Source organism: Zootoca vivipara, chromosome 11, assembly GCF_965207765.1.
Source record: "Zootoca vivipara chromosome 11, rZooViv2.hap1.1, whole genome shotgun sequence".
Taxonomy (NCBI): Eukaryota; Metazoa; Chordata; class Lepidosauria; order Squamata; family Lacertidae; genus Zootoca; species Zootoca vivipara.
Window position 1 is genome coordinate 5,125,653 of NC_142594.1, and position 288,358 is coordinate 5,414,010.

A 288,358-nucleotide genomic window follows, 5' to 3' on the forward strand; every position below is an offset into this window, starting at 1 on the left:
CAAAAATTCCCCATCTTATTTAATTGTGATCCCTTCACTGGGTTTGAAAGGGGATGCTTTATTTCCTTTGCTTTAAAATTTACTAGCTTTTTAGCTGATGAAGTATTTTATTTCATTAGTTGGGAGTTAATGCTTTACCAAAAAGCAGCAGCAGGTTGGGGGAGACATATAGATATTATATATATAAAAGGAACGAAAAGGCCCTTGGCTGTGTTAGGAAGGCCTGGGACAGAATAATACACTTTAATAATGAGGGATAGAGCTACGGCTTTTTGCTGATGGCTGTGACCGGCTCTGTGACCTGATTATGTCGCAGAGTGTCAGCAGCTGAGACACTACAAAAGCAAGTGCATCCCATCAAATCTATCTCCATTGTAATCACTCTTGCTGCTGAGAGGCTTGTTAGGAGCAGAGAACCATCAGGCCTTATTAGCACCATTTACCATCAAGATGCTCAGGGAGCCAATGGATGCCCTCTCTTTGGAATAATGAGAAGCAAAGTACTCCCATTATCAAACTGGATCAACGACACCACCCTGCATGCTTAGCCCGTGAGCTAATTGTGGATTAAATCTCTCTGAAGGCAGTTAATGTTTGCTAATTAGTGGGAGCCTTGCATGAGGTGCTTTTCTCAGGAAGATTTCCCTATTGATGCATGGGTTCAGTGCAAATAAATTATGTGACATAACACCCATGAGTCTTTTGCTGATTACTTTTTCTTTTTTCTTTCAATTGCAGGAATATTCAAAACAATTAGTTTTTTAAAACTTGCACAATAACAGTCATGCTAGCTGATAAAATTAGCTAGTAATACATGTGTTACTTTAAACCATGCATGAGGGCACTGCCTAGCAATCTAGCCAGCACTTGTTCGTATGCCTCTTTGTCTAAGTTAACTCTACCCCTAAAAGCTGAGCCATTCTGTTTGCTATTCTCTTCAGACAATAGGTCTGCTATTTCTCTACTATTATCATCCTGTAAATTGTTCCTGCATGAACAAAGCCTTTGAACTCCAGAAACTCTAAGTGATTACTTCAGTCTAATTCACCTAAGCTGCAAGGTCTGCTAACAAAAATGAATATTGTTATTCTCTTAAGAACAATTGGTTAATTATTAAAATGAGCCAATCGTAGAAACCAGCCTGCAGCCCTTGTGTAAAACATACATACTGTCATTGAAGTTAAGTGGATTACTGAAATGTAAGGATGGGAGAGGATGAATTGCATTTATGAGTGAAAACAGCAAATCTGGTAATATTTTTAAGGAATCCTCAGTGCAGTTGTGCATCCAGGTGTCTTCCTTTAAAACTTATCATTTTGGATAACCACTGGATACATACATACCATTTGCAAACTGATGAGACTCATGTGAAGGAAAACATAATTTGTTCTTTTCTGCATTTCTGTAATTATTCAAGTAGACGTATTCTTGATATCCAGTAAATCTATCCTCTTTTGATCACATGTGGATGTTCTACCAATTCTCATCCAGATGTCATATAGCCCAGTCCCAGTGCTCTTTAGAAGTGACTGGTGAACTACCCTGTTTCTCATATTTTAAGACATACCCATAAAATAAGGTAATATTTCCCATGCCCCAAAGAAGTTTTAGAACATTCTTTCAACAAAACTTTGCAACTTATGGGAATTTGAGAACAGCTCCTGTAGATAAGCCAAATGGTTCATTAGAATAGTTGCATTAGTCCTAATCCCTTTGTGGTACAAAAAGAGGGACAAATCATTTCTTTGGATAGTGTTTGCTTGACCTGTTTCCTTTTCCAGAAAATTAAAACATATTATTATTCGAATTAATGAATGTGACTTGTGAAAAATTAAGCCATGAATGTAAAACTAAAGGTCTCATCCATGTGTCTTGCTCACCACAATGCTATACCCCAGCATCCCCCCAACATGGTGCCCTATTGTTCATGGCTGTGCTGGCTGGGACAGATGGAGTTGTGGTCCAAATCTTAGGGAGGGTACCAGGTTGTCAAAGATTGCTGTACACAAGCTGTTATCTCTGGAATGGCCATCATTTGTTTCATTCATTTTTTATGGAGAACCTAAAAACTGATGCTGCCAAAGTGTTGCATTTCAGTGCTGTCAGTGCTTTTTCAGACCCTTTAAAAGGAAAAAATACCCAACTGCAACATCAAGCTCTCCAGTGCAGTCTGGCAAAATTATGTTGCCAGTTAGCAGGGACCCTAAATAAGCTGCTTCCTTCTTGCCCCTTTCTTTTACAGCATTGTCTGTCCTTTCATTACATACTTCCTGTTCACTTGCTTAGAATTCCTCCATAGCTAGAAAAAAAGGCTGGGTTTGCACACCACTTTAAACTATTGTTTAAAATAAATTAGCCATAATTTAATATGAATAAGCACCCTGCACAAAAGCACACTTTGCTCCTCCCTTTGCTCCATAGCTGCCAAGTTATCCCTTTTTTTAAGGGATTTTCCCTTATGCTGAATAGGCTTCCTCGCGAGAAAAGGGAAAACTTGGCAGCTATGCTTTGCTCCTCCATCGTGACAGGGAGGCAAGAGAGGTTGCTTTCGAGTTATGTGTGAACCAGCACACATAGCTTGCTTCCCCCAACCAAACCATGAACAGTAAGCTAAGAACGAACCTTGGCTTCCCGTTTATGGTTTGTTTGTGGGAAACAAACCTTGAGCGCTCGTTCACAACCTCTGGCTTATTGGGATAGCTCAGCCAATAGAGCATGAGACTCTTAATCTCAGGCTCATGGGTTTGAGCCCCATGTTGGGTATAAGATTTCTGAATGGCAGGGAATTGGACTACAGTGGAACCTCAGTTTATGAACACCTCGGTTTATGAATTTTCAGTTTATGAACGGCGCGGAACCATCTGGAACGGATTAATTCATTTTCCATTACTTTCAATGGGAAAGTTCGCTTCAGTTTATGAACGCTTCAGTTTATGAACAGACTTCCGGAACCAATTACACCCATGCTTCAGTTTATGAACGCTTCAGTTTAAGTACTCCGCGAACAGATTAATCCACTTTCCATTACTTTCAATGGGAAAGCTCGCTTCAGTTTATGAACGCTTCAGTTTATGAACAGACTTCCGGAACCAATTGTGTTCATAAACCGAGGTACCACTGTATATTACCCTTGTGGTCCCTTCCAACAGTTCTATGATTCTATGATTTACCCTGGCTAAGGACAGGCAGCAGTGTGGGGAGGAACACTGTTTTAATTGCTGTGTTGTTTTAATGGGATTGTTTCATTGCACATTTTAGTCATGAACATTTATATTTTGTTTTAATGGGATTGTTTTGTGGCATATTTCAATCATAATTTATTTTAAATTATTCTGTATTTAGACAACGTTGTGCAACTGGTTTTTTATGATTTTAGAGTCATCTGGGCATTGAGCAGTACTGTACATAAACGAACAAGAACAGCAAAACACATGTGATTTTAGCAATGTGCTACGCATTCACTTTAAGCACTGCGACTCTCTCCTTTCCACAACATTCCAGCCATGTAAATATCAAAGGTTTCCACACACAAACACATTTGCACACACATTCCTTCCATCCTCCATCAGGCAAATAGCATTATCACAGCTCAAGGATACCATCAAGCCATTCAATATGATAAAATGGGCCCAGGATGTTGGCCGTACGATAATGATGGATGATGGATGAGTGGAAGAACAACATGAGGTTCACTGCATCGTATACTATTAAAGAAAACATGTTCAAAATGTTTCACCGCTGGTACCTCACACCATCCAAACTTTCTAAAATGTGTAAGAGTATATCAGACTGCTGTTGGAAGTGTGGGGAAACGAGAGGCGATTTCATGCATATGTGGTGGGGATGCCGTATAGTTAAAGACTTCTGGAATTCTGTATACGAAGAAATGAAAAAAATCTTTCGGACAACATTTCTAAAAAGGCCAGAGGCATTTCTTCTGGGAATCTTGAGTAAAGATATACCTGTTAAATATAGAGAGATTTTCTTGTATGTGACAGTCGCAGCCCGGTTGCTAATAGCTGCAAATTGGAAAGGGGACATATCTCCAACAGTAAAAGAGTGGCAAAATAAATTGTTAGATTTTGTGGAATTGGCTCCATTAACAGATAATCTAAGGGGAAATACAAAGCAGGCGTTTGTGAAAAAGTGGGATATGTTTAAAAGATACCTGCAAGAAAATAATAATAACAAAGTAATTTCCATGGCAGCCTTGGATGACTGGCTTATAACGTAAACTCATAACCTATAAGATTTGTTGGTATGATTGGATTTTTGATGTACAAAAGAGATAATAAGAAGACGAAGAGGAAAGTATGTCATAGCTGCCAAGTCTCCCGTATTCCCCGGGAAACCCCCGTTTTTCCAGCTGTCCCCAGCTGAAAAAACAGATTCTCCCCCCAGTTTATTCTGGCGTGGTGGCCATTTTGGAACTGGGCGGAGCATGCTCAGAAGCGACTTTTGATGCTGCTCTGCCCAGTTCCAAAATGGCTGCAGCGCGACTTCTGGTGCGACGGCCATTTTGGAACTGGGCACAGCAGCATCAAAAGTCACTTCTGAGCATGCTCTGCCCAGTTCCAAAATGGCGGCAGCGCTACTTCCGGTATGCTACTTCCAGTCCGGTCCCTTATTTTTCAGAGAGGAACTTGGCAGGTATGAAGTATGTACATTAGCAACACAGATGAGTCGCGCTCTGGGAGGTGACGGGAAGTCAATATTTTTAATTTAATTCATTAGGTTTGTTTGATGATTAATGTTATTTGAGATTTTTGATTTATGTACTGTATTCGTGATTTACTACCAAAAAATTGAAAGAAGGAAAGAAGAAACAAATACGCTGAAAATGTAACAAATGTAACAAATGTTTTATGATATAGGAGTAACGAGGTGTATGTTTATAGGATTGTACAAGAAATATTATAATAAAGGTGAACTTTTGACAAAACAACAAACCATCAAGCCATTCAAACTTGAGGAGGCTGCAGAGTAGGGCCAGTGAGGGATTCCGACTGGAGAAGGGACACAGCCTGGGAAGAGTTTTGTGGGTTGGAGAGGCCCAGAGGTCTCATCAGCCCCAGAAGGCATGGACAATGGTCAGTGGAAAATGGTAGTTATAGTTCCCACTCCAGAGCTTTAAAAATGTGTTAGTGTCATGTGAAATTTATCCCGAAAACCTAACTTTTAATGAAGGCATTTGCAGGTTGGCAGTGCCTGGCTTGCTGCCGGTATCTCTTTTTAGACTGTCTGTGGTTGCAGTTGAATTAATTATAGTTGTGATTTTAGCACAATGAACAGTGGTTTCATTTTTAATTAGATTTGAATATGCAAGCCCAGTATATGAGAAGTAGGGTAGAAATAACACAAATAAAATCAGAAGTGGGCAACTTTTTTTAAAAGCCCATGAAACACCCACCACAATAGATCTCTCTTTCAGGGATCTAAAACGTAAAGACAAATGATGCAGAATGGGCACCCTCAATTTATTAAAAGAAGCCCTTCACATAGATTTCTAACTGTTGCATGGCTTCTGGATTCTTGCATGAATAGTGTTCTACTCCCTACTCTGTCGAGTGTTGTAGTTTTGGAAAAGTGAAATCCCGCTTACCCCTGAAACCTGTGGGATTACCAGATTTGTTTTATAAAATAAATATTCAGTGCGACTGTAAGTCTCTTACACGCTGTTATTCAAACACAGAAATCTGTTCACCCAACAGTTTACCACCACATTCCAATTATTTGCCTTCCTGGGAGAGCCTGAAAAAAGTGTGAGGGAAAAACCCCTTGACTGACAAACTGCCATTGTTTTATATCCGAGCCTTAAATTTACGTCCTGCTGCCTAGTGCTTCCTGTGAGAGGAGAGTTTGCACTATTTCTGAAGCACAGATATAAACAAGCAACGTTTCTAGATGGAACTGACCTGACTATGAGTTATAGGTATTATAACCAACTTTTCTTCCATTCCAATACTCTGCCCCAAACAGAAATCTTAATAGGCTTTTGAGAGCCTCCATTTAAAGCTGGCTGCATAAAATGATCCTTTGATGAAAAGGGATTGAAACAAGGGTTAAAGTAGACACTGAAAGGTTATTGTAGAGGGCACAATGGTCGTGCAATCCTCCTTTAATATGTGTGGTGTGCACCTGCGATAAGATGATTCATTAGATAAGGCCTCACTTTGACAAGCTCCATCGTTCAACCCTCGGGGTAGTGATGGAACAATTCTGTACCCACCCAGTAAATATAACAAGGTCAGCATTTTTTCCTTGTGGGACTTGTATGATGAGGAGAGTGAGCTCCAGATGTATCTTTGCTTATGCTCTATGTTAATAATAAGTTTTCAAAAAGCAAAGCCCAAAACATGATGCTTGAGGATAATCCTTTTAATATTTAAACACACTGGACAGAATAAATAAATGCCACTTCTGTCTCAGATAAGTAAATTGGTGGTATCAAAGCACAGAGAAGCAGAATTTATTGCTTCTTCATTTTTTAATTATATGTCAGTAACTGAGGAAGCACAAAAACTATACTGATTTCAATGATTGTCAATAATGATACTCAGTGCTTTTTTTCTGGGGGGACGCAGGGGTATGCATACCCCCTAAACATTTTGTGAATCATTGAGGGGCAGTATTTCAATATGAGTAGGAAAATGAGAGTACCCCTAAACATTTTTTAAAAGAAAAAAATCACTAATGATACTATAGCTGTGATTTCAAGTTATTAAAAGTAATGCTGGGAATAAACATTTACAAGAGGTTGGAGGGGTTTTGGGGTGCCTGTGTAAAGTCCCCCCACCATGGTTAATAGAATACTGGGAAATTATGTTTAATTAGTGGGCTTCAGTGATGGTGTGACTATTATATGAAGAGAAGTAATATCAAGAAGAATTATACAAATGAGGGGGTATGTCATTTACTTGCAATCGAGGCTGCTAAAAGACTCCTTGAGGAGAATTCATTAGCTTGCTCTCCACCTAGGCCCAAGGGACACAGCTTAATTCTGGAAGAGAAGGAGATGCCGAGTTATGTGCAGTGGGTTGGAAAACTACATGTTGCTTCATGTTCCTGGGGAAGTAAAGGGTTGCCAGACCAGGGAGGCCTTTAGCAGCTCCTTTAGGTCTGGTGTAGATGCTCCATCACATGTGGGTAGGATTATGGTGAACAATTAAAATAAATGTAATAATATGGAGTTAAATACTAAAGGCTAGTCCATGGCTCTAGTGCAGTTTTCTTTGCTTCATACCTGGTCTTTATTATATGAAAGAAGCAGGACATGCGATAAAATGAACTGTGGAGTGGTCCTATTCAATGTTGTAGCCAGTAAACCATCCGTCCCTAGGATATTTTATTTCCTCTCCAGCTGATTTCCCATTTTCTCATCAACAGTCAGTATTGTGTGCCCACAGAGCATGCTCAGCCCATACTTTGATGTTTTGACCCACTCATTTGTTGTAGCCCTCCTCTGAACACCTGATATCTCCTTTCTGTTTTCAGTGGCCCATTGTTGGCTGTCATCATGTCCCACTCAAATCACCAGCTGAGCTTGCTATGAGACAGTGATTTCAATAAAGTTGTCTGATCTCATCACATGCTTAAAGGTACTTAAAGGTATGTCACCTACATGTGATAAGGGTAAAGGTATAGGTAAAGGAACCCCTGACTGTTAGGTCCAGTCGTGGATGACTCTGGGGTTGCGCGCTCATCTTGCTCTATAGGCCGAGGGAGCCGGCATTTGTCTCCAGACAGCTTCTGGCTCATGTGGGCAGCCAGTGGCGTCGCAACGGGGGGAGGGGGGGCGGTGCACTTCCAGTGGCACATCTCCAGGGGTGACAAGGCAGCGCCCCACCAGGGCGGCGTGAGCAGCCATCGCGCAGCCACAGCCACATGTAGAGGATCCTCTGTTCGCGGCTGCCCCTCCCAGCCTCCCTCCCTCCCTGGCTCACCGTAAGCGGCTCCTGCTTTGCCGCTTTACAGCAAGCCAGAGAGGGGCAGACGGGAGCCACGGCTCCCCCTCCCTCCCCCCTCCCCCCTGCTGTAAAATGGCAAAGTAGTTGCCGCTTACAGTGAGCCGGGACCCCCCCTCCCATCCTCCCTCCCCCCGGCTCGCTGTAAGTGGCACCCGCTTTGCCGCTTTACAGCGAGCCAGGGAGGGAGGGAGGGGGACGGACGGGAGCTGTGGCTCCCAAGAGGACGCAGCTTTGCCAGCCCCACAGCAAAGTGGCGTGGGGGAGTGACCAAAAAATTCTGCACCGGGTACCACCTGCACTTGCTACGCCTCTGTGGCTAGCATGACTAAGCCGCTTCTGGCGAACGCCGTTTACCTCTCCACTGTGCTTTCGAACTGCTAGGTTGGCAGCAGCAGGGACCGTGATAAGGGCAGGTAGCAGCTATTGTGCCCTTGTGTGGCCTGCAGCACACACACAGAGAGAATATATTGTGCGATGAGAGGCCTAAACATATACATTTGTAGGTACTGTATGAAGCATAGTCCTTGTATGAAGAGCTGCCACTTTAAAGAGGACTGGACCGAATAATGATTTATTTAAGTCTACTCACCCACTATTATACGTGCAGCTAGAAATTGCGGTCATGCATAAGGAATTCATTTCTACCCGAAATCAATATGCCATATGAATTCACTATTTCCTCCTGTCTTCCACTCACCTGTCCTTGTGCATTAGTGACTAGTTGACCTGTGACCCCCTGTAGACCGGAGAGTGCATTGCCAAAGGCCTGCGAGCTGGCTATGGAGCCCATGGCGGCTGCCGCTGCTGCTGCCGCTGCTTGGCTTGCTAGAGGATTATTAACCAGCTGGAAAAAAAGGAAGAAAAGAGCAATGCGTAAGGCCACTCATAGCTACATACCTATATACTGCTAATAGATCTTAGGATATCAGCATGATGGGAAAGTACCGTTGATCTGAAAAATCTCACAGTGTTTGGAGAGCCTGTTAGATTATGCATTATCAGCCAGTTTGATCCCAAACTCTTTACAAGTCCTGCTAGGATCAGCTGAAATGATTCCACATGAAGTGAATCATGGTCAAGTGGAACACACACAAAGAATCTTTTCCAACTGCAGGGACTTCTTCACATGGGGGTTGTTGTTGTTTAAATTTATATAGCTGCCCTTCATCCGAGGATCACAGGATGGCTTACAGTATAAAAACACAAAAATACATAACATAATAACAAACAAAACAATACCCCCCAGCATGGTTTAAAAGGCCATAGGTTGTTTAACTGGCCAAATGCTGGGACAAGAGGAATATTTTTGCCTGGCACCTAAAGAGATGTAATGAAGGTGCCAGGTGAGTCACTGCGGAAAAGGCCCATTCTCACATTGCCACCCTCTGAGTGGCACCCATGGAGGAGGCACATGAAGAAGAACCTCAGATGATGATTGCAGAGTCTGGAGAGGTGCTCCTTGAGTTATTGTGGTCATGAGCTGTTTAAGGCTTTATAGATCAAAGCCAGCACTTTGAATTGGGCCTGGAAGCTAATTGGCTGCCAGCGCAGTCAGACTAGGATCGGTGTAATATGCTCAAACCATCTTGCCCAGAATTCTGCACCAGCTGAAGTTTCCAAGCCATCTTCACATATTGTATTGGAGTAATCCAGTTTAGACGTTAGCAGAGTATAGACAACAGAAGTTAGGCTATCTCTCCCCAGATAGGGGTACAGCTGGGCCACCAGCCACTGAGGCCACCTGAGCCTCAAGCAATGGATCCAATGAGTGGGTTAAACCAAAGAGCCTAGGGCTTGCCGATCAGAAGGTCGGCGGTTTGAATCCCCGTGATGGGGTGAACTCCCGTTGCTCAGTCCCTGCTCCTGCCCACCTAGCAGTTTGCCCCTCCCAGCCTCCCTCCCTCCCCGGCTTGCCTTGGAGCGAGTGGGTGCCCGCTCCTTCCGAGGGAGCGTAGCCCAGGGGTCTCCAATGTCTCGAGTGACAATCACGCCGTGGGCTGGAGGTTGGGGAAGCGCGTGCCCATACACATGCACATACACTATTTCCGGTGCACTTATGGGTCGGAGGAGCACTGGAAATAGCTTGTGCACACAGGCCTCCTCCGACCCGGATGTGCACCGGAAATAGCATTTGCTCACGACACCATGTTCGGTGCACATCTGGGTCAGAGGAGGGCCGTGCGCATCTGCACAAGTTCTTTCTGGTGCTCCTCCAACCCGGAAGTGGGTCCCCGCGCTGGTAAGAGCGGGCGGCGGCGGGGGTTGCCATGAGTCCCTCAGGCCTTATCTGACCCCTGGACTGTAGATTGGTGACCCCTGGCGTAGCCCCATCAAGAGCAGGCAACCTCCCGTCCATTTGTATAACCACCCACTAACAGAGCCTCAGTTTTATCTGGATTGAGCTTCAGTTTGTTGGCTCTCATCTAGTCCATTACTAAGGCAAGACAACGGTCCAGCACTTCCATTGCCTCACCTGCAGATATGAAGAAGTAGGGCTGTGTGTTTTCAGCATATTGCTGACAATGTACCCCAAAACTCTGGATGACCCCACTTAGTGGTTTCGTGTAGATGTTAAATAGCATGGGGATGCAAGTAAGCACGGGAACCACCACAAAGCAGTGCCACCCACCCCCAACTCAGATAGCCGCTTAACTCTCACTACATTTTAGTAAGTTAGTATTATTATTTTATTAATTGCCTTGTAAACCACCACCTCAAGGTGATTTACACAGAAAATAGTTAAACACAGTTTAAAATACAAAACAAATAAGACAAAAACCCTGAACAATATTCTGTTTTCTTAAAAGTACTGTGCACAGCTGTTTGACACGGGAAATTTGCGGCTTCCTAGGATTATAATAATCAATTCACATGTTATTTAATACTCTTTCCTACTAAAGATAGGAAACCTGTTTTTGCATTTAAATTTAGTAGCTTAACATCATAGAAATATGTAGACCGTAATATCAAAAGGTTTGGTTTTCCCAGTGACTTTAAAAATAGCTGGTTTTCACAGATATCTGCTCATTATATACATTTGTTGTGGCTGAGATATTTGCTGTCTAAATCTACTTAAAATCAAATCTATTGCTCTCAGGAATAAGTTCTGATAGGGATATTGCTGATGCAACCTGACTTGATTCAATATGAATTGACACAACCTGAGGTGATGAGAACAGCATATCCTTCAACATACATCCTGGTTCCACTCATTATGTGGCAAAGATTATGGGTGGTCTCCAGCCATTTTTAGTGTGATCAAATTAGAAACCTAACCAAAACCCAAAGCAGCCGAAACAAGTGATTTCCAGCTGTAAATGTATTTAAGCAGCATTATTTTTTAAAGTGTTCTTTTGCGAGGATGTTGTTGCAAATCCACATATGCTGATAACGTATGATTAGGATAAAGATGTGATAGAAGAAAGTTAAGGAATGCTTTGGGGACCCGGTCTAGACTCACATTATAAGGGGAAAGGGGCACATATTTGCTGGTCAAATGTGTAAGTTGATAAATTACTAGGAAAAGAATAATATATTTCCGCTCAGTCTGCTAGCATGGTCAATGCACAGAAGAGAGTCGTAGCTAATTTTCTGTTGAGAGCAATGTATATACAGTATATGCAAAAATCTTGATCAAAGAAAGACAACCATATTTTCTTATCTGTTTGAGATTCCCTAACTGTGTATCTTTGGCTCAGACCATCAGCTTCTTATAGCAAAATTCAAGCTTAAACTGAAGAGAGTAGGAAAAACCACTGGGCCAGTAAGATGCAATCTAAATCAAATCCCTTATGAATACACAGTGGAAGTGAGAAACAGGTTTAGGGATTTAGATTTGGTGGACAGAGTGCCTGAAGAACTATGGATGGGGGCTTGTAACATTATACAAGAGGCAGCAACGAAAACCATCCCAATAAAAAGGAAATGCAAGAAAGCAAAGTGGCTGTCCAACGAGGCCTTACAAATAGCGGGGGAGAGAAGGCAAGCAAAATGTGAGGGAGATACTGAAAGATACAGGAAACTGAATGCAGATTTCCGAAAAATAGCAAGGAGAGACAAGAGGGCCTTCTTAAATGAGCAATGCATAGAAATAAGAGGAAAAGAACAGAATGGGGGAAAACCAGAGATCTGTTCAAAAAAATTGGAGATATGAAAGGAACATTTCGTACAAAGATTACCATGATAAAGGACAAAAGTGGAAAGGACCTAACAGAAGCAGAAGACATCAGGAAGCGGTGGCAAGAATACAAAGAGGAATTATACCAGAAAGATATGGAGGTCTCGTTCACCCCAGGTAGTGTGGTTGCTGACCTTGAGCCAGACATCCTGGAGAGTGAAGTCAAATGGGCCTTAGAAAGCACTGCAAATAACAAGGCCAGTGGAAATGAAGATATTCCAACTGAACTATTTAAAATTTTAAATGATGATGCTGTTAAGGTGCTACACTCTAACTAACATCCATGGTGCTGGGTCAGAATTATGTCTGGGGCCGACACACAAAATAAGCACAATACCTGTGATGTAGCGCTGGCACACTTGTGTGTGTGCAACTTCCTGGTGGTGCTTCGATGATGCACTAACTCAGGCGAAACAAAATGTACAAAAATTCCAATTCTGATTTTATTTGAATATTGTGCAAACATTCACTCACCACTGTGCCTGCAGCTGTTGCTTTGGCACCCTCAGCTGTTCCCAGGGGTGCCAACGTGAATAAAATAATTGATCACATGATGCAGTGCACACACATAATTTGAATGGGAATGCCCATCAACTTTGTGGGGGCCCGGCCCCCTCAAATATTTTATTGTGGGGGCCTAAACCCCCATGGCCCTAGGAGATGGCTCTTATGGCTGTTCCTGTTTCCTCCCTGGATCTGCCATATGAGTATGATCCCTGGATCTGCCATACAAAGATCCCACAAGATCGATACAATCAAGGATTATACCAATGAGGATGTCATTGTAGGAAAATGAAGGCAACTGAAAAGGAAGATAAGTGAGGTCAATGTGAATGAATAAATGAATATTTATGAACTGAAAAACTGCCAAAAAGGTGAGCTGTTTAGAATTCTGTGAAAAACTGAGTAGTTTTGACTCAGCTTCAGGTAAAATGGGAACGAAGTTAGAATCCAAATATACAAATACAGTGGTACCTCTACTTACGAATTTAATGCGTTCTGAACGCACATTCGTAAGTCGAAAAAATTGTAAGTCAAATCCCATAGGAATGCATTGGGAGAAAAAATTCGTAAGTAGAAGCAACCCTATCTAAAAATTCATAAGTAGAAAAAATCCTATCTAAACCACATCCAAGATGGCGGACGGAGCTCCATTCGTAAGTAGAAACATTCGTAAGTAGAGTTATTCATAAGTAGAGGTACCACTGTATGTATACAATTCTTTGTCAACAAACCCCCCCCCCCTATTTGTTTTTTGTGCTAATTAGAACGATATTGTCACAGGCTGCAATTTTTGTTCAGCTGTAGAGGCTGAATGTCAACAGGGGCCGCAGGCCTCCCGCATATGAATGATTCTGCTATAACTGGAGCTGTATATGAAGGGAATGCCCAAGGATTGATGTGGAAATTGTTTCCACAGAGAACCCTCCCTCCTCTGCAGATGTACGTTCATGAGATTCAGTACCAGCAAGACACCTACTGCCAAAATGAGCTATAAGTCCCGCTACGGATGCTGCTCTGTCAGGGGTCTATTAGAGATGCTACATAGGGCTTACAGTTACTGGGTAGGGTTGGGACCAGTTCAATTTCAGGCCTTAACAACAAGGTAATTTCAGGTGGAGTTTTGTTAAAGCTATTTTAAGAAGCTCAGGAAACGGCACACCAGGTGTTCTGAATTCTTAGTGTTCTTGAATCCTTAATGTATCTTGTGCCACTTCTATCTGTCACCCATTCATGCTCCGAAGCTGCATTTATTTAATTTCTTTTACTGTATTTTACTCTTGTCAGCTTTGTTCAGTCAAAGCCACAATTTGGAAATCTTTTGATGAGGATGGTTGCAGCATGAGCAGAGCACCCCTGAGAGCATGAGTGTCAGATCAGGGTCAGTGTGGGGAAAGTAGTGGTTCCTTGCTCCCTGGGCCATCATTACCGTTAATCCGAGGAGGGAAATGAAGGTTTGTCAATCCAGCCAGAAAGCTATAATGAGTAACTTGGCAGCTGCATCTTTTCAAACTGGAGGACAGGTGAACCACAGGACACAATAGTATGCCACTTTCCCATGATTTCTGGATCACCTCAACGTTACTGGCTCAGCAACCTGTGAGGACATGACTGGCGGCTGATGGGAGTTAAGAGCCCGGCAATATCTAGAGAGCAACAGACTCTTCCTTGACCAGGTACAGCTGCAAAATATAACATTTTATGCCTGTTTTAAGTGCATTATACAAATGGGACACTAGATGGTGATGGTGAGCTAATGGCAAATTCGATATATTTTTTTAAAAATCATTTTCACAGCCTTTTTTAAAATACATGCTAGATTCCATCCTAGGTTGAGTAACTGTATTGAACTCAGCTTCTTCAGATAGGTGGAAATGGACTGATATGTTAGGCAAGTGGCACGTAAATTGGGCACAAGATCTGCAGCAGGTAATTAGTCTGGTGGCACAAAGGGAGCATCTTGTGACTTCCTTCAATGACCAGTTAGGCAGAATGAAGGCTGTAGGTTTGGGAATCTTCATTTAGCTTCTTAGGTCAGGGGTCCCATGTTGGTGTGTGAGAGAAAATCTGAGCTGTAATTCCTGTAGTTCTCTCTAAGCTGTGATCCTGGTGAGGAAGCAGGGAACCAGGTGTTTGGAGACCCTGATATCATAGCAATATAAATACTCTTGGGATAACGAAAGGAAGAATGATGATCCAATATGGGTACTGTACCACAGGTGGACTTGAGCAAAAGCAGCCAAAATTAAAAATGGCAAACTATCTTTCCCACAGCAAATCTGAAAATCTGTAACAAGCTGAAAATCTGTAGGTTTTTCATTAAATCTCACATTATTGCCTTACCGTTCACAAAATCTTGCGCTTCCACAAGGCACTGTTGATAGACAGCTGAATTTCTTCATGTATCTACTCTTTCCTACTTTTATACCTTGACCAGAATCACACAAAATATTTATGGACCCTTTAGGCAATCTTTTGCACTTTATAAAACAAGGATATTTTTGTGGTAAAAAATAATAAAAGCTCTAAGTTTCTCTCAGGTGTGATTTTGATGACTTTCAAGTGGATGAAAACATGCAGTGATCACAATAAAATGTGGGGGTTTTTTATTTAAAGGTTGGGTATATACAGATTAAGGGCCCTTTGGCTTCATATGTACTATAGATATTAACATGGTAGAGCCATTTATAATCCCAGTACCTGTAAGAGAGACTGATGTTTTATGAGTTTGTACCTGGTATTTATCTACACTCTCAGTATGTTTTGTTTTCCTTTTAGCGTACCTCAGAAATAACTCCATTGAAGGTAGAGAAGTTCCAGGGTCACAATGGGAAGGGACATTGGGAATGCATGCACACGAAAGTTCATACCTATGGCAAACTTAGTTGGTCTCTAAGGTGCTACTGGAAGGAATTTTTTAAATTTTTTTGTTTCGACTACGTCAGACCAACATGGCTACCTACCTGTAATGGGAAGGGAATAACCCAATAAATTGCAAGGGCCTTACTCCCCTTAGAAATACCTTAATAAGTAGCAGTGTAATCGTATGGACTTCAGTGGACCTAAATCACTTGGATATGAGCATGAAGCGAGAATTGTTTTTATTGTGTGAGGCACAGTGAGGGGAATCATTGCTACCTCAAGCACAATGATGTTTCTCTCAGGCTCACGGTCTATATCAACATGGCACTTGACCATACCCTTTTGCATTCCCTTTAGATCCTTTCTCACTTTGATTTGTGGTCACATATTCAGACTTGAGGTGTTTTAAAGTCTTGTGTATAAGTAAGCGGTGGTGTTTCAAGAAAGAAACCACACAGCAAACGGTGTGCATGTAAACATTGTTATGTCTACATGGATTTCAGTCTCAACCATGACATAGTAACTTGTACAACCTCAATTATGCTTGTGAGAGCTCAATAAAGGCAGGCTTTGGCAGCAAAAGACATTGCTTGCTTGTACAACAATTCAAATCCTTTCCTTGTAATACAGAAGAACAAGAGCCAAATTTTTATCCTCAGAACTGAAGAGAGAACATGACCTCATGTAGTTAGCAAGGGGGGGGGGACTTGAGGTAACTCTGAAAACAAAGAATAGTTATTGCGAGGAACAGTCGCTGCCTCAGTAAAACTTCCTTTTATCGCCCACATTTTTGTCTCCTAATTGTAGTTTCCAGTACCAGTGAATGCCACAGACACCGAATGTTCATAGTCAGCCATATTTAATTTCAGTAACATCACTTTATGCTAGGCCCCTATCTTTGGGAATAGTGGTCCCTGCCTTGCAAAACAAAGAAGGGTGTTAATATGGCTTTGTACTGACATGAACTTGTAAAAGTAGACATAGGTGGAACTTTCTAGTGGAAATTGAAACAAGAGATGTGATCCTTTGGGTAATTTGGAATGCTTCTCAACAAGGAAGTATTTTTATGCTGAGTAATACTTTAACCTCAGAAGATAAGGTGGGGTAAAACTAAACGAATAAAAATGAATTTACCAGTAAATTCATAAAGTACAGTATTTCAAAGTAATGGGTGTGATGCAAAGCTTTTAAAGTCCAATTACTTTCTATGCAGAGTTAAATATATGTGTTTAGCACTCTCTCATTGAAATCAATAAAACTTCCAAGTAAAAGTCTGATTGGATCGTGGCTGGAATATGCCCAGTGATGATTGTATAGTATCACCCTGTAGTTTGAAAGAGTCGTATTAAGCATTTCTCCTTTCTTGCATACATTATATTTAAGGAAATATTTTATTCATTTCACTCCATAAAAAGCTGCAAAGTTTATAACTACTTTGAGATTACTTGGTATGATGTCACTTTATGACAATTTTAAATATGTGGGAAGAGTCTTTCTTTTATTGGTTCCAAAGAAAAAAAGCTAAAATTATGCTAAGCAAATACCATATGCTGATGAAATCAAATTATCTTTCAATCAAAAATGGTTCTACATTCATCTACATTTCTCTTCAATGTGATCTTTCAAGAATTTTGCAAATTTGCAAAATAGCAACAAATCAAAGTACCTTGCAAATAGCTTTATTGTAGAGAGAAATTTCCTCATATCTAGAATCAGATTCTTGTTCTGCCCAGTAATCAAGCTGAAAGAACCAGCTGAATAACACTGATGCAATTCTTTGGTTTTTCTGCTTTTCATAGAGGATTAAGGTCTGGAAACCTAATTTGCTCTGCTAAACATGCAATCAATAAAAGGTGTTCCCTATCTTGCAGGATTTCCATTTTGCCAAAAAGCGGAACTTTAAAAGGACCCATTCATTTAATACTTATAAGTTATCAGCGCCAATAAGAAATAAAACTACATTCAATTAATCAAATAAATAGTTTGGTTTCATCATTACTTTCTGAAACACTGAAACAATGCGCATTATAAAAGGAACTGTTTTTATTGTGAACTAGTGAGAAACCATTCATCAATGTGAAAGGTAAAGAAATTGCATTCTACTTTTGTAACATTTTAATACGAGAACTTATAATTAAGAAATATAGCCTCAGCTAATGTTTCATATAGAAGGTTTGGTCCTCCTTTAGAAAATCACGTCCGGATTTGCAAGAGATTTCTTATGTGACCTTGGATAAATTTCTTAATCACCCAAGTTTTGCACTTGAATAGCAAAACTTTTTGTTCCTATTTCTCTTGTTTTGATTCCTAGAAATGGCAGTGATAACTACCAGTAATTACAGTACTCCATTTAACAACCATCAACTGCAGTAGGTGAACATTACACTACACTGAAACAACAAGCCATCAATAGGACTGTTTTGATATGATTGTACAAAGTTGTGGTGTCTCTATTATCAATTTCTATGCCATCCTATGGGAGGTGATCTGCTGTTGCTGCCAGTTGTAAAGGGCTCTAGGACCACTTGTATGTGACTCAGTGGCAGGCACCATTATGCATAGTAATATAAATATTATTTTAAAAAGGAGCTATTAAATGATTAACAGAAGAGGGCACTATTTTCAAAAGCTTAAAAAGAGAAAGAAAACCACACATTCAGTTTGTGAGTACAAGTCTCATTTTATTGGTCTTAGCACAGACCTGCACAACTTCTGATGCACTGATGGTCCACCAATCCTGTATCGTAGTGGATCCTTCTAGATCACTGGTCTTCAGCTTTGGTTCTCCAGATGTTGATGGACTACAACTCCCATTGTCCCTACATTGGCTGGGGATGATGGGAGTTGTGATCCAAGAACATTTGGGGACCCAAAATTGAAGAAAACTGTTCTAGATGCTTGAAAATCCCCTTGTTTTCAGTATCCTAAGACGGAGTTGAAGGCAGCAGTTTTTGCCTCCAAAATGTAGGAAGGTAGTGTTACAAGCCCTACTCAATAAGCCAAGGCACTTCTACCATTCATTCCCTGCTCCAAACATTCCAATCTCCACTTAATCCCGCTATCAATGGATGACTATCTATAAGCCATGATAGCTAAATTGAATCACCATGTTCATAGGAAGCATAAAACTGAATTGCAGGTGCGGGGGACTAACTGCAAGTCAGTCATGTTGCCCTCATGGTAATCCAAAGTGATGGACTACTAGGTGGAAGCAAGTGCTACTACCCAAGGTTACAAACCAAGGGTGTGACGGGATGGTGGGATGGGGGTGGAGGGTGTTGTTCAATTAATTTACCCCCTAGATTAGTTTCCCACCCATATCTCTCCAAATCAATTTGCCAATGAATAATTCTTCCCATTCATTTTTCATGCATATCCTAAAAATCACTTCCCATTCATTTTCTCCAAAATGTGTGTTTCTCCCTCAGATGCCTGCAATTAGTTTACCCTTCTCCTCAATTAATTCCATTTTGGCTGTGAGTCCTGGAAGACCTGCTTCCTGCCTTGCAGTCCTTTTTCTATCTGACCTGGGAGGGCAGGGCCCTGATTGACTTCAGCTACAAAAACTGAGGCTACTGAACAAAATCTTGGCTGGAAGTTGGGGTTTTTGGGGTGTGAGTGTGTGTGTTGCTGCTGTTATTGATATTAATATTTGTATTTTATTTTAATTTTTTAATGGGGGGGTGGGAACCAATGGATGAAGCTTGCAGACAAGGTAGACCCTTCTGAAAGGGTAGCCACAAAGATCTTTCAGCAAAGGCAACCATTACAGTTTTGGAGTTTTCGTGGGAGAGTTGATGTCCCAAGGAATGGGAGGTTGGCAGGTCCTGGTTCCCAAGGCAGGCAGGGTGGCAAGACAAAGAAAGACTAGGCAAAGGCAGCACCTTGTAGGGCGATCTCAATGGGTTCAGGACAAACAGATAACACTCCTGCTACTAAGCGCAAATATTAATCTCAGCAAGGTGCTGGAACATCTGGCTGAGTTTTACAGCAAGGCTCGGTAGCAACTGACTGAAGGGCCACCCCCTAAGTGTTGCCTTCTGGCCAGTCAAGGGGTGAGTGCTATCTTCTACAACCTCTGGCTTTTTCAGAGTAACTGAGTTTCCAACTGTGGGGATCTCTCCTCAGAGCTTTATTGACCCCCCCCCCAATGAGCTTGTAGACCAGCTATCAGATTCTGGAAGCAGGGATGAAGAGGTGGAGTCTGGTTCCTGTGGATCCACACAAGGCAGACCAAGGAGTAGTTGGGAGCACCACTGCAAGCCTCCATGCTTCTTCATTTATCCATCCATCCAATAAATAACTGTTAAAAACTAGCACAGGGGATAAAGGTTCTTGTCTAGCTGATTCCTTGATATGCTAGTGTTGTTTATGGATAGAGTTTCACATGACCAAAGCATCCAAAATGAGGGGCTTCTTCCCTGGTATGGTTCACGGTGGATTAAAATGTGATTTTGCTGGATGTGCAACCCAGTGCTCAACAACATTTGAACGATTCCATAGTCACACCCAAACATTTGGAGAACTCAATTGAGTTCTGACCTTAACTTTTTATTGGGTGGTTTTATGTACTATTCTCAAGGACCCAGGTGGCGCTGTGGGTTAAACCACTGAGCCTAGGGCTTGCTGATCAGAAGGTCGGCGGTTCGAATCCCTGTGACGGGGTGAGCTCCCGTTGCTCGGTCCCAGCTCCTGCCAACCTAGCAGTTCGAAAGCACGTCAAAGTGCAAGTAGATAAATAGGAACTGCTACAGCGGGAAGGTAAACGGTGTTTCCATGTGCTGCTCTGGTTTGCCAGAAGCGGCTTTGTCATGCTGGCCACATGACCTGGAAGCTATACGCCGGCTCCCTCGGCCAATAATGCGAGATGAGCGCGCAACCCCAGAGTCGGTCATGACTGGACCTAATGGTCAGGGGTCCCTTTACCTTTACCTTAGCACTCTGATTTTTTTCTTAATAGTGGCATATTTATTATAATTAAATAAAATGGCATGTTTTGCTTTGAGCAAAAGATTTATGCTACCATTTTATAAATAAAAAAATGATGTTTCTGGGAAGGGGTGGGGGAGGGAGTTTACTGGTTTGTGGGGTTTTTTGTTCTTGATTTTATTACGTATTTTGTGTTTTTATATTGTATTTTTATCTTGTGAACCACCCTGAAATCTACAGATGAAGAGCAGTATACAAATTTAATAAATAACAAATAAACAAATAAATTTCCTTACTGCTTATATAGTAGGAATGGTGTGGTACAGTAAAGTAGTGCTGAAGTCGCACCAGCTTTCCAGTGCAGGCTGCCTTAAATGCCTTGGGAATTCTGGTGCAGTAAGAATTTTCAGATTTCTCAAGATCACTGCTTATCACTTGAGTAAGTGCAGGAGAGCAAATGAAAATATTCATTCCCAAAAGTGACAAACAGTGTGTTCCAATAATGGGCAAAACCAAAATGCCATCTCTGGGTTGATAACAAAAGGTTTAAAGGACATTAATGTCATTTTTCAATGCACTTGCCACCTGACTATGGGTCAGATAAGTGCCACAGTGCATGTAATCTCCTGAATGGAAAAAAAATAGATTCAAAGTGCCAAATAGATGCCCACAACATAATATCAAGTAAAACAAACACATTCCCTTTCTGTGCCCCCACCTCAAATGTTTGAGAAATAAAGAGAAATCCCAGTCATTTCTTATTACTGTGAAGGTCAGCCTAGCTGGGAAAATTGTTTCTGCTTTACAATTCCCCAAACTGTGGAAAGCAGTTAGAGTTCTGGACAAAAACTAATGTTGCATTCAAAGGGAAAAGAGGCTGATATGGCATTGCTGAAGTAATAAGAGAATTTTTTACTCTTTCCACTTCCCTGTGAACCTAATCAACTGTGACATGAGAAAATACACTGGGCTCACCCAGCTAGAATCTGACTGCCATCTGAAAATGTCCTCAATATTCCACTGTTTGGGACTTTACAATGATCCTTCCGACATCAATTTTGTACATGTACATCAAAATGCCATTAGAAATGCTTACAAACACCTCCTTGCTCGCAGGCCTGCACTCAGGCTCCAACTGAAGCCCACCTGTAAAATACTCCCTAGTGGTTGGCAAAAGGTTTCTTTCGATTACTCATATGAAATAATCTGGCGATGGTAAAGCCATCTTGGGGGAACATGGAGGCGATCCACAGATCTCTACCTTGACCTCTCTTGGAAGCTCTCTTAAATGTCATTAGGAGGAACAGATGTTCAAGGAGACTTGAAAACAAGCTTTGAACGGGAACCTGTTGACTTGTCTCCTTTGCTATTCATGGGACACACCAAGCAGGCAGTAGCCATTAAAGGCTAAGAAGAATCCTGCTTATGTCTGGGTGTCTGAATGAGTTAGAGGCTGGTGCAGCAAAAGGCCATACAATACTACTACTACTACTACTAATAATAATAAATTTTTATTTATACCCCGCCCACCCCAGTCAAAACTGGGCTCAGGGCGGCTCACACCAATAAAATTCCAATAAAACATAAAAAGCAATTAATTAAAATACAGTATTAAAATTTAAAATGCAGCCTGATTTTAAGTAGTCCATAAATCCGAGCCATGAGGGAGGAAAACACAGGGGTCAGACTAAGTCCAACCCAAAGGCCAGGCGGAACACCTCTGTCTTGCAGGCCCTGCGGAAAGATGACAAATCCCGCAGGGGTCCTGGTTTCCTGTGAAAGAGCGTTCCACGAAGCTGGGGCCAATACTGAAAAGGCCCTGGCCCTAGTAGAGGCCAATCTAGCCACCTTATGGCTCGGGATCTCCAGAGTATTGTTGTTTGTGGACCTTAAGGTCCTCCGCGGGGCATACCAGGAGAGGCGGTCCCGTAGGTACGAGGGTCCCAAGCCGCATAGGGCTTTAAATGTCAAAACCAGCACCTTAAACCTGATCCTGTACTCCACTGGGAGCCAGTGCAATGATAAGCTTTGTTGAGACACGTGTACTATTTATTAAAGCAGCTTGCATGCATGTATTTGACATACATGGGCACATGTATAAATGAAGTAGACTGCCTTGATAAATGTATGGTGTGCTTAATAAAACTTTTTATGACAGTTTTATTATCTTTTGAGTGATGAAAAGCCAAACAATTCTAATGTGACTGAATACCATAGTATTATGAGTCTTCTCCTGCGTTCTAATATTTACAGGAAATATTACAAGTGTTTGACATATAAATGGGGCATTGGGCTAACTTTAATAACCATGTGATCAATAAGAAGTGATATTTTTATAGCTTAAGTTCAATACATAAAGGGCTGTAGGTGGCAAATCTTTTGCAAAGCAATAAGGCTAAAAACTTTGTAGTGAGAACCCAGAATTTTTAAATGTTGGGTTTCAATTCTTAGATGCCCAAATCTCATGGATCTCATATATCTTCAAAATGTCTCAGTTGTCTGCTGTACAGAGATGAAGATTTAAGATTGTTGTTTATTTATTAAATGCTTATTGAGTAACATCTTGATGTTTAAATATGTCTAACATACAGTGATTTCCCCCCTTATCTTTTTAAAAATTCTGCCAGCCAGCTGTTATCCTGACAAGGTTGAATCCTGACAAGATGGAGGTACTGTTTCGGCTGGATGTTCATCAATATGCGGTGTTCATCAATATGCGGATGATACCCAGCTCTATCTTTCTTTCAAATCAGTACCAATGAAGGCGGTGAAGGTCCTGTGTGAGTGTCTGGAGGTGGTTGGAGGATGGATGGCAGCGAACAGATTGAGGTTGAATCCTGACAAGACAGAAGTACTGTTCATGGGGGACAGGAGGCGGGCAGATGTGGAAGACTCCCTGGTCCTGAATGGGGTAACTGTGCCCCTGAAGGACCAGGTGCGCAGCCTGGGAGTCATTTTGGGCTCACAGCTGTCCATGGAGGTACAGGTTAATTCTGTGTCCGGGGCGGCTGTCTACCAGCTCCATCTGGTACGCAGGCTGAGACCTGCCCGCAGACTGTCTCACCAGAGTGGTGCATGCTCTAGTTATTTCCTGCTTGGACTACTGCAATGAGCTCTACGTGGGGCTACCTTTGAAGGTGACCCGGAAACTGCAATTAATCCAGAATGCGGCAGCTAGACTGGTGACTGGGAGCGGCTGCCGAGACCACATAACACCGGTCCTAAGAGACCTACATTGGCTCCCAGTACGTTTCTGAGCACAATTCAAAGTATTGGTGCTGACCTTTAAAGCCCTAAATGGCCTCAGTCCAGTATACCTGAAGGAGCGTCTCCACCCCCATCGTTCTACCCGGACACTGAGGTCCAGTGCCGAGGGCCTTCTGGCGGTTGCCTCGCTACGCGAAGCCAAGTTACAGGGAACCAGGCAGAGGGCCTTCTTGGTAGTGGCACCCGCCCTGTGGAACGCCCTCCCATCAGATGTCAAAGAGAAAAACAACTACCAGACTTTTAGAGGACATCTGAAGGCAGCCCTGTTTAGGGAAGCTTTTAATGTTTAATAGATTGTATTTTAATATCCTTCTGGAAGCCGCCCAGAGTGGCTGGGGAATAAATTTATTATTATTATTATTATTATTATTATTATTATTATTATTATTATTATTATTATGCATATACAAGAGGTCCTAGATGGATGGATAGATAGACTTCTCTCTCTCTCTCTTTCTCTCTCTCTCTCTCTCTCTCTCTCTGTGTGTGTGTGTGTGTGTGACCATTGCTTCTTTCTCCACTCCTTTTGGAAAAAAATAGTAGCAGGAGCCAGATATTATTATTATTATTATTATTATTATTATTATTATTATTATTATTATTATTTGTACCCCGCCCATCTGGCTGAGTCTCTCCTGGGCGGCTTCCAATCAAATATTAAAACAATACAGCATTCAATATTAAAAACTTCCCTAAACAGGGAATAAAATAGATAACTATTTTAGATGTACCCAAAGGGTGGCAGGTGGTGAAGTTATGATCTCCCTATCATTCTTTTGGATGCAATTGAAAGTCCCATTCTTCCTACCCCCACCCCATGGGAGCTTTCAAATTCCTTTCATTGGACAGCACCACTCAAGTCTGCTAACCAAGATGTTTGGTAAAATTAGCTGATTTTAATTGTTTGGAATTTAACACATGGATTTCCTCATTTATTAGATTACATTCCAACTAATTAAGGGACTATTAAAATATAGTCAAAACAGAAGAATAAAAAGCAGCAGCTTCATTCACTATAAACTGCAAAATTTGGGACCCTCTCCAAACTGGTGGGAGAGTTTTGCAGTCGTTTTGCAATGAAAACTCCACTTGTGCTGTGCTCTCATTCCGGATCAGCACTTTTTTCAGGGTGAGAGCGTGGCATGGGTCACATAACTGATCCCAAAGGGCACACATCTTGGTTTTTGATCTGAAAAAGTTGGACGGTATGTAAGCATTAGGACGGCTATAGGCTTTTCAGCAATATTGCCTCTCAGCCATTTGTATGGATATTTTTGCATGTATTGAACATATTCTGATCCACAATCTACATTTTACATTGCCCTTTGCCTTATGTTTCTGCAGTTGGAATTGTAAAAAACCAGAAATGTTTTATTTGTTATAAAAATCTCAATAAAAAGTACTTAAAAAAACAACTCCAGTTCTGCATTCCTCCCCCCCCAAATAATATTTATTCATTTTAAAACAATACAAAATACAAAAAATCACAAAAACTAAAACAAAAAGCAAACATAAAACATAAAAAAATAAAAACATATCAATTACAACAAGTCTTTCATTTTTACTTGACACTGTAGACTTCCTCAATCTCACCATTTTTAAATCCAATTTACGCAATTTTCATATTATATCTTAAATCATTAAGCCCCGGGGGGGCTACAAAACTGTTCCCTGTGTTCCAAGTCACTGTTGTTTAATGACTTGTGAAAGTGTATGCCTTATGCTCAGAAGATTTTGCATTTTGCTACATTTTCCCGTGAAAAACTCTAATGCCACCCCACTGCAAATTATAAATACTTTTAAAACATCATATATATCACATATCCAATACTACAGGAAAAATAATCTGTTTTAAAGTGCTTATTGAAGTGTCATTTTTTGGACATGCTTGGTAATCTTGAGAAAATAGGTACATGTTGCTATCACATTAGAAGAAATAGAAGTTAAATAAAAGATATTCAGCAGCAAACATGGAGGTTATCAATACTGTCACTCAGATGATTTGGAACAGAGGAGGGAGATAAGAATTTTCCAAATGGCTCTTCAAGGTTCCCTGCCCCCCTCTAGATTGTGAGTTCTTAAATATATTTAAATATATTTGGAATAATCAGGGCTTTTTTCAGCTGGAACTCTCCATAACTCAATTCCAGCATCTCTCACCATTGCCATTCTAAGAGAATGAGGAAGGTGTTCATGGTGAGTTCCAGCACCTCTTTTTCTAGAAAAATAGCCCTGGAATAATATATAAATCATTTCTAATTTTGTTTTATCCTTGCTGCAGCAGGGATTACTGAAGGTGTGATATATTGTAATTTGGGTGGCTAAAAATGGTCCAGTCCACTATCTAAGCTTGGGCACATGTTATATTGGCCTCGGTTTTGGCACCATTTGTCCCTAGAAGCTCCCCGGAACCAGATACCATCATCTCGTTTCCAAAAACTGCCTTTGTTACAGTGGGGAAAAGACCTTGCAACAGTGGAGTCAGGGCCAGATTTAGGTTCGATGATGCCTTCAGCTCCTGAAGGTAATGGGGCCCTTTCTATGTCCAGCTGTCCTTTGTCAACAACAAATTGTCGCTGTTAGAAATGAGCAAACCAGTGATATTTTAGGGAGCAGGCTAGCAGGCGGGGCCCATTACTGACATCATAGAAGCCAACACAGCACAAAACACTGTTGCTGTAGGTTTTATTTTATTTGTTTTTTAATCTTATATTTTGGAAATGTACATCCAGTTTTGTTTCCCTTTACATTTTTTGGGGGGCCCCAAGAGAGTGGGGCCCTAAGCTATAGCTTGTTTAGCTTATATGTAAATCCAGCACTGAGTGGAGTCCTCATTTGGAAGGTATCCATTGCTGACAGGAAGCCGTTGAACTAAAGTTTTCAGTTCCTTTTGATTCAATCCATTGAGACAAGCGGAATTGAAAAGTATAATTCCTGGCAGGAATTAAAGCTTCTGTGCATATCCACCACAGGCACTGGTTGAACTTAATGATGGGACCTTAACCTTTGCAAACCTTCCTTGCTGCCAGTTTTCCTCTCCTCATCTCAAGGTAAATTTGCAACATGGGGGAGGGAGGATGATGGTGGCAGGGATTTGACAAAATCTTCCTAGGCTTAGTATTTCTAAGCTTTCTCTGAAAATTCTCCAATAAAGCTCAGGAAGTCAAAAATACAATGTTTGCTTGCTTGCCATTACAAAATGTTACCTATAGGGTTAAGGAAAGGGAATAGATTTCCACAAACATATTCCACAGCATTAAAACATTTTCAGAAACATTAAATCCTGCATGCTACAGTTTGAGGCTGTTGAAGGTGCATAAAACCATGGTCAGCTTCAAACCATGGTTTATGAAGCCAGCTTGTTTCAGTTAAACATAGTTAAGACGAACCACAGTTTAGTGTTTGGACAACACACCAAACTGTGGTTAATCTACAACAGAAGTTTCCAATCTCCTCCTTGTGGTCATGCCAAATAATAGAGAAGGGATAATCCAAGGTTTATGGAGGCTCATTCTTGTAATTCAATACCCTGAACATAGCCAGATGGATAGGTGGACCTTTTTATGTGCCTTTAATAACTCTATAGGGACCCAGGTGGCGCTGTGGTTAAACCACTGAGCCTAGGGCTTGCTGATCAGAAGGTCGGCGGTTCGAATCCCTGTGATGGGGTGAGCTCCCGTTGCTCAGTCCTAGCTCCTGCCAACCTAGCAGTTCGAAAGCACATCAAAGTGCAAGTAGATAAATAGGAACCGCTACAGCGGGAAGGTAAACGGCGTTTCCATGTGCTGCTCTGGTTTGCCAGAAGCGGCTTTGTCATGCTGGCCACATGACCTGGAAGCTGTACGCCGGCTCCCTCGGCCAATAATGCGAGATGAGCGCGCAACCCCAGAGTCGGTCACGACTGGACCTAATGGTCAGGGGTCCCTTTACCTTTACCTTTAATAACTCTATAGCATACAGGCATCGAGAGGTGAAGCTTTTCCCAGCAAGGGGCTCCATTTTAAAAACTTTATATGGGCATAGTTATCTGGGAAACACAGGGAATATAAATGTAAGTGATCAGTTGATATGGATGAATGAAATTCACATTTTCCTGCATATTTCTACCCGATTATGTAAGTATACCTTCAATTTACACTAAAGAAATGTGGGTGATTTTAATAGCAAAATAACCTATTAGAAAATGGATGAAGTATAAAGCTTACTGAGTAAACAAGGAAGACTGGATCAAATGCAAACATCATTACATGAACTGTTTTCGTGTAATCAGGTGCCATTACGGTTGGAACTGTCAAACAAGCTGTAATTGATGTCATGTGGTGCTCTTTATTTACTTTCAATTGGAAAATACCTAGAAACATTTAAAACTGCTCATGAATTTTGATTTGAAGACTGGGTGTTCATCCAGCTCACACCCATTTCTGAAAGTGTGGCCCAGGAAGGGATTGAGTTCAGTGGAAAGATATAAACAAGACAGGACTTGAGTTGTTTTGAGTTCTTTGCATCCTAGTGTCCTTCTAGAAAGTGGGCAGATGCAGACATCATTGCTAAATTATGCTCTCAAATGCAGAAATGACTTTTAGGATCACTCTCGTCTTTTAAAAGTGGCATTTAGTTTAATTTCATCAGGCCTGCGTTGAATGGAAATAGGCTCATCAAACAGGGGTAGGGAACCTGTCATTAGACTCCCAAATGTTCCGGCCAACATGGCCGGTGGTCAGGGATGAAGGGAACGGTGGCTGCACTGGAGGGCTAGGGGTTCTTCATTCCTTGCCTAGAACGTCACCTCTTGTCAGCACTTTTTGCCTCAGTTATTTAGACTGCGGAATTTTTTTCCGGTTCTAGCGATCAGCCCTATACCTTCCCCTGTGAAGACTGAAGCAAAGAATTCATTCAGCTTCTCGGCAATCTCCTTTCCCTTCTATAGTACACCTTTGAGTTTGTTGTCATCCAAAGTGACTCAATTGCTTTCCTAGCCAGTCTACTCCTCCAATTCTTTTTTTTAGTATCTCTTCTTTTCTGCTTGCATTTCGTTTGTAAGTGTTCTCTTTTGTTTTCTTCTTTGGGGCAAACCTTTCATTTTCTGAAAGAAGAATTATTGCCTCCAATAGGTTTCTTGATTCTGATTTTTGACCACGCTGAAATCAGCTCACTTACACATTGGGGGAGACATAAAGGATTCCCCATTCAGCACATGTGAGCACATGCTTTTATACTTACTTGTTGGATGGTACCAAACTCTGACTGCAAGTTGGGGTACAGAGTTGCTTGAAAAGCCATCCCTCTAGTGCCCTGACATTTCAGTGCATTTACGTGCTCCATGTGTGTTTTTTTAAAGTTAATTTCAGCTGTGTACTTAATTGGTTCCTATGCAATATTTTTCTTTACAGCATCAGACTTTCCTTTCGCTTCCTGGAAGTGAGAGCTGGACCATAAAGAAGGCTGATCGCCAAAGAATTGATGCTTTTGAATTATGGTGCTGGAGGAGACTCTTGAGAGTCCCATGGACTGCAAGAAGATCAAACCTGTGACACTATCCATTCTTAAGGAAATCAGCCCTGAGTGCTCACTGGAAGGACAGATCCTGAAGCTGAGGCTCCAATACTTTGGCTACCTCATGAGAAGAGAAGAATCCTTGGAAAAGACCCTGATGTTGGGAAAGATGGAGGGTACTAGGAGAAGGGGACGACAGAGGACGAGATGGTTGGACAGTGTTCTCGAAGGTACGAACATGAGTTTGACCAAACTGTGGGAGGCAGTGCAAGACAGGAGTGCCTGGTGTGCTATGGTCCATGGGGTCACGAAGAGTCGGACACTACTAAACGACTAAACAACAACAGCAACTTAATTGGTATCTAATGTATCTGTTCACCTCATTGCAACCTTCTTGTTTGGACACAAGAGTATTATATGGATGTAACTTAAGTTTACAACATGATTTCACTAAATGGCTAAAATTTCCATGGACGTGTGAAATCCATTTATATATCCCTCCCAAAGTATTCCTTCCACAACATGGCTTTTAGTCTGAGCTGTCTTTCATTGCCCTCATCCAGCCATGGGATTGTATGCATCGGTGCAAACTTTGCTGGATTCCATGGTGAATGTGAAAAAAGCTGCCAGTTCTCCGAGTGTAAACTAAGGTTACCACTGTATTCAGGAAAATGGAAAATACGTATGCCTGTGGAATACAATTTTATTTGCATAATTTATATATGTTTCTAAATGTGAAATTTGGATTTTAAAGAAATGTATTGAAGTTAGTGTTTTGAAAGTTCTTTAACAAAACACGTACATGTCCCACTCCTTTGACTTGTTCATTATGAAACTCTCACAAAATCAAATTAACCCATTTTCTCCTGCCAAATATTGCAGGACAAATTCCAGAGGAGTAGCTGTGATAAGGATAGTGGGGTTGCGGTGGTAAGGTGAAATAGCAGTCTTGTAGCACCTTCAAGATTTACAGATTCACAAACATGTTTATCATCATCATCATCATCATCGTCATCATCCTTTCTCCTACACAGTCATCGCAGCTGAATAGAGCCAAATTTATTAGATGCATGAAATGTATTAGATGCATGTGTGTAGATATATTTGTTCAATAATATTGATAAGTTGTAAACAATGGAGAAAAAAGTTGATGAATTTCGTGTGTGTGTGTGTGTGTATAGATAATATTTGTGTGAGGATAACACATGTGAAGTGGAATCTGGTCAATGAAAACCTATGGCACAATAAAATCTGGAGGCCTTTAACGCAACATAATATAAACTCTTGGCAGGTTGTGGAATTATAATTTTGTAGGGCAGGCACAGGCAGCAAATGGGTTTTGGAATTCGTCCAGCTTTCCAGCACAGTTCGGGACCCTACTTAGTCTTCCTCATAGTCCTTATTTTCCTGGTTTTAGAAGAAGACACTGAGAAAGAGGTTGCTACATATGCTATAAAACCAGGAGCAATGAAGGCTCATGTACATAGAAAAGAGTCTTTCGTGTAGCTAGGTCTCTTGCCTATTCTCTGACATGTTTGGGTAGTGTTAAATCTTGTCATTGGGAAAGGTATAAACCTTTGCCTATTTCACATTTTTAAAAGCAGAGGTGGTAACAGACCCTGAAAAAGGACTGAACAGTTCGGTGCAAATACATCTTGCATGTAAAATATCATGTTGCATTTGAAATCTGATAAATATTTATTATCAATGCTGTTTGCTTTTAATCTCTTCTAGATATCATTTCTCCAGCTTTTTAGTACTTAAACAAAAATGGCATTTACATTGCAATATTGCTTGCCAACAATCTCATTTTCTGGTTTAGTCAGCAGCCTTCATGCTTGATTAATCTTTAATTATACAAATACCTACATATTAAAAAAAAGTTTTCTTTCCCCCCATACTTTGAGCATGTAATTATTTTCTCTTGCATGCAATAACCTTTAATTTTAGGATTAAGCAACTGATTCTCTTTACTATGGATGGATTTTTTCAAGTGTTAAAGTAAATTTGTTTATTGTATTACGAGTGGGAAAATTAACTTTAGGAAAACCTTTCATTAGCACATTTGACAGCACAGTGATCAGCTCCTTCAAAAAGAAATAAACCTTCAAAAATATCAATGTTTGGAGGGAAAAAATGCTTGGAGGTTGATCCTGCTACCTTATAGGGCAACTTCTAAAGTTTCATCTTCCGTTTGAAAGTATCTGTGTAAAGAAGTGGCTAGAAAGGATGGAAAATTCTTAGGACTTGCCAACTAAGGATAATGTTCTGTGATCTTGTAAGACCTCAGTTGCTTAGCATTTTTTCAGACACCTGTGATATTTTTTCTTTTAAATGCACAGTTATTGCTATGTTGATGGAACCCAGGTTCCCTTCATTATAGCCTGTTTCTATTGCCTGCATCTCATGCTTCCCTCTCAAGAACACTTCTCAGTCAAAGGGAAAGCACATGGCAGATAGTTAACTCTTAATTGTCAAAGATAGCACATACAGTTGCTTCTGGCGCTCTGGAGACCTATGCACCCCAATCTAGCGTATAGGCAATTATTCCCAGGTCCCTGGTCTACAGAGCAGTTTCAGCAACAGGGGACCACTCTCTCTCTATCAGTTTATGTACCTTTCCCTGAAGGGAGCCAGAGACTGTGCCTATGTTCCTCTGCCCATCCCTTTTCAATCCCCAGCTGTTTCTGGGAGACAGTGGTGCAGGCAAGGGTGGGGAAGCACCTGGACCTTCACTTGCCTGACCTACCTCTCCTTCTCTTCTTCCGACCCATCCTGTGCTCCACCATCCAGCTCTGAAGCGTCCCCTACTTCCAACTCTTTCCTCCTGGCTGGTACAGTTCCCCACAAATCATAGAATCGTAGAATCATAGAGTTGGAAGAGACCACAAGGACCATCCAGTCCAACCCCCTGCCAAGCAGGAAACACCATCAAAGCATTCTTGACTTATGCCTGTCAAGCCTCTGCTTAAAGACCTCCAAAGAAGGAGACTCCACCACACTCCTTGGCAGCAAATTCCACTGCCGAACAGCTCTTACTGTCAGGAAGTTCTTCCTAATGTTTAGGTGGAATCTTCTTTCTTGTAGTTTGAATCCATTGCACCATGTCCGCTTCTCTGGAGCAGCAGAAAACAACCTTTCTCCCTCCCTCATGTTAGGAACTCTGGAAGTACCTTCTCCTGCAGTTTGCAGAAGTAAGTCTATACACCTGAAAAGCCTGTTTGTGCTGTAAATTCATGAATACCACAATCTATGTGAAGAGTAACACCACCAAACCAGGTCAAAAGTGTGGTCAAAGAGAGATGGCCCTGGTAACCAGTAAATCACTGATCCCGTCTCCCAAATCAGACTTCACTGCCTCTGTACACATCCGGCCAGCCCCTGACACTCCCCTAGACACAATCCATAAATGGTACCGGGCAGGGGGACAAGAGGGCGGAAATGCTCTCTGCATGTGTGGATACCATTAAATGTTTCACCCCATTAAAACCCAATGTAACTTGTTTCAGAAAAAAATAAGTTTAAGATAGGATAATTTAATGTGAAATATACCACTATATCTCTTTTAGCAATCGTACGTAGGATACGACCCTCCTGCCTAGACATTCACTTTGCACACACCCACCATACTTTTTTTTTAAAAAAGAAGCAAGGGCCTGAATGTGAATATGTATCATTCATCCAACATGTTTGTGCAGAGATGTTTGAGCAAATTTCTTTCCAGCTTATTATCAACAGCAGCTTTAATGGGGCAGGGCAAGTGAGACTTAAACTCCGACTATATAAGAGCTGACTTCCATGTGTAGCCTTTCTTTGCTACTATTGAGCTTAGTCACCATCTTTAATATGTTACATGCTCCTTTTTATCCAGATAAATGTAAGTGAAATTAGACTTTCTTTTTGTTAGAAAATAGCTTTCTTTCATTCTCTTTCTTTTTTAAATGAAATTTTCTCTTCTGTGAAAGAGCTGTGTAGCTTAGCAGCTAAGTGTGTGCTGTGTGATCTGGGAAGTCTCCAGTTCAAATTTCACTCTAGCCATGCAGACACTAGGCAGCCTTAGGCAAGCAACTGTTCCCTCAACAATAGGGTGGTAATAATATTGCACGGACTACTGAGATAATATGTCTGATACACTTGGAACACACACACACAAAAGTATTACTTTAAAAAAACACACCTCTCAATAGTCCATTTATGTCTTCTTATTTTTTTTAAAAAAATAATTTTTATTTATTTCTTAATAATTGTTTTGCTACACACCTTGTTCATGCTACATTTGAATGCCTAGGTGTGCTTTCTCTCATCCTTTCATAGAATCATGGAATCATAGAGTTGGAAGAGACCCCAAGGGTCAGCTAGTCCAACCCCTGCAATCCAGGAATCACATCTAAAGCATCCATGACAGATGGCCATCAGGGTGCTGACTTGGGCCGCAGGTTATGGGTGCCCAATGGCGTCCATGATGTAAAAAGACATTGTGATGTCACGTTGCGTCAGTGGCACTTCCAAGGTCTTGTGGGGTCTTGGAGGTTATGCCTGAGGCCTCGCGAGACCTCCAACGTGACTTCCAGTTTCTACTGGAAGTTTCCAGTTTCTACTGGAAGTTGTGTTCAGAGGCCTGGTGGGGTCTCGGAGATCACGTCCAAGGCCTTGCGAGACCTCTGGTGTGACTTTTGGTCTGGGGGTTGTGTCGGCTCTCACACAGTGGAAACTGGAATCTTGTGGGTGTCCTGGCACCCAGAGCCCTCTAAACCTGGTGTCTATGATGGCCACCCAACCTCTGCTTAAAAACCTTCAGTGAAAGAGAGTCTACAACCTCCCAAGGGAGACCATTCTACTGTCAAACAGCTCTTCCTGTTGGGGTTGGCTAGGAGGAAGAGCTGTTTGACAGTAGAATGGTCTCTCACCACCAAAGGAACACAAGCGAACAGCAGAGAACCTACACAAGCGACACTGACAACCCCCCACACACATTAAGCAAACTAGAAACATTGTCACCCGACCCCCCCTCCCCCATCTACCTCTCTTCCCCTTTTCTTCCCAATGTCTCAACAAATGAAGGTAAAGGTAAAGGGACCCCTGACCATTAGGTCCAGTCGTGACCGACTCTGGGGTTGCTGCGCTCATCTCACGTTATTGGCCAAGGGAGCTGGCGTACAGCTTCCAGGTCATGTGGCCAGCATGACAAAGCCACTTCTGGCAATCCAGAGCAGCACACGGAAACGACGTTTACCTTCCCGCTGTAGCGGTTCCTATTTATCTACTTGCATTTTGACGTGCTTTCGAACTGCTAGGTTGGCAGGAGCTGGGACCAAGCAACGGGAGCTCACCCCGTCGCAGGGATTCGAACCACTGACCTTCTGATCAGCAAGCCCTAGGCTCAGTGGTTTAACCCACAGAGCCACCTGGGTCCCACAAATGAAACTGATTTGTAAAAATGTTATGAGAGACATTGCACATATCTTTGTAAACCAAGAAAACCAATAATAATAATAATAATAATAATAATAATAATAAATAACAGCTCTTCCTGTCACACACAATTTTTGGATTATTTGTACCCCTCCTGACTTCCCTAGAGCTCACACATGATCTATCCAGGGTACTCTGCAACATGATGAAGAACACAACAGTTCTATGATTTCAAAAGGAGACTTCATATCCACCAGCCAGGTGAAATGTCTGATGTAATCATTGATCTATCCTCTTCCACAGGATTTCCCTGCTCTCATGTGCTATTGTGCCCATTTATAGTTCTCAGCGCTAATTTTAAAAGCTTCGCGTCCAAAAAATAAGACAGACTTTGTTTGTCCCAGGCCACATAGCTGGCCATCGTGACCTATTGATATATTTTTTCTTTGCACACTTCAGGAATAGTGTGCTTGTTTGTGGGTGGGTTGGAGTATAAGGTGTGGGAGAGAATGTACTGCGTGCATAAAAGAAGAAAAATCTCCCCATGTATATACGGTGTGACCATTGGGATAAAATGATATATCCTTCTCTCCCCCGCCTCTATTTATTTAGCCCTTATTTGTCTCTAGTAGCCGCAGTAAGGTCAGACTAAGCCAAGAGAACGGATGGAATAAGCGTCTTGATGGGCTGCCCGAAGCTGGCTGGTGTTACGGATCAGCGTAAAAGCAGCTCCTTTCCCTGTGCCTGGGCCGATGTAACTCACTGGAGTGGCAAATTACATCAGACCTACAGCTGTAACCCGGCATTATGATTAATTTGATCAGTAATTTCTCCTGTTTTTCATTTTAATCGGTGTGACTATTCTGCTGTGGCAGGTCTTTCAGATCTAATTAAGATAAATCTCAGAGTAAAAGACTTGGCAGAATTTTCAAGTCAAATCTGAGCGTCAAGTGTGAAAGACCTGCAGCACCAGTCAATCAATCGCCGGTGAAAAAGATGGCAGGCTCTAACTCAGCAATCAACACATTTCATACATTCCAAGAGTGCTTAGTCACTCTCTCAAATGATCCTGGCTTTGAAAAAAAAAGTATCATTTTTATTTTATTTTCAAAGCATTCATTAATCAAATCAACTATAACTACACGAGGATCCACTGGTGGACATGATACATTATTTCCTAGAGTTTGCTGCAAATGTTCGGTTTTACATTTCTCTGTATTTCAAAGCAAAGCAACTAGCCTTTCAGAGTTACAAGTTCAGGTCCAGAGTGCTCTGCCTGCAGCATCTTCCACATACTTGGGGCTTGTGGAAGGTCCTTGACAGAAAGAAGTATGTCCTATCCTTTCTGTTCAGCAGTTCATAGTTGGACAACTGTAGGAACCCATCACCATAGGAAATTGTTGGTTGTATGGTTCAGGGACGATGAAGACAAATGACCTTTTGCAACTTAACCACTTGGTGAGCTAGTCATCTAATTCCCTTACCTTCCAAGTCCCAGACTGCAGAATCTGGGACCGGCAGCCATGTGACACCGGAAGTTGCGTCGACGTAACTTCCAGTGTCGTTTTGCCCTTCTATGGGCACCAAAAATGGCCACTGCCGGCTTCGAAAGTCGCTTCTACGCATGTCAGGAAGTGTGTCGACGCAACTTCCGGTGTCGCTCCGCCCATCTATGGGCACCAAAAATGGCCGCCGCCGACACCGGAAGTTGCATCTATGCACTTCCGGACATGCGTAGATGCGACTTTTGAAGCCGGCGGCGGCCATTTTTGGTGCCCATAGAAGGACAAATCGGAAAGAAAAAAAATGGCCGCCGGCAGGAGAAAATAACGGAGAAAAACGGGAGACGAAGTGATACGGAGGGCCACTGGGAAAAGGTAAGTAAAAACGGGGGTTTCCCGGGGAAAACGGGGTACTTGGCAGCTATGAATTCCATTCAAGCAAGGTCTCTTAACCAAGGGCAGCTTGATCCTGTGCTTCCTTCTTGCCAAATAGAAACAAGAATTTGATTACACACTCGATGCAGATGCACAGTAGTTACCGGTATGTAGTAAAACAGTATCATGTATCCACCACAGTTACAGGCATCCTTTCTACATTACACTTCACACACCCCTGATGTGTGCTAGAATCTTCTTTTGCCATTTGGCAGAATGATACAAATGACTAAACCAGCTCGGAGAGACCTCGGTGGAAGGTAGTTTGGTTTTCTGAATGGACTGAGTTGTTCAGTTTACCAAATGGTTACATGCATTCCCTTGCTGTGAATCTCTCTAATCTCAGTTTCTACCAGCTTTCAGTATCACTCTGCCATGGAGTAAGGAGAATATTTCTACACTCCTGATTTATGAACAGATAAGGTAAGTTATCCTCCACCTGGCTAGGGTGATACTGATGGTTTGCAATGTTATGAATCTTCACAAACTTGGTTTTATCTGCTCTGCAAATGGAAAGTGTTTGTAATCTGACAATTTCAATTTCAAATCTGTCCATTTCAATTTCTCTCAGTTTCTTATTTTTCACTTAAGCTCTGTTTTTCCCCATTCGTGAACTTTTTTTTTAAAAAAAGTCTGCAATGAAATCCACACATGTTTTTGAGGATATTTCTCATATATGCATTTTTGTAAGGAATTTCCACCAACAGCGCTTTTCTCATGCACTCTTTTCATTAATATACACAGTTTTGTGCACACTGATATATGCTGTTTTGTAGACTTTTTATTGGCTGCTTAACTGCATCAGAGGTTAACTGTATTTCATTTCATGTATTATTTGGGAAATGTAAATTAAGCAGGTTTGCATTAATGCAAGAACTGCAGGTCCTCCCATATTTATTTGCAAGCTATTTCTTTTTTGAAGTCCTGAATTATGGAGGTGGTGTGGGGAGGGGACAAGGGACTGGGAAACCAACACAACGGATGCCCCATCCACACACTTCGGTGAATTCTGCAGCAAATGCTTTCTGGTATTAAATTCAGGGCTAGCCTCTTGGGCTTTAATAATGCCAATTGTTTTACTAGAAGATTAATTTCTTTCACTTTAAATGTGACTCAGAACGATTCTTCCTGCGCTTCTAAAAATAGCAACACCTGCAGAGAGCATATTTGGATGGACCAGCCAAGCAGTGCATCAGCAGAGAAGAGCTTTCCTTAGGGAATGGAAAGGTTCTTGTACACATTCCCTTTCCAAACCCCTTAAACATCACTTTATTCTGTTTAAATGCAGCTTTTCAAAACCCTGCAGTGAGATGAACAAGTGCTTAATCAACCCAAAAGGTAGCAAGCTCCTGGAATAGAAAAAGCTTGCTGGAAAAGATACTTGTATATATTCGGTAAAGGGTAAAGGGACCCCTGACCATTAGGTCCAGTCGTGACCGACTCTGGGGTTGCGCGCTCATCTCGCATTATTGGCAGAGGGAGCCGGTGTATAGCTTCCAGGTCATGTGGCCAGCATGACTAAGCCGCTTCTGGCAAACCAGAGCAGCACATGGAAACGCCGTTTACCTTCCCGCTGTAGCGGTTCCTATTTATCTACTTGCATTTTGACGTGCTTTCGAACTGCTAGGTTGGCAGGAGCTGGGACCGAGCAACGGGAGCTCACCCCGTCACAGGGATTTGAACCGCCGATCAGCAAGCCCTAGGCTCAGTGGTTTAACCACAGCACCAACTGGGTCCCAAAATATATATATTTTGCCTAATACAGGGTGGGTATCCAGACTGATCAGCATATAAATCCTACTCATTTTCTACAGTTGATGAACTGTACTCCAGCAATTCAAATCCATTAATAACACAGGCAGAGATCAGACACTGGCATCTTAATCAGGGATGGAAACCTCAGGCCAAAGGACAAAATATGGCGCCTCAGGCTGTCCCCAGGCCATATCCCTCACAGGCCCTAGGATGCACCCCTTGAATGCTTTTGCCTGACTGAATGTGTCCTTTGAGAATGCCACTTGCTTGTGTATATGGAGGAGAGAAGAGTATATGTTCGTATAAACTGCAGACATTTGTGTGGCTGGAATGTAGCCTCCTGTACAGAGGTAAGAGACATATATGTTGCTCCACCCCTTTTGCCTCTGGCAATGCCCACCAATGGCAACACAGCCCCCATCAAGCTGTCCATCAAGGATTGAAAAGATTTCTCACCTATGGCTGCAGTATTCTTTTTGGAAAACTCTGCCCAGAAAAATCCTATCTAGAAACTGAAAGTCTATATTCAGCCATATAGCATTTGTTCCTTTCTGTTTCTTCCTTCCATCAGTGAATTCTATGATAGTTGGTACAAACAGAGTTTCCTCCTTGCTCCATATTCACTTTTGATGTTCTCGTGATGGAGGGTTCACAAAGTGTGTGCGTCGGGTGGGGGAGGAAATGCCAGCTGCATCACCCCATTGAAGTCTGCAGCTGGCATTGCCAATGAAGCACCAGGGAGTTTGAGATAGGAAGACCCCCCCCCCATTGCCTCTTGATTCCCCATTCCCTACAACGATTGTCCCGGGTAAGGTGAACCCAGCATTAGTCACAAAGTGGAGGCGGAATGAATCTGATTTGTGAATAACCAGCAGACACTTGCAGTCTACCAAATGAGTATTTGAGAGCTTTGGCTGGATAGGGTGGGCAGAACTCATGGCATCTTGGACATGAATGCTAACAATTACAATCCTACTTCTTTTCATAGCTGCCAAGTCTCCCGTATTCCCCGGGAAACCCCCGTTTTTCCAGCTGTTCCCAGCTGAAAAAACGGATTTTTTTGTTTTTCCCCGGTTTTTTTCTGGCGCGGCGGCCATTTTGGAACTGGGCAAAGCAGCATCAAAAGTCACTTCTGAGCATGCTCCGCCCAGTTCCAAAATGGCGGCAGCACTACTTCCGGTCTGCTACTTCCGGCCCGGCCCCTTATTTCTCAGACACGAACTTGGCAGGTATGCTTCTTTTGGAGCTCCCTAGGACTATCTAACTGTGAATAAACGTTGTCGTGTCAAATTTCTCTTTAGCCTGTATTTTGGCTCAAAAGGATGTGTTTCTCGCAACCACTTCATCATGTGGTAGCTGTGAGGAAGAGCTTTTCCATGTCGATTTCCAGCTTTTCCTTCTGAGGAACAATGTAATCACCTGCACTCATCACCATGTGCTGAACTGTATTTTTGGTTCACACCTGCTACCCATATTTATGGTGGTGTGCCTAAAGCTCATTCTGGTGCACAACCGTAGATGAACACAACTGCTTTGGCACACAGTAGATGTACACAACTCACGGCTCTCACATAAAAGATGCAGCCAGACCCACCAGAAGCTTTTTCACAAGGATACCACACCCTGAAGTGGTTGTGAGAATAGGCTTTTAAAGCAAAGAAGCGAGCAACCAAACAATGTGCTGTTGCTTTGCATTCTAACAATCTAGTGCTTTATTCAGCGCTACTGATTCGTAACAATTTTTGTAGATGGCCATTGATATTTTAGCAGGCTCTTCAAAAGGAGTGCACTCAAGGAATAGTAAAGCAGGGACAGGCACCTGGCAGCCTGAAGGCTCTATCGGTTCCCATGGGCTTTCCGTTTAGCCCCTACCATAGTCCCAGGAGACCTTCCCCTCCCTCTCTTGCATTTCAACTAACTTCAGTCACAGGAGATAGACAACTCTAGCACAGATAACACCGGTGACATTCTTAATGCTCTGCACAAGTCAAGGCACCTGCAAATGAAAGTATACAGCCAAGGTATCTCCTTGCACAGTTGAGGTTGGGATGGGGAGAAAAGTAGGTGGACAGGACCAAACTAAACCTTAAAGTGGCAGGTCCATGTCAGGGTCAGGCTGCTTGCTGTTGAATCCCTATGAAGCACAACATGGGCAGTTGAGAGATCAGAGCTAGAACTTTCCCCACATCTTCCTTATCCTAGTCAACTTGCCACACCAAGGACATGGGGACCTGTCCTACACTGAGCCAGACCCTTCATCCATCCACACAGTGATCTGACTGGTAGTGGTAGAAGCTCTTCAGGGTTTCAGCCAGGAGCCTCTTCTACCCCTACCAACCCATGATCGACCATGGAACTATGGCTCTTCCTCAATCAACTACTCTCAAATAGGGGGGGAGGGGGAGAAATTTGACTCAGCTTGCATTTAGAGCTGAATTTATCAAATTCACACATTCCAAAACAATACAAGAACCACAATGTGGCCATCCTTCAAAATCTGCACTTGCCCAAATTTGGCAATGCAGTTTTCTGGAAAAAACAGTGTTTACAAAAATGCATATATCAGGGGAAGTGTGTATAAAAATGAATTATATTAGTGAAAATAAGATACATATATAAGGAGAAATTGCTTGCAAAAGTGTGCACGTTAGTCAAAACCACAGACAAAAATGTCTTAAGAGAAATCCACACTAAAATGTTGATGAATGTGTGTGTGTGTGTGTGTGTGTGTGTGTGTGTTTTAAAATCACAAATCACTGCAGAAAGCTGGAGAACTGAATTTAAGATTGGAAAAATGAGAAACAGAGAAGTGAAACTGACAGATCCATTCCATCCCTACTCTCAAAGCAATATAATTTTTGCTGTCCACACCTCTCCCAAATCTTAAAGATTTGCAGCAAATTCCTGGAAGTGTCAGTAAACATTGAATTGAGCTCCTTAGAAAACCCGTATTATCTTCTTCTTTTAATGGAAAATCAGCCCTTGAAAGCGATGTTTGTTTGTCGTGTTTTACTTTCGTGAAGCTGCAGGTTTTGGGGGCATCTGTGCAGGTGCTCTTTCTCATTGAAGCTTGAGCTTTCCCATCTATTTTTCGTTGCCATAAAATATCTAGGTGCCAGTTTTATTATTTAAGATTAGCATGAAAATTTAATCTGAAGTAGAATCTGCTTTTGCAGTCTAAGGCTTTGCTTTTGTTTGGGCTGGTTTCTTTGGTAGTTATAGTCTTGATGTCCCACACCTCTCCTCCTGCCTGCCCAAACACCCTCTTCTCTCTTTTTATTTACCCCTCAAGTCCCTTCTTTGGCTTTGCTTATTTTGTGTAGCTTCCGACAACACAAAGGTGCTTTATCATTGAGTTCTGAAAATGGTCAGAATAATTCTACAGTCAAGGCAGCCCTTGGGAAATCTCCTCATTTTCTGTCAATCTTTGTAGGTGAGCAAAAGAGTGAGAATCAGTTGGGCTCTTTCTCCAGCTGCTGTTTCGCTCTTCCTCTGCATAGCAGATTTTTCTCGTTTGTGTAGTTCAAATATATGGATAGAACTGAATTGAACACTAGCACTAGCTAGCATCAAAATAAAATACCACCATCTCCCAATTTACAAGGATTCAAAAATAGCTTAAGACTGAGCGCGCAACCCCAGAGTCGGTCACGACTGAACCTAATGGTCAGGGGTCCCTTTACCTTTACCTTTTACAATTACACATGGTCCTTCTAGTTAAACAAGAAAAAAAAAGATACATAAAATGTGATCCTATATTTCATGCGATCAGTTTGGGCCTGAGTCTGTCTGCAGCCACCGTGGTAGCATACCTTTTGCTACATATAAAGTTCACATTAATCTATGGCCATTGGTGTCTTAATTGTGCATTTAACAGGCTATGCATGTGGCCTCATAAGCAGCGTAACATAAAAAGGGAACTCGCTGTATTTCACAGATCAATTGGTTTCAGAGTACACCTTGCTCACAGAAGGTGATCTGTGAAATTGTGTGAATTCCCTCTTCAGTGGGATGTTTGGCTCACATGAGTAGACACACGGAGCTATTAAGGTGGTGCCAATACAAATACTAGCTCTTCAGAAGAGGGGTTTTCCTCAGGACCACACCAGGGAAGGGAAGGGTTAAATTCCTTTCACATGCCAAAGCTGTGGCAAGGTAATGCCTGAATCAGCTGTAAGTATAGCTAGTATTTCATGCATTTTCACCCCAGTTAGTGCAGAAAACCTGAAATAATATTACTTAGGTTGGGAAGAAAGTCACTCTGGTCAGGCAGAAAGGAACTGAAGTCAGTCTCTTTAGAGTCTAAGCTTACTGACTTAATCCCTGACCATGCTAGCACCACCTAATACTGGTCTTCTAGTTTACTTTTAAGCAACTCTGTCTTATCACTAAACTGCTAGCCTTTATTTTTAAGGCTCTCCACTACTCTCCCCTTTCTTATTTCCCCTTACCTCCTTTTATCCCCCAAACATAAAAAGCAGTGACTGTTCATTTTTAGCTCTAGTAGCCAGTCATATTTTAAGATTGATCTGTTTTCTCACCAATTGCTCGGTATCCTAAGTTGATTAATTTATCACAAGTTAAAAATGCAGATTTTAATCGGATCCTGTTGCATGAGATATGGATTTATAAGGGTTATTTGTATAATGAACCCATATGATTTGGCAACTGCATATGTATGATTGAATAAAAAATGGTCCATGTCTGCTTGGACGAGTGTATGAGTGTGTACACTTTTAAAAGAAGGACGACTGAGGCCTGGAAGTCCTTGGCATGAAGGGAGCCAGGAACTGCAAGAAATTAGAACCCAGACCTTCAGCTGTCATCCTGTTCCTACCACAGTACATGGTATGGTTTACTTTAATTGTGTAAACTGTTTTCTGTTCTTACTCTCAATCACATGCTTGAAATAATACTTCATAGAATCATAGAGTTGGAAGAGACCACAAGGGCCATCCAGTCCAACCCCCTGCCAAGCAGGAAACACCATCAAAGCATTCTTGACATATGGCTGTCAAGCCTCTGCTTAAAGACCTCCAAAGAAGGAGACTCCACCACACTCCTTGGGAGCAAATTCCACTGCCGAACAGCTCTTACTGTCAGGAAGTTCTTCCTAATGTTTAGGTGGAATCTTTTTTCTTGTAGTTTGAATCCATTGCACCATGTCCGCTTCTCTGGAGCAGCAGAAAACAACCTTTCTCCCTCCCTCATGTTAGGAACTCTGGAAGTACCTTCTCCTGCAGGTTGCAGAAGTAAGTCTATACACCTGAAAAGCCTGTTTGTGCTGTAAATTCATGAATACCACAATCTATGTGAAGCGTAACACCACCAAACCAGGTCAAAAGTGTGGTCAAAGAGAGATGGCCCTGGTAACCAGTATAGGTAGCCATATATACTGTTACACACACACACACACACACACACACACACACACACACACACACACACAACATGCAACCTGGAAATGCGGCACTGTCTGCTGACCCAAGTGCAAAACAGTAATAAAATCATAGCGTGACACAGAAAAATCTGACAAGAATCATTCTGAATTTTGTAGCTCTATTTGCAGCCCAACACCATCATCAATTTAAAATCAACCAAAGAAAGTAAAATACCTCACTCAGGTATATGTAACAAAGTCACTTTCATTTAATTTTCCGTCTGAAGACATGACAGCACCTGTACATTTTTAGTTATAATTGTTGTTATCCTTCAGAGCCTTTTGAAATAAATGCAATCATCCTTCTGTATTACTGGCTTCTCCCTGACAATCTTTCTAAGTTGCCCTGTTCTAAACCAATATCTTTCAGACAGCCGCTGAATAATGTAAGAAGATAAAACCCACATGAAAAATCAAGAATTCAGAAATGAAATTTAACCTGTCAAATTGTAACTTAGTTGATCTTTATTCCCTTAATATTCTTCAAACTGAAACGGCTTCGTTCTAGTTCATAAAGACCATTTACCTTGGAGGCTATTACTTCCTAGAATTTAATTCCAAGTCAATATTTAAGTTAAAGCAACAGACAAAAAACAAAAACAAAAACAGACACAAACAAACACAAACCGGCTTCTTATAGGCTTTTACAATAGTGGCGATGGAAAATGGTGTCAAGTACCTGCTTCATGCCATTGTAAGTCCCCTTGTTCTAATGTAGGCATCAGCAACTAGAGAGATGGGGGTAAAATCTGGCCAGTGAGGAATATCATCTGGTCCCTGAGCTGCCAGTTTAGAGGCAAGAAACAGTGCACTGTGGCAATAGGATCGGTTGGTACCTGGAAAATACAGGGGAGGAGGATGGTCCTCCCACACTCTGATCCTTCCTCAGAATGGTTTCCCCATAAAACTAGTGGCCAGCCAAGGTTCAGGAGGAAACAACAAAACAAAACAAAACAAAACAAAACATCTCCCAGCCAATCCTACAGAAGCATTAAAATAATTTTAAAGATGGCAAACATACAGTATTTACTCATCTATGCTGGCTTGGCAGCAGCACTGAGACGATGAAATGTACCACACCTGTAGTTCAGTCTTTGGCATGTTGACTCAGAAGGAATTTCCATTGTATTCCAGTATGCATAGGGTTAACGGCCGGGGGGGGGGCACAGACCAGGGTGCCAAATCTGGGACTCTAGGTCTCTCTGTACAGCCTTAGCTGACTCTTCTAAGGGCATTCCCCTTCCCCAGGCCACTCTCCTCACCAGCCTCCTCAAGTGCTATCGACTGGCTTGAATGTGTCCTAGAATGGTGATAACACCATTTGCTTGCCTGATGGAGAGAATATGTTGGGACGTGTGTCTAAAGCTCTGACTTTAGCATGGCTGGGATGTAGCCTGTAGAGAAGGAAGAAGCACATCCATTGCTCTGCCCACTTTTGTGCAAGCGTTCCTCACACGTGCATAGTAATCACTTTCATTCCTGGATCCTATCTACAGGTAGAGAGGTACCTTGTCCATACAAATGGGAAGTCATCTTCTGCACTTATCACCCATTAATTAACATTCAGCCAGTAGCATGGCAACATGGCACACAGCAATATTTATTAGTATGTGCATATGAGTGAGATTTTCCCATCTCCTCTTTAATCAATACAGTACTGTATAGCAAATCAGGTCAATAAGGAAACTCTTTACAAACTGGGTGAAACTCTTTACAGAATTGACATACATTTTACCATCTGGTAACATTGCTGCAGATCAAAAGGCTGTTAAAGGGACAACTTCAAGAGCCAAAGATAGAGATGTGGGGTGGCCAGAATCCTTATCTTGCATGCCCTTTGGTGGATTTCTCTTCTGTTTATGTTTCAAAATAAAATTGGCTGCTTTCCCTGTCTCTTGTGAAGGATAGTTACCACAGAGGACTTGTCCATACTACATTCATATTGGTGGCTTCCCCCAAAGAATTCTGGGAAGTGTACTTTGATGAAGGAGGTGAATCTTCTCTCTGGCAAATACTAATCTCCTCTCACCAATCCCAAGAGTCACCTGGGCCAGGGTTTAAGGTTGCATTCCCACGCACATTTAGGAATAAGTCTTACAAATAAGCATGCAAGGGGGTGTGGCTGCATGTTTGCAGTGCAGAGAACATCCCAAATGAATGAGACTTATGTATGAGTTTCCCCAAAGATGCTGGGTGATGAACTAATAAAAACCCACCCCACTTCCAAAGCTGTGGGGTACACATTTCCCTGGCTTTCCTATACTTGTGCCTAGGGCTTATTCTGTGTAAGTTGCTGATAACGCACTAGAAAAAGAGGCATTTGCCATTCAATGAAAAGCAGCCTAGGAATTCCCACTGTTCGGTTTTGCTTCTTTCTTATTGCTTACGTACAAGCTGCTGGTTTGGTACAGCATGCATACAAAAGATTGATTTAAATTAGCTGGCAGCAATCAGCATGTACATGCAACCCCTGCTGGGTTCATTTTATTTTCCCTGCGGTGAGTGGATCATTGCCTTCCTGAGGAATGAAATGGACTCTCCTTTGTTACCACATGGAGACTTAGGGTACATTCACACCAGCTGTTTTTCACAGACTGCTGTTCTTATTTGCAGATGCTTGCAGACTGCACTATACGCCTAGTCATCAATACCACCATACTCGTTCTCGTGTGTGTGTGTGTGTGTGTGTGTGTGTGTGTGTGCAGCCTGCACCCCTTCTTTAAATAGGTACAAATGATAGTGCAATGCTATATACACCTGGGGCAAACCAAGAATGGAATAGTTTGCAATTAATGTACCCTGTTTCTCATATTTTAAGACATACCCATAAAATAAGCCATAGCGGGATTTTTAAGCATTCAAGGAATATAAGACATACCCCGAAAATAAGACATAGTGATAGGCGCAGCAGCAATGCCGGCCGCGGCAGGAGGAGAAGGAAAAAAATAAGACATCCCTTGAAAATAAGCCATAGTGTGTTTTTTTGAGGAAAAAATAAATATAAGACATGTCTTATAATATGAGAAACACGGTAGGTCTTGGTGCTTAAGAGTGGGTATAAACTGGCTGAAAGTTGCCAGGGTGTTGTGGAAAAGTATAAGGGGCAGGTGACCAGAAAGAGGTGGAGGACAAAAGCCACCTTTTTATGGGCAAAAGTTGATTTGGGGAAAAAAAAATATTTTCATTCAGCCTTGAACAAATTGAACCCAAGTCCTGTTTTGGGGTTCCCCATAGACATCTGGTTGGCCACTGTGAGACCATGATGTTGAACGATGTAGGGGATTGGCCTGATCCAGCAGGCTCTTCTTATGCCCTTAAATCCCTGCTCGGCCATGAAGCCCACTAATTGCCCTTAAGTCTCTCACTCACTCTCAACCCAACTGGTCTCACAAGATTGTTGTGAAGATAAAACGAGGGGAGAGTAATATCTCGGCCCATCAGTAGCTGAGCTGGCAGCTTGTGGGAGGCATCTCACCTTTCCCTTCAGTTATCCCATACGGTACCTCTCCATCTCTACCCACCTGCTCCCATGCCGTAGACAAGAGAAATAGTGGGTCAAGAAGGTGGTTTCTGCACATGCTGTAGATTTGAAGAAAGGGAGGGGCAGGTGGGGCTCATCAACCTGGGAAGACAGCCCATCTAGAAGAAGGAAAACTATGATCCTCAACCTCTGTTGCCTTGTGGGACATATTTGGGAGAAGACGGAAACCCTAAATAAATCCATAGGGAATTCTCTAAGATGGTTGGATGACATCCTTCTGACAACTCCTGCAGACAAGCTAGTGCCAATTGTATTGCTCTGCTTTCCTTTGGACCACATCAGTGAGGCCAAGGGAGGGTCTTGTTGTCTGGGCAGCCCAGGACCTCCATACGCCCAGGCTTGCGCCCTAGGTCACTTCAGTACTGCTAATGCAGCTGTTTGATTTCATTCCCAGATGTTTGCTCCATTGTCTCTCGAGAGTCAAGACCAGGCATCCCCAAACTGCGGCCCTCCAGATGTTTTGGCCTACAACTCCCATGATCCCTAGCTAACAGGACCAGCGGTCAGGGAAGATGGGCATTGTAGTCTGAAACATCTGGAGGGCCGAAGTTTGGGGATACCTGGTCAAGACAGATGGATGCCAGGAACGAAGTGAAAACCTGTGCAAATGGTGACTCAAACAAAGCGAAGAGGTATTCCGAGAAGCAAGATAAACTTTGGAAGAAGTGGCCAGAACAAATTCTCAGATAACCAGGGGGCTTACCTGGAGTGAGTTTGGTGATGTGAGAGGTGAGGGAAGGCCATGCCCTGGTGACTGGTTGGGCTTTTGAGGAGAGCTTGAAGACGGCTGAGCTGGTGGCGGCTGACTCTGGCTTTGTGTTTGCTGCGTCTGTGGTGGAGGCGGGGGCTGTGGCTGCTGAGGCTGCTGCGTCTGTGGCTGTGGCTGAGATTGATGTTGTGGCTGGCTGGCTTGTGGCTGTGGCTGCTGGCTGGTTTGGCCTTGTTGTTGTTGTTGCTGCTGCTGCTGCTGCTGGAGATGTTGAAGCTGTTGAAGCTGCTGAAGCTGGGAATTCAGGGATGAGGTAGCTACAAGTAAAAAATAATAATAATATCAGAATTACACGTGTTTCTTTGCGTAGATTGCAAAGATATAATTTCAGACTCCAGAGCACTGTCAGAAGAGCAGAGGAGAAAACAAAAGCTGGCCACCTCTTTCCACCTGCAGATATAAAAGCTCAAAATGTAAGTACAGGCTCAATGTGCATGATATTTCTGCTCCCTCTGAGACACATTCTTACAGTAACAGCAGTCTTCACAGACAGCTCAGTCTTCGTTTGCATAGGTAGTGGAAAGGATTTGAACACAGATAAAGAAAGCGCCATTGGTCAAGCCTCTTGAAGGAAACGAGAACCCAGAAATTAGTGGGAGCCAAGAAAGTGGAAGCTGGAAGAACAGAAAAGATTGTAGGGCAGGTCTGAACCGCCAGTCACTTGCCAAGTGAAGAGAACCCGACAATTAATGTTTGGCAGCTGAACAGAAGCATTAAGAAACGTGCTTTGAGCCTGTGGGGCAGTTGCCAAACACCTGAGATGCCAAAACACATAGTAGGTGTTCAGTTCTATGAGTCTCAAATCATGAAGGCCTCCTATAAGAAGATACTGAGTAAAGTAATAGGTTAACATTTCTTAGCAACAGAATGAATGCTATCACTGTAAAACATGGACACCTAATCTGTGGCCCATTGGATGTCATTGAACTACAATTCCCATAATCTCTGACCATTGGCCATGCTTGCCTGCAACTCCCATTATCCAGTGACCATAGACCAATATTGGAGTTGAAATCTAATAACATCCGGAGGACAAGTTAGCCACCCCTGCTATAAATTGTGTGGTGACAATTTTTTCAGCAGTCAATGTTGTCCACAAGAAAGTGGCCTAGATCTGGGAGAGAGATCTCTGTTTGAATCCCCATTCTTTTCTTCTTTTTTCTTTGGCTTTGCAGATCAGCTTTAGACAAGCTAGTGTCTCTTGGCATCAGTTTCCCATCTGTAAAATGGAAATACCGGCACTTTATAGCTCACTTCATGAGAATGTGATGATGGGGTAACTGTACTTTTAAAAAGTCTCTAAAAGAAATCTATAATTGACAATCACAAGCCAAGAAGGAAATTCCTAGGAGTCTCATTGTGCAAATGGATAAGAAGAAAATGGCCTCAATTTGTTACAGCTGTTTTATAGCTGTAGAGATCTGCGGGCTGGTGAAGGATATTAAAAGGAATAAAATAAGATTCACTGCTAAAGTGCAAAGTTGCCTGGAAGCATGGAAGCATATGCACGGTGCCAAAGAAATTAAGATGCACGTCAGGATAAAACAGATTAAGACAAGAACTTTAGAAGAGAGCCAGAGCCCTGGAGATTTGCAAAACAATGTTATTTTAACTCTAGACACAAGCAAGCCAAATGCCAGCATTTTAGATACCATGGTCCTTAGCTTTAACTGGATTGTGCATTACTATAACTGAAATAGTATCCAGAAAAGATCAGTGTATTTACTAATTTTTGGAATGTTAATGAAGAAGAATTTCTGTATATTGGGAAAAAAATTAGACAACCCCTCTATGTAATATTTCAGAACTACTTGATAAGATGGGAATTGTTCGCTACCCTTCTTCATGAGTCCCTCGGGATTCAGATCTTCCAGTGTCTGTTGGTGCCATTCCCTAAAGGACAGAACAATCCAAGCACCCATTCCACCACACTAGAGGGGGGTTGGATAAGGTGGGAGAGGTCTCTCTGTCCAATCGTGACAAGCTCCAATGGTCAGTGGGTTCTACTCCTGGGAATCCTGACTGCACCCACCCAAACTGCAGGTGGGCACAAGAGACTGCTGGAGTCCCGGCTGGACGAAGCCAGCATATCCCTGGTGGAGAAAGCTAGTGTAGGGAAGGGATGGAGTCAGGACAGCCAAAGATCTGATGGCTCCAATCTGTGCCACCCTCTTCAAATTAAATCCTGCTTGAAACGTTTCCACCTTGCTGTGTACGGGCTCCAATCCGCTGTAGTGGGAAGCTTTAAGGTTTACCACCCTTATCTAGCTAGAGATACCTGTACACAACCTACTATGCTGGGATGGGCAATGAGCTCCACTGGGATACCCATCAGACTGTAATGCAATTTGGCTGCAGATAGACAGGGATGCATCAGTAGATATATCTGACTAGTTTCTGTGATTATAGCTGGATCAGGGTTACATGTAACCATCTGCAGCGCACCTTATTTTTTGTTTTAAAATACTCTTTCTAGTGCCTGGAAACACCCAGCATTTAACTCAGTGATATAGCCCAACATTATCCTGCTATAGTAAAGGTAAAGGTAAAGGGACCCCTGACCGTAAGGTCCAGTCGCGGACGACTTTGGGGTTGCGGCGCTCATCTTGCTCTATAGGCCAAGGGAGCCGGCGTTTGTCCGCAGACAGTTTTTCCGGGTCATGTGGCCAGCATGACAAACCACTTCTGGCAAACCCAGAGCAGCCCTAGGCTCTGTGGTTTAGACCACAGCGCCACCCGCGTCCCCTCCTGCTATAGTAAATGGCAGTAAATTTGTTGTTTTCATCATTTTATATGCCACCTTTCTTCTAAGGAACTCAGGATCATATAAAGGCGAGACCATCTACTCGATGCGACCTAGCCTAGCAGTACCTAGCCTACTCTGACTGGCAACAACTCTGCAAGGACTGGAGCAAAGACCTTTTCCAGACTCTATACCAAGATTCAGACATGCTTTCAACATTGAGCTATTCTTTCCTTCTCAAAAGCTCTGCTGGGAGGATGGCAACATTCAAATGTAGAACCCCACCAGTACAAACCCACCAAGATGGAATGACCCAGGCTTCCTGAGATAATTCCCCTTCCCCTGGAAGACCTTAAGACCCAGCTCCTCTTCAGTGGTCAAGAGATCTGAAGCCACAGCCATGTGGACAAATATCAGTTACACCTGCTGGGTTGGAATCCTGGCACTCCCATCCCCTCACTATTCAATCAGGTCCAGAGATCTAAATCCAACATTTTCCATATTTGCAAACTGTAGTGAAAGGATATGTACTTAATATCAATCTGAATTTTTAGTGTAAATGTCGTATATACCAAGATGCCAAAGGGAAGCATGTCCAATATCTTTTCCTAAGTATTACTGGAATTCCAGTTGTCGCCCATCTTATAGTTGTGCATCTTGTTCTTCCTGCCTAAGTATAGAACCTTACATTTGTCCCTATTGAGTTTTATTCTGTTAATTTGGGCCCAGTCCTCCGATATGTAAAAGTTGTTTTGAATTCTGATTCTGTCTTCTGTGGCTCTGCTACTGCTGCTGGACTTTCTCTCCCAATCCTAAAAACTGTCCTGTTGGAAGGATCCTAACAAGTTGTTATATGATGATACAGGCACACACACACACACACACACACACTCCGCCAATTTATGCACATTCAATATGTTTGCGACCGTGCATACACGCATCATGCAGAACCTGGAAGTGATCCAAAAATGCCAAAGAAAGAGGTGGAATGGGGTGGGGCAGAACAGGGTATTTGCAGGCTTTTTCAAATGGTGTTTCAAATATACGCGATTTCACATGGTGCCTTGGAACGTAACCCCCACAGCTGCCTGTATTGCAGTTTGATTTTTAATGCAGTTTTAATGTTACTTGTAAGCCAGCTTTAATGGATTTGTATCCTGAAAGGCAGGATATAAATAATTGCAATCAATCAATCAAATTAAGAGTTCCCTGTACACTCTAAATGTCTTCACATAGCTCAATGGATGCATATGGCTTGATTCTGCCTGATTACTGAAGTGTACTTGTAACCGTGGATGTATCAGGCAAAAGATCTGTTGGGCATCTAAAGCAACCCCTCTACCACATGTTCTATTGTGTTACTTCCCCCCCCCACAGTCTTTTATTTCCATAATTCTGCAGATGTTACACAATTGTGCCTTAATGCGAAATAATGCAATGTACGATGGAGTAAAAAGGAGAAAATCATACATTAAGGCTATTCGTATTTGACTGAGCAGAGAATTTGGCTCTCGCTGTTTTGAGAAGACTAATCCCTTCCTCCCCACCCCCCACCCACCCCAGTAATGGAGAATAGATTTATATATTGCCTCAAACTGAAAAGTGTAACTAACTTAAGGATCTGGGCCTGTGCTGACATTGACATTGTCTGCTTTGCTTATCTTGTTTATCTTTTAATGAGCCATACTCCTTTTATTTCCTTTGAAGTAGATGTCTAGAGACTGAATGCACACAATGAATAGACTAATGTAAACCTGCATTTACACTGCTTCGTATTATGTAATGAAGGGTGTGGGCAAATGCCTGTTTCCCCCCATACATGCTCAATTTTCTCTTTTGAGGAGGGAAAAGTTGCTGTTTTTATATGATAGGGGTGGGGTGGGCAAAGAGGGTGAGGCTAAAACTTGATGCCTCAACAGATTACTAATGGGTTACAGAGCATATTACTTCTAGATCAGTGGTTCAAATCCAGTCTAGGTCAATACAGGGAACAAAAGTCAAGGCATTCTGATGGTTGTAGAGTGTCCTATATTGTTTAAAATTAATTGGCTGTCTCCTAGTAAAAATACATTGGCTGCAAAAGGAACTGGCAGCCTCTGACTACCATAGAATCATGTTTTGGGTTTCAGGGCAGAAGTTTAAGAACTCAAGAATGAAGAGCATAGCTGCCAAGTTCCGGCCTGAAAAATAAGGGACTGGACCGGAAGTAGCAGACCGGAAGTAGCGCTGCCGCCATTTTCGAACTTGGCGGAGCATGCTCAGAAGCTACTTTTGATGCGGCTCTGCCCTGTTCCAAAATGGCCGCCGCACCAGAAGTCGCGCTGCAGCCATTTTGGAACTGGGCAAAGCAGCATCAAAAGTCGCTTCTGAGCATGTTCCGTCTAGTTCCAAAATGGCCGCCGTGCCAGAATAAACCAGGAAAAAACAAAAAAATCCGTTTTTTCAGCTGGGAACAGCTGGAAAAATGGGGTTTCCCCGGGGAATACGGGAGACTTGGCAGCTATGACGAAGAGCTAGACCCAGAGTTGAAAGCAGCACCCCTGTCCTGCCTATTCCAAGATAACATGGTGGTGATTGTGATGGGATGAGTGCGAGTTTACTGGTGAATCTGCATAAACACCAAGGATCTTCACATATTGACAAGAGTCTCATCATGTGTTGCCTAGCTGTTATGAAAAATCACCAAACAGTGATGGACAATGTGAACCGACCACAGATTTTGTACACCCCCCATTTAATACCGTAGCTATGGTTTCCATGTATATTAACTTCCGAAGCAATCATCATAGGGTTGCAAATGAATGAAATTGTTGCACTTAGGTCTCACTAAAACAAACGGGAAGAGCTGGCCGTAATTTAACTCATGTCTCATTGATGTCCGTGGGAATGTGTGCAGCTAATTTAGCCTGCTGGATTCAAATCAGATAGAGACGTTGATGAACTACTATGCGAACTTCCCAAATGATACTGTTCACATCACATGTCCATTTCCCAATATAATGGAAGACCTACCGTGTTTCTTATATTTTTAAGGCATCCCTACAAAATAAGGCATGGCAGGATTTTCCTGAGGTGGAAAAATATAAGGCATACCTCGAAAATAAGCCGTACCGGGTGGTGGAAGAAGGTCTGTGGCAAAGAAGGGTTGCTGCTGCCGCGTTAACCCCCGAGACCTGGCTGCAGCCTCAGCGCACAGCGCGTGCAGCCCCAGAACCCGGCTGTAGCCTTTGCACGCGGACACCCGGGACCCGGCTGCAGCCTCTGACTGCCGCGCGCGCAGCCCCAGGACCCGGCTGCAGCCTCTGCCTGCCGCGCGCGCAGCCCCAGGACCCGGCTGCAGCTTCTGCCTTCCGCGCGTGCAGCCCCAGGACCCGGCTGCAGCCTCTGCCTGCCGCGCGCGAAGACCCGGTGGGAGCAGGTCTGTGGTCTGTACAGATACCGGTACCGGTACTTATTTTTTAATTAAGATATCCCTTGAAAATAAACCATGCTGTGTTTTTTTCAGGAAAAAGTTAATATAAGACATGACTTATAATATGAGAAACACGGTATGCATATATCGACCTGGCCACATGTGGCCTTATTCATGCTCTCACTCTGCGTACATTCTCCACACTTTCATATGACACTCATCCAACAGACTCACAAAACACATTTAAAGATGGCTGTTGAGTAATTGCCATACATGTTTGCTAAACAACTGTTTATGCCGATATGCCTGGTAATGAATACATCCTGAATCAGACCTAGGGATTTGTTCTGTTGATAGGTTATCTTAATAAATAAGGGGAAAATAAAGGTTTTAAAGAAACCCTTATACTGGAGCCGGCCTCATCTATCTTTGCGTCCAAAGCAACATACTAAAAAGCCTTTACTCTGCATTCTTTTTGGGGCTAGCTACAACCTTAATTTTTTGCTCTCGAATAGTTTCTTTGAGAAGTTCATGCAACTTAAATATTGAATGCAACAAAATTCAAACATTAAGAAGGAAATTCCAATAACTTATCAATAATTCGTGATCTTTTAATATTGCAAAGTAAGGAAGTGTCTACCTCAAAACGGATTATTTCTCTTACCACCACCCCCAACCCCGTAATGTTGAAAATTGGAATCATTTTTCCGGGATGTTCTGGTTAGGAAGATCAACTACAGAGCAACATAAAATATATTTGAAGTTGCTTTCACCTGAAGGTAATGTAATTGTTTTCTTTTCCTCTTGGTTTATGACAGTGTTTTTGATTCAGTTTCCCTGTGTGCACTGTAAAAACTGTACTAACTTATTTTAAATGTCCAAATGCAAGAAAATGGCTGAAGAAATTAGGTTTTAATACACTATTTTCTTCCTTGGTGCAAATGGGAATTAAAACACCATATTGTATAGAGGCCTATAACATCATTCACTAGATTGGTTTGACTGAAAAAAGTAGCAGAGCAACAAAATGGTGTGTGGGGCGTGTTGGAATCCCATCTTTTATTTATTTACTAGTGTAGTTCAGCCCGTTAAATAAACGGGCACTAGAACATATGTGAGCGCTGCGTGGAGCACCGGATCGAGGAGCCGGTCTGCAGAGTCAGCGCCCAGCAACGCCGTGCTGGATTGAGGAGGCGATGCTCCGTGCGGCGTTGCTGGGCGCTGACTCTGCATACTGGCTCCTCGATCTGGTGCTCCACGCAGCGCTGATCAGCGCAGACCCGGCAGGCCGCCGGATCAAGGAAGCGGCCTGCTGGGTCGGCACCCAGCAGCGCTGCACGGAGCACTGGTCTGTGGAGTCAGCGCCCAGCAGCGCCGCACGGAGCAGTGCCTCCTCAATCCAGCACGGCGTTGCTGGGTGCTGACTCTGCAGACCGGCTCCTCGATCCGGTGCTCCGCACAGTGCTCACATTGAATGGTAGCATTGTCTAGCCCACATTTTACTAACTTCTTTACAAGAATATAATGGGGCACCTTGTCAAAGGCCTTGCTGAAATCAAGATACGCTACATCCACAGCGTTCCCTTCATCTACCAGGCTTGTGACTCTGTCAAAAAATGAGATCAGATTAGTCTGACATGACCTATTTTTCAGAAACCCATGCTGACTTTTAGTGCTCACAGCGTTCCTTTCTAGGTGCTCACAGACTGTTTGCTTAAGGATTTGCTCTAGAATCTTTCCTGGTATTGATGTCAGGCTGACTGGGTGGTAATTGTTTGGGTCCTCCCTTTCCCCCTTTTTGAAAATAGGGACAACATTTGCCCTCTTCCAGTCTGCTGCGACTTCGCCTGTTCTCCGGGAATTCTCAAAGATAACTGCCAGTGGTTCTGAAATCACCTCTGCCAGTTCTTTCGATAAGTTCTGAATGATTATATTGGTTGGAGGCGATTGGAAGAAATCCCCCCCACACCAGCTCAAACTGACTAGTGACCCTAGTCTTTGTTTTGCTCCCTCTTGATCATATGATTTCACTTACTTGCTTCAATGAACAAGAGTTGGGCTCCATTTAAACATGACACCCAACATGGCTAAAATTACATGGCCATGAAGAATTCCACACAATTGGTGTCAACCCCAAAACAGGGAACCCACTCCTATGCATACTGCCTTCAGGTGCCAGCATGGAGCCTGCACCCTAATGTATGTCCAGTGCAGATGTATGGTGTTTCTACTAGCAAGTGCTGTAGCCAACATCTGCTGGTGGTAATACACTGTCTAGAATAGATCATGTAAGCTGAGCTGGGTCATAGAGGCTGTGGCTGATTGGATTAGTTCGCCTTTTATTTCCCTTTCAATTCTACGATTTCAAACAGATTGGGAAAAGTCCACTTTGAAATGGCAGGATCTGAATTTCTACTTTGTTTCCCCCAGCAGAAATTTCAAGCGGTTTGTGTGGTCAAGGCCAGGCTACCTTCAGAACTATCTGGCCCATTCTGTGCATTTTGAATGCATTATCAGTGTGACATTCATTCATCTAGCTTGTTTACAACGAAACTGGAGGGTTGGTGGGTGCTTTTGTTTTGTTTTTGTGTCGTACGGAAATATTTATCCAGGAGTAACAAGAGTTTGCTTCTTTGAACATCAGTCATCATTACAAGTATCCTCAAAGAGACACTTTGAAGTAAATCATCTTTCTCCTTAACTAAAAGTGAAGTTACCACAAGTGAAAACAAGGCTTTCAGCAATACAATGGGATGGTGGATCAAAGTGTTTTGGTTGGGGGGAGTTTAAATGGCTGGTTTCCAATGTCAGCTAATCTAAGGGCTCCCCTCCCCATGACAAAACAAGTCACGTAGATAGCACCCTCCCTCATTTCACCAAGGAGCGCAGCACAGAGCATTGTGTCTGAAAGATGATTTAGGCTTGAGAAATGCTTTATCTGAGGGCCCTTGTTATACCTCTACACTGCACCTTGTATTAATGTCAGTCTGGGAAGCATCTGAATAAAATCAAGCACCCACTTTATTTAAACATGTGAATTTTCATTATATTCTTCCTCCCTCTCATCTTGTGTGTGTTAAGATGGCTTCAAAATAAATGAAAAGCTCTTTAGACCAGGGAATATCTCATGCTAGTAATTTGTAGTGAGAGGAAGACAATGGGACCCGCTCATAATAAGAGCTCTAGACACCGGTGCAATACAAATTTGTAACAACAGTATCCTAATAGTGAGGGAATCTTAACACAATAGGCTGTCTAGCGTGCCTAAAATCAAACCACCAGACATAATGCCAACATATTGACATTGCTTTTGCCCTTCCTTTGGTTTCCTTTGAAAAGGTATCTCTGCAGCTGTGCATGAATATGGGGTGTGCAGCCGAACTCCTACATTTGCCTATGCAGCCAGCAAAATATCTAATTAAACACATCAGGGTACCGCTTGTCTGACAAGTTATTCTTTGTCCCCTGCAGCTTGGGACCTCACCTAGGAATTGTGTGGCATTCACAGAGTGATCTAAAAGTGACTTTGAGGGCAATTAAGGAGATTTTAATGTACAACGGGCACGAAACGCATCCATTGGTGAAACTGAAGTACAAATAGTTATTCACTGGTGTGTTGTGGGGAGAGTTAAACATAGATATGCAAAAGTGAAATAGACAATGAGCACCATTGCCATTATAAGAAAACATGATGAGTTCTGGCACCTCTTTTTCTAGAAAAATAGCACTGAATTTATCACAGGTTAATTTATGGTTTCCCCAGTAGTGATGTATGGAAGTGAGAGCTGGACCATAAAGAAGGCTGCTCGCCGAAGAATTGATGCTTTTGAATTATGGTGCTGGAGGAGACTCTTGAGAGTCCCATGGACTGCAAGAAGATCAAACCTATCCATTTTGAAGGAAATCAGCCCCGAGTGCTCACTGGAAGGACAGATCGTGAAGCTGAGGCTCCAATACTTTGGCCACCTCATGAGAAGAGAAGAATCCTTGGAAAAGACCCTGATGTTGGGAAAGATTGAGGGCACTAGGAGAAGGGGACGACAGAGGACGAGATGGTTGGACAGTGTTCTCGAAGTTAGAAACATGAATTTGACCAAACTGCGGGAGGCAGTGCAAGACAGGAGTGCCTGGCGTGCTGTGGTCCATGGGGTCACGAAGAGTCGGACACGACTAAACAACAACAAATTTATCATATGCTAGAAAGCAGAGTGACAGAAGTTTGAAAACCTGGTTTAAATCAGGCCAACCTAGTGATCCTTCAACTTCCGTGAACTGAGACAACCCCCTGTTACAGCCGTTCTTAACCTTCCTTGGGTTATGGAGCTCTTTGAGGATCTGATGAAAGCTATGAACTCTCTTAATAACACTCTACAAAGAAAATTTTCAAACGTAAAAGAAATGGAAGTTGAAAAGCCACGTTTTTTTGTGTGCGCCCCTTGTTCGTGGACCCCCTGAAGCCTGACCAAGGATCGCAGGTTAAGAACCTCTGCTCTGCTCTGCTCTTGGTGTTCTTTCTGGGCTGCCACATTTTCTGACCTCATAATCCAGCCATTTCCAACTTGGTGCCCTCCAGATGGTTGGACTGCAACTCCCATCTTTCTCAGCTGACACAGCTGTACTGGCTGGAGGTGATGGGAGTTGCAGCCTAAACGTCTTGAAGGCGCCAGGTTGGCAAAGACTGTCACAGCCAGAAGGAAGATGGTGCCAAGGTCAGTTGTCCACTGCTCCAACTCTAGAATCTGATTCCCATTCAGGAACTTCACATTTCATTGACATGTGGCAGGAGCAGAGGGGCTGTTATGCCGAAACTCCCACAAGCTGTCTTCTGATCTTTTTCTTAGATACATTCCACTTATGAACATAATTCTCCGTGTTTAAAACCTCCATAATAATTTGTTTATAGATTAAAGGCCAAACAATATATGCTGTTAAACACATGTAGCTTCCCCTCACTCTAAAAGTGGGAGACAAGGATGAAGACTGAAGTGCAGGAGAAATGGGTGTGGTTTTTATCGGTTAATAAACTATTTTCACCTTCACAGTGGTCCCAATGAAAATGCACCACAACCTCCAAGTTATTGTTATCTCTGGGAGGGAAGTTCCATTGGATCCCGTGGAGGCGTCTCTCCTGGGGGCACATATCATTAGATCAGGGGTCGGCAACGTTTTTTGAGACCAGTCTGGTCCACTCCCCGGCAGACCTCTTGGTGGGCCGGAGTGTGCGCGCCCATGCATGCGCTCAAGCTATTTCCGGCGCTCTTCCGGGTCAGAAGAGTGCCGGAAATAGCATGTACACATGGGCACTCCTCTGTCCTGGAAGTGTGCCGGAAATAGCGTGTCCGGGTGAGGAGCACCCATGTGTCTACCGGCGCACTTCCATGATGGAGGAGCGCCCGTGCGTATGCACACATGCTATTTCTGCCGCTCGTCGGTCCCCGTGGCAAGAAAAAAATGGCACCGCGAAAAAAGAGCACGGAATCCCCACGTCGATCCACAGAATGACCAGGGGCCAGTTTCAGGAAGCTCATGGGCCTGAATTGGCCCATGGGACTTTGGTTGCCGACCTCTGCATTAGATCATGGGAAGGAAAAAGAATAATCCCATTGTCCCAATCCTGATTGCTTCCTGTTGTGTGTACTTTTTTGTAGCGGGGGGAACTAGACCCATCACATCGCACTTAGTAGAGCTGGGATGCCTGAACGTGGGCTAGGCTGGTTGGGGCCGACAGGAGGTGGAGTCCAGCAACATCTGGAGGGCCACAGGTTCACCACCTGTGCCTTAGAGGAAACTTGTTTGCACTGTACAGAGCACGTGCTTGCCTCTTCTGCATGCAAAGGTTCTCAAGGCACAGTCTGATTCAGTATTGTGGAATCTGTTTCAGGAGGTGGAGCCAACCACACGTGGGCTGGGCCTTGCTGTTCTTGGCTAATAAAAGCAAGCTGGGAGGGACCAGCCAAGTGTGTCTAGGTCGTGGAAAATGCCTTTGAGAGAAGGGGTGGTGCCATACAGAGAGAGATGTATGGCCTCTCCTCAGCTGGCCCATTCTGGACCCTGTGGATAGCTTCTACAAGACTGTGACCTTGCCAGTGGGGAATGCTCATTGTTTTGGATACACAATTCTCTGTGGTGGCACCTCCGTTGTGGAACTCCATCCCTTATTGCTTTTGAAATCCATAGCCTGTTTTCTGATGATGCCACTGTGCTACTTATCCTCTCCCCATAACAGTGTATTCTGAGACTTAATGTTTCTGAATGTGTTTAAGTTTCAGCCAAATCTATTGTGAGATTAAACATATATTAAATATTCAACAGTTTTAAGAAAGAAAACTTTTTCTGGGCAGTTTCCCAACACATCCGTAAGCCCATCCAGGACATATGGAATATTGCAGAGGAAAGAAATAAAAAAAAGGAGCAGGAGAAGAGCATTCAGCACTCTAGGGTGGAGGGCACTTAGGTCTTGTTGTGAAAACAGAGGTGTAAAAGTACACAGGAGTGTCTCAGTTCTCATCTATGGAATGCTGGAGGGTACCTTATGGTGCAAAGGTGAAAAGTTTTAGCAAGGAAATTGAAACTTCAAGACACTTAAAAAAACATAGTCTGTTTTGCTTTGATTTTTAATAAAAAGAAAGTTGGAGTTACACGGTGTCTCTCAAACCACAGTAACTAAGCGAGGATAACACTATGAGTGCACTGAGAAATCTGAAACCGCTAAAATTGGATTTGTTTTGCCAAGTTTTAACTAAATAGATGCAAAATGGTTTTCTTCAGGGGACACTGCCAAGCAGTTTTTCTTTACTCTGTTGATCTTAATAGCCTGCTTGGAAGCTTGGAAATGAAAATTTCTTTCCTCATCAATTTTAAACCTTTTCCATTTGGCAATCATGGATTCCCCCCCTCCTCTCTTACATGTTTCCAATGAAGCTGAAATTAATATAATTCTGGTTGGTTTTGTTTCATAGCACCAGAGAGCAGAGGGCTAGTCTCCCTGTTCCTGTGCAGCCAGAATTTTTAGCACACATAAAAACCTAGCAAGCCTCTGAAAATCTTGAGCAACTGTCCTAGAAGTTTCAATATCCTTTCCGAAGAAGAGATTTAACTGCAACAGTTACTGTTATCATAACTAGGGGAAGCTTCAGGAATTCTTCCCAGCACCCACATCTGGTCCAAGCTGGACTGATAGGGGCTAACATTTATGGCATTTACTTATTTACAGGGTCATTTGCAAAGTTATATGGTGTGCACATATAACCACTTGGGGAGGGAGCTGTCCGGGAGGATACGAGCAGCCATGTTATCGCATGTCTGACCACACAATTTATCACACATCAGTCCCTGAGGAAAAATACATCTTGCAACATAGCAGGATGATACAAACAATGAGTCTGCTTTGGTGACAGAAATGGGCAGTTTGGCTGTCTGCAAAAAATAAGTAAAAATTATATAATTGCCAATGGAGTGTCCTTTAATGGGGATAAAAATCTGCACTCATTATGTTTGATACTGTGGCCAGACTTTAGCAATCTCATTTCTTCAAAAAGAGCTCTGCAGAAACAAAATCTCTCTATATATTATATTATATTATGTTATGTTGTTGTTATGTTATGTTTTATGTTATGCTGTTATGTTATGTTATTTTTCCCTACATAGATAGCATCAATATTTTGTTCATCCAGTGTGTACAGTGAACATAGTTTTGAAATTTAGAGTCTCAGACTAGGAAGGGTAAGACTCTGAGGTTCAAATCTGCCCCCAGACATTAAGTTCATTGGGTGGCCTTGGGTTGGTTACTGTCTCTCAGTCTAGCTACCTCACAGGGTTGTTTTGAGAATAAAATGGAGGGGAGGATGTATGCCATCTTGAGCTCCTTGGTGGAAAGGCAGATATAAATGTAATAAATATATAACTCATCTGGGACCAAACACTCAAAGCTGTTAATCAGGGATAAGCTCACCATACATCAGGAAAATTCCCGACATGTTTCGGTTTCCGGGTGTAAGAATGGCACCGGGGGAATGTCAGGGAGAACTCGGATGTATGGCCATGGCAATGTGATGGGAAAAGCTCAGGAATTTTACTTTTTGAATTATGAGAAGACTCAAAAAGCAGACTTTGGGTATTTGCTTTTGCTTTAGTGGCATCATCACACACACACCTCCGGACACTCAGAATGAATCACCTTTCTTTATGATCTCTTAGTAATTAGGTTCTCTTTTAAAATTGCTACTCAAATTTAGAAACATTACATAAACTTGAATAATGTGAAATTGTAAAAAAAAAGTGAACCAATGAACCAAAATTATAGCTGCTCTCATATTTCAGAGTTTTACATGCAATACTCCTTCCTCAATAACTATTAAATATTGTCTCATCTAAACCAAACTACTGATAAGCACTTTAGGGAACATCTCTCTCTCTCATGCGTACACACACACACACAAACACACACATTTTCTCTATGACAGCAAGTAAGGCAAAAGAAAGCCCAAAATAAGGAAAGATAACAGAGACAAAAACAAATTCAAGTGAAACAACTATGAGCCCCAAGTGGGCTTATTATATCAACAGACTGAGGGTAACTACATACTTCTACTGTGGTGGTTCATAAATTTTGTTATCTTGTTAAGACTGCAAAGACCTCTGACCTCACTTCCTCCATTAATAAGGCTGTCCTGCTTTACTCTTTTTAAACTTTTGTTGTTGTTATGAACCATGCACACTGCATCAATGTCTTTTATCCGCTGCCACAAAGCTCATTGCTGCAGAAATCGCAACTCAGGAAGAAATTGACACTCCACAACTTTAGAGCTCCAAGGAAAAGAATTAATATGAGCACCACTGAACCCAAGTGCATGTTACTGGCACCACATGGAGGGAACTTGTAGACTGCCGGTTCCATGCCCATTTACCTGGAAGAAAAACCATTGAACTCAATGGGATTTAGTCCCGAGTTGGTAGGCACAGGATTGCACTGCAAATTGTTCAATGAGACAGTTTCTACCACATGGTGAGCCATTTGTCTATAGTGATTTATCACTTGTGCTTCAAAGGTTGATTATCTATCAATCTACCTATTTTTAAAAGGAGTTGTGACAGTTGCAACGTTCAGATGGTTTTGTGCCTAAAAGAGCAGATTCTGCTGTGGGTTTGAATATCATGACTGCCCCCCACATCGAATGGGAGGGTGCCTTTTGTGTGGTTGCACGCAGCCCCCCAGATCCCAGTGTGCTTCCCGGCAGTACGGGCTGGCTCCACCCTCCCCAGGCTGGATACCTGAAGGTCTCCGCCTACCTCAGCCAATCGCCCAATCCCGCCTGGGGAGGCGTTGCCAGGGGATAGGCCAGGTAGGGGGAGGGACTGCCGTGCCCACACAACGGAAGGTGAATCTTACCTGCGAAGCGTCAGTTGGCTAAATGGGGTGTGTGTGTGTGAAGCGGTGACCCACGCCCCCCCTTGCGGCAGTGATCCCAGGGTTCCCCGTTAAAGGGGCCTTGAGGAGAGGCTTTGGCCATACGCCGAGAGGTTGTCATTGCTCTCCCCTGCGATGGCAGCGAAACGGGGGTGGGCTCTCTGCTTGAACATATGTTCTCCAGTGCCAGCCCAATCGCCACACATTCTGGATAAACCTGAAGCCTCCCAGGCTGGGGACTGGGAAGGATAAACGCCCAGTGACTGAGCCAAGGTCTCCCTACATCTGAAACTTAATAAAGTTGTGGCCAATTTTATCATAGAATCATAGAATCATAGAGCTGGAAGAGACCACAAGGGCCATCCAGTCCAACCCCCTGCCAAGCAGGAAACACCATCAAAGCATTCTTGACATATTTTAATCCCATAGTACGTTGTCTTGAGTCTATTATTATTATTATTATTATTATTATTATTATTATTATTATGATGTACCACCTGGCACCTGAAGATCATAGGGTAGTTTACAACATAAAGCCCCAAAATAAAAACACAAGATGTAGTGATGACCACCAACTAGGACAACTTTAAAAGAGAATTGGACAAATTCATGGCTAATTTCTCATATGCCTGTCAACATCAGTTGCTAGGAATCACGAAAGCAGAAGAAAGCAGAAAGTACTATTGCACTCAGATTCTGCTTGCATACATCTTGTAGGATGCTGAACTAGATGGGCCTTTGGACAGATCCAGCAGGGCTTTTATTATGTTCTTAACATCACAATGATGATGATCAAATACAATGATACAAAAATACGCATCTCACGGAAAAGAGTATTAGAAGGATCTTGAAGCAGGACAGATTAATTTAATACTACTGAAATGGGTGTAAGCATACATTCAGTTGAGCACCTGCTCATGGGAAATATGCATAGTGTTGAGTCCTAGAACCGTAGAATTGTACAGTTGGAGGTGACCCCATCTAGTCCAACCCCTTACAATGCAGGAACATTTTGCCCAATGGGGGCTCGAACCCACAACCCTGAGACTGAGATCTCAGGCTCAACTGACAGAGCTATAAGAAGACCTAAGGCTGGTTCACATGTTGGCCTTGATGAGGACCATATGAAAGCCAATCCCTTCTCCCTGGAATTCTGAATCAGGGAATTTGGAATTCTGAATGAAGGAACAACCTTTAAGGGGGATGGGCCTCAGTTTGTGGTACAGCACATTCAATCCTTGGCATCTCTAGTTCAAAAAGGTCAAGCGGTAATGCGAAAGATCTCTGCCTGAGACCCTGGATTGCCACTGCTAGTCAGAGTAGTCAGCAGTGGGCTAGATGGACAAATAGTCTGATCCAGTCTAAGGCTGCTTCCTATGCAGCAGCTGTCCCTGCAGGTGAAGTTCAGAGGGGGCTCAAAGCCCTTGTTGGCCTCTGTGCTCCTGCGAACAAGAGAGACTTTGCTGCTGCTGCTTTCTGCTCTTTGGCAAAACATTGTCAGAGGAATATGAAATTGCTGGGTCAGGCAATTGCCTTCTTTCTTATTATGCAGTGGTCCTCCTACCCCCCCCTTTTTCTCAATGACACAAAGCATTCTACTAATATACTGTATATAAGCACATACACTTGTGGAATGTGAAGTTGCTTGTTTTTATCACCATCTGGAATATCTCTCTTGATTATGGAATAAGGTAAAGGTAAAGGGACCCCTGACCATTAGGTCCAGTTGTGACCGACTCTGGGGTTGCGCGCTCATCTCGCATTATTGGCCGAGGGAGCCGGCGTATAGCTTCCAGGTCATGTGGCCAGCATGACAAAGCCGCTTCTGGCAAACCAGAGCAGCACATGGAAACGCCGTTTACCTTCCCGCTGTAGCGGTTCCTGTTTATCTACTTGCATTTTGAGGTGCTTTGGAACTGCTAGGTTGGCAGGAGCTGGGACCGAGGAACGGGAGCTCACCCCATCACAGGGATTCGAACTGCCAACCTTCTGATCAGCAAGCCCCTAGGCTCAGTGGTTTAACCACAGCGCCACCTGGAATAGTTACATGTAATAGTTGAATAAAGTAGTGTGTGTGTGTGTGTGTGTGTGTGTGCGTGCACTATTGGAAATATCTCCCATACATCCATCATTTCATCCTTTAGCTGCATAAAGTACCATACCAGCATTCCACGGACAGTGCACACTCAAAGACTGGAGAAGTGGCTTGCTTTGAAATATTGCCCACCATTTCTGAAATGCACCTATAGCTCTTTGGATCATTGTTCTCCTATCAGCCGCTAACTACCAGTGTCTATACCTCTGCTCTTCTTACTCCCCCTCCTTAAGAACATCCTATCTTTTTTGGCTTATGGTACTCAAAGCTCACATTTATCTTCTCAGGCTCTGAATTCACAAAGAAAAAGTTTTTGATTTGTTTTTTTTTAAAAAAAAGGAATAGTAAAAACCTAGAGTCAAATGTGAGTGGCACAGCTATAATTCTTTATGAAGCAGCAGGTAAGATTGATTGTCAAGGGTCAAAAGGCTAGGTCAAACCCTGCTCATTCGTCAGCCGAATGTCATTTTTGTTTTCCTTGTCACCAGATAGCTTTAAAAAAAATTGCAACTCCTTCCTCATTATCTGGGACTTGGCTCCTTCCCTGCCATCCAGTATTAATGAAACTGTGCTTCAAGTCTGGCCTTCATCTTTGTGGCTCTCCTTCATGTACCTCTTCCCCTTCCTTTAAGCACTTCAGAGCAAGTACAATTTTATTGAAAAGATAGTGTTCTTGCACAGCAAAGTTGGAAGATTGCTGCTACACTGAGAATGATCTGAAAACATACATGCAGGAGGAACGTTTGAATGAGCAAATATGTAATTAAATCATAGCGGGTCTGTGATCATGACTGTCATATAGAATCCATGAAAGACTATTATGATACTGGTACTATTATGATACTGGAGATATATATATATATTCATTCATTCATTTAGTAAACATGGGACAGTAACAAGGAAACCATCCATCAATTTACTTTGCTTCCAAGAAGCCAGATGGCTGTAACCCTGGTTTTTATGTCATTATTTCTCTAAAGGGTAACCTTATGTTTAAAAAAAGCTATGAAATTGAAATGGGCAGGAATGATTTTGTACAAATCAGAGTAACTGTTTAAAAGCTTGCTTTAAAAGCAGCAGCAGCAGCTACACTGTCATTTGTACAATATCAAATGTGTCCAAAGATGCATGGGTTTTGTGTCTTTTAAAATACATTTTTTCTAAAGGAGCTTATATTAAATGTAACCTTCAGCCTGGCCAGAAGGTTGGCCCTAACAAAGGGAGCAGAGCATGAGGCCTCAGTTCTTTCTCCAGCCTCCAGGCAGGAATTCAACCATTCTTCCCACCATCCACTTTTGTTCTGGAAATAGGTTTACGCAGGTCCAGGACCCCACAAATATTCTCAGCATCTTTGTGACATAATACCCTAGACATTTTTGCACCCAAGGTCAAAAGCCATAAGATCCTTCTCCACTTATTTCTTTACAGAAATAATCTGAAGGCAACAGCATGTTAGCCTCTGGGAGTTGTGCTACCCATTCAGACATGGAAATGTGGGTCCTGGATATGAAAATATTAAGGCTTAGATATTGGGGTGCAGTTTGGTCTTGCATCCATTTTCTTCTATGACCGACTTCTAGGAGAAGTGGTAGAGAGCTTAGATTATTCCCAGTCTATGCCACTTAAACAGGTGTTCATTCATAGATAGATAGATAAATAAATAGATAGATAGATATAGATAGATAGACAGATATAGATATGCACAAAATGGGGTTTAAATATGTGTTTGGGAGACTATTTTTGTATTTTTCTCAAATTACTCATTTCTAAATGCATTTTCTCTCTCAAGACACACATTCTTAAATGTCTTTTCTCCCAAAATACATTTTTCTAAAGGAGCTTATATTAAACTAAGCAATTTTAAATGCATTTTTGAATTTTTAAATTGCATTGCAAAATTCAAAGACATATGAAATTTGAATGCTGACCATGTCCCCATCTGTACCTTAGTTCAGAAGATGTGGATCAGGTCAGTTCAGATCCGAATTCATAATGATCAGATTTTTCAAACATCCTTACCTGGGACCCTAACGAATTTTGGAGTCCCCATATGAACGCCAAGCATCTGAAATACTGCACTGTGATGGGGCACACATAAGTGTCACAGGGTACCACATATTCCAGCCTATGACAACCTTCATTTAATATCTCCATGCCCAACATTTTAAGGTCAAAGGATATTGAAAGTAAATATTTCATTCCTTGGTTCCTTGAGGTAGTAAAAAGAAAACAAGGAAGATTTTGTGGCTATGTTTTCATCTGAAAGCACTGGATTTTTTTTATTGCTTCTGACCAGGTTGTTGGTATGACCAGTTAGAATAGACAAGTGAAGCTAAGAGAGATTGATGGATAACATTTAAGATTTCAGTACTCTGCTAGGTGGTACCACAGTAAAGCTCTTTAAGCATCCTAGTAGTAGAAGATGTGGAAAAGCTATTGTATTGTGAATACTTTAGGCATTCTACCTTAAGAAGAATACTGTAGTTTCCATCCAAGAGAGTCAAAGGGTATTCCCAAGAGCACAGAACACCTGCATTCATTACACTAGCAACAAACCGACACCCTACCCCATTTTATTTCCGTATAGTGGTTGCATTCTAATAAGACAGCGCCATATTTTATTTTAGTATGTGGATATGAGTGTGTTTGTGATCTTTTTCGAGCTATGATCTGCTAGAGGGGCAAAGTAAAACTGGGAATGATTGGTGGATAATGTGTACAGTTTCAGTACTCTGTCTGATAGATAGCATCATAGGTGGATGAAGCTCTTTAAAACCATTCCAGCAGTAGAATCCCAAAAGCCAATGAATACTGTGAGAAATCATCCAGCTCTCAGGGAAAAACTTCTATCTCTATTAATGGGACAGCAGCACGAGGGTGTTCTAGCAGAACAAACATCGTACAGAATTTAGAAGTATCCATTGCACCAGCAGTGAAACGGTTAGCTTACTTACTTACTTACTTACTTACTTACTTACTTATCAAACCTTTATTAGGCATTTTGCAAATAAAACCATAAAACAGAAAATAACATATAAAAGCCTTGAAATATATATAAAAAAGGCAGCAGTTGGCTACATACATACATACATACATACATACATACATACATACATACATACATACATATGTAGAATCTGTGGTTTTCCCTGTTAACCTGCTCCCTGGAGGACTGCTACCAAAAATTCGGCTACCCCCGCCGTTACCCTTTGGTCAACATCAGATAGGCAGAATCCCACACTTTCACCTTGCTGGGGTTCCAGACCACTCAAAAGAGGGGACAGCACACGTTGACGGAGTGTACTGTACAATGGGCAATGAAAGAGAATATGCTCTACAGTGTCCGGGACATTCATAGAACATCTGCAGAATCTCTTGTTTCTAGGTTAGCATGAAAGCATTCATTTGTTTTATTTACACCTTGATCTTACTCCAAGGAGCTCAACACACCTTTCACATGGCATATCTATACACTGCTCTGCACAAGACACCCTCAGATTTCATAGTTGAACCATGTTGTGTTCATTCAGATCATTCTCTGGGCCAGCTTTCATATCGCAGTCAGTTTGCACATTTCATTCAGTATCAACCCAAAGATTAGTAAAACTAAAATACGACTGGCAAAGGGGTGGAAAATCTATGCATTCGCTGCCCATCCATTTGTGCAGAGAAGCAATAAACATATGTTATGGTTCGTGTATCATGGACCAAATTCACTTGGCCTCATTCCATCTACTCAAATACAGCTGCAACCCGTGGCTAATAAGAATGGTAAATGCATTATTATTAGTAGTTAGAATATAATCCAAAATTTACAAATCATAAACATCATTATAGAATGTATGTATAAGTCCATAAACAAGAAATAATCAACGCAATGAATTGCTGTCAGGAAACACCATGACACAGGCAGAATGCCTTTCAATAGATAATGTCCAACAGTATTGTAGTGGTGGGCGCTCCAACGTGTAGCTGAATTCTTGTCTATGGACTCATACATACATTATATAATGATGTTTATGATTTGTGAATTTTGGATTATATTCTAACTACTACTAATAATACATTTACCATACTTATTAGCCACGGGTCGCGGCTGTAATTGAGCAGATTATTCTGTACTGCAACACAGCGGTTATGTTTTTGTCACTCATTCCACCTATAGCATCAATTATCTACATTATGGAAACAGGAAAACATGCATTTTTGACTCTGTTCTGTGAACTTATGTTCCAGCAAAACAAGTGATAGCATTGTCTGGTGGAATCCCAGTGATGACCCAAGTGCCATTGCATTGGTGCCAGAACCTAAAACCAGTCCCACTGGTTTCTCAGAACTTTTCAAAAGTGCTCTTCCACTTCCCCCTCTCCGAAACCACCCATTATTTGGTGAACATCTGAGTATCTCACTGCCAGCCACTGGCGGGTACTCCCTGCCCCATGGCCGGCACCTTCCACCTTACAAGCTTCTAACCAGCCAACAAAGGCTTTTCTTACAGCTGGAAGTGGTGATTATTGGCATGCACAACTTTCTTCCCACAACAAAGTGAGATTGGAAGCAAGACGTCACCACTTGGCCATTGCCCCAGGAGCCTCTCTCTCTCACAACGGTCTGAAGGCATATGGTGCTGTTAAACCTGAAGTTTTCCTGGTTTGGTTCTATAAGCTCCCTGAATGGGAAACTACCTGGGAACCTCATGTAAGCCACTCTTGAGCAATTTGGAGGAACAGGGAGGGACTTCTGTAATGAATGAATTCACTCAGCTACCTCTTCTTCTTCTGCACTCTGATGGGAGGATAGTGGCCTATTGGTGGGATTCATTTTTTAGGGTGGTGCTACTACCGCTTTATAAGGAAAGCTCTTCAGCCAGCCCTTAAGAATGTTGTTTCCCTCACCAACCCCAATACATTTACTGCCATAAAGGTGTTGCAAGGAAATGTCACTGACAATTCATTGCGACTACTTTAATACACATATGACCCACTGTCTGGAAGACAGTGAAAATTATAAACTGTCCACAAATTTACTGACACCCTTGGCAATGCTGTTTTACAGCAGTAAACATTTAATTTGATCCTCATTGCCTGGAATAGCGGTCTTGCTTCTCATGCAAGAATGCAAGGCCTCCTTTTGAAGAAGCCCATTTCAGATCCCAACCCATTAGCCTTCCCTGTCTGCTTTATCTGTGCATGTAATAGCAAATGAAAGGAGTCACATTAAATCTCCATTTAATGTATTAATGAAAGCAACAAATTGATACTGTTCACATTTTGGCATTAAAATCCTCATAAAGCCCTACTATCCCAATCTTGAGAAATCATTTCTGCCCATGATCTTTTAAAAGTGATTTTAATGCAGTTTTCTGGCTAGCAATTTATGAACTCTTTCTGCATAATATGTACTGCAACCTTTGCAACACACCCAGGGCCAGTCACCAGCAAACTGTATGTTAAGGTTACCAGATTTTTTTCAAAGAATCCGGAGACACTTCTCCTTCCTCTTTCTCTCTCTCTCCCTTCCTTCTCCTTCTCCTCTCCTCCTTCTCCCTGCGTCACCTCCGGGGTTTTCCTGGCCCCAGAGTGCCACTGGGCGGGTGGCCGGGAGCTCTCACTCCTGGCTCGATTTGGGTCACGGGTGTGTGTGTGTGTGTCAGCTCCGTCCGCCATCTTGGATGCGGTTTAGATAGGATTTTTTCTACTTACGAATTTTTAGATAGGGTTGCTTCTACTTACGAATTTGTTCTCCTAATGCATTCCTATGGGATTCGACTTACAACTTTTTTCGACTTACGAATGTGCGTTCGGAACGCATTAAATTCGTAAGTAGGGGTACCACTGTATATAAATGTAAAGGGGGCCTGCGCGTGTGCGTTGACCTTTCGTCCAAACCGCTTGACTGATTACGTTCAGATTTTGACACAACGTTAAATGTGAATGTCTGAGTAACATCATGCCCATTGGGAAGACAGATGTGACACCTCCATAACGTAAAATCCCCCAAACTTGGTCATTTGGAACCCTCAAATCACACAGCCGGGGAATCTGGGAAATAGAAGGCAGAGAGATTCCGCAACGGTGCGCTCTAGCAACGGCTACACTGGTACTACACCTAAGGTAGAAAAGCTTCACTCTCCCCTGTATCTCGGCTCGGCTATACAGACCAGGCTGCTATGCAGACTAGGCCGAGTGGAGGTGGGGGCTTGCCTGGGTGGGGGCTGGGGGGAGGGGGCCGGATAGGTCATGGGTTGGGACAGGGCGAGCCCAATCATAGGGATGAGCTGGGGTGGGGGGAAGAGGGGACAAGATAGGTAGTGGGTCGGAACAGGGTGGGGGGGGGACTCACAGGGATATACCTGTTTAAACATAACACGTGTAAAACAGGAGGCCTATGAAGGTGAGGGGGGTCTGAAGGGGGACTCTGAGACTCCATTTAACAGACTGACCCACAGCAACGCGTGGCAGGGCCAGCTAGTACTGTATGTATGCTTGATTCTGATTCTTTCCTAGGTTCAGTTATTTTCTCTCCAGAGATCCAGAACGGATTGGAGAACGGGCCTTCCTCTTGTTAGTATGTGTGTTGACTATTGAGGCTTGATCACTCATTCAGGCTCTCAATAGGAATTGGTAACATAACAGGATTATTAAGCAGGTTTATATACAGTTCCCCAGCAGGGCTCCTAATACAAGCCTGCAGCAAGATTTCTTTTAGTCCAAGGGAATGGGGGAGGAGGGAGTCTGGAGTCTGAACTATTTTAAAGGGACATGCTTAATTCACTGTGCCTGAATACAATACAAGCCATATTGACACAAAGCTTCATTTTTCACTGGTTGGGAAGGCTGACATGCCTGGAATTATTTATTATGTGTAATTTCTATTTCATTTCATAATACACTATTACCTTAGTCATCCTTACAAAAGTCCTATGAGGAAGGAAATGCATATATTCTCAGTAAGCTTCATGGCTGAGCAGGGATTCAATATCTGGCAGTTTTTACATTGTGTTAAAAATCTAAAACAAGCGTTCAACTGTGAAAAGAATTCTACCTTTAGTAAATCAACACTTCTGCTAATTTGGGCCATATGACTCTCTTACTAAGAACCCATCTACACGTACAAAAGAAACACGTGGCACAGACCGCCTTGGACTGTACCACTTCAAAATGCAGATGGAGGATTGCATTATTAAATTATTTCCCTCCACACAAGCACACACAATATTTAAAATAAACCCCTTCTTGTCACAAAGAATGCTTGACCACCGTGGGAAACAGGGAGCAGTTCTGGATGGAAATTGGATCCAGTCTACCCGGGTTCTTCTTCTGCTCTCTACTCCCACTATCCCTATTGGGCTGTGCTGGATGCCTACATCAACTTTGTACAATACAGTCAAACCTCAGTTTGCGACCGCTTCGATGAGTGACCGCCCCGGACCCGGAAGTGTTTCCATCCGGGTTCCGCAGCGTCGGATGCGTAGACACGATCTGCGCAGCGCGCTCATGCACAGAAGCGCTCTATTGGCGCTTCGCGCACGCGCAGAAGCGTGCCTTCAAGGAGCGACCGCCTACACGAGAGACCACCTCCTAACTATTTGTAAGTACAGCCATGCCTTGGTTTTTGAACAACTTATTTCTCAAACGTTTTGGCTCCTGAACGCCGCAAACCCAGAAGTGACTGTTCCGGGTTGCGAACTATTTTTGGAAGCCGAATGTCTGACGGGGCTTCCGATTGGCTGCAAGATCTTCCTGCAGCCAATCCAAAGCCACACTTTGGTTTCCGAACGTTTGAAAGTCAAACGGACTTCCGGAATAGATTCTGTTCGACTTCCAAGGTACAACTGTATTCATTTGTTTAATAACTGTCCTTACATATAAGTAAAAACAAATCAATCAGTTTTATATCAATAACATGTTTAATTATAGAGGATATTTGTGTCTACAACATGGAGGTGGGCAGAGTATGGGAGCAAGAACTGTGGATCTGCAGAGGTTGGGTTCAAACTGGCTCGCAGAGCAAGTCGATAGATATCAGACAGCCAGACTGCTGACTGATCCCACCACCCAGCTCACGTCTGAGAGAACATTGGTGGGGTGGCAAGAATCACAGGGCCACCACCATGAACTGACAGTTGGCTGTTCCTGCAAACTGGGCATGTGGCCAGTGTGCTAGCCCCTGAGCTGGACTGAGGCCTTGGCACGCAAAGATGTCTTAAGGGATCAGCCAATGGGGTGTGGGAAAACTGCCCCCACTTACACCTGCTATGGATCGTGCTGAATACTTCCAGCACATGCATGATGAACTCATGATGAAATCTTGAAACTGGATGACAAACTGCAAATATGACTATGTAGAAGGTGAAAACATCACATCACAGAAAGCAATTATGAGTGCAGGTTCATGGCTCTGTCAACTGGCAGCTCACTTCTGTCCATAGCAAAGCAACGAGAGCTATAACTAGGGCAGGGGACACTGGAGTAGGTGATGGTGGCAATACTGAAAATACAGGTCCCCAAAGTTTCTCTATGAGACCCATCCTGGTGCTCTGTCTTCAGAAACCACCGGTTTCAGGTTCCTCTCTTGATATATTATTTGTATAAATCTACCAAGCATCTTGCCATTCATTCTTACGCAGGTGGCGCTGTGGGTTAAACCACAGAGCCTAGGGCTTGCCGATCAGAAGGTCGGCGGTTCAAATCCCCGCGACAGGGTGAGCTCCCGTTGCTTGGTCCCAGCTCCTGCCAACCTAGCAGTTTGAAAGCAGGTCAAAGTGCAAGTAGATAAATAGGTACCGCTACGGTGGGAAGGTAAACGGCATTTCCGTGCGCTGCTCTGGTTCGCCAGAAGCGGCTTTGTCATGCTGGCCACATGACCTGGAAGCTATACGCCGGCTCCCTCGGCCAATAATGAAATATGAGCGCCGCAACCCCAGAGTTGGTCACGACTAGACCTAATGGTCAGGGGTCCCTTTACCTTACCAAGCACTTCCTCTGAGCTTCTTGCCATTCATTCTTACGATACCCCCCCCCCCCGAATATCTTCTTGGTTTGCATCTGCAGTGCATAGCAGATTAAAGGAACAACTATTTCTACTATTTCCTTGTTCTGCTTGAACAAATAACTGAATTAATACATGCTATTACATTGCTGAAGTATGTTCAGAGCAGGGTCTGGTGAACTAAGGTCATATTTGGATTGATACAGTGTAGGCATTATTGAGTTCTCATACATGTGTAAGAATACTTTATAGAGACCTCATGGTGGAAAGGACAACATAAGGACTGATAAATATTGTTTAAAAGTCTAGTCCAACGTGAATAGTTCTGTCATAGGATTGGTTAACTGAATGAATGAATGAATGAATGAATGAATAAAGGTGTGTGTGTGTGTGTAGGGGTGTGTGTGTGTAAGCTAGTTTACTATATGAAGCTAACATTTGCATTAGCTGTTCAACCTACTTTTGCCTCTGGCATGTTGCCACCCCAAGGTTGCCCAGTAGTTAATGCATAAAGCTTCATCATCTGTTTTGCTTTCATTTTAATAGATTAAATCAGGAAGTATAATTTCCCCCTTTGCATTTAATCTATGTAAAGGTAAGGGAAATCTTTGAATCCAGCCACTGAAGGGCGACTTTAGCTAATACTTTAGCTAATAAGGGACACATCTTCCCCACAGGTCTTCAGAGACACTTGTAATTAATTTGATCTTCTCCAGTCATTAACTCAGATTCATAGTGAGCTCTCCACATACTGCTCTATTAATTCACTAGAGATCAGTTCTCAGGATTCATTTAGTTAAGCAGCCCTGTTGGATTACATTTTTAAAACTTTAAAATGGCTTGTAATTGATGTCTGTTTATAGAACCTTACTTTAATGGAGTCCAACAGAGATGAAAACCTAGCATATTACTCAGAGGGTAGTGCCTTTGCTGTTTAAAAAGCCTGTCTCCAAAGGCATCCTATTAAATGAGAGACACTGGAAAATAAAATAAAACCCTCATTAATCACTAACAGTTCTTGATGTTCCTAAAAATACTTCTTGGCTCTCCTTCCTGCTGGTACCTTGGAAATGTATGCATTGGTGGAATCCAACCAAGTTTTTTTGTTTGGGTGTACGTAATGAACATAATTATCAGCCCTTGATGAGGCAAGAGCACTCACTATAACCCTTCTACATTTCCAAAATACCCAACACCTCCCAGACATTGGGAATCTGTGTGGTATACTCAACATGCGCATGGGAGATTCAAGATTGCACTTTCTGCTCCTGCCCCCGACTTCCATGTATTGCTCAGCTCTGTGCTCACACAGCCTCCGAGTCTGGAGGATAGGAGTGCAGGATCATACCGCCTGTCCTCGCACCCAAACTCCACATGTTGATTGCCTTGGTGAGAATGCAACATAGTATTTCTGCACATGACTGGAGACCCTGACCATGTGCTGCAGAACTGACCAACACGATGTGAACATTGGGGCAAGCACCATGGACATGATCCAAGCATTGATAGAAATAGGTTCTGGATGTCCAAAAAGAGCTCCAAAAATGTTTTAGCACTTTTGTATCCTGTTCTTAGTTAAACTATGCCCTCCAATTTGGATTACTTTAAAAGGGTATTTGACAAATTCATGATGGGAAATGTTATCAATGCTATTGGTTATGGCGGCTACATAAAGTGAGGGGAAAAGTTACAGTAGGTAAAAGCATTAGGCAAACTCTGGGCTGTGCTATTGCGGACTTTTACCCCAAAGTAAAAGTGAATGTGAAGAGTGCAATGGATTCTACCAGAGTGAAAGAATTATGGAAATGGTTCTTTCTTCTTCTTCAGTACTTTTTGAGTGTTTACGAAAAAAGAAGAACCTATTGTTTACCTGTGTCCCAGCCAGAGGAAACTCAGACTCTCCAAGTGCCTCTATTTTCCAGGGGCGTCCCTAATTTAGTGAAGCCATCCCGGTTTCTGATCTGAAAGGGGGCTATCTACCTGGAGCCTGGACGCTCCGGGGGGTGCGATCCCCTCTACGTTGTACGCATGCGCAGCATCCCGCTGCACATGCGTGCTACGTAGAGAGGGATCGCGCCCCCTGTGACTTCTAAATGGAGCATCCAGGCTCAGTCGCTGATCACGGGGCGGGGGCGCGGCCTCGAGTGCCACCCCCCTCCAGCGGGCACCCGGGGAGGACCGCCCCCGCCCCCGCTTGCTCCGCCCCTGGGTACCTGTGTCTGACGTTCAGTTTCCAAAGTACGTTCACAAACCAGAACCCTCCCAAGTTTGCACCATTCGGGAGCCAAAACATTCGAGTCACAAGGCATTTGACTTCCGAGGTACGACTGTATAGGGAAAGTTTGTTTAAATGTTTAATACTTTATTATGTTTTTATATATATTGGAAGCCGCCTAGAATGGCTGGAGCAACCCAGTAATATGTGTGGGGTATAAGTAGTAAAATTATCTTGATGGAATGGGACGTCCCTATTTTCATCAGATAAATGTTGGAGGGTATGGAAACTGGTGGGCATTGTGAGATCTGTGAGAAGCCCTGTTCTGACCTTGGAAGTAGAAGTTGCAGCAGCTGGGAGGGAATGATGGCACCAAGCCCAGCAAAATATGTAAGGCTGCAGTCGTCTCCCCACTTTACCTGGGAGTAAACCCTCACTGAATTCAATAGGACACTTATGAGTAGGCATGGTTAGGACTGCATTGTAGGGACACAACGCAGAGAGTGTGCTCCAAAGATAAGCTGAGCCCACTGTCTCCAAAGGAAAGAAGCAAATTGTTGAGGATGGATGAGCAGCCAGGTACGCCATACTCCCATTGATTTAAATGGGGCATAGACATGCTTCAGTGTTTGCCGGATTGATCAGACTGTCTTCAAACCGTGGCCTACCCTAAAGACGGCAAATTGAAGCAGGCCTCTTGTTTCATAAGCGTTTCCAAACTCTCCTGCCAAGTAGGCCTTGATTTTTGTGTGGAGAAGTGATTACTTTTTAAACACAAACACTAAGCAGCAAGGAAAAGGCTGGCTGAATCTTTTCTTATCATAGCGCCCTAATTGGAACAACATCTTTGCTCAGCCTGTTTGAGGTCCACTCAAACCTCCACGCTAAAAGTATAGCTTGAGTGCATGGGGGGACAGTATATGCTTTTACAACAAGATGAGACAAATTGCCACAATCTTCCTTAATGTGATCTCATACCAGATGAGCTGAACAATGCGCGAGGGGAGAGGCAATGGCAAACTTGACTCTTTTCTGCCAAATAAAAGTGAGGTGGAAATGGAGGTCGGTGATTTTCTTGGAGATAGCGTTCTTCTTGTCAGAACAGAAGTGAAAGGGAGTTGGGCACAACTCACAGCAAATGTACCAGGTAATTTTGTTAAGTATATGTTATTCACTGCAGCTTATAATATACAAAAAAATGGAAGAAAGGGAGGGGGCACCTTGTCTGTGGCTTGAAAGAATTGACAAATACCACACGAGCAAAACACAAACTTTGGAAAGTTATCTCTTTGCTTCCATTTTATATAAGTTTCTTCGTGATCTACGAAGAATATACCACTGCAAGTGTTTGAAAAAACACAAATGATCCATGCTTCGGATCTTGCCCCTCTGGAAAATTCGCCCTCAGTATGATCGGAATATGGTGTTCTCAGTGGGGGCACCTTTATTTTATTCTTTCCAACCACACATAATTCTGGAAATTTAACTGAATATGATGCACCTACCTCCTTCGTTCCAGCACCTGTATGGCCTTACATGACAAGGAGAAACTGAGCTGGGTATCATCTGCATACAAGTGACACTGCACCCCAACGCACAATGATAATTCCCATGGTTTCATACCCATGGGGTACGTAGGATGGGGCCCTGATGAACCCCATGGCATAATTTCACTTTAGCCAAATAGCACTCCCTCCCTGCCAAGCCTCCCTGCAGGTAGGGGCAGAACCACCATTTCACCAATACCTTGCTCCCAACTTCCAACCTGCCGAGGGATTCCAGGAGGATACCACACAGAGAATGGCCAAGACCATTCCAGTGCCAACGAGAATGGCCAACGAGAATGGCCAAGACCATTTCAGTGCCAAATCTGGGCTAAAGCCAGAAGGAAATGGGTCTAGAATGATCCACTTCTTTCAAGGATACTGGATACTGGACAGCGACTATGTCTCTGAGCACCTTGCCCAAGGAGAGATATTTGTGGCTGGGTGGTAGTTGTCACATACCCCTGGAAGCTGCACTGCCACCTCCTTCAGGACAGCAAGAACCTGCCTCCTTCCCTTCAAGCATCTTGTCTACACCATTGGGCCACATCAAATGGACGGCACTGAATCAACAACTTTATTCAATGGCACTCCCTGGATGCCTCCTTCCAAACTGCACTAATTGTTGTGTCAAATTCAGTATGAATACAAGCAACTTTGCCCTCCAAGTTCTTCGAAATTTGTCACAGCAAAGCCTCCGAGGGCTCCAAAATCTCTACCATTCACCTCTCAGAATAGCTCTGTTGAAGAGTTATTGAAGAGTACAATGGAGAACGGAAGTGAGATGCTGATCTGAGAGAAGAGATTGCAACTGACAGTCCAAGCAAAGCTGGTAAAAACATTCCAAGTCCCCAGCCTATATGCCTACTCTCTTAGGCTCTGAATGGTCCCAGATCTGGGCCTCAACAACTGACACTAGCCACTCTTCGAGGACAACTTGTCTCCCATCTCTCTCACCTCCTCCCCCATCTCCCTGCTCTAGGACCCTGGAAAAAGACTCATTTCTCAATGGTGAGCTATGCTGATCTTAAATTGGACATCTATATTATTTCCTGAAAACCTGCATACCCTTTCTGAGGGGCATAAATTTCTGTTTTACGACTATGACAATGCAAAGCAATTTTAAATGCCCGGAGGAAAGAACAAGAAATGACGAATGGAAAGCAATTGAATGATTCATTAGACTCAGAGTACGATTGGATGAGGAATTCTATAATTTTGGAATTCAATTTAATTTAGTTGACCTTCCTTTAATTATCTTTCTCTTTGCTTTCATGTAGCTTTGTGTAAAATATAGTTTCTGCGGACCACATGCAGTAAGAAATACAGTATTATAGTGGGGAAAGTACGTCTGGCAATACAACAGTCTGGGGGTAACCATTCTACAGAATCAAGGAGGTTGGATAATTTTATTGAAGGCTTAGCTCACATATCTGTTACTGTCTCTAAAATGTATATTCTCTAGCTAGAAAATTGGAAAATTGGATCTTTGTTACACATTAATGTGAAATGACAGTTTGTTTCAGTTACATTTCTAGACAGGTTTTTGGGGGAGAGGGGCTAATACATCAATATAAAAAGGTCCTGCATATTTGCACCTGATTACACTACAGTATTCATATTCACAGATTGGATCCCAGAATCTAAACCCAGCACTGACAATCATACCTGTGATGATTCAACCTCATATGAAAAACATGCTTGCCATATATTCACTAATGTTTGGGGCAAAAAATATGTAATTTAAATGCACTTCTTCAAGAAAGAAAGTACCGGTATGCTAGATACTCAAGGGACAACAATCATAGCTCTTCTGTCAGTTTCCATTGCATATCCTGAACTGGGTCCTACTTTTTTCTAGAAATTTCAGAGTCGAGCAGAGTCAAGTCAGTTTTGCTATGTGAATTTACTACCACACGGCATTTTCTCACATGAAAATGTCACTTCATGGATCAAAAATCCCTTTAAAAATATGTACGTCAAAATAAGTCTTCTAAGCAGATGACGTCTCTTCCCAATTGGTCTCCCCAAAAAGGGAACTGCAGCAATGATTTTGTTAGTTTAGAAGCTTAATGTTTGACTCTAGATGGCAGTTCTAATATTGGATTTAAATGGGGGAGGGGGGAATACTGAGCACAACCAAAAGGGGGGGGGAGGATACCCCCTTGATTTCAGAAAATGCTTAAGCCTTCCCCATAAAAATCAATGTGCAGCACAATCCTTAAAATGGTTAGTCCTGTAAGTGCCATCAATTTGAAACACACTCCAATCTTTTGCCTTGTTTGCCTTTACAAAAACTGTGAGGCAGATCACTGTCGGTTGCAGGTAGAAAAAATGAGGTTGATAATGGAGGGCTGAACTGGCCTTTTAACTCATGACCAGCCACTAAAACTGACCATTCCCTAATCCACATTGTATCGTGTTCAAGCATTACCTTGTTCTATTGTTTTGTGAGCCAGGCAAAAGCTTTACAAAATGTATGAGCAGGTAGAAGGAGGAAGCTGTGGGAGAAGCAGGATTTTGAATGACATTTGCTGCGTCAAGTGAGAATTCTAATTATTATTAATTTTTCTTTAAATCCTGTTAAATCTATAGGAATAAGCATGTCACACCCAGTCACATTTTACCAAACAATTTGTTGCTTTCTCATCTCCCTTAATGTTTTAAATACATTAATTACTGGGAGGAGGGAGCAAGGAGAGGGGGCTAGAGGAGCACCTGCACTTTCTAAAGATTAATCTATAAAGACCAGCAACTCTTCTTCCTCTTGTTATGGCCCTTGACATTCTGGGCTCACGTACAACCTCTCCTACAGGAGCTCAGCCTCGCAAGTGTCATTATGCTCATTGTCCTGCTGGAAAAAGCTCATTTCAGAGAACACAGTTCACCATAATAGCTTTGGTTTTAAACAGAGAGATCTCCTGTGATACACATTGACTCTGAAATAAAAATAACAATAATTTCACAACCGTTCCCAATAAGGCAAGGACAATATTTAGAGCGCAACCATGCTGTGAGCATATACAGTAGTGCATCTAAAGGAAAATAAACGAAATGAATAAAAAGAACCTGAAATAACCTCACGGGTAGAAGATAGGCTTCTTCGTTATCATCCTATGGCAAATTCATGTGAGAAATCTCAACATCAGCCTCTGACGTGCTTTCAACTAACTCCTATTACTTACACATTTTACTTTAATTTTGTATACATATGAGGACAGCTGTATTATTGTTTATGACATCTTCCCCAGCCTGAAGAATGCTTCCTGCCATATGGTGACTATGCTGAAAATATATCTTTTGCAAAATGAAACCTGAATTTATTACAATTATTTGTATCCATTCTTCTCGTTATAAATGTCTTCTGAGGGTTGTTTAGGGTGACTTTAACGGTTAACCTTTTCACTGACTAAAACTGGATTAAGCGGTTTAGGCTTTGCTTACAAAGAACTTTTCCTCCAGGTCAATTTAGCTGAATTTGAAAAAAGGCTCCATTCCATAATACTTTTAAATTAATTATATCAACAGCTGTAGTTAATGCCATTTAAACAACAGCTAAAGCACGGCTGTCCCTTTTACTGCTATTCATAGGATCATGTTAGGCTTCCTTCTCTTTTTCAGATCCAACAACATGATCTCATAACAGGATGAGTGGATTTCGAAATGGAGCATTTAAACAATGAAAGAAGGCGGGGGGAGTCAGGGAATATTAATGAGAAGAGAGACTCCTCCATGGCTAAGGGGGGGAATGAAGGAGATGTTGCTTTAAGAGGCATTTCCACAACTGCTTCTCTATCTCGGGGTAAAGTCTTTAGATGAGGATTCCCGCCCCTCCCCAAGCACTGATACAAGATGTTATCAAACCCAGCTGCATGCTATTTAGTCTCAAGGGCTGACTTAAAAGAAATGGCAGCGGACGGAAAACAGCAACACACAAACTGGGAAAGTAGTACGGGAAGTAGAGGGAGATATTTGGCTTTGATGCATCACTAGAATCAAAGCTTTGCTTTCACGGTAAACAGATTTTCATTTGGAGTGGTTGGTCACTGTTGAGGGGTGTGTGTGTATGTGTGTGTGTGCAACCACACACACACACACACACACACACACACACACACACACAATCTCAAGACATGCATTTATATATTTCCCTGTGAAAGGGGGGGGGCTATGAAAGTGTAGAGGAGAGACAGATAGAAACTAAAATTGAACGCCGGCTGCCAAGATGGAAATGATATTTGTTTTCTATCACACCAGAGAGGCACCATCCCAGCTTTTGTCCTTCAAAGCGGCGAGCGACCACGCTTTAATGCCTGCAGCTTGACCATGCATTGTTATTATCCAGTCTCCATGTTCACATCATGTGTCATCTGACCAAAGGAGAGTCTACAAAGTGAAAGCCTCATGCAAAATTTATGCTTATATGGCTGTTTCAGTCAGTGGAAAAATCAATACTGCAGGCTTGATGCACAGAAATGACTGAGTGCTCTCTGACTGACACTAAAAGCACCGGGAGATTGAGGGGCTGCGTTTGCCGTTCCAAGGAATCGAGTGTATTAGAGCTCTCATAATAGTCTGCTCACCTTATATTAGCCTTTCCTTGGGATTATTTTTTGATAACAATTATGATTGTGGGGTTTAAGGCAATTACACTATTACAAAGAAAAAGCTGCTTTTTATGTCCTGTAAAGCTGTCATATATTTCACACCACAACTGCCTTCCAATTATTTGTGCTACAATGCACTTTGGAAGCAAAATGTCCTAACTGATATATATTATATTAGTCCTTTATGTTTTATAAATAAAAATCAAACCCATAATGTAATCTTTCAAAAGAAGCTCCTCGCATGCCCAGACGTGATTTTTAAAAGAGCAAAAAGCAACATATTCTGAAAGTCTTCAAATAAAAAAGGAGGTAGAGAGAGAAAGAGACATAGATAGCCGAGGCTCTTATAGGGGGGGAGTAGCATATGCCAAGGAGTATATTTAAGCTTCACTCATAGCTTAAAGAGTTACTGCAACATGATAAGGTTGTGCCTGGAATTGTGGAGTTTAATGATACAGGGTGCACAATAAAATGTCCCCAAATGGAAAGCAGAAAAAAGAAAGTAAAAAACTAACTATATCGTTTACAGCCAAAAATGAATATTTCACACTTCATTTGGATATGAGCCCATAAAGTCTTCTTGATCAGCTTGAAATGAATCACTATCAAATTGGGTCCTGGAGACATACTATTTTAATGCTTCGATATTTTTATTACATAAATAGGTTTTTCATTGGGCCTGTCATATAATGATATGACACTGTCTTACTGTCTTAATTTCATATATGGTACTGTCATAATTTCACCTTTTAAAAGAGGGAGATTTAAACACGGGCCCTACGTACATTAAGGGCATTTTCACATATTATATACCTGACTTGCCACTGAGTATTTGCTTCTCATGGAGCTTTGGCCAACCCTGGTCTTCTGCCCCCATGCCAGAATGAAGGTGTGAGTCAAAATAAGGATATTTCTTAAGGGCTGCAACTTTATCATGACGTATGGAGATCTGCACCATCACCATGGTGCTGGAGGAGACTCTTGAGAGTCCCATGGACTGCAAGAAGATCAAACCTATCCATTCTTAAGGAATTCAGCCCTGAGTGCTCACTGGATGGACAGATCGTGAAGTTGAGGCTCCAATACTTTGGCCACCTAATGAGAAGACTCCCTGGAAAAGACCCTGATGTTGGGAAAGATGGAGGGCACAAGAAGAGGACGACAGAGGACGAGATGGTTGGACAGTGTTATCGAAGCTACCAACATGAGTTTGACCAAACTGCGGGAGGCAGTGGAAGACAGGAGTGCCTGGCGTGCTATGGTCCATGCGGTCACGAAGAGTCGGACACGACTAAATGACAACAATGGAGATCTGCAACAAGCAGCAAAATCTCTCCTAATTAAACACCACCCTGAAGGTCCAAGCTTCCTAACACTTAAGCTAAGAACTAGACGTGAACTCTTCTGTTGCCTACCTTAAAAAGAGTGATATTGCCATGAGTGTACATGCTGGACCAGTCAATAACTGATTACTTTGCTTTGCCTGCTCACCTCAAAAATGTGTCAAGCCTGTGTGTCTTAACAGTTTCTGTCACCCCAGTTGGACAACTGGAATAAGGCCACCAGCAGCCCAGGGGACTTCCCTCTCCACCTCCCCTTGAGCTGGGCATCTATATGAGATGGCTTAATTTCCAATCCCGCACTACTAGACTTTAAATGGAAGGTCATCTGCCAACTCTGATTGGCTGTGCAGCAGCATCACCCCAGTGCACAAGGCCACCACTGCTGAGGCCGTGACACGAGTCATGAGGGTGGGAGAAGGCGGTGGCCGAAGGTGCAAGGGAGGGAGTCAAGAATATGTAGCAACTGATGTAGATTACAAATATGATGATGACGCATCTCCAAGTACCACCTGCTTTTCTTGGCTAACAGAAGTGTACAAATGAAGCAAGCAAACTTATTTTTCACACTCCCTATTATTTAATGTTAATAGTTCAGCCGCTTGTATCTCTGTTTGGCTGCTTAGTTTGTTCGCGGCTGACTCTCTTCCGAAACATTCCAAGCAGCCTATGAATATCATGCGCTGTATTTGTCTCAGGTGTCATAAAAGATGCAGCTCAAATGCTGCCACTGCAGCAAACGTTTAGTGGCGTTTCACAGTCCTAATTGGCCGGTTAATGCATGAATTAACACCAGACAATTCACAGAAGGGGTGTTAATCATTAGCCCTATTCTCTGTCACTTACATAAATCTAAAGCATAGTGTGAAAAGAACAGAATGTTCTAAATGGTCCCAGTACAGAAGATAAGGATGAGTCTCTTAGAATGAAGCAACCATCTACCTTATGGTAAGCAGGTATAGATATTAATTCATCCCAATTTGTAGTAGAAGAGGGCTTTAATTTTCTTCTCGGAGTGCAATGTCTCACTTGAAACATCACTGTGGAAATATACAATAACATTTATAAACGCACATACACAGAGAACACATGGTACATCTGAGGGTTCAATTCCCGGGTTACAGCAATCTCAGTTCCCACACCCTGCTAGGCTGCTATATATTGTTGCAAGCCACTGAGAGGTGTGAGTTTCCAGGGGTTCCAGGCATGGGCGTAGGCAGGGGGGCAGGAGGGGGCAGTTCCCCCCCTAGAAGCAGGGCCGCTGGCCAGCCTGCCCTGCTGCCGTCTCCCTTCTCCCTGGCTGGCTGTGGGGCGGGTGGAGGGAAAGCCCCAGAGCCGCGCAAAGCATTTGGCTGGCTTTCCCTCCACCCGCCCCACAGCCAGCTGGCTAGAGGACGTCTCCCTTCTCGCTGGTTGTGGGGAAGGTGGAGGGAAAGCCAGCCAAATGCTTTGCGCGGCACTGGGGCTTTCCCTCCACCACCACCCCCACAGCCAGCCGGCTAGAAGGGACGTTTCCCTCCACCCACCCCGGTGATTGCGGAGGGGGAGGAGGGGATTGGAAGAGCCCAATTTTGGGCTGATCCTGGCGCCCCTTCGCCCCTGAACGACCATGGCTTTCCTTGCCCCACTGTGGCCCCTCCCCTCCCGTGCCTTGGCCCTGCCCCTTGCCCCCCTAATTTTGATTCTGGCTACGCCCCTGGTTCCAGGTGCTTACCCAGGGTTTAGTTTCCTCGGAATGAGGGTATGGTGTCTTTATGACATATGGTTTATCACATATATACACCCTGAGCTCATAGTATTCATAACCCAAAAGCTTCTTGCTTCTCCCATAGCCATGGACTCTAGCAGAGATCTGGCAAGCCTCTGTCTCCCTGGCTTCCCAGCCTACTGCCTGCCGATTTTAGATTCTACCTCACACACACCCCAACTCTGGCTTTTGTCCTTCTAACTACCAGACAGTTTAGGAGGAGGGGGCACCCATTTGGTCTCTGGCACAGAGCCACTTCCTTTGTTACCTTAATGACCCATACTTGTGCCATTATCAAGAAACTTGCCTGGCTATTCCAGCCATAGGATCTTTTTTGGATCCAGGAATTAGAACGGACTCAAGCACGCAGCCTACCCACCCCAAGCTCTCAACAATGTCTTATTCCAAATGATGGAGAAAGGTATTCCCCTCTTCCCCTGCTGTGGTTCTCTGTCTGGGGTTTACAGTTGCTAGAACCCAATTTCAATGCCACGTTTTTCAAATCTAGAAAAATATTTTCTCATACTGCTCACAAAACCTCCTCCCTCTCCCCACAACCCAACCTGGCTATTAGCAGCCTGTCAAACTGGAGATGTGGAGCCAGTGGAACTAAAGGATCCTCCTTTCAAACACATGAAAAATAAATTAAGAGCCTGATCCCAGCACTCTAAAGTTGAGAAGCTCTCTGACCTTTGGGCGAGGAATATAAGACCTACCTACGTTAGATGAAACCAAAGGTGCACCTACTAGTTCAGAACTCTGGCCGGGATCTAAAAGATTGCTAATATGTTCTACATGGGACTTTCCAGCCTTCTCATTCCTACTGCAGACCACATGCCTCTTCCCCCCAAAGCCCCTCCGGAAGATGAGAGCAGTTCATGCACTGATAAACTGGAAAGGAAAATAAATACCTGTTCCATGAGCTCTTTGGACTCTGGTCTCTGTCTCCCAACTACATTTATTTCTGATTACATTTTAATTCTGCACTTCCTACAAGGAGCTCAAGGCAATGTACATGGTGCTTCTTTCATCACAACAACCCTGTAAAGTAGGTTAGGCTGAGAGATAGTGCTAGCCCAAGGCCTCGCTGTGAACTTCATGTGGACCAGGTCTCCTAAGTCTTAGTCCAGCAGTACAGACCCCCTCGGCCTCGTCTCCTCTACTTATTCGCTAGCTTCTAATAAGTGTTTGTTGCTTTTCACTTGTGGGAGTCAGGATCCTTTTGGGATGGTGTCTCCCGAAGCCAGTGTCTCCCAAAAATAAAATATTTCTGTTTTTGAGCATTATTGCTTGGTTTCATGGAACTCAAGAGTGAAGTTGGCCACAGTTGCTCAGGGCTTGAGATTTACTGGATCATGGAGGGCATTGGGGCTGACTGAAGGTCCCTCTGACTGGCTAGCTGGCTTTCTGCTCCAAAAAGGATACCTCTGACCTCTCCCAACTCAAATCAATAGCTAAGTCTTCACTGAGACACTCAGAACTCAGCAGCAGCTCACACTGAAATGCCACTCTCCTGTGCTCATCCTTCTGCAGGGCAGGTAGCCCATTCTTGGCCACCTGTCTCTCTAGTTCAGGCCTCCAGCTGTTTTGGGACTACAACTCCCATCATCCCTAGCTAATAGGACCAGTGGTCAGGGATGATGGGAATTGTAGTCCCCAAACAGCTGGAGGGCCACGTTTGGCCATGCCTGCTCTAGTTGTATTCCATGGTCTTATTGTCCTCACTAAAATTCCAGCTGTTTGTATGTCAATTGTTCCCTTTCCATATTCTTCTTAAGTCTCTTTACTGTTCTGCTGTGTTTAAATTCCCAACCCAGAACTCTATATAAGACCAATCTCTCTATTTGTACAAAGAACTGTTTAAGTATGTGGTCCAAGCAATGAAGGCTAGGTGACCTGTGTAATTTGTAAAAAAACAACAACCAGCCATTTTATTCTTTCATATTTATGTATTGCCGCTTCCAGTCACAAAATCCATTTTTACTCTCTGTAAATACATACTGTAAGCATAGCGATTGTACAGTTGTGCTACTTTCCCGAAGTTAGCGAGATAAGATTGGCATTTATTAGTCTTGGCTAATTTTCCCCCAAAATAAGCATGGATGCAATATTGGCATTTTTCAAGGTTACTGTGCCCATTGCAATAATTTCTAGGTGCACAGCCATCTTCAGTATAGCTCGCCAAATTAAAAGTTTCACGAACAACACCTTTAATGTGTGCATGTGTAAACAGATTTGCTACCAAAGGGTTGATTCACACAACCCTTTAAACTGCAAATTCATTTTTCTCCACATTGGTTCTCCCCTTAACAGCTTGTTCTTATAATAGTTTGTTTTCAAATTGTTTTGGAAACTCGCTTTACCCTTTTTCAAAGACACTTGAACACGACCCTGCCTGAACACAATTTCAGTCTTTTTGTGATACTACCTCTAAGTGGTAGGAAGAAATTAATCTCAATAAATCGATTGATTGATCAATATACACACATGCATTCATACTGTCATGCTTTTGTATTTTAATTCAAAAGATAATGGTTGTATTTAGATAAGTTCAACCTTCTTTGAACCGTAATTTTAGATTCAACGTTTTAAATTTAACTTTTTGTCAATATGTTGTTTATTTTAAATTGAAAATAAAAGTATAAGGAAGTGAGATATATTAAACTGCTGTGAAATCAAAAACTCAAATTAGAGTTGCTAGAAAAATGACAAACCCCCAGTTTTATCTGGCCACGGATCTCTTGAAATTTTTTCCTCCCAGCTGAACTGGGAGGACCATTTGTCCTAGTTTTCTTTTTGAACATGGTATCATGTTGATATGTAAGTAGTACTCAAAGCAGCAAAGAACACAAACATAGGAGCATATTCTGCCATTGCAGAATAGATCAAGCCTGTGGTTTATTTCAAAATGTATTTCAATTATTTATAAACAGGTAGCATTTTTATATCATTCAATTCTATTATATTCCAAATCACAAAACCCAGATATTTTTCTATTTGTGTTTGATAGCATGTAGTTACCAAAGCGATAAAAATGAAATAAAGTGCACTTTTAGTGCAAATCATGATTAATTTTTATTAGGATGATATACTTATATATTATAAACAGACACTTTATTTGTAGATACTTTCCCCCGTGAGCTGGTTTCTGTGGTGTAGAATGCAGAATTGTATATAAGATATTTGAGTGTCTAAAACGATGTATGATAAATGAAGTAGCATGCCACTTATACGCTTATCATGTTCCCTGACTAGCAACAGGTTCAGCAAAGGGCAAAGCCAGTAAATGAAATTTTCCACCAGGACAATATATCATCACAAGAAATGTATGCACTGGAAACTTACAAGCTCGCCCGAGATGTGGACAAGGTGTGAAATGGTAAAAAATGAAAAGCAGAAACAGCATATAGTAAATTTCAAATTCAGTTGTATTTCCATATTGGCTGAGGCTGCATTTTAACTGTTTGAAGCCATGCAGTTTGTGTACACAAACCTATCTAGTACCTGCCTTAATGCACAGATTGCACACACATGTGCCCCACAAACACATTGTACATCCATGTATTGTGATTTACCCTTTAACTAATTTTAGCATAAATTTGAGCGGACTATGTTATAGTTATGTATCTTAACCTATGATTACTGCCCTGAGCATTCATGACGTAGTAGACCATAAATGTGAAGGAATGAAGGAATGAAAGATAGTGGCATAAAAAGATAACATTCTCCTCCAAACCCACAGAATCACGGTTGGCAAGGTTCCTGAAACACACGTTTCCATGATAGGAAAATTCAAATGGATGAAAGATTTATTCTTCTAACTTTTGTTCAGTATTTACTCTAAGGAACACCCACTGAAACACTGGCCAATTATGCAGCAACAATAAGTGGTTTTCATTACCCTAGAAAATTTATTTTGCTTTTCATTGCTTATGCTTATGATCAGATTTAGTACGTTATTTCTGAAGGACTGAAGACCAAAACTGATATACACACCATGTTGGCTCCCTTGGTCTATGGTGAATGGCAGCAGCTCTCTAGAGTTTTGAACTGGAGTCTCTCCCAGCCCTAACTGGATATGCTGGAGGCTGGACCTTGGACTTTTTGCCTGCAAAGCATACTCTGCACCACTGGTCTCCATTCTGCCATTTTCTCAGTCCTCCAGCAGTAGCATGGGGCTGCTAATTAGTTTGAAGAAAAAGCAAATCCCGGCAATGGACCTCCATACCCTCCAACATTTCTCCGATGAAAACAGGGACGTCCCATTCCATAATAATAAAATTGTCGTTGTTGTTATTATTTATACCCCACCCACCTTCCATCTGAGTGGGTTGCCAGTCACTCTGGACAGCTTCCAACATATATAAAAACAAAATAAAACACTACACATTAAAAAACCTCCCTTCAGATGACTTCTAAAGGTTGTATGGTTACTTATCTCATTGGCTTAGGGGCCGCATAGCTCCATACCCTCCAACACTTCTCTGATGAAAAGAGGGGTATCCTAAATAAAAGTGGGACATTCGGGGATCAGATCAGAAACCGGGATGGCTTCTGTAAATCCGGCACTGTTCCTGGAAGATAAGGACACTTGGAGGGTCTGGATCCCCTGTGTAACATCTGGTCAACCCTCATTCATCTTGGTGCAGGAGCAAGCATTGTGCTTTCTGGCCTTTAGGAACATAGCCAGCTGTCCAATGCAGAGTGAGGCCGCTGGTCCATCTAGCTCAGTGCTGTAAACAGTGATGGGAAGTCGTAGCTCTCCAAGATTTCAGGGTATGGAAACTTTCCCAGCCCTATCTGGAGATACTGGCGATTGAACTTGGAACCTTCTGTGCACACACTAAAGCGCTTTATATCATCCAATATAAAGCGGATTGTGGTAGGGCTGTGAGGAAATTTACTTTAGGGTTTGGGTTATGGCCTAGGCCACAGGTTATGCTGAGTAATTGGGGCGTGGCTATGTAAATCCCTGTGTTATGATTGGCAGAAGGCCCCCCTTTTACGGTCTAGCCCTCCATTTTCTAGGCACATTTTGCCTTGGCGTCCGAATCCCCTCCCACCCGCCCTTTTTTCTTGCAGGTTAGCACGACATTGCTATTGCCTTCGGGGCCGCATGTATTCAGGGGCCAGTAGGAATTTTTCCAATTGGCTGATTGGCTTTGCCTCTTGGTTTTCGCCTACTGCCTTAGCAAATTGCCACAACTTGTTAGGTTGGCGGTTAGGCTTTTGATTGGTTAATCGGTTGGTAGAGGGGTGTGGCACACAGATGCCTACCCCCACCTCCGTTTGCTCCATATAGTAGTATTCCGTTAAAGGAATCTCGGGGCTTACGCTCTTGTCCTTACCATCCCGCCATTGGCGGGGATGGTGGGCCCAAATTATAAGAGTAAGAGCCTTGGGGAACATTCTTGGGCAAAGAGAGGAGGGAATGTCTGGGCTCAGCCACCTCCTCTCCCCCAGGTATGTTTACTTGACTTCCCTTCAGGAAGTCGGAGCAGGAACTGTCCAAGCGGACAGTGGTGAGTCCTGTCCTATGGTGACAGCTGATGTGAGTCCTGCCCCAACTGGGCAGATGAGGTGAGTCCTGTCCGAAGGGGACAGCTGATTGAGTCCTGTCCTAAATGGACAGATGGTGATAGTCCTTCTTTAGGAAGGATGAGTGGATAACCAAAAGCCTAAGCCAACTCTCGGATTAAAATTGGTGTATTTAATAAAGTTGTGGCCCTAAATTATTTGCCAAAAACCAAACCATAATTATGTTGTCAGTTGTGAGTTATTTTAAGGTAATTTCTGGTAAGCCTTGACACACAAATGCTCTACCTCTGAGCTAAGGCCCTACACTGCCCACCACAGACCACAGGGAAATCTGCAAACATGGCATAAAGAGAGAGAGAGAGAGAGAGAGAGAGAATACTCACTTCATGAGGAAGCACTTTATGAAACCAGCCCTGAAGAAAATAGGCAAGGAAGGATGGCCAGCCCCAAGAAAGTCACAACAACAGCGTCCAGATGCAGAGGCTGGAATAATTAAATTGTCTGTCCACTCCGGGCTTTTTTTAAAAATCAAAATGACATTATTTGAAGCCCAGCAGAGAGCCTGCAAGAGCCTGTCTCCTTTACAGAGGCAATAAGATATCAGGGGGAGGGCATGGAACTTACTCTCATCTTCCAGAACTTTCAGTTGCAGGTTGCCTTGTCAGAAGGAACTGAAACACTGCTTCCAAGATGGGAAGATCCATAGATTTAGAAGCAGGTATGCACCCCACTCTATCTCCAGACCAAGACCAATGGTTGCAACCAAGCAGAGATATATGCATTCCATTCTTTGAAAGTTTTTACAGCCTACTAAGGTATCAAACGGGGACCCAGGTGGCGCTGTGGGTTAAACCACTGAGCCTAGGGCTTGCTGATCAGAAGGTCAGCGGTTCGAATCCCCGTGACGGGGTGAGCTCCCGTTGCTTGGTCCCAGCTCCTGCCAACCTAGCAGTTCAAAAGCATGTCAAAGTGCAAGTAGATAAATAGGAACCGCTACAGCGGGAAGGTAAACGGCGTTTCCGTGTGCTGCTCTGGTTTGCCAGAAGCGGCTTTGTCATGCTGGCCACATGACCTGGAAGCTATACGTCAGCTCCCTTGGCCAATAATGTGAGATGAGCGCGCAACCCCAGAGTCGGTCACGACTGGACCTAATGGTCAGGGGTCCCTTTACCTTTTAAGGTATCAAACAAAATAAGATGAAGATACCTAAGATAATCATTAATTTTCACAGTAACAAATAAGATTGAATTAGTGGCACAAGGATACAGCGAAATTTTATCTAGCATAGTGTTTAAAGTGAAGCCCTCCTCTCCAACACAATCAAGGCGAGATTACATGTCTCAGGAACTTACAGATGTAATAGATCTTTCCATTCAGCTATTGCCTAAATGCAACCCACTATTTGGTGGTCTACAAAGATGTTATCTGATCACAGAGTGATGTACTTGCGGTTCAGAGAAAGTGGGTACCCTAAAGATCATTAGAGTTTAGATCTTCTCCCTGAGGACTTTTTACCCTTCTGACATACTCGGCAATTCTACCAAAAACACACTCGACAGAACAGTAATCATTAACTCATACATAAGCACAGGGGCAAAGGCCTGGGTTATAGCAGCTATTAATTAGGATAATTATTCCCAAGACTACAATTACAAACCACAAGATCCACTTAGCATCTAGTCTCAAATTTTCCCTTCCTGCCATTCTAATGCTTCTGAGAGGTTCATTTACCACCATTTACCAAATGCATGCACTGTAGTATATTGTTTCAGAGGGGGAGGATGGAAAGCCAATACCCAATATTGACCTTTTGAGTATCCTGTGATTAGAAAGGCCGCACCCCCGTCATTAGCTACATAGGTTTATTGAGAGACAGAGAGCGTGCAATGGATTTGTGATTTTCTTTTAGATGCGCATATGAAATAAAATACCACTCGGGAAGGTTTGGAAGCATTTGCTCTCAGGAATGGTTAAATCACAAACCTAAGGCCAGGACACTTCTTGATTCTCAATCCCTAACACTTTTTTGATGCTTCAGAAATATAAAAATGAGAGGAGGGATTATTCTTTCCCCACCTTAAAATATCGCTATTACCTAGGCTGCTCAGCATTCTGCCCATCACCTAGATGCCACTGAGAATGCTAGAACCCCTCCTTGATGCAACAGTTGGAAATACCGGGGACCCCAGAATGGGGTGGGTGGGGGCAAGAAGAGACGAGAGCCCCCAAGACCCTCATTCCGAGGAAAGGTCAGTTTTGCTAAGAGGCCCAACAAGCGACTGCTATGCCTTGCTTGCTGTGATGTGGGAGCAGAACTTAGCTGTGTGGAAGGAAGAGCTGAGGCCTAATGTGTGGAATGAGAGGAAGAGAGAGAGCTGAGATGGTTCTAATTCTCCTACTATTCTATAATCCAGTTTACCATTATCCATGGTTCTTACATTCCAGGTTCCTATGCAATATTTTTCTTTACAGCATCAGACTTTCCTTTCGCTTCCAGGCATATCCGCAACTGAGCGACCTTTCGGCTTTGGCCCAGCCGCTTCATCACCTCTGAATCTACTTGTACTTGTCCTCCGCTCTTCCTCAGTAGCATGTTGGACACCTTCCGACCTGAGGGGCTCATATTCCAGCGTCATAACTTTCATATGCCTGTTGTCTTTGTCCATGGAGTTTTCTTGGCAGGGATACTGGAGTGGCTAGCCAGTTCCTTCTCCAGGTGGATCACGTTTAGTCAAAACTCTCCACTATGACCTGTCCATCTTGGGTGGCCCTGCATGGCATAGCTCATAGCTTCTCTGAGTTATTCAAGCCCCTTCGCCACGACAAGGCATTGATCCATGAAGGAGAAGGGGAGGACAGAGGACGAGATGGTTGGACAGTGTTCTCGAAGCTACAAACATGAGTTTGACCAAACTGCGGGAGGCAGTGGAAGACAGGAGTGCCTGGCGTGCTCTGATCCATGGGGTCACGAAGAGTCGGACACGACTAAACGACTAAACAACAACAACAAATTCTATAATATGAATGATCTGAGTCTTATCAGTACCGTTTGGATCACTTCTGAGTTTTATTTAATAGAAATCTGCCTTGAGCCCCTTCCTGCCCAGGATATCGTGTCCAACACACAGCGTACTTCTTAGTGCCAGAGGCAGATTTAGAGAAGCATGACTGGTTTGCCCACGCTGGGTGCCGAGCTGAGGGGGCGCCGTAACAATGATGAACAATGGAAGGTTGGGGTGTTGAATTTTGGATGTTGCATGGGGTGCCACTGAAATTTTAATGCCCCAGGTCCCCTACTGCTTGTCCCACAAGCCAATGGCATGAAGGAAAGAAAAGTGTGATCTATTTAAAAAGGCAGAAATACACATACACACAGGGCTGGCTCTCCTTATAGGAAGGACTGGTGCCATACTTGAAACTCATGAAGAAGTGCTGCTTGTGCCAGGGGAGCCCATTTGCCCTCCACCCACAGACAGACATCAGGGGACCATGTTGGAGGACGGGCCACGTCCAATGTGACCTGCTCCATGGATAGACCCTGCCAGGCAAATGCTTCAGGCTGGCAGCTCTCACATTTGTTGCATCTTGAAGGAGCATCTCTACCCCCACCGTTGTGCCCGGACACTGAGGTCCAGTGCTGAGCGCCTTCTTGTGGTTCCCTCACTGTGAAAAGCCAAGTTACATGGAACCAGGCAGAGGGCCTTCTTGGTAGTGGCACCTGCCCTGTGGAACACCCTCCTACCAAATGTCAAAGAGAAAAACAACTACCAGACTTTTAGAAGACATCTGAAGGCAGCCCTGTTTAGGGAAGCTTTTAATGTTTGACGAACTATTGTATTTTGATCTTTTGTTGGAAGCTGCCCAGAGTGGCTGGGGAAACCCAGCCAGATAAGTGGGGTATAAATATTATTATTATTATTATTATTATTATTATTATTATTATTATTATTATCATCATCATCTTCTGGAGATGCTCTTTCCCCCAATGCTTCCTAAACTCCATGCAGAAGCAGTAAATGGAAACTGCAGTGTTTCTTTTAAACATGCTGTTAGATTGTATTTGCAAGCATTTGATGTTCTTCTTTAATAACCTCAAGTACAGGGCTGAATGAATTCAACAACAGTAGCTTGGGAAAAAAAGTGCAATGACTCATATTATAAGAAAATGGAGAAAAGGATACAGGACTCTCCACTGAACACAATCCTATATTGTAGGCAATCTGTGATAACACCCTTTTCATTTCAGTTCAGTCCCATAAAATTACCACTAACATTACAACTCATGCAGAACACAGATAAATATAAAAATGTCACCGAATTCTTCCAGATGGGACTTTTAGTTCCACTAGATCACCATCTACTTTTTTACTTGTCTAATATTTCATTACAACCTTCCATAAGTTAATTTTCTTTCCACTGACCATGTAAATCACAAATCAATTTTCATTTAAAATGCCTGACTACAGATTGCCCCTGAAAGCTCAAGGCATATGCTTCAGTGAACCCTCCAATGTTCTTAATGCACATTAGAAAAATGTTGTGGCTTTTTTGGGGGGTAAATATAGGAATTAATTTTACATTAAAAACACGAGGCGTCAATGATTTGGGTTTCCTTTTCTCCCTGGCATTAAATGCAGCTGTTCTGAGAAACACAATTTCTTATATACTTACGTATTTGCTATAAGATAATTAGCAGCGTATCTAACTCTTATTTTCAGGTTATGCCAAAACTTGACTTAAAGAAGCTCAAAATAAGCAGCCCCTGTTGTATTCTTGGACTGTATTGTATTCTCATAAGGCCTAATCCAGCTCATTCTTCAGGCATGTTCAGCTGTCCCGTTATGTAAGCTTCTCCCTTACTCTCCCCTGGCTATATATTATGCTTTTATTACTGTTTGTTAGCCACCCTGATGTGTGGATTATTGCCTTAAGTTTTCCTGGTTAGGATGCCGGAATGTTTGTCCCCGTTTCTAACATTCCTTTTGCACTGCATTTCCTGTTGAGCTATGGAACTGTGGCTTTCGACAAATATATGCTGTGCTGTGATGTTGTGTGACACAGCAGCAGAAGTCACTCGACATGTCACCGAGCTTTTATGCACATGTGTGCTTCTGTTGCCCTGTGACCCACCCACAAAAATAACGGGGAGCAGCTGTATGACAAAACAGCACTGCAAATTTAGTCACATCCATGAAAACCATGGGGTAATCACAGCACAAAACTCACACAATTTTCTGGGTTAAATTGAGCGCGTACACACACTTCTGGTGGATTTCCAGAAATGGCTTTTATATCATGTGAACGATCACATAACCTGTAGCATTCAGGTAAAGAAACATCAGGAAAACAGAATAAAGTGCTGTCCGAATGCAGCCTAAGACTTTTTTTGGAGAAATAACGGTAAGCAGGATAAAAATTGTAATAAAGAAACAAATAACAATAAATAAACGATAGGTGGGGGAAGAGGAGCAGCAGCAGAAATCCCCATGCATTGACCAGTGCATGACGAAGAAGGCAGGGAAGATACAAAAGGGCTTCGCTACTGGGTCATGCAAGGAACAGGAAATTGATCATCTTAGCTTGCTGATTTATGATTGGCCACGCAGGCCAAATTTGGCAGGTGGGAGGGTTTGCCAGCCTGTCAATCACGTGGCACCAGAATGACATCATGTGCAAGGTACCGTATTTTCCCGTGTATAAGATGTATAAGACGACCCCTATTTTTTTTGAGCCCAAACTTGAGAAATAATTAATTGCAACATTCCGTGTATAAGACGACCCCCAATTTTAAACTTTAAAAAATTGGGGGGGGGGGGAGAATATAGTCTAATACACGGGAAAATGCAGTACTTTGAAGTCCTGAAGCTATAATTTCAATCTTCAAACACCTTGCAAGGCACTGCTCAAACAAAGGGCTTCCTCCCTCATTTTAAAAGGGGTGTGCAGAAATCCCCTGCTCTAGGCAAGAGTTGCAAGTGCTTTTAATTCTGTTTGTGCTTTTAATTCTGTTTGTGTTTTTAATTCTGTTTGTGCTTTTAATTCTGTTGGGAGCTGCCCAGAGTGGCTGGGGAAACCCAACCAGATGGACGGGGTAATTAATAATAATAATAATAAAAATAAATGTGGAGTGTATGTATAAATAACCCTAACCTCTGCTAACCCAAGGGACAAAATAGCCCCACACCTATTGCTGAGTATGTCAGATGAGCCCCCAATGCTATAAAAAAGTTATGGTGCCACTTAGTCAAAGACATGCTTGAGTACCACACATACCCACACGCACACACATCCACAAAGATCTACAATAAAAAAATCCAGTATACCTTGCCTAAAACCAGGGAGTTATTTAATGTGCAACCCCTACCACATTTACCTGAGATTTCCATCTGAATATATATGCATGGAAATGTAGTGAAAAAGACTTCTGACCTATTCCATCTTAAAGGTTCAGGACAGATGTAAAATAATAATGATGATAAAATGAACTCAGTAAAAATACACTAAATCATATAAGGAATTCACTTATTTATGGAACTGAATACTACAAAATCTGGTGGCCGCTATTTTTGATGGCTTTTTGAAAGATTCCACAAATTTATGGAGGATAAGCCTGTCTACGGCTGTTAGTTATCATAGCTCAATACAACTAGGGAGGCTTGAGGAATCTGATATTTCTGAATTCTGATATGAGCCAGCCTGACCTGTGTTCCCCCCAAACTAATGTACAGATTGCAGTTTGGTTATCCGCTGACTTTTGCATTTCCCAAATGTTCTGATGCAGTTCTTGGATTTTTTAGAAAAGTTCAAAATGCTTAAAAATGTGTACTTTGAGAGAAAATGCATATTTTGGAGATGCACATTTGGAAAGAAAGTGCATTTATGTACATATTTCCCCCCCCCAAAAAACCCCAAAACAGCAGGCTAACAGAGAAACAGGACAGGACAGACTTATGGGTGAACCCACGGACTAGAGATTGGACTATATCAAAATTCAGCAGCTGTACACAGAGATGCCTGTACACCTTATCTATTGTATTTTTACTATAGTTGTCTGCTATCCTTGCCTAAGCATAGATGCTAGCACATTGCACTTTCCCATGTGAGTCTTGCACCTACCATTTGATTGCTTGAACAGTGAAATATGGATTATTATCATGGATAATTTTCCCATATCGCTTATTACAGCTTGCTTCCCATCATTAGATAGCCAAGGTGATATTGTAAGATAATGATCTATGATCGTAACTTCACATTATCGTTCAAATGAACAAATCAAAATCTGCAAAATGCTATTGTCTAAAATGCAACGCGGAATCAAATCCTTCTATATCACACATTTGCATTTTAGCTCCATTCATTCACATAATTTCCCTGCCCTTCCCATCTCCCACCAATGGACTATTTTCACATGCCTCTAACATCCTCTCCCCCCCCCCCCCAAAGCTGCAATCTCAAGCTCCTGCAGCATTTGGGAGGAAGACCCATTGGACACAGTGGTGAGCTCCCGTTGCTCGGTCCCTGCTCCTGCCAACCTAGCAGTTCAAAAGCATGAAGTGCAAGTAGATAAAGTGATGCTGCTCCGTGCGCTGCTCTGGTTCGCCAGAAGTGGGCTTAGTCATGCTGGCCACATGACCTGGAAGCTGTATGCCGGCTCCCTCGGCCAATAAAGTGAGATGAGCGCCGCAACCCCAGAGTCATCCGCAACTGGACCTAATGGTCAGGGGTACCTTTACCTTTACTATCGCAGGATCATGTTGGGCTATATCACTGAGTTAAGTGCTGGGTGTTTCCAGGCACTTAGAAACCCGCAACTGGACCTAATGGTCAGGCGTCCCTTTACCTTTAAGAATGCACAAGATTATGCCTTTTCCACCTCAGAGTTGCCTCTCCATACAGTATCTGAAATCCATTTATCTGCTGTGCTTCACCACTCCATGTGTATACCATTTGTCGGCAATAGAATTCAAACTGACCGCAGCCCCAACTTCTTGAAACATTCTGAAGTAGGAATTTTAGCTCGCGGGGGTTGATGGAGAGGATGTCACTTTTCATAAGCTGAATGCTCATGACAATTGAAAGTACTCCTATGTTAAGTGGGTCTGTTTGCGATAATGCAGTGTGTCAGCAATGACCACTGAAATGGAAGGAAGGAACATCCAGAAGACCTTGCTGGACAGCATCCAGGTTCTCATAAGATGATCGGCCAAATCTTTAGGTCTGATTGCAGTTAACCCTCAAGGAAAGGTTTGTTATATCGTTATATTGTGCAGAATATATTATTATGAAATATGCTTTACTACAATGTACAGTGGTACCTCGCTAGACGAATGCCTCACAAGACGAATTTTTCGCAAGACGAATGCGTTTTGTGATTTCAATGGAGACTCACAATACGAAGTTTCCTATGGAAACAATTTTTTTTTGTCCCATAGGGTGCCTCGCAAGATGAATTTTTTAAATTCGTCTTGCGAGGCACCCTATGGGAAACCGCACTTCAATGAGTTCCTATGGGAGCCGCTTCACAAAATGAATTTTTCGCTATACGAAGCGACTCACGGGACGAATTAAATTTGTCTTGCGAGCCACCACTGTATTTCCCATAGGGCTTGGCCACTCATGTTTTGTGCTAATGGGCCATTTGGCTCCTTTAGGACAAGCTTGGAATATGAGTCATACCTACCAGTCTGTGTGTCACAAACTAGCGCATGAATGCCCTTCTGATAGCTGTCTGTAGTTGGCTGACATTTATTTTTCTGGACTCTCTTATTTTAGGTTGATCTTAGCTGCTGTCTGGGGGTAGTTCTCTTTCCTGCTAGTCTCTCTTGCTAACCTTGTCCTCATTATTTACCAAATGGCATGCTGACACATAACCAAAAGAGACACATGCATGCTTGCCAACTTCTGTGGTTTTATGTCAAGACTTAAAGTCTTAAGTGTTTTAGTAGCCCCATCTGATAAAATCATGACATACTCTGCTTCCACTTATTAAAAAGTATATTTTTAGCCTGTGTGGTGTCAAAGAAAAAGATTTACAGCATGACCGCAGTGCACCCTAAAGGCTTGGAATCAGAAGGTACATAAAAACAAGCCCATGTTATTTTTAAGCCTGTCATATGGTGGGGAAGGCTGAGTTATGATGTCTGAACATTTGTGGTTGACAATCGCATGCATTCCAGTTCCTGATTAGGAACCCAAAGCGAGCAAAAAGAATACCAACCAGCCAAAAGACTAAGATGCTCACAAGAATAGCAATAAATTACCATTCGTTTAAAGAGCAGTCAACTGCCCTTTGAAATGGCTTTGCAGCTGTGGCTTGCAACAAGTTTTCATCAGAATTCAGATCTGGGCTGTGCAAGAGTTAGAGGAGAGGTAGCCTTGTCTCTCCACCCACCGACACACTCTCATACAAGAGGGGACGTGGGCAAAGGATTTATGATGCACCTCAGGCTCCCCAAGACCCTTTAATCCACTGTCCTCCCTGATGAAACTATTAGGGATATTGCTTGCCCAGTAAAAAAGCAGCTGAGTTGCAGGATGTGATATGGCAAGATTGGAATGGTATTCTGTTTCCCTTTCACTGTGTGCGTCCCTTGGCATTGGTGGAACATCTGAAGCCACTTGGACTAATTTGGGTTTTGCCGTGCCGGTCTCTAGTCTTCTCCGTGGGATTATGACTTGGTAGTTTATTGTCTAAGGGGGCAGCTCCTCCTTGTATCTAATGCAGCTCAGCAGAGGCCTTACTTCATGAAAGGAAAAGGAGACGCAGTCAGTGGGAGTGAGATGTGAGATCTTGCACAGCAAGCATCTTCCAAAGTTCTGGAGAGAAGCTTAGATGGGTTTTTAAAATAAATAAATAAATAAAATTGAACAAAAATTAAACAAATATTCTGAGGAGAGCTCTATCAATGGTTTCTAGCAATGATAGTAAAACGGAATCCTTGTGTTCGATGACAGGGTGTCTCTAACACCATATGATGAAGAACAAGCATTATGAGATGCTTATAAGCTTCCGGATTGTTGCCCTGCCCCAGTTGGAAACAGAACTGGATCAGCCTTCACCCACTTTGTGCCCTCCAGACGTCTAGAATATCGCTCTCATCAGCTCTGGCCATGTTGGTTGGGGCTGATGGGACCTGGAGGGCTGGCGAAGGCTGGCTAGATGGAAGCCTTAATCAAATTCAACTGAGCTGTTTTTATATAGTCTTTAACTCTACCATTTGCCCTTTTTGTTACCATGTCTGCGAGTATATGTGAATGCAGGTCATTTGCTCTGTTTTTTCCAACATGGCATATTCTACGTCCCCGCGGTGCTAACGCACAAACATACAAAAGCAGGTCTTGAGTCAACAGCCTTTCTAAACAACGGTGCACAGTGGAACATTTATGCATCTTTTCAACTCCACAGCTACAGTTTCCAGATCCCCTTACTTCCAGCTACCATGGATTACTTGGCCACTTGGCTGCGTCTCTTATCTAGAGCCCTCCGAGGTTAGAAGTTGCCCCTCGCTTCCCCCAGCCCCGGCGCCTGCTATACTGAAGACACGAATGCGTCACATTGTGAGCTGTGCTGCCGTGAGGAGGAGGAGAACTAAAGAAGAGCCTTACTGCTGGGGTGGGTAATGGCAATCCTGCTCTTGCAGCAAACCCCCGCTAAGCAATCCACAGAATGACACTGATGGTTGCTCCGGAGGGAGTCACTTACCCTCCAAGCTAGAGGTAAGATGCCAGATAAGCAGTAGCCTGTAAAAAAAGGATTTTAAAAAAGAGAGAAAACCAGGGGGAAAGATTAAGATAATTTTGCCTTCCACGTTACATCCATCACATAACCCAATGTCAGTATCTATTCCATTGTTCAAGTACCTGACAGAAACTTCCATTTCTGTCTTCTCCATGCAAGCGCTTCTTTCATTTGAAAAGTTGCCTACCTCTCATGGTTTTATAATAAACTGGAAGTGAGTAACAGTATGATATCAAAGGAAATAAAACTCCAGTTGCAATTGCTGCTGGGGTTTGCCTTCTGAATGTGGCTTCTACAATATTTCATCTGTGCTGACACCTTTCACTCTCAATTATTTGGCTGCTGTCAAAACAAATCAATCAAATTACAGCATAGTGTGTCTTCATGTTACTGTTCCATTGTACGTTGGCTGCATTAGCTCTGAAATATATGGAACTATAAATTTTTATCTCTATTATTTATTTAATGCAACTTTTCCCTCGTGAGGTAGCTCACAAACATAGGAAACTCAAATTAGTTCATGTCAAATGTTCAATATACACGCACATCTATATGTATATGAAAAAGACTGCTCAGAAAACCTAAAATAGCAACATACGTGAGGATGTTATTGCATTTAAAATGATAGATATCTCAGTCTCTCTAGATTAACTGTTTTCAGATGAATAGTGCAATTTTTAAAAATGAAAACAAGTAAAAGAGAGGATGTGCATTAAAATGAATCACAAAGTTTTGAGAACTATTGCTTATATTTCCAGGATAAAAAGATGTGAAATGAATACACCCAAACATTTTTCAAAACAATAAATTTTTTGAACAAAACATTTTAAAGCTTTAATGCAGTTTTATACACAATGGTGCTGTCAGCAACAGTAATGGATCATTTTGGAAAACAGCAGACAAGGGCTCAGGTTTTACTGAATGAATTCAGAATATTTTGATGGCATTTTAGCCACTGCAATGGGTATCATTTTGTCAGGACAACACAGTATTTCTATCTGTCTGTCTTGAGCTTTATGCTGGTTTTGCTGCTAAGGCTTCCCTGAAAGGATCAATTTGTAGGAACTGTAGCTTAGTGAGGGTGCTGAAATTTCATTTCAAACATGGAAGAAGCCTGTGCAGCAAGCGAATTTGGAAGCCTATTTTTAAAATGGGACACCACAGAGACATGAAACATAGTGGGACGATCACATATGCTAAAATATATTGTGCAGATTTTAAAATGACAGTAATTAACAAGGGGAGCAATCCCCAGGTGTGAAATGTGGTTATGAGATGAGAAAGGCTAGCAATATGTGCTACGGATGAGTAAATTACAGAAAATGTTGGATTATCATAGACATAGGCTGTGTTTACTCTGCTGTTTAGGGACCCAGGTGGCGCTGTGGGTTAAACCACTGAGCCTAGGGCTTGCTGATCAGAATGTCAGTGGTTCGAATCCCTGTGACGGGATGAGCTCCCATTGCTCGGTCCCAGCTCCTGCCAACCTAGCAGTTCGAAAGCACGTCAAAATGCAAGTAGATAAATAGGAACCGCTACAGCGGGAAGGTAAACGGCGTTTCCATGTGCTGCTCTGGTTCGCCAGAAGCGGCTTTGTCATGCTGGCCACATGACCTGGAAGCTATATGCCGGCTCCCTCGGCCAATAATGCGAGATGAGCGCGCAACCCCAGAGTCGGTCACGACTGGACCTAATGGTCAGGGGTCCCTTTACCTTACTTTACTCTGCTGTTTACTCTGGCTCCAGAGCACTCCCACCATAGACATATGACGTGAGCCACAACCCACCTCCATCCCGTAGTTTCTTGAGAAATACTAACATGTGATGCTTTCCCACCATTAATCAAGCTTCAGTCTGAAAGGAAATCATAAGCCACACACATTTTGTGATGAAGCAAAGGTGAGCACATTTGAGGTAGCCATCGCTCAGGTCAGATGCCCCAAAATGCACATGACAACTTCATGAATGGGAGTTTGGTGGTGGTGCCATTGAAGGCAAACCAAACGGGTAAAGCACATTGAGTGAAGGCATCCCTGCCCTCTCTATCTGGTGGGGAACTGTGGGGAAAACAACCTTGCTGAGTTTTAAGCCACTAATGTATGGATAGTCTTAGACACCGAATGTGAAACTGCTCAGCAGCATCAGTTAAGCAGCACCAAGAAACTATGGCATGCAAGAGGGGGGAAGCAGTGTGCATTCCTGGCCTGGAAGAACAATTATTTTATAGACCACAGAGATAATGCCCAAACAGGGTGTGTTGCAGTAAGTGACAAGTTAAGCATAGGTGATGTGCAGCACATTAATCTGTATTACAGCCCTAAGCAAAATGCAGGGCAAGTTCCAAAGATTAGTATTGTGAGCATAAAGGGCCTCTCTGAGTAGCAGGATCACTCTCAACAGGCCTGCTTTTGAAAGTGAGGTAGGCTTGCCATACGTCAGGAAAACTCCTGACATGTCCTGGTGTTCGGGGGTGAAAATGAATGCGGGGGGGGGGCATTCTCCCCCCAAAAGCTCAACAATTTGTGGTTTGCTCCCAATTTCAGCAGTTTTCTATAAAAAGCTCAACAATTTTGCAGGTGTCAGGAATTTAACTTTTTGAAATATGGCAACCCTAAAGTTCCATAAAAACGGTTTGCTGAAATGACATGGGGAGCAGCTGTCTGGAGCCTCGGAAAAGTGGCATATAATTTTAAAAAGAAATAAATAAAATACTGAAAGCAACCCAAGGAAGCCCATGGGCACCTCAGTTCCAATGAAGATTAAGCATGCTTAACTTTCTCGTGAGAGCAGCTCAGAGATACAGAAATTTGCAACATGCAACGGCAGAAAAAAACACATGAGCAGTTTGGATGACGGGGGTGGGGTGGGGGAGAGAGAAAAAGAAACTGCATGTAAAATCAGACAATCCTTTCCCTTCTAGTGTCCTGCACCTGCCACTCAAGTTCACTCTTGTGACCCGTAATGCCACTGGAATACCTTAGTGGAAAAGTGCTCTGCATGTTTTGATCCCAACGTATTACTCCGCTACGGTGTTACAGCAACAAGGTGGGTGGGGTGAAGGGAAGAACACTGGACTTGTAATGGACAGTAGCTTCCATGGAGAGCCAGAGAGCACACGAGCCTTTGCATGTCGCCGTCTCCTCCTCTGAAAATGACTCTATAAATATCTCTGCTTCACTTCAGTGTTGATGTGGCCGCAGGAGACTATTACCCAGTGGCAGCACTTGCTCCTGGTTTTCTCCCAGTGCTAAACTATTTGCAATTCATGCACTTCATTTGGGAGCCTCCAGTTAAATTAATGCACCACTGCTTTGAAAAGACTATTATATGCATACGGGGAGGCACTCAGGACCCTTTTCGACATTTCAAAGTATACGAGCTGCAGAATTTTTTTCTGTTTTTGTTTCCGAGTGTCCCTAAGAAATGCATTGTGAACTTTTGTAACCCTACCTCCTCAAGTTCTATTGATTTTATGGTAACAAATATTCAGAGGAATTACCTGATATTAATTTATCTGCTGGAAACTCTTGACTGCGCATGAAGCCAATGGTTCTTAAACTACAAAACAGACCTCCTTAAAGAGGACTGAGTAGGAAAGGAAAAATCCTCTCCATGGCCCCAGCCAGATTTGTGCAAACATGTGCCTTGGTTAGGCCCAGAAACCTAATGTGGTATATGAAGCTGGTTCACATGTTAACATCACATAGTTTCACATAAGGACTCTCAGTAGATTTTTTTAAAAAATGAATCAAAGTGGTTATGCACCAAAGAAATGGACGACTGCCTCAGAAGTGCTAACTTGTTCTTCGCCAAGTCTGCAAGACATACAAATGGTGCTCATATGTGGGTTTCGGAATGCAATATCTACAGTCTCTAGAAAAAGGATGCACAGAGAAAGCAAAGATAACATCTCTTGGCAATGTAACACATGCTTTTGGTAAACCTCAGGTAAGCATGACCCATCACAGCATGCGCGATGTCCCTCTCCTGAAAAACTGAGGAACTGGTGTTTGATCTGTGAGGGCTCATTTTGATTTCTGTTGTGTTTTTAGGACATGTAAGTTGATCTGGACAGGCTATGCCTATAAATACAGCCTATAAATACCTTTATCTATATATATAAAAATGTAAAAATCGTGAAAACCCAGGTTCCACTTTTCTCCGTAACAGCTTGACTGATTGTCCTGAAATTTTGACACAATGATCCAGGCCACTCCCCGCGTGTTGTTGGGGACAAAAATCCCTCAAATTGCATACCTGAGCAGGTACAGACCTGGATTTCCACCAAGTCAAACAGCACCCTCAAGTGGCGTAATACCCTCCTCCACCCCCTCCCTTCCTGTGAAATCTAAGCCACACCCACAAACCAAATGACATCATCAACCAAGCAACTGAAACCTCAAGGCGGCCATTATCAGACCCAGACTAGGCCGCTTTCCAGAATAGGCCAAGTGGAGGTAGGGACCTGCCTGGGGTGGGGTGGGGTGGGGTGTCTGAATAGAGGGCAGGGATACGTAATGGGTCAGAACAGGGTGGGGGGAGACACAGGGATGAAACCTGCCCTCTCCACAGTATCTCACCTTGGCTTTGCATACTAGGCCGCTTTCCAGACTAGGCCAAGTGGAGGTAGGGGCCTGCCTGGGGTGGGGTGGGGTGTCCGAATAGAGGGCAGGGATACATAATGGGTCAGAACAGGGTGGGGTGGGGGACACAGGAATGAAACCTGCCCTCTCCACAGTATCTCGCCTCGAATCAGGGGGACTCTGAGGCTCAGGGGGATCTGAAGGGGGGCTATTACCCTCCATTTCACAGACTAACGCACAGCAACGCGTGCAGGGCCAGCTAGTCATTAATAAATGCAGTATAGACAACCCCCGATGAGCGCAGGGGTTGCGTTCCAAGTCATTGTGGGTGGTGGCAGAGTGCCCTCTCTGCCATGCTATGCCCCCACCCAGTTCCGCCCCCTTTCTGGCCCCTTCTGGGTTGCTGTGATGTGTCAAGTGGACGTGAGTAAACTGATCATTCATTGCGCAGAGTCATATATTCAAATCACCACTTGCCATTACAGTAATAAAGGAATGGATGTATATGTGTAAAGCAGCTCAAAGCCAACTATGTGAGCTGCGACATCAGTATCGCAATATTGTGGGTCCAGCTTTGTGGAACCCCCTTGCAGTTGAAGTCAGCCAGCCCCCTAGCAGGCTGCTCAATTAAACTCTGATTTTATCATTTCACTCATTGCTGGTGTTTCACTCATTTCACTCATTGCTGCATAAGATCACCTGTATACCACTTAGAGATGACCGTGATGAAGCCAGACCTAAATTGTTGAAATAAGCAAATAAAATAAGTAACAATCACCTAAACAAATGAGGATTTTGATGCCTTATTTTGATGCCTTATAAACATCATATTGCCAGGGACGTGGGTGGCGCTGTGGGATAAACCCCTGAGCCTAGGGCTTGCTGATCAGAAGGTCGGCGGTTCGAATCCCTGCGACGGGGTGAGCTCCCGTTGCTTGGTCCCAGCTCCTGCCAACCTAGCAGTTCAAAAGCACGTCAAAGTGCAAGTAGATAAATAGGAACCGCTCTGGCAGGAAGGTAAATGGCATTTCCGTGCACTGCTCTGATTCGCCAGAAGCGGCATAGTCATGCTGCCCACATGACCCGGAAGCTGTACGCCGGCTCCCTCGGCCAATAAAGCGAGATGAGCGTAGCAAACGCAGAGTCATCCGCGACTGGACCTAATGGTCAGCGGTCCCTTTACCCTTCACCTTTAAACATCATATTGTTTTTATTTATCCTTATCATATACATATTGTATGTGCCTGTTATATGTGCTTAAGCCCAATGATTTTAATGGGGCAAAGCATACTTCTGTATCAGATTGTTGGTAGCCGTTGACTTTACTAAAACTTTACCATACCTGTCCTTCAGTTATGTGATTGAAGAATATGCATAGTAATGCAGGGATTCTATTATTTGCAGTTATGGCTCCAAAGTGAAATTACTATTGAGCACAGTCCTCCTCCTTACTGTGTCATCCTTGTTTTGGGTATGTTAGTACCATGTAGAAGTACCTGGGAATAAACTATTCCTCTAAGTGAAACATCATTTTGATTATTACTGACATTGGTGCTCATTAAAATACATAACCGAAACACTGTTTTCTGTAGGCTCTGAAAGCTATTTCATGTAACTAGATGGGGAATACAAATGAATAGGGACTGCATCACTTTAGTTAAAAGAGAGAATGCCCTTTTGAGGGAAAAGGGGCTCTGGACTTTAGATCAGAAAGCAATTGAAGTTGGCACTTCAACGGCATGTTCTCTCTCTCTCTGCCTATCAAGCCCAATACAGAAATACATTAAATGAATTAATGCAATTTTTAGATATTTTCTTGCAATCAAATTATATAACTATAATAAAAAATATTGTGGCTTTTTTGCTATTTTTTTAGAGGGCCAATTGGACCTCTAAGCAATTCAAGAATAAAGAAACCCTCTCTCTTAGTGTTATGATATATGAATAAATATCGGTCTGAAGATTCTAATGGCCATCTTCTAGCTCCCAGTTCTTTTGCTGTTTAATGCACATGTTTAGCCGCAAAATGATGCTTAAAATAACCTGCTTCTTCTTTTTTTTAAGGAAATTTAAAGATGCAACAGTTTCAGAGGAAAGCAAGATTTCCTTTCAGCACAGGGACACTTCACTAATGATAAGGGAAGACAATTGATTGTTATTGGCTGTAGGATCCACAGATGGGGAAGCAAATTGAGAAACATTCAAAGTTTGGGGAATAAAACGTTAAGTTTTATGGCATGAGAATCTTTCAATGATGTTTGTCCATGGCTTCTGAAGAACAAATACAAGTATCACACCCTAATAACCTCTCATACTTTGCCGGCTCAAATCTGGCATTATGTAGTATAGATATCTATACTACATAATGCAGCAAGGAGAGGACTGGTTATCACCCTCCCTTCTCCTCAAGAAAACCAGGAATTGAGTGATGAAATAGAAGTGCAGATAGGCCTTGAATTGTCCAACTGTGTCGGAGCATGCTCAGAACAGTAGCAGCCCACCTGCCATGGCCCTGGCTTGCTGGAAGAAGCCTTCGGGAACTGCTCCACCACCACCCCTCACTCTCCACCCCCCCTGCCCCGTACAGAGTGCAGGATGAAATTTTGACAGTCATTTATGAAGGATCTGGCGCTGGCTTTTGAAATATCCAGATATTTTATAGAAGCTACAACATCACTTTTCTTCATGTCCAATAGGGTGGGTCATAAAAAACTTTTTTTTGAAAGTGTTTCCTCCCTTGATCTCATATCAGGCATATGGTATAAACATAGTCAAATTTCAAATTTGGGACAAATCAGTTAATATTTAGACCCTGCTCCTACAGATTGAAATTTTGCCTCACTACGAGTGATGAAAACATAGGAATTTGACTCATTTATTCTCAGTATGTTAAATTGTGAACTAATAAACATATATTTTAGGTTTTATGTAGAGCAATAATAGTTGCATACTATTATACTATTCTGCAATATTTATTTATTTAAGATAAAACATGTTGATAATTTAAATGAAAAACTAATGGTTTTGAACAAATAATATGGAAGAATTAAGCAAATGGTGTACTAAACAAGTAAACATAAACAATAAACAATAAAACACCACTCATATTATGTGTTGCGTCAAAACATCACATTATACTTAATAATCTCTGTGAAAGTGGAGGCTGAACCCAGAGTTCTGCTTCAGAAGGGATACCGAGATGGAGTGTGTGTGTGTGTGTGTGTGTGTGTTCAAGATCAGAGCCGCCAGTCAGTCTAAAGGCCTACCTCTTCCCCACCACTCAACTTGTACATTTAGAAATTAAAGTCTCTACTATTCTCTTTTCTTAAGGAAACTGGCCCTGGAAAAGATTATTCCTGTGGCATCCTACTACTTGGGGACAGAGGTGGTAGAATACTATCAGGGCTTGTGATTCCTGACACGCACCATAGCCATTGCCAGCCATCCTGGTTATTGTTTGCCAGGATATATTATTTCTTACCTCTTAACACTGCTTATAGAACAGCTTCTTAGAGGTCAGCCTAGGAGTTACTTTGCGGTACATCAACCTAAGGGTAAAATGTCATTTCTGCATATAAATTCTAATTTAGATATTCCCATGAATCCATGATTCACTCAATCTGATGTTCCAGAATTAACCTGATGGACCCCCGGAACAATACAGAGAGGGCTAGAAGGCATCACATCTACCCTTCTGTGATAGTCCTATGGCTGACACATTCAAGTCCCATTGAAATGAATGGAGCCTGCACCACAGCAGGGCTTGGGGTTGAGTCTTCACATTTCCTTCAGCCAAACTGGCCCACATAAGGTAGCCATGATATCCAAATTAGTAAGGCAGAATGAATTCGCAATGCAAAATGTGTATCAGCTTATGTTTATTTATAATACTATATCCACAGTAACCATAAGCTAGAATACCCTGGAGCCAAGCGATACACTTTTATAATGCCTGTGTCTTCATTAAGATTTCATCATCCACCTACACTAAAAAGCCTCTTCCTCCACTTTGTTATATCTGCTTTTACCCGGACCCTGTCCTTGCATTATTTCTTTAATCTCCAGTTCCCTACTTTACATGCACTCTCAAATTTTAAACAAGCAAAATTTGTGCATTAGTGTGTCCTTTTCATCTATGATTTATGAATGACAGGTTCCTTGGTGCAGCTTAATGGTATGAGAGGGAGACATTATTTTAAACATTAAAGTGAAAACCATTTGCAACTATGATAAGAGAGGTCTGTCGACATTAAAGTTTAAAATCTGCGCAAGGTAAAGGCGAGCCTCTGAGCCAACAGGTGAGGGCACCCCATGTGTGCCTTTTGTAAGGGAGTTTGTTCAACACATTAGCTGCCTCCCTTTCCTACTGTTTCACAACCTGTAGCATTCGGTGCATCACACAATCCATCAAGTCATGGCCAGCAACTGGAGTTTAATCACTCAAAAAAGTACTTAGAGTGCTGTGCAGAACATTCACTTAACAGAAGCTTCCTTTTATCTGTGGGATACTTTCCCCTTCCAATTATGTCAGCAAAATGTATTTTAGGAACCCAAAAGGGTGGGTGTGGCTGTGGCTGTGCGTACGTGTGTATTTGTCTGTCTATGTCAGGCATAGGCAAACTCCAGCCCTCCAGATGTTTGGGACTACAGTTCCCATCATCCCTAGCTAACAGGACCAGTGGTCAGGGATGCTGGGAATTGTAGTCCCAAACATCTGGAGGGCCGGAGTTTGCCTATGCCTGGTCTATGTAGATAAGATATATGACTAGTGTCATTCAGCCCGTTCAGTAAACGGGCGCTAGAACACGTGAGGAGTGGCGGGGCCACGGCCTTCCCTCCCTCTCTGCGCTCTGGGAGGAGAAGGGGAGGCAGCCTTCTGAAGCCCGCTTCCTCCCGAGTAGACCTGCCTAGCGGGGTGCAGCGAGGAGTAGGGCGGGCCGCCAGCCATGACTGAGCGAGGGGGACGACTCCGGCTCCCCGCCTCTGGGACTGAGGCGCAGGTGAGGGGAGATGCACAGAGAGAGAGAGAGAGAGAGAGAGAGAGAGAGAGAGAGAGAGAGAGAGAAGGAAGATACCCCCCCCACACTTCCTTACCCTCTCCTCCTCCTCCACCGTGCGGAGCCCTCTTTCCTTCTTCGCGTTTTTTCTTCCTGCCTTTCCCCTCTGAGGCAAAGGCTCCCCTCACGTGAGGTGGGGCTCCTGCCTGGCAGTGCCGGAGCTCCCTGTGGCCGCAATGGCAGCGCCGGCGTTTGAGGGAGCCGGCCAAGAAAAGAGAGGTGGAGGTGTGGGGGAAAGAGCCGCAAACTCTTCCCGCCGCAGCGGCTGCTAATGCGGGTGGGCGGGGAAGGAGGGCGGCGGCAGGCATGTGAGGCTCAGCACGGCGGGACCCAGCCGGGGAGCCTCGGCGAGAGCCAGTTGCCATGAGAGTGTCCTGGGCGCGCGAGCAAGTGTCTCTGCGTCCAATCCCTGTGGCCGTGGGGCACATGCGCAGTAGCGCAAACCCAGGGACACAGGGAATACTGGACGCAGAGACACTTGCACTTTATTATACATATATATGATGTGCACCCCAAATCATAAAACATTAAATGGTGTAATATCTGAGCTATTTGTTACATGATCTTCTGCTCTTATTTATATGCTCAAAACCGACTACTATGAAAAAACCTCCGTCTGCCCTAGCTGCTATGCCACTTGCTTCCTTCCTTATGACATCCACCCTGGCCCCCTTTTTACCTTTTAAAAGTGTGCCAGGTTGAAACCAAAGGTCCCTTTCCTCTCCCACGAGGAAGAAGAGGGGAAGGAAGGCAACCTTTAGATGCAGCACCATGTGCCCAAGATTAACTGGGGAAATTTAAGAAACAAATTTAAAACCCAGTCCCATAGTTCTGTGGAGAAGATCTCAGTTCAGATTAACACCTGATGTTCCAGAGGCCTCTAACTGGCTGGAACCTTCTCTGCTCCATAACCACAAGGTGCAAGTCATCTCATGATATGGGTCCCTAATTTCCCTCCTGTTGCATTTAATTTCATTCTACTGTTGCCCCTCGCCGTCCTTGACATTTAACCCAGCATCTTATTTCCAACTGTTTCCTGCTAAGTTTTGGTACACGCTCACAAAAGAGACACAATGTTTCTAAATGCTCTGAATGTTCTTGAATGTTTTATGAGTGGCTTTCATATTGTTTTGAAATTTATTGATTATTATTTTTAATGCATCGTTTTGACTTTTTGATGTTTCCTGCTCTGGACCCCATGGGGGGGGGGAAATGTGATAATTAAAATATAAATGAATGAACGAAGATGATGGCCTTCCCCAGATGTTTATCTGTAGCCAGCTAGTAACGCTTCCTCTGAAAATAAGGTTCCATTTATCTCTTTTGCTATATATTTCCTTCATGACTTTAATCACTGGGTTCTTGTTTTTTAAAAAAATAATTTAATCTAGTGCGCATTGTGGTATATTATGACAACAAATTCCATACGCGTACTACGTTTTATTTCTGGTGCTGTGATATTTTTATTGCATGGTTTAATAGATCTTTCTGTCTCTCTCTCACACACATAGCTGTTTAATTGGTTTTTTTTTTAAAAAAAAATTGCTTCTTTCCAATGTTTTTAGCTGTTTCTAGGCTTTATCTGCTAAACCACATTGGCATTCTGTAATCACCTGGTGCCAAATCACCAAATCACCTGGTGCCATGTGGTCTCACGACTCAGATTTTCTTCATTTTTTTAAATGTGTAGATACCTATGAAATAACCTCAAATTAATTTTTAAAGATTTTTTGGTCCAAAATTGGGTGCAGGAGAAATTTTGAAAAATTTTGATTTTCACACAATTTAGGCTACTGCAATTTCTGCGTGAGTTTAGAAAAAACAACAGATCCGAGACGTATTTTGTTTTTATTAAATAATTAATAAAACTTTTTAAAATATTTTATTACCACAAAAAACACCCTTCTTATTTTTAAAGCATAACAAGTTCATGGTTAGCCCATCCTACAAAAAAGTATGATACATGTGTTAGTTGTGGTTTGTGTGCTATGGCTTATCGAACCTGCCAAGGTAAAAAAATGACTAAAATTCACTTTGAATGGTCAGTGACCCTTTTCTGTGGCGCTGTGAGTTAAACCACAGAGCCTAGGGCTTGCCGATCAGAAGGTTGGCGGTTCAAATCCCTGCGATGGGGTGAGGTCCCGTTGCTCAGTCCCTGCTCCTGCCAACCTAGCAGTTCGAAAGCACGTCAAAGTGCAAGTAGATAAATAGAATAGGTACCGCTCCGGCGGGAAGGTAAACGACATTTCCGTGCGCTGCTCTGGTTTGCCAGAAGCAGCTTAGTCATGCTGGCCACATGACCTGGAAGCTATACGCCGGCTCCCTCGGCCAATAATGCGAGATGAGCGCGCAACCCCAGAGTCGGTCACGACTGGACCTAATGGTCAGGGGTCCCTTTACATTTACCTTTACACATAAAGGTTGAAGAAAATCTGAGTCGTGAGAGCACGGTTGAGTATTAAAATTAGGTGATTTGGTGGGGAATGACCCTAATGGCTTACCCTCTTGTGTATGCAAAGTGGGGTGCAAATACAACCCAGGAACAGAGGGGCAACACATTTCAACTGCAAGAGTGGAGGGAAAGTAATGTTCTGCACCTGGAATGGCACTGACAGGGACGTGGAGCAGAGAGGATGGTCTCTGCTCCAGACTCCTGTGGTGTGGATGTAACCATGAGGTGCGGCCTAAGCACTGTTGGTCAACCTATCAACCTGATGACCAGGGCCGTCTTACCCATAGATGCTAGTGGTGTGGGGCACTGGGGCGCCAAGTTTTGGAGGGCGCCAGGCGAGAGTCTGACATAATTAGGCATGCTAATACTCAACTGGTCTTAACCAATGTGTCTTTTCTGAACTCAACTCGAGCTGTTACAGTTTCAGTGGCCCAAAGGAATGGAAGTAATGAATTTCCTTTTTGAATTCCAGATACTGTTTTTGTATTTGCAAAAGTTTGGTGTGTGAAAACCAACCAACAAAATGAATTTCCAATGTCTCTGTCAGGTATCTCTCAGTCAACTACTATAAATCTGAATCCATTTTTTTTAAAAAAATATACGACCTAAAACTGAAAAATTAATTTATTTTATGTCTAAAATTACAATATGTGCCAAAATAATTAAATATTTAGAAATTCACATGTTTGCATTTATATGGAAATTTATTTGCACAAATTATTTAAAATGAATCATAATCCAGTTACACGGAAATTAGAAACATACTTAAAAACATGGAAAAGCAAAAATCTCTCAATTTTGAGGAGAAAAGCTACAATTCAAATGTTTTTTCTAGCAAGTTTTCTATGTTTATTTCAAACTTTATGCATCCTTCTTTCTGATAATTTTTTGAATAAATGGCTATTTACAGTAGTGGATTTTATTCTGCCCCTAAAAAAAAAAGGTAGACCAAGTAAAGCCTTTTGTTCCACAGAGCTCAATTTGATGGATGAGGTATACCTATATATATATATATATATATATATGTATATATATATATATATATATAATTTATATTCCGTCCTATACCCAGAGGTCTCAGGGCGGCTCACAGAACAAAACCAGAACACAAAACCACAAAATATATAATCAAAATAAAAACAACACTACAACAAAATAAAAACTACTCTGCACCCTATAATCAATGGGGGACCAATTAAAACTGGGTAGACACTGAAATCAGCCTTTTCTAAACATCTCGTTACGAGCTCTTCCATTTAAGAACCTTAAACCAAATCTACCGAACTCGGTCTACATGCCTATTTTATAGTTATGTTTTCCATCTTTTAATTGTCTTCTGCTGTTATGATTGCTCACTCTGTTTTATATACATTATAAAATGAAACAACAACAACAACAAAAAAAACCCTGGAAAAGGAAATGGAATTTCCAATGCAATTTACCTTGTAGATTTTGCAACGGCAAAGTCATGATGCCTCCTGCTGCGGCTGCGGCCACCAGCCCTTGGATGTTGGTGAGATTAGCGGTAGGCAAAGTCAAGACCAGCCCTTGCTGGCCCCCCAGCTGGCCCGCCATGTTGAAAGGGATAAGGATAGGTTGATTCAGTGCTGGCGTTCCTCCTGGCATCACCCCGGCTACAGCTGAGGCTAGCTGCTGCGCCGTCAGTAGTGGCTGAAAGGAGACGTAATTGTCATATTTTACCATATTACAAAAGAAAGGCATAACAAACAGCACGGCTGCAGTGGTTTCACTAGAGCAGCCTCCCCCAACCTGGTGCCCTCCAGATGTTGTTGGACAACTCCCATCAGCCTCACTTAGCACAGCCATTCTTCAGGTATGACAGGTGTTGTAGTCTAAAAGCTCTGATGGACAGCATGCTGTGCAAACTGACCCCGAGCCTGTGACTTACTTCTGATTTGTTTTAGATTTCTGACCACAATCACCGGGGGGGGGGGGCATGTATACTAGGCTGGCAGCATTTAGAAATGCTGGATCATTTAGATCAGGGGTCCCCAGACTTACCCGGCTTTGGGCCGGAGGGCGGGGGAGTGTGCGCCCATGCGCATGCACACACACACTTACTGGCGCGGTGGCGCGCTTCCAGGTCGGAAAAATTGCCGAAAATCGTTTGAGCGCATGCGTATGGGCCTCCCCCCGACCCGGAAGTGCACCAGAAATGACCTCTTCTGGGTCAGGAGAGGCCCATACACATGCGCACAAATGATTTTTGACGCTTTTTTCCTATCTGGAAGCGCGCCACCGCGCTGCGCACCGTAAGATTGGGAGGCCAATTGGGCCGCATCTGTAGTTTGGGGACCCTGATTTAGATAAACTAGTTAAAAACACTTTTAATTGACTTAAAAGGTGTCCCAAATGAATCAGCCAGCAGATACAGATGACATGGATACAGCTATAGATACAGACATTCTTCTTCACTGTGATTAAAAAATATAGCTGGCAAGTGCCTTCTCAAAAGAGGCATTCTCTCTTTTCCATTACATTGGGAGGAACGCCTCTTCTAAGACGATGATGCCTCCTACAAGAAATTTATGTGCCATCTAAAAACAAAGGGGGAAATAGTTCTTGCATCTTGTTTTTACCCATATGCAAGTTTTGCTGATTAATCAACTAAAAGTAATATGAACAATCAATTTCAATCTTTCTGAGTTTATATAATAATTTATGAAAGGAAAAAATCAGTGTATGAGAGCTTTCTCAGGTAAAGCTTTCTAGAGAAGGTGTTGCTGCACTACAGCTTTAATGCGCAAATAGGCTTCCAAGTAAATGTTTTGTACTCCATGTGGTCATTGGCCAAATGGGGGCCCCGGTGGTCTAAGTTTGCCCCTGTAAACCCCTGCCAAAAACACTTACTTGATATTTTAAAATGCAGTAGCTACAGTGGTGCCTCGCTTAACGAATGCCCTGCTTAACGAAATTTCCACTTAACGAAAGGATTTTTCGAGCGGAGGTTGCCTCGCTAGATGAATTCATTTTTCGAAAAATTCATCTAGTGAATCACGGTTTCCCATAGGAATGCATTGAAATTCAATTAATGCGTTCCTATGGGGGGGAAAATTATAAAAAAATTCAATGCATTCCTATGGGATTCGCTAGACGAATTTTTCGTTATAAGAAAAGAAAAGACCCGTGGAACGAATTAAACATTCGACCCGTGGAACGAATTAAATTCGTCTAGCGAGGCACCACTGTATTTGCCAAATTTGGTGATAATTAAAGCCTTTGTTTAAGATTTGTAAATCACTTTTCAAACAAAATTCTTCCAAAGCAGTTCAGAAAAAGGTACACATCCAGCATACCAGTAAAACCAACATGACCTAACAACCAAAAATAAGTTTGTTGGCCTGGTTTTTTATAGTAATATTCATGCAATCATATTCTCAAGGTGGTTTTCAAAAGAACAAAGCAATTAAAAGGTAAATACAGGGCTGGTTTTTTGTGTTTGCTTTTTGCAGAGGTATTCTGCAACAGTAAGAGTGCGTTAGTAGAGGATTTGTACTGAACACCATTCCACTTTATTAGTTGCTCTGCCATGTTTCCCCAATATGAGCACATTATGGCCACTTAGGAAGGCTGCTCCCGCACTGCTGTGCAACAGAAGTGGCCCAGAAAATAAACTGGAACATCTGCGGCATAAACAGTTACAGGATTTCAGCAGGAAATTACAGGACTCGTATTTATTGGAAACAAAGAAGTATGTCCGCTCCTAAACATTTGCAGGTGCGAACAGTACTAAAAGTGAGATCATATAAAACTGTCCCAATACAAATCATCACCAAAGCACAACGAAAAGGACATCTGGATGGACCGACTGTTGTTGCAATGAACAAAATATAACTAAATTCGTACCCCCCCCCCAAAAAAGCCCAGGAGGTCAGTCTATAACCCACATGGCATTGTTGCTCCACATATACTTTTATGCTGTGAACAGCCCTGAGATCTACAGATGATGGGTGGTATACAAATTTAATAAATAAAAATAATATAGGTCTGATTTCTGGCAGTGAGGGCTGCTCTACAGGCTGTCCCTTCTCATGAGTAAGCAGATCTGATCAGAGGAAGTGTGTATTCCTCATTGCTGCTCTCAGTCTCTCTTTAGGAAAAATGTACTCTGCTCCTTTACATGCACAGCGCATGCAAGGCTTTCTACACTCACAAACGTTGCACTGTTGATTTCCTCTGAATTCTTTCCAGTTTCACATCCATAGCATATACTGAACCAGGTCAGGTAATATGGACCCCACCTGAGCTGCACCATCTGGAATGGTTGCTCTTGAAAGGGCAGCTCAATTAAACCCAATCACCGAACATTTCCTAAGAAACAAAGCCAAACAACTCTTTTGAGCTGGCAGCCCCCCAGTGGGCAGATCTGCAAAAGCTGCCAACTATAGTTCGGGGGAGGGGGTGTGCTACTCTGACTGGCTTTGGCCCTTCCGGGTCATAGACAGAGGTCTCTAGCATCACATGCAGCTTGATGGTTTTTGTAAAAAATAAATCAACAATGCCAAGCATTGAACATGGGACCAGCCGCCCAGAGTGGCTGGGGAAACCCAGCCAGATGGGCGGGGTATAAATAAATTATTATTATTATTATTATTATTATTATTATTATTATTATTATTACTTCTACATGCACAGTTTGTGCTGTACCACTGAGCCAAGGACCCTCCCCAAATATGTAAAGCTTCATGAATCTGCATGTAATCCTTGTGCAGGAGTCACGCTGAAATTGCTGCATAGTTCAAATTTTAATATAAATGCTGCCAAAGCAAGCAAAAATTCTGAGCACTTTTGTCAGACTAAAGCTCGAAGGATTCTTAGGAGGAACTCACGACAGTTCAAATGTCACCAGCTAATTTAATTCTCCTGTGCAGATATGCTCAGAAACTGGGGGTCAGAATGTCTGCCAGCTCTTCCCTAGCAGCCTGGCTCAGTCACTTTGTAAACACAAACCCTTCGAAATTTTACTTAGCACAATCCACACCAAGTAGGATAAATGTAATCTGAAACAAAGTCTGTGCGCAACACACACAACCGTCGAACCCAAACTGTTGAATCAAACTTACATTAGAAGTCCATTTAGCAGTTTCACATCAACTTAGGCTGTATTTAAAGCAGAAGGCTGATGTGAGGCTCCAGTAACTTAAATTAAGGAGCAAAAATCCCTAGCCCAAATCTGAAATTTGGCTTGAAAACTGTACATAGATTTCTATCTTTTTTAAAAAATGAGATGAATAAACTCTCTCACGCATGCACACATATACACACATTTTAAAAAATGTTAATTGCTAAGCATACATTTCAAATGACAGCATGCAGCCAAATAATTCTACTTTATCCATTGAGCTGATTGTTCATATTTGCTTTCAGAAAAGCAAATTTTATTCGGAGTCAATGATGGAAACTGACCTGGGGCCCGACAGGGAACGCTGGATGGGATTGACTGGGCTGGTGCTGATCAGATGTGCTTGTATCAGACAGCGCTGTGTTGCCTCTGGCTCCTGGAATTCAAAGAAAAAGCTCTACCTTAATATCTAGCCTGGGGACTAGCACATTACATTTTGCTGTGATGTCACATAGCATCAAGCTGAAAATGATATGCTAAAGCGGTTTATCAATAACTCAAGCGCTCAAATCACTTATCAGCTGCATAAATTATGCTAACATTCATTCAGGCCAGCCTACTCACTGGGAGAGAGATACGGAAATCTGACAGCAGTGAAATTGAAGCCATCATCAACACAGCTAATGTGGACTGCATTACACATCCATTTACATAAAAAAAAAATCACACAAGCTCTCTGCAGGGGAAAGAGGCATTTTTTAAAAAAAGTGCTAAAGTGAGCAACAGCTATCCTAATTTCATAGGGCAAGAATTAACTGGGCCAAAGTCAAGTGACTTCTACTGTTTATTCTCTGTGAAAGAGTAAAATGTCACGGTGCAAACTGGTGGATCCAAGGCAATTGGACTTTGCACAGATGAAGAGTCGGGGTTTGGGACTAAGAGCCAGCCTACGCTCTACAAATTTCACAGAACAAGAGGCTAGAGGTAAGGAAGAAGAAGAAGAAGAAGAAGAAGAAGAAGAAGAAGAAGAAGAAGAAGAAGAAGAAGAAGAAGAAGAAGAAGAAGAAGAAGAAGAAGAAGAAGAAGAAGAAGAAGAAGAAGAGGAAGAGGAAGAAGAGGAAGAAGAGTTTGGATTTGATATCCCACTTTATCACTACCTGAAGGAGTCTCAAAGCGGCTAACAATCTCCTTTCCCTTCCTCCCCCACAACAAACACTCTGTGAGGTGAGTGGGGCTGAGAGACTTCAAAGAAGTGTGACTATCCCAAGGTCACCCAGCAGCTGCATGTGGAGGAGCGGAGACGCGAACCCGGCTCCCCAGATTACGACTCTACCGCTCTTAACCACTATACCATTGTTTTAATGCTCCTCCACATAAATGCCCCAATGGGTAGACAAAGAAGAGCATATCAGAAAGGGGGCTAGATCACACTTTCTTACTACATGCAACGTCCCGTTCACTTGGGGAAGCATTTCAACTAAGTTACTTCACTGGCAGCAGGACGCATTGCCATGCCACCTCAGCTGACTAGCCTGTTCTGCACAGATTGCAGAAAGGTTTTAAGCAGGGCAGCCCAAGATATTTGGGCACCTGAGGCAAGCCACAAAATGACATTGACACCCCCCATCCCTGCCACCAGAGAAGAAGGGGTGAGTAATGATCTACATCAGGGAAAAGGGGGGGTTCCAAATCAACCCAATGGAATCAAAGGTCGTTGCGGGGGGGAGAGGGTCTGCTCCGAATCATGGTGGGCAGGAGGTCACAGCCACGGGCACCCAGCAGCAACAGCGGGCGATGCATTCCTGGGAGGCCGGATCTGCCGCCTCGTGGAAACTGGCACCCGAGGCAGTTGTCTCACCTTGCCTCGTGGGTGGGCCGGCCCTGCTTCTAAGAGACTGGGAACCAAATCCTTGCTCTGGAACAGACTGCCCCAGTTCCTACACCTGGTTCTGCCCTCCAAATGCTTTGGACTACAACTCCTATCAGTCCCAGCCTGCTATGCTTAAAAGGTAAAGGAACCCTGACAGGTAAGTCCAGCCGCGAACGACTCTGGGGTCGCAGCGCTCATCTCGCTTTACAGGCCGAGGGAGCCGGTGTTTGTCCACTTCTGCAGACAGTTTTTCCGGGTCATGTGGCCAGCAGGACTAAGACGCTTCTAGCGAAACCAGAGCAGCGCACGGAAATGCCGTTTACCTTCCCGCCGGAGCGGCACCTATTTATCTACTTGCACTTTAACGTGCTTTCAAACTGCTGGGTTAGCAGGAGCTGGGATGGAACAACGGGAGCTCGCCCCGTCGCGGGGATTCGAACCGCCGACCTTCCAGTCGGCAAGTCCAAGCGGCATAGTGGTTTAAACCACAGCGCCACCCACATCCCCAGCCTGTATGCCTGGAGGGTACCAATCGGGACACTTGGAGGATATGAAATAGTTACTTGCATGCCACCAAGTTCCTGAAAGAAGGTCTATGCAAGCAAGCAGCTGGGCCTCAGCCTGTTGTACCTGGTCGTAGTGCTGATCAGTTGAGTATCCCCCCCCACCTCAACACCCAGGAGTCCTATCTGGTCAATCTGACCAGAGCCAAACCTCCAAACAGAAATAGGCTCTGGTCAGATTGATTGGCAATAGTTCAAGAAGGATACTGACAAGCTGGAATGTGTCCAGAGGAGGGCAACCAAAATGGTCAAAGGCCTGGAAACAATGCCTTATGAGGAACGGCTTAGGGAGCTGGGTATGTTTAGCCTGGAGAAGAGAAGGTTAAGGGGTGATATGATAGCCATGTTCAAATCTATAAAAGGAGGTCATATAGAGGAGGGAGAAAGGTTGTTTTCTGCTGCTCCAGAGAAGCGGACACGGAGCAATGGATTCAAACTACAAGAAAGAAGATTCCACCTGAACATTAGGAAGAACTTCCTGACTGTAAGAGCTGTTCAACAGTGGAATTTGCTGCCAAGGAGTGTGGTGGACGCTCCTTCTTTGGAGGTCTTTAAGCAGAGGCTTGACAGGCATATGTCAAGAATGCTTTGATGGTGTTTCCTGCTTGGCAGGGGGTTGGACTGGATGGCCCTTGTGGTCTCTTCCAACTCTATGAATCTATGATTCCTCTAGCAGCTAAACTGGGGTAGGACTATGTATCCATCTGTCGATCCAGTTCAATATCCACTTAAAGATACATGCACATAAGCCTGCTTCCATCTTCATATGCCTCAATAAGTAGGTAGGGGTGTGCGCATAGAATGGCTATTAGTAGCAAATAAAAATTAAAAATAAATCAATGAAGCAGGAGCATGTCTGTTTATTGTTTCTGGGGCAGGGCGCATGAATGCACATGGCAAAGAAATGACAGCAACACAGGTGCCTGCGTGTACCAGCAACAATTTTTAGGATTTCTGCCAGTTTGGTGTAGGTTTTGCTTTCTGTGGTTTTACTGATGGCTACAGAAATGGAATTCTAACTCAACCTTAATAAAATCCTCTGCCCCCACCCCCCACCCCACGTTTGTCCTATGAATAGCAAGTGCAAGGCAATTCAGAACTATTTTATTGCCACGCCATGGTCTGTGAAGGAAAAAAAAAAGAGGATCTGATTCTGCCATACTTATAAATTTTAAAGAAGGTATTATCTGCTCATTTAAAACAAATTCTTCTATATATTCTCCAAGGGGGACAGACTTATAAATAATGTAAATGTGAAAGAAATACACCACCACATTAAGGTACAAATAAAATAGACTGCCACATATTATTCAATTGACTTCTATCTCTATAGCAATGTGTCAATCGTAACAATATTTTATACGGGGATTAAGCAATAAATGCGGGGAATCATTAGGCAGAAACCTGGGAATCTTATTAATTTGTAATTTTTAAAAAAACCAAAAGGAAGTCAGAGAGGCACATTGGTTTGGGAATACTTACAAGTGTTGTATTGAAATTCTTACAATGATTTGGGACAGGTTAATAATAAAAGTATGTTGATGTTTCTATAAAATGAACAGTGCCAACTTTGATATCACATTTAATATTCTTACTCTCATTTAACAGAGAGGGTAGAAAGAAGTTTTTTTAATGTATATGAACTCCAGCAGTTCACTATTACATTTTTTTTTAGGACATACAGTCATCAGAAAATTAATTTTAAAATAAAACCAGTGCAATTGTACATTCCAGTTCAGAAGGGGAGCACACAGTCACCAAAGAACAAACAGGTAAAACCAAAGTTCCACCTGGGATTAAGGGCAACAGCTCACTAGAGGAAAAAGGCATAGTCTTATTGGTGTTTGCCACTTAGAAAAAAAAGTAGCACAAATTGCAATACATGCAACCTCTTTACATGGCTTACATATGTTGTGGCAATTTCTACAAATTCATATCCAAATTGCTCAGGTTATGTCTGACAAAGTGCATGCTGATGTAGTTCAGTGTAAGAAAATGAATTGCAAGTCATACAATTTCCTTTTTTGCTTCTGCCATGTTCTCAGTAGAGTCTTCTTCAGACAATCTTTGCACATACACAGAATAATTACGGTAATTAATACACAGTCTAATTAATGTATGAAGGTGTTAACACCATAGAGTAAGCTGTCTTACCAGGCTTAGCTGGATCACTTCCCCTCACCTTGGGAGGAAATACTTATTGTTGTACCTCAGTCTACCTGAAAAGCTCAGCATGTAAAGAGGTCTGAACTGGCTGCTCTAAGCTCAGACCACATGGCGCTTACAAGTGTTCTTACACCAATAATTTAGAAACATTCACCTCTGCAACAAAGCCAAGTTTTACTGCCTGTGTTTTCTGACTAATGTATGGGAAAGCTCATGAACTTGACCTTTGGGGATTTTGTAAATAAACCATTTTTAACTTACCAGATGTGTGGTCTTTTTCTGTGCTAGGGGAAGAGAAGACTACTTTGGAACTTGCAAGGGCATATTTTAAAGGTCTAATAGCCTATATTTCCACGCTTGAGCTATAAAAAATTAGCCCACTATTCACTTCTCAAACATCTTCCTCATTCTGTCTAAAAGTAATGGGCCAGTCCATACGTACTAGTTCAGGGATGCCTGCATGGCGCCCTTCAGATGTTATGCACTGCTACATCTCCTACAATTGGCCATGCTGGCTCAGGCTGGGTTGGAATTGTAGTCCACAGCATCTGGAGGGTAGCCCATTTTCCCTTCCTTGCTTGATCACTTAGACATCAGACAATGGCTTCCAAAAGTTATTGAGCCACCAAAGATCAAGCCCCACATGCAGAGCTGCCATGTGACTTCTTCCTTTAAACCCAGGGTTCATTAGCTGTGAACCATCAGCTATAGTGAAGCAATGCACACAGATGTGTGAATCAGCCCCTAATCTAACTCTGTATTTCTTAGCACAGTGCAAAAAAAGCCAACAATCACCTAGATAATTGTTGAACCTAAAGCACACTCCCAGTGAATTGAGTAATGACTTATTTTATTGTTTAACAGGATATAAATAAACCATTTATTTGGAAGAAAGCAAATAATGTAGAACACCATTTTCAGTGCTTATACAAATAAATTACTGCCAGGCCTTAAATATCTATAATTTTAGTTCCAATAATTTACAGTCTGTCCATTTCTCAACAGTTCTAGTTTTCTAGTTATTGGTGAACCTTCTATGTATCTCACCCATCGGTTAATTTGTCTAACTCTGTGAGATCTAAACACCTCAATAACACACACAGTCACGAGTTGTAGATTATGAACCCTCATAATTTTTGCTAACATTAATAAATTCATAATTAGAGATTTTATGAACATCTGATTTTTAAAATGTAATAATCCAATGAAATAAAAACAGCAAAAGTCTTAATCCCAATCCTAACCTTGCCTTTTCTGATATTGTGGTCATTACGTTTCCAAGCATAATTCAAAGTGTTGATGCTGACCTTTGAAGCCCCAAACAGCCTTGGCCCAGTATACCTGAAGGAGCATCTCCACCCACATCGTTCTGCCCGGACACTGAGGTCCAGCTATGAGGGCCTTCTGGCGGTTCCCTCGCTGCGAAAAGCCAAGTTACAGAGAACCAGGCAGAGGGCCTTCTCGGTAGTGGCACCCGCCCTGTGGAACGCCCTCCCATCAGAGGTCATAGAGATAAACAACTACCTGACATTTAGAAAATACCTAAAGGCAGCCCTGTTTAGGGAAGCTTTTAATGTTTAAGAAATTAGTGTATTTTAATATTTCTGTTGGAAGCAGCCCAGAGTGGCTGGGGAAACCCAGCCAGATGGGCGGGGTATAAATAATAAATTATTATTATTATTGTTGTTGTTGTTGTTGTTATTATTATTAGATGTCAGGGAATAAACAACTATCCAACTTTTAGAAGACATCTGAAGGCAGCCCTGTTTAGGGAAGCTTTTAATGTTTGAAGTTTTATTCTGTTTTTAGTGTTCTGTTGGAAGCTGCCCAGAGTGGCTGGGGAAACCCAGCCAAATGGGCGGGGTATAAATAATAAAATTATTATGATTATTATGATTAGTTTCCAATAATAATGTGCCACCTGGCACACCCACCACATATGACGTAAACAATGAGATGCACATATCCAACATTTGTGGCTCTGACCACCCCCAACTGAGATGCATCTCACTCTAAATTTGTCTTCTTTCAGACAACAGGTAAAAACCCATCTTTTCCACCAAACTTTCAGTGACAGATTAAAAGTCATTTTATGTGCTTTTAATTATGCTATGTATGGAATTTATAAGAATTATGTTAATGCTTTTGTTTGTTGCATGTTATGTTTTTATATAATTTAATATAGGATCAATTTCAATGGGATTACTCTGAGCATGGCTTTGTTAAATTGTTATCTCAAGTCGAGATCCAATTGTATATTTTTTTAAATTTTAAAACATTTTTTCCCCATCCTTCCATGATTCGCACCCAAAGCTGTTTATGCAACAAATAAGTTACCAACCATACCAAGTGAATTCAACAACAATAACATTTCTATTATGTCATCTGTGATCTAGTCTGTCATATAGTAGGCTAAGAGATAATGCTCAACCAAACATACTTTTAAAGACAAGGTACCATAAATGGGACCCAGGTGGCGCTGTGGGCTAAACCACTGAACCTAGGGCTTGCTGATCAGAATGTCGGCGGTTCGAATCCCTGTGACGGGGTGAGCTCCCATTGCTTGGTCCCAGTTCCTGCCAACCTAGCAGTTCAAAAGCACATCAAAATGCAAGTAGATAAATAGGAACCGCTATAGCGGGAAGGTAAACGGTGTTTCCATGTGCTGCTCTGGTTTGCCAGAAGCGGCATTGTCATGCCGGCCACATGACCTGAAAGCTATACGCCGGCTCCCTCGGCCAATAATGCGAGATGAGCACGCAACCCCAGAGTCGGTCACGACTGGACCTAATGGTCAGGGGTCCCTTTACCTTTACCTTTACCATAAATGAGAAGTTCTTGCCTCAATTTCCCATCGGTCTAATCTCTAAAATTAAGCATATGTGATGACCAGATTCACACAATCCTTCTTCTGGGTCAAGGTTTTCAAGGTGTTAATGCCAAAACCAGAACTCTGAACTGTTCTCAGAAACAGATATGATAAATTTTCAACATTTCATGTGTTGGTGAGTTGGAAGAAAAGCAATTTTTTGAGGGGGGGATTAAAAACAAGATTCTAGAATATAGTCAAGAGCTTTTAAAAGGTTGTTGTTGTTTAGTCGTGTCCGACTCTTCGTGACCCCATGGCCCAGAGCATGCCAGGCACTCCTGTCTTCCACTGCCTCCCGCAGTTTGGTCAAACTCATGTTCGTAGCTTCAAGAACACTGTCCAACCATCTTGTCTTCTGTCGTACCCTTCTCCCAGTGCCCTCCATCTTTCCCAACATTGGGGTCTTTTCCAGGGAGTCTTCTCTTCTCATGAGGTGGCCAAAGTATTGGAGCTTCAGCTTCACGATCTGTCCTTCCAGTGAGCACTCAGGGCTGATTTCCTTCAGAATGGATAGGTTTGATCTTCCTGCAGTCCATGGGACTCTCAAGAGCCTCCTCCAGCACCATAATTCAAAAGCATCCATTCTTCGGCGATCAGCCTTCTTTATGGTCTTTAAAAATGAACTTACTTTTAAAGCATGTGCTTTGGATACTTTTTGTACCTCACAATTATAACCAGAGACATAGCTGCTACAAAGGTAGAATTAATAATATGTGGGACCCTGCATACATTCTGCTTTTCAGGTATTTTAGCATGAAATTTGGCATAGCCTTAAATGGCTGTACTTCCCGTTGCACAATATTCAAGAGGACTCTGGTTTGAAACTTAGCACCTGATTAGTCCAGCTCTATTTCCAAACCAGTTTAGCAATGCCTGGGAAAGAAGCACGCAATTTCATGTGTATGAATGAGGCTTTACGCAGCCTCGATATGAGATTATTCATGCTGGCTTTCCAGGATCAGAGGGATGTATCCTTCCGGCACCCGTATCTCTTTCACTCATGCACTTGTGCTTCACTTAGCCTCATAGGCCCTCCTCCTAATCTACCCACCGTATAGGAATTGCACCAGAAACAGGATTTGTTTGAAAACCAGAAAAAGAATTGCCAGAAGAAGAATTGTGAGTTAATAACCAAGAAAATGCAGCAAAGCAAGGATTTCAAGCTGACTGGGAGCTCCATTGCATCCATCAGTCCTGGTGAAAATTTATTCTCCGCCATTTATTACTGCCTGTGAGAGCATGGGTGAAAATAGCCAAGAATGAAAACTACAGCCACAAAACATTCAGATGAGGGCATGATTCTTTGTTTACTTGCAGTGCTCTCTATATGAGCCAGACGGGAAGTGTTTTCTATAGGAGAAGGAAAGCTCTGATCCCCAAACTCTGCTGCCTTGTGGGATATCTTTGGGAGACGAAAAGACTAAGTAAACCCTACACAAATCTAGAGTCTAAAACAGTTGGATGGTGCTTTGTATACCTCCTTCCAGCAACTCCTGCAGACAAGCTGGTGCCAAATGCATTGCTCTGCTTTCCCTTTAACGACATCAGTGAGGCTGAGAAGGGGGTCTTGTCCTCTGGGTACCCCCAGAGGTGCACTCCATTGTCTCTCAAGACAAACAGATGCCAACAATGAAAACTACAATAATAGTGACTACTAGCTGGCCCGGCCACGCGTTGCTGTGCCACATCCCTGTGACTCCCCCCACTCTGTCCCAACCCATGACTTATTCTGCCCCCTCCTCCCCCCACCCCCATTCATCCCTGTGACTGTCCCCATCCTGTCCCTGTACCCCCCTCCTCCCCCCACCCCTCAGCTCATCCCTGTGACTTCCCCCAGTCCCCTCCCTGTACCCCCAGGTCATCCCTGTGACTCCACCAGCGGCGGCGGCGTATCCCGGCCTGTATGTCAGGCATTTGGCATTGGGGGGGGGATGCAATGGTGGTTTTTGCCGCGGTGTCGGCGTGGCGCACTCTGTCTGTGACGGTTGGACGTGGGGGGATAGGGGAAGGATCCTGGCGTCAGGCTTTGTGGAGGAAGGGGCTTTGTGGCGGTTATAGAATGTTGGCTGGTGACATCGCGATCTTGCCTCGGCCTCGGAGACGCAGCTTCTGGCTTCTATTCCCCAGCACGCACTTTTGTCTGAGTTGTGAGTTCCGGAACATGTTTTTTTTTGGGGGGGGGGGTTACCTGGCCCAGGTGTGACATCTGTCTACGCAAACTGAATATGGTCACTCGCATATTCGCTTGGGACATACTCACAGTGGATACGAAGGAGAGCTATTCTCGGGATGATCCTGCATGCTAGACCTTATCAAATTCAAATGTCCCTGAATGAATAAAGCATTCAGCAAACCAAATTCAATCTTACTGGTTGGAAACTAAGCAGGGCCCTCTACTTTTATCATTTAGGCCAGGCATCCCCAAACTTTGGCCCTCCAGATGTTTTGGCCTACAACTCCCATGATCCCTAGCTAAGAGGACCAGTGGTCAGGGATGATGGGAATTGTAGTCCAAAACATCTGGAGGGCCGAAGTTTGGGGATGCCTGATTTAGGCCAATCCCAGCTTCCTGGCAATTTGAACTACGTGACACACATTTTTGTCACATTCACACTTAACACTTTCAGGTGTTCAGCAACCCCTTTGCTTATTACTTTTTTGTTCTCTCATTTTGACGCAGGAGTCTATTATTTGCATTTCCAACCCCACATCTCCACCTTGATTTATACCATTTTGCAACATAAAGATGCATGTTCATATTGGAGCATCTCGTATTTTTACAGTCTAAATGAGAACTGAGAAGCAAGGTTACTACATGAAATGGGAAGAGATATCATTGTAAAATCAGGTTCCTTATTTAAAATAAGCTGACGCCCCTTCTTTCTGCCTCTCCCCACCACTGCAACCGTCCTGAATGGTGCGCGCAAAGATCCCTCTGTTAATGGGCCATGCATCTTTTATGAACTGGACCCTGCCCATTGTGGGTTGCGGTTTCTTTGCTACTGAATGCATTAGCACACACATAATCATATTAAGGTCACAAAGCCTCTATCAATTTTCTACGAATTCATACAATATTTCTTTTGCTGTTAGCACTGTTGAATATAGTGGTGATAAAGGTTGCCTATTAGAAGATGGACAGTTGAACACATTATTATTTCATGTTGGACAGCTGATCCCTAACTAAACAGGGCAGAAGACGCTCTAAATTAAACTTCCTTTCTTTCCATTCTTGCATCCTTAGTAAATGCCAAAGGGGGAGTATGTTAAAAGAACATCTATTATTCCAAGCAACTGCTACTATTTGCCTTAAAAAAAATATCACTAGCCATCAATTCCTCATGAGGTTCTTCACTTAATTTATATATGTTTTCGTCTGATTATAAAGTAGAAACGATTTTATCTTTAAGCAGAGATGTAATCCATGCTGTAATCATTGCTAATCCCAAATGTTGACCAGGCTCATCTCCCAGGATTAGTTTCTCTTACTTAAAAAATAATACAGTACACCTAGTAGATCTAAACTACTGGTCTGCCATTTAGCCTCATCAATCAGAAAACATTGGAATCACGACTTTCATAACTCTTTACCTAGAACCATAAGTTCCAGAAATTTGCAAAAGGCAAGGAATACTGAGATTCTTTCTAGCCTCCCTAATTGGTTTCCAAATAGGGTTTCCACCTTTGTTCTGGCAAAATATAGGACAGGATGGCGGGGGGGCAACCCCCTCCCCGAATGATGAATTTGTCTGTGCTTTGCTACCCAGAGCTTAAATTCATGACCTTTCATATACCCTTGCATACATGCGCAGAACTGTACAGTGATACATGCAGGCAAGGGGAAAAAATAAACACGGGGGCATATTCTGATGTGGGGATGAACTATGTTCCACATATTGCATTTATGAAGGAGAGAGGATAATATTAGGGGGCAGTGGGGAGGGCAAGCCTTGTGGGGAGCTACTTCTCCCCCACCCCTCCTCTCTCAAATATAATGTGGGGCTTCTGGGCTATGACACTGACACAAAACCGCTTCTTTCTAGAGACTCGTAACTTGTAGTTGTCTGAGGGACAAGGCCCAACGCTCCCAGGCTGCAGCTCTGCAAATGGACACCTTTACCCAGCCAAAGCTGCGGGGAACTAGAAGCAGCAATCTGAAAACCTTGCCCTGATTTGCTCCTCTTTAGGGGTGGGATAAGGAGAGGGAGCAAGGAGAAAAATGGAAAGGAAAGAAGGGAGAGGGAGAGGGAGAGGGAGAGAGGGAGAGAGAACAGCAGAATACAGGGGGGGATACAGGACAAACTGCATCCTGTATTGAATCAATACAGGGCACAGAATTTTACACTGAAATAACGGACAATCCTGTATTATACAGGGCAGGTGGCAACCCTGTTCCCAGGGCAAACAGGCATCCTAGAGCAATGAAGCAGGGTTGGCGTTTCCCCTCCTCCAAAATATCATTCCTTTAACAAACTGCAACCTTTTGCTCAAGTGGCTGGGAAGGTGCAAAAAGAAGAAGTTATATTCAACCAACCACTAGGACAAAGAACTTAATTAAGTTTGGGTTCTCTGGACTATTTGCATTTATTTACAAATATTTGCATTTTTTTACACATACACGTGGGAACCCCCCCCAGCAAAGAAATGACATTGTTCCCACAGCAGTTCTTTAGGTGACAGCTAGCTAGCCCCCAAGTTGCTTTAAACTCAACTTCTTGTGACTTTCTCAATCCCTCTCTCAATCTCTCTCAATCTCTCAATCTTTTCACATACCCCCACCCCACCCTGCCCCCACCCCTTGCTAGAGGCCTGGAATCTGGATGAGTCATCTTTTTTGACCATCACCTAGCCTTCTGGAGCCGTAATAGCTCCCATGGAGACACATCAACTGAATTTTAAAAGCCATATTTTTGTCAGATCCAGGTACTGCCTCAGGTCGACCCACATGACGGCAACCCACCCTGATAATCCCAGAAGTCTGATAGGAAACCCACAACAAGCCCTTTTGGAGTTAGAAGGCAGAGTGGGCTTGCTTAAATAGATAGATAAAATAAACAAAATACTCATGGGTAAAGACTCAAGTCCATGCTTGAAATGGCACTGGTGGCGACAGTGGGGGAACTATAAGGAATCCATTCTGCTAAGACCCTAATCATTATCAATTCAGCTACTTCAGATTTTGGGTCTGAAGCTCCAAAGCTGCTCACAGGAAGCATGAATCAAGGTATTGGCTTAGAAGCCATGGAGCGACCTTAAAAAATCAAAATATTTAATTGGTAGAAGGATTAGGAGTGCAGAAGAGGGGCTCTACCCTGGAAAAAAATAGCATTTTTTCATGACTGAGTTGTGTTTTCACCAGATTGTGTTAAGCTGTGAGAACAGACAGGAGATGGTGCTTTATGAAACTCTCTCTCTCTTGGTCCTTAGTCCACTATTCTGGTCTTGCTTCCAGCAGCGTTTTTGACAATTTCCTACTCTGCTCTGTGGTTTTTTATGCAGCCCTACGGGGCGGCTGAATCAAGAGTCTCATTACAGGTTGTTCAGCTGCTCAGACTTTGCTGAGACTCTTAAAAGAGTAGCCCCACAGAGAGGCATACAGTAGGAGCCAAGCAGTGAGCTAAGGGGATGACAGCAGTTTTGGTCTGTAGACATAAGGCCAGGCTTTAAGATCAGATGAAATTACAAGCGAAAAAAAGAAAGAATAAAAATAGAAAACCCTGCTACAAATGAACATGCATATAGCATGCATTGTGAAATGTTTGCGTTTGCAAAAATTCTTATACACCCAGCCCCCCCCCCCCTGCAAGACCTCAACAGCATGATACCTATAGCAAAGATCTCATGAAATGTCTCAGCAGGGCAAGCCATTATTTCAAATGGGAGCATTGGCTTCTATCTGTAGCAACTCATGGTATATTTGTGGCTGAAGATTGTGTGTGCTTTTGACTGAAATTAACCTGTGATTTTGTTTGCAATACAAAACCCACCAAAGGAAATGGCTGTGACAGAGTTTGACAAAGGATTCCCATATCATGTCAATTTAGCTACTGTATACTGATGCAGTTTCTAGGGAAATAGTTCACATGCCTGGTTCGAGAATATGAAAATCAACACACCCACCCATAAAAGTAAAGGTAAAGGGGGCCCTGACCATTAGGTCCAGTCGTGTCCGACTCTGGGGTTGCGGCGCTCATCTCGCTCTATAGGCCGAGGGAGCCGGCAATTGTCCGCAGACAGCTTCCAGGTCATGTGGCCAGCATGACAAAGCCGCTTCTGGCGAACCAGAGCAGCGCACGGAAACGCCGTTTACCTTCCCGCCGGAGCGGTCCCTATTTATCTACTTGCACTTTGATGTGCTTTCGAACTGCTAGGTTGGCAGGAGCTGGGACCGAGCAACGGGAGCTCACCCCGTTGCAGGGATTCGAACCGCCGACCTTCTGATCAGCAAGCCCTAGACTCTGTGCACTAACCCACAGCTCCACCTGGGTCCCATACAACACATCTATTGTAAACTCAAGTAGAAGAAAATGTACTGAATGAAGAAAATAAATGCTAATTTGTGTTTAAATATTGGGGAAACTGGAATTGATAAATTGAGGAACAGAAGTTTTAGATCTTAAAGCAGCATAGATTTAAGAACAGAAAATGTAACAAAATAACAAAATAAAAATAAAATACATCGAGAAGATGTAGGAATTTTTACATATCAGCCCTTGAAAATACTTACCTAGAAATAAGTATGAGTTCAATAGGACTTAATCCCAAGTAAGTATCACTGGATTACAGCCTCAGATTGATTCAGTCTGATTGCTTTAATGATGCATAAAACTTGGTGACATGCTGAAAGATCACCTCCAAACATCTTCTTTATAGAAAAACCTTTCCATAATAGCATGCTGTGCAGGTAGCATGTATGCAAAACAACTCAGGTCACCTACTGAGTCAAAAGTGACTGACAACTGCCACCTGAAAATGGTTAGGATGTTCAATACCTACCAATCTTTCAGAGGCAAAATTAGGCGCGCTTGTTCTCCCCTGTTTCTCACACCAAATCATGTGGCTTCTGTTGAGCGTTCCCCCTTCTCTGCCTATAGTCAATTGCTCTGAACAGCCTGTCTACTCCTGCAGTCCTTTGAAGCAGGCTGCGCTAGTAGGATATTGGCCCTAACAGTTTCCTATTTATTAAAATAATTGTGGGTAGGGAACCCTTGATCTTGCAATGGATTTATTTATTGCATTTATAGTCCACCTTTTTCCTCCAAGCAGCTCACAGTTGCATACATGGTTCTCCCCCTGACCTTTCTTAATCCCCACAACAAAGGGGGGGGTAGGTAAGACTAAGAGGCAAGTCACTGGCCCAAGGCGAGCATCATGGCCAAGTGGAGATTGGAAGCCAATACTGTATTCTAACCACAATGTGGAGTAGAAAAAGCAACAGTCATCATTTGCTATCAATAGGAGGGAAGAAGTAAATGTCATTTTCTGTCTGTGTGCCACATGGAGCATATCCCACTCTCAGGGGTGAACTGACTTGGGGGGGGTGAGGTTGGGGGCGGGGGAGTGCCTTTGACAAGGGCACATTCTGAGCATAGAAATGGGTAGAGAGGAGTCATTTAACCCTTTCCCCACTCCAGTCCCCAGACCCCACAATCAGAAGCTTCTTTTGCCTTTTGGAGGCAAAGATTTGTTTAAGAACATAAGAAGGGCCTGTTGGCTCAGTCCAGCATCCTGTTCTCACAGTGGCCAAGCAGGACTCTTCCCTGCCATAAAAAGGTAAAGGCAAGGGACCCCTGACAGTTAAGTCCAGTCACAAACGACTCTGGGGTTGCGGCACTCATCTTGCTTTACTGGCCAAGGGAGCCGACGTTTGTCCCCAGACAGTTTTTCCGGGTCATGTGGCCAGCATGACTAAGCCGTTTCTGGCGAACCAGAGCAACGCACAGAAACGCCATTTACCTTTCCGCCGGAGCGGTACCTATTGATCTACTTGCACTTTGATGTGCTTTCGAACTGCTAGATTGGCAGGAGCGGGGACCGAGAAACGGGAGCTCACCCCGTCGTTGGGATTCGAACCGCCAACCTTCCAATCGGCAAGCCTTAGGATCAGTGGATTAGACCACAGTGCCACCTGTGTCCTGCCATAGTTTACATCAAGTGGCATTCGGAAGTCTACTGTCCCCATCAGTGGAGGTAGCACATTGCCAACAGGGTTTGTAGCCACAGTGGCCTGTGTTAGCCTAATCCTCTTTCAAAGCCATCCAAACTTGTGGGAATGAATTCCATAGCAAGCTACGTACGGTGTGCAGAAGCACTTCTTTTTGTCTGTCCTGTTATGGCACAAATTAAAATTCTCCTTGTTGTTTTTCTACTGCTGTACTTTGTTAGGTGATTTTGAATTAATAATAAATACCAGTTGGGGTTAGTAGAATTAATTCTTACTGACATGCTGCCTGTTGCCTTGAAGTCAAGGAAAGGCATCTAAGAAAAAAGTGAAGAAATAACTGTGACTAATCCTATATTTTATATATTGGATTTTTAAAGGAATTTTAAGCTATGACACTTACAATTAATTCTCTTAGACAGCCATCTTAGACACAAATACTAGGTCTTGAGGCTGACTGAACACAGTAGAACTTACTTTTGAGTAAACAGGTATAGGATTGTGCTGTAATTATAGTAATGCAGTAACCGCAAAGCTCAATTTGTAAACAAGTGTGTAGTTGTCTATATATTGTTAGAACTGTATATTAAACAAGTACCCCTTTTGCTCATATATAAACTCATTTTTAAACATTGATATTTTTTGACGTTCCTCTGAAGAGCATCTGTGGAATACTACGGCAACTCCCCGAATAGCAACAATGGATGTACACCAGCTTGAGAAATTCATGTCTATATTATTTATGAAGCTGCAATTCTCCTGTAAATAACCCAGTTGTTAAAATGATATGTATCTATGTAATTGAGTCTTCTGTATACAAATAAATAAGGCTTTATTGCAATGTCAGAAGTTAACAGACCAGTCAATAAAATCAATAACTCACTTTTTCTTGCTTATATATCTACCTTTTCTCCACCTTTCTTGTGTCCTCTGTTTGTTCTCATTACATATTAACACTCAGAGGAAATATTGTGCTTATGTTACTGTTTATTAAATGGCAATGAGCAAAAGAAGGCTTAGGAATCACAACCTCAGCAATTTAATAGACAGCCTATTTGTTGTGTGATTTCATGTATACCTACCGGAGATATACAAGGAGGAGAGAAAATGTCTCTCTTGATATATCAGAGTGCATGATATTTTTAATATGAATGACTAGATGAAGGTTTAAATAAATTAGGTTCATGTTGATACACTTAGCTAAAAGTGCTTCAGGCCTGTATTGCATTATCCCATAACTGCTGTCAAAACAGTGCTGCCAGAATACAGCCTAGCACCTCTATTGCAAGGTTGTGTCAGCATTTCCGATTTTAAACTAGGTTTTTTCAGAAGCTTCTAATTTATCCATTAAAAAAGCCTAAGCCTTTAAACTGTATGCATATAACCCTCATACTGGAGTTATCAAGATAAGGCCTATACAATACACATCCAATTAGTTGGTTCTTTTGGTACAGGAATCCGGATATTTGTATAATTTTTCACAATGCCTTTTACACATGTACTGTATTAGTGATAATGATAATGATGAAATACCACATTTACGGGAATCTAATGCACCATTGAATCTATGGCGCACCTCAATTTTCAAAAACTTTAAACCAAAAAAGTATTTGCTATGTCAGCAGTGTTTTTCAAGCTTGCAATAAAATCTAATGCACCATCAAATCTAAGGCACTCTAATTTTCGCGACGTAATTTGGCCAGAAAAAAGGTGCATTACATTCAAATAAATACGGTAATCTTTACTAGTAGTAATGTCAGATGCCATCAATAAGAATCATAGAAGGCTTCCTGGATCAGGGAGGTTCGTCTCCTACCCCCAGCCCTGGGTTTTTAAAAAAATAATTCTATTTGCAAATTTCAGTACAGAAAAAAAGGCATCAACAAAACAAACAGTTGAAATCTTTTATGTATCACTGTTACAGTATAAGATTGGAAAGAAGGGATAAGTATTGAAATAATATGAATAATAAGCAAAACAAATGTCTGGTATGGCCCCTCCAAAACTCAGTTGGGTACTTAGGAGATCGTGAAATCTCAAGAGGCGGGTTTAAGAAGGTTAAGAAATTGTGTCAGGTTAAACTGAGTAGAAGTAGTTTGGCCCCTCACTTTCTGCCTATCATGCATTAATCTTTTGATGAAAGACGGCAAACACGCTTATATCAATCTGCAAATGAAAAATCCAGGCAAGACTGAGGCACTAGGTGGTTCCCTAGACTGGATGCGTTGCGTTCAACCTGTTTTGGAAGAGATGAAGGTCTGCAGTCTGGGGCTACATCTGGATCCACTGTTATCACTGGAGGCACAAGTGTCCTCAGTGGCGTGGAGTGTCTCCTACCAGCTTTCGCTGGTGGAATCCTATCTAGACAGGGAAAGCCTGTTTCAGCTATCCATGCTGTGGTAACCTCTAGTTAGATTACTGCAATGTGTGGGATGGAACACTGGGGCAGACAAGTCACAACAGTTCCTAGAGTGTCCACTAAGAGGGACTCACCTGGGGGAACACCTGACTAAGTTCCTGTTCCTCCAGATATGCAGATGAGATGGATTAGCTGGCAGACAAAAGCCCCTATCCAGCAGCCATTCTCTCTCTTAGCCTTTTCTCCTTCAACGGGAACACATCTCCAGAGAATCTCCAGTTGGGATGGTTCTCCCTCTTGGCCTGCTGCCAAGAGAGAGACCAGATGGAGCCTCACTTTACTAAGTAGTCTCCACATGTACATATTTGTAACTTTTCTACGTAAGCCTGCCTTTCTGAGATTATGCTGTTAACTCAGGATGTCATGTGAGTAAACTCTATCTTATTTTAATACTATTGTGTCGTGTATTTATTTTAAGAGGGACAAAGGGGATTTGCCAGGAAGTATAATATTGAAGTATAATATAGTTGTAGAGGTTCTAGCAAACCTAACGCTCACGCTTTGCTGCGCACAAAAGGGGAATGTCACTCTGCTGATATTGGAAGCTTGCTAACACAAGCTTGGATAGGATCTATCTAATAATAAATCCTAATCCACATCCCTAACATTCCCACACAATGTGCTATATGTGGGGCCTTTGAAGACAACTTGCATACCCTCCAAGTGTCCTGATTTTCCAGGGGCGGTCCTGGAATTATGAAAGCCGGCTTCTGATTTGATCCCAGAAGGTCCCTATTTCCCCCACCTCTGCTGAGCTTGGAGAGGAGGATGAGCTGGCGCTTTTCCTGAGCGAAAGATGTGATGGCAGCTGCGAGGGAGCATCTTGTTGCCAGATATTATACTGATTCTGGCCTGACTGCCCTGGCTACGGATTAGTTTCCAGGCTCAATTTAAATTGCTGGTTATAAGGCTTTATGTTGCTCAGGACCCCAATACCTCAAGGACCATCTCTCTTCTCATGAACCAGCCGGGACCCTGCAGACTCCGTCTGAGGCCCTTCTCAGTGTGCCTTATCCAAGGGAGGTGAGGAAGAGAGCTACACCTTTTCTAGTGGTGGCTCCTCGGCTTTGGGGAGACCCTGGAAATATGCCTGGTGCCACCGCCAGCTTTTAGGTGCCAGGCAAAAGCATTTTAATTTACCAAGGTTTTTGGTGCGCAAGTTAGCCTCTTTTAGTCGGGTGGAACAGGACTTGCCCTTCTTATTGAATGATCATTTTTAGGCTTTTTTTTTTTTACTGTGCATCATCTTAAATTTGGCTTTTAGCTGTTCATATTTTAAGTCACTTTGAGGCATTTATTTTATGTATACAGCAACAAACAAATTCAATAACTGATAATTAATAATAATATGTCTACGATTCTTCAACCGGGCTACAATCTTGAAGTATAAAAGCATGCAGGGTTCTTTTAAGCCAAAGGCTGCATGTTATAATAACTCCAGGAATTGGCCCTGCCGTCAAGAGTTGTCCATCACCAGCCAGCCACAGCACCATTTACTGTGTGAGCTGGGACCATGAGATAATGAGCTTTCCCATTTATGCTTGGCGCCATTTGTAGCCAGTGTGGTGTGTGTTTGCAAAGGTGCAACTTGCTATGGGGAGAACACGGCGCCCCGGTGAATGTAATTTGCAGCATGGACCCGACCCTAGAAAGTTACTCCAGCCTTTCTTTCTCACAGCAGAGATTTGAGGCTCCTTTCCTTCCAATGGCGGCTAACAGATTCAAGTTGAATCCTAGCAAGACAGAAGTACTATTTTGGGGGGACAGGAGGCGGGCAGGTGTGGAGGACTCCCTGGTCTTGAATGGGGTAACTGTGCCCCTGAAGGACCAGGTGCGCAGCCTAGGAGTCATTTTGGACTCACAGCTGTCCATGGAGGCACAGGTTAATTCTGTGTCCAGGGCGGCTGTCTACCAGCTCCATCTGGTACGCAGGCTGAGACCCTACCTGCCCGCAGACTGTCTCGCCCTACCTGCCCACGGACTATCTCGGACTGCATGCTCAGGTTATCTCCCGCTTGGACTACTGCAATGCACTCTACGTGGGGCTACCTTTGAAGGTGACCCGGAAACTGCAATTAATCCAGAATGTGGCAGCTAGACTAGTGACTGGGAGTGGCCGCCGGGACCACATAACACCGGTCCTGAGAGATCTACACTGGCTCCCAGTACGTTTCCGAGCACAATTCAAAGTGTTGGTACTGACCTTTAAAGCCCTAAACAGCCTTGGTCCTGTATACCTGAAGGAGCGTCTCCACCCCCACCGTTCAACCCGGACACTGAGATCCAGCACCGTGGGCCTTCTGGCGGTTCCCTCATTGCGAGAAGTGAGGTTACAGGGAACCAGACAGAGGGCCTTCTCAGTAGTGGCACCCGTCCTGTGGAACGCCCTCCCAGCAGATGTCAAGGCAATAAGTAACTATTTTACTTTTAGAAGACAACTGAAGGCGGCCCTGTTTAGGGAAGTTTTTAATGTTTAATGCTGTACTGTTTTAATATTCGGTTAGAAGCTGCCCAGAGTGGCTGGGGAAACCCAGCCAGATGGGCGGGGTATAAATAATAAATTATTATTATTATTCCAAGGATAAGGATTATTGTGAAACACACAAGTACCCCACACCATTCCTACAGTATATTTTGCCTACACAGTAGCCCTGTTCAGAAGCGATCCTTTATGTGTTACAAGAATGCATGGGGGAGGAGAGAAGGATTGCATGTGCTGCTGGTCCCAACAAAACATCTCTGTATCCACCACCTTTGCCTCCAGACCTCTGTATGCTGGGTAGAGACAGGGGGCAGGAAGGAGGGTGGGGGCGGGCCGCCCCGTGTGCCCTCACTGAGGGGGGGGGTGACATTTGGCACGCTGCCCGCCCACGACTCCCAAGCCTACCCCGAGTCGTCGGGGTAAGGGGGGGTGAGCTTTTCTGGCGGCATTCCCCCCTTCCCCCTTCGTTTCGACAGCTGGGGGAGGCTTGGGAGACGCGGGCAGGCGCTCCGCCCCCAGCTGCAGAAACCTGATTGAAAGAATAATTGTGGGAAATGATGTAACTGAATTATAAAGAGAAACAATAGGCTACAGTAGACTCTTACTATCCTTATTCAGAAACATGTTACAAGAACTACCCATATGGTGGGAAGTTTCTTTCAACCAGGTTTCTGGTAGAGCCAGAAAGCCAAGCAAATTTATAACCCAATTTTAAGCCTGCCTCATCCATCCGTTTCCTGAACTGTGCCTACCTCAGGACTACTTCGCAGAACACAGCCTGTGCTCACCTTTGGAAATTTCCTGGAACAGTAGGCTCACATTTTATTCCACTATATTGGAGATACTTTAAAATATTCAGCATTGCACATTATAACATTCATCTGCTAAGTTGACTACTTCTTTGGCTTTGGCCCTGGCAACTTGCAGAATTCCGCTTCCCACCCTTTCTCATTTTTTGTTTGTACAGTATGGAAGTCAAATACTTAGTTTCATACCCTGCAAAATTTCTCCGAAGAAAATAGGAATGTCCTATTATAACAAAATAGGCACTGAAATTGGTTTTAAAACAGAAGTTGTAAAATCTGAAAAATACAGGTTGTGATCTGTTCATTAAAACCTTGCTGGCATAACAAAAAGTGCTGATTACTCTACTGTGCTATAAAATTTGAGATACTCAATCTTAGCAAGGCCACATCTCATTTAGCCACTCCATAAAAGCTATGTTCACTTTTCCTTATAGAACAGCACTTAAAATCTGTCCACTGACTGAGATTAATCTTAGAGGCCCTTCTTTGGGTCTGATATTTTGGCATATAAATCAATCCTACTAATAAATAAGTAAATATGTGTTATTTATAACTAAGAGCAAGGGAATATACATGCCCAATTTGTGGAAAAGTCATAAGATGTCAACTTTCCCCACATGGCGAACCCTTACTGCCTTCAGCCTCGCTTACTTCAAGGTTTGCTTCTCGCAGTGAGGGAACCGCCAGATGGCCCTCGCCGCTGGATCTCAGTGTCCGGGCAGAACAATGGAGGTGGAGACGCTCCTTCAGGTATTCTGGACCAAGGCCGTTTAGGGCTTTGAAGGTCAGCACCAACACTTTGAATTGTGCTCGGAAACGTACTGGGAGCCAGTGTAGATCTCTCAGGACCGGTGTTATGTGGTCCCGGTGGCCACTCCCAGTCACTAGTCTAGCTGCCACATTCTGGATTAATTGCAGTTTCCGGGTCACCTTCAAAGGTAGCCCCACGTAGAGCGCATTGCAGTAGTCCAAGCGAGAGATAACTAGAGCATGCAGTCCGAGATAGTCCGTGGGCAGGTAGGGTCTCAGCCTGCATACCAGATGGAGCTGATAGACATCTGCCCTGGACACAGAATTGACCTGTGCCTCCATGGACAGCTGTGAGTCCAAAATGACTCCCAGGCTGCGCACCTGGTCCTTCAGGGGCACAGTTACCCCATTCAGGACCAGGGAGTCCTCCACACCTGCCCGCCTCCTGTCCCCCACAAACAGTACTTCTGTCTTGTCAGGATTCAATCTCAATCTGTTAGCCGCCATCCATCCTCCATACATTACAAGATTCCAGTATTGTTTCTTCCTCCCAGTAATGAAGAAGCAGAGAAATGATTCAAAGAGAACTAAAAGGGTATTTTACTAAAAGGGTATCTGTGCTTCGAAAAACAAAGATGTTTTCTTTTGCAACCAAAATGTTATAAATCCTATCTTTAAGTAAAGTGAAGCAAGCTTTACACATTCCCTCAAAAGCATTGGTCAATACCTAATGCAAGTTAATTTCATCTATAATTTCATTTGCAGCCCAGACCATATTTACTTCAGTAGGATTTACTCCCAGGTAAGTATGCCTTAGCCATGACTAACTTGTGGCACTTAGTTACAAATAACCTTTTGACAGATTTTGTCCATTCTGTAATAAAATATCCCTTTTCTCTCATTCCTATACATTCTTCTTTCCCTTGCAATACACCTCTATTGTCATGGGGCCACCAATTGGTTTATAAAACCTTTTTCTTTACCTTATGTGTGGGATGTAGAATTTCAGTCAAGAGACAGGATAATTCAGGAGTAACTCAAAATATTCACCAAGGGAATCTATTTTAAATATGCATTGTTTGCAACAAAGGAATAAAGCTATGAAAAGTTTCCACTTGAAAATTAACTGTGGCTTTAAATTAATTTCTGTAATCACTGGTCATTAATATTTAACATATTCTTATAAAATGATATTCTGCTGCAATTTCCCCAAGCACCTGACATTTAATATTGTGGAAATACTTCATCGTCTTGCCATCCCTAGGACTAGATTTGCAATAACAAGTAATGTTAAATGTATTTTTTGATTTAAAAAAATCAATAATAAATAAATACATAAGCACCTCCCAGCAGATTGCTCCTGATGTTATTTACAAAATTAAAAAACAACAATGGAGTGACAGGGGATTTTATAACCATTTCATTACTACCTCTTTAATTGTATATGGTGGAACTGCATAATCTGTTTATTGAAAATGAAATCTTTGGAACTGATTCTCCCTATGGACATTTGCCATAAGCATCCGGTGCAATAGCACAGCATGTAACGTAATATTAACATTATATGCATCAAGCTTTAAACATCCCTGTGGTTTCCCCTGCTGGATCTGAACATTTTCTAACACTCTTGTGTTTTGCCAGTGCATTAAATCTCATATCTAATTTACAGACTGTAAAATACAATATTCACAGATTACAATAAATAAAGAAAGATACGTTCCGAAAACACACTTGAAATTGGTACATGGACAAGCTAGGCAATATTTAATAAAATGGAAATAAAGCAGACTCTTTCAGGAAATCTGAATGAGGCTCTATTGGAAAGAGATCACTTTTTTTCCGCTGGACACATCAGGATGCTATTGACACAGAAGTTAGTTCTGCCCAGAGTATAGTGCTGGGTATTTTCTAGTCATAAGTAATGCCCATTGGGTGAAATCCACTTGTTTTACTCTATTGGGAGGATGCTCGCTGGATGTAATCCTGCTTCCTTTGAAGCAAACAGGCATTTTGAGATGGGCTATTAAGACAGGTAGGATTTCACCCACAGCCTCTGCTGGGAACACTCACCTAAGTAAAAGTATTGATGCGTTTTTGCTCGTAGAATTTATCCCAAAAGGATTAATCAAAACTAAGGAAAGTTCACATGAAGAATCCATACCTAATTCTTATTGACTTTAAACGTGAACTATATATATATATATATAAAGATTTTTGCAATGGATTGATGCTGTTTTTTCCTTATCTTACAATACAATGACCAAAATGAAGTTGTAAAACACTTTCAGTTACAACTTGTGTGCAGGGAGTGTTTCTCATTTATGGAGTTTTTCAAAGAGCCTGAATGCTGTCGATGTGTTCTAAAGAAAGCATCACTGGGCACTCCCTTTGCACAGATATTCTTGCCCTATATTTGGATTCTCTCTTTCCTCCACGTGCTCTAAATTGCCTTCCTCCTCCTCATCTTCTCCACCTTCCCCACTGCCTCATTTGTATGACCTTAAGCCTTCGATTTGTTTAAGTTTCTGCTGCCCAGAACGACAAAAAGAGATGCGTTTAAAATACGCCTTTACCTTTTTGAATCGTTTTTTAGCCATCTTTCTGCAGTACCTTATCACTGAGCAGCATGCGAAGTACTAGCAGAGTGAAGACAATGTATCAACATATCAGACATGAAAGGAAACTCTTCTAAATAAAGACACAATCTAAAGACAGTTAGGTACACCTAAGTGCTAGGAAAATGAATTTGACTCAAATGCGCCTGATATTCTTTGGCTTGTACGCCCTTAAACCCTCTTTCAGGTTTTGGTTTTTGAAATGGTTTTGATGGTTAAGGAGACTTACAGCTGATCAAACATGGCTGGAATGTTAGGGGACCAATCTTATGTCCAAGTGGCTGGTAATATTTGTAGAGAGGAGCCTCATGACTCAGAGTGATGTCGTCATTCATTCGAGTACTGGAAGGCATGGCCTGGAAAGCAACCATGACCTCCTCCCAGTGCAAGGTGGCTGGCTTCTTTCTGCATGTAGTGTCTTGAGAACTGCAATGTTCGCCCTCTTCCCCCTGGAAGAGGGAGCAGGGATACCAACTCTCCCCTCCAACCTTCCTGTGAAATGGAGAGCCTCGGTGAAGGCTGAGGAAGGAAGCTAAACAGGAGGCAGCAGCCTTAACAGGACAGTGCTGTTTTGTTGCCTAGAACCAGGTGCCACCTTTGCAGATGGGAGCAGACCCACCTTCCCTGACAGAGTGCGCACTTGCAATCTTGACAATCCCATAAACCGAGAGCTGTAGGATAATCAGACTCATATAACCAAAATGCTTAAGTCTAATTCATGCATGAAGGGGCTAATGCCATAGAGTAAGCTGTCTTGCCAGGCTTAGCTAGGTCACCACCCCTCACCCCGGGGAGAGAGAAGTCAAGTCTATTGGTTCCTCCAGTCTACCATGTGAACTCTGATATGTAAAGAAGTCTGAGCTGGTTGCTCCAATCTCAGACAGCATGGCTTTCCCACTTTGGAACTAACCTGAGTTTGGCTGCCTGTGTTTTCTGACTGCTGTATGGAAAAGCACATGAAACTGACCTTTGAAGTTTGTAAGTAAATCATTTTTAACTTACTAAGCATGTGGTGCAAGGGGGAAACTTTGGAAGGAACTCAGAAGGGCATATTTTAAAGGTCTAACCACCTGCATTTTCACTCTTCACTTTGCTTTTTGTTTTGTGATTTTAAATCTCTGCTGAGGTTCTCTCACAACAAAATACATGCCCCAAAGCTGGATCTTGGCATCCATTGAATTCTCTTTTTATACCTATTTTTTCCTTGCCAACCAACACAAATCTCATGACTGAGTGCACCATGCCTTGCCTTCAAAAGCTGTTGGGAGGGGCAGGATAACTTGTTGGGACATCTTTGTCACTTCCATCCAGTTCTGAATTTCTTGCACTTTTCTGGAACTCCTGAACCGTGGCTCCCAAACACTGTGTCTGATGCTGAGTCTGTACCATTACTCTCATGAATAAATATATCTCCCCTACTTAAACAGCCTCTGTCCATGCAGGAGCCAGGACAGATATACCCAGATTGACATGGGATCCAGCCACATAGAAATGGCTGCCATTAATACTGTGATAAATTGGCCCTTAGTAACACAATCTGTGGAGTTCAACTGCAGCTACCGTATTTGGCTCCCTCTTTCATAAAGAAAGGGGTGCCTGCAAGTGATTCCTGTGGCTTAATCATGGACATCCTGTCTTGTGGGAATCACTGGCACAAACAACAGAGAAGGTCATGCCCTGTTTCTGAAGTTCCTGGACACATAAATATGGTTTGGTTGGCACTGGAAACAGGATGCTGGACTAGATAGATTTTTGGTCCAGCAGGAGTGGTCTCATGCTCTTATGGAGCAAATCATGTGTACAAACAATTCACAGAATATATTTCTGTAAGCATCCAAACATGCAAAGAATTTCTCACTGGAAACATTTTGAATATGAAAAATCAGATTCAATTCAGATTGAATCTGAATTGACTCTTAGAAGACAACCCTAAGAGAGTTGCACAATTTGAGCTTGCTCATGATGGATAATGAAGAGCCTCTGTGTTGTTGTTGTTGTTTAAAACACACACACACACACACAAACACACACACATCCCAAAACAAAACAAAACATTTTTAAAGGGTTGCAAGAAAAAGCCAAGGAAAAAGAGAGCTAAACCTTTGTTTTCCCTTTCAGCTATAAGAAATGTCAAGTTTCATCTTTTTCCTTTTTTCCCTTTCCCAGTGACAAAGTTTGCCTGTTATTCAGAGACCAAGACTGGGAGCCGTCATAGTCCTTCCAGAGAAAGGGCAAGAGTGCTGACTCTTTCTTTCTGCAACAGTTTGGGCATTAGATAGATGTTAACAAAAAAACAAAGACCACAATATAACAAATGAAAACTTTTTCATTTCCCAATACGCCATAGGTCCATACCTAACCTGTTGTCCTATGCTATCTCCTATTGTTGTGAAGATTTTTCATTTCCTTTTTTTTTTTAAAGGCTGGGCATTCAGTCTGAAATGCTAAAAAAAGGGGGGGTGGGAGGGAGGAAATCAAAGGATGCCAAACACTTTGAAAAAGCCTTTCAGGTCTTTTTCATATATCATTAGAAACCCAAACATGAAAACAATTTGCTGCAGGTTGAACTAGATGACCCTCGAGGTCCCTTCCAACTCTGCAATTTGATGATTCTATGAATTTGCCAGACTGTCATCACTGGGAAATATTTATTACTGAGACTTATATAAGATTTATTACATTTAGTTAAAATTCTATATTACAGCTGTGCATAGAAAAGTATTCAATTTTGAAACCCGCCTTGTTGGCTGAGATAGTGGGCCACTTCAGCTTGGAGCCTGAAACTCTGCTTCACTTCAGTCTGAGCCTTGACTTATTTTGCAAAGCCTTGGGTGCCTCCCGCACTGGCTTTAATGGGAAACCAAAAACACTATAAACTTTTCATCCAGAATTGGATGAAATCTGCAAGCCTAGTAGTATGGGTGTGGCTCCCCCCCCCCAAAAAAATTCCTGCCTACGCCCCTGCTAGTAGTCACTTCTGAGTCTTCCAAATTTCTAACCAAATGTATAACCAAATTTCTGGTTATCTCTCGCTTGAATTACTGCAATGCGCTCTATGTGGGGGCTACCTTTGAAGAAAAATATCACCTGCAGCCTTCCCTTTAAGATGAATTAAAGCTCCACATGTCATGAACTCAGGAACTCGAAAGACATGAGTCAATTGGAAGGCACATTTTATTCTGTGGTCGCATTGCAGTGAAAGAGACTTCAACATATAATTGTTGCAGTGAAAGAGATTTCAACATATACTTCTGTATTAACAGTAATAAAAGATGACAATGAAAGCAGTACTTTCTCAGAAAGTTTTACAGATAAGCATAGTACCTGGAAACTCATGCCACATTTACCGGTAATTGCTTTCCAACTGTGTATTTTGTAAGTCAACTGCTGAGGGAGTTAAAATCCCTTTGTACAGCTTTTAATCAGCATTTAATAATGAGTGGTAAGGACCATTTTAACCCAAACCAAGTTCCAGTGATCATGTGTAGAATGAATAGGTTCTACATGGTGATTTTTCCTTGTCATGTGTGCCAAAGCCCAGAAAGGATTTCGACTAAATGGGCTTCCATATGGGGAGAGCAAAATGTTGTACCACTTCTTGGGAAATCATAACATAGGGTACAATAATTTATCAATTTCACCATTCCTATTAAATCATAGAATCATAGAATCATAGAATCATAGAGTTGGAAGAGACCACAAGGGCCATCCAGTCCAACCCCCTGCCAAGCAGGAAACACCATCAAAGCATTCCTGACAGATGGCTGTCAAGCCTCTGCTTAAAGACCTCCAAAGAAGGAGACTCCACCACACTCCTTGGCAGCAAATTCCACTGCCGAACAGCTCTTACTGTCAGGAAGTTCTTCCTAATGTTTAGGTGGAATTTTCTTTCTTGTAGTTTGAATCCGTTGCTCCGTGTCCGCTTCTCTGGAGCAGCAGAAAACAACCGTTCTCCCTCCTCTATATGACATCCTTTTATATATTTGAACATGGTTATCATATCACCCCTTAACCTTCTCTTCTCCAGGCTAAACATACCCAGCTCCCTAAGCCGTTCCTCATAAGGCATCGTTTCCAGGCCTTTGACCATTTTGGTTGCCCTCTTCTGGACACGTTCCAGCTTATCAGTATCCTTCTTGAACTGTGGTGCCCAGAACTGGACACAATACTCCAGGTGAGGTCTGACCAGAGCAGAATACAGTGGTACTATTACTTCCCTTGATCTAGATGCTATACTCCTATTGATGCAGCCCAGAATTGCATTGGCTTTTTTAGCTGCTGCATCACACTGCTGACTCATGTCAAGTTTGTGGTCAACCAAAACTCCTAGATCCTTTTCACATGTACTGCTCTCAAGCCAGGTGTCTCCCATCCTGTATTTGTGCCTTTCATTTTTTTTGCCCAAGTGTAATACTTTACATTTCTCCTTGTTAAAATTCATCTTGTTTGCTTTGGCCCAGTTGTCTAATCTGTTAAGGTCATTCTGAAGTGTGATCCTGTCCTCTGGGGTGTTAGCCACCCCTCCCAATTTGGTGTCATCTGCAAACTTGCTCAGGATTCCCCCAAGCCCATCATCCAAGTCATTGATAAAGATGTTGAACAAGACTGGGCCCAAGACAGAACCCTGTGGCACCCCACTAGTCACTACTCTCCAGGATGAGGAGGAGCCATTGATGAGCACCCTTTGGGTTCGGTCAGTAAGCCAGTTACAAATCCACTGAATGGTAGCATTGTCTAGCCCACATTTTACCAGCTTCTTTACAAGAATATCATGGGGCACCTTGTCAAAGGCCTTGCTGAAATCAAGATAGGCTACATCCACAGCGTTCCCTTCATCTACCAGGCTTGTAATTCTGTCAAAAAATGAGATCAGATTAGTCTGACATGACTTATTTTTCAGGAACCCATGCTGACTTTTAGTGATCACAGAGTTTCTTTCTAGGTGCTCACAGACTGTTTGCTTAATGATCTGCTCTAGAATCTTTCCTGGTATTGATGTCAGGCTGACTGGGCGGTAATTGTTTGGGTCCTCTCTTTTCCCCTTTTTGAAAATAGGGACAACATTTGCCCTCCTCCAGTCTGCTGGAACTTCGCCTGTTCTCCAGGAATTTTCAATTATTCAACCATTCATTTTTCCACTCACTTGTAGGAAAATAGCACATTCTTACTGGCCATATTCTTCTCAGCTCAAGACTCTCTTTTCCTGTCACCTCATACCCAGTTGCCCTGATAACCTTCCAAACCCCCAGACTCTGTTCACACCTCAGGGCAAAGGGAGGAGGACGATTCTCTTGCACTGCCAATGGCCCTCAATGGCCCTGTATTGTTTCTGAATGGCCCTAGCTTGGCCAGGTCGTTTTGCATACGCTAGCCCGGGAATTTCTCTGCAGCTGGTATTTCTCCCTTCACATCTCGAATAATCAAAAATCCTACCATTTATTAATTTCTAGGGCCCCCCTCCCAAATCTATAACAGTACAGTATTGACATTTTTGCTGTTTTCCAAGAATGGAGTCTAGACAGTCTGATCTGCCAATAATCTTTGAGGAATTTCTGTTTTAACCAGAAAGCAGTACTATGGAGAACATGGATAGAGACAATTGTTTCTCTTTCCTTCATAATAATAGAATACAATGAAATTGACTGGCAGTAGTCTGAGACTGACAAGCGGGAGGGCTTCTTTATACAACACATAATTAAATAGTGCAATTCACCACCAGATGCGATGGCTACTAGCTTAACCGAAAAGCATTAGACAAATTCATGGATGATAGGTCAATAAATGGCTATTAGCTATGATAGCTGGATGGTACCTCCATATTTAGAGTCACTATGGCTCTAGTGTTGACACGGGAGGCAAAGAACAGGGGGTGCTTGTCACATATGGGCTGGTGTTTATTACATAGGGGGACACTGGGGACAAAGAAAGGGGGGTATTTATGTTTGTGAGTTTCCAAAAGCATCTGGGTGGCCACTGTTCAAACCAAAATACGGAAGCAGAGCCAGAGGGCAATGGCTCCAATGCTTCTCTGATAATGTATTAACTGGACTTTATTTGGGCTGTTAGGCTAATCGGTGCCTCCCAACAAATTTAAAAAATGGAGGCAGCAGTCTTGAGAGGGCTGACATACAAATTTATCCTTTTGCTGCTCTTTTTCAGCTTCAGGGCTGCGCTGCCATTGTCCCATTAAAGTCCAACCCTGAGCACTGGGATGTTAAAATGTACCTGCCAGTCCATTCAGCAGAACAGTAGCTATATTCTATACTAAAGCACGGCTGCAAATTTTCTACCTAAGTTTTTATTTGATATTCATCATGCATGTTGGTGTTCAGCAGCAGCCAGGAGACGGACCGTAACAAAAATGTTACTTTAAAAATAGTTTTAATTTAATGCATCAAAGGAAAGCCAGCATTTGTAACGGCTAACAGAGGACTCAAAGTATGGCAGGAGCAATGAAGAGCTGGGGAGCCAAAAATCTGAGCAGAGGAGGAGGCTATCGTTTTCTACATAGAATTATTCCAACTGCCATGTGGTGGATAATTACAATGACGTTGACAAAGTGAATACTGTACGTAAAATACATTTTTAGTAACTTGAAATAAAACTGATGTCATATTTTCAAGGTAAATCCAGCTTCAGCAGATCTATGGCAAAGTGGCTAGACGTAAAGGAATTAGAGTTTCCAGCACCTTTGATAAATTCTTATTTTAGTACCTAAAGGGAGTGGATTTCTTCTACCCCTATTAAGTGGATAAAATGAGGCTTGGATGCAAAGAGAAATGCTGGAGGAAGCTAGACAAAGCAGATCCATGCTTCCCTTCTCTACACCTGTGCATCACGCATGTGAAGAGAACCCCACAATGGAGAGGTTTCCATGCTGCCCTTACAGGAAGAGTTTGGAAGGGTGGAAGTTATTACATTGCTTATTTCTTGATGTGACAGAAAATTAGAGAGATAGGAAACCCGGGTCATTTGTGCCCTTCCTTTCCCCTGTATCAATATCTGAGCCACGCTTAGACATAACTCTGATATTATTGCATTCGAATCACTTCCTTGTGCTTGAGAGCCACACAGTTCGGTAAAATCAGGCTGGGGGAATGGCACCGTTTCTTCCCAGAGCAAATGTGCCCACACATAAGAAGAGAATAATGGCTTTTAAACCAGCTTCCAAACCAGCTTCTAGGTGGTGACATGGCCACACCAGTTAACCAGTCCAGGATAATAATAATAATAATAATAATAATAATAATAATAATAATAATAATAATTTATTTATACCCTGCCTATCTGGTTGGGTTTCCCCAGCCACTCTGGATATTCTAGGGTGAAAATTAACAGAATCAATATCTTAACATCATGAATCTAGTTACAGGTAGGTAGCCGTGTTGGTCCGATTCGAAACAAAATAAAAAAATTCCTTCAGTAGCACCTTAAAGACCAACTAAGTTTTTATTTTGGTATGAGCTTTCGTGTGCATGCACACTTCTCTTTGAAATTGAGCACGAGGCATCAAGATGCTATTCAACCCTGCCCCATATTTTGTGACTTGTTTGCAATGTGAAACCATCGAAAATTTGCTCTCGACAAAAATCTTATGGAGATTTTTCTTTAGGCTATCCGGATGCTAAATGTGGGGACTTCCTTTAAATGACTTGTTCTACTATGATCATAGCTGATTGTTAGATATACGTAGACTGTCCCCGGGACGGGTGAGGGTGCTGATTCCTTATTTGCAAATCTGAAAGTTGACAACTATGACTATGATCTGAGGACAAAAAAGCATATTATAAGTGAAGGGGGCCTATTGCTCCAAATGGAAGGTCTATGTTGAGTTCTCCTGTTGTCCTAACATTTGTGTCTCCCCCCCTGCCCCCCCATTACCAGTGCTGTGGATTGTGCCTGTACTGGTGGTGCTGGCGGGGGGCGGGGGCGGGATAACACTCTGTAGTGATGTCAAGACACAGAGTTTTACCACTAGTTTAGAAGAACTTGACACAAGACTATTACAGGGTGGCAGAACTAAATGAAAAGTGTCCAGTCCTGCTTATTATAACAAATAGGCTTATGTTCTGTTTTCTTCTTCTTCTGGAATGAAGAATGTAGGCAATGGTTTGTTCATTTTTAAATGTTTTGCTAGATTCAGGGTGAGCAAATACTTTCCCCAGCCTCTGCTGTATAAACACAGAGCCTAAAAGCTTCAGGCGACTTTTACCCCTGGACTCTGTTTTTGTCAGATCAATGACAAGTCACGTTAACAGCGGTGTTTAATTCTATCAATATGTGACCAATTGTGTTAGATTGTTTGGCCATTGATTTCACTTAGTGCTACTGTTGAGCTCTGAAAAGGAACTAGTTCTCCCTACATTACCTCATACAGTGACAAATGCCTATGTCGACTTTCCATCTCGCCAGCACACAAGGCATGCTTTAAGAGGTGCCTCTTTGTATATTAGATGAAGGCCACCTAAAGAGAATATTCCTCTGAAATACCATGGCCTATAATGACACCTTGATTTTAAAGAAAGAATAAATTAACACAATGCCACTACAGCCACCTCACCCCACCCCCACCCCCAAAATGGACTATTTTTGGGCTAGGTTAGGTGTGATAGCAGTTTTACTGCATAAAATACACTAAAATAAAAATGCAAGTTCTGGAGGGCGCCAGGGAAGAGGTGGAGGCTGGACGCGGCACCTCCTGGCATCAGCTCGCCATCACCTGCCTCCGCCATGCCACACCGAAGCAGCGCCGCGCCCGGAGCCTCCTCCAACCCCACAAAGCTGGGAGCATTGCTGGCAGCCCCGTCCTCCCTAAAAAAAGGTCAGCAACTCTGGGAAACGGGGGAGGAGGGAATGCCAGGAGGATCTTTGCACCACAGCGCCAGATATGCTTAAGACGGCTCTGCACCCACCCATAAACATCCAAGTCAGTGGCCAACTCCAGTGGACAATCTGGGGCATGACCTCCCCATTGCCTCCCCTTCCTTGGCATATCCAGCTAAAACTATACCAGGTAGAATAAAGGGCTGGGGGGAAATATCCGCCTGAAATCTTGAAAAGCCCCTGCCAGTAATAGGCTAGACGGGTGAATGGTCTGCCTCAGTATAAAGCAGCATAGCAGATAGATTCATAGGAATCCTGAAATTCAGTTGGCAAAACACAATTGCTTTAGATTGTTGTCGTTCACAATACAGAAATGTCTCTTGTACTTAACACATCCTCACTGAGGTCCCCAGCAATATTCAGTGTAATTTCAGTGTAAGTCAATGCAGACGGAAACAAAAATTGAACCAAAAGACAAAGAAAACGGAAAGTATCCATTATTCCTCTAAAGTAAGGTGCCCTAAAGTTCAAGGTTTTGTTTTGCTTGATTTGAAGCTCTGCTGCCTTTAAAACAGCATGTAGGACACCCAAAGGTGGCCGCATGCCACTCTTAATTAAGATGGTCAGGAGGTGGGCATACATTAGGAGATCCTAGCCAGTTGGCTGTTGGGTGCAGCTGCCTAAAGCTCTCGCCCACACAAGTCCCCTTTTCTAGCACCCGGCTTATCAATTTACTTGCAAATGGCTCTCTGAAGTATTAACCCAGGTTAATTATTCGTCAAATATGATTATGCAGACGTAATGTAAAAAATCGGAAATGTAGGATGGAATTTTTCACTCCAACGGTTTGGCAATTGTGGCAGCTGGTGGAGCCGCTGGAGTAATTACCAGCCCATTCCAGTCGGTGGATCAGCCTCCTGGTTCAGCGAGGGGAGGGGCAGGAGGGGCAGGGAGGTGGAGAAGAGAGAGAGAAGGAAAAAGCAATAAAGAACCAAGGGAGCGGGAATATGAGCCTTGCCAATCGAAGTTGGGGGGGGGGAATTTCACAGCTGCTGGTGGTGATAAATGAGAGACGGTGGCCCTACTTCTAATCAATACATGTAAATGCTACTCATTACAGCTTTTATACACACTTCTCAATTAGCCTTTCCTCCCACTGGTAACAAGGAATGTCATGCTTTCTGGACTGTGAAAGTGGTTGAGCACTGAGTTCACCTGCATCTGAAAAGACACAGTAACAATGCTTTGCTTCCTTCGGGCTCAGCTTGGCAGCAGGTGGTAGCAGTGGAAGCCGAAATTCCTTCTGTAATGCAAACTAAATAAAACCCCAAGTGCTGCCATTTAATTAAATGGGTGCTTTTTTGTATTTTAAATACAATTTCCTTTCTCTTTCTCTCCACCCTGGACCCCACAGTTCACCAAACTTGAGAATTGCAATTTTCACACCTTTGAAAAAGGAAAACAACACATGCACCTCCAAAGGGCAGGCATGCCACTGGAAACTTAAAAGCATTTTTGGGTACAATGCTTCTACTGGTAAGGTATTTTGTGCAAGCCCCATATATAAGAGCTAAGCAGTAGCACAGGGGTATTTTCATACACTTCCAACTAATTTCAGGGCCAGCAGAAGGTTCTCCCTCTCCAGGAGTTCGAGTTCTCTCTGAGTTTTAAATGCTTCCGGCAATGATTTAAAGAAGATGGTTTCAATATAGTCTTAAAACATTTGGTTAAAAAAAAGTATTTGTGAAGTTGGTGTTTTAAGATACACACCTCAATAACATTTCAGGAAAGCAGTTTTTTTTTTCTGGTACAGTACTGTGCAACTGAGAAGAGTGGAATTTGTAGTACAGCCTGTTCCATTTGTGTGTGTGTGATGGGAGGGGGCAATGATGTCTCCCCCCATGTTAGAGGAATTCATACAGGCATCGAGAGCCAGATTGTGACCTCCTCATGGACATGGGAAGGGAGGTGATCACCTGAGACAATGAGACTGCAAGTCCTGTGAGTAATTGCTCAATAGTGGGAGAAATAGGCCGATGATCCAGACTTAAAAGAGGCCGTGTAACCAGAGCCTGCCTGCTGAAAAGCCTGCCTTTGCCGAACAATAGACTCTCCAAGCTCCATTGAGAAGGGTATTTTTTCCCATCTTCAGAACAAAATGGCCTCATTCCATCAGGTCACCTACTTCTTTTCTAAACTGACATATCCTACTTTGCTCAATTAAGAAGCCATTAGTTATCAATTCCTCTGTTAATTGTATGTTGTGTAAGTTTTATTTTTAACTCAGGGTCGCATACAAAAACAAATACCTTCGCCATAGTTCAAAACATTATTATGTGTGGACACCTCACACAACATGTTGTAAAGTTTAATATCTTTTTGTAAACAAGAATTGCTGGTGCATGAGTGTATATGCACACGCATTGTGTTTTCAGGCTACAGAATTGTCTCTCGTAAAAATTATTTTTTTAAACTCTGAAACCATGTTATCAGTGTTGTCACTCACATATTCCAGCATGAATGGGACCTTTGTGGCAACTTCTTACCTGATTTCTTGAGTGATGTACTGAGGCCATGTGTGTTGGTAAACTGAAAAACAGGGAGAGTAAATGTTTCTCTGGAGTTTACTCCCCGTCTGGTACAAGTGCTGTGTATTATCTATAAATGGCATCCCTCAAGTGAAACTCCATAGCACTCCTAGCCTGTCAATCACGGTGCTTCAACCTGCACACCTGCTGTGCCTGGGAGTTGCACCTGTCTATTTCTGCACCTTTTATCACACAGCACTAACTTGTCCTGCAGTTAGGAACAGCCTTATAACTTGGCATATTCCAGAAACACTCTTGTGAGCAAAAAAAGAGGGGTTGGCAAAAATAACATCTCATGTCAAAGGCAACCTTTATGGCTTCATACATTCTGGCATTGACTATCACAAGGCCTTTCTTGAAGATGAAACAACAACACACACACACCCTTTTCAGCCCATCCCAGTACAGCACCAGAGACACACGACCTCATCCCAAGCTAAAACATAAGCACCTAGAATTGCTCTAGAGGAGGGCAGCTCTTTCAATGGGTGCAGGCACAAGAACTGGGAGGTGTGGGCTTCAATGCTGGAGAAGGAAAGCACACAGATACAGTGGTACCTCTACTTACGAATTTAATGCGTTCCGAACGCACATTTGTAAGTCAAAAAAATTGTAAGTCGAATCCCATAGGAATGCATTGGGAGAAAAATTCGTAAGTCAAAACAACCCTATCTAAAAATTCGTAAGTAGAAAAAATCCTATCTAAACCGCATCCAAGATGGCGGACGGAGCTCCATTCGTAACTAGAAACATTCGTAAGTAGAGTTATTCGTAAGTAGAGGTACCACTGTAACTAAATTTTCAGATGGGGGGGGTGAGTAAATTTCATATTTTCATTCATAATTTATTTATTATTCTATTTATATCCAACCTTTAATCCCAAGAGCTCAAGGTGGCATAACACTTCTCCCCTCCATGTTATCTTCACAGCAACCCTGTGAGGTGGGTTAGGCTGAGAGACAGGGACTGGCCCAAAGTCACCATGGGATTCATGGTTTAGTTGGGTTTTGACCCCTGGTCTCCCAGGTCCTAGTCCACCACTCTAACCACTACTCCGCACTGTCTCTCATGATACAGGATGTATTGCTGAGAAAGAGGAAGGAAATCTTGATGACATTCACAACTTTTCTTTTTCTTTTTATTGGGCTTCCTATGAAATCCTTTCCAGCATGTGGCATGGAAATGCTCAAACGCTGTATGGAAAGCACGGGAGGAATTATTTCACATTTCCTCAGTGATGTCATATTCACTATCCAATAGATGCCTATAGAACAGCTGAAACTACACAAACTACTTTAATAGATGGCAGTAATGTGTACAGATGTTGCACATTTCCAGAAACAAAAGATCGCTAGTTCTCTCCATTAGAAGTGTTTCATTAAAGGAAGATACCTGGATTGCCCCCAACAACTGGGTGACAACTGTCCAGTTATGTGCTACAGCCTATCATCTGAAATTAACAAGCTATTAATTATATTTTAGCATCAATAAATCATCTTTCTAAAGGCCCCCATGGTATACCTTTTGTACCTTGAAGGCTCATCCCATTAGAAAATTATTTTAGTCTTTTTGCTTACTGGCCAAAACATTGTTAACAAACTCAGAATTAAGTTGGTAACACTCAAGTCTGTATATACCTATCATGTCCTTCAGATTGTTTTTTTTAAAAAAAGTTCCTGCAGACCTTTGAAACTGTTCAATTTAATGTATTAATGCTTATCCTGAAATCTGATGTTTGGCACCTATGGGAACAACAGCTGGTTCCGAAGATGTCATAGTTAGCTGACTAAACTAAGTACAGCTTAGTTGGAGAAGGCAGGGAAATTGAAAGTTCCATGTAAATAGGTAGTTCTATCCTTTTTGAGGTCTACGTACGAAGGAGAGGACAATATATTAGCTTCCACATTTTCCCCTTGAGGGCAAGAGAATGGAAATCTCTCTGACAAGAGATTTCCATTCGCATCCTGGGGCAAAGTTTGCAACCAGGAGCAGCTACTTCCGGGTTAGCAGAGCTCATAACCTGAAGCATTCGTAACCAGAAGCATTCGTAACCAGAGGTACCAGTGTAAATAAAAGCAGAACATGTTTGGACTGCAATCGTATGCACACTTTCCCAGGATTTCTAAATAGTCATACAGAGGATCACATAGTATTTTAAGGCTTCTGCTCTCTCTCTTGAAATAGTGTGATCAATTACAGCATTTGAACTATATGACGTGAACTATGTGGCGAGATTTCTACCCAGCTGTCCAGTAAGCATCTTGTTAGGATACAAAACTACCAGCTTGCGTAAGATTTACCACGGATCTCTCTGTCTGTCTCTCTCACTTTCTGAGCTCTCTTCTTACTCTGCTGAGTCCTAAACCTGCTGGGTTGTCCCCTCCCCTCCCCTCCCTTGGCTGCCCTTCAGGGTCTTCCTGTGCTTTCAAGTAATGGCACCATATGCAAGCACACCAAGTCTTCCCCATATTAGTCTGGAGAGTGCATGGTAATTGTTTTGCCCCCAAAGAAGCACCGAGAGTCAAAATAAGCTGAAATATATTTATCCACCCCTCCCCAGTATCTTGCTAGCTGCATTAATTTTGCATGCAATCATATTAATTTGCACCTGTCCAAAGGGAGAAGGTAGCCAGCCTCTATATGCGCATTGTGGACATTATAGCAGAGGGAAAACATGGTATCCGCTGCCTTGCACACACACAAAAAGCTGTTAATGAGAGCTACTGAAATGGTAGCTGTCACCTTGCATTGGATCAGGGCAATCTGTACAATGTAAGGGGAAATTAAAAGCTCCCCGTGGCAATGGATCCCATTTCAGTCATTAACTGCCAGGGAATGACAGAGACCATTCAGAGGACCAAACCCCTGTGAGCTTCTTCCATCCTCGGGGGATTCACTGCTAATGCTGTTTTATGACCCACTTCCTTATGATGTGTAGTGAGCAGAAATGAATAGTTGCCTTTATTTATATATTTTGATGCAGCTTACCTTTCGGGGCGGTGGGGAGAGAACGGCACAAGGCTGACACACAAAACCCAGAAGCGTTGAACTAATAAGCAAGCTAGCAATGCGCAACTCACTCGGCACATATATAATATTAAAGCCTTTGTCCAGCTGTGTATGTGTTGTGTATGTGAGGGAAGCAACATGGAAATGGATTAGAATACAATGAATAACAAGTGCAAAGTTCTTTATCCTCTCCCATTCTCCTTTGAAGAATCCTCTCCTGAGAATGAATAAGAAAAGCAAAAGCTCCGGCAAGTCACATTTCAGTATCAGAAGCATGAAATATATATTTCTGTATATGTGTTGGAACAAGAAGTTTCAAAATATTTGCTTCAGTCCTCCCGTTTCCAAAAGCGAGCAAATCAGACAGAAGGACAGAAGGTTACAGATTAGTCCTGGTCATTGCTCAAAGAGTGTGGGTTATAAATAATAAAGGAATAAAGGGTGAAGGACACTCAAATATAACTTGGGGCCCAGAACGGAATAATAAAAAACAACAAATCTAATTTTCAGCTTTAAAATATCAAGCAACTTTGAATTCTGAGATATATAGACACCCCCACCCTCAATACAAAACATATAAAGATATTTCTTTATATCTAAAGATATAACCATACCCACACGCTTATAGTTACAAATTGAAAAATGTACAGAAATGACCTGTTTTCTACCACATGTAAACAGCAATATATGTTGTATAGGACTGTTAAATATTAGCTACGGTAATTCATCTTACACAACCTTCACCTCTCATTGGGATAGAAGAGAAGGTGCTGAATGATTTTATATATGGAGGAGAAACAATGGTTCTTATCATTTCTTATTAGGGTTGTTGAAGATCCTTTATTTTCAGAAACATCTTTATTCCAAAGGATTGTAATATCTTACTGAAAATTTTTATTGCTCTGTAGAATATAGAGGGCATCAAACTTGGCAGACAGCAAATTTTTAGAAATTTTGACTGGAAAACACTGTTTCCCTTGGTCGAATCCTTCAAAATCAACCTGCCAAAAACATTTCACAGGCAGACTCTACCTGTCCTGTGAAAATGGGGGGGGGGCTAATCTATATTTGCTTCACAGTTTATAAATTACATAAGAAGTTAACTGTTAATATAATAAATCCATCTAGCTCAGTGTTTTCTACTCCAATAGGCAATTGCCATCAAGGGTCTCTGGTAGGGGTGTTTGCTAGCCCAACTTCCTATGCTCTTTAAGCCACAGATGCCAAAAACTGTTCCAGGGGACCTACAGTGGTACCTTGGTTGTCAAACTTAATCCGTTCCGGGAATCCATTTGACTCCCCGAACCGTTCAAAAACCAAGCCGTGGCTTCTGATTGGCTGCAGGAGCTTCCTGCACTCAATCGGAAGCTGTGGAAGCTGCGTCAGACGTTTGGCTTCGGAAAAACATTCGCAAACCGGAACACTCACTTCCAGGTTTGTGGCGCTCGGGAGCCGATTTGTTCGGGAGCCAAGCCATTCGACAACCAAGATATCACTGTATTATGGAGCCTGCAAACATCTCCAGTTGATTTCACCTGGGCTTCAGTGAACTGTTATACTATACACAGCTTTACTCAAATGTCTACAGTGCACACCTATGCAAAACAATGGGCTGCCAATGTTCATTCATTTGATGACCCAAACATCAATCTATAGTCTGTATTTTTGTCCCCACATGAAGCCATAATGGGAAGGGAACTCAAAAGAGAGTCGGGTTCACAAGGAGGGTCTCTCTAAAAGTGTACAGAGAAGCTGTTGGCAGGAGAACATGATGGAAGAAATACTATGTCTGGGTGTTGCCGAACCCCTAACTGGAATGACAATATCGGGCAATGGAGAAGGCAAGTAGATGATAAGATGATCAGTGCCTACTAGCTAGGATGGCTGTGTTCTGCATCCATGGTCAGAGGCCATAACTTCTAAATAACCACAGGAGAGAGTGCTCTTGTGCTTGCGTCCTGCTTGTGGGTTTCCCAGAGGCATCTGGCTGGCCCCTGTGAGAGCCACTGCTGGAACATCAGCTGACTCTCTTCATGCTTTTATTCATAATCTTATATACACAAACTCAGCAAAAAGAAAACAACACAGAGACCATGCAAATGTTGCAATAACAAGGAAACAAAAGTTGGACCATGCCAAAATGTCTGCTCCCTATAATGTAATCCTAAAGGATCTTCTTTATCATCATTTATTGAGCTGTGATCTTCAGTTTTGTGGTGATTTACCTACTGCACAGATAAATGTGCACTGGGTTTGATATTTTGTTTATGACGCAGCCCCATGCCTTATTTACTGCACCCAACAAAAAACTGTACATCAGAGTGTAGAACGATCAATTTCCGTATACATGCTTTTTATGATGCTACCATAATATTTGACACTTTCATAAAAATGAACAACTCAACACACCAGTAAGGTAAGATGGTATTATAAAGATCCATTGATGTACGCTTAGATGTACAAGTTTTCACGTTAAAGGGAAAGATAATCACGGTACAAGAAAATGTGATTCAACAGAAGATCACACTTTGACATCTCCCATTCCTTTAGATAAACTTTGTTAACAGAACCCACAACAAAAATCATATCATAAAAGCAGGCATGGATATAGCACTTCAAAATGTTCATACCTCTCTTCTTGTAATCCTCACACCAATCTGTCAAATCAGGTCATTACTATTATCATCATCTCCATACTGAGATGTCCTGATATGTAGTTCAGTTTCATAAACTCTGCAACTAGGTCTGCTCTTGAATTCTCTTGAATTCTCTAAAACAAAAACATGGCATCAGAGGAACCGGGTGTCCTTGAGAGCAGCCTTTACTTAAATTCCAACCCCTAAAATGCTATAGCTGTGCACAGAACTGCAGCAGGCACACTGTATTCCCCCAAAGTTTTGGGCTGGCACTGCCACTGGGCAGAGTGAGGTGGCCAACTCAGAAGGCAGGTGCTGGCAGGTGTGTTGGGACAACAGCCCGCCTGGCCCTTCTCCTTCTGGGTCTGTTATTTTCTTTGTTCCCACTTTGCAACCGGTCACTATTTGTTTTGTTTAAATTCTGCCCTTCTCCCGGTGCAAGGCCCAAGGTGGCTCGCAACATGAATTAAAAACGGATGCAGCTAAAAAAACAACCCCCAAAACTATCAGCTATAAATCTATATATCAATATATATATAACAAATTAAGTTGTAATATTGAGAAAAAACAGCACAGAATAAAAACAGTTTAAAACCATTTAAACTTTAAAACCATTAATAGGAATATGAAGTCTCATACCCTTTAAGCTATTTTCCTACTTTTTCATCAAACTGAGAGTTCAAGGAGAATCTGGGTCGCTTGCTCCACGTGGGGTTCAAGAGAACCTATAAATGCTTGCTTGCCTACCCTTTTCTCTGGTTGTTTCCACATCTTGTTATCTGAGACCCAGACATTTTGGCCACCCAACTATTTGTACCTAACTAATAAGAAAACTGGAGGCAGTGAGAGATTTCACCTTCTTGGGCTCCTTGATCACTGCAGATGGTGACAGCAGTCACGAAATTAAAAGACGCCTGCTTCTTGGGAGAAAAGCAATGACAAACCTAGACAGCATCTTAAAAAGCAGAGACATCACCTTGCCGACAAAGGTCCGTATAGTTAAAGCTATGGTTTTCCCAGTAGTGATGTATGGAAGTGAGAGCTGGACCATAAAGAAGGCTGATCGCCGAAGAATTGATGCTTTTGAATTATGGTGCTGGAGGAGACTCTTGAGAGTCCCATGGACTGCAAGAAGATCAAACCTATCCATTCTTCAGGAAATCAGCCCTGAGTGCTCCCTGGAAGGACAGATCATGAAGCTGAGGCTCCAATACTTTGGCCACCTCATGAGAAGAGAAGAATCCTTGGAAAAGACCCTGATGTTGGGAAAGATTGAGGGCACTAGGAGAAGGGGACGGCAGAGGACAAGATGGTTGGACAGTGTTCTCGAAGCTACGAATATGAGTTTGACCAAACTGCGGGAGGCAGTGCAAGACAGGAGTGCCTGGTGTGCTATGGTCCATGGGGTCACAAAGAGTCGGACACGACTAAACGACTAAACAACAACAATAAGAAAACTTAGTGTACAGGCATGGTCCTAGACTCCCAGATCATCAAGACTATCCGAGGACCTGCTCCTGTTTCTTTTCCCCACTCTAGAAAATTGGCAGTGCAATCCATCCACTTCCATCTCTCTTATCTCCCTGATCTTACTCTCTATTCAATCCTCATATGGTTCAAATCCAAGTCATTTCAGGTTCCCCAGCTGCTATCTTAGCCACTGCCCATCCCTACTTCCCTCCCGTCTCCTGATACGGCAATAGAAATGGTCTCCATTGACTAGTTTCATGGTGAGCAAGAGGGAGAGATAGTTGGAGGTCTCTCTCGCCCTCTTGCTCCACTTCTCACAGAGCTAGTCAATGAAAACGTGGGTTCAGGCAGGATGGTGCCTGGAAACTCTTGCATATACATAGAGTTTCAATAACTGCTTTATGTGTAATGAATACAAGTTACTTTTTCACTCAGCTGTGTTCTACTGGCAGGCAAGGAAATGTCCCTGTGGCGCACTGTGACTCCAGGGCCCAGGATCTTGGACACCGTGCCCTCTTTGGCAACATGTGCACGCTGTCAAGCGATTGAGATGTGTGCTAACACTATGCAAGACACTGTGATTTGTGAATCATTTCAGTATTCTTCTGCATATTACTATGACAATGGACACAGAATGCATGGTGTACTGCTATAAACAAAATTCATCCATAGCCAGAACAAAGTTGTAGTCACATTTACAATGACAGAGGCTATGCCACTCTGGTAATAAATGTTGTCGTGTCGTAATTTCCAAACTACAATTGTCAGCTTTCAGAGAAAATGTACCCTTGGTGTGGGAAGTAGCCACACCAGTTGCTCAACAGATGGTACAAGACACATGGTACAGACTCACAGAAGTGACTTTCAGGCTGCCCTGGTGATCCTCGAGAAATACAACTCTGCATCTCTTTCTCTTTCTCTTTCTCTTTCTCTTTCTCTTTCTCTTTCTCTCTCTCTCTCTCTCTCTCTCTCTCTCTCTCTCTCTCTCTCTCTCTCTCTGTGTGTGTGTGTGTGTGTGTACATTCACAGAGCATTCGAAATTTGAAACTAAATGTTTTTGGCTTTCTCTTTGACAAGTATAAAATTGTACAAATGTCAGCACACGCCGCCGTAAATAAAGAAAACTCTCAATAAAGGTCAGTCCAGAGGAAAGTGAAATTCTTTCCCACAGATATACAGCAGAGTACAAAATTAATACCTCCCCTTCAATACTTCCCCTTGCTCTGTTCAGCTTCTGCTTGCAACTTTCCTAACTTCCAATCTTAATGCTAAAAACACAGCTGCTACGTCCCCCCAATTCAGCTTTGGGACATAGTACATAGTGCCGAGGAAGGGGTTTGCTCAGGCACCCCCAAACTCAGCCCTCCGGGTGTTGTAGGACTACAACTCCCATCATCCCTAGCTAACAGGACCAGTGGTCAGGGATGATGGGAATTGTACAGTGGTACTTCGAGTTACAAACGCCTCGGGTTACAAACGCTTCAGGTTACAAACTCCGCTAACCTAGAAGAGTTACCTTGAGTTGAGAACTTTGCCCCAGGATGAGAACGGAAATCATGTGTTGGTGGCGCGGCGGCAGCAAGAGGCCCTATTAGCGAAAGCACGCCTCTGGTTAAGAACAGTTTCAGGTTAAGAATGCACCTCTGGAACAAATTAAGTTTGTAACTAGAGGGACCACTGTAGTCCCAAAACATCTGGAGGGCTGAGTTTGGGGATGCCTCGTTGCTAAACCATTTACTGCGCATTCTTTTTCCAATCCAGATTTCCCCCTCTGAAACAGCTGTTTGCTTTGAAGGGCAAAACATGTGAGTGTCATTAAGTACTCCTGCTTCTCCCACCAACATGGGCTCTGTACTCCCAACTGCCCGTTTCCAAAATTGTTTTGATCAAATAAAAGTGATTCACTATCACCAACCTCATGTATATCTATATAAAAGGAATCAGGACAAAGCACATTCTGTAAATAAAACTCTTTACCACCTCCCCACCCCCCCACCACCCCCACCACAAGAGCAGTGAAATCTCATCTGCCTGAAGTGGTATTAGGAAATTTACCGAGGTTGTACATTGTCATTAGACTAGGTAAAGGTAAAGGGACCCCTGACCATTAGGTCCAGTCGCGGACAACTCTGTTGTTGCGGCGCTCATCTCGCTTTATTGGCTGACGGAGCCAGCGTACAGCTTCCGGGTCATGTGGCCAGCATGACTAAGCCGCTGCTGGCGAAACCAGAGCAGTGCACGGAAATGCCATTTACCTTCCTATTTATCTACTTGCACTTTGACGTGCTTTCAAACTGCTAGGTTGGCAGGAGCAGGGACCGAGCAACGGGAGTTCACCCCGTCACGGGCACTCAAACCGCCAACCTTCTGATCAGCAAGCCCTAGGCTCTGTGGTTTAGACCACAGCGCCACCCATGGTCATTAGACTACTTGGTATGAAATAAAATTTTAACATAAAATCAGGGAGCATGCAATCAAAACAAATTACTGTACTAAAATGCAGAGGTGCTGAGTAAGAATGGTTTCAAGGATGAGCAGATAGGACACAGCTGTGAAATATTTATAGGAGATAAATTTAAATCACTAACATAAGAATAACCTTCTGGCCTTGGACCAAAGTCTATCTAGTTCAGCTTCCTGTTTGCACCATGGCCACTGTCAGGACATGCAGAGAATGATTAGCCATAGAGCCATAGATTACACAGGCATCAAACACAGCGCAGTTCATTCCAACAAACCAGAACACAATTTTCAAATCAAATCAAAACAAAAATGCAATTGCCTTGTAAACTGCTCAAAATACCGCTAACCCCAGGACTGACTATTCTCTGTGAATTTATTTAGTTCTTTTTCAAAACCGTCTAGGATAGTGGCTGTCTTATGCTAAGGTAAAGGTAAAGGGACCCCTTACCGTTTGGTCCAGTCGTGACCTTTACCTTCCCACTGTAGCAGTACCTACTTATCTACTTGCACTTTGACGTGCTTTCGAACTGCGAGGTTGGCAGGAGCTGGGACCACCTGCTACTGGTAGTATATTCTAAAAGTTAGCTGAATGGCTTCTTGCTGCAGGCAACTGACAGCCGGCAACTCATGTTCACGTTTACTCTCTGATATCTGTGGTGCTTACTCCCAGGAAAGTGTACATAGGGCTCCAGCCCTGAATTCTAGAAAGTGAGAATCAAAAGAAAGGGATGGGGCTCTGGATTCTAATCAAATAGACAAAACGATGAGAGCGATAAAATATAGCCAATGCAAACAAGCCCATCATAACTTAACTGCTAGAAGAAGAAAAATCAATACATGCACAGTGTAGAAGTAGGCCATGCAAATATATTCTAAAATAAAGAGAAAGTACTCTGGTCACACATACCATAAGCAATAATGAGGAAAAGATCCAAAAGAGTAAAATTAAAAAAGTAATATACACAGAGGACGCGGGTGGCGCTGTGCGTTAAACCACAGTGCCTAGGGCTTGCCGATCAGAAGGTTGGCGGTTCGAATACCCGCGACAGGGTGAGCTCCCATTGCTCGGTCCCAGCTCCTGCCAACCTAGCAGTTTGAAAGCACGTCAAAGTGCAAGTAGATAAATAGGTACCGCTCTGGCGGGAAGGTAAACGACGTTTCTGTGTGCTGCTCTGGTTCGCCAGAAGTGGCTTAGACCTGGAAGCTGTACACTGGCTCCCTCATCCAATAAATTGAGATGAGCGCCACAACCCCAGAGTCGTCCGCAACTGGACCTAACAGTCAGGGGTCCCTTTACCTTTACCTAATATACACAGTGACTGACTTTGATCCTAGATCTCTGGATCTTGTAAGGATTCCCCGTGGTATGTATGACATAATACCACCTCTTGGTTTTATATAAAGTACCTGCATTGAATGTTAATTACATGACTTATTTCTACTCTGGCCTTAAGGTGGCCATAGTGGAACAAATTAAGTTCAAAGAGAGACCACAACAGGAAACTACCAAACGGCAATTCATCAAGAGGTTCATTGATATCACTTACAGATTTGCACATGTTATTCAACTGGTGCATCAATGCAAGATGTCTGTGATATCAACTATTGTTTTCTGTTCATAAGGTCAATATTGTTACTTTTCTGCATTTCCCTGCCTTCTGATTGCACTGTTTCTGATTGCCAGCAGCAGCTAGGGTTGCCAGACTCAATAGAGGACAGGACTTCTGTGCCTTTAATTGCACTGCTTTCTTTTGAGTCTGGAAACCTTAAAAGAGAAACCAGCAGACCCTTTGCTTGGAAATCAAACAAAGGGTCTGCTGGCTTCTCTTTAAGGTTTCCAGACTCAAAAGAGAGCAGTGCAATTAAAGGCACAGAAGTCCTGTCCTCTATTGAGCCTGGCAACCCTAGCAGCAGCCCCACAACAAAATGCATTTATGTACCAGCAACTCAGGGTAAACACTTCATGCATCTGATGCACTTCATAAAATAAGTTGGTTCGTTTTTAAGATGCCAGACTACCCTTATGGAAATCATTTCTACATTGTTGTTTTATTCAGGATACTGTGCATGTGGAGGTGTGTATGTGTAATTGTTACAGTCAATCCATGAAGTCCTTCTTCTTTACAATGTGAGGACGTTTTCTGTTGGAGCCATCTTTTTTCACACAACACAACACAACACAACACACTTAACTCTACACATTTAAAGCAGGTGGAGAGTGAGGCTTATTGGGTTGTGTTCAGGGCTGGCTCTAGGGGTAGTCTGGGTGGCGCGGGGCGCCAGGGCGCCGGCCTGGTAGGGGGGTGCCATGCGGCAGAGCCGCACGGAAATCGTGCTGTGCGCTGCGCCCGCCCACCAGCCACAGCAAGAAACAGAGCGGGGCGGGGGGCGCCAGAGCAATCTCCGCACCACGGCGCCCGGGCGCCCGACGTGCTTGAGACGGCCCTGTGTTTTTTGTTCTTGTTCTTCGAACGTATTTTGTGTTTTTATATTATATTTCTATGTTGTGAACTGGCCTGAAAATCTATGGATTAAGGGCGTTATACAAATGTAATAATAATAATAATAATAATAATAATAATAATAATAATAATACCAATTGAAAAAATCATGGCTTCCCCCCCAAAGAAGCCTGGGAAGTGTAGTTTGTTAAAGGTGCTGAGAGTTGTTAGGGGGGCTTTATTTCCCACCCAGGGAACTCTAGGATTATGTTTTGGGTACACCGGCCAAATATGCTTTCCTCAGAAAATGGGACAATAATGGGATAATTTAACTTTTTTTAAAAAAGCTACAAAGATTGCTTGACATCGAGAACAGTGTTTGACATATACTGTAGTTGAATACTGTATCGAGTTTATCTGGGTATGCACAGAATGTAAATAGTCTCCTTTTCTTTCTGTTGATAAATACTGTGTGATGTCAGCAGCACACAGCACATAAAATAGATGCATCACTTTGGACCAGAGTGGCTGTGCCTATTCTTAATTGATTAAAAAGCAAGACGTCTCACAAATGTGAAAAGGGAAACAGCTCTGTAAAGCTGTATCATTGCTTCGGGTTTACATTTCCCATAGTGCAGAGGCTCGCCGGGTCTATAATGTATTTTTCACCTTCCTCGTGTTTGCTCAAAGGCTTTCCAGCACAATATAAATTCCACTGTCAACCTGCACAATTATTTTTACTAATCCGTTGAGAGTGCCACAAGCCAGAAACATTTGAACACTGTCAGTCTTGTACAATAACCCAAGAGCTCATTCAAGCACGTGCAGGAAGTGTTATGTAAATTGCAACTAACTTCTCTCTCTTTTTTAATGCATGAGTTCATCATGCTAATAATACTCCCCAGGCGTCAAATTCATTCCTGTTACAGTCACTACCAGCTCATCATAGCTCACCAGGGTGGGATCAACTGTAAGAACTACAAATGGGACCTTGTTTTACAAACTACTCTGCCTAAAAGGGCAGCAATCCTAAAGAGAGATCCTGGCTTTTACTTGTACAAAAAGTAATCAAAAGCAACACTGTAGTGCCTCACAACAACTGACAGGCTCAGATTTCCAGGGGGCTGCTCCCGCATTTAACTATATATTGAACATTTTCTTCTGAAACTAATCGGAAAGCCCTCCCGTTGAGTATCTAAGAGAAGTGTCCACATAACCAGAACATTTGTGAAGATTAAGGTGGAAACACCACTATAAACATGTTTGCCAGATAATAATAAGCTCAATTTCTAGCATGGACCATTGCAACTGTCTGGGTGTGTGATTTTTATCTAGCTTTCTTTTAAAAAACCCCACATACCTTCACCTTACATATTGCATGTTGAATACCAATCGGCCAAAGTGAGGACCCCATCACAAATTATCACCAGCTGCATGGCTGTGAGAAAACTAAAAGGTGCTTTTGCCAATATTCTCAGTTTACCGTTTTTAACTCAATCTGCCATTCAAATCCCAGTTTTGAAATCCTAATTTGCGCCACAATGTGCATACAGTATAAATCTGCAGATGTGCAGATATGAGGCTTTTCTACCCAGCAACAGATTGGGCAGGATTCTAGCAGGTGAAGGATGCAGTGGGTCCTCGAGCAACAGCTTCAAACTTGGCCCCACCTGCTCCTTGCTTGCCACATCCTGCTGACTGCCTTTAAATGTGTTTTGAGCTTCTAGACAGACTATCCTTGATTCCTTTTGTTTTATGAAGAAATCTCCATAATAATAGGATTGTTTTGAGCTGTCTAATATTCTGTCAAAGCCTTTGGAATTTATGAATTAATGTCTCAAGTAATCCACGGAATGCAGGAATTGACTCTGAAGTTATTGCATTTCAGACAAACACAAGAATGACGCAGAAATTACAGGCATATCTAATAGACTTTGCCCTCTGGAGATGAAAATTTCCCAGGAGAATTATCTTAGAAAAATCTCTTTGCCAGCCGCCCTCACTGACATAGACACTGCATGGATCTTGTTGGGTGTATGATGAAAGCAGGTAACACAGAAAATTCATATACACATATATACAGACGGAGTTTCTCTCTTATGAGATCCTACCAGAACCTGTTAGGGTGGGACAAAAACACTCCAATTTGCTCTCCAAAATGCAACCCTGGTCTTTGCTACACAGCTGGACAGTCACATCAATTAGAGACCGCCAAGAACGCCCAAAAGTGCCCCAATATGGAGAGTGTTGCCTCTTGCCTCTCTTGGCTTTTCTGTATTCTTTGGGCAGTTCAGGCAATGGGATCTGCCTTATCTCTTCCACACGGATGAGAGATGCAAAGAATTAATTCAGCTTCTCTGCAATCTCCTTTTCTTTCTTTAGCACAACTTTGACTTTCTTGTAAACTGAAGGCCGAATATGGATGTGGAATGGGAGGTGAGGGATCTCTTCCTTCACATCAAGCAGGAAAATGTCTTGGGCCAACCTTGGAACCATGTGTTATCTCCCATTGCGCCCTTCCTGTTAATTGTATTAATAAACAACTGCAAGTAAAAAGCTACACTCTTTCCTTCTCCTCTGCTTTCAACACCTCTAAGAATGTATTCCTAATGAAAATATGTAAAACACCACCTTTTCTGAAACATAAATTTTCTATACACTTTGCATAAGAGAACTGTCATCAAAATATATCAATATTCCTTCAGTAGCACCTTAAAGACCAACTAAGTTTATACCAAAATCAAAACTTAGTTGGTCTTTAAGGTGCTACTGAAGGAATTTTTTTATTTTGTTTCGACTCAGACCAACACGGCTACCTACCTGTAACTCAAAATATATCAGACAAACTTAGGTACAGGATGCGAAAACACTGCTTCTAAGCCATAAAGTAGTAGTAACAAAAAATAATAATAATCTGCTGAAATTCATTATCTTTAGAACATTGCAATTTCTATTTCTTCTTAATACCGAAGAGAATGATTCTATGATTTTATTATGTTATATAGTTCTGATCTATAACCTTTCTCCTCCTGTACAATATACTTGACCTGTTCTACTAAGAAGTTGGTTTTTGATTTGCATGATTGTTTTGGTAGAGAGATGCAAAATACCCTGAAACAGATTATACCAGTGTTATTTCTCTGTGTATTATAATGACACCTTTATGTGAAAAAGTTCACTGAAAGTGGTTAACCGTTGAATTAGGGCATGGTGGGGAAAGTGGGGTGAAAAAAACTCTGATTCACTTCTAAGCATGGCCAATCAGAAGTAAGGATGGGACGGAGTCCTCTGCAGAAGTTCATTTAGCGATTGCAGCTTATGTAACTCAAACTCAAGTCCCCAGGTGTGAGGAACTACAAAGAAAAAACAGGTGACTGTCTGAATTTTAAAAAGTACACAGGGCTCACTCTTTAGCCAAAACAGCCCCCCGTTTTTAAAAAACACAAATCTATGCAGCATTTGCAAAGTGTAGGAAATGTTACTTTTTAATGTTCCAGTATTAAGCACTTTAATTCTGTTTCTCTGGCGCAGTGAATAGACCACAATCTTGAGTAAGTTGAATTGCTTTACTTACAGTAACCAATCACTCATGCATCGTTCAGTGCAACAGCAGAAACAATGCAGACAAGGTATTCTTGGTTACAAAATGCAAAGTTGGTCGCAAACATGGAGTCTGGGCTAATGCATCTACTCAGTTTACATGGTTCAAGCAGAAAACAACCCTTGCTCCTCACTCCCCAAAGGTGAAGGATCATGGCCAATCTGAGTCTTCTCTGCCAATTAAGAACTCTGTGATCCCCAACCCCTTTCATATTGACAATTATGCATAGTTATGCATAAATCTCGCACAGGGTGATAGCTGATGGGACTTTTTAAAATGGAATATTTTCTTTTTTTCTTTTTTTTAATTAAAATTATCTTTATTTCAACTTCATAAATGATACAAAACTATAAATAATAAAGCAATAAACAAACTTACAAACAATAAAAATTGACATAACATAATATACAAATTATACAAATTATATAAGAAAAAAGAAAAGAATAGAATAGAGCTTTAAAAAGAAAAAACAGAAAAAAGGGAGAAGGGAAAAAAGGGAAAAAAGACTCCCTACTCTTCATGCATCACTTCCCTTCTTCTTGTTTCTTTTGTTCTTGCTTCGATCTATTTCTCAATCTTTATTTCATTTGCTACTTCTTTATGGCTACCAATAATTATGATATTTCCTGCTTTTCTTTCATTATAAACAAATCACCAATTCAATATTAAATTTTTCCTTTTTGAAATATTCCTCTACGCACTTCCATTCTGTCATATATTTGTGTTTGGGGATATTCCTAAAAATTGAAAAAAAAAATGCTGAAAGTAACCTTTGGAAAAAGCCCCGAATTATTCCTATTGAGCATAGTTCCCGACAACATCCCAGGAGAAAAAAGGAATATACTATTATACGCCATTGCAGCAGCTAGACTACTCATAGCCCAAAATTGGAAAGGTGAAAAAATACCGTCAATTTATGAATTGCAAGAAAAATTGGTAGAGTTTATGAACCTGGCCAAGATGACCGCAGCAATTAGGAATATTTTCTTTTCTTTTGAGGGAACAAATTATGTTCTAGGTTCGATAACAGAAATTTTTGGGTGTGAAAAGTTTTTTTTAATGGTACTGATGACTGTGAACTCTCACAGGGGAGAGAGCAGATTGCATTGTTCATGAGCACATGAGCTACAGCCTGGCTTTCCCTTGGGTTTGCTTTTTATGAACTTCGTTCCCTTCCCTACACATAAGTAAACCACCCTGAAGTCAATGCAACAAAGTCAAAGTCAGCTAATAGTCCAAATCCAGCTGTACTTGTGAATACTGTAGTACCTGGATGACAACTGATCAATTATCTTGCAACCTCAATTCCACATTTGTTTGATTTAAGATTGCACATGGAGGTCTCTGAAGTGAATTTCACATTCACTTAAATGGAGAGGGCATGTCTAGATCAGTGGATCTTCCACTATACTGTACAGTGGAACCTCGGTTTACAAACACCTTGGTTTACGAATTTTCGGTTTGCGAACGCCACGGACCCATCTGGAACAGATTAATTCACTTTCCATTACTTTCACCTTCTGGGTTTGCGCCTCCAAGAAAGAATGGAGCCACTGCAAAACAGTGCATGGATAGGAAGTATAACAGGGAAATGTTTCTTTTTTGTGGCACAAAAGGGAACAATACAGAGGGGGGAAATACAAGGCATTTTAGCTATGTAAGAAACCAAAGGTGCAATCCTATACACCCTTAACCATGCTTTTACACCCTCCCATCAGATGCCAAAGAGAAAAACAACTACCAGACTTTTAGAAGACATCTAAAGGCAGCCCTCTTTAGGGAAGCTTTTAATGTTTGACGCACTATTGTATTTTAATATTTTGTTGGAAGCCGCCCAGAGTGGCTAGGGAAACCCAGCCAGATGGGCGGGGTATAAATAACATATTATCTTCTTCTTCTTCTTCTTCTTCTTCTTCTTCTTCTTCTTCTTCTTCTTCTTCTTCTTCTTCTTCTTCTTCTTCTTATTATTATTATTATTATTATTATTATAGAATAGGGCTTGCTTCTGAGTAGACACACACAGGACCATGCTGTATGGCTGCAATGCTTACTCATTTCACTGGAATTGAGTTTTATAGAACCCAATGTGGCTGACGTATAGGATTGCACCGTGCCCGTGAAATTCTATGCATACAGTATCTGAGACTTACTCCTAGAAAAGGGCGCATAGGATTGTGGCTTTAAAAACGTCCTTAGCAAGAAAAATGTTAATGATAAGAAAATGCAGGTGTTTTTACTTCATAGCCATAGGCTTCATTATTAATTGAAAAGCCAGCTCAATAATTTCAATAATTCTACAAGGCCAGAACAACAGCCCCACTTCAAAAGGAAAAGCCCATGAAAGCAGCTGTGAAATTGGACAAGTGCAACATTTGTTTGGTTTGTTTTAAGCAGATGGAGGCTGGTATTTTGTGTTAGATAGTAAAGTATTTTATTTTCTAAAACCTTTTAAAGGATTTAATGAGCTGCCTGTTTGTTAGCTTATACTGCTAATGGTTGGACAAAACTAATTGAAATAAAAAGAGAGAAGTTGGTTTAATCTAGGTAGGCAGGCATGCACTCAACTCTGACCCTCACTGTGAAAGGATTATTAATATTTGCATTTTCCTTTTTTTTAAAGACAATTTATTAAATTTTCCAAATAAACACATTAAACAAAAACAAAACATTCAACCACAAACACAACAACACATAATAAACACAAAATTTCCTCTTCTTAACATCTAATCAATTATTACAATTTACTTTGCTCTGCCGAGCTTTGACTTCCCTCCTTCCCCCCATTCGGTTTTCTTATCCACTCCTATCTCACAGTTCCTTTATTCCTTCTACTTAAAGACAATTTGTAGGATTTATTTCAGTCCTGCAAGTGTCTTTAAACTTCTACTGTTCTTCTCCATATAGTTCACAAATTTACTCCAATCCTTTGGGAACCTTGCCTCTCCCTGGTTTCGGATCCTGCTAGTCAGTCTTGCTAGTTCCGCATAGTCCATCATTTTCGTCTGCCACTCTTCAATCGTCGGTAACTCCTGAGTTTTCCATTTTGGGGCTAACAAAGTCCTAGCCGCGGTTGTCACATACATAAATAATACTTGGTCTCCTTTTACTATCTCCAATATTTGCATTTTCCTGATGGGAAATAATGAGACAAAAACCTATGTGTCCAGAGTAGGTGTAGAATTTGAACCCAGGGCCATTGTATCCCGATGTTGTCACATTTCATGCTGGCTATATACAAACAACAACAAAAAATTCAAATATTCCTTTATAAGGTATTTGCATAGCTATAGTATACATTTGCTTGTGTGGTATATATCTGAGACTAGCATATCCCTTTGTGACATGCCTATATTGCAAGATTAAGTCCCATATGCGTCACATAGCTGCTCACGCTGTTTGCCACTGAGCAAACTGGCGATTCTGCCTGACTTTCTTATTATTTCTTTTCTTTTCTTTATACTGTTCCACAAATCCCTTGAGATTCTGTGTTAAGTGAAAAAGCCCCAAGACTGTGAGACTGTTTCAGGTTAGTGTTGCCTTTATTGCTGTGTATAGGGAAAACAGAGAATCCCAAGGCCTTTTTCCTTAAGGCAAAAAATAAAAATAAAAAACCCACCTGTTCATAGAATAATCTGAGTGTTCCACATCAACCAAGAAGATGTGCAACTGGGATGGCTTTCTGTCCTTAATTTATAAATATGCTACTTGATTCTGTTTCTTAGTGTCAAGCATCCTAAAGTTTCTTTCAGTAAACAAGGAATGAGCCCAGAAGAAAAAAAACTTTCAGGTACCAGTCTTTAAATTGCCAGTTTTTACCCTAGGGCTTTTCTTAGGCAAAGGTTTTATTAACCGCAGGTTCTGTTCCGCTCAATTTTGCCTCTGCTACTGGAAAACTGAAGCAACCTAGAAACAAGCAAGGCACTTCTGTGCTGGTCCCTGCGTCTTGATAACTCTCCCTGTCACTTTCTCACCAATCCTTGTCAGCAAAAAGAAAGAGGTGTATAAAACTGAAATGAGGAGCACCAAGAATCTGCCTGATATTAATAAAACACTGGCCAAAAGGAAACCCTCAAAGAAGAAACTGCATTCGCATAGCCAGCGATGGTTCTGGAAAAGCAATGCCTACAGTCCAGGATTAATTTAGCCCCTAAATAGTTGTTACATTTGCATTTACGTATTTCTTTCTTTCTTTCTTTCTTTCTTTCTTTCTTTCTTTCTTTCTTTAAATAATTTTTATTGATTTTACAAAAAAAACCCAACACAATACTTTAAACACATAATATACAAACAAAAATAAGAAAAAACAACATTACAAAAATAACAATAACAAACACAAAAATCAAAATACCAAATCCTTTTCCTTTAACATTGTATGAGGGGACTTCCTCGAGTTCCCTCTATCTGCGGTTCATTTCTCCTTTATCGTTAGCAATTTCCAATTCATTGTTTAAAACTCCTTACAATTTCAAATCTCTCATACATCAATTTACTTCACATAATTTAGAAGTTTCTATAAACTTCTAAATCTAATCTTAATATGCAATTTTACCATATTTTTTAAAATAAACTTTGAAATCTTTCCACTCTTCTTCTGTCGCTTCTTCTCCCCGGTCGCGTATTCTCCCGGTCATCTCAGCCAGTTCCATGTACTACTTAGTTATTTCTTTACTAGATGTGTCTCCTCCTCCTGCTCTAGCAGACCCACATATACATTATGAAAGGAGAAAGTCTTCAAACACCTCTGAAATTAAGGCCGTGTCCAGCTTCTTCCAACCTGTCGCCCTCCAAAGGCTTTGGAATACAATACCAGCCCTGGCTGGGGCTGTTGGGAGATGTGATCCAAAACATCGGAAAGGCACCAGGTTGGCAAAATGCACACTTACCAGGGAGTAAGTTCCACTGAATTCAGGATTTCCTTCTGAGTAGGCAGGTGTGTACCTAGGGGTTGGCGAAACAGCTCCCTGCCAGGGGCGTAGGCCCAGTGGTGGGGGACAAGAGCCGAGAGCTGGGCACTAGGAGAAATTGCAAGGTGGTATGATGGTAGATTGTTGGAGACTATGGAGTGTAGTGACCGATCACCACTGTTGCGGCAACATCAAATGCAGAAGAAGTGGGGGGTTTTTTCTGGGGGAGAATTGCACTGTAAGTTACCTTTGCCTGCCACTAGAGCTGCTGGTTTTGTGTTTAAAGATTTAAAGTAAGAAACAACAAAGAGGCTTGCAAGCTTGGTTGTTTGTTTTTTTACAGTCAAACTAATGCTTTCAGAAATCCATGGGGGGGGGAATCATACGAACACAGGAATCTGCCTAGCCCAATATTGACCACTCTGACTTCCTCTCTGGAATCTCAAGAGGGAGAGGTCATTGACATCATTCTTACCTGATCGTTTTAATGAAAAATGGCAGGGGTTGAATTTGGAGCTTTCTGAACAAAACCCTCTGGAATTTCAGCAGTCCTGACGACAACAACCCTCAAATCCCAGGATAGCCAACATGGTGCCCACCCAATGTTTCCAACTAGAACTCCCACCAGTCCCACACAGCATGGCCAATAGGCAGGGATGTCAGCATCTGTAACCCAAACATCTAGAGGAAACAACAATGTCTGCCACCGCTTATGGAAGACCAGCAGTGGGAAGGGACAGGGTTGGGGCTAAATCGGAAATAAAGCAGCTTATCTAAAGCTATCTAGTGTGTCCATGGGTGAGCCAGGGTTTGAACCAAGAACTTTCTTGTTCTTAGCACATGCTCTGCTAACCGATATTCTACTTCACTTCTTAAACCTGCCCCTTGGGGAAACCCCAACGGACCACTTGAAAATTGCTGGTGGTCTTGGCAGGACCACTGAATGACTTTTCTCCCTATTGAAGCAATGGTAATGCCCTGTGCTGGGTGGTATATGCTTCTTAATTGTTTTATTATTGCTTCTTTATTTCTTATGCTGTGCTTTACTGCACTGCAATTTGCATTCTGCAGAATTCAGACGGTAACGTAACACAATGCAATGCAAGACATAAAAGGCACAATAGATATACAGTTCAAAATCAGGATGAATATTGAATGCAGACATGCTGTGTACCATAGAAGTGAAGCTCACAAACCACTGGTGGTTCATGGACCACAGCTTGGGAACCCCCTGCTCTGTCTGATAAGAGACATTTCTAATTAATGCATCTGAGAAACTATTCAAAGCACTTCTGACTGATAGTTAAAGAGAAAAGTGCCACTAAAGCAGAAAGCATATTTAAAATGAAAAAGGTCTAAACTCTCCCATGCATTTGTTTAAATAAGGATCAATGTCCTCTTATAAAGAGTCTTGCTTTGCACTCTAGGTATTTTGAACAGGGAGTAGCTTGGTAGCTTTTCCACTTTGTATTTTCCATGTTGTTGTTGTTGTCATTCTATTGGTAAAAGCATTTCAGCCTATTCTACCTTTGTTGAGGCTGGGACGCCTCAACATTCAAAGGGTGTTCAGCTCTGCCCCCTGGCTCCTCGCAACATCATGCACAAATTATCAGGATGTTGGGTTGGGACCTCACAATCATCTTGAGATGATGATGGCTCTGGAATGAGCTCTAAGTTTTGGCCCAGTTCTTCAATCCATTCAGATCATCTTAAATCCTGATTCTACCTTCTACAGTATTAGCTACCCCTCCCAGTTTGGTGTCATGTAAAGTTTTTATGAGCCTCCCCTCAGTTCCTTCATCCAAGTCATTTATACAGATATTGAACAACACTGGGCTCAAGGCAGAACCCTGAGGCTCTCCACTCGTCACTGTTGGCCAGGATGATGAGGAACCATTGGTGAACACTCTTTAAGTTTGGTCAGTCAAACAGCTACAAAGCCATCTAACAGTAACATCATCTAGCCCACATTTTACCAGCTTCTCCGCAATAATTTCATGGGGAACTTTGTCAAAAGCCTTAGTGGAATCAAGATACGCTATATCCACAGCAACCCCCTGATAAGAGCTTGCAAAAAAGAAGTAAATTAGTCTGGCATAACTTATTTTTGAGAAACCCATGCCTGCTCTTAGTTAGCAGAGCATTCTTTTCTAATTGCTTGCAGGAAGACAAATTATCTGTTCTAGGACCTTTCCTGGTATTAATGTCAAGCTGACTGGCCTGTTCTGGCCTGGGTCCTCTTCCTCGCTCCCTTTTTGAAGATGGGGACAACAGGACCTTGCATGCAGCAACAGGTGCATCCTCGAATCTTTTCTACTAGAGTTGGTAGCCTAAACTTTGACAGCAATGCTCATTGCTTTGGGGGAGTTGACCGATTTCCCCTCCCACAGAAGGTAATTGGTATTTGACAAAGGAACAGCGCCCACAATCCCCGTAGCAAAGCAAGCGCATGTTGCGCAAGAATACTCTGTGTTGGAAAGGCAAACCGCATGGAGAACCTGGTTTCTCTACGCGGATTGAGGCAAGAACAATTGTACGGTATTTTAAGTCTCAACCTAGATTACTCTCGAGGTTAAATTAGCTGCTCATTTTACAAGGTATTTAACGGGACCCAGGTGGCGCTGTGGTTAAAGCACTGAGCCTAGGGCTTGCTGATCAGAAGGTCGGCGGTTCGAATCCCTGTGACGGGGTGAGCTCCCGTTGCTTGGTCCCAGCTCCTGCCCACCTAGCAGTTCGAAAGCCTGTCAAAGTGCAAGTAGATAAATAGGGACCGCTACAGCGGGAAGGTAAACGGCGTTTCCATGCACTGCTCTGGTTCGCCAGAAGCGGCTTTGTCATGCTGGCCACATGACCTGGAAGCTGTACGCCGGCTCCCTCGGCCAATAATGCGAGATGAGCGCGCAACCCCAGCGTCGGTCACGACTGGACCTAATGGTCAGGGGTCCCTTTACCTTTATACAAGGTATTTGTGTATTCCATCAAAGGTTCATCCTTTATGTTACACGTATGGCATAATAACTGATATAAAAAATTCTACAAATTGTTGTGGTTATTTGGAGGTATAATTTAAACTCAAGCTGGATTTGAGTTTGCTAGTATCTCTGGAGACCTTTCTCTTACATCATAGATGCTTGATCATATTATGGGTGTATGATGTTTTATTGTTTTATTGCTACTGTTGCTGCAGGTTTGCCTCTGGCTAGAACAGGGGTCCACAGACTTACCGCGCGGCGGGCCGGTGCCCGCCGCGCCGACCGCGCGGTGGGCCGGAGGGTAGGGGAGTGCGCGCGCAGCGGGCCGGAGGGCGGGGGAGTGCGCGCCCGTGCGCATGCGCACACGCACACGGGCGGTAAAAAAATCGCCGAAAATCGCTTGTGCGCATGCGTATGGGCCTCCCCCGACCCGGAAGTGCACCAGAAATGACCTCTTCCGGGTCGGGAGAGGCCCGTACGCATGCGCACAAGCGATTTTTGGCGATTTTTTGGCGATTTTTTAGATTGTCGCTGCGCCGCGCGCCGTGAGAGCGGGCGGCGGCAGCGGGCGGCGGGGGTCGTCGCGGGCCGGATTGGAAGGCCGATTGGGCCGCATCCGGCCCGGGGGCCGTAGTTTGGGGACCCCCTGGGCTAGAACAATAAACTTACATTGAATTGAATATCGGATATAGCAGATGCATATTGATTCACAGCCCTGCCCCAACACAGAGATGCAATCTAGGCCCACTTTTGCCACTGCTGCCAGTAAGACCCGGTTCTTCAACTTAGGAAAGGCTAGGATGAAGTTTGCTTTGTACTCTATCAAAGTACAAGGTAAGATTTTATGCTGGTGCAAACCCAGAGCAAATGTTTAGGTTTTAAATCAGGGGTCCCCAGACTTACCTGGCCTTGGGCCAGTGCCTCGAGCACCGAATCGTGCAGCGGGCTGCAGCGTGGGGGAGCGCGCGCCCATACACGATTTCCGGAGTACTTCCAGGTCGCCAGGAGCATCAGAAATAGCTTGTGCGCATGCACCAGAGTCATTTCCGGTGCACTTCCGGGGTTGATGGAACACCCGAAAAAACTTGTGCACATGTGCATGGCCTCCTCCAACCTGGATGTGCACTGGAAATGAAGCTAGCGCATGCACACAAGCTATTTCTGACACTCCCAGTGACCTGGAAGTGGGCAGCCGCGCCATGCTGCGCCGTGCCACACCGATAAGAGCGGGCAGTGGCAGTGGGCGGCGGGGGTCTCTGGGGGCCGAATAAATGAGCCTCGCGGGCCGTATCCGGCCCCCGTACCGTAGTCTGGGGACCCCTGTTTTAAATATTAAGAATTGGACAAATTGAACATATTGAAATATCAAAATCTGCAACAACAAAATCATTTCTAGCTGTTTAGTAAGCAAGTTTACTTCTTTTATTTAAAAAATAATAATACAGAAAACATTTTAATCCCGGGCGGGGAAAAGCATTTCAAAATCAACTGGCAAAACATCTTTGAAAACTAACAGAAATGTGCCATTTTAATGCCTCCTAATCACACAAATCGATACCCAAGATTTTTGTACTTGCACATGACCTTCCTCAAATTATCCCTCTATTTTGGCTGAATCAGAATGAGCGCCGGCTATTTGATAAAAAACACTAAGTGTGTGAAATGAGGGGCCCCAGTCGCTTCTGCCAGACTCCTCTTGACAGCGTGATGATAGAAGCATCACATCCCTGGGAGAGTAAATGCAAACTGACAAGAGATGAGCCTTTAGATGTTGAATATAATCTTGAATTGTGCTTGAAGTGTCTTATTATCTTGTCTTTTGATGTCTGAAGGGGTGGCTCATTGTTAGAAAAAGGAAAAACCCCTTGCACATCTTTTGCCATCTTTAAAAATTGTTTGGCCTTTAACAACTGCTTTCCCAACTAATGTCCATTTCTCCTGACAATAAATATGGCAGGTCGTCAGCAAAGTGACAAACAATTTACTTTACATGCCAGGCTTTTATGGCTTTTGAGAGCTCATGTGGAAGCATATTTTAAAAAGCACTGGGAAATTAGCACCATTACAAATGTTAAGACGACTGAGGTTTGGGGTGTGAGTATATATTGTGCCTCATGGTTACGTGATCACTCATTACGGCCATTTCCTGCTGTTTCTGTTGTGTCGGTGCCCTTTAATGTCTTTCCTCCAGCACAGTCAGCTACTGGGGATGTTTGTTTGTTTGTTTGTTTGTTTGTTTGTTTGTTTTAAAGCAAAGGGGTAATAAAGAACGAATTAAGGGGGGGTGGAAATAAAAGAACAAAAAAGTTCCCCTCTTTCAAAAAATAGAACACTAAGTACAATACATAGGGAATGCATAAAATCACATGTATTAATCATAACAAATCAATATCTGTATTAGTGTGGCACAGTTTTATTTTACATGCATTCTAAGCCGCAAACAATCACAAGTGTTTCTCCCCCCCCCCCTCTCACATGCTTGATATCTCCCTCCCCTTGACTTAAAAGTTTAATGATGAATGGGATCAATATGATTTCTTAGCAACTAAGTCACGGGCATGGCTCTGTGTTTCGACAAAGTAGTCAGCTACTGGTCTCCGGGTCTCTGTGACACGGAGGTTCTATAAGAATTCTCAGATGAATCATAAACTGTTACAAGGTCCGGGTTATTGCATCATTATAAAAAAATGTATTGATACGCTACAGATGACAAGACATTGCCGGGTCTGTGACGGTCTACTACAACAGCCACCTGAATGGCATTGGGGGGGAAACTAACTGCGGAATGAATTAGCACGTGTAAGGGAGAAATGCTACACAGACAAAACACAAACCAGTTGATTAATATTATACTTAATTCTAATGGTATTTTTTACATTCGCCTCTTAAAACATGCAAAGCAGAATGCCTGATTTGGTTGCAGATTCTGTTGAGGAGTACCTTTTAGAGGAAGTTAGGAACATTCTAGTCTCAATGAAATCAATGTGGCTACAGTACGCCATTAAGCTTTTATGTCCTCTTGAATTCCATAAACAACATTCCTGCGAGCTAGGAATACTACCTTTATCAATAAGAGCATGGCTGAGGACTTTGAAATACTGGATCTTCCTTCATAATAGAGCCCTAGCCCCTAACTCTCTCCTTTACGACCTTCTAAGTGATAATACAAGCAATAACCTATCACTGACTTGTAAGAGAAAATTGAACTCAATAGGACTAAAGATAGCTGATTTTGAAAACACTGACCCCAAAGACGTCTGGAAAATTATTAGAAAGACTCTTATAGGGAAAAGCACTCTCTACTTACTTGAGGTGGCGGGGCGCAGCACCTGCTCCCCTTTATATCTGAACCTCCCTATGTGTAGAGACTTTAAAGGGGGATATATGGCAAACTTTGAATTAGGAAGGGTGCAGGCTCTTCATGTTGGCTAGATTCAACGTGTTCCCCTCTATGGAGATAAAAGGAAGATATCTAGCTCTCCCAAAAGCCAAACGTTTATGTAAATGCGGGAAGAATGAACCTGATACACTGGACCGCATTTTCTTTCCCTGCCATTATGGTATTAATGCGAGAAGGCGATTGCTGGGTGCTTTGCAGGTGGATGCATCGATCGCTGCACTGCCAACTATTCAGGGGTTACTGTCGGATAATCATGCTGGAGTTACTTTAGTGGTGGCTGAGTTTTTGTGCTCGGTTTATGCAGAGAGATTGGGCCACTGTGGAGAGGACCAGGGGATGCTAATTGAAAATTGATATATCGTTTTAAAATATTAATTTAATTAATATGTATTTTATTTCATGAAGTCTATAACGTGAATGTTTTATCCATAATTTTGTTCTGAAGCTCTTGAATTTGTCATGCCTAATAAAGGTTATTGATTGATTGAACAACATTTGTCTGAATTGTCTGAAAGTCAGCTTTCCTGCATCCATGGATCACATTTCTCAGAATTCTAGGCAATGAGTAGAGCTTGCACAATTCTTTATGAAGGGTTGGAGTGGGCAAGTAACATAAACACATGATATAATTCTGTAAGTGTTTCACAGATTAACAGCACGTGTAAGAGCTGAGGGAGAGCATCAAAGCAGAGGACCAGGACATTAAGAATTAACTGCATTTTAATTTGTGAATGTTATTAACTGAACTACTCCAGCAAGGAAATGTTTGCTTAATTCAGCCCTTGACTCTAATATGTATTTTAACTACTTGTAATATAACAGTGGAGGGACAGTTAAGAGTTTCAGACAGACCAGGGAGATTTGGATTCAAAACTGGTTGACCTTTGGCTAGCCATTCTCTCTTTGTCTAATTTTTTTTTATTGATTTAGCAAACTTTATATGGCACTTCATTCTTTTAGCATATATTAAACCACCTTGAGAACACTGTAATAATAGTGAAAAGGTGGAAGTATAAAATGGGGAAGAAGAAAAAATCACAACAAAGAATTTATTTGATTTTTTGAGGCGGGGGTCTCCACAGATAGTACTGGATATATATTTTTCAAGAACAGCAAGTGAATGCTATGAAGAAGTTTTTTATTATATGTATGCAGGCACAATGGACAGTATTCAGAGATGCTTCTTAGGATCCTACCTAGAGTATAGGAGAAGTTCAAGAGAGGTGTCCAACCCATGCCAAACAGTTACATTAGAGTTGTCTTTCTGGTCAACAATAACAGCAAAATGAAACTGACTCACAGAACTGTGGTTTCCTGCTGGATAATATCAGAACTGTATATGTGTATCAATTACACAGCAGAAAAATAAATAAGTAAAAAAATATTTTCAAGATTTGCCTGTTCTACATTGCAAAGAGAATGGTGGCCTCATCCAGGAACACAGCTACTGTGAATCATTAAAATCTTATCTGCTCATCCATTCTATCTTTTCAGTGCACTCTTCTGTGTGGGTGGGGAACCCATGACTCTCTGACATTTTGTGGCAGCAAAATCTGCAGCACTTTTCATCTCTCCATCCCCCAAAACATCTCCTTTTAAAGTATGTATTGTTAAGAGTTGTCAACTTTTGGGGGGGGGGGGTTGCTATTAATAAATGTTAAGCGATCTTTCCCAAATGTTGCTGACAGTTGCTGCCTGTGTTGCTATCAGCGGCTGAAAACTGAAGAGGAGGCAGAGACTGGAAGCAAGTGGTTTTGATTTGATTTTAAAGGAGGGTCTGGGTTGAGCCTGGAGGAGATGCCACACGGCAGTACACAAGGATCTAAAGCAAAGCTTCCGCCTTCTCAAGTCTGGAAAGTTGATCCTCTTCCCAGCACCTGGGATAACTCAGTTGGTAGAGCAGGAGACTCTTAATCTCAGGGTCGTGGGTTTGAGGTCCACGCTGGGCCAAAGATTCCTAGTTGAACTAGGTGACCCTCACGGTCCCTTCCAACTCACAATTCTTTGATTGTATGATATTTTCTTTAAAATACCTTGTGTTGCACTTGTCAAAATCTAAGCATTGAATTAGGTGCTCCACGGAGCAATGGATTCAAACTACAAGAAAGAAGATTCCACCTAAATATTAGGAAGAACTTCCTGACAGTTAGAGCTGTTCAGCAGTGGAATTTGCTACCAAGGAGTGTGGTGGAGTCTCCTTCTTTGGAGGTCTTTAAGCAGAGGCTTGACAGGCATATGCCAAGAATGCTTTGATGGTGTTTCCTGCTCGGCAGGGGGTTGGACTGGATGGCCCTTGTGGTCTCTTTCAACTCTATGATTCTATGATTCTAGGTGGGTTGTAGCCAGTGGTGTGCCTCTGGGAATGGAAGGCTCCCTGATCTAGCTGAGGTTAGTGCCAGCAGGTTAGGAAAGGAAGCCAGTTTCCACACATTCGCTGTCAGGGACTGGGCAGAGGAGGAATGGTGGAAACCACCTCCTCATCCTGACCCTTCCAGGGATGAGGAAGAGGAAGACAGTGTAGATCAGGCTTCCTCAAACTCAGCCCTCCAGATGTTTTTGGCCTACAACTCTCATGATCCCTAGCTAGCGGGGCCAGTGGTCAGGAATGATGGGAATTGTAGTCTCAAAACATATAGAGGGCTGAGTTTGAGGAAGCCTGGTGTAGATTTACAACAGGAGTTTGAGGGAGGTAGAAGCTCAGAGGCAGATGAGGGGGAAATCATGAGAGAGCCAGAACAACACCCAGCTGACATGTCATTCGAAAGCATTCCAGATCCTCCATCTCCCAGAACCTGGCGAGCCTTGAAAGTAGGAGAGCACAGAGCTCAAAGGCAGAGGGCATGTAGCAGCACTCATAGGAGAGACGATGGGAATGACCAATGAGGGAGAGACGGAGGGTGGAGATTCATTTGGGACAATGTCATTATCCAAGAGGCTGGGTTCTATAGCCTCTCTCTGTAAAGATTGAAATAAAAAAGGATGGTACGAAACTTTTCCTTGTCTTTATAATTTCCTGGGCAACCAGCCGGGAATCGCTGACAGCATCCTGACACTTGCACATATACGATGAAGCCCCTTTGCTGCCACCTCCAAATTTGCTCCAAACTTGGCAACCTTTTCAGAAAAAGCAGAGGAGGAGGTGTGAGAGGGCAACAGGAAGGAGCCTCTGCTGCAATGAAGGACGATACCACAGGATACAATTCCCATTAGTTTTAATGGGACTTAAATGTGTATATTGGACTATATAATGGATTTATTTCCTATGTTTCAAATGAAAAGAGATATACAGGACATAGAATATGACCAAATATACCCCTTAAGCAGCTTATACATGAGCAATTCTTACGGTAGTCACTCTGAAACACACACATGCCGCTCATGTGAGAATTTAATGCATCTGGTCCCAGAAAGGATCATGACTTATTCAAATTCTTGAATAAATATTGCACGCCCATTGCAAATATGAGTATTTACCAAGGGCTTTCAAAATAATAAAACAGGTTGGGCAAACTGCAAAATATTTGCTCAACCCAGGCAGCTGCAGAAAAATAAAAGCAGAAGTAAATTAGGGTTTTGTTTTGTTTTTTGGTGGGGGGACTCCATCATCCATGTTACAATACTTGGTGCAAAAGTTAAAGAACAAGGGACCTTCACAAAAAAGAAGACAATACTAAGTGGGCAACAAAGGCTCCCTTTTTTTAATGATGAAGCAGATGGTTTGTGTAAGTGAGACAATCTGCATCTTGTAGAGTTGCTGGCAAGTCTGGAAGAAAATATCATCTTCATCATTCCTACATGTATATCCCACCATTCCTCCAAGAAGCTCAAGGTGGCACATGTGTCTCCCACCCCTTTTATCCTTGCAACAATCCTGTAAGGTAGGCTAGGATAAGAGACAGCGACTGTGTCAAGGTCACCCAGTGAGCTTCATGACTGAGTTGAGTAGGGATTTGAACCCGGGCCTCCCTCCCAGACTCTAGTCCAACAGTCTAGCCACCATACACCATTGGTTCTCAGGGAAAAAATATCCACCCATGCAATTCCATTGGCTTCAGAAGCAGCCATCTGATTTCATTGTACATCGATACCCTGCAGTGGTATTGTGAGGGACAAGGGATACAGGGAAGTCCCTCCCATCTTAAGTTCCAGCCCATCACCAAGCGCTGGAGAGAGTAAGGAGAGCTCTGCCTCCAGCGGAGAGTCAGGAAGTGGTGTCCGAGGCTCAGGCAGGGTTGTGGAGCCCATGCCTCAGGTGGGACAGGAAGTTGGACGCACGGGGGGGAGGCCAATCCCCCCAACTCCCGAATTGCGACGCAAACGTAGGGGGAAGAGGTTGGGTCTGCCAAAGTTGTGGTGCTGGAAGAAAACGCGCCAATCGCCATTCGGGAGTTCTGACACCTCACCTTAAGGATGCATTTTTACTGCTCTGAACACTGTAAATAGTCAGCACTTAATAAAAGCCTTAAAAGACCATGCTGGAGTCGTTACTCTAGAGTAGCCATACCAGGCCCTCTGACAGCAACTCCCGAATCTTTTTTGGCTACTTTGGAGTGCAGCGATGAGCGCTCAAGAGGCTGAGCATTGGAGGCTGGAGGCTGAAGCAGCGAAGCAGGAGCTACAGACCCTCACAGCGCACGCACAGCAGCAATTGCATGCCGCTCAGGAGGAAGCGCGAGGGGCGCAGGAGGAGCTGAACAAGCTGGTGGACCAGGTGAGGACAAAAGAGGAGACTGAGAAACAGCTAAGGGTGATGGTATTAGACCTGCAGAAAAAGTTGGAAGAGGAGAAAGCCGCTAGAGGTGGGGGGGCACCCCAGCCGCAGCTAGTCCAAGTGAGAAGGGGACAGAGCCTAGTCACCAAGTTCAGCGGAGACCCGAGGGAGTACCTCGGATTCGAGACTGAGATAAATTATGCGCTGGAATTGCATGCAGCAGAATTCCCAGATGACGCGCACAGAGTCTACTTTATCATAGAGCATTTGACGGGGGCCGCCCGGGAATGGGTAAGACCGCTCATCGCGCAAAAAAATCCTTGCATGAAGAACGCAACTTTATTTCTAGAAGCTTTAAAATTAATGTACGCTAGCGACAGTGAAATGGAGGCCACTAAACAGGAGCTTCATGACCTAACACAAGGAAAATCGACAGTTAGAGACTACTGGGCGAAATTCACCATGCTGGTGCACAAACTGGGGTGGGATCTGAACAGTGAGCCAGTGAAATCAGCCTTCTACCTAGGTTTGCATGCAGACGTTAAGGATGAGCTGGCAAGAGGTCCTAGACCGCAGACTATGGATCAGCTCAGCAAAGCGGCGCTAGCGGTGGGGGTGAGGCAGGAATCCAGATGGTATGACAAACAAGCGACGCGCGCAGCAAAACCTTGGTTCCCACGCTCTCAGGACAGACCACATCACCAAAACCCACCCCAGGGACCGCCCCCAGACCCGCCCAGACCAAGCCCAGAGCCGGAACCGATGGAGATCGGGGGAGCGCGCGCGCGGGCTTTTCAAACCCCGGCGGCGCCAAAACGCAAGGAGGGAAGAGGAGGGAATTGCTTTCTCTGCAACTCCCCCCGGCATCGCGTCAGAGACTGCCCTCATCGCAGGGAGTGGCAAGGAAAGGCGGGAACGGTTGTACCTTCCCCCACTGACGTAGCACCACAGCAGGGAAACGAGACAGCCTGGCTGCAGGAGACAAGGGGCAGCAGCCAGGCACAGTCAGCAGTGAACAGCCCCAGCCCGCCCACCCGCACAGAGAGGAGCAGAGCCAGCCCACCCCTCCCAGAGCAGGAGTGGTTCTAGAAGTCACGCTGACGCTCCCAAATGGCTACCCCCTGTCAGTCCTCGCCTTAATTGACAGTGGGGCATCTGCCAACTTCTTCTCGAGAAACTTTGCAGAAGAGCACCAAATCCAACTTCTGCAGCTGGATTTTCCCCTGCATGTGGCCACCATTGATGGCAGAGAGTTGCTGGGAGGGGCCATCACTCATCAAACCCCCCCCATGAGAATGACGGTGGGAAGGCACTCAGAGACACTGGCTTTCAACGTCACGACCATCTCAGACCCCCCCATCGTTTTGGGAATGAGCTGGCTGGCGCGCCACGACCCTTCCATAAGTTGGCACCAGAGATGCATCACGTTTGGGTCGGACTTTTGTCTGGAACATTGCATGCAGCACCAACCAGGGGAGGGGCCTCCGATAGCCACGGTGGCCACCATGCACGTCAAAGGGGGTGAGGCGATACCCAAGCCGTACTGGGACCTGCAGGAGGTCTTCAGCGAAGCGGAGTCCGACCACCTACCCCCACACAGGCCTTTTGACTGCCAGATCAACCTGGTGCCGGGGGCAACTATACCCCCAGCCAAGCTGTACGCCATGTCAGACCAGGAACTGGAGGATCTGCGCGCTTTCATCGACAAGAACCTCAAGCGGGGGTTCATCAGAGAAAGCAAGGCAGCAGGGGGCAGCCCGGTCTTCTGGGTGGACAAGAAAGACACGCAACAGCGCCGCCTGGTGGTGGATTTTAGACGGCTGAATTCGGTGACAGAGCCAGTGGCTTTCCCCATGCCCAGAGTGGATGATCTCCTGACAGCGGCACGCAGGGGCAAGATTTTCACCAAGCTAGACCTGAGGGGGGCGTACAACTTGATCAGGATCCGGGAAGGCGATGAATGGAAGACCACGATGTTCACGCCTCTGGGCTCTTTTGAATATCTGGTGATGCCCTTCGGGTTGCAAGGGGGCTCAGCCTGCTTCCAGGCCTTCATGCACCACGTCCTGGGGTCCCTCCTCTTCAAGAACTGCCTGGTCTTTCTGGATGACATCCTTATCTATTCCAATGACCCAGTGCAGCATGTGAAGGATGTCAGGGAGGTGTTGCAGCGCCTGAAGGACAACCACCTGTATGTGAAGCTGGAGAAGTGCAAGTTTCACACCAAGGAGGTGGACTTCTTGGGCTACAAGCTGTCAGACAAGGGACTGGCAATGGACAAGGACAAGGTGCAGACCATCCTGGACTGGCACAGCCCCAGGACGCGCAAAGATGCCCAACGACTACTAGGCTTCGCTAACTTCTACAGGAAGTTCATCCAGAACTTCTCTCGGGTCACGGCTCCCATCACCGACTGCCTGAGAGGCAAGCAGAAGTTCAGGTGGACACCAGAGGCACAAGCAGCGTTCGAAAGCCTCAAGAGGGTGTTCGCGTCAGACCAGCACCTGTTCCACGTGGTGCAGGATGCGCCCCTACGCCTGGAGACAGATGCTTCTGATAAAGCTGTGGGAGCGATTCTGTTGCAACTGGACGCCAACAGAGAGTGGAGACTCTGTGCCTTCTTCTCCAGGAAGCTGACCCAGCCTGAACGCAACTACACAGTGTTTGATAGGGAACTTCTCGCGATCCACGCGGCGTTCCAGCACTGGCGACACTTCCTGGTGGGCGCCAAGCACCCCATCCAGGTGTGCACAGACCACAAGAACCTGGAGTTCTGGAGAACGGCCAGGGTGCTCAACCAGCGGCAGATACGGTGGGCAGAGTTCTTCTCGAACTTCAACTTCTCCATCCACTACATCCCGGGGGAGCAGAACGTCAGGGCGGATGCCCTCTCCCGCAAGCCAGAGTACATGGAGGAGGAGTTGCCACCAGCACCCAGGCACGTTTTCCCCCCATCTGCATGGTCATGCGGTGCAGCAGTGGTGAGCGAGGCAGAACTCACAGCACTGACGGCAGCGGATGAATTTGCCACCCGCATCTTCAGAGACCTGAGAGGGGGGAGGGAGCAGGCCAAAGACTTTGAGGAGAAGAGGGGTTTGCTTTTTTACAGGGGAGCCCTGTACCTCCCGACCAAACAGCTGAGAGGTAAGGTTCTCAAGCAGATGCACGACAACCCAACGGCGGGTCATTTCGGAAGGGACAAAACCACTCACCTAGTCATGAGACACTTCTGGTGGCCAGGGGTGCGGGAGGATGTTCGGGATTATGTCAGGGGATGTGACACCTGCCAGCGAGCAAAGGTGGTCAGAGCGCCACCAGCAGGTTTGCTGGAGCCATTAGCCACACCGCACAGGCCGTGGGAAGTAGTGTCCATGGACTTCATCACAGACCTGCCGTCGTCCAGGGGCAAGACCGCAGTGTTGGTGGTGGTGGACCTCATGTCCAAAATGTGCCACTTTATACCGTGTGCCAGGGCGGTCTCGGCAGAAGAGACGGCCAAACTGTTTGTGGACCACGTATTCCGACTGCATGGATTGCCTTTAAGAGTTATTTCGGATCGTGGCCGCCAATTTGTTTCCAGGTTCTGGCGACGGCTCATGAACCTCCTGCAGGTGGAGGTCAGCTTGTCGACGGCTCGGCACCCGCAGACCAATGGACAGGCGGAGCGGGTCAACGCCATTCTGCAGCAGTACCTGAGATGTTACGTCAGCCAGAGGCAAACGGACTGGGTGGATCGCCTGCCACTGGCAGAATTTGCCTACAACAATGCGGTGCACGTCTCCACAGGGGTGTCGCCCTTTAAGGCCAACTATGGGCGCGACCTCAGATCTTTCCCGGAGAGGGAGGGGGAGGAGGAGGAAGAGGGCCCACAGGCCGAGGAGTGGGCAGAGGACCTGGAGACGGTGCACCAACAGCTCAGAGAACACTTGGAGAGGGCCAAGGAAGCGTATAAGAAGGGGGCAGATCGCCACAGGCGGCCGGGAGAGGTCATAAGGGTGGGGGACAAGGTTTGGTTATCCTCGGAAGGTCTTCCCACCAGGGGGCGATGCAGAAAGTTAGCACACAGGAGGCTGGGCCCCTTCACGGTCACGCAACAGGTCAACCCGGTAGCCTTCAGGCTAGCACTGCCGGAGGACATGAGAGTGCACCCAGTGTTTCATAGATCACTACTGTCGCCGTACAGGGAAAGTACCAGGTTCAGGGACAGCGATCAGCCTCCAGAGGGAGGGGGGGAGACGGGAAACGCCCGACAGCTCAATGAGGCAACTGAGATTTTAGACTCAAGGAGAGGGGTGAGAGGACTGGAGTACCTGATAGCATGGGAGGACACTCCGCCATCCCACAATGAGTGGATACCGGCCACGGAAGTACCTGAGGAATTTTTAGTGGAAGAATTCCACGCCCTGTTCCCCCACAGGCCCAAGCCCTGGCACATGGAAAGGGAGGGAGAGGGGGAGGAGCAGGAGGAAGGGATAGCAGGCAGCAGCTCCCCATGGAGATGGGAAGCGGAATTTGAGGACACGGAAGAAGAGGTGTGGGTTTCACCGAGGTCAACGACGTCAGAGGCAGGAGAGGACTGGCAGAACATTTTTACTCCCACCAGCTCTGATGCCACTGACTTCTTGGGATTTCCGTCTTCTCAGGGGGAAGGAGAGAGATCGCAGGATTGGGGGGAAATTTTCACACCCACAGGCTCGGATGCCACAGACTTCTTGGGATTTCACTCGTCCCCAGCAAGCAGAGAGCCACTGGGGAGGAGGAGAGAGGAGCCTGGGAGGGGGGTGGATGTGAGGGACAAGGGATACAGGGAAGTCCCTCCCATCTTAAGTTCCAGCCCATCACCAAGCGCTGGAGAGAGTAAGGAGAGCTCTGCCTCCAGCGGAGAGTCAGGAAGTGGTGTCCGAGGCTCAGGCAGGGTTGTGGAGCCCATGCCTCAGGTGGGACAGGAAGTTGGACGCACGGGGGGGAGGCCAATCCCCCCAACTCCCGAATTGCGACGCAAACGTAGGGGGAAGAGGTTGGGTCTGCCAAAGTTGTGGTGCTGGAAGAAAACGCGCCAATCGCCATTCGGGAGTTCTGACACCTCACCTTAAGGATGCATTTTTACTGCTCTGAACACTGTAAATAGTCAGCACTTAATAAAAGCCTTAAAAGACCATGCTGGAGTCGTTACTCTAGAGTAGCCATACCAGGCCCTCTGACAGGTATCATGCACTGAAAAAGCTATGTGTGTAGACAGTTCTTTTACAAATATAGGGCAACATTGCAACAGTCATGTACCAGCAACTTACTTTTTAAAATGTGGCTGCTTATAAGAGAGGAATGTTTTGTCTGATGGGTAGCTTCCGCTTAGAAGAAAGCTATTTGCCATTGCTGGACCAAGCGCATATATACGGAGTAGATACATACTTATGACAAATCCTATTATCACAATCTTCATGTTTTAGAATGGCAAAATAACAGGTGTAGTAGAAATGTCACCAGCTTTCTGTGATGCTATTTACCCTGCTTCAGAATCCTATAAAAACACAGGGTTCAAACGAGTAGAAAAGAGCCAGATAAAAGTGTCTCTCCACTGATCACGGGATAAGATCACCGGCAGATAAGAGAATGAGCTATAAGTTGGGAAGTCTGTGGTTCAAATCTTACCCCAGATAGGAGCTCACTGAACAAGCTCATCTCAGCTTCGCACTCCCCTCTCCCACCCAACCCCGATCGCCTCTATAGCGATCCTCTTTTTTTTAGTTTAGTGCATTCGATTTATACATTGCTTCAGACAACTGAAAGCAGTTTACAAAGAACATAAAATGCAAACTATCTAAAATTAAAAATTGATTAAAACAAAACAGATATACTAAGAGTGTTTGCCTAAAAGTACTCCACCCCACAGGACCCAGGTGGCGCTGTGGGCTAAACCACTGAGCCTAGGGCTTGCTGATCAGAAGGTCGGCGGTTCGAATCCCTGTGACGGGGTGAGCTCCCATTGCTCGGTCCCAGCTCCTGCCTACCTAGCAGTTCGAAAGCACGTCAAAATGCAAGTAGATAAATAGGAACCGCTACAGCGGGAAGGTAAACGGCATTTCCATGCGCTGCTCTGGTTTGCCAGAAGCGGCTTTGTCATGCTGGCCACATGACCTGGAAGCTATACGCCGGCTCCCTCGGCCAATAATGCGAGATGAGCGCGCAACCCCAGAGTCGGTCACGACTGGACCTAATGGTCAGGGGTCCCTTTACCTTTACTCCACCCCACACAGCCAGCCACTAAAAGCTGGACTATTAGTGTTGCCCAAATGCCCAGGAAGAAAAGAAAAACATCTTTGGCAAGTGCCAGAAAGAAAGCCATTTTCCAAAAGTGGCACTCCCTCTTCCAAGAGATGGTTCCCACTGACCATCAGTTAGGCAGGAGAGGGCCTTAGGCACCATAAGAGCACATGGGTCAGAGAGGTCCTTGTGGGTAGATTCAGATGTTGGCAAAACCCTGTTCGTTCTCCTGATTACAATGCCAGCACATCTGTCCCAGTGTACCTTTCACATTGCAGTACCTGCTGCTAAGGACCTGATGCATTCTTAGGCTCCCCGTGCCCTTGGCAAGGAGCTGCATCCAGAGCCGGGAGAGACCATGGACCAGATACTCAAAAAGTTTGCTTTTCATCGCCTTTCGCACTCCATCAGTGACTTCCTCTGTGGCAAAATAAAAAAATTCCTTCAGTAGCACCTTAAAGACCAACTAAGTTTTTATTTTGGTATGAACTTTTGTGTGCATGCACACTTCTTCAGATACACTTGAAACAGAAGAGTCAGACCCTTATGTATACACAGAGGGTGGTGGGGTGGAAATGGGTGATGGGCTGGTGGGAGTGGTAAACCTGTAGATGGCTGTTAACGACTGCTGATGACTGCAATAGGTCCTGCAGGGGGAAAGCAAGGGCTGAGGCGCTAAAGAAAGCTTGATCATGCATAATGAGATAAGAATCCAATGTCTTTGTTCATCCCAGGTGGCTCCATGGTTTTAAGCTTGGTAATGAGTTCCTCTGTGGCAATTGGTGTTGGCTCTGCTCTGCTCTGCTAGCAGAGAGGGCCCCCCACAGGGCTGCTGCGATGGCCTGTGCCAGCAACCAGATTCCTCCACCGAGATGCCCAGAGCCAGAGTAAAGAGGCATGATTTTTGCACCCACCTGGACTTGCACCCTAGCCCAGGGCCAACCCCTAGGTACGCACCTGTATGGAACTGTTTTTTTTGGGGGGGGGTTACCGCATGCTGCACGATATCTCATTGACTCCAGTGGGCATGGTGTGACACAACAACAAATGTCATCGGACAGTGTCACTACTTCCACCCACCCACCCCACTTCCTGTGCATGCTTCCATTCCTCCATGAACCGCCTTCTGAAAACAGCAGGAAAGAACCGTTTGCTGGGTTACTGACCCAAATTTTGTCACTTTACTCCAGCTATTTTCCAAGTTAAACGGGGCTGCAAGCAGATATTTCTGGAATCAAATATCACCGAAATGAGCAATAAACATACACTATATTCCATTAGTTTTCCAGAAGAGGCTTTTATGCCATGTGAAAGCTCAAACGTATTGTGAAAATTAAAGCTGGGGAAATGGAATAAACTGCGGTGTGAATGCTGCCTGTGTTTAAGATCGGGTTCAGTGGTACTTTGGGTGGAGTACCCAATCCGTTCCAGGGTGCCATTCACACCCCAAAAAGTACTCAACCCAAGTGGCAATAGAGCGTGTGCGCGAAGCGCTGATAGAGCACTTCTGCGCACGTGCGAAGCAAGCAGAACGCTTCTGCGCATGCATGTGCGGCGGAACCCGGAAGTAAACACTTCCGGGTCTGGCGAGTATGTAACCTGAAAGTACGCTACCCGCAGCTTACTCAACCCGAGGCATGACTTTACTTCACTCTGAAGAAACCAAACAAACATAGGTAAAAAGAGTTACCTCTTGCTTGGACTACTGCAATGCGCTCTATGTGGGGCTACCTTTGAAGGTGACCCGGAAACTACAATTAATCCAGAATGCGGCAGCTAGACTGGTGACTGGGAGCAGCCACCGAGACCACATAACACCGGTCTTGAAAGACCTGCATTAGCTCCCAGTACGTTTCCGAGCACAATTCAAAGTGTTGGTGCTGACCTTTAAAGCCCTAAACGACCTCGGTCCAGTATACCTGAAGGAGCGTCTCCTCACCCATCGTTCAGCCCGGACACTGAGGTCCAGTGCCGAGGGCCTTCTGGCGGTTCCCTCACTGCGAGAAGCCAAGTTACAGGGAACCAGTCAGAGGGCCTTCTCGGTAGTGGCACCCGCCCTGTGGAACGCCCTCCCACCAGATGCCAAAAAGAAAACCAACTGCCAGACTTTTAGAGGACATCTGAAGGCAGTCCTGTTTAGGGAAGCTTTTAATCCTTAAGAAATTAGTGTATTTTAATATTTCTGTTGGAAGCCACCCAGAGTGGCTGGGGAAACCCAGCCAGATGGGTGGGGTATAAATAATAAATTATTATTATTATTACTATTATTATTATCATCATCATACAATAACTGCTTTCTTTTTTCATTCTCTGTTACAGTAACCCACCAGAACCAAAATCCTATTAAAAATCAACAAGTGTGGCCTTAACTTTTAGCCCCACTGATTAATCATCTAGTTTTAGCTGGTTAATTCACTGGTTAAACCGGCTGTAGCTTGAAACTATACTAAAATTGTTGGAGTTTAAACAATAGCTGGAGGCAATTCAGGGTCTCAGAAAATGAAATTTCATCTTCCGGAGAGGAACAAGTTCTTCTTCTTCTTCTTCTTCTTCTTCTTCTTCTTCTTCTTCTTCTTCTTCTTCTTCTTCTTCTTCTTCTTCTTCTTTTTTACCAATTTGAAAAGAAAAAAATTGACACTGAACTAACAAGTAGTAGGTTAATGTTAAAGAGACAAGACAACAATTTTAAGGGGCTGCAACTTGATTAAGTACTTGAAATACTTAGAAAGCAAATACAATTTCAGCTTCTTTAAGGAGAACAGCCTCTTGAGTCAGAATGGAAATGGAGTGGAGTGTTATTCTTCTCCCGATGATCTGTGCTTTCAAACTAAATGGGCTTTGTCCCATTTCTGATAGTGTCAAAACTGTATCAGAGCATAGGCATGGAGATGTCACACAAAAACACACTTTTCCCCCTTCTGATTTACAGCTGGTTTTTTACAATGATACATAATCAGACAGGAACATTAAAAAAGAAAAAAATTCTCCTCCAATCAGGCTTTTTAAAGGATATATTACTGATGGAACTAATTAATTAGTATTGCCAGAAACAAGCCCCAAATTAGAAATTTGTGGTTGCAGCCAGGGCTGCGGGGAAAGAAAATTGGCAAGTCATGGTGAAATCGCATTTTAAGCCCATCTTAATAAAATTAATGCCAAGTGCGTATCAGACATACCCTACTGCTTTGGGTGTCTGAGTGGCCCCTAATCTTCTACCTACATCCACATTGTGTGTTTACATGCCATAATGATGATGCTCCACACAATCTCTAAATGGGATTTATTACTTGCAAATAACTCTCACTATTTTAGTAGAATTATCTTCCTAATAACGGGGTATGAGATCATCTTAAGTGCCATTACTTCAACTTAAGTTCCATTTAAATCCGTAAGTCTTCTTTGCAGATAAGCAGCTTTAGGAATGAGGTGCATGGGAGATTTTGTGAAGGGCCATTGCTCAGCATGAACATCTAAAAATACATGAACTGATTTCTTACTCTCCAGTGCTAAATACCAAACACATGATGAGGACGTTTCATATAGAAAAGGATTTAAAACCGAAAATTACAGAAGCACCAGGAAGAACAAAAGTTAAGATAGAAAACACAATGACAGAACTATAGAAGATAGGATATTACAGAGAAAAAGGTATGCAGGAAGGTATTAAGTGATAAAAGGCTGGTGCATATTTGGGCAAATCTAACTTTTCTTCTGGCTAACCTCCGCATTCCCATGGAGAGTTTGAATAAATAACTATGTCCCATTCTCTCCCCCTTCAAATCCATCTCCTTTTAATGTGTGAATATCTGATGTATTATTAATCTCAACCACAAACCAGCAAGGTTCTCAACCAAAGAACATACCCGTTCTCTCTCAAATTATCTGTTTACAGTTTGCTAAGAAATATGTTCCTTTAGAAACAGCAAGCATTTAAACTGTGGTTTTATAGAAACAAATATCTTGGGGGTTATGTTTTTCAATGCTTAACAGCTTGGCTGAAGTTGATGAAACTAACTTTTACTCAGAAAAGACCCACTGAACTTAATTACTAACTTTGACCTATTAATTTTAATGGGTCTACTCCGAGTAAAGATTAGCTGAACGCAATCCATATGGATTATGTCAAGGGAATTTGTTAGAAAATTTACAGCCAAGATGTAACCTTCCTACATGTTTGATGGAGTTGCCCGAAGCTGGCTTCATTTGGTAAAAGCACGTTAAAAGAAACTGAGAAAAGTATAGTACACATCAGTATTACCCGATATTCCAAAAGTGTAGAAATTTAAATAATGTAATGAAATCTGAAGGTACGGAATCTATTTTTAAAATTTCTAACAGCAGCTAAATCAAAATAGAAAAAAATTCCTTCAGTAGCACCTTAAAGACCAACTAAGTTTTATTTTGGTATGAGCTTTCGTGTGCATGCACACTTCTTCAGGACGAAAGCTCATACCAAAATAAAACTTAGTTGGTCTTTAAGGTCCTACTGAAGGAATTTTTTTCTATTTTGCTTCGACTCAGACCAACACGGCTACCTACCTGTAACCAGCAGCTAAATCAGTCATTGTGGGTTCAACTGCACCAGACATCTTTGTCTCTTTGGTCCCAATCCATTGGCACACATGCACAGCAATGAAATTAACTCTATCTACCAATCACATGATTGGCACTGTCAGTTTTGACAGCAGCAGTCATATGTGCAGGAGCAAGAGGAAACCGAATGTCGTGTCCTCATTTTCCAAACAGACCATCAGCGCCGGACAGCACTAACTGTAAAATCTGGGGTACATTTGCAGTTCCAGATCCGGATCCAGAAACAGAAACTGTGGATTCAGCTCTGATTGCAAGAGGAAGCAGGTAAAATGTCAGTAATCATGCAAACAACATTCACTTGCCTGCATGGTTCTTGATCTAGCTGGGTATGAATATATGAGAGCCATGTGCCCCTGGATCAGCAGAGGGTAGCTGCATTCATTTTTCAACAAAGGAGAAAATGAACTCAATGAGGCCCATTTCTTTGAATTGTGTTGTATGTTCATGTCACATAGAGGTATCATTAGGCAACACATAAATATAATTTAGGGACGCGGGTGGCGCTGTGGTCTAAACCACTGGGCCTCTTGGGCTTGCCGATCGGTCAGGTCGGCGGTTCGAATCCCCACGGCGGGGTGAGCTCCTGTTACTCGGTCCCTGCTCCTGCCAACCTAGCAGTTCGAAAGCACGTCAAAGTGCAAGTAGATAAATAGGTACTGCTCCGGCGGGAAGGTAAACGGCCACATGACCCGGAAAAACTGTCTGCGGACAAATGTCGGCTCCCTCAGCCTGTAAGGCGAGATGAGCGCCACAACCCCAGCGTCGTCTGCGACTGGACTTAACTGTCAGGGGTCCTTTACCTTTACCTTTTTAAATGTAATTTAATAAAACCATCACCATCATTTTCGTTCATTCAAAAACGAATGCTCTGTGGAATGAATGAAGGGCTCCAGTTTTTGTTAGTCACATCCCATTTAGGGATAAGGGGCCGTATCTTTCTCCGGAGAGGCAACAGCAGAACTAATTTTGGCAGCTGCTCTTTGCACTTGACATTTTATTTTCCCCAAATGCCCAGGGAGAAAATTGACATGTTTGTGGTGGCCAATGATCCCACACACACACACACACACTTGGAATGCCCCAATTATGCAACATTTATTTTAGAGCATTCTGTGCAAATAAAATGGGCACCACTAGGGGCAGCTACCCAAATCAGCTTCACAGCAAGAAAGAAAAGTCAGATAAAAACTACAATAACAATTTTATTATTTCTATCCCACTCGTCTGACTGGTTGCCCCAGCCACTCTGGGAGGCCAAGTCAAAGAAACAAGTCAAAGAAAAATTAGAAATTTGAGTCTAATAAATTAATAAGGAAACAAATGGTAATTAATGTTGAAATGAAAGGTTCTAGCAAAGGAAAACAAATGGACTAAAAATAATTAAGAAAAATGTTCTGCATACACTTAGATCAGATGGTTAATCTGACATTTTGCATTAATGGCAAAAGTTAATTATGCATAGTAACATATGAGTAATTTCTATTTAAAGCAGTGTGGCTAACTTCCAAGTAAACAGTTTTGGGGTTAGATTGTAAGAACGCTTTTAAGTAATAGGTTCTAGTCATTGGTTATGAAACAGGAGTGAGTATTGGTTTCCCTCAACTACTGCAGAACACAATGTTGCACTGTGTGTGTGTGTGTGTGTGTTTGTGTGTGTAGATTTCATTTGCTCTGTTATAGCTAATATTTTGTGACTTTTAAGCCATGACTAAGCATATATACTTTCCAAGTCTAACTCGCTGAGTAATAATCACGCCATACACAACTAAATATATTGCACATTTTTTAATGATGATTTGCATAGAATACCCAGTCCTACCCCAGCTTCGAAATGATGAAAAACTAGGGGCAAATTACTTTTTTTGAATTAAAAAATTACAGTGTGTTTTAATTGGCCTTATTTATGCACCTGAAAAAGGTTAAAAAAAACCTTGATCAAGAAGAAAAACACCTGAAAACCATAATCTAAGTACATGAATGTATATTTTAGCACAACCCTTCTCTACAAACCATTTTTATAAGCCTTTTTTTTTAGCATGATTACCCAAATTGCTGTTCCTGAACACGTCTGCAAGGATTTATACTTAAGACCGAGAAATCATGTTATGATGGTTCTTTTGTATAAAACATTTACTCAGTATTTGTTTATTTGTTGTGAGGTCTCCTTCCTCCGAGTTGCTCAGAGCATCAATTTTAGACATTCATGTGGTCTGCCATACAAAAGAGAAATTAGTGTCTGATTTATATATATAAGGGAAATATTATGGCTGTAATTTCCCACTCATACACTCAGCGAAGTTATGTGGAGCCCAGTGGCAAAAATGTGCATGGAACACAGGACAAGACTGCAGCCTAAAAGCTACAACTTGTGGGTGCAAAAACAGGTGGCTGTTGTATACGGCTGTAATAGTTTCAGCATATAGAGCAGGAGTATTCTCTAAAGTTTTCAGCACAGTTGTTTCTGCTGTTTCTGCTGCCAAAGAGGCAAGCAGATTTTTTATACTGAAAAGCAAAGTACGTATCTGGCAGTCAGAGAACAGTTCAGTTGTAAACTGTGGTTCTCTTCTCTACTGAGATTTCATTTTTCTTCTCTTTTGGACTACAGTACACTCTTTGTTACTGCCAGATAATTAATGACAGATTCATCATTAACTATTGTTTATTTATTCATCAAAACTATACTGTTTATCAATTTGGGGGGGGGGGAGTTTGGCTTATTTTAAAGCTCACAGGGCTATATAATATTGCAGTCCTTTCTTGTTCAGAGCAAAGCACATAGATGGGGAAATGTTGCATACAGTATGTTAAATAAGAATATGCCCAAATGCTTTATGGTTACATACAACTCTTAAGGTGAACTCTAAAAAAAAAGAAGCATTTTGTTCAAGAACGTGTACCCCCTTGAACATGGATTATTCCAAACCATAACAAGGAGTTGCAAAGTATTTTCCACCATCCAATTAATTCCTCAAGCTTTCCATTAAAAAAACCAAAACCTTAGGGTCCTCTATGGCATGGATAAAATCCTGGCTTTCCTAATAGCGGTCCTTTCTGAACCAGCTTTTCGGGCCTTGGTCTCAAACCATCAATACTTCCTAGTGGTCTACTTAAATAGCTGCCAATATTTGGTGTTGCTCTGTCCCCTAAAACGTCTATGGGCATTTGACAGCAGATGAATGAAAGCAAAACTAAAAAAATTGTGTTTTTTAACTAGCCAGTTAAGCACTGAAAGTCTCACCCATTTAATTGGGAGAGCTAAGAACGTGCATAACTCTTCCCCAGTGAAATCAATGGGAACCAAGCCTGCAAGGGTAATTCCATAATTCTTATACACAGTTAACTGAGAGTACAGGCCAAAGGAGATGAGGGGCTGGGAGATTCATGATCAGATCTTCTATGGATTTGTTTGTTTGTTTGTTTTAGTTTTAGTTATAGTTATTGGGGAAGGGGCTAATAGCAGCAACACTCCCCTTATCTAAATCACCTACGAACCTTCTGTTGTTCTAAACTAAAGCGAACACTAAAGGAAATCTAATCATGTTTCTCCCAGCACCTCATCTAGTTATTCTACTGAAATCAGGGGGGCTATAAATAGGATATACAAGTGTGGCTATGCCCTATTTCTTTTTATTCCAAGGGAGCAAACCACTGGATTTTATTATTTTAGCACTTAAATTCTGAAAAGTTATGCAGCATATGCAAAGGTAACTTTGATTTGATAAAGCAACCGGCTTCACCAACTTGGTGCTCTCCTGATGTTTTAGACTACAACACCCATCAGTTGTAGGGTGGGGCCGGTGGGAATTGTAGTCCAAAACATCTGGAGGGCACCAAGTTGATGAAGGTTGTGATAAACCAACATGCCCAAGTGAAATCCACTAGTGCTAACAAAGAGTACTGTGCGTCTCCCATGGCAAAAGGTTATGCTGTGGTCCCCCTTGCAATAAAATAGCATGCAGAATCAAATCATAGAGTTGGAAGGGACCCCCAAGGGTCTTAAATTTCACAAAACATGTCAAGAAGTTGGCTCAAATATTCGCATTTCCCACATCATGAATAGATTTTCACTTTGGGTTACATATATAGGAAAACTGGAATTGGATTCTATCTGACTATTACTGTAATGTATTATTTCCCCCCACACACCTGATTGGGAGGACCAGTCAAAATTGTCGGTCATTTCTAAAGCTGATTTCAGGGTCAGTTGGCTGTCCCTTAAATGGAAGACTTCGGTTTTGCAGATGAACTTTATTTGCTATACGTTAAAAATCCCACGTTTCGATACTAACAGCATCGTTCTGTGCTGTCTGGGAGCAGGAGCCTAAAAGAGCTTCTCATCCTCTTCCTCTGGCAGCCGGACCCACTTCTTGAACTCGGCTAGTGACAGCGACCAGCAGGAGGCAGCGGTCTCTGCGTGGCCCAGCACAGCAGCACAGAGCAAGCCATTATTGGGGGGGGGAGCTGTGGCAAAAGGGCCAGAAGGTGCTGCCAGTGGCCCTAGTCTACCAGAGAGAGCCTTTCCCCCTAACCCTAGAACAAATGCAGTTAGGGGCATGCAGGACACAGGTGGAGGTGCAAACCTCTGTGACGCTACAATTATTATTGGGGATATGGTCAGGGCTATAGTCCTTGATATTTTATGCCTGTTCACACGAAGAGTCTGGTGGTGAATGCTTAAAACAAAAATATAGTTATGGTGTATATCAATGCCATGTCAAGGATTAGTAATTATTTGTTATAAAACTGTTATTAGGTTTAAAATATCATGCGGGAAATAGTATTCACAGAGTCAAATTATATAGTACACATTCTGTCTGCTGTTATGCTTGTAAGAGACCTAAAATTGTGCCAATGCCATGAACTGGAAACACAGTACTACAGTGAACATATATTTATTAATTCCGCAGCGGCAAGCCTATAAATTAAATCGTTCTACAAACTTTCGGCTTTCTTCTTAATATCCTCATGCTAACTAAAATAGGGATCAACTCCCCTCTTACCACTATTAATAGGAATAAATAATGTATCACTTAAATGCTACATGGTCTTCTGTGACTTCATTGTTTCTCAATGAAATCTGGATTTATATCACATTAGTGTAATGTAGCTCTTAGAACTATGCAAGTTAAGCAAAATATTACTCTTGATGTAATACTTGAGAGAACACAATGGTCCTTTAACATGACTTTCGCAGTCACTTTAAATGGAACTTAGGTAATATTTTCTCAGAATTAAGCACAGGAAAGATATCAGATGTTTATAAGCTGATAAGCACAAGAATTAGGGTTTCATTACGGAAGGAAGGTACTTTTAAAATGAAGGTCCCTTCACAAAATGAAGACTAGGACATAAAAATATATTAAAACCAGCCAAGGATCTTTGTCAAAGTTCTTAACATTTGTTTGAAAGCTAAATAAACTCAGACTAGCGTTCTTCAGTTCTCTGCCAAAGTGTGCCAAAGTGTACATTTTGGAGGCAAGCCAGACGTGTGTTGTATTGCCTTCACAAGCCAAAAAGGGAAAAGATGGGGGGAAGAGGAGAAAGAAGAAAGACTATTATCCATCTTAATCCTGTATCTCTGCCACCTAAACCTGGAGCTGCTACTTGGAAAAAAGCCAGCTTCCTACTATGTCCTGTCTGATATTAGCACAGAAAACGGTCTAACATTGCAATTGTGGGAAACTGTGAGATACTGCCAGGGTGGGGGGTTGAGTGGAAGTCGAGGGCCTCAGCCCTTATTCCGTCCCCCTGTCTGTGTTAAGAAGAGATACACTCTTGACAAAGATGCAGAGCCTTAAACAATAATAAAAAAGTTTAACCAGATGATGAAAGCGTGACATCCAGATGCATAAACAATGATTATAAAATGTGACCCAAATAATGACATCAACTTTTCTAAACACTGGGAAACTTACTGAAGACAACAGCGCCATGGGGAACTTTCTCCTCTACAGACAAGAAAATTGAATGTCCTAATTTGGTTTAATTAAATACACATAATCACACCACAAATTACAGGCATTACGTGGTTTAAACTTTCCCATCTGTCTCTGATACACTTCTATTGCCTTTTATAGCAAAACCCTCGTCCCTTTCTCCTCCTACACCTCCCCCTACTTAGAGGTATATATATAATCTGAATGCAAAGTACAACTCTATAGAAGTGCCTTCTATACACGGATATTTAGCACTGTCACTCAAATCAATGGGATTGTTTCTGATTAAGGCTCCAATCCTGTGACATTTACCTGGGATTAAGTACTATAATCTCAATGGGTCTTGTTTCTGAGTAGACATGTATAGGACTGGTCTGTTAGTGGTTTAAAGAGGATTATTTACAGCTATTCAGCTGCATCAAATACATGCAAACTAGGAACTTGATCTTTTGCTCTCTTGGTACTGTTAAAAGAAGGAACCGTCAGTCAAAATTCAACTGTTTCAAGTCCCATTGATACAAATATAAGATTTAAGTGCTAAATATCCGTTGAAATAATTGAGATTTCACAGTGTTTATATTAATTTAAGAAGATCTAATTTTTAGTCACTTTTCTTGCATATTTTTCATCATGAATTGACCTGTTGCAATTTAATTCTATGGCAATTTAAAACAATATAGAAATATTATTCTTATTCTAGCAATACTTGAACAGAAGTTTTCTACTATAAATAACCATATAATCATCATTAAGGAGATGCTATTCTTTATTATAGCCTAATGAGCAGCAATCAAGAGTACAAGTAGTTTTGTTCTAAGTTTGATGTCTAAATGAATTTAGCAGTAAATAGTGTTGGATAGCCAACTTCCAAAGCAGCCAGATTTTTAAAACTGATCTCTTACTTTTCAAAATACTTGGACATTTAAGATTATTAAAATTGTTCAGATGTTACTTGGAAAAACCAGCTTTATAATTTTTGAAAACACCACATGTCACTCCCTGCTTGAAACAGATTCAATTAGATGGCAGCTAAACATTCACATGTGAAAAGGAAATTGTCTTCTTTTTTGCTTCTTTTCATAGAAACAGATATCACTAATAACTTGTATTTAATTGGAAATGACAGTCTATAGTGGTCATTATATAATTCAAATATAATTATGCAGTTGGTCATGTTATATAATTGCATTATTTTTGTGCATCTACCTGTCTCTCTAAAATGATAGGGCATCTCTTTTGATCAATATTGCATGAACCTCTTGCAAAAATCATTTTGCAGCTTATTGCTGTAGTGAAAATACAGACATCTGAGTATATCTTCACCTTCCTTGCAGATTTCAAAAATAATAATTTTGGTTGTTGTGTTTTAAAAGGTTCATTCTTCTTCCAAACAAGATACTTTTGTAAAATACAAGTGCATGTTTCCTGTACATGCTTCCTAGCCCCTTTTTAAAAAAGAGTAACACGTGGAAATAATTAAAAGAGACTCTTTCGGAAACAATTGCTGTAGAATCCAAATGTCACATTCTACTGTGTAGTACTGTTCCAGCACAGACATATATCAACATCTATCACTCAAGCACACACCCCGAACACGCTCTGCTCCCTTTTCTGATTAGAGATTACAGTTGCTTGAGTTGTCTTACAGGGTGTCACTGGTTTGAATGACAGATGTCTGGGCTGGAGTGTCACACTTCTTATTTTCATTTTGGATATGAAACCAATATTCCTGAAAGGCTACGTTTTCTTGAGCTATTATCCAGCTGCTTAAGACACACAGTTTACTCACAGTATACCCGAATGTACCATTAAATACATTTCCAATCCACAAGATGTATTTCATTTCCTTCTTACATTTAAAATACACAATTCTTTAAGTTTACGCTAAATTAAACTCAAATTAAATTTCCCTAAAGTGGAATTATAATGGCTAACCAAAGATGAAGAAACGTGATCTCTTTTTAAAGAGCGACAAACAAACAAAAAAAAGGGGGGGACTCCTCTTCTAAATATTTAAGAAAAGTTTACTCTGGACAAGAGTGCTCAGAGACAGCACAAGGAAAATCTGAAACACTGTTTGCACCGTCAAGATTTAACGCAATAATTCGTAATAAAACCAAACCGACGAACACAGGTGATTACTTTTTTTCTGGGCAACATGGTAGCACAAGAATGAAACATCCGAGAGACAAAAGGTAGTAAGAGCAGCATCATGGTGGGTGTCCGACAGATGTCTATGGGACTGTTCGAGAACTGCTCCAGAGCAGGTGGCTTGCAGGTGACAGCTGCACAGCTGCACAGAGGCATTTCCCCCCAGATCAAACTTTTGCCAGCCACCAAGCTGGGCAGGGAGAGCGTGGGCAGAGTGCTCTTCGCTCTGCAGAAGTTGACTCCACCAAACCGGTACCCATCTCCTCTCGCCTCCCATCATCTCTCGCCTCCTGTGGCACCAGACAGTGCGGAGGCAACAGCCACCCAAACATGAAATACCTAGGCAGACTTACCGAAGAGCTTGCTGGGAGTGTCCTCGTTGTCATTTGATTCCACAGGCGCAAGCAGGGGCTCATTCAGCTCGTTGTCTGAAGCAGCTGCCTTGTCCTCACCTCTCAACTCTGCATTCATTTCACTCCGCAGTGACAGCAAGGGCTTACTGACTTGTCCAGCTATCATTGGATCCTAGGATGTGGGGGGGGGGGAGGAAGAGTGTGAGGGGGGAGGGAAGTGGCAGCTTTGGTGTGCGTATTCTATCTCCCACTCCCTCTCTCCCCTTTTTCTCTTGCACACACACACACTCCTTCTCTTATCTCTGGCTGCTCCTGCTGTTATTGCTGGCTGCAGTCAAGTGAAGAGCTATTACAGATCCAATGAGTTTTCCATTACTCCCCACCCTATTAAAGCTCAACTAGCATGTGAGAGATTCCGGATGCTTTTGGAGAGAAAACTTCAGGGGAAGCTACATAAGCAGCAGCGCAGCGTTAATTGTAGGACGTGCTTCTTTGCGTGCATGTTTTTACACCTCGCTCTTTACTTTAATGCGGGTGATGGTCCAGCAGCGCTTTTTCCTTTTTTTTAAGCCTGCGAATGTCCTAGAGCTCTCTCTCTCTCTCTCTCTCTCTCTCTCTCTCTCTCTCTCTCTCAAAAGGAAAACCTTTTTTTCACTCCAATAGCAATCAAATCAGAAGCAAAACAGCGACGCTCACAATATTAAAACTGTTTCCACAACCCTGCAAAGTAATAATTCAAATGGCACAAGTATTTCATATAATCAAAAAAAAAACAATCAAGACAAGGCAATGAAAGGCTTACTTTTGCCTTTGGGTTATTAGGCTCTGAAAGTCCATAATCTCACACTTAAGGAAAAAGATGATAGATAGATGATGATAGATAGATAGATAGATAGATAGATAGATAGATAGATAGATAGATAGATGATATACAGGCAGGCAAGCAGACAAATAAAAGAAACATATATATTCACATTTGAAAAAGAAAAAAAACTAGCAAAGGATACTTACTAAACACGTGCTGGTGTTTGGGAAATTATAATTCCATAACGCATCTACGCAATATATATGTATAGATTTCGAATGTTTCCTGATTATCTGAATCTATTTGATCTTCTCATTCAGAGGAATGGAGGGGGAGGGAGTTCAGTTATGATTTCCAAAACAATCTAGCATTCTTCAGTTTTGCCAATAAATAGCAGAAACTGGGGTGGGGGGTGGGGATGGGGAGCCGAAAACAAACGAGTGACCTTGTTGTGCGATCTCCCAACTATTTATTGCTAAGTTCATGCCTAAATGGTTCTTATGCAGAGAACAGGTGACCAGCGCACAAGTAGGTTGGTTAGCATGTTCCCTCTGGCCCCATCCGCACATTGGTCGATGTGGTTGCCTATGGGTTTTTTAATGTATTCATGTCTGAAAAGTGAATTTGATATGACACATGATAATCTATGAAAATGTTAATCAATACAAATAGTTTAAGCTGTCATCAAATGCACTTCTTTAGTCAATACTCATATCGCCGAAAACAATGTCACTGTCACCAGGGTTTAATTTGCACAGCACTTAAATATTGGACTCTGTGCCTCAATGCACTCTTCTTCAAATACTGTAGGTAAACACATTTTCTCCCTATTTAAGGCTGAAGCACTCAGCGCGCATTTAGTTCAAGCCGAACCCTCCCTTTTGAATACCTTGATAGGTCCACTGGAGGGCAAAATTAATACTTAATTGAATCTCACAGTCATCAAAATAATCAATACTTTTTTATTATTTATTCTTTACAGTCTGTTGACTGTTTCAAACCTCAGAGGGGAATGGGGTGGGGGAGAAGGATTCATGGCTTTGAAACACTGTCATTTAACAAGGTAATTTTCAGTGGGACATTAGGGGTTGTGAAACATATAATAAAACAAAAATGGTGGCTTATAATAGGAAGAAAGAAAAGAATTATATTTCTGCCATCTAACAAAACAGGATAAATAAAAAAAGAAGCAGCAAGTGCAGGGAGAGAGGAAGGAGGGGAGGAGGGAGCGAGGGAGACTGGCTTTTGAAGGGTTTTATCATATCAAGAGCAGAGCTGAGCTTTCATAATGCTGACATTTCTCATCCTGACAATCCTAAACAAGTGGAAAGGATGAGATCGGAGATATCATCTTTCATCACATTCCCCAGCTTAAGAACCAACATGACAGCTTCTCTCCCCTTTACACTGTTAATTACTAAATAAAATACTGCTCTCTGTCAGCATTAGATTATTGCAGATAGGAACCAATAACATTACTCCATTGTTGTTGATGTTGTTGTTGTTGTTTGGTTGGTGGTGTTTTATTTTTTTAAAAGTCCAGTGATACCTACCTTGAGCTTCTCAGAAAATAAATTGGGCTGTTTTCATCCTGTGTGGATGTAATTAAAGCTGCAATCCTGAATCCACTTACATGGGAGTAAGCAGCATTTAATTCAATAGGGCTTCCATCTGAGTAGGCATAGTAATAATCAGCGATGCCAATTTGCCTACTAGTATTTGTGATGTATTAATTAGTGGCAGACGTGGGCTTTAATTAATTTTTATTTTCATAATGCATTTTTATAGCATCTACTCAAGGGTATGCTGCTGTCAAACAGTCTGGTAATTTGCATCTAAGGTGATCGCCAAGGAAAAGACAACATCCATATTCCTACTCTATTTTACCCTTAAAACAAACCTTGAGGCTAGGTAAAGCTGAGATATAACAACATGCCCAAGCCATCAAAACCACCCAGTCACCTCCATGGCTATATGGGGTGCCCAAGCCCAGGTCTCCCTTGCCCAAGGCCAAAGATGCTATCCATTAGAAATATCTGGGTGCTAACCGGATTGAGTCCAGTGCCTTGGAAATGCCGGTACGATCCCTTTAAAACCTTTCATGGACCTGCAGACCTGAGGGCATCTCTCCTGATGGGAAGGGCTTGTTGCAAAACCTTTCGACCAGGAAATGAGAACTAGTTCTCATAAGGAGCAAATATGCTGGTAATATACCACTTTCTGGGCAGACAGCAGGCGAGCACAGGAATCTGGCAGGAATGAAGCTCGCCTAGAAACCACCTCCCCAGGTGCTAGTTTTCAGAGAATGTTTTGCGTGGAGGAGGATTCCGGCATGTGGGTTCCCTCGTCCAGACATCACCTCATTTAACGCTTGTGGGAATGAGGCCTCAGAGTGGGCTTTTTTTTTTAAAGCCCTCTCTTGTTTTTATTCCTTCAGTAGCACCTTAAAGACCAACTAAGTTTATATTTTGGTATGAGCTTTCGTGTGCATGCACACTTCTTCAGTGCATGCACACGAAAGCTCATACCAAAATATAGACTTAGTTGGTCTTTAAGGTGCTACTGAAGGAATTTTTTTATTTTGCTTCGACTCAGACCAACACGGCTACCTACCTGTATCTTGTTTTTATTGTTGCCATCTATAATTTTAACTGTGATTTTTTTAAATGGTTTTGGATGCCCTGGACAAGAGACAGGGTAGATTATAAATGCATATTTTGTTGGCATCTGTCTGGATGAAGTCTAACTGCGTGGAGACCTCTCCGGAGGACAAGCCTGGGCAGTGTATATGGAGGTCCTGGGCTGCCTAAATGACAAGGACACCCCCCCCCCTTGCTGATGTCGCCCAAAGGAAAGCAGAGGAAAAATGCAGGAGTTGCTGGAAGGAGGCGTACAAGGCACCATCCAACTATCTTAGGGCCTCCACTCCAGATTTGTGTAGCATTTACTCTTTAGATGTTACTTCTCCCGAAGATGTTCCGCAAGGCAGTCGGTACAGATTTTTCCTCAGGGTTTACTCCCAACGCCTTTCTCTCACAAATGAGTATCGATACATCCTCAAAAATGGTACCATGTAAGTACCTTGTGCTGTTTTCACAGAAGGATTTCTGGGAAACTGTGTCAAAATGCATGGAAGTATGAAAATAACAATGTGATGAATTGTGAAATTTTAATGTTTTGTTTGTGTGTATGTTTTGTTTGTTGTTATTGTATAAAAACTAATAAAAATATACAAAAACAAAAACAAAACAAAATGCATGGAAGCATTTCTCCTGCCTCTGGTACAAAAGAAGGCACATCAGATGCAAGGGGTCGGCCGCACAAAGCGGCTGGGAGGTGAGGAAAGAAGGCTGCAACCCTACGCACTAGGGATGGCTAACCTGTGGCCCCCTCAGAGTCACCGGACTACAACTCCCAGCATTCCTCTCAGTTTTGCTGTCTGGGGCTGATAAGAGTTGGAAGCCAACAGCATCTATAGGGACACAGGTTAGCAACTGCTGCTATGCATACTTACATGGGAACAGACCTGCATAGGATTGTGCCATATCAGGGATTGGCAAACTACGGCCCGGGGGCCGGATGCAGCCCACCGGGCTCGTAAATCTGGCCCATGGAAGTTCCTGCAGCCAATCCGAAGCCACGGAGGCCTCAGGGTGACGCCCCTTCCCGCTGAGGCAGCTGCGTATGGCCAAGAACCGAGTGGGAGGAAGTGGAGGCGGCGGGGAGGCTGCCTCCACCGCCCAGGGCAGCAGCATGGGCTCTGCGCCCCACGGACCCCTGGCCGAGGCAGAGGATGATGATGCCGAAGACCAGGCAGTGTTGGCGGCTGGGGCGTGAGTGGCAGCAGGACGGGGTCCTTTCGGGAGAGGGAGGTTCTTTTGGGAGGGGGGTCCTTTCGGGAGAGGGGGGGTCTGGCCCCCCACAAGGTCTGAGGGACATAGAATCATAGAATCATAGAGTTGGAAGAGACCACAAGGGCCATCCAGTCCAACCCCCTGCCAAGCAGGAAACACCATCAAAGCATTCTTGACATATGGCTGTCAAGCCTCTGCTTAAAGACCTCCAAAGGAGACTCCACCACACTCCTTGGTAGCAAATTCCACTGTCAAACAGCTCTTACTGTCAGGAAGTTCTTCCTAATGTTTAGGTGGAATCTTCTTTCTTGTAGTTTGAATCCATTGCTCCGTGTCCGCTTTCACCCTCCTCTATGACATCCTTTTATATATTTGAACATAGCTATCATATCACCCCTTAACCTTCTCTTCTCAGTGCGACCAGCCCACTCCTGAAAAGGTTTGCTGACCCCTGCGCTAGAAGACTATCTCTGCCAAGTCTCTAAGCAGAACAGTTTCAGGCTGATATATATTTGTAAATACTGAGGTTTTTTTGTTTTTTAAAACAGCCCTATGATAAAACAATTAAAAAGAAAGCCCCCCAAGTGTTACTATGACTAAACACAAGCTATCAAACAACTTAGTGCTGTCAGTTAGGATGAAATTTATGACAATTACACACGGTCAATTTATTATCACACATTATTAGCATGCATTAAATGAGCATACGGCTTCTGCCTGACCCCCGGGGCACCCCCAGAGGTACAAGGCTCATTGAAATAAATGAGATTTATGTTAACACGGTATTTGAAGAGGAGACAATCATTCATTAGGAAGACTGGGAAAGGGCACAGACACACACATTTTAAAATAAATAAATAAGCGACCGAGGCTATCATAGAGCTGAGTTATTTTCCTTGCAGTAGCTTGCCCCCAATACTTGGCAATGCCCTTTCATAGCAGAAAGGCTGCAACATTTGCAAGTCCCCGTCTGATATTCATACTGTGTGTGAAATTGTGATGGGAGTCCTGCTGTGCTTATTGTTTTATTGGTGCTCCATATTAACCAATGGAGGCATGTTTCTTGAATTTGTCTTTTTCACAGCTACTGTGCACAGATTCTAACAATGCCATAGCTAGTTGGCCCCTCATTACTTGACCTCATCAGAAACCTTTTCCGGAAGAGTCAAAAGCAGGAGGAAAGAGTGGGTGATGGAGATAGAGTGTGGGGAAATTGCTGGGTGGCAGGAAATTGTGGGGGGAATATTTGCTTGGGCTTACTTTCTGGGACCAAGTTACAGGTAGGTAGCTGTGTTGGTCTGCCGTAGTCAAAACAAAATAAAAAATTCCTTCCAGTAGCACCTTAGAGACCAACTAAGTTTGTCATTGGTATGAGCTTCCGTGTGCATGCACACAAAAGCTCATACCAATGACAAACTTATTTGGTCTCTAAGGTGCTACTGGAAGGATTTTTTTTATTTTCTTAGACCAAACACTCTTTGGTGACTCTTCTGATGTTTTGCAGTTTGGGACCGACCCCCTTGCAGTTTCATGGTTATTGGTTGTTTAGCTAATGTATATAAAGGCTGATTAAATATTATTACCAGGGGCTGATTGAAAGTCCCTTATTACTTCTTCCAATTACCTGTCTCAGGACCAAACTACACTGTGACATTAAATGTCTTTGCACTGAATACATAGGTTTTTAAAAGTGGAAATTTTGTCAGCTGATGGTGCTGATAATTAAGAGGAGGGGAGAGGAATGGAGAGGGAAGTTAACCCTTTCCTACCCTGCTGCATTTCAAGAGAAAGTCCATCTTCTGATTGACTTCCCTCCTTACGCAAAGACTGCTTCTGGCTCCGCAAGTGGCCCAGAGACTGTTTGGGGAATTAAAGATGCGCAGCATGACTTTCAGGGGCTTCACTCTGGCAGTGGCATGCACACCTGAGGAAACTGTCAATGTGGCTGTGGGGGTCTCAGACCTGCGCCTGACACTCTGGCTGAAGAGGTGTCACTGGCTTAATCCCTTGATCGGATACCGATCCAAAATTTGTATGGCCATTTCCGATTCAGATGTTAACAGAGAAACACAGTTGGGTGCCATCACCATTTCTAACAGCATCATAAGGATGTTGAACAGCACCTCATGTCTCACCTGTCAAGGCTTTCATCTCACAGTGAAATGGGGGAACGTACTGACATAGTCGCTTCCGAGTGTGCTCTCCAGGGCTGTGAAGTCTGGTATTTTAGGGAGCTGTATGTGGTGCAGCAGGCTGGACGACATCTATTCTAGAGAACATGGGTGGTGTAGAACTGGCACCCAGATCAGGGCTCTTCAGCCCCCTGCTGTTTATGCCATAGGATGCCATAGGGAACAATTTTGTCCCCAATGCTATCCAACAGCTATATGAAGCTGCTGGGAACAGTCATTAAGAGTTTGGGGTGATACCCAAACTCTATTTCTCCATTACAGCTGAGTTAGGAGAAGGCCTGGAACGCTGCCTAGATGCAGTGGTGGACTAGACAACATACCTGCCAAGTTGCTGTCAGAGAAATAAGGGACCGGGCCGGAAATAGCAGACCGGAAGTAGCGCTGACGCCATTTTGGAACTGGGTGGAGCATGCTCAGAAGTGACTTCTGATGCTGCTTTGCCCAGTTCCAAAATGGCCACCGCGCCAGAAGTCGCACTACAGCCATTTTGGAACTGGGCAAAGCAGCATCAAAAGTCGCTTCTGAGCATGCTCCGCCCTGTTCCAAAATGGCTGCCGCGCCAGAATAAACCGGGGGAAAACTAAAAAATCCATTTTTCAGCTAGGAACAGCTGGAAAAATGGGGATTTCCTGGGGAAAATGGGAGACTTGGCAGCTATGCTAGATAAGCATCAATAATTCACAAGGCCCCAAATAACTTAGGCCCAAAGTAGCTTAAGGATAGTCTGATGACTTATATTACATGTTGATCACTACGATCCTGGGAAGGGGCACTTCTAGTGGTTCCATACCTTCTCTAGGGACTGAGCCTTTACTCTGGCAGGCTATGCCCTGTGGAACTACCTGCCAATGGAAGTTCACAGGAACTATCTATGCCTTCTTTCACACGTCATCTGAAAGCTACTATTTAGACTGGCCTTCACAATATGAACTTCTCTTTTGAACCAACCAGTATCTACTGATGTTTTATTGATGTTTTCAATTATGGATGTCTATTGACTAACCTTATAGAATTATAGAGTTAGAAGGGATCCTGAGGGTCATCTAGTCTAATCCCCCCGTATATAGTAAGCTGCCTCAATATACTTGATTGCATCTACAACAGTGAAGCTAGGGACAGGTGGCGCTGTGGTCTAAACCACTGAGCCTCTTGGGCTTGCCGATCAGAAGGTCGGCGGTTCGAATCCCCATGATGAAGTGAGTTCCCGTTGCTCTGTCCCAGCTCCTGCCAACCTAGCAGTTCGAAAGCACATCAGTGCAAGTAGATAAATAGGTACCGCTCTGGCGGAAAGGTAAATGGCATTTCCGTGCACTCTAGTTTCCATCACAGTGTTCCGTTGCGCCAGAAGCGGTTTAGTCATGCTGGCCACATGACCCGGAAAGCTCTCTGTGGACAAACGCCAGCTCCCTCAGCCTGAAAGCGAGTCAAGTGATGTACCCCATAGTTGCCTTTGACTGGACTTAACCATCCAGGGGTCCTTTACCTTTACAACAGTGAAACCACATGCCTTCATCTGCTGCAACAAAACATGTCTTTCCTGCATTGGTGTCTACACCCACAACAGCCGCTATAACTCTCCAACAATTTGACGTTACCCCTGATGGCGCACTCTTCTATTGTCTCTCAAGACAAATGGATGTCAACAATAAACTTTTAATAATGAATAAATAAACTTCCAGGGGGCTGAGTTATAATCGCCCCACAAATGCCATTTTCTAAAATGAACCTTAGCAAGAGTGGAGCCATTGCAAGACATTGCTTCCAACTGCCAACTGACAGAGCTGCTCTAGGAGCATCCCGTGGTCAATGGTATAAATGGCACTGTCAAACAGTGCAAGAACAACAGAGCTGCACTCTTCCGTCCCTCTGTTGGCTAAAACAGATTCATTCCCATAACCAAATGCTATGAGTCTACATAATCTGTTTCCTCCAGGTGGGTCTGGAGCTCCACCACCCCTTGAGCACTTGCCCCAGAAACATGGTATTTTTGAGTGGGCTGCAATACTAGTGCTTGGAGAGGGGCAAAACCTGCTTGTTCAACACTACAGTATTCCCATCCTGGTCACTGTCCTAATCAGCTCTCATCATACCTGCCAAGTTTCTCTCTGAAAAATAAGGGACCGGACCGGAAGTAGCATACCGGAAGTAGCGTGGCGGCCATTTTGGAACTGGGTGGAGCATGCTCAGAAGTGACTTTTGATGCTGCTGTGCCCAGTTCCAAAATGGCCGCCGCACGAGAAGTTGCGCTGCAGCCATTTTGGAACTGGGCAGAGCAGCATCAAAAGTCGTTTCTGAGCATGCTCCGCCCAGTTCCAAAATGGCCGCCGTGCCAGAATAAACCGGGGGGAAACAAAAAAAAAATCCATTTTTTGGCTGGGGACAGCTGGAAAAATGGGGGTTTCCCGGGGGAAACAGGAGACTTGGCAGCTATGGCTCTCATTAGGTAAGTTTGGCAACAGGATGCTTCTGGCAGCTTGCGAAAACTTTCACAAAAAGCACTCACTTTCCCCCTTAGCCTTAGATGAAATGTCCAAAAATCGTCAGGGGTCCATGGAACTCACCAAAGCTGGAATTTGCAAGAACAACTTTAAGCAGCACTGGCAGAAATAATTACCGGTGTTTTCTCTCTCTGTTTCAATCTATGAAAGAGCTTGCAGAGCTGGTTTGAGACATTACAAAACTCTTACATAAAAGGCACATTGCTGGAGTTAACCTGCATCCTACACATAGATCACCATATGCACTGATGGTGCCCATGACGGTTTTTTTTTTTTTGTCATTGTTTGACATTAAGCATATATGTCATGGAACCTGAAGACAGAACATGTCAATGAGGAATCACAATCTGCAACGAAGCTCATGTTATCTATTTCCAACAAAGAAGTGGGCATTTTCTCATCTTTGGAGTAGCTTTCCTGCAGACTGCACAATTGACTTGTGTTGCAATCCCACCCACTTACTTGGGAGTAAGTCCCATTGACTTCAATAGGATTTACCTCTGGGTAGATTTGGTTTGGATTATTATCACTGTAGGAATATGTGATTGGACTATCTTGGACATAGGGGTGCAGAAACAGGGGAAGAAAAAGGGTTATGCACAAGGACTGTTGGGAATGGATTGGAACTAAAGTAACTGGGATTTATTGTCTACAGTTTGAGATGCTGGGATTTGGAGTATTTGGTGATGGCTGGAGGGAAGAGAAGTTGAGGATACCTCAACTAGTCTTGATGGTGTAGCATTGAAATCACATAATAGATGGAAATAGATGGAAATATTGGAAATGATCTGGTTTCTGTCTACATGGGGGCTTGAAGGAGTAGGATACACAAATTAATTAAAATGGCCAAGTTTAAATTCCAAACACCTGTAAGATTCAAACTGCACTATGGGGAAAGCAGCCAGCTATCACACAAACCGCATGAATCCATAGGTACATCTAGAGAGGGGCTTAAATGGCTGGGAGCAGTATCAAAATTGAAAATTGGTTTTCATTAGATGAGAACATAAACCTTTTTAGAAAAGAGACAAAGAGACTCAATTTGTATATGATAATGCTAAGATGCAAACTGGCTCTTCTAAGCCTTTGAACTAGTGGTGAGTTCCACAACATACTCATTCATCACTCCTAAAAGCTAACCATATTTGGTAGAGAAAAGAGCCAATTTCATGATTAAGCACATAAACAAATAAAAGGCCCCACCATTTAACAAATACGTTACTATTTGTAGGTCTTTCTTTCCTCAGCAAAACTCATGAGAAAGTTGTCTCTTCACTCACTTCTCATGGCACCTGATGACTTTTATCTTGGTGCTTCTCTGAGTATAAGAGGAACAAAACTGCTGATGTTTGAGGTTTTTTTTAAAAAACTTTTATCTTGAGCCAATCTCCATCCATCAACCATATTCTCCTTCTGTAGCATCTTATGCCAGAATCTGGTGCCTCCAACATTTTTCTTTTTCCAAACACCCCCTTTATGGTTCTGTTGAGGGATTTATTTCCTCCTATTCCTGTAACTATGAATTAGTACTTCTCTGAAACTGTCCAGAGAAATCCATCCCTACTTCTGTCCTTCTGATCTTCTGAAATAGATTCTGACTGGAAGACTGGATCCCTCATGACATTTGTCACGTATGTTGCATTATATGTATGCATATTTACTTTAATATCAACTACTGAGTATCAGTTCCAACACTGACCCCCCCAAGGAAGGAGTTTCAGAAAATTCAGACATTCCAACAGACACAGTAGCTCCATCTGAAGAGGACTCCCATGTAGGGCGTGACTGCTGAAACAATGACCTGAATGAGCAGCGTGAGACCTCTGCAAAGACCTCTTCTCAGCTGCCATGACTCCATGCTCCTCTGTAATTCATTGCCTACTATAATCAGCAGTTCTTGCGAACCACCCTGAGATCTTTTGATGAAGGTTGGTATATAAATCAAATAAATAAAAGCTACAAAGCACCACAGACTTCGGGTCAGAGTAGAGAGCTTTTATGCCCTTTGCAATGATGGCTTGGCACAGCCATCAGGGCCCACCCCTAGATTTCAGCTCTGCTCTGTGGAGCAAGTTGTCAGCTTCTTCTTTGAGCTACCTAAGACCTGGTAGATCCCCTGTCTCACCTAAAGCTCTTTCTCTCCCCGTGCTTTTCCCCTTTAGTCTGCCCCCCCCCCCAATATGTCTCCTTTCTCCAACTTGCCTTTCATTTGCCCGCATGTCTCATGTTTTGTCTGCCCTCCAAGTCTCAGTGGACCATGTGCAGCACGAACTGGACACCAGTGGAGACCAGTCCATTAAGGTGAATGAGCAACATGCCTCAGGTGGCCCTCAGCCAGCTCCTATCTCCCCGCTCCACTAACAACCCTGCCCACAAGCTTCCTTCTCCTTACTCTTCGTGTTGCCCTAGTAGAACTCAGCAGAGAAAAGGATACATGGAGAACTATAATTAGCTGTCTCTGGCCCCATCTACTATTGGTCTTCCTAGCTTCCATCAGTCCCAAAGGGCATCGGTGATAGCCAAGTGCAACATGGGATAGTTACAAACAAGATTTATAAAGAAGATGAAGGAGAAAAAAAGATATTGTGAGGACAGAACGTAGGAGAACTATGAAACAATATACCAGATTTTCAGGGTTGCTCAAGCCATCGCATTAATGAATGCTTTGAGGATGTCATCTTCCTTCTACCATTGTTGCCACAATTCCAACTAGCACCGATATTTTTGCACACAACCTTCTTGCCTCGTTTGGATGTCATAGTATCAGCTTAGGACCAACACAATATAGCAGACATAGTTCAATGGTCACCATCCATCCATCCCCTTGAAGAACACCTAACATTTATGTTGGAGGATGGATTGCGGCTAACAGATTGAGATTGAATCCTGACAAGACAGAAGTACTGTTTGTGGGGGACAGGAGGTGGGCGGGTGTGGAGGACTCCCTGGTCCTGAATGGGGTAACTGTGCCCCTGAAGGACCAGGTGCGCAGCCTGGGAGTCATTTTGGACTCACAGCTGTCCATGGAGGCACAGGTCAACTCTGTGTCCAAGGCAGCTGTTTATCAGCTCCATCTGGTACGCAGGCTGAGACCCTACCTGCCCACTGACTGTCTCTCCAGAGTGGTGCATGCTCTAGTTATCTCTCACTTGGACTACTGCAATGCGCTCTACGTGGGGCTACCTTTGAAGGTGACCCGAAAACTACAACTAATCCAGACTGCGGCAGCTAGACTGGTGACTGAGAGCGGCCGCCGAGACCACATAACACCGGTCCTGAAAGACCTACATTGGCTCCCAGTACGTTTCCGAGCACAATTCAAAGTGTTGGTGTTGACCTTTAAAGCCCTAAACGGCCTCGGTCCGGTATACCTGAAGGAGCGTCTCCACCCCCATCGTTCTGCCCGGACACTGAGGTCCAGCTCCGAGGGCCTTCTGGCGGTTCCCTCACTACGAGAAGCCAAGTTACAGGGAACCAGGCAGAGGGCCTTCTCGGTAGTGGCACCCACCCTGTGGAATGCCCTCCCACTAGAGGTCAAAGAGAACAACAATTACCAGACCTTTAGAAGGCATCTCAAGGCAGCCCTGTTTAGGGAAGCTTTTAATGTTTGATGGATTTCTGTATTTTAATGTTTGATGGATTTCTGTATTTTTAGAATTTCCAGTTTTGTTGGAAGCCGCCCAGAGTGGCTGGGGGAACCCGGCCAGATGGGCGGGGTATAAATAATAAATTATTATTATTAAATTATTATTATTTATACAAGTTTTTCTTCAGTACTTTAATATCCTCCCCATTCTTCACACCCCGTTTCTAAGGTTTAGAATCTTGGAAACAGAACTTTTAATATTTCTTCCTCAACAGTTTACCACTTTATGGTGTCAGCTGCTGTGACTGCTTTCAGTATTATTATGATCTTTTCTCTGAGGAATTAATACTTAACTTTCATCACTTCCCACTTTGATTACCTGCACGCAGAAGATGTTTAGGGCCTTCTAAAACCACCTGTTTCTAACCTCAAGGGGATTTCTTAACTCTACTGCCAAGTTAATTCCTCTTACTGTGGAAGAAGTGTATTATCCTTGCTTCTCCCATTCAATTCCTTGTCAGCATCACCAGCTTTTTACTGCTCTTGGCATTTAAAGTATACCAGCATCTTCTACACAGACACTCACAAATCTCATTGGGCTGAGTCACATTCGGCCTTCCGATGCCACTTTAAGAATTTCCACTTATATTCATCTTAGTATTTATATTCTCTTTTCTTCTTTCAATACTGGAAACACTACCTGACAAAATCATACCACTGCTGATTTTTAGTAGCATTGTAAAGCACTGCCCATATACACCTGTTTCTAAAAAAGAAGAAAAAAGAAGAGAACTATGTAGTTTGCACCTCTTTTCATCTATCTGGAACTTATAAGATTAGTAAAAAAATTCCTTCAGTAGCACCTTAAAGACCAACTAAGTTTTTATTTTGGTATGAGCTTTTGTGTGCATGCTCACTTCTTAAGCAGATTAGGTTAGGCTAAATATGAAAATAAGGGACCCAGGTGGCGCTGTGGGTTAAACCACAGAGCCTAGGGCTTGCTGATCAGAAGGTCGGCGGTTCGAATCCCTGCGACGGGGTGAGTTCCCGTTGCTTGGTCCCAGCTCCTGCCAACCTAGCAGTTCGAAAGCACATCAAAGTGCAAGTAGATAAATAGGAACCGCTACAGTGGGAAGGTAAACGGCGTTTCTGTGTGCTGCTCTGGTTTGCCAGAAGCAGCTTTGTCATGCTGGCCACATGACCTGGAAGCTATACACCGGCTCCCTCAGCCAATAATTTGCCTTTTAAATATGAAAATATGTGCTTGGGTCCTATTAATGGCATCCAAATGTATTTATTTATTAACAGTATGCAGTAAGATAAAGGTAAAGGGACCCCTGACCATTATGTCCAGTCGTGACCGACTCTGGAGTTGCGCGCTCATCTCGCATTATTGGCCGAGGGAGCCGGCGCATAGCTTCCAGGTCATGTGGCCAGCATGACAAAGCCGCTTCTGGCAAACTATAGCTCTCTATATTGGACAAACAGGCCAAACCCTACGCCAAAGGATAAATGGACATAGATCTGACATCAGGAACCACAAGACAGAGAAACCAGTAGGAGACCACTTCAGTCTCCCAGGACATTCTATACAAGATCTCAAAGCTGTTTTATTACCGAAAAATTTCAGAAACAGACTGGAAAGGGAAGTTTCTTAATTGGAACTCATTACCAAGCTTAAAACCATGGAGCCACCTGGGATGAACAAAGACATAGGATTCTTATCTCATTATGCATGATCAAGCTTTCTTTAGCACCTCAGCCCTTGCTTTTTCCCCGCAGGACCTATCAGCAGTCGTTAACAGCCATCAACAGGTTTACCACTCCTATCAGCCCATCACCCATTCCCACCCACCCACCCCCACCACCCTCTGGCACTTCTGTTTCAGCGTATCTGAAGAAGTGTGCATGCACACGAAAGCTCATACCAAAATAAAAACTTAGTTGGTCTTTAAGGTGCTACTGAAGGATTTTTTTTATTCTGTTTTTTCAAGTTTAACTTCTGTTTTCTTGTCTTTTTAAAAAATAAAAATCCACATAAACACAGTTTTAATGGGGAAACCAATTGGTGACCTAATCGAAACAAAAATGCACAGCTTCCATTGTTATCCCCCACACACAAGCCTTTTCTTATTTACAAAAATGGATAAATTACAGTAATTGTTCAACTTCACCATTCAAGAGTAACTAGCACAAGTTGCCTTTGATGACATAAAGTGGACAATTCTTTTGATTTTCTAGAAACACTAAATCAATCCTGCCTTTGATGTCATATTTTAGTTTTTTAAAAATGTTGATGATTTGTTCATTTTAACAAACTCTTTGTTTTCCCCATCCACATCAACAAAGCAGGATGTAACCTGAGTCTGAGTCTCTTATATATTGAGCAAGCTGAAGAAAAGCAATTGGGAAGGATGGCTGTGATCTTCCTGCCAATAAAGCAAGTAGCAATGTTTTCACTGTGTTAAAAAAAAAAAGTGCAGGGTTGCACTTAATGGCATTGTTCTGGCCTTCTGTTGTTTTAATACAGGTTTCTATCAAGTCTCATAAAAGCAAACATCAGACATACAGATATTTGAGCATTCCATTGATAACTAAGCATACAAATATGCAGCCCACACTGTACACGGTAATAGCCTTTCATTCAAAACAGAGAAAGTTCCATCAAACACTTTTATCAAAAGAATAGATGTCCGTACTCTTTGGTTCACCATTGGCTCAGCCAGTAACTGGCAGCTAGGCATGGCTTAGATAATTTGCATTGCATTCAGGACTCAACCATCTGCAAAATGGGCTGGGGAAAGCTCATATAGTTTCATTCTCAGAAAGTAAAAAAAATGGAACCCTCTCACATATTCTCTTTCGTACCAGCAGAAATCTGAGAACATCATTCACAACCAGCTTTAGCGCTGGCGTCTTTTAATGACTCTTTTCTCTTTTACCGGAAAGTTAGTTGCCAACTGCCTCCAGATTTCTTAAAACAAACAAACCCAAATGTCAGGGGGTTGTTGCGGCTACTCTCGAGTAAAGATGCTCCAGTCCGCGCTGTCTTTAAGAGTTTTATTGTGCATACTATTTACAGTGCAGAGATAGCAGAAAACATGACCACCTAGTCTGATTCAGAACCCGCCAATGGCCTGACGTCTCACTGAGCCCCTCATCCGCTGACCCTCAACCAGAGCGGTTGCAAGGCTCTGATGCGTTTCTGAGCCCCTCCTGCACGCTCTGTTCCCCATAGCGTTGCCAGGGCTCAGACACCTCACTGAGCCCTCTCTCCATTCCGCTCCATTCCTCATTCCCTCCTCCTGACTCGCTGCTCGTGCTGTCACTGGGCGAAGTGCTGGTCAGAATGACGGGAGGGGGAGGCTCCCTGTAGGGAGTCCCCCTGACACCAAATAATAACACAAATCAGTTTTTTAGTGCTCTGACATTTTCTGACATAGCTGTAGAACATTTACCCCTATAGTGGAATCACATCAACAATAATGGCAAGGATTATATCATTTTAGCCCTGGATTAGTAGCCATGGGATTAGAAACTGGTATCCTGCTAGCAGTAGCAGCAATATGTAGTTGCGGTAATGACTGCTAATAGCCTACTGCTGCAGATATTAAAATTTCACTCTATAAACTGACATGCAGTGGTACCTCAACTTACGAATTTAATGCGTTCCGAACGCACATTCGTAAGTCGAAAAAAATTGTAAGTCGAATCCCATAGGAATGCATTGGGAGAAAAAAATTCGTAAGTTGAAGCAACCCTATCTAAAAATTTGTAAGTAGAAAAAATCCTATCTAAACTGCATCCAAGATGGCGGAGGGAGCTCCGTTCGTAAGTAGAAACATTCGTAAGTAGAGTTATTCGTAAGTAGAGGTACCACTGTAAATATATGGCACTCAAAGGCCAGCACCTCTAGGATGGGGTTCATAATGTTCTTGTTGTGTCCCTTGAGCTTTCATGGGAATTTACAAGCTCAAGAAGATTCAGGAGGTGACAACAATAGTCTCATGGGCATTTGAACAGTCCCCTCTTATTTACAGGTGTAAGGGTTTTGCTTGAAATGATGGGCAGAGTTGGAAAAATCTCTGCCTTTTAGCTACAGTATCTTGCTTGAAGCTAAATAAAAAAAATTCCTTCAGTAGCACCTTAAAGACCAACTAAGTTTATATTTTGGTATGAGCTTTCGTGTGCATGCACACTTCTTCAGCTTGAAGCTGTTTGCTACTGAGGCTAAAGCATATTAATAGGATCTGCCTGTTAGTTGTGAAATCAAGCTGGGTGGGCAATGGCATCAAAGCAACACCTTGTGTAAAGTTGATACCAAGCCTTTCGGGTAAAGATTGCAGATCAATAAATTATATTGTAGCCATCGACAACACAGTTTTATTGGCTTGGTTTCCAATTTACCATAACAGTGGCTATGGAAGATTTGGAAGCCACTCTCATTTAATCCTATGTCCTTCTCTCCTCCTGGGAGGCCTAGCACATGGCTCTTCTCCACAGCGTCAGCAGCGCACAAGGGAGGACAGCACCAGTTCTATGGGGGAAATCCCACATGGAAGGCCATGGTTGCAGACTTTTCAATATTACACCAATTGTTGGCATCCATCTGTCAGGAATGAGCCAGCTCCCAGGGAAGGTTTGCAGCCAGCCCCCAGTGAAGGGTTGCAACAAGCTGAAGAAAGCTGCCAAGAACAGAGAGGGTTAACTGCCAGGCAGGACAAGCATCAGCGAGTGCCAACTCCCCCACCCCTTGGAATGCCAGCTGATAAGAGAATGGCGCTCTAACAGAGAAGGATGCAGTTCGTCAGAACGGGAAGAGATTGGTGCTAAGGGGAGGGCTTTTAGACTGTAAACAAGGCAAAAGGCGCAAAGTGAGAAGGTTCAATATCTTCTGTAACCGGAAGGGAAGCTCAGAAGGGTCATGATGATTGATGACGCTGGCGACATGTTAGAGCCATTGGGAGAAATCTGTTTGTTTCTGCAATAAATCTTCCTTTTTAATTAACCACGCTTGCTGTGTTATCAAGTTGGAAACTGGGACTCCTGACACGGTCTATCTCAAGAGACAATGGAGTGAAGTCAAACCACAGGAGAATCACAGCGCCTGCTATGGCTGCAGAGACCAGTAACTCGTAACTGCTGCCTCCCGCAGTGTGTTTATGTATAAAGGTGTTGTTTATGTATTTCATTATGTGAATCATTCCTGTCTCAGTGACATCTATGCTGGTTTAGTCATATCCACTGAATGGAAGATGGCGGGATCCCCAAGGACATGCTGTACAGGGAGCTGACTTAAGGTACCAGGCCTATTGGCAGACCAACACTGTGTTACAAAGATGTCTGCATATGTGGCATGGAGGGTTATCAACCTCACTGTGTGAGAATCCCTTGCAGATGACCGCAGTGCTGGGAGACACTCAGTCAGGTTTGTATCCACAGCAGTGACCAGAAGAGGAATGAATTCCAGGGTGCATCTGTAAAAGCAAAACCAGATGCCTTCATCTGCCCCAGCTGCAATAAAGTATGTCTCTCCTGTATCGGTCTCTATGGCCACAGCAGACACTCCTCCCCTGATGGCACAGTGTTCCACTGTCTCCCGAGATAGATGGCAATAACAATGTGAATCATCTGACATGGTTTTATTGTACTCTCTCTGTGTGTCTGTCTGTCTGTGTATGTTTATCTATTGTAAACCACTTCCAGATATTTCAGATAGCAAGCAATTTATAAATGGAAATAATAAATATATAAATTAAAAAGCCAACCCAGATGAAGGTGGTATCTGGACATGTAGCCTTTTTTCCCCATCATCCACAAAGTAGGCCAAGTCCTTGTCAACACCGATTGATTCTCTCACAAGGAAGGCTATACCTTCAGGGGTAGGAAGTCAATGATCTTCCACTTGCGGGGATGCACATGGGCCTTCAAGGTTCCAAACTTTCTAGGGAAAGTCATGTTGTAATATCTGAATATGGGAAAGATGTTTTAAATAATCGTGGCACGGTGGAGGTGTGTGGGAGCTTAAATGTGGCACTGCCATTTCCTATGACATCCACACATGTAGTCCTAAGGCTTCAAGCAGTTCTGCTTTTCCTATCTCAGAAAGGGAATAATTTTTAATGTGAAAATAATACCGATGTCTTTTTTCAATATCTGAGACTGTATAATCTCTGAAAATAGTTCGGTATTTCTTTGCCTTTTGCTAAATCACTGAAATACCCTTACATGGGTTCTTAAATGTGCTTTGTGTCCTTTAACATGTAATTTTCTTTTATGTCAATCAGTTTGGACTTTGCTATTACCTGTCACTTTAAGTACTTAAAAGAAATGAAGTATTTTTCCCCTTTAATGTGGCACAAAAAAATTCAACTTGAACATTTTTGCAATTGTGGAAGATAACATGGTTGGCAGTATCAGTATAATTTGAAAAGAAACAAAAAAAGGACATCAGACAAGAAAGCACGTAGGAGAACGGAGCCCATGCCAGGGATAGGAAAAGGAAACTATACTAATCTTTTCTTAACAAGATTGCATTATTTCATCTAAGATTAACTACCTATTGTGCCCAACTTTCCCTTGTGCAGTGGGTTGGACAAGCTAGTTCAGTGTTTCCCAAAGGGAGCAATACCACGCCATGGGGGGCAATGGAACAATCCGGGGGGCAGTAGTAGCCTCAGGTCCAATTGGGGGGCGTTGAATAAAAATAAGGGGGCACTGGAAACATAAAGAAAGAAGAGAATTATGAAAAGAACCGTTTGTATATGTTTCATCTGTTGTGTAATGACGCTTACCAATGTACGATAGAGTTAAAGCCATTGTGATTATTTTCCAAGTAAACACACAAAAGGCAAGTTATAGGACGTAGGTAGAAAAATAGACACACAAATTTGTTGCTGCATCTTTCTGTTTGTTTGCTTAAAGAAGGTATATTTCCAGGGTGGGGGGCACCCAGTGTATTTTTCCCCTGGAAAAAAAAGAGCGGTAGGCCAAATAAGTACAGTGTGGGAAAGTCTGAGCGAGTTGCACATATGTTAGCCATTATGAATAACTTTTCACATTGATTCCAATAGATTCCAAGTTAGTGACCGCGCTAGTACTGTATGAACCTTCAAATATTGCATAGTATTTGCTCAAACCTCTGCCACTGTTTAGAACCACCACTTGCTCCCTGTCAGTGTCCCTCCCTTCTTACGCCTATGCCATAGCTTATTGCGCAACCTGCCTTCCTGTAAGGGGGAGGGATTATGGAGAACCCTCCCCCCTCATCAGAAGCAGCCCGTCTCCAAGCAGTCATGAGAGCGAGGGGTCTGAAGGGGTGAGTCAGGAAACGGAGAGGGAGTGTCAGGGCTCTGGCAACATCAAAGAGCCCCTGCTCCATAGGCAGGAAGAGAGGGAGGCGGAAAGAGTGGACAGGAATAGGTCAGACAGAAGACCCGTCCCCCCGACGCCGGAATTGAGAAGGAGGAGGAAAGGGAGGCGCTTCTCAGTTCCGAGGCTTTTATGCTGGTCCCGCACGCGGAAGGGGGTAGTGCAGGAATCTGACTCGAGCAGGTAGACATGAAATGAGCAATCCGTTACACTGTAAATAATGTGCACCAATAAAAACGTCTGAAAGACAAGCATGTGGACGGTCGTTACTCAAGAGTAGTCACATCAAACCCTGACACTTCCCTTTTGCTACCCCACCTCACCCCGACTTCATGCAAATCCAGGATTGTGATGCAGCACTACAAATCCTCCAATCAGGGCAGCATGATGACATTTTCACATAGATGTCACCACTAATTTTTATTGTCAGCTGATTTTCCTTTCCTCGAGGGTTAGATCATTGCACCCTCCTCAAATTCTAGGGGTGCAAAAAGCAAGCAAGTGCTTAAAATGGTTCCTCAGAAACGACACTACAGGGTTTTGTTTTGTTTTGTTTTTTTGTATAAGCTCTTCCATCATAAATAAGGGCCTCCATATATCCTGCTGCTAGATCTACCGAACACTCTGGAGAAAGGGAGTAAAGGCACATTTTGGATGAGAATTATCAATCAAAATCTTCCACAGAGTTAGAACGGCTGTTGGAACAGATCGATAAACACTACTTGTTGATCTACAGCAATGCAACCATGACATAATATATATCTTACATAAGTGAGGATGTGTTACGTATCCGTAGCTACCGCAGATAAACTTGAACACACATATAGTAATTATACGGTATATTAATATAAAATATGGGCAGAATTTTACCTACAAAATCATCCTATCGACAGCTTACAATGAGGTGAAGTCACATATTAATGGAAAGAGGGTTTTGTTTTTTTTGTTTTTGTAGAGCAACAATAAATACAAACCTTGAGAACAAATTAGGCTAAAACAAATGCCTCTCTCTGATACACACACATGGTGCTTCGAAAGCACTTCTTACCCCAATAGGCTTGCAATTTAGAAAACAGATACCAGAGAAATAGCGGAGGAAGGAGAGGGAAATTGAGAATGGGGAAAGAGGAAGAAAATTTGGCTCTTTCAGTTATGCTAGGGAATGGCTATGAAGGGGTTGTGTGGAAGGCTTCATAGAAAATGTTTTGAGGAGGGATTTTAAGGAAGTAAGAGAGGTGTTCATGCATAAGAGGACAGCAAGCAAATACCATCATGGTACTATTAAAGAAAAGGAGTTTGTGTTGCACACAAGTAAAACTGCCTGTAAGATGATCTCTTGTTTGTAAGTGCCCACAGAAAGCCTTAATTTATGTGTCTAGTATATTAATTCCAAGATTTCATGAAGGAGAAAAATGGATAAGCCAACATTGAAAATCTACATATGCTTTTAGCCAGTAATATGGTAATTAGAATTTCAGGGCCCAATACTGTGAAACTTGCTCATTTGAACAACTGATAAATTTTACTATTTGCACGCTTCATCTTGCATTAAATGTATTAATGTGTTCGTTAAAGTGTACAGAAAATCATATACTTAAAACCAGTGTTTCTGTAGCAACCTAATCCACAAATGTCTTGAGTTTCTTCTGCAACCCAGTCCATAAACCTTGGGAAATTATGAAATGAAGGCTGAACAGTTAGAAAGTCGGTTGTCACTGAAATCACTTGCAGTTTATTTACGTATCATATTATTCAGAATCACTATTTGACACCCAAATATATTTGATATTAATTTTGAACTAAAATTTGCCTTAAATAGTTGACTTTAATATTTGACATTTGTCCATTTTTACCACCAATCTTTGACAATTGGTATACAATTGTTTGTAACAGCTGAAGGCACGATAGCAGACATGCAATATTTAGTATTTGCCTGCATTCAGTAGGTGCTATCTATGCAGTAGTAATTCGTGGGTGACTTGCAATGGAATTTTTATTGTATAGCACTCAATAACTAAGATGCAAGGTATGTGATCTAATAGCAGGAAGGGTGCAACCCTAAATCCAAATATTCTTGTCAAGTCTAGCTACTAGTAAAAATGTGCTGACCTTCCCTTTTATTCCAAATAGGCTTGTTACCTCATCCCCAAAACAGAAGGAAAACAAAAGGAAAACAGTCATGACATTACATGACATCCAGTTGTTGTGGAACCAGGCACAGTGGACTAAGTGGGGGGGGGCAGTACTCACACAATAAGACACAGGACAGCAGTACTGGGATTAAATCAAGCCACAATTTTTATTGATTAAAGGTGTTAGAAAGTTTTGGTATAGGGGTTGGGTGTAGATCCTGAAATCGGCCAACTTCTGGGAAGTGGATTCCTTCCCCGGTGGCTGTAAATAAGCAGATCAAACGAAAAGGAGCGTTCTTACCAGTTAGTTTCTTTAATTATCACAGTGAGAGACAAAGGAATGGTATCTCTCTAGAGATGGCGTTGCTCCCAGTACAGGTTCACCCCACCGTTCCCATTAATCTACATCATTCCTACGTCGGGTAATCTGATCTTGTTGCTGCTGAGCTCTCTGTTCTATCACTCTCAAAGCCCATCTAGTCTTAGACGAAGGGGGGTCAGGAATGCTGTCCAAGGACACTGAATCTGCCAGCTGTCTATCTCCTGGTGTTTCCTCTTCTAGCTGTTCCTCACCCAGTATTTCCCAGCTTTCCCCCTCTGGACTATGCCCCTCTGCAAACCACTGTTCTAAATAAATTCTGTCCTCCTGCCCCTGGGAAGGTTCAGAAGGGGTGTGTGGCGCCCACCATTCCTCCTCAGTCCAGCCCCTGACAGCAACCCAACTGCTGACTGATGGTTGAAAAGGATTGACCAAGGTTAAGGGTCACTGTATCACCGGCAGGGGGCACTAAAGCCTGTTAACCCCTGAGCTGGGCGTCTGCATATGTATCACCCTCGCAAGCTCCCTTAAGGGTATACCAGAAAACAGTGGAGCAGGAGGGCGTTCACCCTGTGCCCACCTGGTCTATGGATCCAACCCAATGCCTTACGCACAGCAAGTTGTGGCGGTTGTTATGAGATAGTGAAAACCCGCAGGTGGGCCTATTTAGTTTGCAAGGAATCTTGCTCCATGGCCCTGAACATGGTGACCCATGTACTTCCACAGCAAGGCTGAGCAAGGGCATGTCCGCTTGCCCTCAGGCAGCCTGATAACCAACAGGAAAAAGGGAGGGAGGCGAATCTCCCAAAGACTGAGGCATGGCTAGCTTCTATGTTCAGAGAGCAGACCAGAGGGAAGAGGTTCTCCCTCTGGTTTGCTCCGAAGCCATGTCCCTTGCACACATGCAACTGGCTGCTGAACCTTGCAAGCGTGTCACAGCAGATGGCATGGCAGGAGGAGGAGGAGGAGGAGGAAGCACTAAAGCTGAGGTGGGGAAGCTCTGCCATGGAGGCAGGAGACAGGCAGCAGGGCCGTCTTAAGCGGGTCGTGCGCCCGGGCGCCGTGGTGCGCAGATCGCACCGGCGCCCCCGCCCCGCCCCATTTCTTCCCGTGGCTGGTGGGCGGGCGCAGTGGGCAGTGTGGTTTCCGTGCGGCTTCGCCGCGCAGCACCCCCCTGCCGACCCGGCGCCCCGCGCCACCCAGCCTACCCCCTAGAGCTGGCCCTGACAGGCAGCTTGCTTAGGTACTGAGTCTGCGGCGTAAAACACATTATTCAATTGTTCCATTGTGTTTAAATTGCCATTTACAAGATGGGGTTCCCAATGTGAGAGAAAATGATTTCGCAAGGCCGTGGAGTGAGTCTGTGGCAAAACATCACAACATTAAACCTGTTTCTAACATTTCATCACACTGTAGCATGATGAAGAACCAGAACATAGGATGCAGAAGCAGTCTGAACCTCAGTCACTGGATTCAGTGGAGGGGCATGAGAAACAGAGTTTAGTTTCAGGCCCAGTGGTGTACATGAATGCATCTCTTTACTTTTTCCTATAAAGATGAAAATGCCTTTCAGACCCAAGCAAGGGAAGAAAAGTGCTACAGTTTTGGACACTAAGGTGGAGTGGTCAAAATCTGCCCTCCAATATTGCAAAAGGGGGTGTCATAACCCTGTCTGACAATATACTTGCAATATATATCCTTCTGAACACATTATACACATCAGGGATTTTGCTTGCCCTTAAATAAGTCCCACAAGTCCACAATGAGAGGAGCTTGTTGCTCTCTAGGGAGGGAAAAGAGGGGCAGCAAGTGGAAAAATTGGGCAGGATGTATTTGGGACGAGAAGAGAGAGAACGGGGCTCAAGAGCACATGTTCACCAGGAATGGGGGGGGGTGTCTGAGTGTGTGTACAGTTTGAATGGGGTCAAGAAAATGGGACCAGAAAGGAGTGGAAATTGCTAAGTAAGCATGAGACCGAAGGTTTTTGAAAATGTGCTAGCTTCACCCCTTCCACAAGAACAAAACCAAGTTGGCACCCTTCTAGCTGACCGGGGGGTGGGGGGTGGCGGCAAAGTGGAGAGTTACAATCAGTTAAATATATTGGGGTTCTCTGACAGGAAAATTTCTGTGAGGAAACTCAAGCAAATGTTTCTTACACGTTAAATTTTCCCAGAGAAACATATTTATATTTCATATTACAAAGCACGATATATTAAAACCTATTAAAGAAAACAGGGTTGGTCCTATCATTTACTGTCTAAATTGAAAGAGATGATAGTATCACTTTAAACAATCCAATATTCTAGACATATATAATTTAATATATTAGTAGTTTTTTAAGAGGAAAATGTTGGTTCTTTATGTATTGCAACCCAAGAATGGTTCATATGCTTGTGAAATTATGGAATCCATTTGTGATCCATTTGTGATTCACCTCCTGTTCCTGTGACCTTCCGCAGATCTATCTGGTTTCCATAGATCTCATTAGGTACATTATGTAATGTGCAAATTGATTGTAGTACTTGCAATGGTTTTGTTAGAAAAAGTTTAAAATTAGTACCATGTCTTAGGAAGCATATATTGAAACCCATTTTAGGAAGGCTCAGGTGCTGTTTTAAATGATAATAATATAAAGTGAAGTGCCCCTACTCTGGGCATAGAGGAAAACACAAACAAATCTTTTCAGGTGAGCATACATTCTGCTTGAATTGCAAATGACCCTGCTAAAAGAAATTATGTTGAAATAGCATTTTAAGTTATTCTCCTGCATGCATGTATTTCAGCAGTCTTAAGGGCATTCTCCTTACTTTTAGCAAACAAACTTCGACTGCCTTCTGTGGAGGAAAGAAGATTTCTCCACAAGCTTTTGGTTAATTTATTATTAAATGTTTGTTTGAATTAAGTAGCCTGTCAAGTGCCCTTATTTAGCCAGGATATTATGACCTGGATCTGCACTCGCAACCATCAGTTTCCTAAAATGGGATGGGAGTAAGAGGAAAGCTTAGTTTATTTCCTCACATTTACTGTCGGGTATTTATACTAGAGTATAAAGATGACACAATCATTTCCTTACATTTGGACTCAGTTACTGGAAAGGATGCTGAAACTATAGAAGGTGTGCTGGTTTTGAATTCTGAACAGAATCTGCTATCATCATCATCATTTCAATGCATTTACACAAAGAATAAGCACAGATAGAACAAAGTATGCTCATGTAAGACGGATGCAAATCGCCCAAAACAAATTCTCAGAAGTATTGATTTGAGGATAACAGCAACTTTGATACATAAAAAGTCCAGACCACTTTAATCAAGTATTCATTTGTAAGACTCTCGTCTTTCCATAGTTTTGATGAAGCTTGTTTACCCATTTTGCCTGCACAGCAAAGTTTCGACAAGTACCCCTCTGCTGTTAGTGCAGTTTGCAATATCTGCTTGGAAACATCTTACACAGCTTTACTCAGGTTTCAGCTCAGCTGAATTCAATGGGGCTCCACAGCAAAGGAATGAAGCTTAATTCTTGTCCCGCTGCTGCTATCATGCAACATGTGTGCAAGTCTTGCCCACAGAAAGCAATGGATTTTTTTAAAAAAATGCTCAACTTGCTTTGGATCCTGCCCATAGTTTTATCTTTTGCATCCTTACATATTTTTCATATAACATATTTTTAACAAAATCTAAATAGAAAGAACACTTTAGCAATAATATTGCTTTATATTATAGAGCAGTTTTTGCAAGTCTAAAGTCTTTCACGTACTACATTTATCTGTGATATCTTTATAACAGCTCTATTCCTGATAAGGTGCTGATTTCCTTCACAATTTTATGTATGGCTTTAATCAGTGCAGTAAAGAAGGCAATTTCATAATTCCAATCTCAGATAATCTGACGACTATCCGAAACCTAGTCCACAATCCAGTTAAATCACTATACTAATTTTAAAGGCCAAATCCACTTAAGTATTGGTGATTTGGCTTAGCTAGGTTTTAGACTGGGTTTCTTTGATCTGAATCCCATTCAGACTAAATTTCTTTCAAGATGTACACGGACAGACAAAAAACCAGGCCTCATGCATTAAATACTGCCTTAAAAACACACACACAAAAAAACCACTCCTTCCTATAATTATGCGCTATTGCAACATTGCCAAAACCTCTCTTCTCATTACTTCCAAATGCTTTCTTCACCATGAAGTAGTACGTAACACACTGCAATGAGGAGGAAATCCTAAAAGCACTTTCAGCCACGTTGAAAACTTCTTTAAAACACGGCACTTGTTAGCTACAAGTTTATCCCAAACTCCCTTAAAAGAATACAGTATCATTTCAACAATCCACAATAATTGTCAGCATCCTGTAGAAATCTAAACTTATTAGAAGGAACTGTCTGTAGAATAAGAAATCGAAAGGAAAAGATATCATACATTTAAAAGTTTTCAGAAACCATCTCTGTCCAGTCACCTAGGGAGAGAAATATATCTGAACAAAATTTACAGCAATGAGTACCCATTATATTTGTGCAGCTGATCATTCTGTTTAGACTTCACCCGGCAGGTTCTCCAGCACGGCTGTGCCCCCATTGTGACAAGTCCCAGTTAAAAAAAAGAGAGGAAAGAATGCATTTGCAGGGCCTCTTGCACTCAGCCTCCTTGAGCTGCAGAAAACCCCATTTGAAGCTCTGAGACTCACACCCAGCAGTGTCCACTTTAAATGGGGAGGGGGGTCCTCATTGATTGCAGGGAATACTCCCGTCTCCCTCTCTGTTTCTGGGTTTATTATTATTATTATTATTATTATTATTATTATTATTATTAATCGATTCCCTTGGCGACCTTCTGCAGCATCAAAACCCAATCTGACCTCAACTTTATGTGCATTGTTATATTGAGAGACTGAAACTACTTACACTCCATGCCATTGTGTCCAAAGAAATGTAATAAAAGTATTCTAGAACTGCTCCTGCAGAGAACACTTCATGCACTTGGCATTTCCTTTTCTCTCTCCCTCCCCAACAGTCTTAAAATTCTTTTCTTTGCTGGGTACAAAATGCCTCTCTCTCTCTCTCTCTCTCTCTCTCTCTCTCTCTCTCTCTCTCTCTCTCTCTCTCTCTCTCTCTCTCGGACAGCTCAAATGAGCAACTTCAGACTTTGACTAATACTCACATAACTCTCAGTAAACAACATCCTTCACACAGATCTATAACTAATAATAATGCCCTTTATTAAACTCTCCTGTGAAACAATATGTCTAATAAAAGCTGCTCTCTATGCTGTTTTAATTATAATAAATCACCTTCATTATGATGCATACTTCAATACAACATGCCTAATGTTTAGCTACCTAGGATACAACTGTAATGAGAACAGAGAACAGACACATCACAAACAAAGATATTTATACATACACACACAAACACACATACACTGGCAAGTGCATGCAGAGAAAAATTCAGTCATACCCTCCTGCTTTGCAACCTGAATTTCAACAACTTTTATCTTACCTTGCTGTTCATAACATCACTGCTGAGAAGTGGGAAGAGGAAAGGGGAGGGGAGCCTTGAAAAATGCTGTATACACAAATAATAGCACCCTGAACGCCATTCACTAGCATAGAAAAATAAGTCCTTGCAGTGCAATCATTTCTCTATAAATGTATAAAAGTATTTTACCACCCTGTGCAACAAATCAGCAAAGAGACTATAGGCTGTTGTGCCCTGGTACCTGGGGATTTCATGTCAAAGTCAACTTCCTTGGCAATCCCATGGGAACTGTGCTGTGCACATTCTCATGAAAGGTGTGAAAATCTGATTTTCTAAAATGGATCAGTAATTCTCTATGAAGGGGGAAAGGATCGATAAATCTTTGCTAAGTAGATTGTAAAGGGAAAATTATTCTTTCAGTGACAGTACATTAGGATCCTCCAAACAATCTCAATAAACTAAAGACATAGCATTTCTCCACCAGCTACTTTTGACTCCTGATATATTCTTGTAATCTCCGATCATTCTGCAATGCACATACATTTATATTTCCTAAGCAATGTTCCACGTTGAGGTTGATTTATGAGGATATGCCTTTATAATGCCAGGCTGTGAGTAGAAAGAAGAAAATTATTAGCTGCTTCTAACCTGATAGATGCGATACAAGGAAATGTCATTACAGCCATGCACACATATATGATTTCTACTATATCACTCCTTTTCTACATTTACTCTATAGAAATTGCATGTATGGGTGTATCCAGCAGTTTGGATCTGTATAGAAACATTGATCATACTTTGCATGCTCATGTCTGTAAAAGAGCAAGTTAGTAAGTTATCTCACTTACTAACTTGCTCTTTTACAGACATGAGCATGCAAAGTATGATCAATGTTTCTATACAGACCCATAAGTAGCTAAACATCTGTAAGTAGCTAAACATCTGATCACAGCAGGGGTAGATGGATCGGGCATAATTTGGTCCATGCCTCTCGTGCAAGGGAAAGACAGTAAATCCATCCCGTCACGTTTTCTTATTTTAAAAGATATAAAGGTAAAGGGACCCCTGACCATTAGGTCCAGTCGTGACCGACTCTGGGGTTGCACGCTCATCTCGCATTATTGGCCAAGGGAGCCGGCGTACAGCTTCCAGGTCATGTGGCCAGCATGACAAAGCCGCTTCTGGCAAACCAGAGCAGCACATGGAAACGCCGTTTACCTTCCCACTGTGTAGCGGTTCCTATTTATCTACTTGCATTTTGACGTGCTTTCGAACTGCTATGTTGGCAGGAGCTGGGACCGAGCAATGGGAGCTCACCCCGTCACAGGGATTCGAACCGCTGACCTTCTGATCAGCAAGCCCAAGGCTCAGTGATTTAACCCACAGCGCCACCTGGGTCCCCTAAAAAGATATATTTTAGTTCAAAAACAGTAGCCAGTACATCAAATAAACCAACATGTATGCTACATAAATGTACAGAAGAGAATACTCAGAACTCCCCCTCAAACAAAAAAATGAGTGAACGAATCCCCCTGCACACACCTCATACATAAGGCCTAGACCTTACCATTAAGACACACGTATTACTAAACAGGAAATAAAAAAGAGGGGAAAGCATGCGCATGCTGTGGGACACAATAAGAAATGACCGCCCCACCTTTGATCTCACCCTTGCCAACAGGATAGATGAGCCAGAGGCGACCTGGGTTCCCTTGGACTGGAATTAATTTAAGACAGAGAAAGGACACCGTTGACTTCACCTGTTGCTATTTTACCCAGCTGCTTAAATTTTTCAGATAAAGCTCCTTGCCTATTTCAGCAGATGGCAATGCTGAAAAGTTATGCCTTTAAAGATGATTGATTTCTTTTGTAATCTACACACCCACGTATTTAAAGCTCCTTAATTTAGGAGTGGCCTGTCTTAGTTGTTGAAGGTATGGCCAGTGATTTGTGAATCCGATCAGATACAGTAGAAGCACGTCCACAGCCAGTGCAAAAATAAGAGGGGAAAGGGGAAATGCCTGTCTCATTCCACAATTGATCTGGATAGTCTCAGATCGCTACTGTTGAGCATGGCTATGCTACCAGAGCCACTATAGACCTCTTTAAGAGCATTGCTAAAATGAGGGCCAAGATTAAATTTCTCACATTAGAAAAGGGCCACTCAAAGCGGTCAAATGCCTTGAACACATTTAAAGACAAAAGGGTCAGAATAATGTATCAACACCTCAAGAACCAATTCAGCTGTCTTCCAGGCATAAGGCTAGTTTGATCCTCAGCAATAAATTTGGTCACAAAGCAATTTAATCATATGGGCAAAACAGACAAAGAATTTGGTCTCTTGGTCCAACAAGGTTGGCATGATCACAGGGACATTGGATCCCTGCTCAGCTTTGGAAGCACAAGAAGTCAGGAATGATGCCCTATTTCTGAAATCCCACCTTTTCCCAGAATGCCATAGCAGAGCTGCTGCACATATGGGAGCAGAACTGTCTGAAAGGCTTTGTAAAACTCACCTCTGAACCCAAATACACCTGGGACTTCCCATTGCTTAGTTTGTTTGAATTGCTGAGGTAACTTCCTCAGCAGATCTTGATGTTCCAGGCTACATTGGGGAAGATCAACTTTATCAAGGCAAGTATTGATAATCGCAGGGTCACAAAGATCAGAGGGATACAGTACAGTACAACATAAAGTATGCGAAAGCACATTTTTATAGGAAACATCCCCTTTGGAAACGCACATAATTTGGGTTTGGGCAACTTTTTTTTCCTCGAAAGCTCTGGTCCATAAACCTAGGACTCATTTCTGAATACAGAATACATTCTAGTTAGATATTCCATAGAGTTTTGGATTTTATGGGTATCTACCACTGCCATCTAGTAACTTTTGCCCACAATTCTATAGGGTATATCCTAACATTATCAGTGTGTTTGTGCTGCAAGCAGCAATGTCCGATATCTATTGTGTCCAAATAGCTTCGATTAAATAGTGGGTAGATGACACAGCGATTCTTCAAGAAGCTCTTTATTCGGAAGCCAGAACAGAACTGAACTGCATTGCCGAGCTGGCCTGCTTTTATAGAGGCTGGCTCAAAGAATGTATCAAACATAATTCAAAGTTCCCTCCTCAAGTTCCCTCCTAAAACAACTGTCAAGGACCTGAGGGAAAACTATATACACTAATACAGGGGTCGCGCGGCGGGCCGGAGGACGGGGGAGCGCGCACCTGTGCGCATGCGCACGGGCGCTTACTGGCGCGGCGGCGCGCTTCCAGGGTGGAAAAAGCGCTGAAAATTCGTTGTGCGCATGCGTATGGGCCTCCCCCGACCCGGAAGTGCACCAGAAATGACCTCTTCCGGGTCGGGAGAGGCCCATACGCATGCGCACAAAGGATTTTCGGCGCTTTTTTCCCGACCCGGAAGAGCACTGCCCCACTGCGCGCCGTAAGAGCGGGCGGCGGGCGGCGGCGCGGGCCGGATTGGCAGGCCAATTGGGCCGCATCCGGCCCCCAGGCCGTAGTCTGGGGACCCCTGCACTAATACATAACAGCTTCCCTCTGTCTTTTTTAAGAAGTGGCCTTTATGCAGCCCCCCCCCCCAACCTAAGCACAGCTTTAATTGAGTCCCAAAGCAATTCAGCAGAGATTTCTGGGAGGTCACTGAACTGAAAGAATCCCTCCACGTCTTTTCCCAATTGTTGCTTCACTAGTGGGGAGTCACAAAGAAGTAAAGGTTTAAGGCATCGAGCACAAAATCTAGCACTGTGGTTATCAAGTGAGTGTAGAACACAGACTACTGCATGGTCCAAAACACTGACATTGCCATTACCTGCAGACAATACTTCATTAATCAGGGCCAAATTAAGCAGAATCTGATCTATAAATGAGAAGAGCTCCTCTTGTTGAGAAAACGGAACAATCTCATTACATCAGATGCAGACTTCTCCATATATCACACAAGGCCTGGTTGTCAACATTTCCGCCTTTTTTTTTTTTTTACAATTGCCATTTAAAGTACTTGTTTGCTCACAAGCTCATTGGTGGTTTGAAGGTTGCCTTTTAAATTTTTGTTTATATATTTCGAACAACTAGGTGGGAACTTTGAATTATGTTTGATACATTGTTTGAGGCAGCCTCTATAAAAGCAGGCCAGCTCGGCAATGCAGTTCAGTTCTGTTCCAGCTTCCAAATTAAGAGCTGCTTTGGAGAAATTGCTGTGTCGTCTGCTATGCTTACCCACAACTTAACACTAGGAAATTTAAATAGGTTGCAAATCCTTGTGGAAATATTCCAGGAAGTGGATGATTGTATGTGGAGAAATATGGCTGAAACACACACACACACCCTGGTACAATACCCCTGGCATCCTGTGGCAAGCAGGCACCACACTTTAAAATTGCACCAATTCCCCCCCCCCCCCGAGCTACCATTTTGTCAACTGTAATCAGTCTGACCATGCAGTAGAAAGATTACTAGAACTGTGGGTTAAGGAGGTCAATGGAGGTATGTCATCCAACAGGGCAGCCAAGGTGGTTTCCGTCTCATATCCAGGTCCGAACCCAGACCGGAATGAATTCAACAAGCTGTTTAAACCTATTGGTCTAAAAATGCTAATGCTGCCCCTACTGGCCTAGTAACTGCAGTTTAAGGGAGAGAAAGTTTGGCAGTTTGGGATGGGTGGGAAAGAAAACAGGAAAGGGGGCCAGCCTACCAAGCCACAAAAAGTGGCACACCAGCCAGCCCCACCCCTATTTTATCTCTTAATCTGACCAGGAGGTGCCTGCCTGTTCTTTGGAGAGTGATCAGTACTTTATCTCCCAATCGGGAGACAAAATCTCTCTGCCTGCCCCTCAGAGATCCACTCTAAAGAACAGTCTTTAACCTCTGGTCTCAAGTACTATATACCACAGTGCTGAAATTGGAGAGAAGGCCTTTTCCTGCTCTTTTAATCTTAAAAAATCAGGTGCAGGGTTTATCTCTGATCTTAACTGTTGCGGTACCTTGCATTAAGATCATAGATAAAAGATCCCTCTTTCTGCACTTTAGAGATCCCCCTACGGTAAGTATCCTTTATCTCAGCACTAAGCACCACACCATTTGCCTGCCTGCTCTTTCAGACTAAAAAACAAGATTTCCACTCTACCACAACCCCAGAATGATCTGTGCAAAAATAAAACGTAGATTATCCAGTCACTCCCATCCCAGTGCTTGAATTGGGGAGGACTGGAAATACCAATTGTGCCTACGTTTGTTTGTTTGTTTGTTTGCATGTTTGTTTGTGTATGAGATGTGCACGTATATCTGTGTGTGAGAGTGAGGGGGAGGGGGGAGCGCTGTGTGCCTTCATGTCCAGTTATTGTGTGTGTGGCATATTTATTATTACATTTATATCCCACTTCTCTTCCAGGAAGCCCAAAGTGATCCCCCCTCTTCCCATGTTATCCTCACAACAACCTTATGAGGTTGGTTAGGCTAAGATATAGAGACTAAGCCAAGGTTACCCAGTGACCTTCCAGGTCCAAGTTTTACTCAGAGTAGACCAGGGGGTCAGCAAACTTTTTCAGCAGGGGGCCAGTCCACTGTCCCTCAGAACGTGTGGGGGGCTGGAATATATATATTTTTGGTGGTGGTGGTGGGAAAATGAACGAATTTCTATGCCCCACAAATAATCCAGAGATGCATTTTAAATAAAAGGGCACATTCTACTCACGTAAAAACACGCAGATTCCCCAACCATCCGCGGGCCGGATTTAGAAGGCAATTGGGAGTAGACTCATGGAAATTAATGCATGTTCCTTAATTTCAGTGGGTCTACTCTCAGTAAAACTTAGTTGAACTTCATCGTAATTTTAAAAAATCTAGATTTTTCTGTAACTTTATCATGTATTTCCACAAAGGCTGGTTATTTCATGCTATCACAGGTGCTGAGTACTGTGCTGTTTTTAAATGAAAGGTAGTGTAAGACTTTTTACTTTCTGTGCTTAGTTCATGTCACTTCTAATGCTAATAAGAGCCCTTAAACGCTGGAATGGGGAAACTGAGGACTCAACTACATTAGTAAAAAAAACACCAGTGCTTTGAATGCGTTATAAACATGCAACACCAGATGGCGCTGGAGAACAAACAAATTTTCTAAGCAATTTTTACATAGGTTTTCCCCCCCTTTTGTTATAACAATTTAATTTCTGACTTATTTATAGGGGTTTTTTTTCCTGTGTGTAGATACATTCCAAGTAGAAACACAAGTAAACACTTCCTTGCATTTTTATTCCACATTTTTTTAAAAATCAATACTAGAGCTTCAGACTTTAAGCATTTTAATTAATAGATTAACCAGTTGAAGTTTTAGTTGATTAATTTGTTGTGGTTGCATTGATAAGAAATTTAAATAACCAGAGGAAAGTTAAAGGCAGCCTTGTATACATTTACAGGCAATGTTGATTGTGCTATTATTAATAGCAGGAGCTATTGTTTCTTACATTTTCAACAGTTTTACATGTCCTTCAATATCTCAAAAAGACACGTTGAGATTTTAGCAATATTTAATGACTTTCCATTTAATTGACTGGTTTGTTTATACTCACAGTACTCAAATGAAATTATTTAATCAGGTGGCAGACTTAGGCTGCTTCCAGACTGATTAAATTGTAACCGGCATTACAAAATACCATCTTATAAAACGTATACCAGTTGTGAAATTAAAGTTTATTGGGTATTCTTGCACAACAAACCCACTTCCAAAAAAGCCAGCATTTCTATGACGGGAAAAATGCACTAGAAAGTATAGGATGACAGCAACTTCATCTAACTTCATCTAACTTCTGCACGCACAATTTTTGTGCAAACAAATCAGGAGGAATTCGCATTAAATAGGTCACCTGGAAGAGCTTTTGGTTGAAGCTCTTTGTCTCAAATCAGGAAGAAAAATACAACAAAACTAAAGACTATTAATTCAGAATAATTCCCCCTGGTCTTAACGGGGTTCTAGTTCTTCATCCATATTGCTATCCTCTAACCCTTCCTGAACCACTACCAAACAGTACTCTCTGAGTTTATGTGCATGTTCTCCTTATCCCCTTATCCAACTCTCTGTTTCAAGGAGTCTGCGGCAATCAACACTTCATCTTTACAGATACAGCTGCAGTTCCTCTCTTCTTTCTTTTCTTTGCTCTTGTGAGCAATGTATGGGTCGCCCACGAAGTCAAGTTCACATAGCTGCCAAGTTTTCCCTTTTCTCACGAGGAAGCCTATTCAGCATAATGGAAAATCCCTTTAAAAAAGGGATAACTTGGCAGCTATGAGTTCACCATTTGGGAACTAATTGAATGCCATCTTGCTTCTGAATGGAGATGGCTCAAAATCAGCCCAGGCTTGTCTACTCAAACGTAGGTGCCTTAGAGGTGAAACAGGCAGATCTTTCTCCCTGCTGGCTTGACAATATGGGCATAGCTGCCAAGTTTTCCCTTTTCTCGCGAAGAAGCCTATTCAGCATAAGGGAAAATCCCTTTAAAAAGGGATAACTTGGCAGCTATGAATATGGGCGGACTATAAGGGCGTGACAAGAACAGCATTGTTGATGAAGAAAAAGGCAGGGAGGCTCTATTCTGTATGCCCCGTAATGAACCCCCCTCTTTAAAATTTATTTGCATTATTCCTTCTTTTGCACAATTTGATCCTAAGTTTATTAATATGCAATGCTGAACACATTTTCCTTCAAATTTGAAGCAATAATAATAATAATGCTGTAAATAATAATAATAATAATAATAATGCTGTAAATAATAATAATAATAATAATAATAATAATAATAATAATGCTGTAAAAAGGGTGGTGACTACTTTCCTTTTTCTTCCCATGCAGGATAAAATGCAACCGTAAGCTGGCTGACAGTGTACTTGAGAAACATTTCAGTTTCATAATGATGGTCCACAAATCCCATAATTAATTCTATAGACACACCTGCTCTATGACCCATCAAAGCAACATCACAATGATGTACTTTATGCATAAGGTTGAAACATACCAGTATTTTAAATATTAAGCTCTGTTTGGTTCTACGGTTCCACACATCATGCTCCCATTAATGTCAATGGGAATTATTGAGAAAAAGGGGGAGAAGAATAGAATATAGTCTTTTGTATCTTTTTTTTAAAAAAAAAATTGGAGTGGGATGGGAGACATTTCAGTACATTTATTTAATCTGTCAGCCTAGCCTAGCACATGCCTGCATTAGCTGCTGCCAATGCTTGGTCAAGCCTTAAAAACACCTGCCTTTTGACCCAAACCCAAGCCATCAGGGTTTGGGTCAAAAGGCAGATGTTTCTCTTCCAATGTTGTTCCCTAACCAGGGTCAACCTGAGACGTTTGGAGCCTGGGGCAAGGCATGCCAACAATGCCCCACCACCACCGCTACCACCCTGATCTGGGCCCACAACAGGAGCATGCTACCCAAGGCAGGTCGCCTCATCGGTGCACTGGCCATGCTAGGGCAGAAAGCTAGCTTTGGGGCCGCAGGGCAAGACCACATGGCACACTTTTCTACCCATTTTCCACCCCTCACTCTGCCTCATGGTAGGGCCGGCTCTGTCCCAAACTACAGCCTGCATACTCTCGCTCATTCAAATTTACAGGACCAGTTGACTTACAAATAAAATAGCTCAGATCAGCAAGACTATTGGGGTTGGCAAAACCTGTCACAGCGGTCTTCCAGAGGTCTCTGCATTGTATGAGCTGTCTCTAACTGTTATAATGGCAAATTGGTTGATTGCATATAAAAGGAGAAAAAGAGGTCTTCTTGGACATACAGAGAGAGAGAGATTCATTGTGACCTCTTTGAAGAGACCAATGATAAGGAATCCTGGATCAGCTACATAGTCATTCTATAGCACAGTGATATTTGAACCCAATGGGCGAGGAGCTTCTCTCTCATAACTTGGCCCCCTTGCCTGGAGGTGGATTCCTTCCAGAATATTGACTCTGAGCCACTATTCTCTCTAGAAATTAATCCTGAAACAGAAGCTCCGACTCACTTGTAAGGCTGGAAATAATTGTTTTATTTTATCTTAACTAGAGATAAGAATACCTCACAGCCACACAGTTAGGTTTAGCGCACAGATTCAGCAATCCTACATCAGCTATAAATGGGAAAGAACACACATTCAGTTGTAATTTTTGCCAAAATGCTGAAATCATGTGGGATGCAATTTAGAAAAAAAAGCATGAATAGTTAATTTAGTCTTGATAAGTGAAGAACAGTTTCAGTAGTGACTCAGCCAACACTCCATCTAGAAATATATCTTGTTCCTGCCGCTGCCAGCAAAAGATATTTAAGAAAGTAACTGATCACCTACTTTGGCTATGACAAGTTCACACACAGTTGAACATGAAGTTGCATTCTTACCAGAATATTAAAGTATTTCCCTCCATGCTACCCATAAAAATTAACAGATCATATGAAATAACAATTTGTGAAATACTATACATGCCTACTCAAAAGTAAGTAAGGATCTAGGAGTCTTGGTAGACCACAAACTTGACATGAGTCAGCAGTGTGATGCAGCGGCTAAAAAAGCCAATGCAATTCTGGGCTGCATCAATAGGAGTATAGCATCTAGATCAAGGGAAGTAATGGTATCACTGTATTCTGCTCTGGTCAGACCTCACCTGGAGTACTGTGTCCAGTTCTGGGCACCACAGTTCAAGAAGGATACTGACAAGCTGGAACGTGTCCAGAAGAGGGCAACCAAAATGGTCAAAGGCCTAGAAACGATGCCTTATGAGAAACGGCTTAGGGAGCTGGGTATGTTTAGCCTGGAGAAGAGAAGGTTAAGGGGTGATATGATAGCCATGTTCAAATATATGAAAGGATGTCATATGGAGGAGGGAGATTGTTTTCTGCTGCTCCAGAGAAGCGGACACGGAGCAATGGATTCAAACTTCAAGAAAGAAGATTCCACCTAAACATTAGGAAGAACTTCCTGACAGTAAGAGCTGTTCGGCAGTGGAATTTGCTACCAAGGAGTGTGGTGGAGTCTCCTTCTTTGGAGGTCTTTAAGCAGAGGCTTGACAGGCATATGTCAAGAATGCTTTGATGGTGTTTCCTGCTTGGCAGGGGGTTGGACTGGATGGCCCTTGTGGTCTCTTCCAACTCTATGATTCTATGATTCTAAGTCTAGTAGGGAAGGCAATGAGTTCAATGAGGCTTACTCCCAAGTAGGTGGATATGGTATTGCAGCCATAACATTAGGAGGTAAGATTAAATACAACCACAAAAGTCTTACATACGCACTACACTTGAAAAAAAATACTTTTAAGTTTGGCTTTTAATCCATCAGGATGCAAATGTTTTTCCCAGTGTCCATTTTGAATCAGTGCATCAGTTTCAATGTGCGGCTGCCCTGAAGCAGCAGACACTGCTTATCCCATTCCTGGATTTTTTGTTTTTCTATTAGCCTCTTTCCAGAGGGGAAATGTAGGGACCTAATAACCTGACAAGCAGAGTACATAAATTAAAAACATAAATTCTTTAGAAATAGGGCTCTTGGTAGCACATTTAAAGTATAACTTCTGCAGGAGACCCAGGGAGTTCATATTTAAAATGAATGAAATGCTCCCAAGAAGATGACACTTCAGAATTATTTCATCCGCTGCTTTGCTCTTATTGGCGCCACTATTTCTAGTGTTTTGGGGCAGCACTATTAGAACTTAAGCTGCTCAAGCAAGATCTGTAAACTACACAACATTCAGGAAAGTATGCATATGAAAGCCATTAGCAACACTAGGGACTGGATTAGTTCTCAATTTGCTATCAAAGGAGGAAAAATCCCACACACTCCAAATGCGAGAAGAAGATGCTGCTGGGTTTTCTTCTCTACATCTTCCGTTGGGAAAAGAGGCATCTCTCCCCCCCCCCCTCACCCCGCTGCAATCTTCTGACTTAATAATATATCTCAAGGCGAGTATTTGCTTTACTATTTCCTGCCGAAGCAACACAAGAACGTTCCCTGTATGGTGTGATAGATAACGAAGAATGGCAACAGTACCCAAGGCAGTTTGTTTCTTCAGGGTGTGGGTTTTTCAAATTAAAGAAATCAGACCCAACGCAACTCCAAGAAATGGAAAGCATGCAGATGAAAAGAAGCCACCCATTTCTGAAGGAGGTTCACCAAAGCATGAGAATAAAATTGGACCGGAAACTCTGTGATAGGCAGGCCTCTTCCTCGTTGCTCATTGTCTTCCCATATACCGTACTTTTCTGTCTATAAGACGCCCCCATGTATAAAACGCCCCCTATTTTCGGGGACTTTCTTATATTTGACAACAACCCAGGGTAATCCCCCCCTCCAAAGCTCAGAGTTGTTGAGCTTTTTTAAGGGGGGATTGCCGAAAAACGCTCACCCACATGCGTCACTAAACCCACCTCCTGTCTCCTCCCATCGCTGGCAGAAGCTGCCAATCGCCCACCCAACTACCGGAGCGTCAGTCAATCAAGACCACCCGTTGACGCAGCAACCAATGACAAGCACAATAGCTGCTGACAGCCGTGGCAGCAACCAATCAAATGTCCCCCCTATGCACTATCCATGTATAAGATGACCCCGACTTGTAGCATTATTTTTAAAGAAAAAAACATAGTCTTGTACACAGAAAAGTACAGTATTAATTTGTGCTTGGAATATATTTATTATAGTGCGCAATAGGCTTTGCTCTTCATATTTAAATGGTGGTTCTGATATTGCTGGGGCAGCGGTGATCTTGATATCAGATTTTAATCTCATTAAGTAACACCCCTTTATGCCATTTGGAATATAATTTTGTACTGCCTGCTCTATAGCTGATCCAAAAAATCAACAAAGCTTTTGAATTACTTTGTAGTTCAATTTTATTTTATTTTTGCAACGGGCTTACAAAACCTGAGAAATTACACCAGGTGATCGCCAAATGTACAAAACCAGGGCAAAAATTCCAAAGTCCTCACACTTTCGTCTGTGCCATCTATTAATCCCATCTCCTTTTCATGTCCCATTCTAATTATTGTGGATTTTAACCCAGATCTCCAAGACACCTTAGATGTTCAAAGAAGCCAAGGTGGGTTGCAGCTGGCTTTCTCTCTCTGCAGTTTAGAAGGTAATTGTAATACTGACTGCGTGTACTGAAAGAGCGTCCGAGGGGCCTGCCACTCTCACAGAGTGTATAAATATTAATTTGGATAGGGCAATGCCTCATTTGCCGCTTGATCTCAAGCTGAGAGAGAATCAAGCCAATTATTTCTGAAGTAAATGATAATGCAAGAGGGGTAAGGAAAGGATGTGTTTCAGGAAAACAAACTTCCCCCAGTTTCTTGTGAATAGTCAAATCTCCCTCAGTAAACAATTGAATGAAAGAATGAAGGAATGTGGCATAATTGCATTTGAATTTACACTCAGTAAAAACTGCAGCTATGTCTTTCTTTCTCCTCACCTCATGCACTGAAGGAAAACACAAGGTAGCAGTGGCTTACGAAAAGCCAACAGCAATAATAAAACCCTTCCTTCACTAGAACTAACTAGTACAATCTAAATTCTTGAGATCAGCCCTGTAAGTGCCTAAACAGGTCTCCGATGCTACCATACGTCTCGGAACTGGACAGGGTCTATTGAGACCAAAAAAAAAAATTCTATTTCTATATAAATGATATGGTACCCCTCTTCCACCTTCCAAAACTAGCAGGAAAGTGTATCCCTGTGCTTTATGCCGATGACGCAGCAATCCTCTCAAGAACTCCTACGGGCCTTAAAAGAGGCATGAAAACACTGGCAGCATACTGCAAGGAGAGCAAACTAGAACTAAATGATCAGAAAACCAAAATCATGATCATAAGATCGAGCGTAAATGCAATACTCAGGTACCTCAGGACTAAAGGCGGACAATATATACCTGCAGCCCTCAAACTGTTTGAGGCCAAATCCATTGCGCAGCTTGTATACATACGGTGTCCAATGAGGCCAATTGCGCACCAGTGATAAACATAATAATGGCAACTTTAGGCTTCGCCCCGCAGATCCTAGTCGACATGGGGTATGAACAAGCCCCCGAAAACTCCATCAAACAGCACCTGGAAGATACCAAATGCCAAGCAGATCTAGCTAGGGCCCTGAAAATTTTAATCAGCGAAACCAGAAGACACATCACCTCCCAGGTGCCATATATAACCAACCTTGAAAGTCTAGAACAGTGAAGGGCTTTCCCTCTGGCCCGTTGCCAGGCCCTCCCTTCATCCATCCAGGAAGGCTGCTTTAGGAAGACACCATACGCATAGCTGCCAAGTATCCCGTATCCGCCGGGAAAACCCCTTTTTTCTTACCGTTTCCCGGCGGTCTCCCGTTTGGCGGAAAATCCCGGCATTGTCCCTTTAATCTGCTTCTTCCCGGCGGCCATTTTTCTGGTGCCGCTTTGCCCTTCTATGGGCACCAGAAAATGGCGGCGCCGGCGCCGGAAGTCGCTTCCGCGCATGACCGGAAGTTGCGTGACGCGACTTCCGGTTGCGGTTTGCCCTTCTATGGGCATCAGAAAATGGCGGCGCCGGCGTCGGAAGTTACTTTTACGTGTTTCCGGTCATGCGCGGAAGCGACTTCCGGCGCTGGCGCCGCCATTTTCTGGTGCCCATAGAAGGGCGAAGCGCCACCGGAAGTTGCGTCACGCAACTTCCGGTCATGCGCGCACTGCCGATCCCGTATCTTTACGATCTGGGCTTGGCAGCTATGCATACGAGGAGAGGAAATACCCATGTAGCTCTGGGCAAGTGGAAACAACAGAACATGCCTTTTTTCACAGCCAATATTATACAGATATACGAGCTCGGTTCATCTTGCCTAGACTACATAAATTCCCATGTTACACACAGAACAGCTTTATACCTCCCTGCTACTTCAAGATAAAAACCCAGATGTTACATACTCAGTTGCTAGATTCTGCGCTGCCATGATGGATACGTTTCCAACATAGCTGCCAAGTTTCCCGTTTTCCCCGGGAAACCTCCGTTTTACAGCTGTCCCCAGCCGAAAAAATGGATTTTTTTGTTTTTCCCCGGTTTACTTCTGGTGCGGCAGCGATTTTGGAACTGGGCACAGCAGCATCAAAAGTCACTTCTGAGCATGCTCCGCCCAGTTCCAAAATGGCCGCCGCGCTACTTCCGGTATGCTAATTTCGGTCCGGTCCCTTATTTTTCAGAGAGGAACTTGGCAGGTATGGTTTCTAAGCACAATTCAAAGTGTTGTTGCTGACCTTCAAAGCCCGAAACGGCCTCGGCCCAGTACACCTGAAGGAGCGTCTCCATCCCCATTGTTCTGCACGGACACTGAAGTCCAGTGCCAAGGGCCTTCTGGGGGCAGTGGCGTAGTAATGGGGGTGGGGGGTGCGCTGCCCTGGGCGGCAGGCTGGGCGGGCGGCAGCAGGCTGGGCGGGGCTGACCATTTCCGACGGACGCAGCCGTCACCATCGAGGAGAAGCCCCGATGCAAGCGAGACTGCCTCACTCCACGGCTTGCTCGCGGGGTTTGCTGCGTCGCTGCATCACATGCCTCCTGTGCGCACATGCGTGCGATGGATACCCCCACCCCCCGGCAGCGTGCCTTCGAGTTTGCGGCCCCGGGCAGCCAGGCGGCTAGCTACACCACTGTCTGGGGGTTCCCCTCCCTGCAAGAAGCGAGGTTACAGGGAACCAGGCAGTGGGCCCTCTCGGTAGTGGCACCTGCCCTGTGGAACGCCCTACTGTCAGATGTCAAGGAAATAAACAACTACCTGACTTTTAGAAGACATCTGAAGGCAGCCCTGTTTCGGGAGGTTTTTAATGTCTGATGTTTTATAATTTGTTAAGTTCTGTAAGCTGCCAAGAGTGGCTGGGGAAACCTAGCAAGATGGGCGGGATCGAAAGAATAAATCATTATTATTATTATTACTCGTCAAAGCATGGTTTGCGCCCCAAACTAGGCCCCAAATGCAAGACCTGTGCTCCTTCACGCTCCCTCCCTTATGGTCACTTTTAATTGTCCGTCCTTGTTTTTACCTTTTGAAGTTATGTATGGTATAATCACCTTTCAATTACTAGTTTCTATGGCTGTTTAAAGTCTTACGTCTTCAGTTTATCCAATGATTTATCTTATGCTGGTCTGTGACCGAAATAAAGCTTGATACTGATACTGATTGAGACAAGCGGGGTGGGGGGAGCAGGCCCACACCCTATTTTTGTTTATGGGGAGAAACAGTTGTCCGCTACATTAGTGGAAAACAACAACTTCAGACAGCCAGACCCATGCTGAAATGTTTGAGATGAAATCAAACTCTTGAGAAATTTTTAAAATGTTTTCAACACATCAGCATGAAGCATCGACCTAGTTGGAATCACTTAGATCTAAAGCAAATGCACTGATTGTTTTCACAGCATGCTCCTCTTCTTCAAGCTGCAACAGGCAGGCTGGCAAACTGCTGTTCGGAAAGGTTTTCAGCCCCCTGCCTTGGTCTACTGTAGCCTGTGACACGATCAATAGCAGGGTTAGAAGGCAGAGGAAGGCAAGGGGAGATTATGAAGATGAGGTGAGTGGCAGAATTACCTTACAGGATTTGTTCTCCCTGACTCACCTTGAATCTCATCTTCCTTTGGAAAAAGATAAAAACCCACCGGAACCAGGAAAAACACACGCGAGAGGAAGGGGTAAGACGAGGCCTCGTGTGTACGCAGGAAAATGTTTTTAAAAGGCAGGGTTTTAAAAAGCCATTTGCAGGAAGAGAAACAATTCTCCTGGAAAACATTGCTTCTTTGTTGCTGGCGACTGGTCTCTCGCCCGATTAAAGAAATCTTAGCCCATTTGTCGCATAATTTTTAAATGTGATTCATTACATTTAATAGTCACTTCCCCCCCCCAAAAAAAACAATGAACCTCCAAGTGACTTTTTAAAAAATGAACATTAAAAACAATGATTGAAATGGCCTAAAATACATAAATAATAATGAACTGCATAAAATTGATTTTGAGGAAAACATGCTGACTTTGAAGGAGCAAAGAAATTTTTTTAAAAAGAGTATTTTCTCTGTTTTCATATGATGCAGACACATAATGTAGCAGCACCTCTCATGTGCGAGGGGGGGAAGCCATGTCTCTTTGCAGTTTTTGTAATTACTGATTATTTTTAGAATATAATCCTATTTACATTTTTCCAGCCCTGAGCTCATTGAACCCAGTGAGACTACCAAGCAAACATGTGAATGACAGAGCTGTTAAAATAGTTCTTGTGATTTTGCTTCCCAATTAATCCCAGGCACCTTTTAAATCAATTAATCTAATTAACCAGTTAAAAGTTGTAGCCATATAGGTTCATACAATTAAAGTGGATTAAAGGGCAGTACAGTATTGCTGTGGCACTAAAAATTCACCTTTAAAAAATGGACTTTTGCGGTTAGGAAAGTGATAAGGAAACATACTAAGAAAGTGTGGGATAAGCAGTTGGTTGAATAAAAGATGTATATAAGCTTTACACATCAAATTAACGTGATGAATGTTCTTTGTTGTACAGTATAACCATGCCACAGATTAACTATTATAATATGGGTATGGGTGTGTTTCCTCGGCACTGGGACTCAAGATGACTCACAAAAATTAAAACAAATACAGATAAAACACAAATAACTGCTTACTTTTTAACAATAACTTCCTATACATTTTAAAACTATCTATGGAATTAAAAATATGCAAAATAATAAATATACAAAAATGCAGTAAAAACCAGTACACCACACTATTAAGAGTTCTTTCCAAAGCATTCAGTTCCCGAAAGCCTGTATAAAAAAGTTTACCTGACCATGGAAGGTCAACAAGGAAGGAGCCAGGCAAGCTTCTCTAGGAAGGTAGTTTCAAAGCCTGAGAGCAACCACCAAGAAGACCCCTCAGAACAAATTGGAACAAGTGCTCAAGACAGAGCAGACATTGTACAACCCCATGTAAGCTTTGTGCAAACAAATTAGGACAAAAGTTCAGTCTAAACAGGCCATCTGGAGGAACCCTGGGCATCATACTCTTTCAGATAATGTCCCTGACTCATCAATGAAAAGGTGACCATTTTCACCACTGCAAGAGTTTGCTATTTTGAAAAACATCCTTTCCATTCACCTCATTCTGCCAGTATGATACCCTGGATTTCTGCTCCACTAACTCCTAAACAGAAATGATACTACCCACCATTGGCTGAAAAATACTTGTCTATCATCAGGGTCTGACTTGACTATTCATCCAATCCCAAGTGTTACCTATTACAGCTCCTGAATAACAAAAGAGATTACGATAAAGCAGCAGTTTTCAAACATTTTCTTACATCCAAGGCACACTTTCCTCACGAAATTGAATGCCAAAAAAACTCAATGCAATGAAAATGATCCTGAACCAGTGAATATGGTCTCAAACCAGACTCAAGCAGTAAGGCCCCAGGCACTTTGCTCCCTAGACCAGGCATCCCCAAACTTCGGCCCTCCAGATGTTTTGGACTACAGTTCCCATCTTCCCCGACCACTGGTCCTGTTAGCTAGGGATCATGGGAGTTGTAGGCCAAAACATCTGGAGGGCCGCAGTTTGGGGATGCCTGCCCTAGCCTAGACCATCAGGACAGCTCTCAGCCAGAGGCTGGTTCCTGCCGGATCTCTGCTGTTCTGCAGTACCATCCCTGCAACGGCCAAAGACAGTCTAGAGCAGGCACCCCAAACTTTGGCCCTCCAGATGTTTTGGACTAGAATTCCCATCATCCCTGACCACTGGTCCTGTTACCTGGGGAACATGGGAGTTGTAGGCCAAAACATCTGGAGGGCCGCAGTTTGGGGATGCCTGGTCTGGAGCTTTGTCAGCTCAGCCAGACCATGTGACCCAAGGAGTGGTAGAGATCTAGCTGACCCTATATAACAGGGGTCAACAACCTTTTTCAGCCCTGGGCCGGTCCATCGTCCCTCAGGCCATGTGGTGGGCCGGACTATATTTTTTTGGGAGGGAATGAAGGAATTCCTATGCCCCACAAATAACCCAAAGATGCATTTTAAATAAAAGCACACATTCTACTCATGTCGAAACACCGGGCAGGCCCCACAAATAACCCAGAGATGCATTTTAAATAAAAGGACACATTCTACTCATGTAAAAACATGCAGATTCCCGGACCGTCCACGGGCCGGATTTAGAAGGCGATTGGGCCGGATCCAGCCCCTGGGCCTTAGGTTGCCTACCCATGCTATATAAGTATTCCTACAGGCTTGGATCCAGTTGGGATGGTTCCAGCGTAGTGCTGGTTACACCAAGGTTGCAGGTGTGGTCCCTGTATGGGACAGCTGCATATTCCTGCATTGCAGGGGGTTGGACTAGATGATCCTCAGGGTCCTTTCAAACTCCACAGTTCTATGATTCTATGACAACTGCCCCATGTGCTTAGCGCTGAGCTTTAGGTGGTAGATTCTCAGTGAAGCATCCTCATGTGACCCTGTCCACCCTCCTGGATGTTTAAGAAGATTAAGAGGGCTTCGTATTCCAGTTGCCCTTGCTCAAGCAAAATGGAGTTCCTTAGTTGTGGCCTGTTCCTGTCCGATCGTTGGTTGTCCAATGTCCTTCTGGCTTGCTCCTTGATCTTGCTTCATGGCTCATCACCTCATTCTGACCTTTGATCCTGATGCTTGGCTTTGTCCCACAGCTACTGGTTTCTGGCTCACCTTAGACTTCTCCTGTGGTGTATCCCTGGCAGGTCCTCAGTTTGAGCAACTCATTTATGAGAAAAGGTGCTAGAAGACTCTGCTTCCCTCGCTCCCACTTTGCCCGTAGACATAATACTTGTACATGTCAAAAACAAACAAACCCCTAAGCAATAGCTCATGTCTCAGTCTGTTAACTGCTGTTATGTAGATAAATTTAATCGGCCGGTGAGGTGCCAACAATTATGCACTACAATTATGGTGAGAAGATAATGGAGTATCCCAGGGTTAGTGCAGATAATTATGTGAGCTGAGCAGATATTAGGCCACTGTATAATAAAATCAATAATGTTGAAGTCTGTAGCTTTAATTCCACAAATGTGTCTGACTTCTGTGTGTCCTCCTATTCATATAATGTTTGAACTGCCAACTGCTTATCATTGCTTATCTTACTCAGTGAAACATGATGCAAAGCCATTTGTCTTTTGGCCACTGAATACCAGTTACTCTGTGAAATATTTCAGTATTATCTTCCTTCCCGTTCATCATAATCTCTAGTTGTTTTTCCAAGGTTAAAAGTTTTAAATAAAGTACTGTAGAATGTCATAGGAGGGGACTCTCCATGAGTTGATAGTAATTAAGCAATCCCAAAGAAGGGCAGTGCCAAAGAATGCCCCAACTACCGCACAATTGCGCTCATTTCACACCCTAGCAAGGTTATGCTTAAAATTCTACAAGGCAGGCTTAAGCAGTATGTGGACCGAGAACTCCCAGAAGTGCAAGCCAGATTTTGAAGGGGCAGAGAAACCAGAGACCAAATTGCAAACATACACTGGATTATGGAGAAAGATAGAGAGTTCCAGAAAAACATCTACTTCTGCTTCATTGACTACGCAAAAGCATTTGACTGTGTCGACCACAGCAAACTATGGCAAGTTCTTAAATAAATGGGAGTGCCTGATCACCTCAGGCTGTATATTGTCTCCCTGTTTATTTAACTTACGGTATATGCAGAATTCATCATGTGAAAGGCTGGACTGGATGAATCCCAAGCCGGAATTAAGATTGCCGGAAGAAATATCAACAACCTCAGATATGCTGATGACCCAACCTTGATGGCAGAAAGTGAGGAGGAATTAAAGAACCTTTTAATGAAGTTGAAAGAGGAGAGTGCAAAATACGGTCTGAAGCTCAACAGCAAAAAACCTAAGATCATGGCCACTGGTCCCATCACCTCCTGGCAAATAGAAGGGGAAGAAATGGAGGCAGTGAGAGATTTTAGTTTCTTGGGTTCCATGATCACTGCAGATGGTGACAGCAGCCACAAAATTAGAAGACGCCTGCTTCGTGGGAGAAAAGCAATGACAAACCTAGACAGCATCTTAAAAAGCAGAGACATCACTTTGCCAACAAAGGTCCGTATAGTTAAAGCTATGGTTTTCTCAGCAGTGATGTATGGAAGTGAGAGCTGGACCATAAAGAAGGCTGATGGCCGAAGAATTGATGTTTTTGAATTATGGTGCTGGAGGAGACTCTTGAGAGTCCCATGGACTGCAAGAAGATCAAACCTATCCATTCTGAAGGAAATCAGCCCTGAGTGCTCACTGAAAGCTGATCCTGAAGCTGAGGCTCCAATACTTTGGCCACCTCATGAGAAGAGAAGACTCCCTGGAAAAGACCCTGATGTTGGGAAAGATGGAGGGCACAAGGAGAAGGGGACGACAGAGGACGAGATGGTTGGACAGTGTTCTTGAAGCTACGAACATGAGTTTGACCAAACTGCGGGAGGCAGTAGAAGACAGGAGTGCCTGGCGTGCTCTGGTCCATGGGGTCACGAAGAGTCGGACACGACTAAACGACTAAACAACAACAAATTTTGATAAGAGAAAAGTATATTAATTTGCATCAATGAATAGCAAGCTGCAGGTTTCATCCTCATGGTTTGGGGTAATGGTGGAAGTCTCTACCAATCCATGGCTAATATTATTCCACCTAAATTGTTGTAAATCCTGTTGACTTGCATAGATTAGATAACGCTCAACAGGCTACCTTTTGTGGTTAAACAGAATTTCCACAACTATGAACAAGCTTGGGGTGGGTTGCTTTTCCCATTATTGCTATGGACGTTCTACACTATAACAATAGCAACATGACAACTGAAGGATGGTTTACAATGCCTAGGCCTCCCTTGACTCCAAAGTAATTCTCCAGCTAGAGAACCAAACCATTTGTCTCTTGTCCAGCATTTATTATGATCATGACAGAATGCCCTTAATCATAAAGAATCTAATCTGTAAAACGAAAGCCAACCTGATAGTTCAGTCTGGATTCTTCCCCTTATCCCCTCTGGCAATATGACACTGATATTTTGATTGTTTTCTGAAATTTGTTAAGGGCAATCTGCTGTAACTCACAATTATTGCTATGAGAAGTACTGTGCAGAAAAGAGCGAGATAACACAACCGGATCCTAAAAATGTTTCCTTGGAAATAAGTTTCATTGAGTTCCAGGTGTGATCTCTTAGTACCGGTACATAGTGTTCCAAGTTTGCAAACCAGACATGTGCTCCATAACTTTAAAAATACCAATAAACGCAGGACAAAGAATCTAAGGCTTCTCCTTCCCACTGCTCCCTTCATTCATTGCTTGCCATGTTTTATAGCACACCTGGAGTCCCTTTTGCGGCAACAGGCATGCCTGGTAGAAGAAGAGACAGAGCTGCGGAAGAAGCCACACGTGCTTTGTTTATAAAGTACTTCAACAACCTTTTCGTGGTTAAGGTGAATTTCTGGACTGCAACCTGCAATCCTATCAGCAAATGCTTCTTAATTACAGTACCTATTTATTTATTTATTTATTTATTCATTCATTCATTCATTCATTTCGATGGAACCCCTCACATGCGATTTGTACATAACTTTTCCCTCGGCTCTTGTAGCTGGCCCATGTAGGACCAGCATGGATAGTTGGCCCTGGTGAATATTTGACGTTTTCTCCCCTTATGGCTTTGATCCATAAAGGTAAAGGGACCCCTGACCATTAGGTCCAGTCGTGACCGACTCTGGGGTTGCGACGCTCATCTTGCATTATTGGCCGAGGGAGCTGGTGTACAGCTTCCAGGTCATGTGGCCAGCATGACTAAGCCGCTTCTGGCGAACCAGAGCAGCGCACAAAAACGCCGTTTACCTTCCCACTGTAGCGGTACCTATTTATCTACTTGCACTTTGACGTGCTTTCAAGCTGCTAGGTTGGCAGGAGCAGGGACCAAGCAACGGGAGCTCACCCCGTCACGGGGATTCAAACCGCCAACCTGCTGATCGGCAAGCCCTAGGCTCTGTGGTTTAACCCACAGCGCCACCCGCGTCCCTGGCTTTGATCCATAGGCTACCACTAAAACGAGACTGCATTTTAAGCTGCATTTTAAAAATGTATTCTAACTTATATTTTAATCAACTGTTAGTTTGGCTTTTAATGTTTTTACTGTATTTATATTCGGTGTTAGCCGAATAATATTTATTTATTTATTTATTTATTATAAAACGGTAGCATAGACAACATGACAATTCAGCAAATGGTTAGCCACTACATTTAAGGGTCTTTGAAGCTTATCACAAGGGTTAGCTATACACAAACATTGGTTGGCATTCGGGAGGCAATGAAGGAGTGTGCCTTTGGGGGTGAGGTTAAACTATTGGAAGGGTGCAGTGCCTGCTGTGGCTGTATAGGCTGATGTGGGAGAGACATGTTTTGTTGCAGATGGGGCAGGTGAAGTTGTGCTGCCGTAGATGCACCATGGCTTTCTTCCCTCTGCACTCCTCCCAGTGGCCATTTCTCACTGCTATGGATACAGGACTTGTCTGTCTCTCTCCAGGCACTGCAGCTGTCTGCTAGGGATTGCTTACAAAATCAGGGTACCTGAGTTTGTTCCAAAGGCTGTTGACTCAATACAAGACAATCCCTTTTCAGCTCACTACAGAAACCAATGTTTAATTGTACAGTCTCTCCCTTGCTTTCTTCTTATTTTGATTAATTCCTCAAGCATGAAAATTAATCGAAAGCACAAACTGAACTATGTGAACTCAATTGGAGTTGAGCTGACAGTAAGAGCTGTTCGGAATTTGCTACCAAGGAGTGTGGTGGAGTCTCCTTCTTTGGAGGTCTTTAAGCAGAGGCTTGACAGGCATATGTCAAGAATGCTTTGATGGTGTTTCCTGCTTGGCAGGGGGTTGGACTGGATGGTCCTTGTGGTCTCCTCCAACTCTATGATTCTATGATTCTATGATTACTAATATACAGATTTCTGTAAAGTCTGTGTAAACAAAACTACAGTTATTTCACTTGCATAGGTAGTCAAACCTGCAAAAAAAAGACCACCTTATAATAATTTATTTTACACAACTCCATGTGCGCAGATGATGCAGCCACTTTGTTGAACCTAAGCAGGTCTGAATCTGGTTAATACCTACATTAGGGTTACAATATGTCATTAGAGTTTTGTGTACATCACTGTGGATATATGTAGCACAAAATAACACAATTTACAGCTTAACTTTACAGTTAACTTTAAGTTCTTTTATTTTAACATAGATCTGAAAATCAGTTGGAATAAAATGTACTGGTTTAAAACCTATTACTTCAGTGTAAATGGGATCTGCAACATAGTGTGGTCTGCAGATTAAAGCCATGATTTTATCCTCTCATGTCCTCATTGGCAGTACAGTGCTATATTTATGCCTGCCTAGAAGCAAAGCATTCTCGCTTTTTGCAAAATAAAGATGCCTGTTGAGTATGCTGCCATCTATATGAAAGCTGTCAGCTACTGAAGATAAAGAGGAACTCTGTTGGGCAATATGATTAAGGCACAGTCTACACAAACAGCAGGTCACAAAGTAACCTCAGAGCAGCAGTCAGGGAGGGCTGTATGTCTGAAAGCTACGAGTAAGAGCCAACTAAGCCATACTCCAAGTAGACCCACTAAAACCATTGGACCTCTGAGTATGACTAGTGTTGGGTATCGCCCTACCGCTGGAGCTGTGAAGGTCACAATGGTCAGTCACTCTCTTTTAGCCTAACACCCTAACCGACATCGCAGTGTTGCCATAAGGATAACAGGGGGGGGGGGGAGGGACCACTCTGGTGATGATAATATTCTCCCCATCATATTCCCTGATTTCTAATTTTCATTGCATGTTGTCCTCAGTTTCATCTGCAGCCCAGTAATAGTTTACATGTGACCCATGGTCTAGCCAGAAATACCTATTTCTCCCAAACACACCCAACACATACTTAAAGTATAATAGTTACAGATAGGTAGCCGTGTTGGTCTGACATAGTCAAAACAAAATTAAAAAATCCTTCCAGTAGCACCTTCGAGACCAACTAAGTTAGTTGGTCTCTAAGGTGCTACTGGAAGGATTTTTTAATTTTGTTTAAAGTATAATAACAAAGTTATCTTTAGAATTGCACTGCTCTAATTTATCCACAGTTTCACATAGTGAGCACCTAATGTTGCAAATACGGGAAAAACACTGGTATTGACTTGAACTGATGCAATTTTTTCCTCCACAAAACATTTCTTGTTTTTTAAAAAATGTCAGAAATGGAAAAGCAGCTTGCCTGACAATATGTCTGTTGACCAAACATTAAACATAAATCATCTTTCAAACATATTTCTATATAGGTATTTCTTTTTAAAATTTATCAGGCAGCTTTCCAAAAATCTTGACTGAAGATGCAGAAAGTTTTAATTTGTTTTAGTCTATTCTGTTGTGGTTTTAACTTTTGTATGTTTTAAATTATGGATGTGATTTTTCTAGTAATAATTTTACGGTCTTATCTTTTTTTGTAAACCACTTTGGGGGATTTTATGTTCAAGTGGCATATAAATTTTATGGATGTATCATTTTTAAAAATGAAAAACAAGGTCCCAGTAAAACCACGATTATAAATAATAAAATATCAAATCCTAAATTAACATAACAAATTAATATATTAAAACTACTTTGTAGCCAAAATGCTAGTCCAACACAGAAATACCATTATGAAAGGTAAGAGCTTCTCTTGGAAAGGAATTCTGCAGGTCAGGTGTCATGGTGGAAACAGCAATAGTCCATGTCAGTCAAATATTTCATTGAGAAAGATGTGAAGCGAAGAGTCCAAAGATTACAACAAAAGCCATGGTTCAATACACACCATGCTTATTATGCTAAGAATGTGAGGGAAGTCAGAATCCCTGGTTGCATATTCATTATGATACCTGCTGAGCATCATAGAATTAAATAAAATTCCTTTCTTCCGTGGTGATTTGTTATTATGAATGCACCCCACACCATGAACTGGAAATATAGCCACACACACTCCTTTGATTAGATTAAAGGTACTTCTTCATTCTTAGGTGTGTCTGTTTTTCACTGTGAGATCTCATTCATACTATAATCAGCCACGGAATAATGAGAGAGGTTTCTCACTCATTGAGTTTTCCCAGTAAACTGTGATCACATAGACTCAGCCTTGGTTTCCAAGTCAGTGGCTATGAAGATAGCACAGGAACAAATGGCAACGGTTTTAGCTCTTGCCAGGAAATAGAAGGTAGTTGATGGTTTTGGTGAAAACTTCCCTTGCCTAATGGTTGGCAACCATTTTTATTTTAGTCTTGAGTCGGGTCACAAAGTATTTTTTAAGTATTTGCATTGCTACACTCCAAGCTATTACTAGCAGCAGAGATTTCTACATCTCTATGACCAACATCTCTAGGGGACCCTACATCTCTGGGGGACCCTACATCTCTGGGAGACCCAGGTGGCGCTGTGGTTAAACCACTGAGCCTAGGGCTTGCTGATCAGAAGGTCGGCGGTTCGAATCCCTGCGACGGGGTGAGCTCCTATTGCTTGGTCCCAGCTCCTGCCAACCTAGCAGTTCGAAAGCACGTCAAAATGCAAGTACAGTAGATAAATAGGAACTGCTACAGCGGGAAGTTAAACGGCGTTTCCATGTGCTGCTCTGGTTTGCCAGAAGCGGCTTAGTCATGCTGGCCACATGACCTGGAAGCTGTACGCCGGCTCCCTCGGCCAATAATGCGAGATGAGCGCGCAACCCCAGAGTCGGTCATGACTGGACCTAATGGTCAGGGGTCCCTTTACCTTTATGACCAAACTACATGTCGTTTTTTTGTTTGTTTGTTTTTGCATAACCAGTGTTTGGCCACAGTGAAATAATTAACCCAATCTATGCAAGCAGAAAACAGCTATTTTGAGACTATCAAGAGAAATATCCCAGTGTGATTTGTTCATCAGTTGTTCTGTTATCATGCTTAGGAACTCTGGAGTGGAAATCACTCAACTTTCTATATAGTCCTCTGCCAAATTTATTGCTTGGCACAGATTAACAGACTTTTGAGTAATAATAATAAGAATTTGACAAAGTGGTGGATTCTCTCCCACCCCACAGGTTCAAGGTGCATTTGTACAAAATTTCAACAAAATTAGAGAGATTATTACAGCAATTGGAAATAATGTTAGAGGCAGTTAAGTAAGCTGCTCTGACAATTACCCCCCAGAACTGAAAATTGATGTGCAGTATATAAAATAAAAGGAGGGTTAGTGCTGAAAGCAGCAATTATATCTCTTAAGAAAGTAATAATGTAGCATTCAGATGTCTCTGTAGCAACTTGAAACTTTTACTAAAGAAATAAAATGTTATATTCAGTTTTGGAAAAGTGCTAGTTTGATCAAAGTCAAGCTCCTGATTGAGTTGAAAGGAAAGATTAATAAAACTGTTAAATTTTTATGTATTTCTCAGAATCTTATCTAGTAAAATGATTTGTTCACATGAGCAATTTCCAAAGAATGAGTCAGAGAATGACTTTTTTATACAGGAGTACATCAACTGTACTGCACATTAGACTTTTAACAGCCTTGAAGCACAAAGGTCTGGAAGAAAACTAAAGTTATGGCTAGATGAATATATATTTAGGAGAATTAAGGTATTCTTTGGGCCTACGGTAATATTCTGAAACTCTTGACATACAAAAACTCAGTACTACAAGTGAAAGCCAATCAACATTTGTGTTAAGTTTTATTCCAGTTGATTCATTTTGAAATGTATCTTCCCATCCCATCCCACTAACCACAAACACATTCATGTGCTTCTGATCCCAAATGGTTTGCCCTGAGTGCATTAGCCACCAGAAAAGATTAAGATCACCTCCCTGCTAGGACACAGAAGACGCTCAGATAAGAACTGTATGGTACATGTACCTCCATGATTCTATAGCGGGGAGGGGGGGTCTATTTGGGGTTGTTTTTGTTTTTTACGCAGTGCAGTAATTGAGACTGTGATTTGAAACGGAACATGTCACTGGGGAGAGAGGGACTTATAAACCCTTCCTCCTCACCGCATTTTTCATCTAAAAAACAACTCGGCCATTTTTATTCCTGCTGGGGGAAAGATGCAGCAGAAGAAAACGCAGGTGGGGGAGGCACTTTGGTGGGGAAACAGTGCAAGGGAGAAAAGTTAAGAAGCCAACAATTCTCCCACAAAATATTTGCCATGCTCTCTAAATAGCAAACTACATGCTATGCTTGCAGTTCCGTAAGTGTCCCCAGAGGCTATTCCTCATATAAGACTATGATACTGGAAGAGACTCTGGGTGAGATAAAAGTGGTTGCAAAGGAGCTGTTGCAGGGGGGTAAATTACAGCAGGGTGGGAGGTTCAGCTCCCCTCACCCAAATGCCCCCTTTGCTTTTTAAAATTAGATCACCTTTAACCTTTTTACATGACTGGAGCAGCTCTGTTTTCAAACACATGGCCATTTCCAGTGCGGCTCATTAGCTGCATATGCTCAAAGAATAAAACCAAACCAGCAATTATGATGATGTTGCCCATTGATCTGTAGTTGCTAAAGCAGAGGTGGGCAACATTTTTCCCTGTCTAGAGTTGCATCGCCTTAGGGATAATTTGTAGGGGGCTTCAGAGTTGACGCCAGAGACGAAAGTGTTCTGAGTCAACTAGCCTGGAATACAGACCATTCTGTTTCAACTTTCATCATGGCTGCATCAGATTAGACCAGGCATCCCCAAACTGCGGCCTCTCCAGATGTTTTGGCCTACAACTCCCATGATCCCTAGCTAACAGGACCAGTGGTTGGGGAAGATGGGGATTGTAGTCCAAAACATCTGGAGGGCCAAAGTTTGGGGGTGCCTGGATTAGACTTTCCCATCTTACCTAGAAGTAAGCCCTACGAGATTGATGAAAGTAACTCTCAAATATATGGAGAATTTTGGTTTGGGGTGGGGGAGTAATACAAAAACAGACCAAATATAACTTCTGTTCCAGAACCCAAGTGAAAGCACCTGGCTTGAGAGCAGTACATGTGAAAAGGATCTAGGAGTCCTGGTAGACCACAAACTTGACATATCACAAACAGTGTGATACAGCAGCTAAAAAAGCCAATGCAATTCTGGGCTGCATCAATAGGAGTATAGCGTCTAGATCAGGCATCCCCAAACTGTGGCCCTCCAGATGTTTTGGCCTACAACTCCCATGATCCCTAGCTAACAGGACCCGTGGTCGGGGAAGATGGGAATTGTAGTCCAAAACATCTGGAGGGCCAAAGTTTGGGGATGCCTGGTCTAGATCAAGGGAAGTAATAGTACCACTGTATTCTGCTTTGGTCAGACCTCACCTGGAGTACTGTGTCCAGTTCTGGGCACCACAGTTCAAGAAGGATGCTGACAAGCTGGAATGTGTCCAGAGGAAGGCAACCAAAATGGTCAAAGGCCTGGAAACAATGCCTTATGAGGAACGGCTTAGGGAGCTGGGTATGTTTAACCTGGAGAAGAGAAGGTTAAGGAGTGATATGATAGCCATGTTCAAATATATAAAAGGATGTCATATAGAGGAGGGAGAAAGGTTGTTTTCTGCTGCTCCAGAGAAGCGGACATGGAGCAATGGATTCAAACTTCAAGAAAGAAGATTCCACCTAAACATTAGGAAGAACTTCCTGACAGTAAGAGCTGTTTGACAGTGGGATTTGCTGCCAAGGAGTGTGGTGGAGTCTCCTTCTTTGGAGGTTTTTAAGCAGAGGCTTGACAGGCATATGTCAAGAATGCTTTGATGGTGTTTCCTGCTTGGCAGGGGGTTGGACTGGATGGCCCTTGTGGTCTCTTCCAACTCTATGATTCTATGAATCTATGTGACTTTAATGTGCTATACACACACATATTAAAATAAAATACCGTACTGCTCTTCCCAGTTGTTACAAAGAAAAAGAGAGAAAATGCTTTTACAAGCTAGGAATAAAAAGAAAGGAAGGAAGGCAGGCAGGAATTCATGGGATGGAAGAATAGGGCAGGTTCAGGAAGCATTGAGAGCCTGTCTAAATTCTGGAAGCTACAGGTTTTCCACCTGCATGCAGGGCTAACCAGAGTATTGGAGATGGCCAATTCTTTTCAGGAAAACTATTTCACCTGGCACTTAGGAATGAATTCAAACAACAGATAAAAAAATAACATGTGTGTGTCCATTTCCAAGATAAGCGGTTCATGCTCAAATATCCTGAAGATTCGCCCACCCGCCCATTGCATGGAGCAATGCTGAGGAGCTCCAGAGGGATTCACGTCTGTTGGAAAGCAGGTTATGATGATGGGCTCTTGAGGGAGGAGAAAAAAGGTTAAGTAGTCAGATTCTCACAGTGTCAAAGAGGACAATCACAAAAGCAAAAGAAACATCTGAGGGACATGAAGGTTTTTCATTTTCTTGCTGTCTGAGCTTCTAAAAGATTTCTCATCCAATTTAGCCATGGCATTGTGCTTGGGTTACACGAACCTCCTCTTTTGGGCTTCATTTGTTCCAGGCAATGCGCTATGAAGTTAAGTAAAACACAGACATTTGGAACTTGCTTTTATTATCACAAGTATTTTCCAGGCTTCTTTTCACCAATTCATGCACTGAAGTTTGGATATAAAAATCTGGTGACATTTTCACTGCTCACAGTGAAATGTCTGCATGGGGATAGTGGGTGGGTACTGAAATCTGCTATCCTGAATCCAGCAAATGAAAATTACACCCAAACACATTTTTCACCGTTGACTTTTCTCAGCTTACCATCCTACCAGCATCTCGTCAAATCTGGCTGCAAGATTACATATTCTGATTCTGAATTCAATATTAACAAACCCAAGGAATGGTATAGTGAACAAACCCCAAGCACAAATAATGCATGGCAGCCTTTGCCACGTGGGTGCCATCCCATCAGTACTGGGGCTGATGGCAGTTTAAACCATCTGGAGGGCACCAGGTGGGCAAAGTCTGATGTACAAACTGATCAGATAGTAGCAATATTACACCTTTCATAAATATGTCCCCTTACTTGTAAATTTACCTACTGGTAAGTAAGTGTTTTCAGTGTTGAGAAATGCTGTGTAGTTTGTGGTTATGGAAAAAATCAACACTTTTAATGGCACTATTAATACAGGAAATACCGTATATCAGCATACGTGGATCTTACAAACTTAATTGGGGCCAGTTTGTATTAACAAAGAATTACAATTAGTGATGTAGTACTCTAAATATAAACGTTTAAGGATATGAAAAGGAAAAAAATCAGTTTAAAGTAATAAGAACTATGGAGAGAAGAATCATTCAGAACCTGCATTAGGCTTTTGCAAACTTAATGCCAAATATCAATGCCAAATATTAGGAATGGTACTGAATGTATGAAAAACATGAAACAATCTTAATAAATAGCTGTATTTCTTGTAACTAATTTTTTATTATGTAGAATACTTGTTAATTTATACATCTGATTCAAGAAAAAAAATCTTTAGTATTGGCTTTCTTCCTTTTCCTCCCCCTTGAGAACATTCTCTTGATCTTTTGATACAACAGTTAGATAAAACTCTCCTATGGAGCAAGAATTCCAGTCGAAAAAGACTCTCTGGCAAATATCAATAGCTAATCTGTCATTTTTGAAGAAATAGTCCTATCACCTAGGTTTCCAACAAGCTATTTTTAAAATGCCTGAAGCTATAGGTCATTTACCCGCAACCCTAAGATCCCTTAAAAATAATGTGGAAGACCTTTAGCCTTTTATTGCTTTCCAGCTATATTTAAATGCATTCGAAAACATATACATCAATTAACTGATTGCAATGCAGATTAGAGCGCCTCACCTTCATTCATACAAAAATGTTCTTGGTGGGAGCTCATGCACACAAACACTTTATAGACTTTTTAATCCTCTATGTTTTTGGAAATATCTGTGGTGAGATAGCCATTTGAATGTACAGTCATGGATCCAAACATTATGCCACAACAAATGCTTAAAAGGGGGGGGGGGAGATTCTGGCGATTGCCAAATCAGAAATGGAATGGTCCATCTCAATTTGAGGTCCTATCAACAGCCACTACAGATTGAATAGGAGCTTCAAAATGGCCACCCAAATTTACTCAACTACATATTTGTGTTCCTAAAGTGCCACATTTTTTCGTGTATAAGACACCCCCATGTAAAAGACATCCCCTATTTTTGGGGACTCCAAATTAAGAAAACACCCCTCACCAATACCTGTGTATAAGACGAACCCCAATTTCAAACCTAATTTTTTGGTTAAAAACAAACAAACCCTAGTCTTATACACAGAAAAATACAGTATTATTAACCAGATGAATAGCATAGACCAGCATAGATCCACATTATACATTAAGAGAACCAAATCTAATCCTGCATGTTAATGTTAGGGCCAAAAAAACGCTGGAAGTTCAGTGTTTAAACATGATTACTTGGAATTACTGATCATTGGTTTCAGTTGCAAATTTGCATGGTCCAATCTGATGAGATTGTCATAGCCTGCACTTCTGCAGTGGCAAAACACTCTGCTACCTCGACACTCTGCTACTACCCTAAACTGTGTTTTATATACCCAGTTTTTTATTTTGTCCTGTGTATATCGCAATGCTTTTTGTTGCGATGGCCGACAGCTCATGCAGATAAAGTTTCATTCATTCACTCACTCTGCTACAGGTAGGTAGCCGTGTTGGTCTGACGTAGTCGAAACAAAATTAAAAAATTCCTTCCAGCAGCACCTTAAAGACCAACTAAGTTTTTATTTTGGTATGAGCTTTCGTGTGCATGCACACTTCTTCAGATACACTGAAGCAGAAGTCCCCAGGCACTTATGTAGGGAAAGGGTGGGGGGGTATCACTCAGAAGGGTGGTGGAAATGGGTGATTGATTGACTGATAGCTGTTGACGACTGTAAACAAATGGTCTTGCATGAAAAAGCAAGGGTTGGGATGGCTGAAGATCACTTTATCATGTATAATGAGATAAGAATGCTATGTCTCTGTTCAAACCAGGTCCCTCCATGGTTTTGAGCTTGGTGATAAGTTGCAATTCAGCAACTTCTCTTTCCAGTCTATTTCTGAAATTCTTTTGTAGTAAGACAGCTACTTTGAGATCTTGTATAGAATGTCCTGGGAGATTGAAGTGTTCTCCTACTGGTTTCTCTGTCTTGTAATTCCTGATGTCAGATTTATGTCCATTTATCCTTTGGCGTAGGGTTTGGCCTGTTTGTCGAATATAGAGAGCTGAAGGGCACAGTCTCCCTGGTTTGAACGGAGACTCTGCTACCTTATTCCCAATTTATTCTGCAGCATGTGAATACCAGAACCGTTTGACCGAATACTTCATTCCACATTACAACCCAGAAATGAAATCCGTAGATATTCAAATGTGGAGATGCTATAGGATTGCGTCTGTTGGGTCTGCACAGAACATGCAGGTAATTCATCCCCTGTACAGTACAGGTCTCATGGAGAGGGGCTATGCGCATACAGTTTATATGCTCACAGGGTCCATGCAGATGACCAAATCAACTCATGATGGTAGGGAGTGGGGCAACTGGGCATTAGCCCAGTCATGTTCCCTCCCGTCATGCTTAATAGCTATGAATTTCATGTCATGAATTTTGTGGCAAGCCAGAGGGAATTTTTAAAATCGCATTTCTTAAAATATCAAGACAAGCATCTCTGTATGTTTTAAATCACACTCTCATTTTTTTGTGTGTGCAGAAAAATGATCATAACCTTTTGTCTTCTTTAGTGGAAATTTTTATTTTCATCCATTGGATATTCAACAAATCAAAAAGTTGTTGGTTTTTTAAAGTCTTGTTACAGCTACAGATCATTATAAGATAAGAAGCTCAAGCATGTCTCTTCCATGTCTAGTACACAGGAATAGTAGCCCTGGCTGGTATTTAGCTTATCATGAGAGAATCGAAGAACCACAGAAAAGGCACTTGAATGTAAATGTGTTGCCGGAAGATAAACATCTGCACTACTGAAAGACTGCAGCGTGGCCAACAATTTAAAGGTCATATGACAAGCATTGCATGCTTGTTCCTCTAAGAGTTAAAATGATTATAATGTTTGAAAACTGTGTTTTAAAAAACAGCCTGACCTCATAATTGGCTTCAATTATCACCAGTTATGCTGAATACAAAATTAAAAGCCATGCAGAATGAAAATAAACAAGTGTTCCTAAGACCAATTAGTGAGAAGCACGTTTGCAGAGGGCTACTGTCAGTTGTTCTAATGAGAGTAAAACTATTTACATAAGAAAGCAAATTAGATTTAAGGAAGAAAATATATCCTCTTGTAAAACAAAAAGGCCCCCAGTGAAATACATACTTTAGCTGGAATCTAGGACAAGGTCCAAAGAATTGCATGGAATAAATTAACTAGATTAAAAAAAACCACATTCTGCTGCAAATATTTATATTGCAAAATATCACTGCAACATTCCTGCATCTTCTTACAATAATAATTTTGGAGCGAGTGGGTGCTATGCGTAATAATGTAAAATAGTATGTTCCTCTAGAGATGCTTCATTTTCAAAGTACAAAGGTATTCATAAATATTAAAAGAGGTTTTTAGGCATGATGCTTCTTACACCGGTATTTCCTGCACTCAAAACCTGTGTTCAACATGTCCTTTGTCCACAAACATCCCACTAACTTAGGATTCAATGAATTCAAGTTACAAGAAGGGAGATTCCGACTAAACAGCAGAAATAACTTTCTGACAGTGACATGGGCTTAGTCAGTAATTTTGTTTGGGGTGGCAGGCCTTTTGTTGGGAGGGCAGAACCTCAGTTTGCTATGTATTTTTATTTATTTTTTGTTGGGTTTTTTTTGCAGGGGGTGAAAGCTCCACAGTGGAGCAGACTCCCACAAGGGGGGGTGGACTCTCCTTCCTTGGAGGTTTTTAAGCAGAGGTTGGGTGGCCATCTGCCATGGATGCTTTAGCTGAGATTCCTGCATTGCAGAGGGCTGGACTAGAGGACCAACACTACAATTCCATGATTCTATGGCAGGGGTCAGCAAACTTTTTCAGCCGAGGGCTGGTCCACTGTCCCTCAGACCTTGTGGGGGGCCAGACTAGATTTTGAAGGGGGGGGGGAATGAACGAATTCCTATGCCCCACAAATAACCCAGAGATGCATTTTAAATAAACGGACACATCCTACTCATGTAAAAACACGCTGATTCCCGGACCGCCCACGGGCCGGATTCGGAAGGCGATTGGGCCGGATCCGGCCCCTGGGCCTTAGGTTGCCTACCCATGTTAACAACCAGGCTTTCTCACAGTATCTTTGTGAGGTTCAGGAGTAGCCTTTTCATTAGGCAGGGTGGAAGGCTGTTTCAGGCAGGAGTCTTGGCCACAGGGCCAAAGTGACGGAAGCCTTAAACCCTGGGGATTTTGGTGTGAAGCCTCCCTGCCCCTTTGCCTTTAAAAAAAACCAGTATTTCTTTATTTGCTTTCATGGTAACTGAGTGTCGTGCAAAAGTGACCAGCTGCTGCTGGGGGGGGGGGTAAGTTTATATTGTAAATGACAGGGGAGTGGGTTGTTTCTGCTTGATTCTTCTGAGTGAGTCTGGGCGAACTGGGGTGAGACCTTTTATAAGCCTCCCCCAAATTTCACCTGGCCCCAAAACTTGCAATGACCAGAAAATGAGGTGCTTATGTATCTAATTCTTGCAATCCTTCCGTCTTTCAAAGAAAGAACAGAAGGGTCTCGGGATTCTTTCACATTGTGCGCACATGTTTTCCCAATGCATTACTTGCAATGTATACAAGGAACATGGATATCAACATGGCAGCCTGTGGAACTCCAGCTCAACCGTGATTTTATAGGCCTATCTGCAAAATGGAGCGTAATAATGGCATATATTGAGAGAATAAGTGAACCATGCCATACAATACTTCTCACCACTGTGTTAAATCGGATTAAAATAAGAGTGCAAATTGTATAAACTTTGGGGGGGGTATATTAGAAATGCTAGGTTTGGTCTCTGAGAGAGCTCTTTTAGCTTTAAGAGTTGTATTCCACGAGGTACTGCTTTTTCTATCATCTTCGTGCTTTGATGCTAAAAGCCAAAACTATGGGTCTTTCCCTTCAAAACCAAACATAATGATATTGTCTCTCTTGGGGCATTGGCACAGTTTACTGGGGTCTGTGACTCTTTATTCCGCTTGGTGTGAACAATATAACCTAAACAACATATATCTATAGGAAATGCAATCTGTTATTACTTACAAGTTTCTTCTCAATATATATCTTTTCTTCAAAGTTACTTTAAAAAGGTAAAGGGACCCCTGACCGTTAGGTCCAGTTGCAAACGACTCTGGAGTTGTAGCGCTCATCTTGCTCTATAGGCCGAGGGAGCCGGCGTTTGTCCGCAGACAGCTTCCGGGTCATGTGGCCAGCATGACTAAGCCGCTTCTGGCGAACCAGAGCAGCGCACGGAAATGCCGTTTACCTTCCCGCCAGAGCGATACCTATTTATCTACTTGCACTTTGACGAAGGTCGACGGTTCGAATCCCCGTGACGGGGTGAGGTACTGTTGCTCGGTCCCTGCTCCTGCCAACCTAGCAGTTCGAAAGTTACTTTAAGTCGCAAATAAGTGAGAATGTTATCATAAAACACCTATTGTACATCAATACAGAACTACTTATGGCAATATCAACCTCAAATTATAGCAATATGCTGCTACAAATTTGGTTAGTGTTATCATCTGGTTAGTATTCTGCTATAAATTTTGTTAGTGTTACTCGTCTGGGTAGAATGCTGAACTATTGTGAAAGAGGCATTTGCGATTAGAAAAAAAACTCATATAAACCAAAAGGATGCCACTGAAATATGCCAAATAAGCATAAATAGTTCCTTTGAAAATGTATATGTAGTTATGTAAATAACTACACAAAATGAGAGTATTTACAAGCTGCTGCTTGCTTGATAGGGATCACTCTACCTAATTAATGTCACCCTTTTCTTTCGCCAGCTCATTTAATCTCTTCTGTTCTATTGTGTTTGCGGAAACCCAGCAAACGTAGAAATGTACAGCTCGACTTGGGGCCCTGAGGCTTGAGGATCAAGATGGTAGCCTGGCTTTGGTTTCCCGAGGGACCGCAGAGCCAGAAGGGTGATTGGACACAGTGACCTGTCTGCATGAGATGAGACAAAAACAGGAGGGCTGTAATACTGATGAACTAACCTGTCACTCACAAACTCAGGTCTTGGGGGAAGATGGAGAGGGAGGGGAAAGAAGTTATAGCCAAGACTGTGACTGAGCAAAAGAAAAAGACAGCATAACGGTTAAAGTAATTAGATGATGCAGTGTGCAACAATAAGGCGGAGAAAGGTGCAGGAGGGAAATCTCATCCTTTCTGAAAAGGTTTTTTAAAAGAAACAATAGCGGGCATTTTGAGGCAAAGGGTGTTAAGCAAGGTTTCTGCATCTGTCAAGGATCAGAGTTTGATTCCAAACACTCTGGATATGAATCAAAATCAAAATGAGCAATGAGCTTCTAAATCTTGACATGCCAGGCAAGGAGGCTGTTCTTCGGAGTACTTGGCTGCCTAATTGCTTGCTGGGGGGGGGGGGAGGAAAAAATCCAGAAGGAAGTTGCAGTTGCAATTTTGCACCTCCCCTCCAGTTTGCCCTGTTGCTAGAAGCCGTCATTCACATTGTAGCTGTCACTGTTACCTATTGGCACTTGCCAGTGGGACCCAATTTGGAAAACGATGCTTAGAGGTAGCTAAGTATCAGGATGAAAAGATCAGGAAATGCCTGTAATTAACTGAGGGAGCAGTCAGAGTTGATTATCCTTTTAACATTAGGCCTTCCACTTGTTCGAGTTTCTGTTTGAAACAGATTTGTACTTGATTACAATACAACTATTTAGGGTTTATGTTAAGCTTCTACAGGCAATTTTATTTTTATGGAGTATTGACAGTCCTGCTTGTGTCTGTTCGCACCTTGCAATGTGGTAGTTATTCAAATGGCTGTTCATTAAATAGTAACCTAATTATTGTGCTCCCGGAAATATTGATCTCTAATGCACAGCTTTAAAGATACCGTAACACTATTTTTTTAAAATAAGTTTCATAATCACAGTAGCATGTGCAAATTTTTTGAATGAACTTTTTTCTGCACAGATTTTCAGAATGTGAAAGAAGCAGGTTGTAAAAATAGATATGAAATATGACAGTTTTCTTGCTGGTTTTTAGTAGTTAAACGTGTGCCTTTTTAATTTTGGGACATATCTTAGAATGTGAGCCATATTGCTCAACTGTCATTAACTGCTGGCACTGCCCAAGTAATTATATTTTCCTTTGAAATAAGCATTGTCATTAATCTGACTAAAATAGGGAGGCTGCCTGTTATGTCTTTAAACACTACATAAGACCTGTGGGGAAACATTCTGAGTAATAAAACGTTGCTTTATTTACTGTTTATCTTTCATCGCCATATGGGGTGGTACCATTGGCTCAGTCAAATTCAGCATGGGTTCATTAAAATCACTGGACTTCAGTTAGTCATGACAACTAACTTAAGTCTACTGATTTCAGCTATTTGACTTTGAATACCATTTAGTCTGATCCCATTCATTTATTCCTTTTTGAAGGGAAGACTAAAGTGCTACAAGGATGCTCTTGTACCTCTATACTTTTTTGCATGTTTGAACAGCATGCATTCTATGTTCACAACATACACATGTGCATTGTGCACAAGTATAAATGTAAAAAATAGTTTGAACTGATATATCACTTGCTACATATTAGGTTGCATGCCAAGTAATAAAATGAGTCGCCGTTTTACATTTCACCCATGCTTCAGACCTGCTTTAAAATGTCATTGTTTTCTTTAAAGTGTTTGTTTTAATAGCTGAAAGACACATAATTTTTCAAAGTAATTGATTTAACTTTTTATTCATTCAAGCAAAAATATTGGAGTATCTAATGTTTTCTCATCTATCTATAAGTGTTTAAAGCACACACATTTAAAACAGCGATTGTGCTAAGGAGAAAGTTACAGTATATTAAAGATGACCTTACAAACACCACCAGTGTTTTGACAAATTTCCCCTCACGCCTTTTAGTAAAAGTTGCATATGTAGCAAACAATGATGCAGCTGTTTTAATACTCACTGAATGTGCATATTCCTTGCTGAGAGCATTTTTGCAGATGACATTAATTTTTTAAAAATATTTCCACATATTTTATACTATTTTAATATGTGCACCCTTTTTATAACTAGAAATGTGCTCACCAAACCTATTCATCTGAACCTAAGTTTGGGAATGGTTTCGATAAATGTGTGTGTGTATTTTCACACACACACATATTTACAGCAATGCAAAGCTGTGGTAAAAATGATATTGCATTATCTGACCTTTTCCATCTCAAATGCATTACTGAAGATGCCGATATTAATAAACCATGTGCTCTGTGAGACTTCTACATTTCACTGTAACTTAAGTTAAAAACCACACACTGAAAGGTGCCTATTTGCTTTCAGCTTCACATCTCTATTTAGGAAACACAAATACAGAAGCATCGCTTTTAGCAGATTAGTCGCATTGCCTTCAAAACATATTAAACACAAACTTTTAAGGATTCATAAATGTCTTTTATCTTTCACTGACACACAGCTCCGTGGCTAATGAGAAGGTGTTGAGTACTTAAAATTTTGTTGGCAAATGTAAAGACCACCCCTTGCCCCTTTCCCTTCCGCTACTCCTATATTAAACTGGCCTCTCCCCTCTGTATCAGGTCTCTCTTATCACTTTAGGTTATAATTTGGAGCCACATGAAAAGATAATGCTTCTCATTTTTTTAATCCTCTGGTAAGTCGACATCAAGCTCGCGACACCATGTACACAAAATAACGATACACACAGGCTAGGCAGACTTCTCGGAAAATAACAAAATGAAACATCAAGAGAAGGACTCACACTGACCCATTTGGAAGACAAAGACGGCAAAACGGGAAAGCTCTCAAAAGCAGCTTGTGAGGCCTCTGAGAGATGTCCTTCTGGCATTTCATCACAGCAGCCCCCAGACCAGTTTCACCTCCCTGGATACAGCGAAGGGACTAAACAGAGCTGTTTATTAGAGCTGTTGTGCTGGATTGCATTAGGAAACACGAGCAGACCACCTGGACCTTTCAGATTGTGGCAGTGTGTTTAATTTGCAAGCTGCCCCTCTGCAGCAGCAGCAAAAGCAAGGGCTCCTACATTTACCAGGCTGGATATCGCACATTATCTGGGTTAGAAGGAAAGAAAAAGAAACACCCACATGCCATGCTACACAGTCAAAGAATACAGTCGATCCGCAAAGAATAGAGAAAACAGAAACTGCAACTCCCTATGTAAACATTACAAGCACTTTTTTACACTTCACTTGTTCTGCTTGCACGTATTTGAGCCCAAAACCCAAAGATAGATAGATTTAGCTGGGGCTAAAAATTCCAAATTGGATTCCTCAAAAGCAAGAGTGTCATTTTTTAACCTGTTCTACCCCTGGCCAGATTAATGTGGCCTTTTGTTGCCTTCCCTCACTGCCTCCCCCCCCCTCCTACTTTCTGCTCTGCACTTGCTGGTAGCTGAAGCTACAGACAGAAAGATGGTACTGTAAATATGAATTATGTGAATCATATGGTTAGAGTCTTGTGGGGTGGGGGAATAAAAGGGGAGTTGAGAAATGGCTGGCTCCATACCTGACCAATTACAGCTTGCATGGTCCCTGTGTCCTGCTGAGCTGCAAGATCGCAATCCATCATATGTAGTCTTTGAAAAAAGAGAATGGGGGTTTCTGGCATGCATCTGTCAATCACCTTCTGCACTCCCAACCATCACCAAATGCAACGGGGGGGGGGGGAGAGGAAAAAAAGTCAAGCTGCTCCACCAAATAGGATGAAACAGTCATGTGACCTTCAGCACTCTCTCCCCTACATTCATATACTTCCAAATAACGCGTGAATTTTCTGCAGATATGAAATGACATTGACAAATACTCGATATCAAATAAATAAAGCGAAACAAACAGCTATTCATCCAAGGCAAAACACTTTCTGAAAATGCAGCCTCAACATAGAATAATCCTAACAAGTTTGTAGCTTTATTTAGGAAACCAAAACTTTCCTACGAAAGGGCTATGATTTTACATATTCCATGGTCAGAGAGAGGTAACCCTTTGCTTCCTGTTGCTCTCCTTTTCTCTGCACTATCCTAGTTTGATTTCCTGGCTCTCTTCTGTTAAGTTTCTTTGATAATCAAAATACACGCATTGCGCTCTTATGCAAACACCTGTAATTATGAAAGCACGAGAAAGAAATTTAGAGAAGTTAAGAATTTGTAGCGGACAGAAAGATTTTAAACTTTAAGTGTTAACTGAAAGTTTCACATGTGCATTGCATTACACCTACCAGTGTCAAGCATTTCCTGTCTGAACTGCGATGAGCACTCCAAGTATAAAATATTCAAACTATGTAAATCCTACTTGCAGCATGCTTTCCATTTTGAAGGCTTGCGGAGTTTTGGTTCATTCGCTGCTCCACTGAACTGACATAAACTGTTGTTACTTATGATGGCAAATATTACCATTTCACCCTCCTTAATGGAAGCAGTTTGTTTCATATTCTGTCCCCTTTTCAAGCCAAGACTTCTTCCACAAATATGCAATGCTATTTTTCTTGTCAAAATGCATCACACCCCTGTCTCCGAAAGCTAAGTGTCACAATGAGCAACATTTCAGGGTATTGATTGCTGATAAATTATTGCCTGCGATTGCTGACGGGTGACATTAATGCAACCCAGTGGTATTTTAAGCACATGAGGATGAATACAATAAACTGGTAATACGGGCTGTTCAGCTAATGAACAGTACATCAGTTAATGCTTCAGACAGCAGATCACAATTGCTAATTGACACAAGTTGTTTCCCCTCGCAATATGAACAGGATCAATGGAGGAAAACCAGCAAAACGCACTGGAGGGAAAGACTTCAAGATCTGGACATGTCAGGGAATGAGTTGTTGTTATGAAAACAACAGGAAACATAAGGTATATTAGAATTAAATAACTGGAGATTAGCCAAGATCAAGGAAACTATACAATGGACTTCAATTGGTTCTTCTAGGGCTGTAGCTCCAGCAGAGACATCCACTAGTAGTGGAAGAGGAGCAGGGCATTTTGTTATAGGAATCATTGAATTCTAGTGTTGGAAGGGACCCAGGGGTCATCTAGCCCAACCCACTGCAAGCCCAGCTCAACTAAAGCATCCATGACAGATGGCCGTCCAACCTCTGCTTAGAAACCTCCAAGGAAGGACAGTCCACACACACTCCTTGTGGGAGTCTGTCCACTGCCGAACAGCTCTTACTGTCAGAAAGCTTTTCCGAACGTTTAGTCAGAATCGCCTTTCTTGTAACTTGAAGCCATAGGTTCAATTCCTACCCTCCAGAGAAGGAGAAAACAAGCTTCCTCCATCTTCCATGTGGCAGCCTTTCAGATACTTGAAGGTGGCTATCATATCTCTTCTCAACCTCCTATTTTCCAGGCTAAACATGAATGAAGCAACCCAGCTCCTTCAAGCACTCTTCGTAAGGCTTAGTTTGTAGTTGTTCTGGAGGGTTGGACAACCCACCTGACAGGGATGTGGTGACTACTCTTGAGTAACGACCTTCCACATGCTTGTCTTTCAGACATTTTTATTGGTGCACATTATTTACAGTGTAACGGACTACTGATTCCATGTCTACCCGCTCGAGTCAAATTCCTGCACTGCCCCCCTCCGCGTTCTGGACCAACATAAAAGTCTCGGAACTGAGAAGCGCCTCCCTTTCCTCCTCCTCCTCCTCAATTCCGGCGTCGGGGGGGACGGGTCTTCTGTCTGACCGATTCCTGTCCTCTCTGTCCTCCTCCCTTTCTTCCTGCCTATGGAGCAGGGGCTTTTGGATGCTGCCAGAGCCCTGGCCCTCCCTCTCCGTTCCCTGACTCCCTCCATCAGACCCTTCGCTCTCATGACTGCTGGGAGACTGGCTGCTTTGGATGGAGGGGGGGTTCTCTATAAGCCCTCCCCCTTACACCACCCAAACAGATTGGAGGGACCTGCAAAGGGGGGTCGGAATTAGATAAATGACCTCTCCTCCTCCTCCTCTGTTAGCATATTCCTGCCACTGGAACAAAAGCTTCTCCAAGGCAACTCACTGGATGCAGCCCGTAGGGTCTAGCACTCAGCAGGGCTTGGGACCTGTGTTTCTTAAGAGACAACTACCCCATGCCACATGGCAAACTGCTGCCGATCACAATTAATATAAGAGATGCACACGGCACACAGTAGCTTTCATGCTAATTTGCTTAACACATTTCTTGCCCTGCCAATTGTAACAGACACTTGTTGAATGACATGGAAATAGTAACCTCTGCCTAGGGACCTTAGCATGTAGTGACATTGGGAGCCGGTCTCGGGCTCACAAGCTTCACCCCTCTTCTTCACTGCATGCATAGGACAGATACACACCACAAGGAAGCCAGGGGAAATTGTCTTTGGTCAAATTTCCATATGTTTCTACCGTGTGGCGGTTAGATCAGGGCCGTCTTAAGTGTATTGGGCGCCGTGGCACCATGATCCCTCCTGCGCCCCTTGTGCTCTGCTGGAAAGGGCCAGGCGCAGTGGGCAGCCAGAGGGCGCGGCACGACAGGCAGGGACGCTGCCAGCTGTGCTCCGCCTCCACCTGCTCGGTTGAAGCGAGGTGGCAGCGAAGCCTGGACCTGGACCCGGGCTACCTTCTGCCCACACTCCTTCAAGTCACAGCAAGCACAGACAGCGCTGCCCCACAATGCTCCGCAGCACCTCATTTGCATGCAGCATTTATGTCACGTGGAAAATAGCATTACACATGCAATGTGAAGCCATTCATTCCTATGTGGAAATATTTCTTAATGGCCGTCTGCATGATTGCCTTAATGACTGAAGCAACAGATGTGTCTGAGTCCTTAGGTTGTGTTATGGTAATAAGAATAATGATTATCACAATAAGTGACTGAGTCATAAAGCTGTGATGCAGAGATATGAACAATCCTCAAGTATGATCTGAATCCTTTTTTCCCCCAGAAGATGTGGAAGGTCTTACTGGGGCTTGCTCTCACATTACCATTATGTCCCATTATTTTTTCCAGAAAAATTTATAGTCACATAAATTAGCCCCACTATTTCAGATGTGTGACAAAGATTAATTGCCATGGTTAATACCATATTGGACGTGTTTTAGTTGAATCATTTTATTATTTTAAGTTTTTTTTAATTTTGATGCTCACAGGTTTGTATATTATCTTTATGTGTGGGTTAAACTTGCTCTGCAAGATAGCAGTGGGATAGAAATCACAATAAATTTCAGCTATCAAGCCTTTGTTGTGAAAATGTCCTTCGTTTCCTGTTCACTTTGATATATTGATGAAAAAATGAATAGATTATTAAAATGAGAGGGGAATTCTTTTTTTGGAAAAAATGTAAACATTTTTGGATGCAATTTATGTTTTTCTTCTTTTTCTGTGTGTCTTATTATATTGATATCAATATAATAAAAAGGAACCAGTCAGCCCTTAGACAAACAGATGCATAGCTGCCAAGTTTTCCCTTTTCTCATGAGGAAGCCTATTCAGCATAAGGGAATTTCCCTTAAAAAAATGGATAACTTGGCAGCTATGCAGATGGAGCTGTTGTCGAGTTTCCTTGAGCGTCTCTGAGCTACCACTGAAGTGCTTACTTATAACTTCTTACAGAACCCGGCAGTGTACTCCTTGGTGAATCAAAACAGATGTGCTCTTGCTTCTTACAGCAACAGTACACTAGGGGGACTATTTTTCCTCTTTCTGAAGGGATGGAAATACAATGATGTCAGAACAAGCCATGCTATTCTCAGAATGTCAGCCCTTTCCTCGGTGATGTTAGTAGGTTAAATGCATATGGCAAGAGCTTTGCATTTCTTAAATATAACAATCTTTTGCTGCAAAATTAATCCATGTGTGCCAAATCCTACACATTTGCTTCTGTTGTTCATCTTCTCCTTTTTATAATTTTTAGAACTAGCTGGAAGAATTTTATGCCAGAGACCAAAGATTTATACCTAGTAAATAAGGAACCAATATAAGTCCCCATTAGACTTAGCCTTAATTCATTCTTGGATTTTCTTGGCGATATCATTTTTTAAAAAAAGTAGGGGCTCCATGGCTTGACTTTTGAAAAAGAGGGGATCTACAGTTCTTAGCTAATTGGGAACCACTGCTCTAGACAATTTTCACAGCCTCATCTGATTCAGATGGTATGGAGAAATAGAACCGGGTATCATCTCCATATTGTTGAAGTCTGTATACTTGTGACCTCAGTAGAATCATAGCTTCAAAAACAACAGCAAAACATAGTAATAATAATAATAATAATAATAATAATAATAATAATAATAATAATAATTTATTATTTATACCCCGCCCATCTGGCCGGGTTCCCCCAGCCACTCTGGGCGGCTTCCAACAAAATATTAAAATACAGAAATCCATCAAACATTAACAGCTTCCCTAAACAGGGCTGTCTTGAGATGCCTTCTAAAGGTTTGGTAATTGTTGCTCTCTTTGACCTCTGGTGGGAGGGCATTCCACGGGGTGGGTGCCACTACCGAGAAGGCCCTCTGCCTGGTTCCCTGTAACTTGGCTTCTCGTAGCGAGGGAAGCGCCAGAAGGCCCTCGGCGCTGGACCTCAGTGTCCAGGCAGAACGATGGGGGAGGAGACGCTCCTTCAGGTATACTGGACCAAGGCCATTTAGGGCTTTAAAGGTCAGCACCAACACTTTGAATTGTGCTCGGAAACGTACTGGGAGCCAATGTAGGTCTTTCAGGACCGGTGTTATGTGGTCTCGGTGGCCGCTCCCAGTCACAAGTCTAGCTGCCGCATTCTGGGTTAGTTGTAGTTTCTGGGTCACCTTCAAAGGTAGCCACACATAGAGCGCATTGCAGTAGTCCAAGCGAGAGATAACTAGAGCATGCACCGCTCTGGCGAGACAGTCCGCGGGCAGGTAGGGTCTCAGCCTGCATACCAGATGGAGCTGATAAACAGCTGCCCTGGACACAGAATTGACCTGTGCCTCCATGGACAGGTGTGAATCCAAAATGACTCCCAGGCTGCGCACCTGGTCCTTCAGGGGCACAGCTACCCCATTCAGGACCAGGGAGTCCTCCACACCTGCCCGCCTCCTGTCCCCCACAAACAGTACTTCTGTCTTGTCGGGATTCAATCTCAATCTGTTTAACATAGCCTTGAACTTTCCATACTGAACTGAAATCTAGTCAGTTGGCAGGGCTAGTTGTAGATGAGGAGCAATGCTACCTTATTAACTGGGCAACAAGAACTAATGGCCCACCCAAAAGGTATCATTCAGCATGGTACCAAAAGTACCAGAAATCATGCATTGGGACTCAGCCCTTTGAGTCCATCCTTTCCAAAAGTTGTTAAATTAAGGGGATTTCCACGTATTTTATTTATCTGGATGCTGTTGAAAGCAAAGTTAATAGGATGCAGATAATCAGGACAGCTGCCTCTGTGAGACAAAAATGCAGAGAACTAATGTAATCCTATTACACAGAATGTGTGATCTGCCACCTTCATAGCACAACTGCACTTATGCAAGTGGCTTTGTTGGGATATCTTTAGGTTTTAATTACTCTGTCAATTACAATTAGCAGTATTAATGTGGCAGTGAAATGCTACAAATTGCTTGTGGCTTTCCGTTTCTGCCCATTCGCCTTGATTGGTCTTGAGGGCTCTCTTGCCATGGCCCTAGTGGTGAAAATGGGACATCAACTGAAACAGAGTGACGGAAAGAAAAAGGAAAACAGAAATAGCATTTCAGTAGACAACTGCAGCCCCATACTATGCCTTTTCAATTGGAATGCCTCTTTTTGCCAGCTACCATTATGCAGCGCCACCCATAATATTGTCATTCTTGATAATGGCGGCATGCAAGATAGGGAGAAGCAATAATGTTGGAGGCTGCATTATTTATTAACCCTTTTTGATACCTAACAAGGGTCCCCAAGGAAGTTGAAAACTACAGTAAAATCGCATCTCACTTAAAATAAAAGAACATTAAAAGCTGGTGTCAAACATTTAAAACAGTCACGGGGGGGGGGGGAGGTTTCACCCTCAATGTAATATTGTGCCCAAGTGCACCAGGCTGACCAGGGTCAAATGACAAGATATCACACACAGAGACACACACACCTCGCCCAATTCCTTTATTTTATTTTATTTTAAATTAATTCACGTTACATGTTAATTGTCATACACATTCAGCATTGTACATAACATATCATATATTAAGAAGATTCCACCTAAACATTAGGAAGAACTTCCTGACAGTAAGAGCTGTTCGGCAGTGGAATTTGCTACCAAGGAGTGTGGTGGAGTCTCCTTCTTTGGAGGTCTTTAAGCAGAGGCTTGACAGGCATATGTCAAGAATGCTTTGATGGTGTTTCCTGCTTGGCAGGGGGTTGGACTGGATGGCCCTTGTGGTCTCTTCCAACTCTATGATTCTATGATTATTTCCCCACAAATTCCCCACATCTAACCCTATGACAACCTCCCCTTTTACCCAAATACCCATGTGACTTCCCTCACCCACATGCGTGATATCCAACTTGTTACTTAAAAAAACCCTCTAATATTGTGTTCATTTTTGTTCATTACAATGATCATTCATCTATTAAAAACATAGCTTCTTAACTTAATGGGTTCAATCTATACTTATCCAGAGATTTCTAACAGAATGGTTTTGTACAATACATTCTTCAACATATTTCCATTCCTGTCTTAACTTTTGTTTTGATTGCATTCTGATTGACGCTGTCATCTTGGCTCGTTCAATATATTCGCAAAATTTAGTTTGCCACTCTAACATTGAGGGAATCTCCTCACTCTTCCAATTTTTGGCCACCAGTATCCTGGTGGCCGCTGTAGCATACAACACACACACACACACACACACACACACACACACACACACACACACACACCTCTAACCTTATCCTTAGGAATGTTGTCCAATTCTATGTACAGAAATTTGATCAGACTGGAAGTTGACTCATTATTGTCAGCAGAACAGCATCCTCTGCAATTCCTGGGGAGGCAGGTTATATTAGAGGGATTGGTGTAGCAATAAAACTGCTAGCACATTTGTAAAGTTTCAAACTGGGTGGGGCACCATGTGCTGAGATTTCTGCATTGCAGGGCGTTGGGCTAGACGACCCTTGGGTTTTCTTCCAACTTAATGATTCTGTTTCTGTAATGCCACTTTCTTACCCCTCTGCCTGGCACTCGATTGTTGCCCATTCAAACAAATGCTGCAATGATGCTGCCTGTGAGCTGAGCCACATATGCACATGGGCAATGCCTACTGAAGTTCATGACCAGGCCTGGCTGCCTTTTCTGCCTGCTCACTCAGTCTTGTGCCTTTCCAAACAGTGCTGCCTTGGGCACACAACCACCAAAACATTGTTGCTGTCTTTGTGTGTCTGCATGTTTTCCTGTGAGGAGGGAGAGAGAGAATGTTTGAGTCGTGGGGAGGAAGAGAACAATTACGGTGGTACCTCGGTTTATGAACACAATTGGTTCTGGAAGTCTGTTCATAAACTGAAGCGTTCATAAACTGAAGCGAATTTTCCCATTGAAAGTAATGGAAAGTGGATTAATCTGTTCCAGGCGGTCCGCAGAGTACTTAAACTGAAGCGTTCATAAACTGAAGCAAACTTTCCCATTGAAAGTAATGAAAAGTGGATTAATCCGTTCCAGACGGGTCCGCAGAGTACTCAACCTGAAGCATACTTAACCCGAAGCATAGGTGTAATTGGTTCCAGAAGTCTGTTCATAAACTGAAGCGATCTTTCCCATTGAAAGTAATGGAAAGTGAATTAATCCGTTCCAGATGGGTCCGCGGCGTTCGTAAACCGAAAATTCGTAAACCGAGGTGTTCATAAACCGAGGTTCCACTGTGCATACTGATAGAGCGCTACCCAAGCACCTGTGTCGTCATCATCCAACCCAGTGCCGGATTTACATATAAGTTAAACAAGCTATAGCTTAGGGCCCCACTCTCTTGGGGGTGGGGGGCAAAAAAATAAAAGAAAAAAAAACTGGATGTACATTTCCAAAATATAAGATAAAAAAAACAAATAAAACAAAACCTATCATACAGCAACAGTGTTTTGTGTTGTGTAGGCTCCTATGATGGGACCCAGGTGGCGCTGTGGGTTAAACCACAAAGCCTAGGGCTTGCTGATCAGAAGGTTGGCGGTTCGAATCCCTGTGACGGGGTGAGCTCCCGTTGCTTGGTCCCAGCTCCTGCCCACCTAGCAGTTCGAAAGCACATCAAAGTGCAAGTAGATAAATAGGGACCACTCCGGCGGGAAGGTAAACGGCGTTTCCGTGCGCTGCTCTGGTTCGCCAGAAGCAGCTTTGTCATGCTGGCCACATGACCCGGAAGCTGTCTGCGGACAAATGCCAGCTCCCTCGGCCTATAGAGCGAGATGAGCGCTGCAACCCCAGAGTTGGACACGACTGGACCTGATGGTCAGGGGCCCTTTACCTTTAGGCTCCTATGATGTAAGTTCAGTGGTACCGCTGGTTAAGAACTTAATTCGTTCCGGAGGTCCGTTCTTAATCTGAAACTTTTCTTAACCTGAGGTACCACTTTAGCTAATGGGGCCTTCCGCTGCCACCACCATGCAATTTCTGTTCTCATCCTAAAGCAAAGTTCTTAACCCGAGGTACTATTTCTGGGTTAGCGGAATCTGTAACCTGAAGCGTCTGTAACCTGAAGCGTCTGTAACCCGAGGTACCACTGTACCTGCTCCCTAAAATATCACTGGTTTGCTCATTTCTATATATAGGGTGCCTACATTCTGCATGTGCAAATGGCTTTAGATACCTATTAGGTCCATAAATTACCATATAGCATATATTCAACACAAAAAACAGTGGCAATTTGTTGTTGACAAAGGACAGCTGGATATTTAAATGGCCTCATTACCTTTAGTAGCTTAGTCCCTCATCAAACCTAAATCAGGCCCTGATCCAACCAACAGAGGGGTGAAAAGCCACAATGAAGTGTGGACACTTTGAGGCATAGCCTCCATCTGCACTATACATTTAAAACACTATCATAACACTTTAAAAAGTCCTTTTCTCTATCCCAAAGGATAACTCTTTTCTCTATCCCAAAGGTTTCTTTTGAAGCCTAGACAACAGAGAGAGAGATGAGAAAAGTATATCTGAATTATAATTATAAATTATAAATAGACATAGGGGGGGTGAGCCTTTAATATGTCATTATAGTTGTACCTCCAGTTTGATTTGGTAAATCTCCCCTGGAAAGGCTAATATTTGATGCAACCGCTTTGGGAAAATTATTGAGCGGACACTTAGATTTGATTTTATCGGAACTATGTGAAGATGGTGGCTGCCAGCAGTGAAAAGACATTTCAGCAGAAATACCAGCATGTGAGGAGATACTGCTAACTTATGGAAGGGTATCATAGACAGAAAATCCACACAGAAACACATCATTGTTTGTTTTAACTCACTTGTGGGAACAACTCAAAGGCTGCTAAAGAATGAAGGATAACAACCAAAAGAAAAAGAGGAACCACCGGAAATGATTATGAAATGCAGTAGAACTATGACATGATTAGAGCCCTCTGAACTTTGAAGCATGGGAGGCATAGCTGCCAAGTCTCCCGTATTCCCTGGGAAATCCCCGTTTTTCCAGCTGTTCCTAGCTGAAAAAATGGAATTTTTTGTTTTCCCCCGGTTTATTCTGGCGCGGCGGCCATTTTGGAACTGGGCGCAGCATGCTCAGAAGCGACTTTTGATGCTGCTCTGCCCAGTTCCAAAATGGCGGCAGCACTACTTCCGGTCTGCTACTTTCGGCCCAGTCCCTTATTTCTCGGACAGCAACTTGGCAGGTATGATGGGAGGTCCCCCAAAAAATCTACAATTTGGCAGAATATTTGGATCATTTGTTACGTATATGTATAATTTGGAATATTTAAAGTGATTTGATTGGATTGTTAAAGTGGAAAATTCAATAAAAATGATTTATATATATATATAAAAGAGAAAAGTATATCTGAAATGTACACAATATTGCAGGAAATATGTGGCCGCTCCATGACTGCTTTGTTATGTCATTCACCTAGCCTGGACCATAAGACCTGTTTTGACGGCTTGGGTGGCTTTAAAAGAGTAGAAGACAGATTCATGGAGGGAAAGGCTTTCAGGGGCTCCTGCCTCTACTGTCAAATGCTGTATCCCTCTGAAGACCAGAGCTCTACTTGCCGGCTTCTCATAAGCATCTGGTTGGCCACTTTGAGAACAGGATGCTGAGCCAGATTACCCACTGGCCTGATCCAGCAGGATCTTCTTATATCCTTACGCTATTTCTTCCCAATAAGCAGGATAAATACATGGCAGCATCCCAGCGGCTCTTGGTCAGTCAATCATACCATTTGCTGGTTCTGCTGAGACATTTTTGCAGTCGTGGCTTCCATCCTGCGCCTTAGCAGCTGTGGCTGTCTGGAAGGGAGAAATGCGAGAGTTGTGCAGGAGTGTCAGCTGGTATTTGCTTGCTTGCTTGCTTTGGTCCACATTGAGTTGTTTGAGAACACACACACACACACACACACACAGATGAAGCATCAACAAAATGTTGCTGCTCCCCCCCCCACCTTTAAGGGTTAATTAGTAGATTAACAATAGTAGATTAACAGCATGTATTGTAATTTGGGAAAGGACTGTGTGCTTTTGAACCATTTGAACAGTCTACAGATTATGTTTGTATCTTTTTTTATTGCACTTTTTCAGGCAAAAAAAGGCAGTTTCCATTGAAAAAGGCATGCAAAGATCAAAATACAGTATGCAACTTTATCAATGGCAAAACCCACTTGCCCTCATTATACTGCTGTTATATAGTTTTGCTCCTATTTCCTCTCTTCTGCGAAATTGATACTGTGTATCCTAGGACTGTCTATTTGATTATCCAATCTCATTCAGAGAGAGTCAGACCACAAACATCCAAAGGGCAGATATGTGCGTGAGTTCCTCAATCAAATCTGACAGAAATTAATTTGAGGCTAACATCTTCCTCTGAGATGTTTTTCCTCGTCTGCTTGTGAACAAAACAGCCGCCGTTCTTGCTTGAATATACTTTGGTATTTTAGGGAACAGAATTTTCCCTTGTGGAACAGTGAACAGGATCCATTCCTTTCCCATTCCCATCCTTTCTTATTCTTAATTTTTGTGTTTTGTTAGATTTTAAGCCAGCCTGCAAGGACCTCGTGCTATTTTTCCTCCTTGTGCTGCACTTAGTTTTTAGGGACTGGATAAATACTAAAATTTCTTTTATAAATAATCATGTCTGCACGACACATTTAAAAAAGGCAGGGAGGGGTTATTTGTCCACAACAGGAGGCAATGTCCTGCTTATGAACTTTCCACGGCGTCTGTCTAGCCAGTGAGGGAGACAGAATGCTGGACTCGATGGGCCCTTGGCCTGATCCATTAAGGCAGTTTGATGTTCTTAGGCAACATTTTTGCATCTGAGAATGCACATTTCATAGACTCACAAAACTGTAGAGTTGGAAGGGATCCTGAGGGCCATCTAGTCCAACCCCCTGCTATGCAGGAATCTCAACTAAAGCATCTGTGGCAAATGGCATTCAAATTCTGCTTTAAAACATCAAAGGAAGGCGAGTCCACAACCTTCCCAAGGGAGTCCACAGCTCTTACTCTCAGAAAGTTCCCCCCAATGTTTAGTCAGAATCTCCTTTCTTCTAACTTGGATCCATTTGCTCGAGTCCTGCCCTCCAGAGCAGGTGAAAACAAGCTTGCTCCATCTCCCATGTGACAACTCTTAAGATATCTGAAGTTTCAGCCTCCTCTTTTCCAGGCTAAGCATACCCTTCTCCTTCAACCATTTCTCAGAAGGCTTGGTTTCCAGACCCTTGATTTTCTTGGCCTGCCCTCTAAGAAAGTTATTGATAAGCTGGAACATGGGCAGAGGGCAGCCCAAGAAAATCAAGGGTCTGGAAACCAAGCCTTCTGAGAAATGGTTGAAGGAGATGGGTATAATGGCACCCAGAACTAGTTGCAGTATAGTGTGTTACTATCACTTCCCTTATAATTTACTTGCTAGAAAATGCCATTCAACTCAGAGGAATTATTTCTGGGCTGACATGCGTAGGACTGATGTGTTAAGGTCCCCCCCCACTACAGAATACTTGCCAGCGCCGTCTTAAGCGCCCCCGGAGCCGTGGTGCGCCGGATCACTCCGGCGCCCTCCCGCCTCATTTCCCAGCGCGGTGGGCGGGTGGGCGCCGCGCGCAGCGCGGGTGCAACAGGCGCTGCTGCGCGGCAGGCGGGCGGGCAGGCGCTGCTGCGCGGCGGACCGGTCAGCCAGCGGGTGGGCGCAGCTCACGGCGCCCTCCTGGCGGGCCGGCGCCATGGTGCCCTGCGCCACCGGGGGTCTACGATGAGCCGGCCCTGATACTTGCAGTCATATAGTTTGGGAATGGCCCTCCATGGCTCTCCATGAAGCAAACTTGCCAAGCTGTGCTCTGCTTAGCAGTTTTATTTAAACAGGTAGGATAGTTTATTGAATTTGTGAATCACTTCCCACAACAGTCGATTTGCAAGAACAAAATACAACAATATAGCAAACAAAACAAAACACACAAACATAGGAAAAACATACCCTGTGAAATCTTTGATCCGTTTTTAAATTATTTCAGATGCGCCCCATTTTTTCCAGGTGGTGTGAAACAAATGAGCAAACAGTTGAGTTTAAAACTGACAAATGAAACTTCATTCACAGATGCTAATGGTTTGATAACAAGGAAGGGGGAGAGATGGAGGAGAAAAACGCAGATGTTGTTCTAGAGCCAGTATACGTAATCAGGGTTGACATCACTGCTACTTCCAGTTACCTGACTGACAGGTTGTTAATGATTGGCTTTCCAGCATGACAGCCAGTAAACACTGCTTTCTATGAAGTCATGCCTGCTCTTCAGAAAAAAATTATCAATGAAAAGTGTTGGATGTGTCACTCAAGATTCAGCTACTTTAAAAAGCAACCACGTATTTTTTTAAAAGCAAGCAAGGCTGAAATGTATATTACAAGCTAGTTGTTGTCTTAGAAATATTGTTTATCATTTATGCTCATGGCACATCGGGATCTGAAATTTGTGAGTTTATCTTTTTAGGCTGAAGAGGAGCAGTTCTTCCACAACCCCACATAAGGAGAGGGAAGTAAAAATACTGTGCGCACACGCATGCATCTGTGCATGGTTCACATCCACCCACATCTGCATGCACAGATGTTTTGAATTTGCCTGTCAAGATAGCAAACGACCTATCCATTAAGCCC

General features: G+C 42.9%; 1 protein-coding gene and 1 non-coding gene across 2 annotated transcripts; both read right to left on the reverse strand.

Annotated features, from left to right (window-relative positions):
• Positions 1-3,582: 3,582 nt before the first annotated feature.
• LOC118092110 (POU domain, class 6, transcription factor 2) lies at positions 3,583-206,780 on the reverse strand. The gene is made up of 8 exons (XM_088654224.1): positions 206,615-206,780; positions 119,946-120,037; positions 115,961-116,189; positions 47,985-48,307; positions 8,665-8,811; positions 5,411-5,435; positions 3,963-4,019; positions 3,583-3,704 (listed from the first exon to the last, which is right to left on the reverse strand). The coding sequence occupies exons 1-8, from the start codon at positions 206,778-206,780 to the stop codon at positions 3,583-3,585; spliced, it is 1,161 nt and encodes a 386-aa protein (XP_088510350.1).
• Positions 119,207-119,312, reverse strand: LOC118092404 (U6 spliceosomal RNA). The gene has a single exon (XR_004693517.3). It is a non-coding gene; the product is annotated as a U6 spliceosomal RNA (small nuclear RNA).
• Positions 206,781-288,358: the final 81,578 nt, after the last annotated feature.

What these genes read in the sequence shown, in the direction of transcription:
- LOC118092110 (XM_088654224.1), bottom strand. Translation starts at nt 206,780, where the DNA reads ATGATAGCTGGACAAGTCAGTAAGCCCTTGCTGTCACTGCGGAGTGAA. An exon ending in GCCGTTGCAAAATCTACAAG is followed by an intron (nt 48,308 to 115,960) that starts GTAAATTGCATT and finishes TTTTACTTGTAG; the next exon opens with CTACCTCATCCCTGAATTCC. An exon ending in TGAAAGAGAGATCTATTGTG is followed by an intron (nt 4,020 to 5,410) that starts GTGGGTGTTTCA and finishes TCCAATTTGCAG; the next exon opens with CTATTAGCAACCGGGCTGCG.